This window comes from Mirounga leonina, unplaced genomic scaffold (assembly GCF_011800145.1).
Source record: "Mirounga leonina isolate KUSES-001 unplaced genomic scaffold, KU_Mleo_1.0 Mir_150, whole genome shotgun sequence".
Lineage (NCBI taxonomy): Eukaryota > Metazoa > Chordata > Mammalia > Carnivora > Phocidae > Mirounga > Mirounga leonina.
The window spans coordinates 28,171,556-28,404,947 of NW_023270374.1; the positions used below are offsets into that span (position 1 = coordinate 28,171,556).

Here is a 233,392-nt window from a genome sequence, read left to right on the forward strand (position 1 = left end):
AGAGCAACAAATATCATTTGTTAAGCTGCTTGTTAAGTGCTTATATGCCACGATCTGTGTATGTATGTACGCAGGCGTTTTATTTGCATCATTATCTCATTATCCCACTGAATCCTTTCCACAGCTCTGTAAATACTATCATTAATTCCTCCCCGCAGATAGGGTTCAGAGGGCCAAAAGCCCGGCCCACTGGGGACAGCCCGGGGGTGCGGATGCAGAGGTGGAATTCGAACCCAGGCCTGTGACCCACCCCCAGCCCTCAAACACCGTTCTGCACAGGCCCGAGCGAGAGGCGCGGCCCGCCCTTGGGATTCCTCTCACCCGGACGAGGCCGCAGCGCTCCAGTTCCCCCAGTCCCCTCTGTCTGGGGGGCAGCGACCGGTCTGGGCTGGGCGGAGAGGTCCGACGCCAAGGAGGCTGGTGCGGAGATGAGCCGAACGGCGTCCGCGGAGAGATCTGCGACTCCCTGACCTCGGGACGACGCCAGTCCAGCCCACAGCCTCCGTCTCGGAGATACAAGCCAGCAAATCACTCTCCGCGGCCAAGAGTCGCGCTTCGACGTCCCGCGCCACTGCGGCCGCTCCTCACGGGCCTGGGGCGCCGTCAGCTATCTGCGACACTAAGGCTGCCGCCGCTTCTGAAAGACCCGCCAACTAAGGGCGCCTGCGCAGTTGGCAGCCTGCCGGATCCGCTCACGCATGCGCAGAACGCCGGCCTCCTTCGAGGCGCATGCGTAAACTTGTGTTCAACCTCTTGCCTTCCGCCCGCCCCAGCCCCCCATCTCCAAGTCCTTGCTGGTCCCGACCCGGCCACGTAAATTATTTCCCCAGCTATGCGACGCCCGCGGAGTCCCCTCCTACGGATTCCACCTCATCTTGTCCTTTGCGCTGGACGCATTCAGAGCCCATTGAAGATGGGGAGGCAGAGTCCCAGAGAGGTACTTGCCAAGGAAAATAGTGGATCACGGGGCATATGATGCCCTGCCGCGTCGTTAGGCCATGGTCCCCACCCCACGTTTATATTAACTGCAAAAACATGGGCCGTGTCTTTCCCAGGGCAGAATGGAGCTCTGTACTCCCTTTGTTTTATTCTGTCCCACTCCTGCGCTAGCACTTTCTCTCCTTCTGTGACCCCTTCAATATTGGCAAAGTTTAAGAACTCTCCTGTGCAGCCTTATTGCAGGCCACCCCCTCCCCAAACTGCTTGCAGCTCCTCTGCCCACCCCTGTTGCTTCTTCCCTCTGCTCCTTTGCTCAAGCCGTTCCCTTGGCCAGGGAAGCCCATTCCAGCTTTTTCCTGCAAAATTCTCCCGATTTTAAGCCTCAGCTGAGGATTCATCTCAGACTCTTCTCTGAGGCTCCAGACTGAAAACTGTGTTCCCAGAAGCCCAGCCGTGTCTACTCCACAGCAGGCTGCTTCTTCAGCACCTAGCATGATGCCATGGAAATGTCCCCTTGCTTATGTGGTCCTTTCTTTCAGATCTGAAACCAAATGTTGAATTATTAGCAGTCCAGAAAGTCTGAAAGATGCGTCAGAGAGCAGCTGCTGGAATGTGACTGGTCATCCTTCCATAGCAGCTGCGGTCCTTGGAAAGGTTTTCAGATGGGAGCTAGAAATCTGCCTTCCTGAAATTTTCCACTCTGTAGTTGCAGCCGGCTGGCTCTAATAGCCACCTGAAAGCAGAGATTTGCTTGGTTCCCAGAATATCACTTTCTGGGGCTCAGTGGTACCCAGTTCCTTCTATGCCTGCCCCCCTCTTTCAACTCCTTGTTTGTCAATGTCCCAAGAACAGAACACAATATTCCCAGCCAGGGCTGGTCATCCTGAGGCACAGTGAGAATATTGCTTCATGGATTCCAGACCCAATACATCCTCTGTCCTTCCTCTGCTTTCAGTTCTCCCATGGCTTCCTATGGTCTACAGGACATGGACATTCCTTCCCTCATAAGGCACTGCATGATCTGACCCAGGCCTTTTCATCACTCCTCACTCCAGTGACATCCTGTGGGCTCCACATTTCTGCTCTGCTCTCTTTCTACTAGGCTTTGATACATGCACTCCCTCACCCTGGAGCCACCTCCTGTCAGTCTCCTGCCTATAATATACCACTATCCCCTTCATTTATTCAACATCTCAACCTCAGGTGCCAGTTCAGATGTCCTGTGAAGTCTTTCAGTTCCTCCTGGGTTCCCCCCTGCCATTGACATTTGCTTTCTTGTCTTCCAGACCTATCTATTGCATTCTCAATGCCTAGCACAAACTTAGTTCTTGTTAGCCCCCCCACACATACACACCTCACCCCCAAATAAAAAAAGAGAGGGAGGGAGAGAGAGATGTAGATTTTTCATATGATAGCTTCCAAAATGGTCCCCAATAATCTCTGCTTCTTGGTGTTCATGCCCTGTGTGTTCCTCTTCCACACTGAGTAGAGCTGATCTGTATAACCAGTAAGATACTGCAGAAGTGACTGTGTGATTTTCAAAGTTTAGTCATAAAAGACGTTGTGACTTCTACCCTGCTTTCTTATAGATGACTTGCTCTAGGGCAAGCCAGCTGCCATGTTGTGAGGATACTCAAGCAGCACTATGGTCTATGTGGAGAGGAACTGAGGCCTCCTCCTGCCAACACTGACTTGCCAGGCATATGAGTGAGCCACCTTGCAAATGGATCTTCTAGCCCAAGTCAAGCCTTCACATGACTGCAGCCTGACTGATGTTTGACTGCAACCTCCTTGAGACACCTAGCTCAGTCAGAACTACCTAGCTCCCCTGCTTCTCCCTCTGCCCTCTTCCCTCTCGTGCTGTCTCTCATTCTCTCTCTCTCAAATAAATAAAATCTTTAAAAAAAAAAAAAAAAAAAAGAACTACCTAGCTCCCAAATTCCTGATTCACAGCACCTGTGATCTAATAAATGTTTTGGGCCAATTAATTATACTGTGATAAATAACTGACCCATGTCTAAAGTGTCCTTTTTCCCCATGATACATTTGTGAAAGTTTTTTTTTGTAGAAAATAACATTTTTGAACACTGCAGGTTTCTCAGTGGTCATATCACACTGACTCTGAGGTGTAAGGACTCAGTATCTGGAACCACCAGTGGCCTCTCCCAAGTGACCCCAAACTAGCCAGCTGACTGTGGCATTCCCAGGGCTCCCTCCTTCCCAAGCAACTGGGCTGTGTGTGGAGGGTGGGGTGGGTAAAGTCAGGTTTCAAATCTGATGGGGACCCCACCCACCCTGCAAGAGAAATCAGAGAGGAGGCCAAATCCATGGAAACTGTTCATATGACATACTTTATTTCCAATCTACAACCATTAAAAACCTTTTGTAAGTTTACACTGTACAGTTATTCTCATGTCTGAAATAAGACACGGGCAGGGAGAGATGGAGGAGTGGGCCAGTTGTCCTAGCACCCAATCCATCTTGGGAAGGAGCCTTTTGAAGACGGAAGTGGGGAAGCGAGAACAGCGGACAGGAGAGGCAGACAGTTTGGCCCAAGGATGGCCTTGGTCCCTTCCCTCCCGAGGGCCTTTCCTTGGGAGTCCCCAAGGCCCAGGACTGCAGGACCCTTACCAAGAAACCAGGCTGGGCAGGAAGGGGGGCGCTTCACAGTATTGGCAGGGGTTGGGGAGGGGGGCCAAGATAAGAGGACAGTTTCTGGCTCTCTTCCTCAGCTGCTGGGGGTTGGAGCTGGTTTTTGACACTGTCTACTCGGTCTCCCTGGAGGTGGGGGGAGGAAGAGGAGGAGGAGCTAGGGACTTAGGAGTCTTTCCTTGAGGAGTTAGTTTTCTTACTACTTGAAGAGAAGTCATGAGCCTGTGGTGAGGTTTCCAAGGGATACATGGTCAGGGTCTTTATCTCCTGCCCGCCCCCTCTCCCCCAGGACTCCCACCTGCTGCTGGGCTAGCACAATCCTACACGGCCTTTTGAGAGCAGAACTGGAACCAAGCCAGAGGCAGGGAAAGGAAAACTGTAGCCTTTTCCCTGCCCTCCAGCTTCCAGGAAAAGGACATAGTTGTTTTTTTTGGCAGGGAGCGTTCCCAATCTCTCAGGCATCCAGATGAGGCTGGGATTTTCCAGTTGTTTCTGGTCTGGGCCAGCCTCAGTCCCTCACCAGCCGCATGGATTGCTACGTGGGTCAGCAGTTGGCCAAGTCCTGTTATATGAGAATCACCTGGAGGGCTTGTTAAACCCCAGCTTGTTGGGCCCCACACCAGAATTTCTAATTCTGCAGGTCTTGGGTAGGGCCAGCACTCTGCATTTCTGTCAAGTTCCCAGGTGATGCTCCAGATGCTTTGAGAACCTCCAGGCACCTCATCCTCAGCAACTCGGTGTCCTGAGGCAGTGACAGGGAGCTGGGCCACAGCTGGCAAGGCCCAACCTTAGAGGCACCAAAATACCCGGGAAGCTGCTGGAAACAGTCTTGTGGTGAGCCCCCTGTGCGGAGAAGTAAACTAAGGCACAGAGATCAGAGGCAGAGTAGAGAGAGGAGCCAGGATACCAGGGTCCAGTGGAGAGAGGATGGTGATGTAGGATCCCAAAACACAAGGGGTGTTCTGGGGCCCTAGGGGTAATCCTGGTGCTCATGATAAAATCACAGAATGGGGAGGCTCACAGAACCAGCCAAACAGAGATCTTCCCAGACTTGGGCAGGGTCTCCAGATTCCCAGCTGAGGTTCTTCTTCCCAGGAGCAGTTTGAGTTGGTATCCGAATGGAGTGTGACAACGCATCCAGGCCCTGACTACCTCGACCCTTCAAGGATGCTTCGAGGAAACCAGAGCTCCTTCCTTTAGGGCCTGAGGTCCCGTGGGCTGGTAAAGGGCAGGAAGGGAGGGAAACGGGGCTGACTGGATAAACGAGGGTCCAAGGAAGGTGAGGGAAGAGTAGCAGGTAGTGGGGAGGAGCCCTGGTCTGGGGAATGCAGGCCCAGCACCATGTCCCCTTTGGTTTTTGGGTCTGTGGACTTCGCAAACTTCAAACACTGTTGAGAGGGATAAGGGGTAAAGCCAGGACAAGCTGTTCTGGAGGCAGTGAGGCCCAGGGGAGAGCAGAGAGGATAGTGGGGTGTCAAATGGACAGACCAATGGATGAATGACCTAGGGAAAGAAGAACACAAGCCAGGCTGCATCTTCTTTACAAACAAGGCTAGGCAGGACTGGGTAGGGTACAGGAGCCCAGAAGGAGGGATTCAAGCCCCCCCCAACAATAGTTGACACTGATGGGGTCCTGAGGTTGGGGACAGAGAAGATAATGTGGTTCAACAGTGGACCTAGGAGATGTCCTGCTGGGCTAGGAGGTCGCTGGGGCCAAGCCGAGTGAGAAGGGCTGGCAAGGCTGATGCTCTCTGAGGTGTTGGAAAGGTGCCTCCTTTAGTGTGAGAAAATGCAAAATAAATAAAACAGAACCCAGGAAACACCACCAGATATGACAGCAAACGTCGGAGTCGGGCAACCAAAGACGCAGGTACTTCCGGGACAGGACGGGAGTGGGAGCCCGAGGGGGCAGGGAGGGGTTGCTGAGGTAGCAGGGAAGTCCATGGCAGGGAGCAGAGCTGGAGAGGCTGTTCTGGGAGGGCTGAGGGATGGGTGCTAAAGTAAGCTTGGGACCCAGAAGAGAAAAACCTGATTACATACGGGTCACGGCGACTTGGTATGTTGGTGGGAACTGGCCGAGAAAAGGAGGCAGGAGGAGGGGAAGCTTTGGAGGAAGATGGTAACAGAGAGGATGGGTGGGAGGAGGGGAGCCAATAGACTGAGCCCAGAGAGAGGAAGGGGCCCAACTAAGAGCACAGAATGGCAGAGTGGGGTCTCATTCACCACTGGGGATGCAGAATCTGCTGGGAGTCAGGAAACCAGCATTCTGGTCTTGACTGTGCCTTTAGTTTACTATGGGTTTACTTGGGTGAGCCACTCTCTTCTCTGGGCCCAATTTTTCATCTAAAAAGGTGAGGAGGTTTGACACAAAAGTCCAGATATTGTGTGATTCCATTTATATGAGCTACCTAGGTGAGGCAAATTCATAGAGACAGAGAGTAGAGTAGAGGTTACCAGGGACTTGGGGAGGGGGCGATTTATTGTTCAGTGGGTACAGAGTTTCAGCCTGGGTGATTAAAAAGTTCTAGAAATGGTTAGTGGTGATGGTTGCATGGTTTCAAGTCTGGGTTAGGCAGTGGCATATTCTGGGTGTCCTGTACCCACAAAAAAAAAGCCCCCAGTGAGGCAGTGGGTTTACACAGCAAGCAGGACAGAGTTGGGCTGGGGCATCCGATGGACCCAGGTCCTAGTCTAGGTTCGATGACTTCCCAGTTAGGTGACTCTGGGATGAGCCCTGCACCTCAGTTTCCTGATCTGCACTAACCCCTGTCCTGCCAAGTCTTCCTCCCACAGCTGTCCCTGAGAGGTCTGAAGCAGATGTGGGATAGGGGATAGGGGAGCAATTTCTAGATAGCAGAGTACTCTAGGTGGGGTGTGCAGGGGATGATTATTAGTATGAGTGAAGAAGTAGTGGGAGCTTGGCGGGGGCTGGTAAGGTTGGAAGTTGGGGTACATTCTGGATGGGAAGGGAGAGAGAGGGAGAGCCTGGAAGCTGGGTGGGCAAGAGGAGAACAGGCTGGGTGATGAAACCATGAAAGGTGCCTAGGGGTGGGTATGATGGGACCACATGACAGCATGTGGGAGGGTGAAGTCTTTGGGTCCTTGACTTTGTCAGCTGGGGAAGCAGCTGGGAGAGGAGTGTCCCTGGGAAGACCAAGAGGTGGGGTCCATTTTGAGTTCATAGAAAGCAAGACCTCTTGGAGGTATTTTTAATTTGGTCAGCCTTTGGTGGGGAACGACCTGGGAGGGAAAGAGGGGGACAGGAATTGGACACAGATGCCTTGTGCACACAAGATCTAGGAGCGACTGATGTGCCAAAGTGGTCTGATTTTCATTTCAAATACAGACATCATTGTCCCCAGGAGGGTCAAGTTTGGCTCTGGGAAGAGGTCGGACATAAGAAACGTGAGGTTGTCCAGTTCAGGGTCAACCAGGGCACCTGGCCCCCCACTTCCCCCCACCAACTGGTGCCAAGACGATAGATCCAAGTCCAGTGATCTGTAGGGGATTAGGACCCCAGGGTTCCTTGGAACTTTGGTGGGAGACAGTGGAGATGGTAGAAAAGGAAGAAGGATAGAGGAGGTCGGGGAGAAGGAAGAGGAGGAAGGTGCTGGGAGTCCAGTGATGGAAGAGAAGCAGGAAGGGGAGAAAGGGAAGAAGGGCAGTGTTCCTTCCTGGGACCCCAGTGCTCCAGGGGAATCCCCTGTGGGTCAGGCAGTTTTCTGCTTTGGGAATGTTACCAAGACTTAAAAGGCATTTGAAGAAACAAACAAACTTAGAAATTACATTCCAAAAGAGTAGAGAGTTTTTACAAACCAACCCCCCCACCCCAAAAAAGAAAACACAACCAGTTACTAATTAAAATGCTAAAAATCAAACCAAACCAATATTTACACATAACATTTTCAACCCCATTGAGCCCCACGTCCAGAGGCTTCTGCAGGAACAGTGGTGAGTGGCCTTGCACAGTGGAATGCAGGAAGTAGACACTCAAGGACTTTACTGAAAACCAAGATCTGGAGCCTCTGACAGCAGTTGGGGATCGGGTGGCCAGGCGCTGAGACAAGAAGACTGCAAGGACAGTGTTGGACGAGGACGATGGTAAGGCTGAGTGGTCCGTAGGCCTCGGGTTTCGGGTCTCATGAGGATTTCTCCCCAAGGCTGGGAATGAAGCTTGGGGAGCTTCCATAGCCCTCCATAGCTTAGGGAGGTGGCAGAAGGCCTCTGGTGGCATGTGGCCTGGTGTGAGTCCCCTCACCTGAAGATAACCTTGGAGGGGCCCCCTGACCTTTTGAGTGGGAGCAGTAGCATCCCAGGGGGGGGACTGGCCCATGGCTCCCGTGGCCGGCCTGCTCTGCCCACACAAGTCACTATGGCATGAGCAAGGACCTGGTCAGACTGCCATGACCCTTGCATTGTGCCCGTAGGGAATGGAGATGAAGGACTTTGGGTAACTTGTCCAGGTGACCCTGAAAGGGCAGGACTGGGAGCAGGTGGGATTGCAGACGTGTCTCCTGAGTCCTGGGGGCAAACTCACAAAGCTGCTGGCTTTTGGTCTTCCTGCATTCCGCAGACAAGCTGCTTCATTCTGGTATTTCCACTCTGAGCCCCCAGCCAATGGCAGGGGGTTCACGCATCTGCGTGTGGCGGGCATGTGTGCAACCGATACGGGTTCACTGGCACCAAGGGAGAGGCCATCTGAGGCCTTTCCCGCCACACTGCAGTACGTCCGATGGCTCAGGCAGCTCACGTGGGACGTGGGGAAGCGCGGGCAGGGGGGCTGGGGCTGGAAGAGGGGCCAGGAGAGGCCATAAGGCTAAGGAAAGAGGCTGGTGAGAAGGCTGGCAGGTGGTGAGAGCTGAGGCAGGCTGGCAGACACTCTCAGGTCCATGTGCAAAGCTGCAATAAACAACATTCTCGAAGTTCAGTCCTGTTTTCCCATGAGTTCTCACTTGGGGAACTTGGAGAGATCTCCACGCTCTTGATAGAACCTTAGTAATCTATGTTTGACTCATTAAAAAAAAAAAGGTTTCAGAGGGAGGAGCAAAATGAGAGGGCAGATGGAGAATGTTTGGGAAGTGGGGATGTCGGCCCAGCCCCCCACCCTGTCAGCCAGGGTTTGCAGACTGACTGCTGGGGGCTGGCCAAGTACCAGTGAGTGAAAAGCAGTGCTCTGAGGCCAGATGGTCAGCAGAATTGGGGAGCAAGCTGCCAGGCTTGTCAGCTGGGGAAGCAGTCTAAACTTGACCAGGAGACCCGAGCTCAGCGGCCGAGCTGCCTCGTCTGCATGGGGGAACCCCATGCCTGCCCATTGTGTTAGAAGCCTCACTTTGTCCCAGTGGCAAAAATACATGTCTCGACCTCCAATAAATTACCTTAGGGACTTTGGGGTAAATTAAATTATTAAAATAAAGTAAAACCACCTTAAATATTTATAGTAAGAAAAATTCAAATAAACAACTGAGGCAAGAAATGTGTTTCCAGGCCCCCGTCCACTGCCGTGTCCTGGGGACACTGGCCTCTGGGAGTGCTCCTTGGCCTGGCGTGGCCAACTGGGAGTCTCTCATTGGGAATAGCTTTGCCCTCCACCAGCCACAGGATGTAAACACAGTGGAGATGTGGCGCCCCTCCAGGGTGTTGGGAAAAGAGACCCCAGCGATCAAGGCAGTGGGCATTCAGGCATTTATCTGTGCACCAGGTCTTGAAACTGACTCTACCTATTTCTATCCTGGGAAGGTTGTGCCCCCCCAAGTCACCTTGATGAGGGAGGCAGTTCCAGTGGCTACCCAACCCTGAGCCCCACATGTTTCCACCTCATTCTCCAGTCCTTGCTGCATCCAGGCTACGGGCAGGGAGATCCAGCGCCCCAGGATTCCAGGCCGATAACCTGGCCCTGGCTACTGCCCTATCATACCCCCTAGGGCCACAGTGATCCAGAGCAGTGGGGCTGGGAGGAGGAAGCGGTGGAGGGAAGGAAGGGATGGGGATGATGCCCAGCTCAGCTCCACCAGGAACCCCACGTTCTTGTCATCGGTGTTTCCTCCCCACGAAGGAGGACATGGTTGGCAGGGAACATCTGTGAGCGCTTTTCCCTGAGGAGCACCGCCAGAAGTGTATCCTTTCCTTGGCTCTTCTGAGAAGTGACTGCGGGCAGAACCAGGCGAGGCTCTCCGAATGGACTGGCTCCCAAGGGATCCCTCTGGAGCCACCTCCGACGCCTAGGTGTGCTCTTTCTCCCACTGACTGCCTTCCCCTGGGAAGTCCAGGATCACCACCCAGCAGTCAGCAGGAGACCCCGCTTTACCTGGATGGGAAAGCTGTTCTCTGGCAGTGGTGTAGCTGCTGTCCATCCAGGGCAAGACGATGCTGGGGGCATGGGCCCCTTGCCTCGGCTCCTCCTCGCGGGTTTCCTTCGGCAATGCAGGGACTGGGCTGGTTGAGGTGGGGAGCCCGGCTGCTCTGTCACTCGCTGGGGGGAGCTGCCCTCTCCTCCCCACCCCAGCCGGACTCTGAAGGGTGCAGCCGGCACTTGGAAGGAGAGTGGCGGAGGGCAGAGCGGGACGGCCGGGCGAAGCAGGAGGTGAGAGACTGGGTGCTACAGTCACAGAGAGCATCCTGGGAGAAGGGAGGAGGAAGTCAGGAGGAGCCAAGAGGCACTGACCACCCAGGGGCTGTGTGGTCGGCCGGGCAAGGAATTGGGACTCAGCCGTGCCTGGGGACCAGGTCCCAGGGGCTATGGCCCCTCTCTGGACCAATTTTTTAAAATTGTCTTTCTTGGGCGCCTGGGTGGCTCAGTTGGTTAAGCGACTGCCTTCGGCTCAGGTCATGATCCTGGAGTCCCGGGATTGAGTCCTGCATCGGGCTCCCTGCTCAGCAGGGAGTCTGCTTCTCCCTCTGATCCTCCCCCATCTCATGCTCTCTCTCTCTGTCTCATTCTCTCTAATAAATAAATAAAATCTTAAAAAAAAAAAAAGTTTAAAATTGTCTTTCTCCTCTTAGAACAATAATAAATATTCATAAATAACATTCCAGAATGTAATGAATTCTGGAATATACAGAGAAGAAAGTGGACATTGTCCATCAAAGATAAATTCTCAACATTGCACAAGCATACATTTATCAAAATGACATCATCTCCTACTGCCTATTTCATAACTGCAAAACAAACACTTTTCTGTCACTATGTATACCTAGATTTCCTTCTTTTTAGTGGCTATATACTACTCTACTGAATGGAAATACCTTAATTTATTTATCCAATTCATGTTTTATGTGCATTTTAGGTAGTTTCTCATTTTTTACTATTATCAACACACCAGCAATAATGGTTAAAAGTGCTGTTATTGAACTAGATTCCTTGGTTGAAATCCCAGCCCTGCCACTTACCAGCTGTGTGACCTTGGGTAAGTTACTTAACCTCTCTGAACCTTGATTTCCTTCTAAGATGAAGGACATGATACCTTTCTCAAAATTGTTGTGAGGTTCAAATAAAAAATGATATGCAAAGCACTTGGCATAGTGCCTATTAAGTATTCAGTAAATGTTAGTAATTTTTATTAATAATGCCATACATTTATTGATACAATGTTCTCCCACCCTGTGAATATTTCCATAGGCTACATTCCTAGAACTACTGGGTCAATGGGTAACATGCACATTTTATATACTGAAAAAAATTTGGATCAACTTTAAAATCAACATTCAGGGGCACCTGCGTGGCTCAGCCGTTAAGCGTCTGCCTTCAGCTCAGGTCGTGATCCTAGGGTCCTGGGATTGAGGCCCACATCGGGCTCCCTGCTCAGCGGGAAGCCTGCTTCTCCCTCTCCCACTCCCCCTGCTTGTGTTCCCTCTCTCACTATGTTTCTCCCTATCAAATAAATAAATAAAATCTTTAAAAATAAATAAATAAAATAAATAAAATAAAATCAACATTCAAATTACAGCCAGCTTGTATATTTGTCTCTTTATGTACATGGTTCTATGGGTATAATGGTTAATTTTCTGTGTCAACTTGACTGAACCACAGGGTGCCCAGATATCTGATCACACATTATTCTGAGAGTTTCTGTGAGGTTGCTTTTGGATGAGATTAACATTTAAATCAGTAAAGCAGATTGCCCTCTCCAATGTGGGTGGGCCTCATCTAATCAGTTGAAGGCCTGAACAGACCAAAAGGCTGACTCTCCCTGAATAAGAAAGACTTCTTCCTGCCTGATGGCCTTAGGACTGGAACTACATTAGCTACATATGCTGTCCTGGAATGACATCACTGGCTCTCCTGGTTCTCAGGTTTTTGAGCTCAGACTGGAGCAGACTGGAGCAGCTCTCCTGGGTCTCCAGCTTGCTACCTTACCCTGTAGATCTTAGGACATGTCAGCCTCTGTAATTGTGGAAGCCAATCCCTTATAATAAATCTGTTTCTCTCTATAAAAACACATGTATACAGACACACAGACACACACATACATATAGCCTACTAGTTAAAAAAATTTTTTTTGAGTATAGCCACAGGACTCAAACTCACAACCCTGAGACCAAGAGTCCCATGCTCCACTGACTGAGCCAGGCAGGTGCCCCATCAAACTGTCTTTCAAAAGAGTTTGCCCAATTTCTACAGCCTCTAGTAATATGTGGTTAGTGTTTTTAAGATATTTATTTATTTGAGAGAGACAGTGCATATGAAAAAGAGCATGAGGCGGGGGGGAGGGCAAAGGGAGAGGGAGGAGCAGGCTCCCCGCTTATCAGGATGTCTAACATGGGGCTCGATCCCAGGACCCCAGGATCACAAGCTGAACCGAAGGCAGATGCTTAACTGACTAAACCACCCAGGCGCCCCTGTGGTTAATGTTTTATTTCTCTATACTCTCAACCAGCTGTCTATACTTAAAAAAACTTCCAGTTTAATGTACATACTGAACGTATCATGAAAATACATCTTGCTGAATTCTCATAGACTAAATACACCCACTGTATTAGGGTTATCTAGAGAAACAGAACCAACGGGCTGTGTGTGTGTGTGTCTGTGTATGTATGTGTGTAGAGATGAAAATCAAGAGGGAGGCAAACCATAAGGGACGCTGAACTCCAGGAAACAAACTGAGGGTTGCTGGAGGGGAGGTGGGGGGGAGATGGGGTAATCAGGTGATGGGCATTAAGGAGGGCACCTGATGTAATGAGCACTGGGTGTTGTAACAACTGATGAATCACTAAATTCTACCTCTGAAGCTAATAAAAAAATTTCTTTTAAGCTTTAAAAAAAAACAATTTGGCAATATTTATCAAATACCTTTAAAATTTTTATATTCTGTTAGCCTATAATCCCATTTCTGCAACTTAAACCTAAGGAAATAATCCAAAATGTGGACAAATATTTTTGCACCAAGATGTCCACCACATCATTATGCCTGATAGAGAAAATCTAGAAACCACCTAAACATACAATACATACAAATGGGTCAGTCCTAGCCCACGCCACCTCTCTGCACCCCCACCTATGACCTTTACTGAGTGCACCACAGGCCACATGATACCACCCCTGACCACAGCTGATCAGACCATGGGGGTACACTGGACTCAAGGTAGACCAATCACAGTTTCTTCTTTCTTCTAGGAATGTGGAATTGGGACAGAGGGATCTGAGTCAGTCTCTCTTAGGTACTTGAATTAGAAGCTATTATAAAAGCAGAGCTGGGACCATTCACGCAAATGCAGCAGAGAGAGAGGAAGAAAGCAGACATCAGAGAAAACAAAGCCCAAGGGAAACGATAGGGAGACAGAGAAGTCTGAGACCTTCAGGTCCTTGCATTTGGGATCCATAAGATACTCCACCATTTCCCTTTCTGGAAAACTAACTTATATGCATTCTTTCACTAACATGCAAATAATCCTTAACCAAATCCGAAACTGATTGATATCAGGAGTGGGGTGTACAGCAAAAGATTCTCGGAGAAAATGGAAGCGCTTAGGCACAGAGTTTTGGGAGGGGGGCAGGGGTGTGCTGGAAAATGTTTAATAACTAGTTTTCCAGGAATGAGGGGAGAAGCCCTGATTTGGAGCATTTGTCAATTTTCATGGTGTAAATCCTCCCACTGTGGCCACTCTCAAGGTGCCAAGGTGTTTTACTGAACACAGAGATGCACACGATTAACTCATCGACTCCAGCACACCAATGCAGGAGAGCAGTGAGGACACCTCTTCCCTGGAGGGGATGCCAGCAATCTCTGGTGTGTGGTGGAAAAGCAGCTGGTTAAGCCTCACTCACTCGCCTCTTGGTATTCAGACCCTGTGTCCATCAGGCTGTTGTTCCAGGTCTGGGGTCTTCTAACCCCCGTTGTATCTATCTATCTATCTATCTATCTATCTATCTATCTATCTATCATCTATCTATCTATCTATCTATCTATCTATCTATCTATCTACTTTTAAGTGGGCTCTATGCCCAACATGGGGCTTGCACTCATGACCTTGAGACCAAGAGTCACATGCTCTACCGACTGAGCCAGCCAGGCGCCCCCCCAAACCCCTATTCCAGACCAGCAAAAGGACTTTTTGAAACAGAACCATGTTCCTGAGTTTGAAAGCCAAGAGAGTTTGGACCTTATAAGTCAACCTCCCCTACCCCAAGAAGAAGAGTAGACCCCACCCACCTACCTCGTTGGGAAGGGCTGTGGCTCCATCTCCCTCCCGGGGGACACCATCCTTCCCCACCTGGGGGAGCACCGAGAGTCTGGCCTCCTCGCTGCCGCCTGACTTGGCTGCCTTCTTGTTCAGGATCCTGGCCATGCCCTCTGGCTGATGGTAGCTGGCAGGGGAGAGGGGCTCCGGCTTCTTGGTGCTCTCCTCCCCTGCCGCAGAGGTGGGGCTTGGCGCCCGGCCACACACATTACGGAAGAACTCCTGCACGATGCCATACTTTGGAGGCTCGGGCTTGGCCCGGGCCTCGGACATGCCCAGTTTCCAGACAGACTCTGTGCTCCCCGAGTGCTCCACCACACTGAAGAGGCTGGACAGCCCATCGTTGATGTTCCTCAACACGGGGCTATCCCGTGTGGTGGTGGAGCGGGCCCAGGCCGAGCCGTTCTGCTTGCCCTGGTGCAGGTTCCAGAGGCTGCGGTCCTTGGCGCTGTCCAGCTTGGACACTGATCGCCTCTGGAGCTTCGGCGAGCCGTACTTGGGGGAGCAGCACGGCCGCTCGATGCGCGAGTGCACCTTGTCCAGGGAGGAGGAGATCTGCTTGCTGCGCACGGACACGAGCGAGGAGCTGCGGGGTGACCAGCTCTTGCTGTGGAGACTGCTGCGGGGGGGGTCGGTCTGCAGGCCCACGCTGACGGTGCGGATGGTCTGCGTGCCCACGCTGGTCAGGCCCACCGTCTGGCTGGACGCGCTCTTCACTTTCCTCTCCAGTGAGCCCGAGCGCATGGCCTGGCGCACGCAGTTGGTGATCTCCTTCATGTCGTCGCTCATGTTGCCAGACATCTCAAAGTCGTGCAGGGCCGCTGGGAAGCCAGGCCCTGGCGCCGACGGGCTGCCCCCCGAGCCTGCGTCCAAGCGCTGCCGTGAGAAGTTGCAGAGCCACCGGCTGTAGGAGCTCTCGGCCAGCCCGTCGGCCTCAGCCGACTCTTTGGGCTTGGCCGTGGTGAAGAGGAAGCCGGGCTCGATGATGATCTTGCCCTCCCTGTCGTGGACCACGGGGACGCCCAGGCGCCGGGCCACCGGGGGGCTGTAGTACACACGGATGCCCGTCTTGTCGGGGGCCGTGTAGCTGCGCTGCATCTGCCTCCCCGCCGGCTCCTGGCAGCCCAGGGTGCCCAGGCGGTTGCAGTCCCGCGGCGAGAGCCCTGGCTGCTCCTGGGCATCCTTCTCCGGGTCCACCGGCTGGGTGCCCACAAAGGCAAAGGCAGGGTTGTTGGGCAGCTTCTTACCGCGGGCCGCGTCCCCGGCAAGGTAGGGGGAACAGTCAAGCAAACTTTCAAACTCAGACATGGAGGAAACAGATTTGGTCCTGGGAGGAGCGGAGGAGGGAAGAGCAGTGTTAGTGGGAGAAAACAGAGAGGGGGCAGGCGCTCTGGTCTTCCTCCCTGGCCCACACACTGCACAAGAGCTGGGACCACGCCCGTCCTGCTCGCCTCTCGTGGAAGATGCTGTTGGTGCCCTCCCCCATCCCGCCTCGGCACCTCTGCACCTACGTACCCAACACAGCACACTGCACACCTGCTATTCTCCGCCTAAGCTTTCTTGTGACTGCAAGACACACTTGGCCTCCACGCAGAGGAAGCGACAAATATCACAGAGTTTGGGCCCTAGACACAGACCTCAACAAACAATGGGCGGATCTGGTGGCTCAATACCCAGCCTCCTTGATCCTTGGGTGGGAGAACTCTGCGTGGCACGTTCCACTCGGGCTCCCAGAGTTCCTCAGTGAAACTGAGCTTCGGTTGTCCACAGAATGACGACATCCCCCTTTACTGGCTGCCTTCCCTTCCTCGGGTCACTTCCAGTGTTTCCCAAATCCCTTCCCAAATAAACCATTTGCACTCAGATCCTTGTCTCAAGATCTTTGAGACAAGTTCTCGAATCCTGTGTTTGCTTTTGGGGGAACCCAAATAAGGTGTCACTAAATCTCTGCCACAGACCTGGCACATGTTGCCTGATGACCAAAAGTGCCAGGCGGACGTAAGTACATCTCAGAGCCAGACCATTCGGCCCTCTGGTAACTCTAGTAGACAGCTCCTATTATCCCCACTAGAGAGAGATATCAAGTATCAGCCAAGGTCACACTCCTGGAAATGGCAGAGCGGGAGTTCAAACCCCGCCCTCTGACTCCAGAGCCCACCCTCCTACCCTGGCCCTCCTGGCCTGAGGTTGCTCTCATGGCTCTGATGGGCTTCTGTCACCCTCATTCTATTCATGGGTTTCCTGACAGTGGAGACATGGCCCCGACAGCCCCGGGGTCTCCCTGGCCATAGCGCAGGGCCGGGCCCAGAGTAAGCTGCTCAGCAATCCCAGGAACGGAAACCCAGCCTGCATTCCCCTAACTCCAGATGCAGGGAGAAGGAACCCCAAGAGGAGCTGAACAGTTTCTTTCAAAGCGAGGATATACGGAGCCCCGGGTTTTCATGCATGTCCACAATCAAACAAACAAGAAAAATCACGGGCTGCAGTTCTCACTGTCCCAAGCTTCCCGGCTCCTGAGGGGCTTTGGCTCCATAGAAACCATATCCCAGGGCTCTCCCTGCTCTGCTGAGGTGCCATGGTGGGCACATGGGGCGAGGAAAAGAGGACAGGCAAAGGGGTGGAGCAGGGAGAGGTGCCTGAAGGGCGAGGCAGGGGAGGGGCTGACGGGCAGGGCAGGGGGAGGGGATGCTAGCACCTTTTTAAGGCGGTGCCCCCCAGGTCAGCTTCAGAAACCGCCTCCTTGTCGAGAATCTTCTCATTCCGTGTCTGTCAAGAAAGAGAGGCAGGAAGGGTGAGTTCTGGCCACCAGCGTACCAAGGGAAGGGGACAGGAGGTCAGCGCAAGAGCTGACCCGGGATCCCACGCCTGAGTCTCCTCTTACAGAGCAGGAGTGAGGTCAGCACTGATCTGGAATGCCTGTTGGTGGGCGCCTGGGTGGCTCAGTTGGTTAAGCGACTGCCTTCAGCTCAGGTCATGATCCCAGGGTCCTGGGATCGAGTCCCGCATCGGGCTCCCTGCTCGGCAGGAAGCCTGCTTCTCCCTCTCCCACTCCCCCTGCTTGTGTTCCCTCTCTCGCTGTGTCTCTCTCTGTCAAATAAATAAATAAAATCTTTAAAAAATAAAAAAAATAAAATTAAAAAAAAAAATGGAATGCCTGTTGGTCAGTTTCTGGCTATAGTGGGTCTCACACTCCTTCCGTGGGTATGTGATCCAGGCCTGGCCAATCAGAGCTCCGAGAGAGAACCCCAAGGAAAGAGTCTTTTTAGAAGTTATTCTGAATGTGGCCGCAGCAGCAAAGCAGACGGTGGCCACGGTTCAGATGGCGGTGACAGCAGTGACCTCAAGGTTCCTGCTCAGGGCTGGTCTCCCCCTAGATCCAGAGCAGGTCCCCTGGGACTTGCACCCATTTTTCCGAACCTGCATCACCAGCCCTCTTGAGCCCCGATTAAATCCTCTCCTGCCTCAGTTCCTCCCAGTGAGTGTTTGTGGCTTTGCAACCATACCTCCTAACACACCACTTCCTCGGGCTGTCCTGAGCAAAGAGCTGTTACGGCCACTGTTTGGTCACTGAGAACGCTGCTATGTGGACAAGGCCTCTGAGGCTTAGGAGCAAATTTTACCAAAGTGACCTAACTGGTCTCCAAAGAGAGGGCGGGCTAAAGCAGAGAATGGGATTCTCATTTTACCGCGGAGGCAACCGGAGCCCAGAGAGGGAGAGAGTGACTCGCTCAAGACCACACAGCTATTCAGCGGCCTCGCTTTGCAGAAAGGCACGGCTGAAACCAAGAGATAGCAAGCACCTGGCCAAGAGCACCGAGACAGCCGCCTGTCTCCCGGGTGTGGGAGGACGGAGCTGACAGATGGCTCCTCATAAGTCCCCAACCATCGGCTGCAACGATGGGGTAGAGATCCCAGGACTGAGGAGCCCAGAATGCAAGGGGGCAACCTGTGGGACAGAGTTAGCCTCCTCTCCGTCACATCCCCAAGTGAGGGACTTGGCAGTGCAGCCAGGGGCCAAGAGAACACGAATGGCCTGCTACCCCGCTCACCTCTTTCCAGCTATTGTCCTGCTTCTCCAGGTCTGAGTGCTTCAGGATCCAGGGTTCAGCGGCCTTCTGCAGCTGCGCAAGGGTAAAGAGGATGGTCAGTGGCAGGCGAGGCTGGCGAGGCTGGTGAGCGGGGCCTCGCTGTGTGCAGGGTCAGTCCCCAGGCTCTGCTCGTAGCTCGAACGACCCAGTCATGGACGAGGAACCAGCTTCCCAGTGGGCAGCAGCCCCGAGCCACCAAAAGATGGATTTGGAAAATGACCATGAAAGCAACCACTTACAGGCATCCTTATAGATGCCCTTCTGTCTGCTCCAGTAACGGCTGTCACTACTGTCCTACTTCATGCTGCAAATCCTGGACCGGCTAGGTCGGCTAAGCAGCATCCCTAGTGTGGGGGACCCACATTAGGAATGAGGCCAGCCCCTACACTCTGTCCTGAACAGCTCTCTGTGAAAGAGGCAAATCAGTATAAACAATATGTATCTCACGATTACATTAAATCAGTATAAACAATATGTATCTCACGATTACATTATTGATTAGAAAAAAAACGATCTCTGTGAATATAAATTTAAGTAGCAACAAAAGGAAGGAATGGGTTGGAGTATGCTTTTGCAATATTTGGGTCTTATATAAAGATGAAGTCCTGAGTTATGTAATTAAAATAAAAAGTAAAACAAAGGAAAAGAGTCAAAGAGTGGTGCATAGAAGCTTGGTAAGGAGCACCTGGGTACATGATGTGAACTCTAGTAGGGTGTAATGGTCAATGACGGTTTTTTCCTATCCCCCCTCTTTTGGTCAGAGGACTCTAATTTCCCCAGATTTTCAGGGTTCAGTAGGCTCTAGGGGTAGGCACATGACTTAACAACTGGCCAATAAGCCTTGTGGAAAAGGAAAACTCTCTATTGCCTTTGTAAGCCGGGAAGGTCTGAGCACAAAACTAACAGTGACCGTATCCGAGGCTTGCTTACGAATAAAGCACAAAGGAAAGCAAGCCTGAGAGACTGGCAGAGAGACAGACCTAGCACCTAGTACGGTCTCTGAGCACCTTGATCCAGCTATAACTGAAGGCGATCCCAGCCCCAGACTTCTCCCACAGTGAGTCCCCCTGGTGGCTGGAGCAGGCCTCACCTGGCTCAGGCGGTTCTGCAGCTCCTTCACCTGCTGCTCCACCTGCTGCTTCTCACCCTGAAGCCGCTCCACCAGCTGCAGCTTCTCCTGGCTCCAGTTGCGCTCACTGATCTGCAGCTGCCGCGTCAGCTCCATGACGGCGCTGTAGGACTCAGCCAGCAGGTGCTGCTGCTCCTCACGCTCCCGCTGCAGGGCTGCCCGCTCCCCAGCCCCCTTGCCAGCCTTCAGCTCCATCTGCAGCACAAGGAAGAGCAAACTGGGTGGCTGGCACCAGGAGACCCTTCCTCTCTGGCCCCCTGGACGCCCTTCCCTCTCAGGCACCCGTAGGGGGTGGCGGGGGGAGAGCTCTGCTCTGAAGACCCCTCACCTGCTCACTACCCCATGCAGAACTAAGCCCTCCTCACAGCCAGGCCTTGCTCAAGCATTATCTCAGCATCCTTGTGAAATCTCCGCAAGACAGCTACCTTTTACGATATTTTGCAGAGGAGAAAGAGGTTCGAAGAAGTTACGTTATTTGTCCCAGGTCACGCAGCTACAAAATGGCAGAGTTTCCTAGTTGTTGCTTCTCATATTTTATCAACTCTCCCAAGTGGTCTGGGTTTATGGTTGGGGGGTACGCACCCACAGTCACATAATGAATGTGTGAATCAGTCCAGTATGACGACCTTCACGCCACCGAGCCTCGGGGTGGCAGGACGTAAACACGCAGCCTCAAGCATCAGTGTGCCCCAGATCCCCCAGGCTGTGGTCTGGTATATTAGCCCCCACAGGGGCCGGTCAGTCTCCCAGTGGGTAGGGCACCTGGAATGTCTGGGTTTGGGGAGCAGCAGGAACAGTCAGAGGAAAAGAGGGTGACAGGGAAGCCAGAAGTCTGTGAGCACTGGGCAGAAGGTTGGGTTCGCGGTAATGAGAAGCCAGGAGGGGCAGAGGTTTGGGGAGCAAAAGTCAGATCTGCTACTTACTAGCTGGGTGACCTTGGGAAAGAAACCTAACCCTTCTGTGCTGGTTTTGTTACTTGTCCAGCAGTGACCATCAGTGTACACATCCCCACGGGGCCCGTGATGCCCAGGAAGGCAGCCTACAGCAAGGGCAGACCTGGAGGAAGCTGGGACCTGGAGAGTCGTGGCAGGTGGGGTTGGTGGTGATGGTCAGGGCATCCTCTCTGAGTGGGAGGAAACCCACCCTCTCACTTTTCACACCAGAGGAGGGCAGCAACTTGCCTCTGGGCACACAGCAGAGACCACAGCTCCAGGGCTCCTGGTTAGGCTCCTGTGGTCACACTGGGTTGTGGGGAGGGGAGTCTCCCAGTTTGTGTGGAAGGAGTAAAACAAAGCCAGGGAGCAAGGGACGAAGGGGATCCTTATGGGCGGGGGGAGCGAATGAGGAGAGCAGGCAGCAGAAGCCTGGCTATGCGCGTGAAGGATGTCACCAGGTGCAGACAGGCATTTAAGCATCTGGCTTCACCCCTGAACCCAGGGTGCAGCAGATGTGCCAATGATGTCCTGTGCCCATCTGCCTTCACTTTCCTTCCTGGGCCCAGTGACTCCCAGTCCCCAGTGTTTGTGGTACCCTTGCTGTGTGCCTCAAGGTAAATCTCTTGCCCTCTCTGGGTCAAAAGAGGAGGTAAAGGGGTTCCTATGCTTCTTAGGAGCATGGCTTGGGCATCATGCTCCCAGATCTGACAGCTGTGAGGGCTTAGATGAGGGAGGCACAAGGGGGGAAATGTCTCTGACAGGTAGGGGCCTCACCTGGGCAGTATGGCTCTTCAACTCTGCCCGCTCCGTCTCCCAGGTGGCCTTGGCCTTGGCAAACTGCTGCTGGAGCTCGGTCAGACCACGGCGTTCATCCCGAAGCAGCCAGCACAGCTCCTTCAGCGTCACCTTCATGTCGGCCAGTGTCTTGATATACTCGTTGGGCTGCAGATGGGGGCAAGGCCTGGGTCAGGAGCTTTGGGGGGGGCGGGGAAGGGGAGCTGGGCTGGGAGCACTCACCCAGAGTCCAGCCTGGGACCCTACCCAGTCTCGAGCAAACCCCATGACCCCCAGGTCATCTCACCCAGCCAAACCCGGGCCTGGCCACCTCCTAGGTTGACATGTGCCCCAGCCTCACATGAACAAAAAAACCCTGAGGTCACAGCAATTATTATTCAGCCTAAATGTGAGATGGGCCCTGGCTTCTTCAAGCTTCTGCAGACTCTAGGCCCTGGGTCTTTGTCCTTGCCCAAGATGTGCCTCTCTGACGCACTGTGGGCCACATGGGGAATCCCAACTATGCGGCCTCCCTGACTGCCTGACTCAGTCCCCATCTTCTCTCCTTGGCCCATGACCTGTTTCCCACCTACCCAAGCTCACTGTGTATGACCCTGGGAGCCTGTCCCCATTGCTCTCTCTGCCCCATGGCTTGATTTGGGGGTCAGACCATAAGGCCTCTCTTCATACGACCCCAACTTGATGTCCTTACCCCCACTATGTACATCCCAAGCCACAGCCAATCCCAGAATACCCTGCCACACCTCTGCACACACAGTTCTCTAGGTCCAAAGGGCCTTTTCCCCACTCTCTATTATGCAAGCTCCCATTCATCTTTCGAAACCCACCACCCTTACCCCTTCTCTGTGACACTGTCCCCTACACTCCAATTAACTGCTCTTCTGCATGTGACCACGCAGTCCCTCAGCTGTCACTGCCCCTGGATAACTTCTGAACCCCACAGCACTCAGCATCTGGGGCCAGTAACCAGGTAATGACCCTCTGCAGCTCCAGTGCCCCATGCAAAACAGGTCAGGGAAGGTGGCAGAAAGTGATCACTAAACAGACAGAGGAAGCACGGGCAGGACAGGACTGGGAAGGGGCTGGGAACGCACCGTGTTTTGGGTCCAGCTGTCCCCTGCACAGGTCTTGTTATCTGAATGCTGGGCATTTAATTCCTCTTCCTCCATTAGCAGGTACAGCTCCTTCATGCTATTTACCTATTTTTAAAAAGCCACATTCAACGGGGGCCGGAAGGGTGTCATGCTTGGGAGTCTGACCATCAGGAGAGGGGATTCAGGCTAGCGGCCCAGATGGAAAGGGTACAACACAGCCAGGCAGGAAGAAAGAATGGGTTTGATGGTCCAGGATGGATCAAAGGCACTCTAGTTGGACACTGATTTCCCTTTTAACTTTGGCTCCTGGGCACCATCAAGGCCTAGGAGTACAGCTGGAAAGGCAGGCCCTTCTGTCCTCCCATACAACCTCTTCTGCCCCAAGGGCCATGAGGCATCCTGGAGAGCTACTCAGAAATAACCATGTTGACAGGCTGGGTCCACAGGTAGACCCTGTGGGTGGAATAAAAGGGCCATGGGCACCCCCATAATTATAGAAAAGGCAACCAAAGGTTGGGGTGGACAGAGGGAACCTTCCTAGGAGGGGCTTTGCTGCTGATGGATTCTGCTTAGAAGTCCAGAGCCAGCCAAGGAAACCAGGGTACTAGTTCAGGCTGGGAATGAAGCAGAAGGAAGCTAGCTTCTGACTGGGGCACTGATTCATCATTCACTCAACAAAGAGTTACTGAAAACCTACCATGCACCAGGCCCTGTGTCTGGAGCTGGAGATACACCAGTGAGCAAGACAGACAAAAACCCTTGTCCCCTTTAACTTCCATTCCAGTAGCAGGAAAACAAACAAATAAGTGAAATGTAATGAAATGGCATTAAATGTCTAGAATGTCACACAGTGAAGAGCCCCGGGGAATAAGAGCAAGCCAAGGAGCTGGGGTGTGCTGCGTGTGGGTAGTCAAGGAGGGCCTCCCTGCAGGTTGAGAATTCTGGAGAAAGGGCACAGCAAATGCCAAGGTCCTGAGGTGGGAACATGTCTGTGTGAGGGAAGCAGGAGAGCCAGGGAGAAAGTGAGAGAGGTACGGGGAACAAGGCTGGTCGCCCAGGCCCAGGACTTGTAGGGACTTCGGCTTCTGCTCTGGGTGAAATGGGAGCCAGGAGGGACACCCACCTGACGTGAGGTTTCATGAGATCACTGCAGCTGCTGAGCTTACTGGGCAGCAACAGAACCCCCCGTCACAAAACTCCGGGGGATGCCATCCATGTGCAATACATGCCGCCTGGGGTACCTCCTCATACCCTTCTGAATGCAAGATGCTTGGTGGAAAGGTGCAAGAGCAGAGCAGGGAGGCCAGGTAAGAAACCTGCAGTGAAAATCCAAGCAAGAAGGGACGGTGGCTCAGCCGGGAAGGAGCGCAGAGCAGCTGGGTCAGCCTCTAGACAGAGTCTGGATAGAGTCCCAAGGTGCAAGAAAGGCCATTTAAGCCATGTACCTGGACAAGCTCCCCAAGGGAGCAGGTGGAGTTACGGGAGAGACGTAGCCCAAGGGCTGAGCCTTGGGGACTCTGACGTTAAAAGAGGGCAGGGAGAAAAGGAGGGTCCAGTCAAGGAGGCCGAGAAAGAGCAACCAGTGAGGTGGACGGAAACCCGAGAGAGTGTGATGTTCTAGAAACCAAATGAAGAAGGTTTTCTAATGTCAACACGGGCACCGAGGCTGGGAAGTATGGGGTGGGGGGCGGAGGGCATGCAGGGCAGGGCCTGCCTGAATAAACATCCCAATTCTGGCTCTGGTCACGAGTGTCTGAACATACAGACTATGGTTGTCTGTAGACACAGGTGCGCGATTCTTTCTCCAAAATCCTTGGGGCCAGGTGTGCTCGGAATTGAGGATGCACAGGGATTTAGAAAGACAATGTGGTACCCACACTGTATGTTGTACCACTGCCCCAGCAGGGCCTGGTGAACACCCTCTGCTCTACCACGCTCATGATTCCCCTACAAACATAGGAATATTAACAGGAAATGGGATAAATAAAGGTTCTGCTGCCCAATGAATGTCAGGCCAATCTTTTCCAACTGAGTTAGATACAACCAAACACAGCTCTCAGAGCTTCTGGATTTCAGAACTGAGGCAGGGAATCAAAGATCTTTATCTGCAGTAGAATGGGAATAATAGCTATCTACATTTCATAGCATATTTGTAAAGATGAAATGCAGTAATTCACCTGAAGTATTTAAAACAGTATCTAAAACACCATATTCAATGCCTGAGGGTTTTTTTTTTTTATCATTCACATGTATAGTAGCATTTCACACATATAATTCTGCAGGGATGGACACATATTCTTTGAGAGTATGAATGTATACCAAGCTTACTTTATTTATTATTTTTTTTGGCAGCAAAGCAAGGTTTATTGAGCGATAGCAAAGCGATAGTACAAACCTCCCAAGGAGGGAGGGGACCCGAGGCGGTTGCCCCCAAGTTTATTATTTATACAGCTTTATGTATGTGCATATATCATGTTAATATACACATATATATCTATTTTGACAATATATGTGGTTATGTTTATATCTTTTTTAAAAAGATTTCATTTTATTTTTTTTTAAGATTTTATTTATTTATTTGACAAAAAGAGACACAGCGAGAGAGGGAACACAAGCAGGGGGAGTGGGAGAGGGAGAAGCAGGCTTCCCGCGGAGCAGGAAGCCCGACGCGGGCCTCGATGCCAGGACCCTAGGATCACGACCTGAGCCGAAGGTAGATGCTTAACGACTGAGCCACCCAGGCGCCCCTAAAGATTTTATTTATTTGAGAGAGAGAGAGAGCATGAGCGGGGATGGGGAGGGGCAGAGGGAGAGGGACAAGCAGACTCCCCAATGAGCAGGGAGCCTGACATGGGGCTCAATCCCAGGACCCCGAGATCGTGACCTGAGCCGAAGGCAGACACTTAACCAACTGAGCCAGGCACCCTGGTTATGTTTATATCTTATTAATTATGTCTATTTCAGTAAATGTATTTCTATTAATTATAGGCACATATATTATTTAAATTTCTATGCTTACTTTTTTTTTCTTCCAAATTAAGTTTCTGTTTCTGTTACTCCAGTACATGGAAACAGCTAGAAAGATTTATACCAAATATGGAGAATTTGCCTGAGACAAACTGACTTAAAATATAGGCTATGTGGCCTCCAATTCACTTTGGAGGGTGTAGGGGAACATCCAACTTAGCAGCCACAACTGGGCTTCAGGTAAAATCAAAATAGTGGTTAAAAAGAAACAAATCAATATGGTGGTTCCCCAAAATATTAAAAATAAAACTACCATATGAACCAGCAATCCCACTTCTGGGTACATATCCAAAGGAAATGAAATCTGGATTTCAAGGAGCTATCTGCAGGCCCAAGTTCGTTGCACCATTATTCACGATAGCCAAGATATGGAAATGACATAAGTGTTCACAAATGAATGGATAAAGAAAATGTGTATATATACAATGGAATATTATTCAGCCATAAAGAAGAAGAAAATTCTGCCAGTTTTGACAACATGGATGGTTGTGAAATAAGTGAAATAGCCAGATACAGAAAGACAAATACTGCAAGATCTCACTTACATGTGGAATGGAAAAAAAGCCAAACTCATACAAGCAGGGAGCAGAACAGTGGTTGCCACGGGCAGGGAAGCGGGGGTGGGGGGTGGGGGTGGGGAGATGCTGGTCAAAGGGTACAAAGTTTCAGTTATGCAGGATGAATAAGTTCTGGAGATCTATGTACAGCATGGTGACTACAGTTAGCAATACTGTATTGTATACTTGAAATTTGCTAAGAGAGTAGATCTTAAGTATTCTCACTATAAAAAAAAAAAAAAAAGGAGGGGTGCCTGGGTGGCTCTGTCGGTTAAGGGTCTGACACTTGATTTCCAGCGTGGAGCCTATTTAAATTAATTAATTAGTTAATTAAAATAAAATAGGTATATTCATAAGTCAAAAATAAACAGCAATTAAAAATATGTCCTGGGTTGTTCCCGATATGGGCCACCAAAAAGCAACAATGACTACTTTTATATGTAAAACGTGGATGGATCTCAAAAAATTATATTAAGCAAAAGAAGCCAGACACAAAAGACTACATGCACTTATATGAAGTTCTAGAATAGGCAAAATTAATCCATGGTATAAGAAATCAGAACAGTGCTGACAGCTGGGGTGGGCATATTGACTAGAACAGCAGGGATCCTTTGGGGGCACTGGAAATGTGCTCTGTTGTGAGCTGGGCAGGGACTATACAGATGTACATGACAAAACTTCATCAGCTGTACATGTAAGATGTGTGCACTTTACTCTATGCAATGTATACCTTAAAAGAACAAAAAAGAATATGTACTATATTGGCATGTAATGCAATTGTACAAAACTAGATTATTAAATTTACCTAGATACTGTTGCCTGCTGAGGACTCTGAGGTTCATTAAAAAGGGAAATGAACAAATATTAGAGAGGTGTTAAAGACCTATCAGCTCTCTTTGGGGAGGGACCAAGTCTGCCTTCATCACAGTATCCCCAGCGCCTGCCACAGCGTCCAGTAAAGAGCTGGTTCTCAATAAGCTGATGTTGAATGAGTGAATGAATGAGGATGGAAGCCTGCAAGCTGATGGCTTGGAGATGAGCCTCAGGGCTGTGTCAATGCCACTTGGGTGTCCCTCTAGTCCAATCTTCCCCACCCCACCCCTGCCCTAGTCCCAGCCCCAGGGGAGCCATACCTCAAGGAAGTCATCCCCCTCGCTGGGCAAAATCTTGCCCTGCCGCCAACGCTTGAGGAACCACCTGAGCTTCATGAAGAGCAGCAGGAAGTTGTGCTTGAACTGCTGGGACTCCTGCACCAGCATGTTCTTCTCCTGGCTCCAGAATTTCTGCTCCAGCCTCCGCTGGAGGCTCAGACTCTGCAGCTCAAACTCCCGCCTCAGGAGCGCCCTCTGCTGGTCCTCCTTCAGCTGGGAGGGGGACAAGAGTGTGAGCACCCCCAGCTGTCTTCCCAGCACTACCTTTTCCAGTTCCAGGCCTCAGATAAAGACAGAGACGAAAGCTCGGGAGGTGCCTCTTGGTGATCCCTGCCAGGGACTCTACCAATATCAGCTCATTCTGTTGAGATAAACTCCAGGGAAGAGAAATTCATAAAAGGAACAACAATCACAGTTATGGATCATTGAGAAGTGGGATTTGAACCCGGCTCTGCCTCATTATAAAAACCATGACATCACATAATGAGCACATACTGGCTGCCAAAGTTTCACGGGAACTCTCACATCTGATAAGGAACCTGGGAGGGTGAACAATGACGGTAGGAACGGGTGACCCATGTCAAGGGCAAAGGGCACACGAGGAGAGAGAAGATGCAAATCCCGAGGAAGGAATGCAATGTCATGACTGAGAGAGCAGAGACTGGGATTAGAATCTCGCCCTGAAGGTGCAACCTGGGCCACCTGCTTCGGCTCCCTGGGCATCAGTCTTCCCATCTTTAAAATGGGGACACCTCAGGGGAAATCCTGAGGACTAAAGGACATAATGTGTGAAAAGAACATTGCACAGCCCTGACATACAGTAAGGGCTTAATACATGCTTTCTATTAGCAGGACTACCAGCCTGGATTAGCAGCCAGACCTCTGGCCTTTCTGTACAGGTTTTCACCTGTATAGTTGGGAAAAGGAGGCCCAGAGAGGAGACAGGATTGGCCTGAGGTCACACAGGCAGTCAATGACAAGCCCAGGATTCCACCCCAGTAGAGCTAATGCAACATCAAGTATAGCTAGGGCCAGAAGACTCAAGTTTCCCGATACCCTTGCCTTCTGAAGACCCGTGGAGCCCTAAGGTTTCTGCCTTCCTTTCAGGGAAGAGAAGTTGGAGCCGGTGCAGGGGGGTGGGGGGGGGGCACCAGGCATCACCCACCTGGACCATTTTCTGGTTGAAGTTTTCGGCCTCCTCCTTCCGTAGCTGCCGCTCCTGGGAGAGCTGCTCTTGCAGGCCCCGGAGGCTGTCGTGGGCCTCGGCCAGCACCAACTGCAGCTCTTTGATCTGGGATAGGGATGAGGGACACAGAGGGAGAGAGGGGGGGGGGAGAGGGGGGATAGAGCTGTGGTCAGAAGATGAGAGTTAACTGGGGTCCAAGCTGTCCCTGGAATACAAATGAGGCACAGTGGCTGACCCTACTTCAGGGGGTTGTCATGACAAACAAAACAGTGCACATCAAATTTAGCTATTATTATAATTTCACCTTGGTAATTTCTCTCTTTGAAATGCATTTGAAGAAAATAACATACTGAGAAAGCTGAGCTTGATTCACAAAGATGTTTGTTGTCTCATTGTTTATAATTACAAAAATTTAGAAACAACTTGGATAAATAAAGGGATTAATAGATGTGGTTGGGCACCTGGGTGGCTCAGTTGGTTAAGCGACTGCCTTCGGCTCAGGTCATGATCCTGGAGTCCCAGGATCGAGTCCCGCATCAGGCTCCCTGCTTAGCAGGGAGTCTGCTTCTCCCTCTGACCCTCCCCCCTCTCATGCTCTCTCTATCTCATTCTCTCTCTCAAATAAATAAATAAATAAAAATCTTAAAAAAAAACAAAAATAGATGTGGTTAACAGGTCTATACATACATAAAAGTCCATTCAACTGTACACTTAAGGATAGTGTCCTTTATTGCACGTATATTATTATGTTATACTTCAATAAAAAATTAGAAAAGATATATACCTCAATAGAAAAACAGAAGGGACATGGACACACACACTTAAATGTGAACAGTGGTTAACTGACAAGCTCGTGATCTTGACTTCCTTCTTTATATCTTTATGCAATGCTGCTTAGGGATTTTGCTGTAGTTATTTGTTGCTTATGAGGTCTACATAATAAAATCTTAAGAAAAAGACAGTAAAACTCTATATGCATTGAGGGGAAATTGTGTTTATAAGTATTTGTAGCTAAACAGGGAAAACTAATGTATTCTGTTAGAAGTCAGGATGACGACTGGACGGGGACCAGAAGGGAGGCGTCAAGGACAGGTCAGGCTCTGCTTGTTAATGTGCTCGCTGATTACATAGGAGTGTTCAGTTTGTAAAAGTCATTTGATCTGTCCACTTACAAGTGCTTTTCTATGCATGTTATACTTCAATTTAAATTTTTTTTAAGTATTTCTAGTAACAGAGGGAAATGTTTATGCTGTCATGTTAAGCAGGAAAAAAAAAAAAAAAGAAATGTCATCTGCCACTCCTACATCAAACCTTCCCAGGCACAGCAAGATGTCCCTCTGTGAAAAAAAAAAAAAACCATTTATTATCTAGCCAATAACATGGAAACTTGGCAATGGAAGGCATTCTGACTTAAGGTATATCTTGTATGCCTATTTTATATTAAAGATCCTTTCAGGGCTGGATACTCCCAGCTACCTCTGGTGTTCTCCTTGGACTCGGTGCCTAACACAGAGTCTGGCAAATTATAACTGCTCAGTAAAGAATGGCTGAATGAAATAATAATTGAATGCATGCAGGTGAGCTGGCCTATCTCCTTTTCTCAGAAAATGAGAACTAAATACTTCATGTTGTGGTTTGTTTTTTTTTTTTCCCTTTTTGCCATGGCTGCTAGGAAGCTCAGTCCACTTAAGAGAGTTTGAGCCATCAGCTTCCAGGGAGCTTCTTCCCCTGGGCACTTGCAGACTGGGCTTCCTGGAACCACAAAATTGCCTTCCCATGGATATTCAGAAGAAAAGGCTGCTTAGGTTGGGGCACACACAAGGTTCTCGTGGCTCAGGAGCCTCAAAGAGGCTCCATCCCATCCACAGGAGCCTTTTCCTACTTCAGGTTCGTTAGGAAGTGCTGGTAGAGACTCAAAAGGCTTGGGAGGGGCTCAGAACCACCAGGAATTCTCAAGGACCAGGGAATCCTTGAAATTCTACAGCCTCTATCCACTTGAATCCTCCCATGTTACAAATGGGGAAGGTGCAGCTGGAGAATGGGAACATGCCTAAGGCCACAAAGCCACACTGGTGGGTCCCCTGAGGCCCTGAGATTTGTCATCTTCCTCCTCCTCCTCACCCAACAGGGACCAGGCTTTAATAAGGCTTTTCATGCATTTAATCCTTTCAACAGCCCTCTGAGGGATCACCTTTATTGTAAAGGTGAGAAAATGGAGATCAGAGAGGTCAAGTGACTTGTCTACAATCTCACAGCCAGTATATAGCAGTTCCACAATTTGAACCCAATCAGCCTGACTGTAAAGATTGCTGTGCTCCTGCTAAAGAAATGAGTGGTTTCATTAAATGACATAAATTATTAAATTCCCAGTGAAATTTAGTATAGTAAAACAAAATCCATTTCTTCAAGTGAGTTTATAAGCTTCCTTTTATCAGGCCAAGAGAAGGGCCCAAACTTCCTTGTCTCCCTTTTAGTCCTCGTTGCCAGGAAGCATGGAACCAAATGGAATACTCAAAACCCACATCATCACCAGCTAAGCTTCTCCACGGATCGCCCAGCCTCTGGGAGGCCCCAGCCATTCTCCTCCTGCCCTCCCCCTCGCTCGATCAGGCCTAGGCCCACCTCAGAGGCGTAGGAATCATTGTCTTCGGCTCGGTAAGGCCTGAAGTTCCGGCCGGGGTCAGGCTTGGAGTCCAAGTCACCACTGCGGAAGGGCTCTCGTATCCTGGGCTCCCATTCCGGCAGATCCCTGAAGTCAGGCGGCTGCACCCAGAGGCACAGGCAGAAGAGACCAAAGGTAACTATGGGGAGGGGCCCAGGGGGTGCCAGAAGCAGCCCCCACCCTAGGCCCTGGGCTCTAAAAGAGGCTCTGACCACCCACTTGAGGGCTGGGGCCTCAGTGGATTCATCTCTGCAGCCCAGACCTAGGCCTACAACTACTCAGTGAGTATCTGTCGAAAGGATGAATGAGTAGCTAGGTGGTGAGTGACAACCCTGATCCTGTGTATGTCTGTCTTGTGCACAAACCTTCTGAGCCAGGCTCAATGGTCCTACCACATGTATGGCCCCAGCTCATTCCTACCTCAAGAAGAACCAAGGGGGAGACTTAACATGGGGGGGAGGGGTGTCTGCCTGCTTAGAAAAGCAAGATCAAGCCAGATCAGCAGGGCACAGAAATTATGGCACAACTACACCGTGTAGTTGTCGAAAAGAAAGAGCGAAATCTCTGTACAGACATGGGAAGACCCCTCCCATTGTTCTCCGGATGAAGATGCTCCCTGCAACCCAGCCACCCTCCTTCCCTTTGTCCTTGGGCACGCCATGCTCCTTCCAGCTATGATGCCTTCTCATGGGCTATTCCCTCTGCTTACAACACTCTTTCCCTGTTAATCTACCCTTCTGATCTCAGCTCAGATCAGAGGCCTTCCTTGACCCAGAGACGAGGTCAAGTTGCTTGTTCACAGAACCAAGTGCCCTTCCCTGAGAGCTCTCATATCCGTTTGTCATTCAGTGTCATTCAGTGGCCTGATATTTTGATTAACATCTTTCTTCCCCGGAGGCAGGAATCAGGTCTGGTTTTGCTCCAGCACCAAGCACAAAAAGCATACAAACAATACATACAGCAGTGTTAAGCGCATGAACCACTACACGTTACACAAGAAAAATCAGTTGTGTGGTAACAGCAGGTATCACATAAAACAAGCTGGGTGAAAAACAAGTCCACGAGAGGCTATGTAGAGAAAGACTTCAAAGGGCATGCTGTGATGATGACATGGTCATGTTCTGGGTGGTGATGACACCATCGTGCTCCCCTCGGGAAAACTCACTCAGCTGTACACTCGTGGGCTGTGTGCTTCTCTGTCCTATGTGTGATTTGGTGAAAAGTTTCTAACAAGAAAAGTAACAGGGCCCGTGACGGGGACATCTTACCTGGAAGTCTGAGCCAAGGTCTTTGGCCAAAAGAATCTCCTTGGAGGGCCCCTGGGAGCCCAAGGCAGGCAGCGCGGGGAAGGGCTCTGGCTGCTCCTTGGCAGAGCTCCCGACCACGGCGTCCGCCTTCCGCGTGAAGGCATTGAGCTCCTGCTGGAGCATGCTCAGCCGCACCAGGATGGCATGGATGAGCTTGGTGTCCCTGGGACCCTCGCTGTTGTCAGGGGCCTCAAGCAGCCGAAAGTCAGCACACTCGTTGTCCAGGTACAGGCGGAGGCCGGCCGAGAAGCCGTTGGCGTCGGCTACCAGGACATCGATGGCCTTGCTGACCAGGGCGGCCTGCTCCCTCAGCCCAGGCAGCGCCTCGGCCTCCCTGGCTCTGCAGAGCCGGGCAGCGTGGGGGCCGTGGGCCTCGCCAAGAGCCGCGGGCACACACTGGGCAGAGTCCCCGGCCTCGGCGTCCGTCTCCAGCATGGGCCGCGTGCTCTGGCAGGAGGCAAGATCACAGCGCTGGAGGTTGGAGAGCAGCACCCGGTTCTCGTACTGCAGCTTCTTGACCTTGCCGCTGAGCTCGCCGATCTGCAGCTTGGCGGCTGTCAGCTCCTCCTGCGAGGGCTCGCTGAGCACGGAGCAGCTGTCCTCTGACAGCGTCACGTCCAGCTCGTGCTCCGAGCGGTACTTGGCCAGCTCGGTGAGCAGCAGCTTGTTCTGCTCCTCCAGCTCTGCCGAGGAGCGCCGGAGCAGCTCGGCCTCCTCCTCCACAAACTGCAGGTGTCGCCGCAGCTCCGCCAGGCTTTCCCCGCACTCGCCGCCCCCCAGCGCCGAGAAGGCCAGGCGCGCCTCCGCGCCGCCGCCGCCTCCGCCGCCGCCGTGATCCTTCATGTCATCCATCTCCGCCCGCAGGCCTCGGTTTTCCACCTCCAGCTCCACGATGCGGCGGCTCAGCAGGTTGGCTTCCTCCTCCACCAGCTTCAGGTGCACCTTCAGCTCGGTCTCCCGGGAGTGGGGCGCATCGGCCAGCTCCTCGGCGGACAGGGCGCTGTCCAGGTCGCCGTAGAGCGAGCGGTACTTGAGCAGCTCCTCTTTCATGCTGTCGTTCTCCTTGGCGAGCTTGGTGAGCTTCTTGCACATGAGGGCTGACTCCTCCTTTGCAAAGTGCAGCTGGCACTTCAGGTCCGCGCTGTCCTCCTGCAGCCCAACGGGCACGGGGACAGACAGGACCCACGAGGGTTAGCCACGCGAGGCTCAGTACCAGCCGCTGCATTTTGGGGAGCACTAATTACGTGCTGGGGGACACAGGAATGAACCGGACAAGGGCCTGACTCTTGAGGAGCAGGGGAAGCAGAGAGGGAGACCTCCTTGACATTGCAGCAAAGATGGAGCACCGCACAGCCTGGGGAATCCTGGAGGGCTTCCTGGAGTAGGCGACATCCTGCCAGGCAACTGTCGCTGCCACTGCTGCTACCCTTACTACTATAGTTTCCTCATCTGTAAAATGGGGCAGTAACACTCCCTTCCTTATGGAGCCACGGGGAGGATTCAATGAGATAATGAAGGAAAAGGGCCAGGCACACTGACAATCCAGGACCACGAGAAGCTAACTGTACTCTATGACTGACCTGCGCTACATCTGTATATAGCACTTTATCCATCTGCCAGTGTGAGAACCATGGGCTCAGGGCATTGTTTTGGGAAGTGAAATGAGCATCGAAGCCAAGAAAATGAAAAAGAGGAGGGCGGGGTTGAAGCTGGGGAGAAGTGGGCTTCCCAGGCCACTTGGGAGTTAGGCCTGGCCCTTCAGATTCCAAACTTGCCTGTGGGGGCTGTGGGGGCTGCCAGGAAATACCTGCACCGAAGTCTTCTTGTCTGTCTTCCCCAGGGAGCGGGTTCCTCTTTTCTTCAAGGAATGCTAGAAATTAAAAAACAAAAACACACAAAACTGAAAGCTCATGGGGCTGATGGGCATCAAAGAATAGTCAAGGTGCCTGGGCTTCCACCAAGGGCCTCCTCCTTGCCCAGCCTAGCCCAGCCACGTCCAGGCTTTGACCAACACCAACACCCGAGCCAGAGGGGTCCTCAAGAACACCCAGTGGGCCAGAAGCACATGAGGACTCTGATCACACCTGCCAGGGATCCCCCCCACCTCCCACCCCTATGTTATGATCCAGTTGGCCTGGGCCAAGACCCAGAAATCTGGGTTTCTCTTCTGTGTCTTGCATTCATTCACCAAGGATTTCCTGAGTACCTATTATGTGCCAGGTGGGGCTAGGCATAGAGGACACAGTGGTGACCAAGCCAGACAGGGTACCGGGGGAGGATGCTGTGGTGCTCCACCCATATCCCCGCCTCCTCAGAACTAGGGGACTTGTTCCCCCAACTAAGACCTAAATGATCCCACTGGCTGAGGGCAGCCCCCTCATTCAAGGTCATATGCCCTCCCTAGGGGGAGCCCACATGCAATGACTGGTCCATGGCCTCCTGCCTCAACTCAGAACAACTCTAAACAGCCGTCCCAGCTCCAGAGCTCCCCATGGGATGGGCTGAGGCCATTGGTGTGAATGCTCTGAGGCTCCTTGGTGGCATTATCCCCAAGGGGACTCTTCCATAAGCAGGCAAATCTCCATTTCAGGGGGAATCCTGTCCTCATGGACTTTAATTCGGAATGTATACTAATAAACAAAATGCAAATGGGTAAAACATCACAATTACACAGGAGGGACTGCTCGATTTTTCACAATTTAAATGGTAAGTTTTCATGTAAAACAATGCTATCATAATCATAATTCAAAAATCCAGAACTGATACGGAAAGAAACTGATTTTTTTTTTTTAGAAATTGATACTTTTAATTGGATAAGCAAATTCTACACAGGAAAAAAGTACCCTAAGAAAGTAGAATTATAAATGATGCTGGGAAAAAAATTTGCAATTTATTGCACTGACAAAGGGTTTAATATCCTAAATACATAAAGAGCTTCATAAAACAGAAAACAAAAAGGCCAACAAACCTATATTAAAATGTGCTAGAGATATGAAAACTGTTCACAGGAAAAGAAAGGCAAATGGTTTGTAACCATAGGAAGATTTCAACCCTATTCAAGGAGAAATGCAAATTAAAACTACACCCAGATACCATTTCTCACCTATCTGATTGGCAAAAATCCAAACATCTGACAATACATTCTACTGGTGAAGCTATGGAGAAGGCGGAAAAGTCCTATACAACTGGGAAGAAAGCAAAATGGCACAAGCCCTATGGAGGGGAACTTGAGGAAATGTTACAATAATTTTTACTAAAGTTTCTTGATGTTTAAAAAAGTCATTCAGGGCGTGCCTGGGTGGCTCAGTTGGTTAAGAGACAGACTCTTGATTTCAGCTCAGGTCATGATCTCAAGGTCATGGGATCGAGCTCCCCCCCCATCCCCCACAACACGCTCAGTGGGGAGTATGCTTGAGATTCTCTCCCTCTCCCTCTGCCCCTGTGCTCTAATAAATAAATAAAATCTTTAAAAAAACCTTTCAAAGATTTTATTTATTTATTTGACAGAGAGAGTGGCAGTCAGAGGGAGAGTGAGAAGCAGTCTCCCCACTGAGCAGGGAGTCCGACGTGGGGATTGATCCCAGGACCCTGGGATCGTGACCTGAGCTGAAGGCAGACGCTTAACCAACTGAGCCACTCAGGCACCCCTTATATTTTTTTTTAAATAAATTTTAAAAGTCATTCAGTTAGGGGCGCCTGGGTGGCTCAGTCAGTTAAACGTCTGCCTTCAGCTCAGGTCGTGATCCCAGAGTCCTGGGATCGAGCCCCACGTCGGGCTTCCTGCTCAGCGGGGAGTCTGCTTCTCCCTCTCCCTCTGCCAGCCGCTCTGCCTACTTGTGCTCACTCTCTCTGTGTCAAATAAATAAATAAAATCTTTAAAAAAAAAGAAAAAAAATATAAGTCATTCAGTTAGATGCATGAGTCTATTGAACACTCCTTCCCATGAGACGGATGATTTATTAGTGTATAAAACCACACTTAGGTTGCCTTTGACTTTTCAAGTTCAACAAGTATTTTTTGAGAATGCTCCCAGGTGTTTGAATACATCCTTCCCTAGCCCCCCACCTCTCACACCCATCCCTGAAGGTAAGAACCACTGACCTAATCCAAGCCCCCACCTCGCTGAAGGTGGGGGAGAAAGGTCCCACAGCAAATCCATAGCTGACCTGGGGCCAGTTCTTGACCAAGCTCTTGATATAGTTCCCAAGACTTGGGAAGGAAAAAATGTGCCTTCCTTGATGAGGGCCAGAGTGGAGGGAGCACAGTGGTTCTCAACCCCGGGCGCACATCAGAATTAGCTGGGGGAAGTTAAACAAAAAAATGCTGATCCTCCAGGTCCCAGAGATTCTGCTATAACTGGTCCAGGGTGGGTCCCAGGCATCGGTATTTTTAAGCAGCTTCCCAGGTTGATTCTATTGCGCAGCCCAGGCTGGAACCAGAGAGCCAGGGAAATGAACTCCAGCTGGGGTCTGAAGTATATCTTGGAGCCCAATCAAATCCTAAAGAGACCTTTTGAAATTCAAATGAGGCAGGAAGACAGAGGCTGATATTTCAGATGCTGGGTGCCAAGAGCGAAGAGCCAGTATTTGAGAAGGGCTGATCTGGGATCTTTCAAAATTGAGGAGGAGAAGGTAGGAAATGGGGTGATGCCACAAAACAGGTTCCCCCCACAAACAGCCCCTCCCACAAATGGCGCCTGGGAAGGGGTTGCTCAGAGGGACACATGGGCATGGAGTGAGTGGTGAGGTGGGGGCTCTGGGGACAGCTGGTCAGGCTTGCAGATCCAGGGCTGGCTTAGCACAAGCTGAGGGGTAAGGGTGGCCTCAGCTGGGAGCTGAACTCTGGCAACCCCACAACACTGAGGTTATGATCCTGGGCGAACCCCTTCCTCTCCCTACAAAACTGAGCCGCTTCAGGTGACCACAGCCTCTTCAAGCACTGCAGACTCCCTGGAGGGAGGAAATGGGGTGACAGGGGGCCAGCGCACTAGGAGGTCCCAGCCACCACATATAAAGGAATGAAATCATATAAAGACTTTTTACAAAGGACGGAGGGGAGTGAGATTTCCAGACATGGTGAAGTCTCTAAGACATCTTGGTAAGGAAAAGAAGGAACTCGCGCAACAAAACCCACAACCCAAATGTCCACCAACTGATAAATGGACAAACAAAATGTGGTATATCCACACGAGGGAATATCGCTCAGCCACCGAAGAAAATGAAGTACTCATACTTGATACCACATGTATCTTGAAAATGTTCATGCTAAGTGAAAGAAGCCAGTCACAAAAGGCCACACAATGTAGGATACCATTTACATAAAATGTCCATAATAGGCAAATCCATAATGGCAGAAAGTAGATTAGTGGTTGCCCAGGGGCTGGGCAAGGCCGCGGAGTGGCTGGGGAGTGACTGTTGATGGGCTTGGGGTTTCTTGTTGGGGCGATGAAAATGTTCTGGACCGAGAAAGTGGTGAAGGTTGTACAACTCTGAATATTCTACAAAATCACTGAACTGTATACTTTAGAAAGACAAACTTTATCGCATGTGAATTATATCTCAATAAAGCTGTTATTAAAAAAAAAAACCTAGAGCATGTTACCATTGTTATAGAAATAAGGGGTGTGCGTGGGTATGTGGGTGTGTGGGTGTGGGTGTGTGTGTGTGCATGCACACAGGCTGGGGAAGGTCTGAAGAATATATTATCAGGCTGTTCACAATGGGAATACAGCAAACTTACACTTGGCCTACTTCTTCCCCCACATTTTTGGGGGGTGGGGTGGGACATAGTTCTCCAGCTTTTCCTTTAAAATTTTTTTCATTACAAAATTTTCTAAAAATTAATATACAAAAATATATTCTCACTATAAATCTACACCACGCTGACAAATCAGAAGCGCCCCCCCCCCCACCGCCAGCCATTCTCCTCCCCACCCTGAGTGTGACCACAGCTGACAGCCAGCTGGAGCTCCTTCTCAACCTTTGGCTCTGTGTTTAAAATACTGAAATAGATGGGGCTCTTTTAGACTTTCTTTCCTTCCTATGTTTACTTGACTCTATGATCTTTGATTTTTATAATAAGCACCTTAGGCAGAAGAAAACCGCAAACATCCAGCATTTTTAAAAAGTCTGTGTTCATGCTACATTATTCTACATGTTACAGAAACCATGGATACAATACAATCCCATCTTCATTTCTAAAAATACATAGAGAAATACACATTGTGTGAACATAGAGAAAAGCCTAAAAAGATACAAACCAACTTGCTAACCATGGGTTAAGCTGAGTCAGGAGCAGAATTGAGGGGGGTGGTTAAGAGAGGCTTCCCTCTTCTTTTTTATGTAGGGTTATTATTTCTATTATTTTGTGGATAACACATTCACATTGTTCAAACTTCAAAACCACAAAAATGGGGGAAGGGGGGCCAAGTGGGGGAAGGGGAGTGAGACACCTAGGCTTTCAGTTATGGAATGAATAGGTCTCAGGGATGAAAGGTACAGCATAGGGAATACAGTCAATAGGGTTGCCTGGAGAGAGATGGTAGCTACACTTACGGTGAGCACAGCATAATGTGTAGACTTGTTGAATCACTATGTCGTACACCTGAAATCAATGTCACGTTGTGTGTCAACTACACTTCAAAAAAAAAAAAAAATCACAAAAAGGAATACAGTGAACCCAAGTCCCCAGTTTTCCTGCCGAGACAAACCAATACACCTGGAGTCTGACATACGCATCCTTAGTGGTAGGCTGGGCCTGCACTGATGTGCTTTTGTAGTGATATTTTTGCTTCACTGAGCTTCTGTTAGGGGAAAAAAATATGCATATAGACCTATACATTTCAATACGTGTGTGCATATAAATAGAAAAATGTATTGGAAGTATACGCCCCTCCCAAATAATAATTTGATAATTACTCAGAGTAACTTCCTCTGAAAACTGGATTACAGGTGAATTTTTCCTCCTTATCACTTACTTGTATTTTTTTCTATTAGTCTTCCTCTATTAAGCCTATATATAACCTGTCGGGTGGAGGGGGAAAATCATAGTGAGATGTTTTTTTTTTCATTCTTTTTTTTTTAAAGATTTTATTTATTTATTCATGAGAGACAGAGAGAGAGAGAGAGAGAAGCAGGCTCCCAAGGAGCAGGGAGCCCGATGCGGGACTCGATCCCAGGACTCTGGGATCATGACCTGAGCCGAAGGCAGACGCTTAACCATCTGAGCCACCCAGGCGCCCCATAGTGAGATGTTTTTAATATACTTTCCCAAGAAAAGTCACTGGACACCTTTCCAACCGGCAGAGAGGAAGCTCTGAGAGCCATGAACTTCCCCGGGGAAGGGAGGGCAGTAGGCAGCGAAGAGGGGCCAGAGCAGCAAACCCTTTCAGGACCAGAGTAACTCCAGCCTTTTCTGGTTGGAACTGACCCCCCCCGCATTCTAGTTGGTGTCTGGGACCGCCCTGCGCTGTCCCCCCATCTAAGCCATTTGGGCTCCCACACCACCCTTCAGCTCTGGAGGGAAAACAAGGCAGGCTCACAGAGCACAAAGACCTCCTCCCCTCTGCAGGACAGCAGCTGGCCAGGCGGCCTGGGGGGCTGCGGTGCCCCTCCAGGGAGCCAGGGCCTGTCAGAGCCCCTTGGTAGAGCCCCCAGGGGCAGATGTTCTGGCCCCAGGCCTCAGGAGAGTGGGAAGGGAGGGGCAGGGCAGGGCGGTCCCAGACACCAACAAGAATGCCGGTTGCTAAGTGCCAGACCCCAAGGGCACATTCTTTGGCCTGGCACACATCAGGGGCTTCCCCACCTACCAGCAACTCACAAGGCCACCTTTGAGCAGCCAGGGTGGCGCCTCTAAGCATCCTTGGTCTAACAGCTCCTAGTAGGAGCAGGAGCTATGGCCTCCCTTGTCCTTCCCTAGGAGACTGGTAGATCGTGTCCCCCGCACCTCCAGCGCGCACAGAGATGCTGCCTGAGCACAGCTCTGCAGGGGCCCCCTGCGCTCAAACACCTTCCCTGCTTCCGTCCTGCCAGGAAACAAAGACCAACCTTCAAGGAATAGAATGAACCTGCTGCCAAAACAGCCGGGCAAAGTCTCACCAAATATGGAGGGGATGTTTGAAAGGGTCTCACTGAAAACACAGCCTGTGCTGTGTGTCCAAAATTTACTCTAGAGGGGACCTGGGATGGGGGTGCGTCTCGAAGACTGAGGCATTCTTCCTCCAGAGCAGCTGAAGTAGTTAGAGCCGAGTGACCCGGGCTAAGGGGAGATCATCTGGGGGGAGGAAGCAAAGACTGGTTTATTATTTTTTTTAAAGATTTTATTTATTTATTTGACAGAGAGAGACACAGCGAGAGAGGGAACACAAGCAGGGGGAGTGGGAGAGGGAGAAGCAGGCTCCACGCAGAGCAGGGAGCCCGATGCAGGACTCGATCCTAGGACCCTGGGATCATGACCTGAGCCGAAGGCAGTCGTCTAACCGACTGAGCCACCCAGGCGCCCACAAAGACTGGTTTAGACGTGAGCCCCAAATCAGAAGTCACTGGGGCACACACTGACAATTGCAGGCATGACTTGCGATGTAAATGCTCCTTCCACGGGCAAGAGGCAGCCTGACACGGATCGCGCCTTGCTAAGCACTTCACCTGCTTGTCTCTGAGAAGCAGGGATTCGTATTCCTGTCTTATAAGTGAACAAACTGAGCCCTGGAACAGTTACACGATTTGCCCAGTAGCACAGTCATTGGCAAGTGAGCGGCAAGGCCAGCATTCAAACTCAGGCCCGTGTGACTCCAGATTCGAGTTTCCCCTAAACCACACAAACCACAGCCCGGCTGCATCAGATGACACCCCCAGCAGAACCAAGATTCGAACCTGGGTGATCTGATGCCAAGGTCGGCACCCTGCCTACCCCATCGGAGTGGGAATCAGGACAAGAAGCCCGCGCTAGAGACGGAGGGACTCACTCCCTGACGTGAGCAGCCCCTTTGGAGGTTCTGAAAACACAGCAGGGCCCTAGGGAGGTACCTGGATAGGGTGAAGAGGGTGGGGCGGCACCTAAGAGTCGGGGTGACTTTGGGAGATAGAGAGTCCTGGGTTAGAATCCCATCTTTGTCTTTCCCCAGTCCCATCTCTATGCAGCAGTCCACTCCTTGGTATACACCCAAGAGAACCGAACACAGATGAACATCCAAAACCTGTATGCAAATGTACCCAGCAGCATCACTCAGACTAGTCAGAAGGTGGAAACAACCCAAATGTCCATCAACTGATGAGTGGACAAACAAAATGTCTATCCACACAATGGATTATTATTTGACCATTAAAAGGAATGAAGTACTGGGCCGCCTGGGTGGCTCAGTTGGTTAAGTGTCTGCCTTCGGCTCGGGTCATGATCCCAGGGTCCTGGGATCGAGTCCCACATCGGGCTCCCTGCTCAGCAGGAAGCCTGCTTCTCCCTCTCCCTGACGCTCGCGCTCTCTCTCTCTGACAAATAAATAAAATCTTTTCAAAAAATTTTTTAAAAAAAGTAATGAGTACTGGGCGCCTGGGTGGCTCAGTTGGTTAAGCGACTGCTTTCGGCTCAGGTCATGATCCTGGAGTCCCGGGATCAAGTCCCGCATCGGGCTCCCTGCTCGGCAGGGAGTCTGCTTCTCCCTCTGACCCTCCCCCCTCTCATGTGCTCTCTCTCTCTCATTCTCTCTGTCTCAAATAAATAAATAAAATCTTTAAAAAAAAAAAAAAGTAATGAGTACTGACACATGCTTCAACATAGATGAACCTTGAAAACCTGATGCTGTGTGAAAGAAGCCAGTCACAAAAAAATCACATATTGCACGATTCCATTTGTATGAAATGTCCAGAATAGGCAAATCCACAGAGACAGAGTGTAGATTAGCAGTTGCCAGGGGCTGGAGGGCAGGGGGAATGGGGAGTGACTGCTAACAGGTACGGGGTTTCTTTCAGGGACAATGGAAATAGTCTAGATTTAGATCATGGTGATGGACGTACAACACTATGAATATATTAAAAACCATTACATTTGACATTTTAACATGGTGACTTTAATAGGATGTGAATTATATCACAATTAAAATACTGTCGAGAAGCGTACCACCTATAAAATGAGGATAACAACACTAGGCATGTTGGGAGGCTGTTGGTTTCACAGCACGAGGAGGTATACCAAATGCTTGGTGTGGTGCCTGGTACAGAGCCAGCACTCAGACCCAGCAGCTATATTCTAATACATCACGTCAACACTCATGTTGGCTTTCTGCCTAAAACACAAGAACGGGGGACTGATACTGGACGAGGGGGAGGCTGGTGTTACGATTCTTGAACTGCAGCCCAGCTGCCCAACAGAACCACCGCAGAGGGCAGCTGGGGCTGGCCACCCTCCCTTCTCTACAGTGAAGAGCGATCGCCATGGCAACCACATCAGCTCAGGCCAGGGGCTCCTGTTCCCAGCTGGGTGACAGGATCGCCACAGCAACCTGTCAGGATGGCAAAGGCAGATCTGGATGATGGGACTCCGGCAGCTCTGGCAGAACTGCTAAGGGATCCTCATCTCCAAGGAAACGATGTCAGGAAGGAGGAGGGGGAGAAGGCGATCAGCAAAGAAATACAGGGCCACACCCCCTTGCCCGGATCCTGAGACACCAAGGGGCATGCCAGGGAGGGCCAGACCTGCCTTGCTGACATCGCCTTCCTAGGGGAAGTGAACTAGTGTTTCTTGAGCACCTACTGTGTGCCTGGCACCACAAAGGGCTGTATACATGCTTGACTACATTTCAAATTTCACAAATAAACCCGCCACCAAAACCCACCTAACTACAGCATTCATTAAAAGAATACAAAGCAAAGTCATTTCCCCCATGCTATTCCCATCTCTCACTCCTTAGTTCAGTGGATTTTCCTCCACACCTTTGCTATACATTTGCACATATACATGCCCCAAAACCAGCCTGTTCTGTATGCCTTTTCAAAATAATTAGTGGGATTGCACGATACATATACATATATATGTGTGTGTGTGTGTGTATGTATCTCTCTTTCTTTTCCTATTAGAGATCTTTCAGCATCAGTATTTATATATCTACCTCATTCTTTTTTTTTTTTTTTTAAAGATTTTATTTATTTATTTGACAGAGAGAGAGATAGCGAGAGCAGAAACACAAGCAGGGGGAGTGGGAGAGGGAGAAGCAGGCTTCCTGCCGAGCAGGGAGCCTGATGTGGGACTCGACCCCAGGACCCTGGGATCATGACCTGAGCCGAAGGCAGACGCTTAACGACTGAGCCACCCAGGCGCCCCCTTATTCTTTTTTTTAACTGTGCTAAAGTATACATAACATGAAATTTACCATTTCTAGTCACTTTCAAGTATATATTTCAGTGGCATTAGGTGCATTCACTTTGTCAAACAACCACTATTCATCTCTAGAACTTTTTTATTATCCTAAACTGAAACTCTATACCCACTGAATACCAATTCCCCACTCCCTCCTCTCTCCAGCACCTGGCTACCTCTGCCCTGCTTTCTGTCTCTGTGAATTTGGACTACCCTAAGTATGTCCTCTATGTGGAACCATATACTACTGGTCCATTGGGGGCTGGCTTATTTCACTTAGCATCAGGTCTTCAAGGTTCATCCATGGTGCAGCATGTGTCAGAATTTCATTCCTTCTCAAAGCTTACCAAGAGTCCACTGTATATATATATATACATTGATGGATATTTGGGTTGCTTCTACCTTTTGCCTATTATGAATAATGCTGCTTGGAACAGAGGGGTACAAATATCTGTTCATGTCCCTGCTTTCCATTCCTTGGGGCATAAATCCCAAAGTGGAACTCCTGGCTCATATAATAATTGCATGTTTAATTTGTTCAGGAATTGCCATACTACTTTATTCTTTTTAACTTCTTCATAGTTTTCTATGGTTACCCAAGCTTATTGCTGGTCATAAACAACCTCGTGAGCTGGGTACTGTTATTATCCCGATGTCACAGATGAAGAAACGGAGACTTAGAGGGGACACGGCTTTGGGATCTCAGCCACATCTCTGCCAAGAAAGGGGGGGTGAAGTCAGGCAAGCTGTCCCCCTCTGGGCCTCAGTTTCCTCTCCTTTACAATAGAAACATGCTGAGTTTGAGGCACCTGGGTGGCTCAGTCGGTTAAGTGTCTGACTCTTGATTTGGGCTTGGGTCATAATCTCAGGGTCCTAAGATTGAGCTCCGCATGTGCTCAGTGAGGAGTCTGCTTCTCTCCCTGTCCCTCTGCCCCTCCCCCTGCTCATGCACACTCTCTCTCTCTCAATTAAATAAATTAATCTTTAAAGAACAAAAAAGAAACATGCTAAGCTTTAAGGCACTCTCTGAAACTGTCTCCCCTTTCCACTATCAAGGGTGGCAACAATGAGATGTGTGAAGACAGCCCCCTGTGCCGCGGGCCAGGCCACGGGGGTGGGGGTGGGGGTTGGCAGGAGGCTGCCTGAGAGAGGGGGCCTCCCACCCAGCCCTGGAGCAGAGCAGGGCCCCACGGCAGCCCTTAGCAGCAAATGCCCCCTGTCTCTACACTGAGAAGCCATTGGCACGTCACGCCAACATGCCCAGGAGGAAGGGCAGCCGGAGGACTGTTCTGGCTTCAGGGCTGTGGTGTCTCAGGCCTGGAACACTGGCACGCCTGCCCTCGGGGAAGGTGAGGAATGCCCTAGAACAACGTGCAATCCTAGGATACCCTCGTGAGCAGCCAGATAGCTGAGGTCCAGCTGTGCCTCTGTGGTCAGAAGCCACCCGGGGCTGGCTGGAACACAGACCCCTGAATTCTGGAGGATTCCAGCCCCTAGGGGTCACCTAGGCTGACGGCTTTCAAGAGGCATTCTGCGAGCCCACTGGGCCCTGTGTGACCTTGAGGACATCCCTCCTTCTCTCAGGGGCTGTTTCCTCATCCATAAAATGGGTATAATCACAACCTCACTGGGCCTTTATGGAAATTGTTGAGGTAAACTGTCTAGCACGGTACCTAACATGCTGCACTCCCAACACACAGCAGAAGGCAAGTGGAAGGACTCATATGAGCAAAGACAAGCTAGTGCCTGGGGGCCACATTCAGGAAGCGTCTAACGTCCTAAAATCTGTGTGTTGAGAGGCTGGCCAGAGGCTGGCCAGAGGCCCGGCCCCAGCACTGCCTTCACACCAAATGCAGCCCTTAAAGCATGTGCACACAAGTTATCCCAGCCAGTCCTCACAACACTCAGGGCATCACTGTCCCGTTCTGTAGGTGAGGAAACCGAGGCAGAGGGCCCGGCCCCACGCTGGATACCGTGGAATGCTTCCTTAGTTAATCCTCCCACGGTGGCGGTTCTTTGGTGGATGACTGTCTCCTTCACTGGCCTGTGGGCTCCTTGAGGACGGGAACCAGTGTCTTCCACTCACCACTCTGTCCTCAGGGTCGGCATACAGAGTACACAGTGGTGCTCAGGACATGTGTGCTGTGGGGGTGAACACGTGACAAAGACAGCTCCACCAGGGACGCATAACCGTGCAGACACAGCAGTTCAGAGCCCTGGCGCATGGCCCCCTGCCCCGGCCTGGCCCTGCCTGGGACGGAGGGGCCCTCACCTCTCTCGGCCGTTCCAGCTCCGTCTGCAGCACCTGCTTGGCCAGCTCGGTCTCGATGAGCCGCTGCCGAAGCTCCTCGTTCTCCTCCTCCAGCCGCGCCCGTTTCTTCTCCACCGCCTCGAGCTCCTTATGCAGCCGCACGGAGATGTCCTTAGAGACCTGAGCAAGGGGGGTGATGAGCAGGGAACCCCACCTGCCCCCCGCTTTGGCTGCAGAGCAACCCCCCAGCAGACAGTGTTTCTCACCACCCCTACTTAGATGAGGAAACCGAGGCACAGAGAAGTCAGTAGAGGGTACGGGGTCACACAGCCAGGAAACAGCAGAAGCAAAACCCAAACCCAGGCACCCCGTGCTCCCAATGTCTACATCACAGTTCAGTCCCCAGGAAGCTGGAAAGGCCCTGCCTGTTCTTCGCAAGGCCTTTTCAATTATCCAGCGCAGTCAGTGTTTCCAATTCTCACAAGAGCCTGAGGCAGGGCCAGAAGCTCATTTTAAAGGGAGGGAAGTGAGCTGGCGTGGAAACCAGAGCAAGACGGGCAGCCCCAGAGCCATCTGAATCCCACTGCTGCCAGTGACCAGCACGGGATCCTGGGCAAACCATCTCCCGACTCTGTGCCTCAGTCTCCTTAACTGCAAAATGGATGCAATAATAGCAGCAACCTCATGGGCCCCGCAGGAGGACCGAATCAGCTATGGCACAAAAAGCCTGGGCCCTGGGCCAGCACAGTTGAGTGCCGGGGGAGTGGTCATGCCGAAGCTCAGAGAGGGGCCTGACTTGCTGGAGGTCATGGTGTGACCCTGAGGCTGGTTTTCAATTGTCTGGGACATAGAACATGCTCTAAATGACAAAGGCTGGGCGCGTGTCCAAGTCATCCGTACAGAAAGGAACTAACAGAGCTGCAAACGTCAATCCTGGTGCCAGGGCTCTGCAGCAGAGCACCCCATTTCCTCGAGGACACCCTGGGGGTCAAAGGCCAGGAAAGGGGAGCCTCTGGGGATGCGGAAGGCCCTTCTGAGCTGGTAAATCACAACTATCATTTGTTGACTACCTACCGTGTGCCAGATTCATTTACCCCAATTCTGTCTGAGGCTTACAGCCTAAGTGACCTGACTCGGGGTCATGCCTAGCCAGGGGGACCCGAGCTGGGGGGAGCCCCTGGGATTTGCCCGAGAGGCCAACGTGGTCAGGGGCTCTGGAGGGGTCCGAGGGCTTTGCCCACAAGAGGTATGTGAGGGGCAGACAGCCCAACACCCCATGCCTGCCAGTCTCGGAAATGGCCATGGCACCTCCTCCACGCCGGAAGGGAAGAGGGCCCTCCCTGGCTCTTCCCTCTGCCTGGGCCCAGGCCCAGCTCGGCATGGACCCGTTGGCAGTATGAGAGGCAGGCCAGGAAAAACAACGGCCAGAAAGGGAATTCGGCGCTGCCTCCCCCACCGTCTGTTGCCCACTGCCGCTCTCTGCCTCTGAGGATCCCCAAGGACAGCCGGGATCTATCCCCCATCCACAAACCCCTCAATAGCAGAACAAGGACTTGGCAGGCAGGGAGAGCTAGACTGAGTATGACTCCAGCGCTCTCTGTGTGGACACCCACGACAAGTTTATTGACACATTCGAAGTCTCGGTGTGGTCACTGGTAAGTGGAATGGAGACAGCCCACTCCCAGGAGCCACCGTGAGGAACACATGACGTAGTTCCTGGGCTGGTGGTTGGAACATCAAGAAATACAACTTTTTAATGCACTGCCAGGATCACTGCTTCACCTCTGTGCACTGGTTTTACTGGACTGGGCCTCACTCTTGAGTTTGGGGTCAAGGATTTTGCTGGAAGGGTTCAGCCCCAGGCTCTTGGCTGTGGTCTCCAGGTTGGCTATTAAGTCACCCAGAAAGTCCCTGCCCTGATCAATACTCCATTCATTCATTCATTTATTTGTTCATCCTGTTGAGACCGTGGGGCAGGAGCGGTGGGGCACAGAGATGAAGGCCCCAGACCATGCCTGGGCTCCTTCACCTCCCTGTGTCCCAGTAGCAGCGCATGGTCTGGCACATGCTAGTGCCCAGGAAATGCTGGTCGGAGAACAAACAAATCCAAGGTTCCAAAAAGGGAAAAGAGAGGGAGGTGAAGGGGCGAATGCCTGAAATATGGGGAGATGCACCTCTCCTAACTTGACGAGGGGGATGCTCCCCTCAACCAGCACCCCACCCACCGTCCAGGGAGAGCTGTGTCCCTGACTGACGTGAGGGCTTCTCTCCTAACTGCGCTCCCACTTGGGGCCAGCTCCTCTCCATCTGAGGGGTCGCTCCATCCCCACCATGGCCTCGACCTGGTAGGCAACACTCCCCCTCAAGAAGTCATGATCCGTGGATTCCTGGGTCCTCTTGGGTTCATAAATGACTCTATTGATTTCATCCCTTCCATGAGTCCCCAGGCTCCTTCCACCCCATTCTCCATAGGATCGCCTTCCCCATTTGTCCCCCACCCCCAAGGGTTGCTATGTCAAGAAAGCCCAACCCCAGGCAGTTTATAGGATTGCAGTGGGAACAAAAGAGCCCTTAATTTCAGATCCCACAGAACCCTGTGCCCCCTTTAGAGGAAGAGCACGGTAGCCTGGAGGGCAGGAGTCTGGTGGCCTCCGCCCGTCCCTTCCTCTTTCTCAGTAGCCCTGGGTGCTCTTGCCTCTCATGGGTGACTTACAGAATCGGCTCTCACTTCCTGACACCACATGCCTTTCATCCCCTCGAGAAAGGCTTTGTTATTTCCATTCTGAGGTACAGAAAGGAAAGGTCACTTGCCCAAGGGCACACGGCTAGGAAGCTACAGAAACAAGGTCTGAAATCAGGTGGGTCAACTCTAGAGTCCTGCTCTCAACCTGACCCTGTTGTTGGCCCGAAGCCTGAAGACATTATGTTAATATCGGTACTAAAAGTATTAATAATAAGCCCAGCAGAGGGTTCACGGTGTCACATGCTCACAGGGCCCCACCTGCTTGTCTCATTTCATCATCTTACGATCCTCCCAACTACTCCCAGGGCAGGGGGGCTGAGATACTCCGGGAGGTGAAGCAGCTGCAGCTTCTGGACACCAGGGCAAATCCCCAAAGCACAAACAATGCGTTCAGCCATGAGGTCACTGTTTACAGCACTGAGGCCTGGCTCCTGCCAAATGCAACCAGCAGCCTCCAGGCCACGGTCCCCCTCACATCAGACCTCTCAGCCTCCCTGTCACTGTCACTGACTCCTCAGGGAGGGGGAACGGGAGGTGGGGCCTGGGAATCTGCACTGTGGACAAGTCCTCCAGGGGATTCTTATCTACGCAGGCAGGCTGAGATTCTGGCCTCCCCTTCTCTGCCCTTGCCCTACGAGTGCCTTCTAGGATCTTCTGAACAGTAACACTGCAACCAACATTTGCTCCTTTGCCGGGTGAACACCCGGTGCCGGATTTTGTGGCCAGCACTCTCTTTACATGAGCCATTTCGTTTTATCCTCGCAAAAATCTCTCTAGGTAGAATCTAGTTTTATCTCCCTTTTCCACAAGGGGTGTGAAGCAGCTTTCCGAAGGTCACGCACCAAGCAAGTGGGAGAGCAGGTCTCTGCACCGCCACCACCCTGCCCTCCTCATGTATGTTCCCACTGAGGCTCTGTGGGGCCTGCAGGCTGTGAGGACCACAGACAGTGAGAGAGCCTGGGGGAGAGGGATACCAAGGTGTTACTCATGGCGCCCTCACCAATAACCTACCTGCTCGACAAAACCACTGGAACTGCAAAAGCCCTATAGATTTGGCTGCTCTCAGCCCCATATTTAACAGAAGGGGAAACTGAGGCCCCAAGAGGCGGCCCAAGCCAGTCCCAGGGTGGGCCAAGGAGCTGGCAGAGCAAGTCAGAGAGTCCCCAGGGATACCCAGCTCTGAGGTCTCCTCCCCAGCTGGGCCCATCAAGCCCCCCCAGGAGACACCACAATTCTGAGAACCCCCAAAGTGACTGAGAACAAGTCCAGCACGTGGGAAGGATGTGGTGGCCAGAGGCATCCAGCCCGGGCCTGCAGGGATGAGCTCAGCGCTCCAGCTGCAGGGGCGGGGAGAAGAGGGGGAGAAGGGGGCAAGGTGGACGCTGATTGGCTAGTTCAAATCCCAACAGAAGGGGCGGCTTCCCTGCCCCGGGAGCCGAGAGAGACCCCCTCCGACATGCACACCAGCTGCTCTGGCTCCTCCCACCAAGGCGATGGCTAGCCGGCCCAGTCGGTCCTCCCCCCCCCGCCCCCCAATCTCTCTAAGGCTGACTCTTTGGTGTCCCGGCCCCAAAGCCCCAGCCACCCAGGCCCCAACTCTGCTTCGTCTGAGCTTCTCCAGCTCTTCCCCACCCCAAGCCCTGTCCATCCAGTGCCTGGAGTTGGAGTATCTGTGCAACCACCTATCCCGGGGGCTGCCGGTCAGGTAGCTTTGGCCTGGGAGACACACCCCTTCTGAGCTCAGTTTCCTCATCTGCACAGCCGACCTGTAATCCCAACTGCGCCCCCGCAAAGACAATGGGAAATGCGAGCCTGCCTGTGGCCGGCTGGCACTCAGGGTTTACCTCCCGGCCCTTACAGAGAGGCTCTCTCCCCGCCCCGGCATTCCTCCTCCCCAGTCCCGGCTCAGGCCCTCTTCTCCCTCAGGCCTGGGTTCAGAAGTCACCACTGCAGGAAGAGCCCCTAGGGCCCCCAGGCTGCATCCCCACCCCCAGCTCCTACACCCCCTGCTCACACTGGGCTGAGTTCTGAGAGCCGGGGACTGGGCACACAGACAGGCAGGGGTCAGCTCTTCCTGGAGGGCCCCCTGCCAGCCTCCAGCCCATCAGCAGGGAGGGAGGCCAGGCCAGGCACAGGAGGCTGATAAGCCTGCACTGTAACCACTACACACTGAGTGTCATGTGACCTTGGACAGGTAGGTCCTTCCTTTCTCTGAGCCTCACTTTCCTCATCCAGAAAATGGGACTAATAACAGCGAACATTTTTGAGGGTTTACAGTGACATCTTACCTGTATTATCTCTTCTAACCCTCAGAGAACCTCGCTGCTGTGACACCCATTTTACAGGTGAAGAAACTGAAACTTAGGTGACTTGCTCAAAATCTCAAAATTAGGGCACTTTGGAGTCCAGATTTAAACCAGCCCTATCCAACTCCAGGCCTTCACTACGCTCCTTAGCACAATAAAGAAACCTCCACAGGGGCGCCTGGGTGGCTCAGCCCCCTTAAGCCTCCAACTCTTGATCTCAGCTCAGCTCTTGATCTCAGGGTTGTGAGTTCAAGCCCTGCATTGGGCTCCACGCTGGGCGTGGAGCCTACTTAAAAATAAGATAAAATAAAAAAATTTTTAAAAACCCCAAGAACCTGGGGCGCCTGGGTGGCTCAGCCATTAAGTGTCTGCCTTCGGCTCAGGTCATGATCCCAGGGTCCTGGGATCGAGCCCCACATCGGGCTCCCTGCTCAGCGGGAAGCCTGCTTCTCCCTCTCCCACTCCCCCTGCTTGTGTTCCCTCTCTCGCTGTGTCTCTCTCTGTCAAATAAATAAATAAAATCTTAAAAAATAAAAAAATAAAAATAAATAAAAATAAAAACCCCAAGAACCCTCCCCAGACGGTGCATGAACAACTCAGAGCCCGGCATGTGGTTGACACTCAGAGTGGCTGCTTTGAGTAGGATTCATATTTATGATATTACCTTGAGGCACCCCTGTCAGTTCGCCAGGGATCCCCACTTTACAGATGAGGAAGCTGAGGCCCAGAGAGGTGGAGTAACTTGCTCAAGGACACACAAGGAGCAAGCTGACCTGGGCTCGACCGGGGCTTGGCGGGGAGGCCTGGTGCTTACCTTGACGTCCTGCTCCAGCCCACGGATGAGCTCCCCATCCACCTGGCCCGTCTGCGCGGCTCGGAGGCTGCGGCGCTCGGCCTTGCGCAGACGGTACTGCAGAATGCGGCAGGTCTTGCTGGCCTGGTCCAGCTGCTGCCGCAGCTCCTGCAGCTGGTACACATCCTCCTCCATGTAGACGTCCCGCATCTCCAGCATCTCGGCCCGAAGCTCCTCGATCTCGTCCTGCAGGGGGACGGGGCGGTCAGGTCACCACCGGGCCCCGTGGCGGTGGCCTGAGGCCTGAATGCAGGCCACACCCAACACTCTCCTAGGCTGAATAACGGCCCCCCAAAGACATCCGTGTCCTCGTTCTCAGAACCTGTGAATATGTTACCTTACACGGCAAAAGGGACTTTGTGAAGGAGATGAAGGTAAGGATCCCAAGATTGGGAGATGTTCCTGTATTCTATCTGGGCAGCCCAACGTAATGACATGGGTTCTTGTAAGAGGGAGGCAAGAGGATCAAAGTAGGATGTGACGTGACAGAGCAGAGGTCAGAGGGACATGCGCTGAAGATGGAGGACGGGTCACGAAGCGGAGAATACAGGCCGCGTCCAGAAGCTGGAAAAGGGAGTAGATCCTCCCCCAGAGCCCCGCCATGTGGCCTCACCAACATAGCCCTGCCAACACCTCGATTTTCAGACTTCGAACCTCCAGAATGTTAAGATAATAATCTGGGATTGTTTGAAGCTACTCGATTTGCGGTGATTTGTCGCAGGAGCAATAGGGAAACTAACCGCTCTGGGGAAGCAGGACAGGCTCATTCAACAAGCATTCATGGGCACCAACTCTGTGCCAGGCCCCGTGCCAAGCACGGGGGGTGGGAAGGGACAGTACTGACCAAGACTGACGGGGCCCCTTCTGTATCTTCTGCACGGAGCCCCAGATCTCACTAGGGAGACACATGATAAACCAACAAATTAAAAAATCCAAATAAATGGCGAGAAACAAAAACCCCCACACCTAGGTAACATGCTACAGCACTGGGGAAAGGCTGTGTCCCAGGGCATGGTTGGGGTGGCCGTCTCCAAAGAAGGGACATCTGAGCTGAGGGAAGAAGGAACAGCCATGCAGCCAGCCAGCCAGGGAGAGATGACTCTAGGCAGAGGGTCTGGTGTGTGCAAAGGACAGAGCCCAGTGTGTCAGAATATAGCAAGGTGGCCAGGGTAGTTAGAGGAGGGTGGGCTGAGGCCGGGCAAACAGACAGAGATCGGCCATCTAGGGCCTTGAAGGGCCAAGAAGTTGGGTTTGGGTTTTAAGTGGAGGGTGCTGGGGGATGACCTCACTTCCTCAGGGCAGCTCCTGACCACCTCCGTCACCAGCTCCCAAATGTCCCTCACTTCCCCTTTGTCACCATGAGCATATCTAAATTTTCTATTTAAGAGTTTGTCTCCCCTCTGGGAGTGTGTGGCACTACCCCACATCTACCCTGATCCCTGCTGTATCCCCCACACCCAGCATTGGCCTAGCACCCCACAGACTCCCAACAAACATTAACTGAATGAGTGTACCATGTGCAGTTAGATAAACAACCACAAAAAAGACATACCAACCTGAAACAATCATTAGACAGATAGATTGTAAGGGGGTGAGGGAGGAACCCAGCAGGAGAAACGGATAATTATTATATCTAATAACAAATGTGAAAACTGAGTCACAAATAGAAATAATATCTACTCTTAGTATGACTGAATGAATTAAACAAGATGGTATACTAAAAAGAGAAACTGAGGGACGCCTGGGTGGCTCAGTTGGTTCAGTGTCTGCCTTCGGCTCGGGTCATGATCCCCTGGTCATGGGATCGAGTCCCGCATCGGGCTCCTTGCTCAGCGGGGAGTCTGCTTCTCCTTCTGCCTGCCACTCCCCCTGCTCGTGGTCTCTCTCTCTCTCTCTCTGGCAAATAAATAAATAAATAAAGCTTTAAAAAAATAAAAATAAATGAAAAGAGAAATTGAGTCACAGGGGAGGAATGATCTGCCAAAGGCATCCCTGAGGAGCCAGAGGAAACACCCAAGGGTGGTGCTGATGGGGGCAGGGAGGTGGGTCCAAGAAGCAAAAAAAAACAACTCTGCAGGCCCTTGAGAGGGGCCACAATCCAGAGTGTGTTCACCAGCCCCTCTGTGCCTTCCTTTCCCCAAAGAAATTGGGTGGCTCCCTCTGGGGGCATGGCCTGAGGTTGTCCAGTGTCCCTGGAGACTGGGTGGGTCAGTTTAATTCAGGAGCAGGGTTAGGAAGCAGGCCAGTTCTTAATGTGAAAGCTCATTCGTCTGTTTGACTCCCACGGACTACTTCTCACATGGTCCTGAACTCAGGAGAGGAAGACAGAGGGGACAAGGATCTGTTTCTCCCAATGACATACTGTCCCGTTCCCACCGTCAACCCAAGGACCAAATCCCCACTTGCCACCACGGCCTCTCCTCTAGGAGTGGCTTCAGCAGCAACCCGCAAAGTGGATGATTCTGCCTCCACCAGCTCAGAGGAAGGGTTCCCTCACCAGGACCCCATCTCCACCTCCATCCCAGTATATACACAGACTCACTGCCACCATGCCAAGTGGACAGAACTAAACGTGGAAAAAGAGGAAGTGGGACAGTCAATGATCACACCAGTCCAAAGAAATGAGGAAGTGAGGTTTCCACACTCCATTTCAGCTGGTGGATTAAGGAAGCATAAAGGAAACGGCACTCAGGAAGTACGGGCCAGTCAGCTAAACCCAAAGTAAGCCAGCCTCCAGATGAGCCTGTATTCAAATCCCCACCCTGCTATTTCCTAATATCTCACTTATTCTCACTGCAGTCACGCTAACAGGTGATGGGGAGGATATGGAGGTCTAAGTGGACCTGAAGCTCAGGATGAACCAAGGGGAAGGGCAGAGAACATTAAAGCTCATAATGTTGGGCTACGTTAATAGATGTATGACATTTAAGTCATGGGAGGTGACATCGCTCAACACAGGACCACATCCAGAGCACTGGAGTCAATCTGGGGGGACCATTTATTTTGTTAACTTTTAAATAACTAGGGGCGCCTGGGTGGTTCAGTCGTTAAGCGTCTGCCTTCGGCTCAGGTCATGATCCCAGGGTCCTGGGATCGAGCCCCACATCGGGCTCCCCGCTCAGCGGGAAGCCTGCTTCTCCCTCCCCCACTCCCCCTGCTTGTGTTCCCTCTCTCACTGTGTCTCTCTCTGTCAAATAAATAAATAAAAAATCTTTAAAATAAATAAATAAATAAATAAATAACTGATTTTTCTATTTATAAAAGTAAACCATGATCACAGAAACAGTTTTGAAAGTACAGAAACCTAAATCACTCATAATTCCTCCCCCTGGTCCTAAGTCACACTGGCTCTCGAACTGTGGTCCCTGGACCAGCAGCATATAACCATCACTGGGGAACTTGTCAGAAATTCTCATGCCTCAACTGAGACCCGCTGAATCAGAAACTCTGGGAGCAGGCCCCCCAAGTGACTCTAAGGCAGGGGGTTTCCTTCCAGTCTTTTTCCTAAAAGGGCAAGAGCCATCTGTGGCAGGACCACAAGACCAGGGCCTGACACAGAGCAGAGCCTCAACAAGCATCTATTGAACAAGTGAATGAATCAATGATCTTTCTCACATGAGCAGCTGGCTCCCCAGGGCCTGCCCTGGACCACAGTCAGTTTCTAAAAATGCAGGATGTTGCATTCACGCCAGCTCCATCTCCCCATGGGGCTAAGGAGGGGGGCCCAGGCCCATGCGGGCTCGTCCCAGCTGCAAGGCAGAATGCGGGTCAGCCCCTCCTGGCACGGCCCATGCAGGAGGGCGAGTCCACAAAGGCAGGCTTGTGGCCTGCACGGGCCGGGTCGGCTGGGACTCGGGCAGCCCGGGCTGGTGAATGCAGGACCCAAGCAGGGTCCTGAGGTGGGGTCAGGGAAAGGGGCTGCTAGGCCCTTGGGATGGGACCCTGGGGGGCAGGACCTTGCTTCACTCCAGAGGTTCTTTTTTTTTTTTTTTTTAAAGATTTTATTTATTTATTTGACAGAGAGAGACACAGTAAGAAAGGGAACATAAGCAGGGGGAGTGGGAGTGGGAGAAGCAGGCTTCCTGAGGAGCAGGGAGCCCAATGCGGGACTCGATCCCAGGACCCTGGGATCATGACCTGAGCTGAAGGCAGACGCCTAACGACTGAGCCACCCAGGCACCCCATCACTCCAGAGGTTCTTAGACCTCACTGAGCCTCCAAATCTCCCAGGGCTGCTCAGTCCTCCAGTCCCAGCCCCTGGCCCTAAAAAGCCCTCCGGTGACAGTCTGACCCAACGGACAGAGCTTGGAGAGAGGGAGGGGAGCCCGGCCTTCTCAGCTCCTTCACAGACAGCTCAGGGCCCTTGTTGCTCCTCCCCTCCCTCCCAGATCCCTCAACCGTGTGCAAGTGGGAGGGAGGGGATAAACTCCACTGGACTCCACAGGCCCAGTGGCTATACAGAAAGGTTGTTGGAGACCCCCCCAACACCGGTAGGGGAACCCCAAACCTCACTCTCCCCTGCAGATAGGAAAGGCCAGCAGTGCCCTGGGGGCCCTGATTCTCAATCCCACAGTCAGAAAGGCCAGCCTAAAGAAGCCGGGGAAAGGTGCTCAGACCAGGCATGGCCTGCCAGCCCCTCGACAGCCCTCCATCCCCTCTGCCACTCCTTCAAGCTGACTGTCTCCTCCCCTTGAAGCTGACCCTCATTATTTAACATGGACAGAGAAGGGGGGTGCGGGCAGGGATAGAGAATAGGAACGGGGCACCCTGACTACTGCCAGAGCAGTCTTCACTGAAAATGTTTATTTTGCTCTGATTACAGAGGTCATTCCTGTTTATCAGAGATAACTTGAAAAAAAAAAGGTCACTTTCTGTCTCCTCCACTCTTTCCCACTGGCTTCTGCAATAGGTGCAGTCCCTTACCTTGGAATCCAAACTGTCCCTGGTCTCCTCCCTGTTTCTGCCCCCCACCCCTGCCCCTGCATCCTGTGGCCCCCACATCCAGATATCTCAGGGCACCTGGCTGGCTCAGTCAGCAGAGCATGTGACTCGGTCTCGGGGTCATGAGCTTGAGCCCCACATTGGGTGTAGAGGTTAGTTAAAAATAAAATCTTAGAGACGCCTGGGTGGCTCAGTTGGCTGGGCAACTGCCTTCGGCTCAGGTCATGATCCTGGAGTCCCGGGATCGAGTCCCGCATCGGGCTCCCTGCTCGGCGGGGTGTCTGCTTCTCCCTCTGACCCTCTCCCCTCTCATGCTCTCTCTCTCTCATTCTCTCTCTCAAATAAATAAATAAAAAGTACTTTAAAAATTAAAAAATAAAAAATAAATAAAATAAAATCTTGGGGGGCACCTGGGTGGCTCAGTTGGTTAAGCAACTGCCTTCAGCTCAGGTCATGATCCTGGAGTCCCAGGATCGAGTCCCGCATTGGGCTCCCTGCTCAGCAGGGAGTCTGCTTCTCATGCTCTCTGTCTCTCATTCTCTCTCTCTCAAATAAATAAAATCTTAAAAAATAAAATAAAATAAAATCTTGGGGCACCTGGGTGGCTCAGTCAGTTGGGCATCTGCCACATCGGGCTCCCTGCTCGGCGGGAAGCCTGCTTCTCCCTCTCCCACTCCTGCTTGTGTTCCTGCTCTCGCTGTCTCTCTCTCTGTCAAATAAATAAAATCTTAAAAAAATAAAATATAAAAATAAATAAAAATAAAATCTTAAGAAAACAAAAACAAAAACAAAAAAAACACTACCACCTATCAGGAGGCTCACAAATGACCTTTTGATCAAGCCACATTTTATTTATTTTTTAACATTTACTCATTTGAGAGAGAGAGAGAGAGAGAGGGAAAGCACAAGTGAGGGAGGGGAGGGGCAGAGGGAGAGGGAGAAGCAGACTCTCCACTGAGCAGGGAGGCTGATGTAGGGCTCGATCCCAGGACCCTGGGATCATGACCTGAGCCGAAGTCAGATGCTTAACCCACTGAGCCACCCAGGTGCCCCATCAAGCCACATTTTAAATGCTGCAGGAAAGAATGCTTTCCGCAAGAAACCCACACACATATAAGATGATGAATCTTTGCACAGTGAGGACGGGGTGGGGCGGAGTTTAGGTCTGGGGCCCACCGGAACACTTGCATGTGACAATGACTCCAGATGCATGAGTCTGATGGAATTGGTCTGGAGGAGTAGACGGTGAGGTCTCCTGACCTGCAGGACCAGAGATGAAAGTGACCAAACCCGAGGCCCCTCTGCGGAAACACAGCAGGTGGCAATGGCTGGTGTGAACCCCAGTAACAGCTGCCAGCCAGCCCTGAGGGAGCAGGGAGGGGACCAAGGAGACAGAAGGTTCCTGAAGGCAGGAGGAGGTCACCTCTTACCAGCCACCAAAGAAGAAACTATACCACAGCAGAGATCCCCCAGCTACCTCCTATCCAAGAGAGTCAGCCCCCATAAGGCTAGGGTAGATGCCTGTTCACCCAGCACCCCCAGGGAGCTCGGATGTGAGCCCTACAGACCACCCTCATACACCAAAGCTGAGTCCGGTGCAGGAAGCCAGTGTCTCAGCCCCACTAGCCCCCACAGGGACTCTGTACTGCCTGGGCCTCCTTCCACTCTGTATGTCTCCCACCTCCTCATCCCTCCACCTCAAATGCCACCTCCACCAAGAAGCCTCCCTGGCTGCCCCAGGCACAGCCTTTTTTATGAACAATTACTGAGTCTCTATAGTGAGCCAGATTCATCACCAAATCATTGAACTTAACCCTCGGGATGGCCAGTTTTCTCCCCACTAATTTGTTCTCCACTTAGTACGTGGAATGTTGTTGTTTTTTTAACCACATTACTCCCCTGTTTAAAACTCTCCAATGATCACCAAAATCTGGAAACGACCCAAACGTCCCTCAGCTGGTGGATGGAGACACAGTGGCACATCCACGTGAGTGAATACTACTCAGCAATGAAAAAGAATGAACTGCTGAGACCCTCAACACCGTGGCCCAGGCGCAAACGCATTCTGCCGGGTGAAGGAAGCCAGACTCAGCAGGCCACTGGAGGATTCCCTTTCTATGACATTCTGGAAAAATCGAGACTGTGGAGACAGAAAACAGATGAGGGGAGAAGCTGGGGGAGGAGGAATTGACTAGAAAGGGGCCCAGGAGGAGTTTTTGGGACCGTTCCACATCTCGACTTTGGTGGTGGTTACAGAATTGCATCTGCAATGCATCTGCCAAAACTCACTTTACCGTATGTAAATCACCTGACCTAACAGCAAGACAAAAGCCCGACCCCTGCCCACCTCCCCATCTTCACCTTCCCGCACTGGCTGTTCTCCCCGCAATCACCTAGCCTGTCCCACCACTAAGCCTCTGCCCTGCTGGTCCCTCTGCCCAGACTTCCCTCCCTGCATCTCTGCGCTCCTGGCTCCCCTCGTGCTCGAAGCCCCCATGTAAATGCCTCCTCTTCAGAGAAGCCTTCCAGACCCCTCTAGGCCCACTGTGTCCATCTCAAACCTGTTTCTTTCATGGGACATGTCACAGGCTTATCTGTGATGTTAATTATGTTACTTATTGATCTGTTTGCTTACGGAATGTCGGTCTCTACCACTAAGATGTGAGCTTCAGGAGGACAGAGCCTAGCCCAGTGCCTGGCACTCAAAGGATCAACTCAATAAAAAGCTGCCCAATTAATAAAGGGGTCCTAAGAGGGGAAGATTCCCATCCTGTTCCACTCCCCTGCAGAAAACCACCTCCAGTCAGTGCTGCTGTGTTTAAATCTACTTCTGTGATTCTGCAAAGCTAATGCCCACGGAAGCCTCGGAGCCTAGTGGCGGGCCTCAAATCCTGGCCTATCAACCCCCAGGCTGCATTCCCAAATAGGTCACCTCCTCCCCAGGTTCCAGGGACTGACCTGCCTATAGCAGACACATCCAGGAAGAATGATAGAGCTGAGCTGAAGGACCCAAAACTTTCCGTCTGTGGGACAGCAACCATTCCAGGGAGGGACGGGAGCCTTTGCCTGGCCCTCCTGCTCCCACACCGCCCTGGCCACCACGGTCCCTCCCTCAGGCTAACCCCAGGCTGCCTGCCCATCTGCCACCCTGGCTCTGGCCTGGGGCACTCACCCCAGCCCGGAAGGGCTGACCTGCAGGGTGGGCCAACAGTGGCCACAGAGGCAGCATGCCAGGCCCCCGAGAGGCTAGGGCAGCCATCTGCTATCCCTTCTGTCCATCCCCCAGGTCTGTCAAGTCTGTCAAGTCTCCAGATGAGATCACTGGACCCCAAGGAGGGCACAAGGCTCTGCAAAGCTCCACTTCCCTCCCCACTCAAAAGCAAAGACTCCAGAGTAGCAAGGGGTGGGGGGTGGGGCAGAAGAGGCAGGGACACTGAGGCCTAGAGAGGGATTAGGGACAATCACATGGCCCCCCAGAAGATCCAGAGTCAAGTAGAGAAGGACTCTGGGCTCCTGCCTCCCAGCCCAGAACTCAATCCAGCTTAGCGTCCTTGGGTGAAAGCTGGGCTCTGGTTTGGGGACAGTCAGGGACAAAGGTCCTAGAGGAGGGCCAGGACACCCAGCCAGGTATGGCCATGCCACACAATGCCCCTGCTCTGGCTGGCACGGAGGCTACCTGGTCCCGGCGACCCACAAGGTCATGGGGAAGACAAGGGTCTTGGACTGGCCCCTCCAACACCAATAAATGGTAACAGGCGAGAGCGCTCTCTCCGGGCCAGGCACAGGCCGGGCAGCACCCGCTGCCTCACTGTACCCCCCGCCACCCCCAACTGACCGGCGAGGAACCAAGATCAGAAAGGTCAACAATGTTGCTCAAGGTCACACGCTCAGGGGCACAGCCAGGATTCAAGTCCAGTTTGAGCTCTTGTCAACTACACTAGACAGTCTCTATAATGGGACAAGAGCTAGTATTTACAAGGGTTTACCGAGGGCCAGACACCCGGCTGAACGCAGCATGAATGTCCGTTATCCTGTGCTCAATCACAGGCCTCCTGAGGCCGCTGCTAATATTTCATACCCATTGTACCAATAAGCAAACAGAGGCTCAAGGAGACGAAGGCTCCACAGCCAGTCTGGAGCGTGCCTCCCACATCTGGCACCGCTCTGCGCCTGAGACCAGACACGTGTGCGTGCGTGTGTTTGGGGTGAGAAGACACCCAGGGAGCACTGCTCACCAAGGCCAGGCCTGGCTTGCCACTGGCCCATTCCAGGCCTCCCCCAACAGAACAGGGAGACATCCGCAGCCCCCACAGCCTCGGGGGGTGGGTGCTCACAGTGGGAGTGCCTAACGGTGTCCCTCTCATCCTTTCTGTGGGAACAGGAAGGAAGGCAGCATTTGGATCTGGATGTGTTGAAAACATCTCCCAAATGGCCCCTGGGCTGCAGCCAGATGTCTGAACAGGGGAGGACAGGGCTCAGAGGTCTCTGGGGAGGGAGAGTGAGGCTGGAGAGGCGAGGGAGTGGCTCCAGCACATCCCAGCATCCCACACCTCCGAGGCTTTGCTTGTGCCACCCCCTGCCCAGGGCCCTGCACCACCGGACCGCCCGTCCTTCTGCCTCTTGCCATCTCTAGGCTGTGTGACCTCTGCCGAGCCCTTTAACCTCTCTGAGCTTCAGTGTACGCCTGTGTAAAAGGAAGGGGCTAGGTCCCCCCCAGGTAAGGCAGAACACATGGGGGGTGGCTGGTGTGCAACCTGTAATTACCCAATTAAGAATCTAATTACCATTGAGGTAAATGTCCCCAAGGAGCCCACAGAAAGTTCCTGGTTGTCTAACACAGGAGCCGGGCCTGCAGCTGAACACAGGGAGGAGGAGGAGGAAACCAAGGGCAAGGGGAGGGAACTGCAAGCACCAAGGCCCCGCAGGTGGGAAGAGCACGGGGACTGAGGCCCGGGTGTGAGGAACACAAGGGAGCTTGCGTGGAACGGGGGTGAGGTGAGGCTGAGGGAGGCAGAACCACACAGGCTGCCCAGGCACTTGGCCAAGGCCAAGGAGGGGAGAGGCTGATGCAATTGACCCAGGAGATCCCGAGCAGATCTGGGGCAAACCAGCATAAAGCTGCTTCGCTGGGCCGGCGTAGCTGTAGGATCCCAGACTATTTCCCCTGGAGCCTGTGCTTCTCTCTGTGGCCCAGGCAAGAGAAGATGACTCACCTTGGTCTTAGCATAAGAGACCCCACAGGCGCCCTCCACCAGCAAAGGGGCATCCCCAGGTTGCAGAGTCTGCAGCACGCAGCACTGGCCGTTCGGAGAAGACTGACAGGAGGGAGAGGGGGGACACCCAGGGAGAACTGTGTTTGGGGATCCCCACGATGCAATTCAGCTCCACGCACACCTCCCAGGCCCCGGCTCCATGCCAAGACCCACACCTGGAGCCAGGAACAACCTCTACTGTCAAGGACACAGAGCTCACAGGCAGTCAGACCGGAGCCTGCCAATAACGGACGAGGGAGGACAGCTGTTGAGCCCCTGCACTGAGCCAGGCCCCCATTAATCCTTACCTACGTGCTTCCTCCTATTTTATGCTCACAGCGACCCTGGACGCCGAGCACTGTCAGCATCCCTAATTTACAGATGAGGAGCCTCCTAAAGGAGAGGCTCATAGAGGAAAAGGCAAAGCCAGGATTCAAGCTGAGGTTGGCTTGGCTCTAGACCACAGTGCTCTAAGCACCGTGGGCCCCGGAGAAGGGCAAAGCTGGCCTGCTGCTCCCCCCTTGCCTGACTACTGGCCATTCCTCGAGGAGGCCAGCGCTACCTGCTCAGAATGCAGACTCCGTGCTGACCTGTGGGCCTCCAGAAAGGCCAGGGTCAGCCTGTCCCAGAACATCCTGGAGTCTCTGGCTCTTTCCCCACCCCAGCTCCAAGTTCCTTCTGGCACCAGAGGGCAGAGAATATGACTGCAGATGAGGTCATGTGTATGGGCTACGAAGGGAATGACCTTAGTAATAACCTTGGCTGCTGGTCAGGGCCCTGCCTGGAGCTTAGCCCAGCACGCCCCACCCTCCCCCCGGGGAACTTCCCTTCCTCTGTGCCCAGGATGCTACTGGATGTGCCACGTACCTGAACGCTAATCCTCCCAAGTGCCCTGCAAAAAGGGATTCGTTTCCCATTTTACAGACAGAAAGACTGAGGCTTGATGATGGGATTTTCACATGGAGATCATGCACAGAGAAGAGGTAACAAAGCAAGGTTTGGCCTTAGACCTGACCTCAAAGATGGAATTTGTCCATGAGACCACAGAGCCTTCCTTCCCTGCCACCCTGAGCTCCTGTGCCTTGTGCCTGGCCCTACCGATACACACTAAGGAGGGGCAGCTCCTAGCCTTGCTGTATGGCCCCCTCCCAGCAAGGTGTTCACAGCACCTCAGCATTCCATGCCCTTCCCAAGCAGGCCCAACCCCCTTCCCAGCCTCTCCCTCACCACTGCCCACACCCACTATTCCCTCCAGCTCTTCTATTTTAAGCCTGTAGACCACCTGCCTTTCATTCAATCACACGACAAACATTTGCTGAGTCCCTATGATGTGCCGGCACCATTCCAGCAGCTGGGCACACAGGCAGCCACTCAAGGCTAACTCCTCAGCTCTAATGCCTCCTCCTCCAGGAAGTCTTCCAGGTCCCTCTTCTTCTGAGTGCCCACATCTCCTCCAACCTCCTCTATCCTGGCCTCCTTCATTGTTTCCCAGGCAGAAACGGGCACCCTTCAAAGATGGGAGTGGTGTGGCCCTCCACAGTCCCCAGCAAAGGGAGAGGGGAGGAGGAGGTAGATGAGGGCAAACCGGAAATTCCAAGGAGATTAGAAGGGAGTTGCCCCTGGCCGTGTTTCTCCTGTGGGCAGGCCTGACAATTGCTCCATTTCTTTCAGCCCACTGGCCCCGGGCCCAAGTGCTAGGTATCAGGGGCCTGCGGGCCTTCGGTGGAGCTTCTCCTGACTTAGTGACCTGCCGGGTCCAGGAGGTTACACGTCAAGCCCCCGCCATACTCCTCACTATTCCCAGCAGCCTTGTGGAGTAGCTGAACACAGTAGGTTGTACACATTCGCTCCAGAGGACAGGGACCAGGATTTCCTGTGTTTCTGTGTGGGTGAGATGTCACAGCCTGTGTGCGTGTGTGTGTGTGTCTGGGGACCCTGGTTTGTGGGTCTCTGGTTCCCGGTGGCAAATGCTACAGGCCTGACATGTGAGTGCTCTCCGCTCGTGTCCCTGCTTACATGTCCACGGCTGCGTGTCTTGTGCCTGTGTGTGCGTCTCCCGGGCGTGGGTCTGAGCCCCAGGTAAGCATGCAAGGGCTGCCGCTGCTCTTTGTGAAAGAAACAGGGCGAGTATCTGGTGATGAGTTTGTGCCTGGGCCCGCCTGGCAGGGGCGGATCTGTGGATTTCCGTGGATGCTGGAGTCTGTGTATAATGAGTCTGCGTGGGTTTGTGTGCGTGCCTGCGTGTGTATGTGTCCTTCCGATACATCGGAGGGTGTCTTAAAGCCGTGTGTCCATCTGGGACACAGCCAAGTATGTCTAGGTATGTAAGATGTGTGTGTGTGTGTGTGTGTTTCTGAGCCAGGGGTCTCCTAGATGGCATGAGGCTGTTGTGTCTGGTAGTGTGTGGGTGTGAGGAGACAGATTTTGTATCTGCATGGGTTTGTGTCCTTTGGAGGGTGTATCCTCTCTGACGTATCTGGAGGTGTGCTTCTGGAAGCCAACAACACACGTGTGTCCCTGGATGTACACGTGACACGTGTGTGAATGGCTGTGGATCTCTGAGCATGAGCTGTGAATATGTGTGTTTGTGTGTGCAAGAGTGAGCCCAGGGACACAGGCCCAGCCCCTCTGCAAGGCATGCTGGGAGCCCTGGTCCCCCCAGGCCTCTGCGGCAGCCGCCTCACATTTTCCGTCTCGCTAGAGCTGCCCTCCTCCCCCTAAGACAGGCAAACCGCTGAGGATTCTGAAAGACCCGGCTCTCAGAGCAGCTTCTTCCAGGCCGCCTCTCAGCTGCCATGGGGAGGGCTGGGATTCGGGCAGGGAGCAGCCAGGAGCTCTGCTGACCATAATGACCACCCCCTACCCCCACCCAGTGACACATTCTGGGAGCTGAGAAGAGCTTCACAACTTGCTCCTGGGCCAGACATCTGGTGGCCCGGAGGCTCTCAGAAAATATGGGTGGGGAAAAAAACAGAAAGAAAATAAAAACAGAAAAGAAGAAAGAAAGGAAAAAAGAAAAGAAAGAAAATATGGGTTGAGTGAATGAATGAGTGAATGAATGAATGAATGAATGGATATAGGTTGAGTGAATGAATGCTTGGAGAAGCAGGTGAGGGAAAGGGACCACAGGAACAAGCACTCACATTTACGGTGCATGCCAGCGGAAAGGGTACGACCTTGAGGCAGGCATGCTTATCCCCCACTTTAGAGAAGAAACGAGGCTCAGAAAGGCGGAGCCTCTCACCCAACATCACACAGCGTGTAACCGGCAAATCCAGACAAGAACTCTGCTGTGTGAAAGTCAGAAGCCCAGGCTACCTCCTGCATAGGAGAGGGTGGGAGAGCCAGGGGGCAAGGGGAGCTCCTTAGGGTTTTCCAGGGAGGTTCCCAAGTACGTCAGCTGTGCAATCATGGGCAGGTTACATAGCCTCTTGGTTTCCTCATCTGTCAAACGGATCTGACGTCAGAACCCTCGACACAGGGTTGCTGTGAGGATAAGGGCTTACTTAACCCAGAGCCTAAGGCACTGGGAGTGATCCACAGGGGACAGCGATCACAAGGCCAGAGCCACAGAAGTCCAGGATCAGTGGTCTGGGGGTCCCCAAGCTGGCTCTCACATTCCAGCACCCTGGGCTCCAGCCTAACCATTAACTAACCCTTAAGGCTGGATCCAAACCCCCATCCTTTCCTCCAGGATCTCAGATTCCTCCCACCCCAATCACGTGCTTCACCAGCGCGAGGTACACACTCACCTCCATGCATGCACATGCATGCCCCTCTCCCCCTGCCTGTAGGCTCCAGACTCCAGCCCCAGCATCCGTTCCCCTCACTTGTTCCTGACAAGTCTTAGCCTAGAGCCTGGCACACAACAGGATTCCTTTCAGCAAACTGTGTCCCAGACTAGACGCACTGTTAGCAACCCGAAGCTCACTGCTCCAGTCATGCTTCAGAAAGACCAGGACGCAGAGGTTTGGAATCCTGGTTGTGACCTGGGGCCTCCATTTACCCAACTGTAAGTGAGACCCAGGGGGTGGAGTAGATGCTTCCTCTGGGCACCCCTGAGCTGACATCTGTACTTCAAACACTCACACCTAGAACCTCCAAGGGGGCGGGGGGGGGGGGGGAGTGGCCTTGCTTCAAGGTGCCCACACAGCATGGAATGTGATCACACCTTCCTGTCCTCCCTGAAGCAGCTCCTGATTTATTACCATCCTAAAGCCGCGGGGATCCACCTTCCTGGCTTCTCCCAGCTGCCCCGAGAATGAAGACACAGACATCCTATCTGCTCATTGGCTAATAATGACAACAATTCCCCAAGAGATGTGGGATTTCACTGCTTGTAAAATCTTTTCTCGTCTATTCATACCTCCCTGATTCCTGAAAACAATCTTATGAAGCTGCCCAGGTAGGTTCCATCATCTTCATTATATAGATGAAGAAAAGGAGCTCAGAGAGGCCAAGTGACTTGCCCATGGCCACACAGTAAATGGCAGAGTCAGGTCTCAAAGCCAGGTCTTTGGGCCCCAACTCTCAGATTCTTCCATCTACACTGGGGTGGGTTCCCTGCACATCCTCACCCATGGCACATGGGTTAGCGGTGATGAGGAGCTGGAAGAACTCAGACCACCAGGGCTTTGAAGGTCAAATGCAGTCGATGCATCTGCTCTGCAGCTAAATCTGCGTCTTAGAATTCTGGAACCTCAAAAGTTCATCATCTCCAAACTTCCTTGGCCAGAAGGGATCCTGAGGTCAGTCAGGCAGTTCAACTGTAGCCACCACATAAATCTCTCCCTGAATCTTCCTTCTAATCACAACCACCAACATTTTATACAGTTTACAAGCTGCTTTCCACAAGCCCCACATCTTCGTCCAAACATGCAAGGTCATCCAGCCTTTGTTTGAATAACTCAAGTGACAGCGGGCTCACTCCCTTCTCTCCTATCTCTGATTGGGAGGCAGCTGCCCCATATGCTGTTTCTCCACTTGGGCCCCTGGGCAGGCCTCATGCAACAGGAGATCTGCCACCACCCGTGAGGCCTTCCTTCCCCAGCTGACAGTTCCAGGGCCCCCACCTCTGGGAGGTGAAGCCAAGCAGGGCCCCACCAGACTTTAGACTCAACCTAGGTAGCACGAAACCTACAGGGGACACACTGGGGAGCTGGAGTCCTTCTCCTGGTAACAGTTTCTGCATCTGGGAAGCAAAGAGGCCCAGAGGGGCAGAAAACACGTCAAGAGTGTAATACACTCTTACTCTCAGCCCTGGCTGTCTGGAGAACCGGCTCAGGGACCCAGAGCAAGTCCCCTCCTCTCTCTGGCCACAGTTTACCCATCTGCAGAATGAACAAAACACCTCCTGTGCCAGCTTCTATCCTTACGGTCCACATCCCCAGTCTCTAGATCTTCACCTCGCCTCTGTGAGATTGGTGGCTGGGTCAAACAAAGCTCTAGGCAAGTTCAGGGACCCACCCAAGTGCACACAGAGAGAACCGCACAGTCTGGCCCAGCTCACCTCTCCACCCAACCTCCTTCCTCTCTCCAGTCTCTATGCTGTCCCTCAAAATCAACATGCTTTTCCCCACTTCCCTCAGCCTGGAATGTTCTTACTCCAGCTCCTATTCAGCTGGCTGCATGTCATCCTCCAGGCCGTGGCCTCCCTGAACGTCCCCAGCCCCACTTTCATGCGCTCTTGGCACACATTATCCTTTCACCCTTATCCTGATCTGTATTGTGATTTACTGAACTGCTATTGTTAAATCCCAGTCTCCCCCACTAGACTCTGAGCTCCGTGAACACAGACATGTCATCCTTGTCCAAGGCCGTATCTCGGATCTGCACTAGGGCCTGGTACACAGTAGGCACTAAATAAATGGTGAAAGAATGAATGAGAGGCCAGAAGAAAGAGTCAGGCCCGCTTCAGGTGGGGAGGAGGATATTCTGCCGCCCACAGAACCCACAGAGAACATGCTGGGTACCTGTGGAAATGTGTCCCACACTGCTGGGGAGCCGCCGTGATCACAACTGGCCTCATCTGAGGCTCACTCCATGCCAGGCACTCTAGTGTTTACACACATTATCTCCTTCAACCCTTAAGGTTGGAAGAAGCGTGATGTACCTTTTTACAATGAGGGTTTCCTCAATGAGGTCTGGAGACAGTAAGTCACTTGCCCAAGGCCACACAGCCAGGAAGCCAGACCCCAGATCCACTTGTGGCCTGAGGCCTGCCCGTGAAGCCTGAAGGGCTGAATGAAAGTGGAAATGTGGTTCAGCCCCAGCCCAGGCAGTGGGGGGTGCCCAGCCAGGCCTTGGCCCCTGGAGACCTTGGGCTCAACCCCCAGCCTTCTGGAACTACTGTCCATCTTAACAGTCACGGCTGGCCCAGGCAGACTCCAGAGCTCTGCCTGATGACTTCGTGGAATGGACAGGAGCCCACAAGGGTTGGTGCATGAGGAGACCTTGAAGCAAAGCTTCATGGTCCATCTCGCTCGCCAGGATGAACAGCGTGGGCCAGGAGGTCTGCGTTCAGAGCAGCTCAGGCAGGCAGGGCCAGAAGCAGTCAGGGCACCAAGAGGGCACAGCCAGGCTTCTTTCTGGCTTGTCTCTGTCCTCCTACCCACCCCCCACGTGTCCTCTCCTCACCACGGGCTTCTGAAGACTGTGAGAGCTGACTGGGCCTTCAACTGTCAACAGTGAATGGGGCCTTTGGGAAGACTTGCCCTCCCATTTAACAGATGAGGAAGCTGAGACCTGGCTTGGGGAAAGATAAGAGGCTGAAGGGGTGGATTATGCCGATTCAGACAGACTCTGTCTTTTTATTCTACAAGCATTTCCTGAGCACATGCTGGAGAGGAGATCCTGGGGGAAAATCAGGAGGAAGAGACACAGTTGAGTAAGACCCCAGAAGTCTCACGAGAGAGAAACCTACTTGGCCAGAAGAGCCACAGCGCAAAGCTAAGTGTCGCCAGGCAGACATCAATCAGCAGAGTGATGTTAATTCTGTGGCTCTCAGCCAGGGTACGCTGCGGTGCTGTGCCAGGCCATCAACTGACAAGAGTAGCAGGTAGCATTTCGGCCTCTTCCAAAACCATGCCCAGCCAGTCGTGGTAGAGCCCACGAAGCTTTCGGTCTCCCCAGCCAAGGACAGCACATGAGCACTGGGCTGTCTGTAGAGCTCTGGGTACCAGGCAGTGGGCAGGCAGAGACTGGCCAGTCCCCAGTAGGTGCTCATGTCCACCGAAAGGGGGAAGGCAAGATAGGTCTGCTCTCCAGGGAAGCTCTCAGGTCCCCAAGATGCCCCTTTCAGACGGACAGCTTCCCTCCTCTGCGTGGGAACACGGGAAGGACAAGGGCACCGGCCATGAGGGGCCAGTGGGACTGCTGTGCGTACAGGGCAGAAGAGAGCAGAAGACAACATCCTGGGATTTAAGAAGCTGCCTCTGAACCAGTTCTCCCACGACATCCTCCTCCCAGGCTGTGGGACCGTTAGACTGGGCGGAAGTCGGACTCGAGCCAAGGGGATGTTCCCAGATGTCATGCTTTCAAACAGGACCCGCCCTGAAAGGCAGGCGGGGACAGGCCTGCACCAAGGAAAGCCCTGGATGAAGACTCAGGATGGTGTTCTGGCCTCTCCCTGGCAGGGGGACAGCCACAGGTTTCCCTGGCACAAGTGCACCCCAATACCTGTCCCCCGAAGAAAGGGCCACCAAAGGCCTGGCCTCTGGCCTGGGGGTGGGGCTTCTAAGAAGCTGAAGGACAGGGGTCCAGCCCCTCACTGACTACCCCCACCCCATCCCAAGTAATGCATCTGGGCATCTCCCAAAGCAGTGTTCTCAAGACTCCCTTCCTCCAAAATCAGCGCCCTATGGCCAGTCTCAACTGGGTTCCTCCTCAGGGAGACGGCTTCCCAAACAAAAAGGGAGGCAGGATGTGTGGGAGCCCTAGGCCGACCTCAGGGTGGTCCCCGAGGACTTGGGCCCCCTCTCCCAGCTCCTTCAGTGGGCCGGCGGGCCGGCTGGTGCCTCAGACGCCTGGGGCCGCCACAACCCGCGCCTCCCGCCGCCTCCCTTTCCCCCATCGGCGCCCCCACCTTGAGATAGTCGTTCTCCGAGCGCAGCTCCTCCAGCTCTCGCACGAAGCCGCCGGGCCCGCAGTCCAGCATGTCCTCGGTGAGGTCGGAGAAGGCGAGCGACGCACTGAGCGGCAGGCGGCTGCTGCCCACCGACGACGCGGCCACCGACGGCTCATCCGGGGAGGCGGGCGGCCTCGGGGGCTGCTGTGCGGGCGGCGCGGGCTGGGGCGGCTGCCCCGTGCGGGCCCCCGCCGGGCCCCCGGCCGCCGACTCGGCGTCGCTGCTCAGCGCCAGCTCCAGGCCCAGCAAGCGCGCCTCCTCCGACGCACAGTCCGACACCTCCGAGCTGCTGTCGGTGAGGCTGGGCGGCGGGGGCGGCGGGCGCGGCCCGGGACCGGGGCGCGGGCGGCCCTTGGCGCGAACCCCGGTGCGGACCCCGGCCACTCGTGTCCCCGCGCTCCGCGCCCCGGGCGCCACCGCGCGCCCCTTCTTGTCCGGCCGCGCGGAGGACGCGGCGCTGCAGGCGGCTGCGGCGCCCGGGCCTGGGCCGCGGCGGCCCTTGGCCAGAGACCAGCCGGCCACGTCCTTGGGCCGGGCCGGCGACGGCGCGCGGTGGCTCTTCTTCCTCTCCGGGGCGGGCACGGGCGGGGGACCGCAGCCCCGGGCCGGGGGCTCCCCCGCCGGCACCTCCATCGCGGCCTCCCTCGGCCTCAGAGAGCGGCGCGCATGGCCCGGGCCCGCCCGGCCTCCGCGCCCCTGGGGAGGGTCCCGGCGCCGCTCCGGCCGCTCCGGCCGCGGCTCCTCTCGGCCCACTTCAGCTGCGGGACTGCGCTCTGGCCCGGACCCCCGCCGCACAGGCTCTCCGCTGCCCTGAGCTCGGAGAGAGCGGCCCGACCGCCTCCAGGCGCCCCGGCTGCGGCTCCGGCTCCGCCCGGCGCCCGCCCCCTCGGCCTCGCCGCGCCCCCGGAGCGCGCCCGGGCCTCGGCTGCCTGCGCGCCGATCGCTCCCTCGGGCTCCGAGTCCGACTGCGGCTCGGGCCCCGGCTCCGCCCGGCGCGGCCCGCCCCCCGCGCAGCCCCGCCAGCTCCCCGCCCCGCCGCCTCGGCTCGGGGGCGCGCGGCTCCGCGAACAAAAGGCGGACGCGGCGGGAGCGGCAGGGAGGGACACAGGCTGCGAGCGAGGGAGGGATCTGCGAGGCAACAGCGACCCCCTCGAGGGTCAGGCAGGCCCGGGCTGCCGCGGCCCGGGCTCTCTCCTCCGCTCCGCCGCCGTTCCCTCCCCTGCCCGCCTGCGGAACGCGCCCGGCCGATGCTCCCCTGCGCCCAGCGTCCGGGCAGGGGCCGCGGGAGCGGCGAGCGAGGGGACTCCGAGGCAGAGGCCGAGCCGACCTCAGAAGGCAGGAGCCAGCATCCATATACCCGGCCGGTGCCTCGCCCCTCGCGGCTGTGCGGAGCGTGCGCGGACTCCGCCCCCTTAACCTTGCAAAGCAAGACCAATTATCCCATAGTACAGATGCGTAAACTGAAGCCCGGGGAAGGTACGCGATTAGCCCAAAGCCAATGGCGGAGCGGGGATGGAACCCAAACCTCACACCTCCAGGGCGTGCTCTCTGGTTCTACCTCGGCCTCCCTCTCTCAGGCGTAGGGACCGTGGAGCCCTAGGTGCACGCCCAGCTCTGCACACCTTGACCCGCTGGGATCTCAGGCATACTCCTTCCAACCCCAGCCCGGTTTCAGGCTCTGCATAGTTAAAATGGAGGCGGCCCATTATGAGGTGTCAGACCGGCGATGCTTTGGGAGTATATTCTGACCCCGGTGGCGGTGGGGGCTGGCACAGACTAAAGACAATTGTCCTGATCTCCACACGTTGCCTCCCCAGGGCAACCCCAGGCCACCCGGAGCCCTGGCTCTGGTGGTTTCCGTTCTTTCCTTCCAGGAATGTGCTTCTGGCTCTGTAGTGGATTTTCCCGAGTCGATCACACCTGCCCCGCCTCCGTCCCCTCCCCCGCTCCTTGCTGCTACTCCTCCTCCCCCTCACTGAGCCACCGCCGGGCAGAGCCAGTTTTAAGTCCTTTGGCTGTCCCATGGGTGGGCACCCATCCTCAGCGTGGTGCTCCCTTGCCACCTGAGGAGGGGGGCAGGGTAATGTTTACCCCTCTGCAGCCTCTTCTTTTCCCGGGTTCCTGCCCCCCCTCCTTTTCCTCCACCTGACCGTTTTCTCCTTCCTCCTCTCCCCTACCCCCATCCTGCCCACTCCCCCCAATCCTGTTCCTTCGCCTCCTCCTGCCCTTGACAATCAGTTGGCACCAGGTCTGCTTCTTCATGTCTATCCCACCTCCCTCACAGCAGTGAATCCTGGGATGTGCCTTCTCACCTGAGACATGGCTTCATCCTAGTCCAGGTGTGTCCACGTGTGTGAGTGCCCCCTCCACCCTCAGGTTTTTCCTCCAGGTGGCTCCACAGAGGGGAGCAGGGCCACTTAGCAAAGCTTTCTTTAGGGGCATTCTCACCCCATCCTGGCACGGCTCCAGCTCCCCTGTTCCCACTGGCTGTCCGCTCACCTAGTCCAGAGGCACCAGGTAGGACAGTGAGTGGACTTGTCATTGATGCCTTCCTGACATCATGGAGTATACAGTATAGAGGGGAGATGGGCCACTGTAGATTCACCACAAACAAGGTGGGCTTGTCTAGCACAGAGGCAAGGGCCAGAGCAGGCCTTCCCACCTCCTGGGCCTCAGAGTCCCCACTTGGTCTAGTCTGATGTAGCAGATGACAGGGTTCTTCCAGCTGTGATGTCTCCATTTCTTGTAGGCTGGTCCTTTTTTGGCACAGAGATGCTACAGAATTCTCAGAAATGGTTTACCTTGGGGCGCCTGGGTGGCTCAGTCAGTTAAGCATCTGCCTTCAGCTCAGGTTATGATCTTGGGGTCCCGGGATCGAGTCCCGCGTCGGGTGGGCTCCGTGCTCTTGCTTGGCAGGGAGTCTGCTTCTCCCTCTGCCTCTGCCTGTCTGTCTGCCTACTTATGATTGCTCTCTCTCTCTCTCTCTCTCTCACACACACACACGAACACATAAATAAATAAATAAAATCTTTTTTAAAAAAAGGAAAGAAAAGAAAGAAATGGTTCACCTTCTCTGTGTTTTGGTTTCTCCGCCATGCAGAATGTGGGCTTGGAGATGCTCGATGGTGTGAATCCAGGCAGGGGACATGCTAGTCCAGGCCAGCTCAGCCCCTCCTGACACACCCATGGCCACACTAGTGGTCCTGAGATTAGAGTGGCTTGAATCTTCCCACTTAGACCTGGGTCCAAGTCCCGAGTCCCAGCTCTACCACACAGATTCTGCCTGGGTCCCAACACTCATGGCCCAGCAGGAGGCTGAGGGCTCTTCTTGCTCTGAGGGTCTTTGGATTGGGGGAGCCATGAATCTACAGTGTAGCCCCAGGAGAGCCTGGAGAGCAGCAGGCCCTGGTGGGGAGGGGTCCGAGGTTGGGGGCGGCCTAGGTAGGGGCTCTTGAACTCAGGCTCAGTTCAGGAATGAGACTTGCTGGGAGTTGAGAACTGGTTACACGCAGACAGGGAGACTGCAGCTTCCTGACCCTTGGGCACTCACCTGTGCCAGGCTCTGCGCTCAACGCTTCAGCAGAGGATCTTAGGAAGGTTAGGAGCTTCTTGTGGCTATTTTCCAAGGAGAAGCACAGCAATATACAGCTCATCCCAATCGCTGTTTTTACAGTGTGGCATCGACGCCCTTCCAGTTGAGCGACGGGATCTCTATCCCCTCCCCTTGAACCTGAGTAGGGCTTTGTGACGGCCTGAGCCAATAGAGAGTGGCAAAAGTGATGTGTGACTTCCAAGGCTAATCATAAAAAGCTCTTCAGCGATCTCTCGTGTGCTCACGCGCGCTCTCTCTCTTAATCCACTCCCCTTGGAACCTAGCCACCATGTTCAGAGGAAGCCCAGGCCTCATGGAGAGGTTAGTGAAGGTGTTCCAGCCAACAACTGCAGCTCTGGTCCCCGCTGACCACCAGACATGTGGGAGAGCGAACCTTCAGATGATTCAGGCCCCAGTCTTGGCACTGTCCCAGCTAATGCCAAGTAGAGCAGAAATGAGCTGTCCCAAACTGCAAAAGAAATATTGTTGTTTTAAGCCACTAAGTTTTGGGGTAGTTTGTTACGCGGCAGTGGATAACTGGAATGCTTGTCCAAGGTCACACAGCTTGGAAGTGGCAGAGCTGAGACTGATTGGATCCCAGGGTCATCCAATTGCAGAGTCTCTTGTGCTGCACTAATGGGCAATGTTCAGCTCAGGCACACAGCGTATACGGCGTAAAGCTCTACTCAAGAAGGAATGAAGCATCAAATGATTATAAGAATTATATATCAGATTGTAAGAAATGATGCCGGTTACCCAGTGGAAAAAACAGTTTATTTCCTCCCATTCAAGCCGCTAAATTGACCAACATGATGAAAACTGAATGAAGACTAAATCCTGGAAGGCTTCAAAGAGGAGGTGATTTTTTTTTAAATGAAAAGGTTTTTTTTTTCCCATGGAAGAAACAAACCATTGGCTGAGGGAGAATTAGAGGAATTAGTAGGGGAACCTGCTTTCAATAGTATAGTCAGGGAGGCCTCACTGAGAAGGTGACATTTAAAATGAGTTATTAAAAATAAATAAATAGGGGCGCCTGGGTGGCTCAGTCGTTAAGCGTCTGCCTTCGGCTCAGGTCATGATCCCATGGCCCTGGGATGGAGCCCCGCATCGGGCTCCCTGCTCAGCGGGAAGCCTGCTTCTCCCTCTCCCACTCCCCCTGCTTGTGTTCCCTTTCTTGCTGTCTCTCTCTCTGTCAAATGAATAAATAAAATATTTTAAAAATAAAATAAATAAATAAACTGAGTTATTTTTTAAAAAGCCCTAAAAGAATAAATAAACTGAGTTATTCAGGGGTGCCTGGTTACCTTGGTCAGTAGAGCATGCAACACTTAATCTCAGGGCTGTGAGTTCAAGCTCCACATTGGGTGTGGAGCCTGCTTAAAATAAAAATTAAATATATGTATATATATTTATATTTTTTTAATTTTTAATATGTATACATATAAATGGAGTTATTCAAAGAGCCAGAGTAAGAGAATTCCAGGCAGATGAAACAGCAAGGGCAAAGGCTCTGAGGAGAAACAGACTTGATAGATGTTTAAATAAGAAGGTCAGTGTGACTGCGACTAGATGAGTGATGGAAAGTAAAGGACAAGTTAAAGCTGGAGTGGAGCCAAGGCATGCCCTGGGCAGGGGCTTTATTCTTTTTTTTTTTTAAGATTTTATTTATTTATTTAAGAGAGAGAGCGAGATTGAGAGAATGAGTGTGGGGAGGGGCAGAGGGAGAAGCAGACTCTCCGCGGAGCAGGGAGCCCGATGCTGGGGGGGGGTTCGATCCCAGGACCCCGGGATCATGACCTGAGCCGAAGGCAGACGCTTAATCGACTGAGCCACCCAGGTGCCCGGGGCTTTATTCTTGATGCAGTGACAAGCCATGGAAGCCTCTAAGCAGCGGCATGATATAATCTAATTTGTGGGTGGTTTTTTTTTAAATTTGTGTTTTAAACAGATCACTCTAGTTGGTCTGGAGTCATGAAGAGTCATCAGCATTCCGACCATATTTAAATCCGTGGGACCAGGTGAGGTCACACCGGGAGAGCATCTATAGAGAAAAGAAAAACTAGCCCACAAGCAGGAAGTTAAGAATTTCTGATTCTAGAAAGTGAGTGAAAGAGGAAAAGCCAGCCAGAAAAGACTGAGAGAGAGCAGCCAGTGAGGTAGGAGAGAACACACAGCAATGTGTTGTCGGGAGGTCAGGAGAACAGATACATGAGGAGGGAGACCTCCCACTGCATGGCACCACTTGGAGGCTGCTGGGGACCTTGACAAGAGCCAAGGTGGTGGGGACAGAAGCCAAAGGGAGTGGACTGACGAGTGAACAGGACATGGAGGTGGAGTGTAGGAAGAAGAGAAATGGAGCATTTGGGGAGGGGACTGTCGTGTGGAGAGAGAGGGGGAGAGAAGGGGGGCAGACAGATCGAGGGATGGGGGCTTGGCTTTTGAAAGGAGCAGGGCGCTTACCTCCATTGTCTTGGAGGAAGGATGGAAGACTTGGATGAGATGCAGGGGCTTCTGTCGGGAGGAGGAGAGGGCGGCCAACGATGGCCTCTGTTTTTTCAGTGGAGAATAAAGTCACCCGGTGAGAGTGAAGAGACCAAGGAGCGCAAAGACCTCAGATCTCAGAGAACAGAAACCAGACTTCCCAGGACGTGTGAGGAGGTGAAGCCAGGCCGCCCAGTGAGCATGGGCTATTTTCTAGAAAGGACTCTAGCCAAGTGTATTTCCCATAGGTGAAACCGTGCGGCGCATATGATTTTATGTCCTGCCTTTTCCCACTCACCAGAGCGGCAGAAGCATTTCCCCGTGCATTTATAAAATCTTTGCAAACATCACTTTTAAAACTTAGAAATAACCCATGGAGTGGATGTTCCAAGGGTCACTTAACCTTTCCCCCTTTTATTGGACATTCAGGTTGTTTCCTGGCAATGATACTGGAGTTCTGAGAGAGGTGGCATGTGGTCTGGAGAAGAAAGGAGAAGGCAAGCTTCGAGGCAGAGCTGGGATGTCTGACGCCCTGGCGCGCCTAGAATCCCATCATGGGAGCTTTGAGGGGCCTATTATTGGCAATTGGTGCTCCTGACAGGTCACATTCTGGGTTTTCCTGGACACGAGGACAAAGAATGGGACAGCAAGGCACATCTCACTGGCTTCTCAAAGTACCCAGTGGTTCGGGTACTGAGCCTGGGGAAAATAAAGTGGGGAGAAGGGCCCAGAGGGCCCAGAGGGCCAAACGTGTGATCCCTGAACCGTTTACAGTTGAAACAGAGAGTGCAACAGCCGTGTTTGAGGTGGCAACGGGGCCCTTCACTTTGCCTGTTTTCCCCATAATACAAATCTTTTCTGCATCCCACCCTTCCTGGAGGGGGCATTGCTCCAAGAGACCTGGCCTTGGGCAGCCTATCTAGGGACTCAGGTCCTCAACACAAAGCCCAGCGGAAGAGCGCTCTCTCGGCTGTGTGAGAACGAGGCGGGCCTCCTGAGACAAGGGGCTCACCCCCCAAGCAGAGGCCAGCAGACCACTGCGGGACATAGCCTCCAGGGCGTACTGCCCTGGGCCGAGATTGTTCTAGGATTAGCCGAAGCCCCTTCCAGCTGGAGGTTCTGTGGTTTGACAACGCAGCATTCACAGAATCCTACTATGAGCCAGGGGCAGAAAAGTAACCCCCGTGGGCAAAGTGCCTACCGTGTGCCAAACACCGGGCTTCCCGTGCATGAACTCACCCACTGCCACGGCCCGCCACTGAGGCAAGTACCATCACCCCGGGGGAGGAAGGGGAAACAAGCCAGGACCAGGCAGGACTGCTTCTCTCTGCTTCCCAGCCCTGGGCTTCCGCCGCGGCATGGGGTGACCGACGGAGACTCCCACAGCGCTGCCCTTTTCTGTAGCATTTGTACCTGATAAAGCAAGGTTCCTCGTGGTGGGGTCCAGGCACCGGGTGGCACCTGGCAGCTGGTGGCGAGACTTCGAGAGCCATCCCTTTGGACTGGTGGGGCAGAGCTGGAGGTCAGAGGGTGACAAGGTCTTGTTTGTGTGTGTTTATGGGATTTGGGTTTCTGATGGATGATAATCACTGCCGGGCTTCCCAACTGGAACGGGAGTGGGCGCAAGGCCAGGGCCGGCCGCCCTCTGGGCAGGTATAAGCCAGGGAGGAGCGCCTGGAGCCTGGCGGGGACAGAGGGGCCAGCCGCTGCCGGGGGGACCAGGGTGCAGAGCTAACGCTGCTTCGGGCAGACTGCCGGGTGTGTTCTGGAAGTGGCCCTGTCTCTGGGGAGTCTGGGAGGTGAGCTAAGGAAACCCTCGGGCTGGACAGGCTGGGGCGAGGTTGCCAGAAGCCAAGGCTCAGCAGTGTAAGTACATTCTTCCACAGTTCCTGCCTTTTTCTTCCCCGCTGAGCTGCTTCTTCCCCCGACTAAGTGACCAAGTGTCAGGAATTTGAGCCCTGGACTTCTCAGAGGCAGTGGGGGATGGGGGGGTAGCAGTAAGCACTGTCATTTACCCACTGCTCACCAAACCCCAGGTGCTCTGGGTTATCTCATCGAATTGATAACAGAAGGATGGAGATTGGGCTTGGCATCCTAGTTCTTCAGGCATTATCTTTTTTTTTTAAAGATTTATATATTTATTTATTTATTTATTTGGAAGCGAGAGAGAGAGTGCACGCATGCACAAGTGGGCAGAGGGGCAGAGGGAGAGCATCTTCAAGCAGACTCCCCGCTGAGCAGGGCTCCATCCATGAGATCACGACCTGAGCCGAAACCAAGAGCAGGACGCCTAACCCACTGAGCCACCCAGGCGCCCCAGGCATTATCTTCTTTTACTCTTACAACAGCCCTATGAGGTGGATATTAGTATTTTACTGAAGAGAAGACTGAAGCACAGAGATGTTAAGTAACTTGCCCAAGGTCACATAGCAAGGAAGTGGCAAAACCAGGATTTGAACTCCCTGACTCCAGAGTCCGTACTCGTCACCACCCTGTTATACTAGTGGGGCTGTGGTAAGACTCTTCCACTTTCTGAGGGGTCATTTCCTTATCTGTAATTTACGGTTATAAAACTTGATGATCAGAAATATATTACCCTGAGGGGTGCCTGGGTGGCTCAATTGTTAAGCATCTGCCTTCGGCTCAGGTCATAATCCCAGGGTCCTGGGATCGAGCCCCGCATCGGGCTCCCCACTCTGCGGAAGCCTGCTTCTCCCTCTCCCACTCCCCCTGCTTGTGTTCCCTCTCTCGCTGTATCTCTCTCTGTCAAATAAATAAAACCTTAAAAAAAAAAAAAAAAAAGAAATATATTACCCTGAGATTCACTAAAGATACTTTGAGATGGGTCAGCTTTAAGCACCGGAAAGCCTTGTTGGAAACATTATCGAGAACTATGGGGGTGCCAGGGTGACTCAGGTTGTTAAGCATCTGACTTTGGCTCCAGTCATGGTCTTGGGGTCCTGGAATCGAGCCCCACGGCTCCCCACTTAGAGGGAAGTCTGCTTGTTTCTCTCCCTCTCCCTCTGCCCGTCCTCCGGCTCATGCTTGCTCTCTCTCAAATAAATAAATAAAATCTTAAAAAAAAAGAAAAAAGAACTATATGAGAGTGCCTGGCTGGCTCAGTCAGTGGATCATGCAACACTTGAGCACAGGGCCATGAGTTAGAGCCCCATGATGGGTGTAGAAATTAGTTTTAAAAAAAAGAAGAAGAAGAACTATGTGTATGCCTTTTGGTTCAGCATTCAACTTTTGAAATTTATCATAAAGGATATAATCAGATTTATGAGCAGGGAATTTCACTACAGTTTTGCTTATAATCATAGAAAATTAGAAGCAAACAAAATGTCCAACAGTTGAGGAATAAATGATACATCCTATGATGAAACAATATGTAGCCATTAAAAATCATGTGTTCAAAGGGTGCTGAATGTCATTGGAAAATTCTCATTTTTAAGTGGAAAAGGCACTTTATAAAATTATACATGGTATGATCTATTTATAAAAATATGTGTATATGTATTAAATAAATGAAACAGACTGGAAAAAATATACTTAAGTGTTGAAAGCTTATCTCTGAGAGATGAAATCATGAATATTTTTGTATCTTTCTTAATTCTTTTCTAGATTCCTCAAACTTTCTATAATATACATGCCTTACTTTTTAAATTAGAAAAATGAAGATTTAAAAAAAAATGAAGATTTTGTTCATTTGTTGTTCTTTTGGTTTAGGCTTGGCTCCTTTCGAGCTTCTGTTATAATACAGAGGGAACTGAGTTGCCTGCAGTCAGTATTGTGAGGGCCTCTGAGATGGTCTGGTCCAACATGTTTCATGTAGGAAAACTGAAGCCCAAGGGTGCAAGGGACTTACACAAGGTCAGAGAGAGAACCAGAGGCTCCAGACCCCCAGCCTGGAGCTCAGGCGTGTCTGCCCAAAGGGCCAGAATCCCTAGGCCAATCTTCCAGAAGGGTAGGGAGATGGAAGGGAATCAGCTAGAATTACTGGGTTAATTTAATGCGTGTTAGTTGCTAACTCCAAGTGAGGCTTTGAATGCCAAGGGTAGCTGACCTCACAGACCTACCCAGTGATGATTAGTCCTGGGAGTGACAGGAGAGAGCAAAGGGTAGCTAGGTGGCCCGGAGCTAGCAGGGTGTGCCCCAGGCCTCTCCCTCTCATTTCTAGGCCTCGCCGGGCCGCAGTACTCCCTCCCCCTGGGAGGGCTGAGGACTCTTACACCAGCCTTGGGGCCCCGGACAGCATGAAAGGTCGCTGGCGTTACACTCGGCTGGTAAGGGGCCCAGCTTGGGCTGGGGAGTCAGGCCAGCGAAGGTGGGGGAGGCCAGATCTCTGGCAGGGTGGGGTCTGGGCTAGGATTGGAGGCAGGCGGGTGCTTTGTTCCCTTCCAAGTCCCTCTCCAGCTGGCCTAGAGTTCAGAGTTCAGGAACCCCGGAGCCCCAACCCCATGGTCCTGAGACCCTAACAAGCATAGACCGCTGTCTCCAGCCAGATGGCGCTCTGTCCAGAAGCCCCACGCAGCTAGGGCCCCTTCCTTAGGCCTGAACCTGGGTAACAGGAAAGCAGTGTCCTGGTCATTTCTCATCTTGGAGGAGCCTCTCCTTATGAAAAGTCCCCAAGTCATTGTGCGCAGGTGCATGTGTATACACACACGCACACGCACATGCACATACCCTCTGGACCAGAGTGGAAGCTCAACTGAATGAATGCATAAACCAAGACACATCCACACTGACACACACACATATTTATACAATCCCAACTCACACTCACAAACATGTTGACAGGTAAACACACAAAGTTACTCAACACTCTCACACTGATTTGCCAACACAAGTCTATTTTAAGCTGATACACACCTTTGCGTGGATGAACACACATCTTACACAAACCTGCCCGTGCTTTCTCAGCTGCTACACGCGTTGTCTCCCTGGCCGACAGGGAAGCCTCTGGCCCTCATTTTTTTTCTTTGTAAAATCAGGATAGTAAGGAGAACATTCTTAGGATTCTTGGGAAAATACAGAGAGATCATGCACAGCGAGCACTCAGCCAGGCCTGGCCCAGGGTGTGCTGACCAACATCGGCCACTACCGGTATCATTATTGTTATGATTGTTGATATTATTATTATTGTTTCGGGTGCAGACACAGGGTTACAGCTCGCAAGGCTGGGCTGGGCCGGGCTGCCTCCTGCCTTTCTCTCCTGCCCCTGAGCTTAGAACTTGATCCTTGGCACCCACTCTGGATCTAGAGCAGGCAGGCAGACAAACCACAGAGTCCATGGCCACATCTGATGGGCATGTGTACCTCCGACCTTCGGCTGGCAGGGGCCAGGACGGGAGCCGGTCACAGGCAGGGGTGGGTGGTGGTGGCAGGGGCCTAAGCAGGGGTGGTGAGGCAGCCGAGGCTCTTGGGCTCTGGAGACATGGAAGCCAATGTCTCCTTGTCCCTCTTGGTGTCTTCACAGCCCAGCCAGGTGGATGACGCTCTATCTGCGGAGGAGGGTGAGAAGGAGGAAGAGGAGACAGCCCCAGCCCCGGCCCCCGTCTCAGCTCCTGCTCCAGAAGATCCCGTGGGGCCCCAACTGGCAGAAGCCAGCCACGTTCTAGGAGCCTCGGAGATTAGGCAGGTTCGGGCCCAGTGCCAGGAGCCTCAGGGTCCCACCCTCCTGCCCTACCCCAGCCAGGTCCAGGGACACCTGGGGTCACTCCAGCTATGTCCCAAAGCTGGGGGGGCGGGCGGAAGGATGAGGTAGGGAGGATTAGGGGGAGGGATTCAGCATCTCATCTATTCTCCAGCCTGTAGGGACCAAGGTGACCAAGGGGAGAGAGTCCTGAGGGAGACCTGACCTTGGTTCAAATCCTGGCTCTGCCACTTACTCCCCGTGTGGGCTTTAGGCAAGTGGCTTCACCTCCCTGAGCCTCATTTTCTTCAACCGTAAAATGGGAATGATAATCCCTCTCTAAGGGGCCCTTGGAAACGGTAAACTCCTGTGGCACCCATAAAGCACCATGCTTGTGTGAGTGGGGCCTGTCCAACTTCAGCCCTTCTGGGACCCTGAGGATGGGGGGAAGGAGCGGGGGAGGACGGGGATCCTTGCTCACCTCCAGCCCTGTCCCTAGCTCAGCCTCCACCTCCCCCCACGAATCACCGGACATCCCTGGAGCCTGGCCTTCTGCACGTCGAGAGATGGCTTCAGCCTGCGGAGCTTGTACAGGCAGATGGAAGGCCACAGTGGGCCGGTGCTGCTGGTGCTGAGGGACCAGGATGGGCAGGTGAGCTGGGCCCGGGGCCCCAGCCTGAAGCCCTGGGGGTGCCCAACCACACACCAGCGGGCCCTGCCCCAGGGCAGCCTCAGGGCCGGGAGGCAGAGGGGATAGCCCGTCACATGTAAGGGACAATGATGATGACATAGAGACCTCCCCCGTTCAGAGCCATTCCTTCCTTCCTTCATCCCCTAAATCATCCATTTAACACATGTACGTTAAGCACCGCCTATGTGCGAGCTTAGATGTGGACAAGAGCAAGGTCCAGACAGAAGTGGTTCCAGCCCCCTTGGAGCTACAGGCCTAATGGGGAGGCGGGCCAGAGGTGAACAAATAATCAACTGGGGAGACATCTCAAGTGGAGGATCTGCACCTTCATGATCCATTGATGCTTTGAAAACATCCCCCTGTTGGTTGGGGGCTAAGAGTAAAAGCTGGCTTTGAGGAGGCAGCCACAGACCTTGGGAAGGCGCTGTCTCAGATCCCTGTGGTCTCGCCAACGTGGGGGGCCGGGGGGTGTTCTGCCAGGCCCTCTAGACAGGGGCCAGGGGAAGGGGGCAGATGCTGGTTTCAAGTGCTCTTCCATGGGAGGAACATGTTAGAGCTGGGAGAGATCTCGAGGGTCCCTGAGGACCCTCATGTGGGCAGGAGCTCCTTCCATCCTCAAGATGATGCCAATCAAGGACTTTCCACCTCAAGGCCACGGAGCTCACTTCCTCAGGATGGAGCCCCTTCCTTGGCAGAATGCCGCTGACTATGAGGAAGTGACTCCTTACATTAAGCCAAAACCTACTCCCCATGGCTGCCTCCCAGTGGTCCTGCCTCTGCCCCTCAACACTCGGTATAAGAGGGAAAACCTGCAGTCCACCAACTATCCCACAGGAGAAAATGGCTAAGTGAACTATGGTTCTGCGACATAGTGAAATATTACCAAGGGCTGGGGGAAAAAATGATGTAGAGCCATACCTACTAAAAGTGTTGTTTTTATTTTTTTTATTTATTTATTTAAGACTTTATTTTTTATTTTTTTTTTAAAGATTTTATTTATTTATTCATGAGAGAGAGAGAGAGAGGCAGAGGCAGAGGGAGAAGCAGGCTCCCCGCAGAGCAGGGAGCCCGATGCGGGACTCGATCCCAGGACCCTGGGATCATGACCTGAGCTGAAGGCAGACGCTTAACCGACAGAGCCACCTAGGCGTCCCTATTTTTATTTTTTTAAGTAATCTCTATACCCAACGTGGGGCTTGAACTCACAACCCTGAGATCAAGAGTTGCATGCTCCCCCGACTGAGCTGGCAGGCGCCCCAAGTTTTTGTTCTTAAAGCAGGATATGAAAGGCACTCTTGTGCCAATGGAGAAAATGTATTATGAACTAGATACTAAATAACATTATGGAATTGCTGTTAATTTTCTTAGGTGAGATGATAGTATTGTGTTCATACATGAGAAAATCCCCATTCTTAGGAGCTGAACCATTTAGGGGTAAATGGGTTATAATATCTGCAACTTACTGTCAGACAGAACACCAAAAAATATAAGGAGAGAGAAAGTAAATATGGCGAACACATTCACAATTTTGAATACACATGGAGGGTATCTGTACCATGCTTTTACTTTTCTGTGTGTTTGAACTTTTATAAAGAAACGTGAAGGGGGAGGCAGCTTACAAAACACAGGTACGGGGCACCTGGCTGGTTCAGTTGGAAGAGCGTGCAACTCTTGATCTCAGGGTCGTGAGTTTGAGCCCCATCTTGGGTGTAGAGATTACTTAAATAAATAAAACTTAAAAAAAAAAAAAACACAGATGTACTGTAGGATCTGGTTTTCTGTATAAGAACATATACACTGGCATTAAACAGATGCTGGAAGGAAATGCACCAAAACGTTAAGAATAGTTACCTTGGAGAGCAGAAGGGGGAATTGGAATATGGCTTTAGTTTCTCTTTCTGCTTGTCTGTAACTTCTAATACTTTTCTACAAGGATTACTTTTATAAAATAGGTACGTTTAAGAAAAAGTAGGAAGACGCCAGCAAGAGTTCTTCCTTGGGGAGTGCTAAGGGAAAGGACACGCGTTGATGGGCCCACGCGGCCCTCCCCACCCCCCAGCTTTGTCCCAGGCTCCCCGCCTGGCTAGGTGAGCCTATATTACCAAGCCTGGAGAATGGGGTTGCCTCCTCTCCCCGCGAGCTGCCGCAGCAAGCTCCTCTGCTTTCCAGATGTTCGGAGCCTTCTCTTCCTCGGCCATTCGACTCAGCAAAAGCTTCTATGGTACCGGAGAGACATTCCTCTTCTCCTTCTCCCCACAGCTAAAGGTGATATTCCCAGCCTCCTGGGGAGGGGGGAGGAGGGCTATGACAAAGATCCTGAGGCCCCAGTGGCCCCTAGCTCTGTCCCCCATGCTGGGGTGCCTTGTATCCCTCCATCTTTCCACAGAAGGAATGGGACAGGCCAGTGGTGGGCAGCGCATCCCCCTTGGCCCTGTTCATCTTCATTTCTTACAGTGCTCAGTAGGTCCCTGGCGACCACAGACTGGCTCATAAAGGAAGAGGGGTCTTGCTCACCCGAGCAGGCTGCGAAGACAAGATGGGTCCAAGTGCAGGTAGATCTGTGGGTGTACAGGTAGGAAGAGGAAGACAGACACATCCAGTGACTTCAGTCTTCTTAGGAAGGTGGGCTGAGGTCATCGGCTAAGAGTGAGGTTGGGGGAGAGAGTGTACAGACTGAGCAGAGAGAAGGTGTCAAATCGTCATTACGGGAGTGGAGAGGGAGGCCTACCGGAGAGAACCAGAGAAACAGAAGGACAGCTAGGCAGCGTGAACTGGAAGTGGGGAGCGTCAGCTTAAAGGCAATCTAGTCCCCTGGTGTTTTTCCGCCAGCTACGTTCGGCTCCTTGGTTCCGGCGTGGAGAGGGTGGCTGGGAGGGCTTCTCCAGGATGGGGCTTCCGCTAAGGTGGTGTGACCGAGCGAGAGAGGGAAGCGGAAGCTGAAGGGAGTGGAAATGTAAAATGGACCACAGAACCTAGTCTGGATCAGTGGGGAAGGGCAGCCAGGGAGGCTGAAGGACAATGAGACGAAGACGAAAACAACAGTTGAGAGGTGGCCTTGTGGTCAGAGACTTGGAGCAAGGACACCAGTCGAGCCACGTGTTGGAATATAAGATCTAAGAGAGAGGGCCATTGGAAACAGACCAGGAAGGACGGGTTCCTGGGTGTGAACAGAGCGGACGGTGGCCGAGGTGGGGGTAAGAAGTCCCCTGCACTGGAAAAGGAAGGGCGCTGAGGGCAGGCACGGGATGGGTCCGTGCGGACGGCGAAGTTCACCAAGGACACTGCAGGAATGAGGAAGGAGGAGAGGAGGGTGAGACAGAGCTCAAGCCTCTAATTCACGGTGACTGGTGACTAGGAGATGGGTGAATGACAGAGCCAAGACTGGTGGAGACAGAGGGTACTTGCTGCTGGAGGGTAGAGCTTTAGAAGGAGGGAGGGGGATGGTCAGTCGCCAGCAGCTCCCATGTAGAACTTTTCCATCTCTGAGCTATTTATTGAATAAAACGACTGAGCGCTGCAGGCTTGGCACGAAGCGCACTACTTTTACTCCTCATAAAAATAGTAGCAACTAACTGGGCACTAGTGTACCACCTGCCAGGCACTATTCTGAGACATTCACAAATTAGCATATTTAATCATAACAACACTCCTCTGAGGGACATACTATTATCGGCCCCACTTAACAGTTGAAGAAACAGAGGCACAGAGAGGTCGAGTGACTTGCTAGTCAGTGGTGAGGATGAGATGCAGAAACAGGCCCTGGGGCTTGAACTCAGGCTTGGCGCTAGGCTACCCCTCTAAATGACGGAGATGCTCTCTGGCTTGCAGAAGAGAGGCGATCACAATATAGAGCGATAAGGGCTGTGGAAGAAACGGCAAGGAAGAGCACCTCTATCAAACGGGAGTGGGGAGATCAAAGGAGACTTCCTAGAGGAGGAGCTTCTTGAGTTGGAGCTTGATGGACAAACAAGATCACCAGGTGATGAAGGGCATGGGGAGCAGTCTTCTTGGAGCATGTGCAAAGGCACAGTAATTGGAGAGGAGACAATGCCCATTTAGGAACCCAACAGATGAATGGGTAGGGGGTCAGAGTGTGTCTGCACTGCCAGAACATGCCCTCACGATATACTCGTTCAATGGATGAAGAACTAGTCCCAGGTGTTTTTGTTTGCTATGAGAGACCTCCCCGCCAATGCACGGACCAAGGACCTACAGATAGACTCAGACACACAATTATTTGGTCCCATGACGAGGTCACAAGGAGCTACGGACTCCTTGCTAAAAGCAAAACACAAGGTATCTATTGCATTGTCTCCATCAGCCAGCCTGGTAATCTTTCCAGGAAACAGGAAAGGGGTCCGTTGTTCCTAGTAAACCCGTGCTGGATTCTAATTACCACTTGTTTTCCTGTATTCACATGCTGGAATTCTAAAGTTCTCGGATTTTCCTCCTACTGCACTGACTACTCCTTGGCAGAATCCTTTGCTGATTCCTCCTCACCTCCCCAACCTTTTGACATCAGAGGGTCCCAGAGCAAAGTTTTTGGTTCTTGTCTCTTCTCTACCCTCATTTTTTTCAAGGTCTCGTGCTGATGGCCTCTACCCCTGAACTCAAAACTGACATATATCCAACTACTACCTAGAGCTTCTGCTTGGACCTCAAGCCCGGCATTTCAAGCCTCACAGGTCCCAAACCGAGCTCCTAACTTTGCCCCCAAATCTGCTCCTCCTGCCCATCTTCCCCAGTGAAGTTAATGACACCTACATCTTTCCTACTGCTGAGACCAGAAATTTTGGGGTCTTTGATTCCTCTCTGTCACACCCTACACCTGAGTTGTCAATGAATCCTGATGGCTCTGCCTTCTCTATCTATATCCAGAACCCAACATTTCTCACCATGTCCTTTGCTGTCACCTGGTTCAAGCCAGCATCATTATTTGTCCTTGTTCCTGCTATGCCCTCCTGAAGGGTCTCCCTGCTTCCACCTCAGTCATCACAATAGCTAGAGTGTTCCTTTTTTTTCCCCTAAAGATTATTTTATTTATTTGTTTATTTATTTGAGAGAGAGAGAGAGAGAATGAGCAGTTGTGAGGAGGGGCAGAGGGAGAGGGAGAAGCAGACTCCCTGCTGAGCAGGGAACCCAATGCAGGGCTTGATCCCAGGACTCCAGGACCATGACCTGAGCTGAAGGCAGACGCTTAACAGACTGAGCTACCCAGGGGCCCCTAGAGTGTTCCTTTTAAAAGGTAAGTTAGAGCATGTCATTCCTTGGCTCCAAGCTGCCAATGGCTTTCTTTCTTGGAGAAAAGCCAGTCTTTATAATAACCTACAAGGCCTGTGAGCCTGGGTGGCTCAGGCCTTAACCTCACTTGGTTAAGTATCTGCCTTTGGCTTGGGTCATGATCTCGGGGTCCTGGGATCGAGCCCCGCATTGGGCTACGTGCTCAATGGCGAGCCTGCTTTTCCCTCTCCCCACCGCCAGCCACAGCCACCCCCCGCCCCATCGCTTGTGCTCTCTCTTGCTATCTGTCTCAGATAAATAAAATCTTAAAAAAATATATAACAACCTACAAGGCCCTACATCTTCTGGCCTCTCTCTTATGTTGTTTCTTGTTATTTTTCCTTTCCCTCACTCTGCTCTAGCCACAGTGAGCTCTGAGCTGGTCCTTAAACATGCAGGTCTGCTCCTACCTCAGGGCCTTTGCATATGCTGTTCTGCCTAGATTGCCTTCTACTGGATCACCAACCACATGGCTCAGGTCTCACCTCCTTTAGGATTCTGCTCAAATGTCACCATCACAGAGAGGCCCTCTGTGACCAACTAATTTAAATTTATAACACTCCATTCTTTGAAAACCCTTCTTGTCCTTCTCTACTTTTTTATCCTTAGCATTTTTCACCACCTAACAGTCTATTTATTTTACTTAGTTACCCGCCTCCACCAACTAGAATGGGAGTCCCATGAAGGCAGGAATTTTTGTCTGTTACATTCACCATTCCACCCAGTACATAAAAGTGACTGGTACTAAATGCTAAAAATAAATAAATTAATGAATGAATAAAATTTAAAAATTTTTTTTAAATTGTTGAATGAGATGAATTATTTTTAGAAGGGCTGTCTTCCCAGCCCCCGTTATGGAATCTTGTTTTTTTTGTTTCTGTTTTTGTTTTTGTTTTTAATTGTGTAATCTTTGCCTATCTTTGGTCTTTTGACACCTCTTGTGTTCTTTATGAATTCCCAGTGGCTCCTTGATGGTGATTCCAAATAGCACCATGAACAGGGTCGTCGTTTCTTCCATAGCAATGTTTATCTTACTCCTTCAAGTCTGAAGGTCACATTCTTCGATGAAAGTAGAGCAGGAATTGAATGGTTCTGTCTTTTCATGGTCACTTGTTAATATTATCTTATCTCTTCTGAGCCCAGGGTTTATTTTATTAGTCTGTTTTCTTGCTAAAAACCCTTTGGCTGCTCATAGCATTTTTTTAAAACAACTAATTACAGGCAGTAATATGCTATACATTTGTGGCCTTCTAGAAATATTTTTATTAGCCCAATTGACTCTTGAATAATTTATTCATTCAACAGACATCTATACCATGCCTTGGGAATATTGCTGGGAATCAAGACCGCCCTCACAGACCTTACACGGCAGTGGACTAAGCAACGACACATTGGCACATGAACAGGGTCATCTCAAAGAGTGCTAAATGCTGAGGAAAAGGAAACAGGGCCTGGGAGGAAGGGCTACTTTAGGCAGGGTGACCCAGGAAACTTCTCTGGGATGACATTTGGGCTGAAAGATGAGAAGTGGGCCATTTCAGGATCTGGGGGAAGAGCATCCTCAGTAGAGGGATCAGCAAGTGTGAAGGTCCTAAAGCAGGAATAGCTTTGGGTGTCCCGGGCACAGCAAGGCCAGGGTAGCTGAAGTGAAGTCAGTAAGGGGGAGAAGAGGTCAGAGAGGAAAGCAGCAGTCAGAGCAGGCTGGGCTTCTGGCTGGAGTGAGGAGCTGGATTGTATTCCCATTGCAGCGGGGAGCCCTCGGAGGGCTTTAGGCAGAGGAATGGTAATACTGATCACAAGGCAGAGCGGATGGGCTGTGGGCAGGTGACTGGAAGCAGGGACAAGTAAGGAGGCTGTGAGCTAGCGAGGAGTGACTGTGGCGGGGATTGGGTGGGCACAAGTGGAGATAGACGTGACAGAAATGGGGGTAGTCTGGCTGTGTCTTTGGGGTGGGGCCCACAAGACCTGCTAAAGAACGGAGTATGAGGCAGTGCGGGGAAGTGGGCAGGCTCCAGGGAGAGAGGAGGAAACAGCTCATGGCAGAATCAGGGCCTAGCTCCTGACCAGGAACTTCCCCTCTTCTCTCCAGCTTTGCAAGCAGGATGCTAGAGAGTTCTCGTCTGTTTCTAGAACAGGGGGGCTTGGGGTTGTGGGAACTCAGACTGGAAGGCAAGAGGAGATGAAATCCGGGGAGAATGGAAAGAAATCTCCTCAGGGGCCAGGGTACTTCCCCACGCTTAGCTGGGGCTTGGGCCTGGATGTTCCGTTCCCTCCACGACACTGCCACCCAGTGGTGTGGAGCCAAACTGCAAGGGCAGGACTCCCCCAGTAACCCAGCTTTTCTCCTGTCATCCCAGGTCTTCAAGTGGACCGGAAGCAACTCTTTCTTTGTGAAAGGAGACTTGGATTCACTGATGATGGGCAGCGGCAGGTGCGTGTCTCAGTCCTCCCAGGGTCTGGAGTCTTGGGGTAGTCTGTGTTCTGGTCCCTCCCCCATCCGGAAATGCTGGGCTACAGCTGCCCCAGATAAGATGAAGCTAGTGGTGAACTTCCACACCTTTCCCTTCAACACGGCCCCGGTGCTGCCTCGTTCCCCAGTCAAACCCCTCAAGCCTCCTCTAAACACCGAGGGGGTAGAATGGCATGGACTACCCTCCAAAGTGTTTACAGTTGATGACAGCTTAGTCTGAATGCATGTGATTTGGGGAACAGCATTCTGCATGGTTGGATGAGGCTAGAGTCAAGGGATGGGAGGCTAGATCAGGTAACATAGCTCACTGGAGGAAGGCAGGCATCTGCCCAGGAAACCAGCGTGTGTGCGCGCGCGTGTGTGTGTGTGTGTGTTGGGGGGATGAGTGGGTTAGGAAGAAAAAGTTAGCCTTATTCCTGGTGAGACCTCCAAATTCAGGCAGAATAAATCTTATCTTGAGGGCAAAGATGAAAGCGGTGTTTGACTAGTACCAGGCAAGTTCTTTGCTCTCCCAGCTCCCTGAAGAGCCTCTACTGAGACAGTTTGGCACAGAACATACAAGCCATTGCTGATTTGCAGTAACCCACTTCCCAGGCCCAGCCTAGTTTGCTGTCTAATGAGGGGATCAGAATGGATGCTTTCTGAAATGTTTTGGGCTGAGTCCATGCCTTAAGGTTCACTCCTTTGGTTAAGCATTGCCATCTTTAAAATGTTCCACATGTTCTAAAACTGGACTGGGGACAGTGGTGCACCACTGTATATATTTATTAAAATCATTTAACTATAAAAAAATGCTCCAAATCTTATGGGGAACAACATGTGGAGTTCCCAACAATTCTGGATATAAATCAGTTTAAGGGAAGATGAAACAGGCAAAACTGAGCTGTGGTCATGGTGAGGCCAAAGGCTGATGGTGTAGACCTGGAAGGCCAACATCCAGGAGTGAGTCATGCCGAGATTTTCCTCTTCTCTTTAGTGGCCAGTTTGGGCTGTGGTTGGATGGAGACTTGTACCATGGGGGAAGCCACCCTTGTGCAACCTTCAATAATGAGGTGCTGGCCCGGCAAGAGCAGTTCTGCATCAAGGAGCTGGAGGCCTGGGTCCTGAGCTGATGGAGCTTTCTGAAACAACAAATGCTCAGACCTGCTCATGAACACCATCTAGACCCTCCTTAGAGAGGGCTGCCCATTTTCTCCAAAACCTGGATGACTATGGCTGTGACCAGACCTCCCTGTGGCCCGAGGACCCGAGACAGTCCTGGAAGCAAGCAATGTTCTCCAGGACAGGTGACTCTGAAGTGAAAGGTACTTACACCTCTTCTGAACAGCACAAAGACCCTCATGACATTTCTTTAAAGTAGGCTCCATGCCCAGCATGGGGTTCAAACTCATGACCCTGAGATCAAGAGTCCCGTGCTCCACCAACTGAGCCAGCCAGGCGCCCCCCCCCCCCTGAAATTTCTTTTTAGAAATTATACAACTAAAACATGTTGACTGTAGAAAAAACAGAAGACTTTAAAAAATTTTAAAGTTGCCTAAAATTCAACCACTCCCCCAAAACACTAACATTTTCATTTTCATATACACCCTTCTAGAGAGTTTTCCATGGAGATATATATATTCTATTCTGGATGTTTTAGAAATCATTTTAACTTCATACTGTCAAACCACAGACACCTGGGCTCAACTAGTGAAACTAATAAAGACTCTGGTAGCATCTTTTTCTAGAACACTGAGGGCTTCCTGTCGGCCACCAGCATACGGGGTGCTTGCAAATCTCTAATTTCACAAGGAAGATATGAAAGCAGCAAATGAACAATATGCCTATTTGGATAAAGAAGTTGAATCTCTGTAGATGGGAACCTAGGGCAGGTTAAAAAGGAGGAAAGATATGTTTCCTGACACAAGAGCTCAGGAAATGAAGAGACATCCATATCCCGTCCCATGACAATGCCCGCCTCCTGTCAGAAAACCAAATAACATAAGTCCTGTTAAATATCATCCCCTCTCTTGCAAACCAAACATAGCGTTGACATAGTCAGATGCATCTGGGTAGATTCCTAGACACATTTCATTTGCAGAACAGGGTGCAGACTGGGCACACATGTGTGAGAGGACATCATTAAGGAAAACACCTTTGGTTTCAAGATGGAGATACATTCATGAAGCTTTATTGCAGCTATTTTCCTCACCCAAGCGAAGTAACAAATCATTTAAACTCATAGTTCTTACATTCTCAAGGTGACAACAGTTCAGTAACTCTAGAGGTTGTTAAAATCTCAGTTTTTATACAAATAGTGAAAGTGTTTGTTAAGAAAAATTTAACCTTGTAAATGGCACACGGTTCTGATAATTAAAACAGTTGCAAAGAGCATAAAGTGCAGCTGACTTATATGTAAAGGGTGCAAACAAAGTTGATTCAAGTTATTTCTCAGATAGCACAATGATACAATATTGAAACCATAAAATTCCAGAGTAAACCACAATGATTTAAAGATAGGAGTTGCAGAAAGAAAACAATCTTAGCAGAAGAACATTACATTCTTGACCTTGAGTCTGGATACACTAAGTCTGAGCCCCACAGTTCTCCCCACTGAATGTTTCAGAGGTACCTCGGCCAACACAGATATGACCCAGTCCCATGGCTGACTTCACTTGTGCTTCTAGGAGCCCACATGTGGACACATCCTCACCCACACAGCATTATGGTGGAAGTGGGGAGGGTTTTAATTATTCTCCTATGAATTAGGGTCAACTCTTGATCATCTACTGGGGGATGGAGGAGGGTGGTGGTGGTTATACAGAATGGCAGGTATCTCTAATACTTTTCAGCCTAGTGTCAACAGAACAGAACTTGATTACACAGTAGAAGGTGGCAGCATTCCTAAGACTGTGGATAATCTGCTGCCTATAGTCTGAGTTCCTTCCTTCCTCCCACTTGCTCTTGCCTGGAGCCAGGCCTGGCTCCCCAATCCCGGCCTGCCATGGAGGCTTTTGTAAGGGAGTGTCAAAGCATAAGATGTTAAGGGCTTAGGACTCCCATTCCCCACTGCCCTGCATCTACAGGACCCTCTGGCTACCACCAGCTTTGGCTCTAACTCCAGACTTTATTCTTGGTGAAGGTCTGTAGAACTGGCAATTGTGTGTATATGGAGGTGGGGGTGGGGGCCCTCTGCACAGAATTGCTCAACCACAGTGGTGCCTACTCCACTGCAGGAGGTAAAGAACAAGCATGGGGAATACTGGGCCACGGAGCGGAACTTGGAATTCTCAGGATAATCACTCATTTCATCCCAGGCAGCTCAGTCTTTGCTCTGAAACCCATAAATGCTCACTGAACCAGCAAAAACAAAGTCCCAGCTCTGAGTAGCCCCAGCCCCAAGAATGGCTTCTGTGACCCTGATCAGCTTACAAGGGAAATTCAGACAGAAGGTCGGAGGAGAGCCTTCTCCAGGCTGAGTAGTGATAGTGAAAAAGACCTTGGGACATGGACAATGAGTATTCAGGAGTAAGAAACTGCCCAGGTCTGGGGCTGCAACTGACCCAGAGAACAGCCTCCCCAGAGGCAGTTTTATGTCCCACTCCAGAGAAGGCCAGAGCACTCGGACCTTTTCAAAAAATTAATCATGCCTCTCACTCAGGAGTTGGAGCTAACTCCCGGCCCTCATTTCCTACTGTTTAGTCCAACCTGGCTAAAAGGGTGAGGGAAGGTCTCTCACGAACATTCAGATCACTTAAGAAGAATTGTCCTCAAATTCGAGGTGATGGGTACCTCCCTCAAGGGGCTAGGATTTTGTTTCGTTCTTAACCATGGCTGTTTACGATAGTCCCAACTTCAAATTCCTATGTGCACCTTCTCTCATTTCTAAACATTTTTTTTTTAAAAGAACAATCATATGTCGTAAGAGTTCAGAGTACCTAAATTTTTTTTTTTTGTTATTCTAAGAAAATAAGACTACTAGAGAAAGACTTTAGTTACAGTTAAAATAGACAAGGTAACACTTTCTGTAGCATGTATAGCAAGATTTGCCTAATACCTTTTTGTTTCTTTGGATAAAAATTACTTAGCTTCAGCATGTGTGTACATTCAAAATATAAAAAGCACTAGTTACCACTAAATTTGTAGAACTCCACGACCAAATTCCCTACGTTAGTTAATACTGCTGGGGGACAGGGAAGAAGGCTTTATATAAACAACTGGTTGCAAACATTCACACTGAGTCATCCGGAAAAAGCCGCTGTCTAGATTTGGACTCTTTCTGGAAGTGATCTGGGCTCTGGGCTGAATTTGCGTTATTCCACTCCATTTTTCGAGGTGTTATAAGAGGGGCTACAACGTCACCATCCTGTCAAGAAAAGAAAAACCAGGAACAAAGAAAAGCCAGTTTTCATAACTTTGAGTGAAATCCTCATGTGCACCTATCGTTGTCTTGCAGATAGATTGCTTCTAGACATACTTATTCTTGGGAAACCCTAAATTACATATATGCCCTGTGCTTGGGCCAAATTAGAAACACCACAGTCCTGAGCAGGTAAGAGCCTCTGTAGGAAACGCTATCGGACCTATTCTTCTCAAAGATGGCCAGAGGCAGGACACCACAGAGTTCTGACTCCTCTGCCTTCATACACTTTTCACAAAACACAAACTCTGTCTTTCTTTTTTTGAAAATACCAATTGCTTTTATTTTTTTATATTATTTTATTTTTTTTTAGGGAGAGAGGGGTGGGGAGGGGCAGAGGGAGAGACAGAATCTTAAGCAGGCTCCACACTGAGCGCAGAGCCCAACATGGGGCTCAATCTCATGACCCTGAGATCATGATCTGAGCCAAAATCAAGAGTCAGATATTTAACTGACTGCACCACCCAGGTGCCCCTCTGTCTGTTTTTCCAGGAAAAGAGGGACTTCACTGGATCCCTGCTCCTCTCTTGCCTAGTCCCCCCCTACAGTAAATGATATTCCTATTTGGAAGACCCTTCTGGCTCAAAGTCAACATTATTTGCCTTTAAACTCATCTCTATTTCTATCAAGCATCCTTATTTCTACCCATTCTAATTTCAACTCTAGTGAATTTTGTAAATATGAACTTGAATGTCACTCTCCTGCTTAAAACACTTTAATGGCTTCCATTGCTCTTGGCCTACAGGACTATGCAAAATCCCCTGGACCCCTCCCCTAAAGGCACCATGTTCTTGCCCATCTTCTGGCCTTCCCCCCCTCCATCGACTTTACCCAGCTGACTCCTTCTCATCCATCCTTCAAGTCTCAGCTTCTAAGTCCTTCTTAAAATAAGCCTTTCCCAACCAACCAAGCTATGGCTTAAATCCTTCTCCTTTTGGCTCCACTAAGACTCTGTGCACCCTACCCCAAAGCACTTACCACACCACCACAATTGTTATTTACTTGTTGCCCCAACAAGACTGTGGGAACTATGTCTGTCTTAGGTACTGTTCCATCTCTGGTACCTAACATAGGACCTGGCAAAAACCCTCATTCAATGAGTGAATGTATCTTCATTTTAAAGTAGTTATTCAGATGGCTGAACTTCAACAGCCTCTTGTCTAATTCCAGTCTCTCCAAGTTCCAATCCATCTGCTGCTAGTTTTCTTTCTTAATCAGAGGTTTAGTTTCCTTAGGAGCTACAGCACTTCCTCATTCCCATGGGTCTCATTCTAGTTGGAGATAACAAATGCAGAAGGAAGTAATGATGGCAGCACCTAAGGAAACTCTTGAAATCTCTCAGTGGTTCCCTCCCCACTGTTCATAAGAAGTCTTCTTTCTTAGCTGATTATGCAAGGCTCTCCATAATCTAGTCTATTCTTCCCATTCAACCTCTCACCACTCAACAGTAGGGATTCTTGAGTCCACATAGCTGGTCTCCTCACGGCCCCCAAACACACTCCACTTGTTCCAGTTTCATGCCACTGGGTTACTCCTCTAGCAACTACATCCACCTTTTCTCCCTGCTACTCATTCAAACATAATCCAGCCTTCTGGACCCAGCAGAATCGCTTCTCCTTCAGAAGGCTTTCCTGACAGCTCTCAACTCTTAGAATCCTAACAGAACTCATCTGTATCACTCCTTCCGGCACTTGATAAAGTATCAACTACCGGGTTGCTCCTTCATTTTGTTTCCTTCAGCACCCAATGCGTGGGGGTGGGGGAAGGCAGATCCGGTGTTGTGGGAGAGCGTACTGGGCTAGGAAGTAGAACGTAGCTTCCCACCTGCCTGCCAAATATTTCACTCAGACACTCAACAAATAATTGACTGGCCACTTTCTCTGTGCCAGGCACCTGCCATGTCCAGGTCAGTAAGGGACAACTTTAACAACATCGCTATAGGATTGTCAGCTACAGCTTGGCTCCTCTTCTTCTCCATTGTCTTATTCCAGACAATTTAAATAGTTTACAGTTTTGGGAATGCTGAATTTGAAATAATAAGTTAGAAAACTTATTATCAACTTGTATGTAGCCTTAAATAATTTACTCAGCTTTGGTAACCTTCTCGGAAAGATGAGGACACTATGACTCATTTCCCAGGTAACTGGGAGGAGTGCAGACAACTGGTGAGAACATTATAAAGTACTATCACATGTTCATCATTTTGAACTTTTAGTATTAGGATAATAATGATAAACAGAGTACCCACTCAAAATTGGTGTAGGAAGAAATCACTAGTCGACATAGAGTCAGACATTTTAAAAGGAAAGCTTAAACTGGAAAAACTTTTTTTTCCAAAACCATAATCTAGTGACTATAATTTAAATGAGAATTCTTCAGAGGGAAGTAAAGATCTCTCTTAGTTTTTACGTAGAAATAAAAAATTGTGCAAATCATGTGAATAATAAACCACCCACCTGAGGCTTGGTGAAGTCTCTGATTAAGCACCAATGAACAAAATGTTGTTGGGCAACAAACAAGGTCTTTGCATCAGTCTTCTTGCAGTATACGCGAATTAGCTGCTCTTCAAATCTCTCTGGCAAAAGCTCTGAAACCTTTTCAAAGAAGAAAAGATTTCACCGTCATCTTGAGTTCATACATTGAAGAGAGGTTAGCTGTTCCTAAGCTCCATTCTATTTTTTTTTTTTTGAGATCTTAGTTGAGAGAGAATGTGAGAGAGCAGGGAGAGGACAAGCAGACTCCCCGCTGAGCACAGAGCCCAACATGGGGCACGATCCCAGGAACCTGGGATCATGACCTGAGCTGAAGTCAGATGCTTAACTGACTGAACCACCCAGGTGTCCCAGCTCCATTTCTGATGTTATTTAAAAACACCACACTGTTTTGCTGTTATATCCCAATTATCATCCAAAGAAAAGAATTCAAGGTAGTTGTCATACTGCAAAATGCCCCACAATTTTATGTCAATAAAATACTAAAAGTTTGTATCATGTAATTATATGTAGACCAGACTCTCACTGAAAGATAGTGTGCAAATAAGCACATTTAACTTTCATGACTTCAACCATACAACACTACTTTTCCCATCAGATTTATAACCTAGTCTCTAAACCAAAAACAGTGCTTTCATCTATGTTCAGCAAATAGGAAAAACTGGCTGCTAAGATGGTCTAGTCTACGTAAAAATCAGATATATTTAAGTTTTTTAAGACTTTTTAAGATTTTATTTGAGAGCGAGCGAGTACACGAGCGGGGGGGGGAGGGGCAGAGAGAGAGGGAGAAGCAGACTCCCCACTAGCAGGGAACCTGACATGGGGCTTGATCCCACGCCTGTGGGATCATGAACTGAGCAGAAGGCAGACACTTATCCGACTGAGCCACCCAGGGACCCCAATTTTTTAAAGATTTTATTTATTCATTTATTTGAGAGAGAGAGCACATGTGAGCGGGAGGAAGGACAAAGAGGAGAGGCAGAGAAATTCAAGCAGACTCTGAACTGAGCATGGAGCCCAATGCGGGGTTTGATCTCATGACTCCAAGACCATGACCTGAGCCGAAACCAAGAGTCGGATGCTCAACCGACTGAGCCACCCAGGCGCCCCCAGATATACTTTAATTTTAAAAATAATTCTTTTTTGGGGCGCCTGGGTGGCTCAGTCGTTAAGCGTCTTCCTTTGGTCATGATCCTAGGGTCCTGGGATCAAGCCCCACATCGGGCTTCCTGCTCCGTGGGAGGCCTGCTTTTCCCTCTCCCACTCTCCCTGCTTGCGTTCCCTCTCTCACTGTGTCTCTCTCTGTCAAAGAAATAAATAAAATCTTAAAAAAAAAAAATAATTCTTTTTTTTTTAAATTTTACTATACACATTGACTTTAAGACCTAATCTGCATGTAAAACGCAGATTTATCAGGGCGCCTGGGTGGCTCAGTCGTTAAGTGTCTGCCTTCAGCTCAGGTCATGATCCCGGGGTCCTGGGATCGAGCCCCGTATCGGGCACCCTGCTCAGCAGGAAGCCTGCTTCTCCCTCTCCCACTCCCTCTGCTTGTGTTCCCTCTTTCACTGTCTCTCTCTCTGTCAAATAAATAAATAAAATCTTTAAAAAAAACAAACGCAGATTTATCATAGATTTGCGAAATGCCACTACAGTCTATTTGTTTTACCTAAGTAGTTACCTGATCTTTAGTTATCATGACTGCTTTGCTGAGGTCACTCTTACAATAGAAGCGAACATGATCAATAGGATTCTTGTCTTCCATTCCATAATCCATGTTGATAACCTTAATAAAAGCAATAAATTAGTGATCACTCACATAATAGTGAGAATTGAATTCAGGGTTGTAGGAGCATCACAAGAAATGGAGCAGAGCTCTCTGGAGGTTCAGGAATAGTAGCTCATAGTAGAATAAAAATAACTCTGTTGCATGTGCCATAGGTTTGGTCTTGAAATCTGGATGGGGTGGGGGAGGTTATTTGCTTTCAACATAAGTAAGGTGTAAAGTCTCCGCCTATGTGACAGCCACTGTGACAGGTCCTGTAGGTACAAGGAAACTTGATACAATCCCAGCACCCACAGCATGTGTGGCCTAGACTGAGGTTGAACAAATAATTATAAAAGTAACGATCTAACTACATTTGTTCTAAGAGCTACCAAGGAGAAGCAAAGGGTGCTGTGAAACTTTGGAACTGGGGAGCCTAGTAGTCTGGGGCTCCCTGTAAATGACTGGGCATGTTTTCCTGGGAAAGTGAACAGGAATTAGCCAGGTCTGTCTATGTGGGAAGGAAACGAATTCCAGGCAGAAGAAACAGCTCTGAGGCACAGGGCTACCATGGTCCACTGGGTTAAGTAACACTGAACTTGGAAGAATAGTTCTCGTATGGTGATGGCGACAGACAAAAGGTTCAGGGGTAAATGAGAAATAATAAAAGAGAAGACAACTCTTAGAAGCTTGACTGTTGAAAGATGCAAGAGAGAAGAATGTGGAGAGGAACACAGTACCTGGGAAAGGTAAGGGAGTTGCAGGGGGGCAACTTTTCAATGAACTGGACCCTAAAGAAGAGGAGAGAAGTGAAGAGTACAATGTTTGCTGCTTTCCTGAGATGAAAGTCTGTTTAAGAGAAGTGAAGAGTACGATGTTTGCTGCTTTCCTGAGATGAAAGTCTGTTTAACTGCTGATGGGGAAGTCAGAAAGAGAGGACAGAATGGATCCTGGGCTCCACAGAAACGCTAAGATGAATGGCTCTATGGTGTATTACTCAATGTTGTAGCCACTAACCACATGGGGCTTTTTAATTTTAAAGTTATTAACATTAAATACAATAAAAAATTTACTCAGTTGCAGTAGTGACATTTCAGGTGCTTAACAGCCGTGTGTAGCTAGTGGCTACCAAAATGGACAGCACAATTACACAGAACATTTCCAGCATCACAGAAAGTTCTACCAGACAGCCCTGGTCTAGAACACAAGTAAAAGGATTACTCTTAGCCTTTGATAAGAAGAGAGACATTTTCCCACTACCAGAGGGAAGGCTGAACACAGCTGCAGATGGAGGTTTATTCGGTGTGTGTAGGTTGAGAATGTTCCTATCTAATGGCCTATATTTTATCTCTGAAATAAGGGCCAAAGTGGGGTTAGTCCCAGTGAATACAGTTGTGGGCAGGGAACAGGGCTGGAGGTCTGAGAAGAGTGGAGATGGTTTGGAATAGTCATGGAGACTGGGAGAATTGCACTAAGCCTACCAGAAGTCCAGAGGGCCCAACAAAGATTGGGGACTATGAACTGCCATTCAGCCTTTTGCTGGGTAGATGCAAAGAAAGGAAGGGAGTAGAGCGTAATTGTGGAAATTGACTGAATCCATCACAGAATCTAAGATTGGGAGAGAAATAGAGATTGTTCATTGACAAGCTGGAAGAAAGTGAGGAGACAATAAACTAGAGGTCCTGAAGAGCAAGGAACAAGCACATAAGGTAAAAGGGGTTTTGGGACAGACAGGATGCTTAAAAATCAGTGATTTTTAGAGGAAAGGTATTTTCAAATATCGGTATGGTTCAGAATGTAATTTGCTGAGTGTTGGCCGAGGTAGAGTGGGTAAGGTCACCGAGGATAAGGATGAAGAGATCAGTCAGAATTGGCCAGCCTTGTGGACTATGAAGCCACCAAGGACCACTGCAGGAACTGGAACAGGGAGAAAAGCTCTAAACCAGCCCAAAATCTTCAGTTAAGAGGACAGCAGGTTGGGAGATGCCGGTCTCAGAGGAACAGGGATCTTGCATAGGGTCTCGAAGTGATACTAGGGAACAAGAGGACTGATGAACAGGAAGGCCTCCTGACCCTGAGGAACACGCTTTTCCCGAAGGGGCTGCAGAAGCATCAGGTTCTCAGGGAACAGCCAGGATGCAGCAAGAGCAAAAAGAGAGTCAACAAAGAGGCTGAGGATCCAGGGAAGCATGTTAATTACGGTGTGGAAGGGCTCCATGGACAGGACTGGGAGAAAGGGTGGGTCTGGAAATAAGAGGGGGAAAAACTAGAGTAACGGGGTGATGATGGTACAGAAAAGAACAGACGATAAGAGGAGTTTGTCCTGTGACTGGTTCCTGAAGACAACAAACGAACAAAAATGGTCTGTGAGGTACCTGCCAGTACCTTGTGAGAGAAAAGAAGACACTGAGGTTCAGCTCTGGCCCCGAAGTCAGACCAGGGGTGTGTGCTACTGGCTTTGAGAGCTGCAGGAGTGTTCTGCACGCCTTTACCTGGGAGGGAGCAACGGCTCGGTCTCCCCAGGAACCCAGGGCTGGCGCCAGCCTAGGCTTCTCTCTTGGGTCTGTTGCCTGTGGGGAGGGACCCAATGGAGCCTTGATACTGCTACACATTATGGTAAGGTATGAACACTAACCAAATTTCCAGCCATGTTCAGGAGTGCCACCAGCTCTTTGGTATTTATTTCCTTGGTTTAGGCTAGAAATAAAAGGCAATACCTATTGGGGCGCCTGGGGGGCTCAGTCGTTAAGCGTCTGCCTTCGGCTCAGGTCATGATCCCAGGGTCCTGGGATGGAGCACCGCATGGGTTTCCCTGCTCCGCGGGAAGCCTGCTTCTCCCTCTCCCACTCCCCCTGCTTGTGTTCCCTCTCTCGCTGTGTCTCTCTCTGTCAAATAAATAAAATCTTTAAAAAAAAAAAAAAAGGCAATACCTATTTTCTCCAAAACATATATAACTAGAAATTCCTCCTTAAAGCAGATTTGATAAAACGGTTATTTTTCTAGAAGGGCAATACTGTAATAGTTGGAGTTCCCATTCTTTTTTTTTTTTTTTTTTAAGATTTTATTTTTTTATTCATGAGAGAGAGAGAGAGGCAGAGGGAGAAGCAGGCTCCCAAGGAGCAGGGAGCCCAACGCGGAACTCGATCCCAGGACCCTGGGATCATGACCTGAGCCGAAGGCAGACGCTTAACCATCTGAGCCACCCAGGCACCCTGGAGTTCCCATTCTTAACCAAGGAAGGACTCAAGAGCAAAATGTAGCTACAGATCAACAACTATGAATCTTTCATTCTAAATAGCAAAATTAAGTTTTATAGCCCATTAAGTAATCATAAAAGTTACTACACACACTCTTAAAAGGAGGCACATATAGTAAAATGTACCACATAAATACATTACACTGTCAAACTAAAATTGAGAGGCTAATACATAATAAGACATTTAATTAGCAAATTGCTTTCTCAGAATACAAAAGGGTTTTACCCATCTTAACCCCATCTTCACCCATCTTTTTCTGATTATGAAACTCTTCTACCATACTCACTCTAAAAAAAAAAAAGTACCTGCAACTCCATCACCCAGGCAGAAACAATGTTAACGTTTTACCAATACATTCAGAATTTTTTTCAGGGTGCTCACTATACACAGTGTATATACATTTAAAGAAACAAAAATAAAATCATTCTGAATGTATTGCTTTTTTAGTTATAAATATCTTTTCATGTTAAAAACAACTTTTAATGTTTGCATTATTCCACTATATTTCCTACTGAGAGATATATCCTTCCCCCCCTTATTTTACACTATAATAATGCCACAATATATAGATTTGTGCTTGTTTTTTGTTTTTCGTTCTTTTTTCAAGACTGATCATCTCCTTACAACAAATACCTAGAATGAAATTGCTGGGTTGGTTAACATCGACTCTAATGTGGTCTCCTGTATCAATTTACATTCCCATTTTCACATACCTTTATCATAACAAAATCTTAAAGAATTTTTTGTTCTGACATGTCTGATAGTCAAAAAAATCTTTCATTGCTCCATCAATTTGCCTTTAGGTTAAAGCAAGCTTAATCATGTGTGTGCTGTCTTCTCCTATGTCTCTTCAGGTACTTCTGATCCTATATTCATTAGCAGATTGCACTTTGAGAGAAAAACCAGATGGGAGGTCAGGGATTGACTAGGATAGTGCACTGAATTGAGGGCAATGCAGACCCTCAAGTAAAGCACTGAGGGCAAGGGAGGACATGTGACAGCCCAGGGAAAACATTCGGGAGAGTAAGTTCTTTCAGAATCTCAGAAACTCAGAAATTCAGAAAATCCCTTTATTCTGGTGTAATTTCATCTAAAGAAACAGGAAACCGTAGCCTGATCTGCAGGTGTGAGGCACTTCAACCCTCAGCCAAGTGACTAGACTGGGTCCAAGGACAATTCACTTGTTGCATCCCTTGGTAAAGAATGGTTATGGAGAGATCACCCTTCACCAAAGATGCATCAACAAGAAAACAGCAAATGAGAGGCTTATTGAAAAAAATTCATGGGCAACGCTGTCTCAAGATTTCAGAGGAGTAGAACTCTGAAAAGCAGTTCCTATAAGAAACAAAAGAAAATGTGAAGAAGCTATTTGATAGTCTTGTTAGGATACAAGACACTACAGTCTCTATGAAGGAGCTAAAAAGTCTTTCTCCTTTGTATGCATGGACAGTTTTAAAAAATAATTGGCATAGATTACTTTTGTGATCAAAAAAACATTCAAAAATCAATATATGCAATGTTCTGCTAACCACATGATCACGATTACATTAAAAATATCAATGTCAAAGAAAATTTTAAAACTGGCTAATTTTGATTCTTTGAGATCACAGGTGATTCTTTTCCTTCTATTTTTCTGTATTTTCCAAATTTTCTTTAATGAACATGTACTACTTTTATAATGGAACGGGGGAGGCTTTAATCTTAAAAAAATTTCTCAGTATATTATCGGGCTAACTACTTACATCCACTATTAAATCTTCAGCCTTCAGTTCAGCTTCCAGCAATACGTCACTAGGTTTAGCACTGGCAATTTCCTCTGGAAGGCGTTTATAGTCTTCCTAGAAAAGATAAGACTCCTCATGTTAGCACCCCAGTTTTTCATCATTAAGTGTTTATGCCACAAAAGGTTCCCTCTCTGAAAATGGCATTTTACTAGGAAAAGTGAGTAGAGATAGCCCTAACAAATACGTGGCTTCTGCTTCTGCCATCCTTCAAACAAACCACAATAGAGTGATTCTCTTAACAAAATTTTCATGTTTAAAAAAAAAAATGTGGCATTGACCTATTAGTAAAATAAGAGGAAGGTGTTAGGAGGCAGGGTGTGGTTGTCAGTATGGCTCATGTTACTGATTTTCTGGCAAAGAGAAAAACCTTCCACAAGCAAGAGGGGAAAACAGATATAGATATTTGGCATGCACCATCTGGGAGAACCTGATATAGTGTGAAAGAAGAAATTATGAACAGCAGGTCCTTAGCGTCTCCGTGAAGCTCATGCAGATACCGTATTTTGAGGCCCCATTTTCTTGCCATTGGATCTAGCCAAAATTTGGGGGGCCCCCCTCACTTCTGGGATGAGAGAGTAAAGGTTTGGACTAAGTCAGACTTGGCTTTGAATACTGGCTCACTAACTGTGCTTCCTAGGCAAGTTATTTAATCTCTCCCAAGCCTCAGTTCCTTCATCTACAGGACAGACCAAAGAACACATTATTGATGAGAAGATTAAGTAAAAATGAATGTAAAGGGCTTAGAACAGAGTTGTGGTATTATGATGGGTTAATGGTTTCCTCTTGGAGGACATATGGAAGAGAGAGACCTTTCACTACTGGAAAGGTGTTTGACAACTTACCCTTTCAATTTTTGTTTTTCCCTTTGGCTTAGTCTCACCCACATACTTGTATAGATTACGGTATTCGATTTTTCTTAAAATCTCTCGTGCTGCATCCAGTTTTGGATCAGAAGAATATAAAATCTCCAGAAAAATGTTATCTGCCAATTTGATAAAATTTCAGTTAGATTAAGATGAAAAAAAAAATTTAAGAAGACTCATACACTACGGTACTTCTGGAATGATTTCAAGTGGACATTTAAATGTAAGCACAGTAGAACATCCAATGTCTTGGATCTGCTTCACGATAATCTAGTGAATGGGAGAGGGTAGAGATTAAGCAAGACTGTACTGGAGTTGATGGCTTACAGCTGGGTGATGGGAAATAGGGGTGTATTAATTTGTTGTTATGTTTTGTTTTCTTAAAGAGAATGATATTTAAGTAATTGTAAAATTATGTCTGAGATCTGCTTCAAAATAGTGTAGTATCTTATGGAAGTGGTTGGATAGAGTAGATGACGCAAAACTGCTGTGTTGATAATTGTCGCAGCTAAGTGATGGGTACATGGAATTTGTAAATTTCATAATAAAAAGTTTTGTAATGTTCCATTCCATGATAAAAGCAGAAGTTGGTTCTTTTTTCTTTTAAGATTATATTTTATTTTTTAAGATTTTATTTTTGGGGCACCTGGGTGGCTCAGTTATACATTCGACTCCAACTCTTGGTTTCAGCTCAGGTAATGATCTCAGGATCATGGGATCGAGCCCAGTGTCAGTGGGCTCTTCACTTACCAGGGAGTCTGCTTCTCTCCCTCTGCCTCCCCCCACCCCCACTTGCATTCTCTCTCTCTCTCTCTCTAAAATAAATAAATGTTTTTATTAAAAGTTCTTTTTTAAAAAATATTTTATTTGCCAGAGAGAGAGAGAGAGAGAAAGAGCACAAGCAAGGAGCCCAATGTGGGATTTGATCCCAGGACCCTGGGATCATGACCTGAGCTGAAGGCAGCCACTTAACCGACTGAGTCACCCATGCGTCCCAAATAAATTAAAAAAAAAAAAAAAAAAGAAGATTTTATTTTTAAGTAATCTCTACACCTAATGTGGGGCTTAAACTTACAACCCTGTGACCAAGAGTCTCATGCCCTACTGAGTCAGCTAGGCGCCCCAGAAGTTAATTTTCTTTTCTTTTATTCCTCCGACTTTTTATTTTGAAAAATTTCGAAATAAAATACCTTTTGCCTAAATCCATCAACTGTTAACTTTTTTCTACATATGCATACACTGTGTATGTGTATACACACAATTTTTTTGCACACGCACAAATTTTTGATGAAATATTTGAAAATTACAGACATCAAGACCCTTCACTAAATACTTCTGCATGTATCTCCCAAGAACAAGAACATTCTCCTACATAACCACTATCAAGTGCCAAAAAATTAAAGACTGATATAAAAATATCTAACATAACAGTCTATATTTGAATTTGCTTAATTGTTGAAATAATGCAATTTATGGATTTATGTTGCTGGATAGAGAAACCAATCAAGCATTATGGATGACATTAGTCGTCATATTCTTTAGTCGCCTTTAATCTAGAACTAAATAATTCCCCTGACTTGTTTCATGATGTTGACATTTTAGAAAAGTTCAGACACTCATTTTGGACAATGTCCCACACTTTGAACTTGTCTGTTTCTTTACCATTAGATTCAGGTTAAACACTATTGTCAAGAACACAGGATGTGCCTGGCTCAATGCATCAGGAGTCACATAATGAGATGTTACCATTATTGGTTGTTAAATTCCATCAGTTGGTTAAGGTAATAATCCCAGCTTTCTCTATTATAAATGTATTTTCCCTTTTGTAATTAACAAATAATCCACAGGGTAATATTTTGAGACTGTATGATTATCCCAATAAGTTTTCAACCAATGGCTTAGCATTAATTGGTAATCATTGACTGAATCAATTATTGCATTTTGCAAAATGAGTTTTACAAAAAATGCTTTTTCTTGGCAAAATAAAATATTAACAGCCTTGTCATTCACCTCACTGATGTGTATACATTCCTCCCTAATCAATCTACAGTTAACACATTCCTCATCCTCTCAGTGATGCTTTTTACAAACCACCTTTTCATCTATAGTTTTTATTATTTCTTTACATATTATTATACATACAGTTTGAAAAACAGCAATTTTACTTTAACATAATAAGACTACACTTTTCTAATCCATGCCTTTAGCTACCCTATTCCTGGGTGAATTAATGGAATGCTTCCCCCATCACAGGATCTCACTTCTTTTTATTTTTTTTAAGTAATCTCTACACCCAACATGGGGCCTGAACTCACAGCCCTAAGATCAAGAGTCACCTCCTCTACCAACTGAGCCAGCCAGGCGTCCCTCACTTCTTTTTTTAATTTAATTTTTTTAAAGTATTCTCTACGCCCAACATAGGGCTTGAGCTCATGACCCCAGTATCAAGAGTCACATGCTCCATTGAGTGAGCCAGCCAGGTGCCCCAAAATCTCATTCTTGAAAGCCTACCTAATCTCCAAGATTCATCTCAAAAGGCACCTCACTGTGAAATCTTCTTCAATCCAACCAAACTAGAGATGTAATTCCTCCTTCCTTTGAACCCCACAGAATTTTACTGATGGTATTTCTTATGCCTTTTACCTTATTCTTATAAGGTACAGGCTTTTAGGTAGACTTACATTTCCATTTCTGTTGGGTAAGCAGGTAGAAGAGGAATTACTGGATCATAGGATAAATATATATTTATATGAAAATGTTAAACTTTTTCAAAGGGGCTGTACCATTTGCATTCCCACTAGCCATGTGGGAAAGCTCTATTTGTTCCACATATTTGTGTTCAGAAAAGAGTTATGTATGAAACTTAAGGACACTGCTTGTATGTTAAACTGAATAACTATATATCACTCTAAAATAGTGTAAGCAACATTCAACTTTGGAGCCAGAAGACTTGAGTTTAGCTTTGTCATTTATCAGGATAAGTTGCTTTCCCTTACTTGGCCTCTGTTTCCTCATTTGAGGAGGTGGTCTTTTTCCTTTTTAAGATTTTATTTGTCAGAGGGAGAGAGAGAGAGAGAACACAAGCATGGGGAGCAGCAGGCAGAGGGAGAAGCAGGCTCCCCGCTGAGCAAGGAGCCCGATGTGGAACTCGATCCCAGGAACCTGGGATAATGACCTGAGCCGAAGGCAGACGCTTAACCGCCTGAGCCACCCAGATGTCCCTTGAGGAGTTTTTTTTTTTTTTTTTTTTTAATTTATTTGACAGAGAGAGACAGCGAGAGAGGGAACACAAGCAGGGGGAGCAGGAGAGGGAGAAGCAGGCTTCCCACTGAGCAGGGAGCCCGATGCGGGGCTCGATCCCAGGACCCCGAGATCATGACCCGAGCCGAAGGCAGACACCCAACCAACCGAGCCACCCAGGTGCCCCCCTTGAGGAGTTTTAAGTAGCTGATCTCTAAGGTCCTTTTAAATTTAACATTCTATCATTCCTATTTAATTAAGGGATTTTGGGATAAGGGGGCTTGCAGAGGAAGGAAGGGAAGTAAGGTCCTCAGCCTAGGAATACTCAGGGATAAAGACTAATGTAAGAAAATGGTTACCTAAGACAGTGGTCATAACATTTGCAATGCTTAAGATAGTCAACTTCTATGTAAGCTGAAACATTTATAGGAATATTTATAGGAACATTTATAAATAGGAAATTAGGAAGCAGAGAGGACAGATAAACTATGTTCATATGATGAACTATTACTCAGCAATAAAAAGGAATAAACTAGTGATGCGTGCAGTCTGGATGAATCTCAAATACTCAACATTGAGTAAAAAGGAGCCCTACAGGGCGCCTGGGTGGCTCAGTTGGTTAAGCGACTGCCTTCGGCTCAGGTCATGATCCTGGAGTCCCTGGATTGAGTCCCGCATCGGGCTCCCTGCTCGGCAGGGAGCCTGCTTCTGCCTCTGACCCTCCCCCCTCTCATGTGCTCTCTCTCTCTCATTCTCTCTGTCTTAAATAAATAAATAAATAAATAAATAAATAAATAAATAAATAAAAGAGAAAAAAATCTTAAAAAAAAAAAAAAAAAAGGAGCCCTACAGAGAGGAGTACACACTGTATGATTCCATTTATATAAAAGTCTAGAACAGGGGCGCCTGGCTGGCTCAATTGGAAGAGCATGCGACTCTTGATCTCAGCGTCATGAGTTTGAGCCCCATGTTGAGTGTAGAGATTACTAAAAATAAATAAACTTAAAAAAAGTCTAGAATTGGCAAGTTGTAGTTGTTTCTAGGGGTGAGGTGGGGGCAGGAATTGACTGGGAAGAAGCATAAGAGAACTTTCTAAGGAGAAGATGAAGTTCTGTATCTTGCATTTGTCAAAACACTAGCAAATGTATGTAAGATTTGTACATTTATACAAATTGCATGTGAATTTTATATCAGAAGGAAAAAATCTATAATTAATTTTTGAACTTTAGTTAATCTGCATGCTAAGGGAGTTAAGGTAAAGTGTAGTGGTATCTGCAATTTATTTTTTTAAAAAGATTTTATTTATTTATTTGACAGAGGGAGAGAGAGCACAAGCAGGGGGAGTGGCAGGCAGAGGCAGAGGGAGAAGCAGGCTCCCCACAGAGCAGGGAGCCTGATGCAGGGCTTGATCCCAGGACCCCAGGGTCATGACTTGAGGTGAAGGCAGCTGCTTAACTGACTGAACCACCCAGGTGCCCCATGCAATTTACTTTAAAATACATCAAAATTGGGGCACCTGGGCGGTTCAGTCAGTTGAGCGTCCGACTCTTGGTTTCGGCTCATGTCATGACCTTAGGGTACTGGGATCAAGCCCCATGTTGGGCTCTGCACCCAGCAGGGAGTTTGCTGGAGATCCTCCCCCATCATGCATGCGCGTGCACATGCATGCTCTCTCTCTTCCTAAAAATAAATGATCTCTTTTTAAAAATTAAAAAAAAACTTTAAAATGCATCAAAATTAAGATGGATTAATAAGATGGATAGATGGGGGGCGCCTGGGTGGCTCAGCCGTTAAACGTCTGCCTTCGGCTCAGGTCATGATCTCAGGGTCCTGGGATCGAGCCCCGCATCAGACTCCCTGCTCCGCGGAAGGCCTGCTTCTCCCTCTCCCACTCCCCTTGCTTGTGTTCCGAACCTCTCTCACTGTGTCTCTCTCTGTCAAATAAATAAAATCTTTAAAAAAATAAAAATAAATAAAAAAAATAAAAAAAGATGGATAGATGGATGGTAAGTGATAGATAAGTAATAAAGCAAGTTCAGTAAATGCTAGAATTTAGGGGGTGAATGGTAAGTGATAAGTAATAAAGCAAGTTCAGTAAATGCTAGAATTGAGGGGGTGAGTGTAAAAGTGTTCACTGAAAAATTCTTTCAACACTGTTGTAGGTTTTCAACACTTCCCGGTAAGTGGAAAGACATTCTAAAAAATTAAAAAACAAGAACTGGAGACTTCTAGATAAAGTAAGTTGACTTTTGGAAAAGCAGCAAAGGTAACATGGTAAAGGCCCACATGGACTTATTCCTTCCAGGTCATGTAGTTAAGGCCAACAAGGATTATAGGACTGCTCCGAATAGTATGCAAGAAAGATAAGATTATCCGTGTCTCAAATGATGACAGCTGAAAATTCCATATGCTTGTTCTCCCATACTCTGGCAGATAAAGCACAAAAATGTGACCTAATTTTTTGTCTGGCGTTTTTGACATTAATACAATATCCAAGTGCATAATCAGTGGATTCATCTCACTGAACAGGGTAAAAGCCAGTTTGGGCATTATAGAACCTTCATGATGAGCAAGAGCTATGTATAATCATGTGGTAAGATCATATTAAACTGTATACTTTATGGTTTGTCAGTTAACCCAAAAGTGCATAAAATCCCCAATCCATTTCTTTTCACCAAGAGATAGTAGAAATGTAATATAATGTTACAGGATAAATTGTTAGAACTGGCTTCTGATGAAGACCGAAGATAACTTTTTTTTTTTAAGATGACTTTTTAAATACGGCATCATCTGCTTCATTATGAACAAAGTTGAAAATAGGCCCCAACTTGCTCAAATTATTATATAACCTCATCTTTCATTCCTATGAACACAACAGTGGGAGGTTAGTATCTACTATGATGTTATTAAAACAAAACACAGAAACAATTTAGATACACATTATCCCCTGTGAGGGACTGTGTCATCTAATCTAGATTAAGAAGGAAAATCGCTTGTTACATTATAAACCTTAAATACTGATATACACAATGTTCTGAGTGTACACAAAGATAGCTAATATGAGGAATCACTCTTTCACTTCTAATTTTTGATTTATTTATGATTAGAAAATGACTAAAAAGTTACAAGTGTAATAGGGACTCTGCATTACCTACACGTATATTTTTAAAGAATAATACATATAACTTTTCCTATTTAAATTTCTGTTTCTTTTGATTATATTTATTGAAATATATGTTAAGTCTGTCAAACTCAATACTAAATATTTGGGCTTGTATTTTGTATGTCCTGCCCACCCCCATTTCATTTTACTGGCAATTCATTTTTAGTGCTCTACAAAAGTATCAATCTGCGAATGGTTGGACACGAAGAATACTGGTTCTTCAAAGACAGTCTCAGAGGAACTGGTATGGGTCTCATTCTGGCAGCATGCTGCAGAATCGAACAGTGATGGAAGAGTAGTAGTACCACTCACAGGAACCTCATGGAAAGTGATCTTGGCTGTCTTAGGCCACTGAGCTTGTGTTGTTTTTGCTCATTTTAAGAATCTCCAGCCTTGAGTGCCTGGGTGGCTCAGTTAGTTAGGCATCTGCCTTTGGCTCAGGTCATGGTCCCAGAGTCCTGGGATCGAGTCCCACATCAGACTCCCTGCTCAGCGGGCAGTCTGTTTCTCCCTCTGCCCTTCACCCTGCTTGTGCTCTTGCTCGCTTGCTATTTCTCTCTCAAATAAATAAATGAAATCTTAAAAAAAAAAAAACCTCCAGGCTTTCCATGGATTCTACAAGCTATGTGACTGCTTTCTAACTTTCTTCTTAAACAGAATCAGTTTCGTGATATGCAACTAAGAACTGCAACTGGTACATACTTTTTTGTCTACTCCTTTTGCTTTGCTGATCTTTATTGCTCAGTCTGCACTTCCCCATGTGAAATAACCAGCTGCAACTCCTTCACCTCTCCCTTCCCACCCTAAGCTGCAGGTTTCGTTTCTGCTTTAGTGTGGCAAAATGTTCCTGGTTCCCTGTGTTTTACAACAAAAATAATGTTAAAAGGGCGAGTCTGCTATTAGTCCAGCTGTATTATAACTTAAATAATAGTAAATATTGGGTACTTATGTGCCAAGTATGATACTAGGTGTTATGCCTCATTTAAATACTACAACAAAACTCTATGCAAGATAGCAATACTCCCATTTTATAGATGAGGAAACTAAGAGAGAGGTTAAATAACTTTACCAAGGTTATATTGTTAATACAAAGCAGAGATAAAGCTCAATTCCAAAAGCATATAATCACTTGAGAAGCCAAATATATTGGAATGTTTGGAAAATAACCCATCTGTAATCCAGGGACAGCTTACACTTTATCTGAGATGGACCACCTATGTTACCTTCTGGCTCTTACCTGTTAGCTTAGTGAAGGCTTCCATGTCATCAATTGCTGTAGAAATGTGATACTTTTTTCCTTCAGCACCTGTAATCTCTATGTAGGGGTCTGCTTTGAGGAAAGCATCTGTAATCCTAAAGATCATTTCATAAAAATGTATGCTTATGAGAAAATTTGAGTATTTGCTTAATGCCATGCTTAAAGTTAAAGAAGTCTTTCTACTTCAGAGAAGTAAAATCCTGAGACGTGATGTTCTAAAGACAACTGTTTTTGGATCATACATAAATGCATAAATAAGCACATGGTGATTTGTGAGCTACCATGTTCACTGGGATCCAGGCATTATGTAGGGCTTTGGATAGATTATCTTATTTAATCTTTCCAACAAGATAGACGTAATCAGCCTCCATTTTATAGATGCAGAAATGAAGTATTTTCGTTTAACCAAGTTAGGAAGAAGCAATACCAGGCTTTGAACCTAGATCTCTCTGACTCTCTGAACTGAAAACAAACAAAAACTTCTTATCAAAGGAACAACCATACAAATGGGTGACTGTATTCTAACTAGTCTGCTCATGTCAATTTAAAACTATTTCAGAGACATGGAATAATTCAGGCTCTACTTTTGAGAACTCTCCATGGGTCTTGGAGTCTCATAGAGAAGCATGGCTGCACCTGTCTCTGTACTTGGCCCAACTTTCCTGCTACGGTTCCCACTGGGTTGGGGAGAAGAGGTGAAATTCCTATCGGCTTCACTATTTTCCACAAATAACTGACAGGGTGAGGACAGATATTAATCTTCATCCTTAAAATTAATTTTTTGTCATTAGTTTTACAGTGTCAATTATTCACATCTTATCTCTCACCTTGATACTAATACCTGGCACAGAAGCAACTAGCTCTGGGGAGGTCTAAGCCATGCCTCTTCATGTCTAGTTGAAGCCAACTCTTCCACCCTTCATCTATCCCCTTTATTCATTCTCCTCCTTTACTTTATGCTAGTTTTTTGTTGTATTAAGGGAACCATTTTAGATTTATTCATTTAAAATTCACTTGAATTCATCTAGAAATCTCAACTTGACCCAAGAATGATCTAACAAAGCATCATAAAAAATTTTATAGAGAAATAGCAGTTGAATTTCTTACATCGTATCAATGATGTTGCCAACTTTGTGTTGATAAGCTCTGCGGTGCAAAGAGTTGCGAGTATGGAACATGTCATACAGATTCCCAACCTCCTGCAGGAAAACATGAAATAAATATTAATGCAGGGTCAGGTTATGTTACCCTTGTTATTAGATAAGTACATAGGACAAGGAAAAGGGATGGTGACAGACAAGAAGGCTATGCATGGGAGCTACCTCATTAAAATCCCTGAGTCCATTAAAAAACTACAAGGCAGGTTAGGAAAACCATTTCTTCTGGGTTTGCAACTTTTCTTCTTCTTCTTCTTCTTTTTTTTTTTTTAACTTTATTTATTTATTTATTTGTCAGAGAGAGAGCAAGCACAAGCAGGGGGAGCTGCAGGCAGAGGGAGAGGGAGAAGCAGGCTTCCCGCCGAGCAGGGAGCCCGATGTGGGGCTCAATCCCAGGACCCTGAGATCATGACCTGAGCCGAAGGCAGACGGTTAATGACTGAGCCACCCAGGCATCCCTCAACTTTTCTTCTTAATCTATTGTTTTAATTCTGTAGCAGGTTCTGTTTTAAGGCATCTTCAATATGTTTTTTAATCTTCTCAACAAGTCTAGAAGTTAGGCATTATTCTTCTTATATTCTTTATTCTCAAAAGACTTTTTTTTTTCTTTAAGATTTTATTTATTTGTCAGAGAGAGAGAGAGCACAAGCAGGGGGAGCGGCAGGCAGAGGGAGAAGCAGGCTCCCCGCTGAGCAGGGGGCCCGATGCAGAACTTGATCCCAGGACTCTGGGATCAAGACCTGAGCTGAAGGCAGATGCTTAACGACTGAGCCAGCCAGGCATCCAAAGGAAGACTTTCTATAGCACAATCCCATACTACTCTTTAGTTACATGACTCTAATCTAGCAGGGACCTAATGATTTAGTATTTTACCTATTATGAAACACTAACATAGAACACTAACTATGGTTAAGGATGAGACTTGAGTCAAACTTTCTGGGCTGAAACTCCAGTTCTGCCATTTATTAACAACATGCCTTCTCTGTGCTTCAATTTGCTCACCTATTAAGTGGCATAAAAATAGTATCTATTTCATAGGGTTGTGAGGACCAAGTTAATCCACCTAAAGCACTTAGAACAGTGCCTATCACAATATTCAATAAATGTCTGCTGTAATTTTGCAGAAGTGAAAAGAACTTTTAGATATTTACAAGTGCTAAGTGTAAAGTAAAAAGATTGACAATTTACCAGGTTGTGATTTTTCCAAATTATTGAATGATTACTTCTAGACTTGGAACTAGGAACTATACCTTCTTTATTGTTCCTCTGACATAACTCACCTTATCTCTAGTACAAATACGCTTCCTATTATCTACTTCACAGACACGGGCGAATTTAATAAAGCGCTGGTAATCAAAATTATTTTGGATTCCAAGATGATGGCAGTCCCTGGAAAGATTCCAAAGCAGAGAGATGAAATTTTTCAACGAGGAAACTGTACCTTAAATATTAACACTAAATGTACACAAGAATTTCATTTTTTATTTATTTAAGTAAAAATTAAATATATTTAAAGCATGTAAGGATTTTAACCAATTTTTCTGAAGTGTTCAGTGCATACCTGGCAAAATAATCCCATTTGTCCACATCGATGCCATTTCTTTTATTGGCCACTATCTCATAAAGGAAGCTTTTCTCTTTAGGACGCCCTTTATATGGCCACTGGAAGACAAGAAAACTCACCAAAGTTTTAAGATATGAACCATATCTATTTACAAGCAAAGCAAAGCAACTGTGTTCACCTAAAAATCATAAACAGATACTTGAATGGGAATGTGAGATAATTAGAAGGTTCTACTCTTTCCTTCTTCCACTTAATTCCTAAACTATTAGAAAAAGTTAAAGAAATGCTAAGGTATGTGATATCCTGTTAATACTAAACCTTGTGCCATTGAAAGGATCCTAACTCAGGGCGCCTGGGTGGCTCAGATAGTTAAGCCTCTGCCTTCGGCTCAGGTCGTGATCCCAGGGTCCTGGGATCGAGTCCCACATCTGGCTCCCTGCTCAGCGGAGAGCCTGCTTCTCCCTCTGCCTCCAAACCTCCCCCTGCTCATGCTCTCTCTCTATCTCTCTGTCTCAAATGAATAAATTAAAAAAACTTAAAAAAAAAGGGGATCCTAACTCGTTACATTTCTCATAACCAACAAGCTTTCTTCTTTTCTTGGCTTAAAAGTTTCTTTAAAATATAAAATCTTGGGCCGCCTGGGTGGCTCAGTCGTTAAGCGTCTGCCTTCGGCTCAGTCATGATCCCAGGGTCCTGGGATTGAGCCCCACATCGGGCTCCCTGCTCAGCAAGAAGCCTGCTGCTCCCTCTCCCACTCCTTCTGCTTGTGTTCCCTCTCTCGCTGTGTCTCTCTCTGTCAAATAAATAAATAAAATCTTTTTTTTTTTTTTAAAGATTTTATTTATTTATTTGAGAGAGAGACTGAGAGAGAGAGAGCATGAGAGGGGGGAGGGTCGGGAGGGTCAGAGGGAGAAGCAGACTCCCAGCCGAGCAGGGAGCCCGATGCGGGACTCGATCCAGGGACTCCGGGATCATGACCTGAGCCGAAGGCAGTCGCTTAACCAACTGAGCCACCCAGGCGCCCAAATAAATAAAATCTTAAAAAATATATATAAAATCTAGGGGCGCCTGGGCGGCTCAGTCGTTAGGCTTCTGCTTTCGGCTCAGGTCGTGATCCCAGGGTCCTGGGATCGAGCCCCACATCGGGCTCCCTGCTCTACGGGGAGCCTGCTTCTCCCTCTCCCACTCCCCCTGCTTGTGTTCCCTCTCTGGCTCTCTTCCTCTCTGTCAAATAAATAAAATCTTATAAAATAAAATAAAATATAAAATAAAATAAAATAAAAAATCTAATTATAAATTGGTAAGAATGTCCCTCATATACTAGTGCTTGAATTCATGCATGAAACTAGTATTATCGTTCAAAGTAGTTACACATCTAGTCTAAATGTACCGTTCAAAGAATTTTGGGGGCACCTGGGTGGCTCAGTCAGTTAAGCAGCTGCCTTCAGCTCAGGTCGTGATCCCAGGGTCCTGGGATCGAGCCCCACATCGGGCTCCCTGCCCAGAGGGGAGGCTGCTATTCCTGCTCCCTCTGCAGCTCCCCCCCGTTTATGCTCTCTCTGTGTCAAATAAATAAATGAAATCTTAAAAAAAATTTTTTTTGAAGCTCCCATATTTTGGAAATAGAGTATTTGCTTCAAAATCCAGCTCTTCATTTTATATCTTACAAATAGATTTGTATATTTATTCAAGGAAAAAAAATTTAGAGGGAAATTATTTTTCAACTTCTTTTTTATTATTTATTTTTTTTAAGTATTTTATTTATTTATTTGAGAGCGAGCATGAGCAGGAGGAGAGGCAGAGGAAGAAGCAGACTTCCTGCTGAGCAGGGAGCCCCAAGTGGGGCTTGATCCCAGAACCCTGGGATCATGACCTGAGCAGAAGGCAGATGCTTAACCAACTGAGCCACCCAGGTGCCCCATTTATCATCTATCTATCTATCTATCTATCTATCTATCTATCTATCTATCTATCTATCATTTATCTATCTATCGGGGGGGAGGGGCAGATGGAGAAGGAGAGAGAGAATCCCAAGTAGGCTCCATGACCAGCACAGAGCCTGACATGGGGCTCAATCTCAGAACCCTGAGATCATGACCTGAGCCAAAACCAAGAGTTGGACACATAATCAACCAAGCCACCCAGGCGCCCCTCAACTTCTTTTTAATTAAACAAACAAAAAAACAAAAGAGATTTTCCTTTGAACTATTCAACTTTTTTTCTAGGTCTTCATATATCTAAATATTTCAGATGCTATTTTTTTCTCTTTTTTAAATTTCCTTTTCTGAGTCCTGCCCCCTCTCATTTTTCCCTCCCCCCCACTTCCCATTCCCTCACACCTTTCCTCCCAGCACTCAAACATGTTAATTTTAATGGGGAAACAAGACACATACTTTTACATTTTCCAAATGACATTACCTCCGACTCCTATGTAGAATACTGCATATCTATCCACCAAAAAACATTTACATATGTATTTTAATTTGGGGGGTAACTTCTAAAGATCTCAGTTAAGAGATAAAAAAATAGATAAGCCTTTCATTTTTTTGGTATTAAACAGTAGAAACATATAATGTATTTTATCATTTAGTCTCCTTAAAATAGCCAAATGTGTCTCTTCATATAGCTCTGAAGGAAACTAGGAAAGACTAGATGGGAAACACAGTCAATTCAAATTAAGTTGTACACGAACTTACCGAAGAATCTTTGATTGGTGATTCAAGTGGTCCTGTAATTTGTTCCTTGATAAAGCAAATGTCTTCTTCAGGGACGAGACCATAGTATTCCATGACTTCTTTGAGTCCATTAGAATTAACTAGGTGCTCAAACATCATCACTGAGCCCTGTTCATGCTAGGAAAAGTCAACACAATATGGTCTGTTATAAACTCTAGTGCATTAGGGACCCCAGATAATCCAAATTATTCTTGACTCCAGGTAATTCAAAGATAAATTTCTACTGCATGTTAATTATCTAGCTTTCAGCTACTGTCTTGCAGATATATTTTTTTTTAAGTAGACTACACACCCAGCATGGAGCCCAATGCAGGGCTTTACCTCAGGATCCTGAGATCGAGACCTGAGCTAAGATCAAGAGTCAGATGCCTTACCGACTGAGCACCCAGGCATCCCTTGCAGATATTTTTTAAAAACCTGTCAAATTTGTCTCTATTTTACTACCGATAAGCCTTTGATGTATCATGTTCATCATTATGTCATAAATATATTTAATGTGGGGCACCTGGGTGGCTCAGTTGTTAAGCGTCTGCCTTCAGCTCAGGTCATGATCCCAGGGTCTTGGGATCCAGTCCCGCTTCAGGCTCCCTGCTTAGCGGGGAAACTGCTTCTTCCTCTCCCTCTCCCTCTGCCTCTCCTTCTGCTTGTGCACTTGTGCGCTCTCTCTCTAATAAATAAATAAATTTTTTTTAAAAAAGTAATAAATATATTTAATGAGATATAATCATTTACAGTACAGACGTACTGCACAGTACGATACAGAAGAATATTACCCAGTCACACAGGTAGAATCACTATAAAATTCAGTTCAACTGGGGTGCCTGGCTGGCTCAGTCATTGGAGCATGAGACTCTTGATCTTGGGTCATGAGTTCAAGCCCCACATTGGGTGTGAAGCCTACTTAAAATAAAATTTAAAATTAAAAAAAAAAAATTCAGTTCTATTATTTCATCAGCCTTGAAACATCGTTACAAATTCTGTTAGCACTTCCATCTAGTGGCGAAAAGGGGTAATTGCAAACTTGCCAGTAAAAACAAAAGTGTTTTAGAGCTTTGTGGTCAGCATCGAGGTGGGAATCTCAAACTGGCCTCTTTTTACTCCTCTGTCTCCGCTCTCTCATTCATAATTGTAAAAATCAAATGATCCCCTGAAGACATCGGTGCCATCACAGGTCTTACCAAAAACTGATTCAATATGAAAACAAAAACCTTAATGTTCCTACAACTATTTTTTAAAAAATTGAATCAAGATGCATATTAATTACAAAGAGAAAAAACAGTTAAAGTTTATAATGGGAAATCTGGTAAACATTGCCTGAATCAAGTGATCAAAGTTAATATCACCAGCAGTGTGCTAAACAGATTTTATGTGCCTCTGATGTGATATACTAAGAAGATACAATGTGGCATTCTGCCAAAAACACAGAGTCTGACAGTATGTATCAGAAAACGGCAAACATCAGACAAATTGAAGGACATTCCAGAAACAACTCAACTGTACTCTTCAAAAAATAACAAGGTCGACAGGCACCTGGGTGGCTCAGTTGGTTAAGCGACTGCCTTCAGCTCAGGTCATGATCCTGGAGTCCTGGGATCGAGCCCCATATCGGGCTCCCTGCTCAGTGGGGAGTCTGCTTCTCCCTCTGGCCCTCCCCCCTTTCATGCTCTATTTCATTCTCTCTCTCAAATAAACAAATAAAATCTTAAAAAAAAAAATAGCAAGGTCTTAAAAGATAAAGACTGAAGACTTGTTCCAGATCAAAGGAGAGTAAAGAAAAATAGCAACTAAGTACTAACTAAGTAGTATGTATGGATCAGGGAAGAAAAAAAAAAAAGTTTTCTTCCTCCTTTTCTATAGGGACAATTGGTGCAATTTGAAAGAAATAAAAATTAGATAATAGTATAGCATCGATATTAATTTTCTGGTTTAGGTACTTGTACTGTGGTCATGTAAGAGAATGTTCTTGTTTTTAGGAAATACTCACTGAAATATTTAGGAATAAAGGGGTTTGTCTACAACTTACTTTCAAATGGTTCAGAAAAAATATATTACTTTTTAAAAGATTTTTTTAAGTAATCTCTACACCCAATACGGGGCTCAAACTCATAAGCCAGAGATCAAGAATCCCATGCTCCACCGACTGAACCAGCCAGGCACCCCCCCAAAAATGTATATATACAGAAAAATCTAAGTCCCACAAAGATAGTATGGACAAGAGCAAGGAAAATTATAAGCAACTCAGGAGTAAATATAACAAAAGATGTATAAAAACTTTATGGAGAAAATTATAAAATATAAAATAGAAGAGCCAAGGGCCAAAGATACTCAATAAAAGAACAGGGTGCAAACAATTGTACTACCAACTATCAAGATTTATTATAAAGTATTAATAATTAAGAAAGTGTGGGGAATAGGGGCGCCTGGGTGAGTCGGTGGTTGGGCATGTGACTCATGATTTCGGCTTGGAGGGTGATCTCGGGGTCATGGGATTGAGTCCCGAGTCGGGCTCCCCACTCAGCATGGAGTCTGCTTGGGATTCTCTGTCTCCCTCTCCCTCTGCCCCTCCCCTGCTCCCATGCTCGCTCGCTCTCTCTCTAATAAATAAAGTGTCTGACTTTTGGTTTTGGCTCAGGTCATGATCTAAGGGTCCTGAGATGGAGCCAAGCATCAGACTCCATACTCAGCAGGGAACCTGCTTCTTTCCTTCTCCCTCTGGCCCTCTCCCTGCTCATGTGCTCTCTCTCTCTCAAAGAAATCTTTAAAAGAACAAAAATTTTAAAAAATAAAAATAAAAATAAATAAATAGGGGTGCTTGGGTGGCTTAGTCAGGTAGACATCTGACTCTTGGTTTCAGCTTGGGTCATGATCTCATGGGTCGTGGGATCAAGCCCTGTGTCAGGCTCTGCTCTCAGCAAGGGGTTGGCTTGGGGATTCTCTCTGCCCTTCCCTCCACTGTCTCTCTCTCAAAAATAAATAAATAAATCTTTTAAAAAAACACAAAACATAAAAATAAAATCTTAAAAAAAGGTGAAAGGCCAATTTTTTATTTAAAATTTTTAAAATTTATTTATTTAAGTTACACCCAACGTGGGGCTTGAACTCACAACTATGAGATCAAGAGCTGCATGCTCTAGCAACTGAGCCACCCAGGCACCCCTGAAAGGCCAAAAAAAAAATTTTTTTGAAAGATGTATTTATTTATTTTAGAGAGAGAGAGAGCATGAGTGGGAGGAAAAGAAGGAAAGAGACTCTCAAGCAGACTCAGTGCCGAGCAAGGAGCCCCACATGGGGCTTGATCCCATGACCCTGAGATCAGGCCTGAAACAAAATCCAAGAATCAGACACCTAACTGATTGTGCCACCCAGACACTGCTGAAAGGCCAAATTTTCAAATATAAAGACTCGGAAATCGGGACGCCTTGATCTCAGGGTTGTGAGTTCAAGCCCCATGTTGGGAGTGGAGCCTACTTTAAAAAATAAATACAAAGACTTGCAAATGACTGAATAGATCCTTTTTAGATCAGCCTTGCTGAAGAAAACAACTGTTAAGTCTGGACAACTTCCTACAGGTACTGGCAGGCAACCAATAGCAGACAGATGTGAGCAGGAAGTTAACACTTGAAAAAAAGCCTTGGGCAATATGCCAGTTATTTTATGGCGTTTAGCATGAGGCCCCAAGGCAGCAAAACTACAGAGAAACTACCCATCTTAGTCGAAGAACCAGAATACTTCATCAGAATTTAAAATTTGGGGGCGCCTGGGTGGCTCAGTTGTTAAGTGTCTGCCTTGGGCTCAGGTCATGATCCAGGGTCCTGGGATGAGCCCCACATCGGGCTCCCTGCTCGGCAGGAAGCCTGCTTCTACCTCTCCCACTCCCCCTGCTTGTGTTCCCTCTCTCGCTGTGTCTCTCTCTGTCAAATAAAAAATAAAATCTTAAAAAAAAAAAAAAAAAGAATTTAAAATTTGTTTCTCAAAAGGCACTATTAAAAATAATGAATTGGCAAGTTCGAGATGGGAAAAAAATCTTCACAATACATATATCTATTATATATATATAGTTACTACATACACTATTATATATGTATATATAGTTATATATATAATTACTCAAATCAACAATTAAAAGGCAAGCAATAACATTTTTTAATGTTGAAAGAACTCTTCACAAAAGATAGATCAATAACAAAGTACAGGAAATGGTATTCAATGTACATAGAAGAACGTCAATAAAAAAGCCCCCCAAAACCCCAAAACACCACTTGACACTCATTAGGTTAATCTAAAAAACCAAATGTTGATGAGGCTATGGGACAGGAAATCTCCCACAGTGCTTACAGAGCATAAAATGGTACAATATGGGAGAGGTCTGGGAGTTTCTAACAAAGTAAACATGCATCTACTTTATGATCTGGCACTTTTAGGCATTTTACCTAAAAGAAATGAAGACATTTTCCACAAAAATCATGTACAGTGATGTGTATAGCAACCTCATTTGTAATAGTCAAAAAGTGAAAACAACCCAAATTCTATCAAAGGGAAAAAGGATAAACAAATCACAATTTACCCATACAATGGAATACTAACTCAGCAATAAGCAGGGATCAAAAGGTGATGCATGCAACATGAAGGAATCTCACAATCATCATGTTGTGTGAATAAAAGCAAGACACAGAAGAATATCTATGATATGATTCTACTTATATCAAATCTAAGAATAGACAAAGCTAGCTTAGTTTATAAAACTCAGAAGGTGATGAGGGAGAAGTAGGCACTGACTGAGAATTTTCCAAGAAGATGAAGACATTCCATATCCTGACTTCGGTAGTGGTTACATGGATGTATACACCTGCCAAAATTCACTGAACCAGGGCACCTGACTGGCTCAGTCAGTGCAGTGTGCGACTCTTGATCTTGGGGTTGTGAGTTTGAGCTCCATGTTAGGTGTAGAGATTACTTAAAATAAACAAACCAACAAACTTTAAAAAAATTCACTGAACTGTACACTTAAGATCAGTACAACTTACTATATGTGAATTTTTCCTTTGAAAGAAAGAAAAGTAGGGGTGCCTGGTTGGCTCAGTTGGTGAAGCATGTGACTCTTGATCTTGGGGTCATGAGTTCAAGCCCCACATTGGGTGTAGATGTTACTTAAGAAAAGTAAAATATTTTAAAAAAAGAAAGAAAGAAAATAGAGGTTGATGTGGAAGAACCATTCAGTACATATTAATATCCTTTTCTACTCCATGTTCCAGAAATACAATGTTGTAAAAAATGGAAGCCAGCATAACTTCACTTTTCAAAAATTGATTGCAAAAATACTGGTCAGTCACCTGCATATCCTAATTATAAAATAGTTCAATTAATATAAATGATGAAACTTGCCTGGTATTGGCTACTTCATGATAAAAAAAAAAGTTAAAATGGAGTTGGCCTTTTATTTATTTTTTCAATAGTGTGATAGAATAGTAAGAGCATTAAATTAGCAGCTAGAGGGACACCTGGGTGGATCAGTTGGTTAAACATCTGCCTTTGGCTCAGGTCATGATCTGGGGGTCCTGGGACTGAGCCCCGAGTTGGGCTTCCCACTCAGCAGAGAGTCTGCTTCTCCCTCTTCCCCTCCACCCCATTTGTGCTCTGTCTCTCTCTCAAATAAATAAAATCTTTTTTAAAAATTTAGCAGCTAGAAAACCTGGTTTTCTAGTGCTGGCTCTACCATTTAACAGCTTTGTGATTTTTTTCCTAAGATTTATTTTTTTTTTGAGAGAGAGAGAGAGAGAGAGCTTGTGAGCAGGAGGAAGGGGCAGAAGGAGAAGGAGACGAAGCAGACTCTGTGCTGAGTGCAGAGCCCAATGAGGGTCTTGATCTCACAACCCATGAGATCATGACCTAAGCCGAAACCAAGAGTCGTTCACTTAACTGACTGCCACCCAGGCGCCCCAAGCTTTGTGATTTTTTTGTATATCAGTATACCTCTGTGAGCTTCAAGTTCCTTTACACTTATAAAAATGTAGGTAATGATTCTTTCCTTAAAGACTACTGGGAGATCAAATTAAATACCACACACACACACATATGCCATATATATATGAATATGAGTACACTGTAATGGAGAAGTATACTATACACAGCAATGGTTGCTTAAATAATCTTTGCTAACTATTGAATATATGAATACATACCGTCCATTTCACATTTGGGCGAGCAAGTGGAATAAATCTTCCATCAAACATATGAGAAAATGGCCCATGACCTTAAAAACAAAAGCAGCCTTAGAACAAGGAAATTGCTTGTAAACTGGTAAAGTGTAAATCTATTTTTTTATCTTTTTAGCTTAACTTGAAAATGAACAGAAATTAATAATCTATAAGTACATCACAAAAAGGGACAAGCAAATCCTTCCTTCCTATTTTCTAAAACGAGAGATTAGGAAATAAAATCATATAGGAAAGTCAGGTGTCCATGGAGGGTCTCTGAGTTATCAGAGCTTACATAAATCTGATGAAAGGATAGTTCTGTGTTAACTAAAAGGAATGTTAAGGAAAAACCTTTGGCATCTTCAGATTGAATATATTAGAATAGCCATTTTAAGACAATCCCTTGGGGTGCAGGAAGAAAATAATATAACTTTATTTTTCTACTCTCATCCTTTAAAAACATCTTTTTTCATGTAAATTTTATAATGTACATAATATATTTTACAGTAAATATACACACTTGGATTTTTACTGCTGATGTGGGCAACCAAAAGTGGAGATCACTAGTTTATCTTATTCATAAGTGATTTTTAACATTCCACTCATTTAATAATATGAAACTTTGTTGACACACAACTCTATAATTACCAGAATTTCTGAAATGAGTTAGTTGGCTGAAGAGGGACTCCACCTGGACCAGCCCTGGGTCTTTCTGCAAATCGCAGTCTATACAAAAAGGCTCATGGGCGCCTGGGTGGCTCAGTCATTAAGCGTTTGCCTTCGGCTCAGGTCATGATCCCAGGGTCCTGGGATCGAGTCCCGCATCGGGCTCCCTGCTCTGCGGGGAGCCTGCTTCTCCCTCTCCCACTCCCCCTGCTTGTGTTCCTGCTCTCGCTGTGTCTCTCTCTGTCAAATAAATAAACAAAATCTTAAAAAAAAAAAAAGGCTCATGAGTGCAGTATTCAGACTCCTAGAGACTGGCAAAGGTTTCCCAATGATACCCTCTCAAAATACCTAAAATCTGTTAAATTTATCATCTAGGAGTGATATTGGTCTACTGACATCTCCAAGGGGACAAGCTAAAGAGTGCCCTACCCCTTTAAGAATCTGGCTAGGGGCGCCTGGATGGCTTAGTCGTTAAGTGTCTGCCTTTGGCTCAGGTCATGTTCCCAGGGTCCTGGGATTGAGCCCCACATCAGGCTCCCTGCTCAGCGGGAAGCCTGCTTCTCCGTCTCCCACTCGCCCTGCTTGTGTTCCTGCTCTTGCTGTCTCTCTCTCTGTCAAAAAAAAATCTGGCTATTTTGAAACACAGATACCTCCCTTTCTCTGCCCTGAGGGCACACACAAACTCTTAGACCCCTCCAATAGGTAGGAATAAACTACAAAGAGATGGGGGTAAAAACTCCTATAACAAAGAGGACAATCTCTTTTCTCTTTCTTTGTCAAAGGATGATACTCTTCTACTTGGATTTAAGTGGTCCAAGACCTCACATGGGTCAGGGAAGAAAAGGAGCTCTCTAAATCTGTTGTTAATCTGCTAGGGCAGATTATGTATTCTGGGTATGAGAAGAATGGATTTGATAAAGTAACTGAAAGAAATATGGCAATTTTTCAACAAGAAGAATAAAACAAAGATAAAACTCACATTCTCCTAAACACAGTAGTCAAAAAAATTTCACTATCATAAAGTCCTTTCATATAACTTGTAGCAAAGATGTGTAACATGGGAAATACACTGAAAGACTACAAAAAAAAAAAAAGAGCAATGCTTTGGGCTTATGAATCACGCTAGGAAGAAGCAATGGCATATTTAGATTAATGCTAACTGCGGAATTAAAACATAATTTTCATATATCTTTTGGTTAATCGGATTTTTTAATTTCAAAGAGAGATAACACATTATGGTTTTACATGAACAACTTTGGTTCTTCGTACAGCATACCGAGATCATGACAAAGGCCAGCAATCTGAACACAGAGCACATCTCGTGCACTTATCTGCAGCTCTGGTTGTTTCTCACGCAGTGCACGAACCAGACATCCTGCTAGATACCCTACACTGCAGAGTAAGCAAAACAAAAAACAACATAAAGTCACTCTTCCATTTGAAAGATGATACTTCCGGACCTCAAGAACTTTAACATGTTTCTCAAATGCTCTAATACATGTCTATAACAAGTTAACAGAGTAGTCAAGTAGTCTGTTTCAGAACTAGGCAGAAACACACAAACAGAATCCCCAAAGCAGGACCACAATCAGTAATCATTAGGGAAATGTAACATCAAAATCGCAATGAGCTACCACCCGCACACGCCATAGAAAGGCTATTATAAAACAAAACAAAACAGAACCACAAATGTCGGCTAGAACGTGGAGAAATTAGAACCCTTATGCACTGTTGTTGGGAGTGTGTAATGGTGCAGCCACTATGAAAAACAATATGGTAGCTCCTCAGAAAATTAAAAATAAAATTACCATATGATCCAGCAGTTCCACTCTGGGTATACACCCAGAACACTAAAAGCAGGGTCTCAAAGAGATATATGCACACCCATGTTCATAGCAACACTATTCACAATAGCCAGAGGTGGAAGCAACCCAAGTGTCCACTCACAAATAAAGGGATAAACAAAATATGGTATAAGCATATAATTGAGTATTACTCAGTCTTAAAAAAGAATTTCTCACACATGCTCCAACATAGATGAACTTTGAGAAAATTATGCTAAGTGAATTGAGCCAGTCACAAAAAGACAAATACTGTAGGATATAACTTATATGAGATACCTAGAATACTTAAATTCATAGAAACCAAAAGCAGAATGGTGATGACCAGAGGCTAGAGGGAGAGGAGAATGGGGAACTGTTACTTAATGGGTATAGAGTTTCAGTTTTGCAAGATGAAAAGGTTCTGGAGTTTGGTTGCACAATAATATGGATATATTTAACACTACGGAACTGTACACTTAAAAATGGTTTAGATGGTAAATTTTATATTCTGTGTATTTTACCACAAAAAATTTTTTTTTCAAAGAAGCAGGACTTCTGGCTTTGTAATGCTGACAACACAGATAGAAGATAAAGTGCCTGACAAATGTTAAAAGCACTTTTAGCATTTCCCCCTAAAAGTAATTCCTGAGAATACAATATCTTTCTTTCCCCTTTAACTCTGAACTCCACGAAGTTAGAGACAGTTGCTACCTTGTTGGTTTGGTAGGGCCTAGTGAGTTTTCAATAAATATGTGTTGATGAATGAATGTACATTTGGGTAGACACTTGTGTTCCTGCTATTAAAAACACTGAAAAAAAAAACCCACAAAAAACCAAAAAACACTTCAAACAAACAAAACAAAGTAAAACAGTGTGAGTACTTCATGAAACCTAGAAAACTGTCCAGTTCTTCCCAGCCCATATTCTCCTGGCTCCAGATTTTATAATGGAAAAGCAGACCAAATTCTCAACTTAGTTGTATGTAACAGAGGTGCTACCTTCTCTAAGTTTATGAATATTTTCCTGATCTACAAATTTCCTGATAGGTGAAGAAAATCATCTGCTTTCAAAGGCAATTCTGTACAAGACTAAACAGGAAAATTTAAAAAATCAAACTTACAGTTAGTTATATCAGTAACCAACCCAGTTAGGTTTTAAATATTTAAACACAAATATGTCATCCAAATGACCTGTCAATAGACAGTTTATCTTTCCAGTGAAGATCTGAACTGGCTTGTAAGAATACATAAGATAAACAAAATATAGCAAGGTACATCAAAGCCTCAATTTTCTCATCAACAAAATATGGATATTATTACCATTTTGTAAAACTGTTCTCTAAAAGATGAGACAGTCATGTCATGATAAAGAAGGTACTTAATAACTGTAAATTCCCCATTAACTGCCTTCTTACCCTAGACTGTGCTCAAATCGATTGTGTGAAGCGCCTGGAAAAATGTAGTAACTGCCTCCCAACTGTTTGATATATCGAAGCCGCTGAAATTGAGGTGTGTCGATGATTCGGATGAGGAGAGGGTGGAGTTCAATGTGGCCATGGATAGGATCATTAATTACCTGGAAAATTATGTTTAAATTAATATCAGTAACAATATGTAACTTCATCTAAAATTTTTGTGCAGCTATTCCTATCTACAGTGTACAAAGCTATTCAATTGTTCTCAAGAGCAAGACTACAGGAAATAATAAGATATTAATATCATTACCTTACTATCAGACAGATCAAGTATATTGGATCTGGGTATATTTTACTTCTTCTTAATGGATTCTAATAATAGAAAGATAAGGACTTTAATCTTTTTATTATGATTTGATTAGCCTTTAATAAGTTAGTCTTGAATTCAAGTTAAACATACTTATTTAACACACTCGTTCAGATCATAAAAGCATATTACGATAGGCAGTGTGTATATTTTTTCCCCTAAATGTATCTATATACTGCCCATTAGGGAGAGAGGGAGGGAGTGAGGAAGAAAGGAAGCTTCCTATCATAAAGATAAGAAATCTGAGGCAGGAAAATAAAATTCTATACTACTTAATATTACTCAGAAATACTTAGTAAAAATAAATTTTACAATTACTTCTTACTCTAAGTTTGAACAGGGTTAAATATGGGTGAAGATTTAATGCCTCTCTATATTTCTTTAAATAAAGATACTTCTTGGGGCACCTGGGCCCTCAGTCAGTTAAGCGACTGACTCTTGGTTTCGGCTCAGGTCATGATCTCAGGGTTGTGAGATGGAGCTCTGTGTCAGGCTCTGTGCTCAGAGCAGAGTCTGCTTAAGATTCTCTTTCTGGGGCGCCTGGGTGGCTCAGTCGTTAGGTGTCTGCCTTCGGCTCAGGTCATGATCCCAGGGTCCTGGGATCGAGCTCCGCATCAGGCTCCCTGCTCCACGGGAAGCCTGCTTCTCCCTCTCCCACTCCCCCTGCTTGTGTTCTCTCTCTCACTGTCTCTCTCTGTCAAATAAATAAATAAAATCTTTAAAAAACAAATAAAAAATAAAAAAAAATTCTCTCTTTCCCTCTCCCTCTGCCCCTCTCCCCCAGTACATGCACCCTCCTTCCCTCTCTCTCTCTAAAACAAATAAAATCTTTTTTTTTTTTTTTAAAGATTTTATTTATTTGACAGAGAGAGACACAGCGAAAGAGGGAACACAAGCAGGGGGAGTGGGAGAGAGAAAGCAGGCTTCCCAAGGAGCGGGGAGCCCGATGCGGGGCTCGATCCCAGGACGCTGGGATCATGACCTGAGCCGAAGGCAGACGCTTAACGACTGAGCCACCCAGGTGCCCCTAAAACAAATAAAATCTTAAAAATATATATACTTATTTCTTAACTACCTATAATTACCTTTTAAAGAGAAAGATACAAAATAAAAAAGGAATTTAATAAATGATCTAATTCATGATTTTCAAACTGCTTTAAATTTTTCCATGAAGTTTCTTTTCTTTCTTTTTTTTTTTTTAAAGATTTTATTTATTTATTTGAGAGAGAGAGAATGAGAGACAGAGAGCATGAGAGGGAGGAGGGTCAGAGGGAGAAGCAGACTCCCCACCGAGCAAGGAGCCCGATGCGGGACTCGATCCCGGGACTCCAGGATCATGACCTGAGCCGAAGGCAGTCGCTTAACCAACTGAGCCACCCAGGCGCCCTCCATGAAGTTTCTTAAACATGTACAGAATTCTGGGAGGTGAAGGGCCTTGTCTGTGCCATTTATTGCCATAGTCTCAGAACGCAGCACACAGCATAGTGCCTGACACATAGTAGGAACTCAAATATGTTTTATTTTTTATTTTTTATTTTTTTTTAAGATTTTATTTATTTGAGAGAGAGAGAGAGAGAGAACGAGCAGTGGGGAGGGCCAGAGGGAGAGAGAGAGAGAGAGAGAAGCAGGTTCCCATTGAGCAGGGAGCCCGATGCAGAGCTCGATCCCAGGACCTGGAGATCATGACCTGAGCCGAAGGCAGATGCTCAACCGAATGAGCCACCCATGTGCCCCTCAAATATGTTTTAAATGACTACTGTTGGGGCACCTTCGGCTTGGGTCATGATCCCGGAGCTCCAGGATCGAGCTCCACATCTGACTCCCTGCTTAGCAGGGAGTCTGCTTCTCCCTCTCCCTCTGCTCTTCCCCTGCCCGCCCCCCCACCCCCGCTCATGCTCTTTCTCACTTACTCTCTCTCTCAAATAAGTAAAATCTTAAATAAATAAATAAATAACTACTGTTAAACTGTTATTGCAAAGATACATATGTTAAGATGCTATTATAGTTAAAGTGTACCATACCCATACACAGAAATATATAAAATATGAATTAGAGAAGCTCAATGCTGTAAAGAAGCTTAAAGGGGTCATCTGGTCCAACATTTGAAGATGCTGGTGATAAGGAAGTAATTTCCTTTAAAAATAGCTCAATTCAAGTTGCATACTGACAGCCTGAGTCAAGTAATGACTAAAATTTACAACTTTGTTAAACAACGTGTATGCGTATTAACAAAGATTAGATTTATGGTTGATGATTGGTGAGTATTACTTTTTTTCACCCTGCTCTATAAAGCCACTTTATCACCACAATAAACTATATCAAGTTTAGTCACCTCTAATAATATACCAAGAATGATGTCAAAGTATCTCTGGAATAGAAGACACCGTGAATGTTGTTAATTCAACCTTTTGGATGTCCTTATCAGACAAGAAAAAGTTCCAAAATCTTTAAAGATTTATGTATTTACTTGAGGGGATGGGAGGGGCAGAGGGAGAGAGTCCTAAGCAGACTCCACACTGAGCCTGGAGCCCAACTCAGGCCTCAATCTTACGACCCTGAGATCACGACCGGAGCCAAAACCAAGAGTTGGATGCTCAACTGACTGTGCCACCCAGGCATCCCCCCAAATCTTTAAATATATGACAATCAGGGGTGTCTGGCTGGCTCAGTCAGTGGAGCATGCAACTCTTTTTTTTTTTAAGATTTTATTTATTTATTTGACAGAGAAAGAGATAGCGAGAGCAGGAACACGAGCAGGAACCCAAGCAGGGGGAGTGGGAGAGGGAGAAGTAGGCTCCCCGCTGAGCAGGGAGCCCGATGCAGGGCTCGATCCCAGGACCCTGGGATCATGACCTGAGCCAAAGGCAGACGCTTAACAACTGAGCCACCCAGGCGCCCCAGAGCATGCAACTCTTGATAGGTTTGAGAGTTTGAGCCCCACATTGGGTGTAGAGATGACTTAAAAATAAAATATATTTAAAAAATTAAGTAAAATAAAAAGAAAATCATATATTGGCCTATTCTTTCCCCTTATATAAAATTAACGTAACCATCACAAACAGAATCTATTTTTATTATTTTTTTAATTTTTTATATTTTTAAAGATCGTATATATTTGTCAGAAGAGAGAAAAAGAGCGAGCACAAGCAGGGGGAACAGCAGGCAGAGGGAGAAGCAGACTCTCCACTGAGCAGGGAGCAGGGAGCTGATGTGGGACTCAATCCCAGGACCCTGGGATCATGACCTGAGCTGAAGGTATCTTCATCCTTAACCAACTGAGACACCCAGGCATCCCAAGAATCTATTTTTTAAAAATATTTTCTTTATTTATTTGAGAAAGAGCATGAATGGGAGGAGGGGCAGAGGAAAAGGGACAAGCAGACTCCCTGCTGAGCCGGGAGCACGATGCGGGGCTCAATCCCAGGACCCTGAGATCATGACCTGCGCCAAAGTCAGATGCTTAACTGACTGAGCCATGCAGGTACCCCTAGAATCTATTTTGTTGGTTTCTCTTCAGATCACAAAAATTATAAAAAAAAAAATTCTGTAATCTACTTTTAATCCATTTAAGGGTCTAAGTTTTTACTGTCAAGTTTTTGGGTATAATAACTGGTTAAAACAAAGTAAATTTAAGCAGCTTTATAAAAAAAAACAAAGAGAGGTGACTGGTGGCTCAGTCGGTTAAGCGACCAGCTCTTGGTTTTGGCTCAGGTCATGATCTCAGGGTTGTGAGATCGAGCTCCATATAGGGCTCCACACTGGGTGTGGAGCCTGCTTGAGATTCTCTCTCTCCCCCTTTCCCTCTGCCCCTTCCGCCATGCACTCTCTCTCTCAAATGGGTAAATAAAATCTTAAAAAAAAAAAAATAAAGAACTCACTGAAAATCATTTTTAACATATCATAACTTTTCATGTCAAAATGCATCATGAGCAATTAATCATTTTACAGATCTTAATAATTATCCTTTAAAAAAAGATTTATTTATTTTAGAGAGAGAGAGACCATGCACTTGTGCACAAAAGTGGGGAGAGGGGCAGAGGGAAAGAGAGAACCTCAAACAACTCCAAGCTGAGCGTAAGCCCAACAGGGAGCTTGATTTCATGACCGGAGATCATGACCTGAGCTCAAATCAGAGCCAGAGGCTCAACTGACTGAGCCACCCAGGTGCCCCATCCTTTTTTTTCTTTTTAAAGTAAGCTCTATGCCCAATGTGGGGCTTGAACTCATGACCTGAGATCAAGAATTGCATGCTAAGGAAAAAAAAAAAAGTTCCATGCTCTACAGACTAACAGACTGAGCCAGGCACCCCAATAATTATCCTTGTAAGGGCTTCATTTCATTAATGAACTAACTTTTTTATAAAAAGATTTTTTAATTAATTTTTTAAAGATTTTATTTATTTGACACAGAGAGAGTGAGAGAGAGAGCACAAGCAGGGGGAGTGGCAGGCAGAGGGAGAAGGAGAAGCAGGCTCTCTGCTGAGCAAGGAGCCCAATCTGGGGCTCATCCCAGGACCCTGGAATCATGACCTGAGCCGAAGGCAGCCACTTAACCGATTGACCCACCCAGGTGCCCCTGATTTTTTAATTTATTTTGAGAGAGTGTGTGTGTGTGCGCGCGTGCACGCGCCCGTGGGAGCACGTGAGCGAGTGAGGGGAGGGGCAGAGGCAGCAGGACAGGCAGAATCTCAACCAGACTCCACACTGAGCATGGAGCCTCACGACCCAGAGATCATGACCTGAGCCAAAATCGAGAGTCAGATGCTTAACTGACTGAGCGACCTAGGTGCCCCATGATGAACTAACATTTTTAAACCATTCCTTAATGTTGGGCAACAAGTTGTTGGTAATTCAAGTTATGTTATTTCATATTCCCTTTCTAACTTTTTTTTTTTTTAAAGATTTTATTTATTTCTTTGACAGAGAGAGAGACAGCGAGAGAGAGAACACAAGCAGGGGGAAGGGGAGAGGGAGAAGCAGGCCTCCCGCGGAGCAGGGAGCCTGATGCGGGGCTCGATCCCAGGACCTTGGGATCATGACCTGAGCCGAAGGCAGACGCTTAACGACTGAGCCACCCAGGTGCCCCTCCCTTTCTAACTCTTAACGAGTATGAATATATTAAAGTGTTTTGATCAGTGTTTATAATGTTATTTTTATTATCCCAGTATTATTTAATATAAACTGCTTACACTTACTTTTCACTTTTAAAAATTATATGATACTTTACTGTGTTAATAGCCAGGAAGTTTGAAAAAATCCTATTGTCTATGAATTGTCTCCTATATATGCCAAACACTGAGGATGAGATGAGTAAGGCACAATTCCTGTCCTCTGGGGGAGATAATAGAATATATGTCCAGAGTAGTGGAGTGGTCAGTTCTACCCAGAAGAAAAGAGAGAGGGAGCTATCAGAGAAAGATACAGAGCTGGTGATTCTAGAATTTAACACATATTAAGAGAAAGTACATAAAGCAGGCATTTTACTCACTTAAGATTCATTTGACAAATTAGCACCTGTTAGGTCAAACACTATAATTCCTCCTCACTGTTACACAATTCCCACCTTCAGAGGCCGACTAAATTTAGCATGAAGAAAATTGAACCAAGAATAAAAGGTTGTGACCTTGGGTTAGGCAATGGTTTCTTAGATACAACAAAAGCATGAGAGACAAAAAGAAAAAAACTAGGGGTGCCTGGGTTAAGCATCTGCCTTCAGTTCAGGTCATGATCCCAGGGTCCTGCTCAGCAGGGAGCCTGCTTCTCCCTCTCCCTCTGTTTGCTGCTCCCTTTGCTTGTGCTCGCTCTCTGTCAAATGAGTATTTATAAAAAAAAATAAACTGGACTATATCAAAATGAAAAGCTTTTTGTGCTTTAAAGAATAGCACCAAGAAAGTAAAGATGATCCAGAGAATGGGAGAAAATATTTGCCTATCATATATCTGATAAGGGACTTATATCCAGAATACATAAAGAATCTTTTTTTTTTTTTAAGTAATCTCTATGCCCAATGTGGGCATTTGAACTCAATGTGGCCCAATTGAACTCATGACCCCGAGATTGAGACTTGCACGCTCTACCGAATGAGCCAACCAGGAGCCCCAGCTTGTAGACTTTTAAGCGACTGAATCATGAGCTATGTGAATTATAGCTCACTAAAGCTGCCCTTTAAAAAAAAAAAAAAAGAATAAAAGGTGGATACCAAATTAGAGTAGGAATCAATTATTTGTTCGGCTGTACTGCTGCTGAAGCTAAAATCATATAAGCTATCAATTTCATTACTATACAGTGACTCAGTGACTAAAGTACTTAGTAACTTTAAAATCTGTTTTAAACAACTATAAGTTAAAATTTATAAATGTGGTTAGTTTCCTGTTTCTGATGAAAACAGAATAAAAGTGAGCAAATGAAACTGTTGTCTTGAATATTACTTCAAAAATATTTTGTTGTAAATTTTAACTGTGAAAATGGGGTCACAGAGATCATCTGAGATGATCTCACCACACCCCCTATGCTGCCCTTCTCATGAAGGACAAAACAGATTACAGGATAGCAACTTTCTTCCAACTACAGGACAAAATTGTTAAATATCATCTTTGATAAGTGATCACTCTAATTCTTCATGAAAAGAATGAGGCATTTTAATATTAGGAAACTTTTTCAGAAAGGGCTAGGATTTGATTATTCTTCAAATAAAATACTTGCTGTAAGAACCACTACTTGGCCTATAAAATTATTGTAGGACTGAACCAAACACATTCATTAAATATTTTCAAACATGGGGCGCCTGGCTGGCTCAGTCTGTGGAGTATGTGACTCTTGATCTCAGGGTTGTGACTTCAAGCCCCATTTTGGGTGTAGAGATTACTTAAAAATAAAATTTTTTTTAAAAAAGGCAGGGGGCGCCTGGGTGGCTCAGTCAGTTGAGCAGCCGAGTCTTGGTTTCGGGATAGGTCATGATCTCATTGTCACGGGATCGAGCCCTGTGTCGGACTCTGCTCAGCGGAGTCTGCTTCAGATTCTCTTTCCTTCTCCCTCTCCCTCCAGCTCACATGCACCTCTCTCCCTCAAATAAATAAATAAAAATCTTTAAAAATAAATAAGTAAATAGACAGATAGATAGATAGGGGGTGCACCTGGCTGGCTCAGTCAGCGCACACAACTTCTTTTTGTTTTTTTTTGAGAGTGAGAAAGAGAGCGAGTGCGTGCAGGTGTGTGTGCCCACACACATGCAAGTGGGCAGGGACAGCAGAGAGAGTGAAGGAATCTTAAGCGGGATCCATGCCCAGCCGTGAAATTCAATCTCACGACCCTGAGAGTATGACCTGAGCCAAAATCAAGAGTTAGACACCTAGTAGACTGAGCCACCCATGCACCCCAAGCACGTGACTCTTGATCTCAGGGTTGTACGTTCGAGACCCACTTTGGGTGTAGAGATTACTTAAAATAAAATCTTAAAAAAATATATATATATATAAAATAAATAAAAAATTAAAAAAATAAAATCTTAAAAATTTTTTTTCAAACATGATTTTCAGTGGATGATAAAGCAGGCTAACTAGCAAAAGTAAAATTGAAATATGTATTCTCATAGGGATCTTAGATAACTTAAATACTGTAAAAATACATAAAACACCACTGATGAAAAACATAAATGATGATCATGAGAAAGGGTGCAAAAGGAGAATGAGATACCCTACACCTTTGTCCAGGTCTGAAACTAAGTTTTCTTAACCTATAGATGTCAAAGGGTGAACAATAAGGTACAATTTCTGTCACCAACCAATCAAGGCACATTTCAGGTTCTTTTTAATTAATTAATTTATAATTCTTTTAAAAGTAGTTTCTAGGGGCACCTGGGTGGCTCAGTCGGTTAAGCGGCTGTATTCGGCTCAGGTCATGATCCCAGGGTCCTGGGATCGAGTCCCGCATCGGGCTCCCTGCTTGGTGGAGAGCCTGCTTCTCCCTCTCCTTCTGCCTGCCTCTCTGCCTACTTGTGCTCTCTGTCAAATAAATAAATAAAATCTTTAAAAAATAAAAAAAATAAAAAAATAAAAGTAGTCTCTACACCCAACATGGGGCTTGAACTCACAATCCCGAGGACAAGAGTGGCATGCATTCTTTACTGACTGAGCCAGCCAGGCACCCCAAGAAACATTTCTTTAATTATGACATCAGAATCATCCCAAAGAGTTTGTGAAAAACGCACCTTCCTGGGCTTACTGTAAATTCCCATAATCAGAATTTCTGGGATGAAGGCTAGGCAGTTGACCATTTGTTAAAATGATTTTTGGGACACTGAGTCTGAAAAAAAGGGCCTTTAAGGTCTGGAAGGAGCTGGGAGATGAGAAACAAACAACTATTGATAGATTAAACTTTAGAAATATATCTATCCTTTGGACTAATATTTGATACAAAAGTTTACCAGAATTGACATGAAAATTCAGTACAACTTTAGAAGTTATTCTATGACTGAGGGGAAAGTGGAGCTGTGTGTTGTTGTGAATGATTCTCAAAAGTGTAATGTAAAAAGAAATGTAATGTAAAATGAAAGTTTAAGGGGTGCCTGGGTGGCTTAGTTTGTTAAGCATTTGCCTTCGGCTCAGGTCATGATCCCAGGGTCCTGGGATCGAGCCCCAAGTTGGGCTCCCTGCTTAGCAGGGAAGTGTGCTTCTCCTTCTCCCTCTGCCCCTGCTCCTGTGCTCTCTCTCTTGTTCACTCTCTCTCTTTCAAATAAATAAATAAATAATCTTAAAAAAAAAAAGAAAGTTTAGGGGCACCTGGGTGGCTCCATCATTGAGCGACCTTTGGCTCAGGTCATGATCCCAGATCCTAGGATCGAGCCCCACGTCGGGCTCCCTGTTCAGCAGGAAGCCTGCTTCTCTCTCTCCCACTCCCCTGCTTGTTTTCCCTCTCGCTGTGTCTCTGTCAAATAAATAAAATCTTAAAACACTTACTGTAGGGCGCCTGGGTGGCCCAGTTGGTTAAGCAACTGCCTTCGGCTCAGGTCATGATCCTGGAGTCCCTGGATCGAGTTCCGCATCGGGCTCCCTGCTCGGCAGGGAGTCTGCTTCTCCCTCTAACCCTCCCCCCTCTCATGTGCTCTCTCTCATTCTCTCTCTCTCAAATAAATAAATAAAATCTTAAAAAAAACAAAAAACACTGTAAAATATAATTTTTATAAAGTTTAAAAAACATGTAGAACAATACTACATATTGTTTATGGCCACACATACACGTGTAGTAAAAGTAAAAACATTTGTGAAAATGATTAAACCCAATTCAGGATGGTGCTTTTGGGGGAAGGGGGGAAGAAAGGATGGAAACAGAATCTAGGAAGGGTACAAAAAAGGCCCTATATTGTTTCTAACATTTTGTTCTAAAAACAACAGATCTAAAGCAAATTAGGCAAAATGTTAAGATTTAACAAGCTGGGTAGTAGTCCACTTATACTTTTCTGTATGCTTAGTATATTTTAGTGGGTTTTTTTGATGTAAATATTCTGTGTTTAATTTAGAAAATGCAGTTTATGGGGCGCCTGGGTGGCTCAATGGGTTAAGAGTCCAACTCTTGATTTCAGCTCAGGGGCCCGAGCTGGGTGGGAAGCCTGCTGAAGATTCTCTCCCTCTGCCCCTCCTCTCCACAACTAGTGCATGTGTGTGCACTCTTTCTCTCTCACTCTCTAAAAAAAATAATAATAAAAAGAGAAAAAAGAAAATGCAGTTTAGAAGTATCAAAATCAACCACAATCCTATTACTGAGAAGCAGATTTCCTTCCATTCTTTTTAAAATGAATTCTTTTTTTTTCTTTTTCTTTTTATTTATTTATTTGTTTGACAGAGACACAGGGAGAGAGGGAACACAAGCAGGGGGAGTGGGAGAAGGAGAAGCAGGCTTCCTGCCAAGCAGGGAGCCCAATGTGGGGCTCGATCCCAGGACCCTGGGATCATGACCTGAGCCGAAGGCAGATGCTTAACGACTGAGCAACTCAGGTGCCCCTTTTTTTCCTTTTAAAATGAATTCTACAGGGGGCACCTGGGTGGCTCAGTCACTTGAGCATCCAACTCTTGATTTCGGATCAGGTCATGATCTCAGGGTCCTGGGATCAAACCGTGCATCCAGCTCTGCCCTCAGCGAGGAGTCTGATTGAGATTCTCTCTCTCTCTCTGTCCCTCCCCCCAGCTTGTGTGCATGCATATGCTCTCTCTAAAATAAATAAATAAAATCTTTTAAAAAAATAAATAAAATGAATTCTACAGGTGTTCATTCTAAGTTATGTCACTTTATAATTCAAAAAACATGATAAACTCTGATTCCTCTTACCTTCATTGAATCAACGTGAATTTCACTCAGTTGTTGGATATAATTATGCAGCTTCTTTCTGTCCCCCAAGGTACTAGAATTATAACAGGATAAGCAAATGTATCATTATTTGCTTAATAATAATCCCTAGAGTATATAATAGTATATAATCAACTCTAAATTATCTACATTAATATAATGAGAAGTCAGATTAAAAGGAACAATTAATAATTCAAACATACACCCCCCTAGAAACTCTCCCTTAGGCTTCTGCCCTTGATAACTCTTCCCGTGGTAACTCAGACTTCAACATCTATGTCTCTACTGAGTGCTCAATTGATACTTCAAACTTATTTTAAAATCTACCTGAAGCTGACATCTTCCCTCACAACCCTGAATTTGCATGGTTCAAGGTACACTCTGAAGTAGAGCACAGTGAGAATGAAAAAGGACTTTGAAATCAGAACTGATTCACATCTTTACACAGAATCTGTGTGACCTTGGGAAAAAAAAAAAATCACTCAAACTTTTTTAGTACATAAATGTTCTTATCCATAGCACAGGAAAAATGTGAGTACTAGGTATAACTCATGCACAGATCAAATATATATATATGAAGGTTATAGCTTTACTTGTACCCATCTTCCTTTGTCAGTAAGCCCTCATAATGCTCAAGGTTCAATAAATAAATTTAATAGGATTTAACGTAAACAGCTCAAAATCCTATAATTCATTATCCTGTGTCATTTACACTTACTGGTCCAAGCAAGTTAGCCTGACACCTGGCTAATTATTAACAGAACCAGCAGACAAGGGGCAGAATTTACTAATCTACTAGCTAGCTAATTAGATTGAAAAATCTTATGCTCAAAGTCCTAGATAGAGTCAGAATCACTACAATTGGCCTCTATATTGTACTCTAAGACTCATGATAACTACAAAATCTAAGAATGATTTTCTTGGGAGGTACAGAAGCATTATTACAGCTGATAAATCATAAAGCAGTATACCTTGTGTTTTCCTATTCCCCTACCATCCTCATCAGGTTGATGCAACAAGCACAGGGAAGTACTTACAGGTGATCTAAAACTGAGTCAGGTTAAGTATTGTTGCACAGTTGAGTATAACCAAAAGTCACAGCATAAAATACCAAACCTAAACCAATCTCACTGCCCAATATTTTCCTGAATAATAGTCATCATTTAATAAAACCCAAAAAGAAACTATTCACAAAGAAATCACTGATGAAAGTATATAAAAATAGCCAACCAAAACCTGGTGTTTTTTTGTTTTATTTTAACAAAGGCTATAACAAAATACAGTATTTTATATATATAGTTTTGAAGATTTATTTATTCTAGAAAGAGGGGGAGAGAGCCCCCGTGTGTGAGTGGAGGGAGGGGCAGAGGGAGAGGAAGGGAAGCCTCAAGCAGACTCCCTGCCACCCAGGTGCCCCAAAATAAATAGTACTTTATTTATTTTATTTATTTATTGAGAGAGATAGTGATAGAGAGCATGAGAGGGGGAGAGTCAGAGGGAGAGGCAGACTCCCCGCTGAGCAGGGAGCCCGATGAGGGACTTGATCCCGGGACTCCAGGATCATGACCTGAGCCGAAGGCAGTCGCTTAACCAACTGAGCCACCCAGGCGCCCCAATAAATAGTACTTTAAACAAAATTTTCAAGTAGTCATGGGCTGGGGGGCCCTCAGTGGCTCAGTCGGTTGAGCCTCCGACTCTTGATTTCAGTTCAGGTCATGATCTCAGCTCAGGTCATAATCTCAGGTTGGTGAGATCCAGCCCTGTGTGGGGCTCCATGCTCAGTGGGGAGTCTGTTTCTCTACCTCTCCCTCTGCTTCTTCCCCCCTTCATGCACGCGGGTGTGCCCTCTCTCTAAATAAAAATAAAGAAATAAATCCTTAAAGTAGTCACAGGCCATAGTTAGACTACAGTAAGATTTTATTTCTGTATTTCATAATTTCTGAAATCTAAAATTTCCTACAACTGATATGTACATTTAATGTACTAATGTTTCTTACTTGTTAGAAAAACCTCTTAAATCAACGGTTGATCATAAACTTGAGAAAATTTAAGTACTTGTCTAAACCGGATTCCCCCTAGAAAGCAGAGTCTAGGACAACAGCTTACATACAGGTCGCTTATTTTAGGATGTGAATCCTAGGAAAGGTGAAACAGGAAAGGAGGGGGAAAGAGTACAAGGCTATATATATATTTTTTTTTTTTTTTTAAGATTTTATTTTTATTTATTTGAGAGAGAGAGAGAATGAGAGAGAGAGAACACCTGAGAGGGGATAGGGTCAGAGGACGAAGCAGACTCCCCGCCGAGCAGGAAGCCCGATGCGGGACTCCATCCCGGGACTCCAGGATCATGACCTGAGCTGAAGGCAGTCGCCCAACCAACTGAGCCACCCAGGCGCCCAGAGTACAAGGCTATATTAATACACTGGTTGACCTGTACTACTGTGAACAACTTTGACTCGGATCTTTAAAGGCAGCTCTAGGGCGCCTGAGTGGCTCAGTCGGTTAAGCGACTGCCTTCGGCTCAGGTCATGATCCCGGAGTCCGGGGATGGAGTCCCGCATCGGGCTCCCTGCTCGGCGGGGAGTCTGCTTCTCCCTCTAACCCTACCCCCTCTTGCGCTCTCTCTCTCACTCTCTCTCTCTAATAAATAAATTAAAAAAAAAAAAAAAAAAGGCAGCTCTAGACAGCAGAATTTTGCCATAATGGAAATGTCCTATATCTGCCCTGCCCAACATGGGAGCCTCTAGCCATAAGTGGCTATTGAGCACTTGAAGTATGGCTAGGTGAGGATATTTAAATTTAATTTACATTTAATTTACTTTAATTTAAATTAAATTTTAATTTAATTAACTTTAATTTAAATTAATTTAAACATGGAGCTGGTGGCTACTGTATAGGAAAACACAGTCCTGAAAAGTCCTGCAGAATCCACCTCATAGTTATAAGGTGAGTAATAACACGTGCCAGATAATGCTCATTTGAAATTCTATTTTGTTCACTCATGTCTCCCAAGTTCCTAGAAAAATTCCTAACACTCCGTGGGCCCTCCATAAATATTTGTTGAATAAATCAGTAGTATTTGGGTCCACAAAGTAAATGGTTCTCTTTAAAAGCAAGACTCTATTAGAGCAAATTCAATTAAAATAGTAAGCAACTATTATATCTAAGAAATAAGTAGTAAGGGGGACTTTGAGGAGACTGACGGGGTTGAAATGTGATTATGAAAGAGGCAAGATGAGGCTCTTGAAGATTCTGATCCAAAGGACATTTATTAAAATTCAAGTAAAAGTCCTAAGGTGATCTTTTCTCACAATCTGCTTCTATTATCAACTACTAAACAATAATGCATGAAGTAATTCAGTATAATCCTTTGTTTTGATTCTTTAGTTACTGTTACCACAAACAACATTTAGCTAAATGGAATTCCAGAAGGAAAAAACCTTATTTCACCACTGTTGCCAATTCTCTTAAAAAAAAAAGTCTCCATTTTAAGGAATATTTAAATATTTGCTCCTCAGCTGTGATCTTTAAAGTGAATCCACACTAATCTAGACCCTGCAACCTCCAGCCTTATATTTACTAAGGGCCAACATGCTAATCACTGTATGTACATTGTCTCATTATTATTTTCCATTTGACAGGTGTAGAAACTGAAGAGTTAAATTACTTGTCTCAAACCATACAACCAAAAAAGGACCAAACTACTTTGGATTGCATCTTTAAATCTAACACCAGGTATATATTTCAGTATTGAGATAACTTTAGGAAGACCTAGAAATATGTTCAAGATAAGGCTGCAGCCTTGATTTTTCTTGCCAACATTTCCCCCCTATCAGTTCTTACATATTTTATGGTGTGTATAATCCAATTATTCTGAACTTGCGAGTAAAAAGTTGATCACTGAAACTTCATGAAGGCTTGTCAGCAAAATTTTGTAAAATAGGAATCATTAGCAATATTAAACACAACATGTGCACAGTAAAACCAAGCAAACAAAAACAACTGTGTTGGGGCGCCTGGGTGGCTCAGTTGTTAAGCGTCTGCCTTCGGCTCAGGTCATGATCCCAGGGCCCTGGAATAGAGCCCCATATCAGGCTTCCTGCTCCACGGGAAGCCTGCTTCTCCCACTCCCCACGCTTGTGTTCCCTCTCTCTCTGTCAAATAAATAAATAAAATCTTAAAAAACAACAACAACAACTGTGTTAACCAGCAGGCAGGGGATTCTGTTTAAAACACTCTGTAGGTTTAAAACGAGGACAGTTAATATCGGTGATCATGTGCTTTGTCCCTCAGAGGTGAATAAAAAGGTCCTAAGTATGCTTGGCTACAAGGTGAATTTTATCATTCTTACCTTATTCCAAGACTTTCAAGATCACACTCATTAAGATGGAGTAGTGTTAAACCTGTAATTTCATTTTCTTTGGAAGAAAAGAGAGAAAAAAGATAAAATGGTTTCAATATTTACAGCATATGCATTTTTATTTCTTTCGGTTTGGATTCGCCAGATTTTACTCAGATCAACATTTACTAGCCACCCACTCTAGGAAATGAACTGTGCTAAGTTCCACTTTTTTTTTTTTATGATTTTATTTATTTATGAGAGAAAGAGGGAGCATGAGCTGGGGGCTGGGAGGTGGCAGAGGGAGAGGGAGAAGCAGGCTCCCCGCTGAGCAGGGAGCCTCACTTGGGGCTTGATCCCAGGACCCCGGGATCATGACCTGAGCTGAAGGCAGACGCTTAACTGACTAAGCCACCCAGGTGCCCCTAAGTACCACTTTTTCATTTGCCACTTGGAAAGTCTTTTTTTTCTCAACATGGGGCTTGAACTCACAACCCCAGGTTCAAGAGCCACATGCTCTACTGACTGAGCCAGCCAGGTGCCCCTGCCCCTTGGAAAGTCTTCATTTTAATTAGATAACTATACCAACAGGCTTTTTTGGATAATTAAGTAAAAATTTTTAAGATTTATTTATTTATTTATTTGAGAGCAAGAGAGAGCGTGCACTCCACTGAGTGCACAGCGAGGAGGGGCAGAGGGAGAGAGAGCCTTAAGCAGACTCCGCAGAGCCTGTCGCAGGCAGGGTTCAATGTCATGACCCTGAGATCAAGACCTGAGCTGAAGCCAAGAGTTGGGTGCTTAAAGGACTATACTACCCAGGCAACCCCTCAAGTGAAATTTTTTTTAATTATTTGAGTAAATTATTTGCAGTGAAGTCCCAGTTGCAAAATCAGCAGCTTCCTTCTAAAACAGGTGAGGTTTGGGGAGGGGGGGTGAATGAAGTCTAAATCTACTGTTCTTAGAATAGTCAGGTCAAAACCATAGCCTGGGGACACCTGGGTGGCTCAGTAGGTTGAGCTGCAGACTCTTGATCTTGGCTCAGGTCTTGATCTCACTTGATCCCATGATGGGCTATGTCCTGGGTGTGTAGCCTACTTAAAACACACAAAAAAGGAAGAAAGAACAATTCCAAGTTCAGTAAAATTTTATTTTGTATTTTTACTTTAGTGCTATCCTAGTTTTCTAAAAATACTCTCAATAAACTCTAAGACATATTTGAGGTGCCTGGCTGGCTCAGTCAGTAAAGTATGTGACTCTTGATCTTGAGGTTGTCAATTTGAACCCCACCTTGGGTGTAAGAGATTACTTAAATAAAAATTTTAAAAACTTCGGGAGCCTGGGTGGCTCAGTCGGTTAAGCATCCAACTCTTGATCTCAGCTCAGGTCTTTGGGTTCTGAATTCAAGCCCTGCATTGGGCTCCACACTGGGCATGAGGCCTACTTAAAAATTTTTTTTTTAAATTTTTTAACTTAGGGGCACCTAGGTGGCTCAGTCGTTAGCGTCTGCCTTCGGCTCAGGTCCTGATCACAGAACCCTGGGATCGAGCCCCGCATTGGGCTCCCTGCTCCGTGGGAAGCCTGCTTCTCCCTCTCCCACTCCCCCTGCTTGTGTTTCCTCTCTCGTTGTCTCTGTCAAATAAATAAAATCTTAAAAAAATAAATTTTTAAACTTAAAAAAACACTAATAAACTTGAAGATGTATTTTTTAAAAAAAAGACACTGAGCTATGCAATTATGTAATTTTACACAAATGGAATTATGTCATTTATAATTTATTTTTTCACACCTAAGAAGTCACAGAGATCTTTTTGGTCAATTTTATTAAACTACATCATTTTTAATGCCTGTCTTATATTCTACAATATAGATGCAGCATAATATATTTAACCAATTTTTTCTGAGCCTTATGCTCAGAAATGAGGATACTGGGACGCCTGGGTGGCTCAGTTGGTTAAGCAGCTGCCTTCGGCTCAGGTCATGATCCCAGGGTCCTGGGATTGAGTCCCACATCGGGCTCCCTGCTCAGCAGGGAGCCTGCTTCTCCTTCTGCCTGCCGCTCCGCCTGCTTGTGCGCTCTCTCTCTCTGACAAATAAAAATAAAATCTTAAAAAAAAAAAAAGAAATGAGGATACCTAAATGAGCATGCCTTAAAATGAGTATACCTAAACCGATGTGATAGTTGTAAAGATTTTACCAGATAAAATATGAGAAGTGCATAGAATAGTACTTCACACAAAGTAAATGCTGAGTAAACGCTATCACTATTATGTATAACTATTATCAATGGATAGATTATTTCTACTTTTTTGCTACTTATAACCAATGGTTAAAAGAATGACCTTGAACATATTTCTTTGGACACCTGTACAATTCTATCTGTAAATTCCTACAAGTGAAATTTCCTAAGTAAAAAGGTATTACCAAACTGTCCATGGTTTGAGCCAATAGACACTTCCATCAACTTCACTGGATTACCCATTTCTCCTATTATCAGTCTTTAAATATTTTTCTATCTAGGGGCACCTGGGTGGCTCAGTAGGTTAAGTGGGATGGAGATCTCAGGGTCGTGGGATGGAGCCAGAAGTTGGGCTCTAGGCTTGGTATGGAGTTGGCTTAGGATTCTCTCTCTTCCTCTTCCTGCCCCTCCTCGCCCTGCACTCTCCAAGAATAACTAAATCTTAAAAAAAATTTTTTAATTAAAAAATAAAAATAAAGATCTTTAAAAGAAAAAAGAAATGAGCAATTGTACCACGTGGTCAGTTTTTACCAATTAAAAGCACATAGTGAGGGGTGCCTGGGTGGCTCATTCGGCTAAGAGTCTGCCTTCAGCTCAGGTCATGATCCCAGGGTGCTGGGATCCAGCCAGGTCAGACTTCCTGCTCAGCAGGGGAGTATGCTTCTTCCTCTCCCTCTACCCAGCCCCCCTGCTCATGCGCTCGCACTCTCTCTCTCAAATAAATAAAATCTTAAAAAAAAAAAAAGGATGTAGTGAATTCTGCTCGTATTAGACTGGGTTCAAGAGAACAGATGATTCTGAGGGTTGATGAATTATTCTTTAGAACACCACTGAGGGGCGCCTGGGTGGCTCAGTGGGTTAAGCGTCTGCCCTGGGCTCAGGTCATGATCCCAGGGTCCTGGGATGGAGCCCCACCTTAGGCTCCCTGCTCAGCGGGGAGCCTGCTCTTCCCTCTCCCCACTCATGCTCTCTGTCACTATTTCTGTCTCTTTCTCAAATACATAAATAAAATCTTAAAAAAAAAAAAAAGAACACCACTGAAACAGAGAGCCAATAACATAATCAATTATATTTTGGAGACAGAAAATATAAAACTACTTCATTCCCACCTACTGCTATTCAGAGAAAAATTCCATCCAGAGTGGAGGAAAACCAAAGGGGAGAGAAGAAAACAGAAGTACAACTTCCGACACCATCAGCTATTTTTTTAAGCCTTTAAACAGTTAAAGTTCCTCCCACCCTAGACAAATGGGACTCCACCCCATAATTGCAGAAGTGTACTAAATTTGTAAATGATACCACCTTCCTATAGAACACTTCAGAGGATAAGACAGAGAGAGGGTAAGCTTCATATCCATTAGGGAAAGTTGAGTAGATTTCAAGTGGATGGATATTTGACTTGAGCCCATTGCTTAAAACTCACAACCCACACATCTCCCCATGTGATGTGGCCAAGGTGGGGGCTGCTGAGAGTCCAGTGGTCAGCTGAACAACCCTAGTGTTCAGATTTAACCAGGGAAACTGATTTTGGAGAGCTAAACATCAACATTACCGAGCTCTACAAGTACGGTCAACAAACATATTGAGCCCTACTGGGATGCTATGGTAAGGCAATGGGGATTCAGGGATTAACAAAACATGTCCCCACTCCCTTAGGAAAACCCCGCCCTGACAGATGATGGGAAGAAACTGAAACTTAACAGCCGCAGCACATACTCTAAGTGGCGAGTGTTCAAGGACCTGCAGCTGTAGCACGGAGGGGTCTCCTGAGCCCGGTGCGCCTGAATGACAGGTCTGGGGAAAACGTTCTGCTAAGAATAGGAACCGAGTCTCGCCCGCCCGGCGCTGCGGTGGCAAGTTCCCGAAGAAACCCAGCAGCATCAGGCCAGGGGCCCCACCCAAGTTCACAGTCCCCAAAGTCGGCTTTCTTCCAGCTGGTCCCCAACCCCAGAAGCCCCATTTCTCCTTCCTCCATCTCAGGGTGCACTCCTGGGCGCCCCTTCTGTACCTCCCCGCGCCTGGTCTCTCCTCCCCGCCTCAGGTTTCCGTTCTCAGCCGCAAGTCATTCCTCCCGAGGCGCCCCCCGCCTCAGGTCCACCCCTGCGGGTGCCTCCCCGCGCAGGTCTCCCTTCCCTGCTTCAGGGCCCCTGCTCAGGACGGCTCTCCGCCTCAGGTTTCCGTTCTCCGCCTCAGGTCAACCCTGGCTCGGCGCCTCAGGAGCACCCCTTTGGGACCTCCCGGAGCAAGCCTCCCTTCCCCACTTCGGGTCCTCTTTGAGGCCCCCAGCTCACTGCCCCAGGGCGCCCTCTCCTCAGGCCCGCAGTCTCCGCCTCGGGTCGCCATGCCCCGGCCCCTCAGCCCTCTAGCCCTGCTACCTCGGAAACGGTCCAGCAGTCGGGGATCACTGAAGCCCCTGCGCTTTAGGAACCAGCACACCTGCTCCGGGCCCCAGGTCTGGTGATTTGGGCGGAGTTCGGGGCCCGGGGACGTCTCCGCCGCCGCAGAACGGATGTTTGGCGGCGTTCTTGGGCTGCCATCGCATCGGGGTCGCTTGAAGGGCTGTGGCGAGTCCGCTCCCTGCATGACTAAAACCACCGCCGGCACAGCACAGTCAAGAACCGCGGCGCTTGGACGGCGCGCAAGCGCACTGACTGCCGGTCGCGGAGGACGAGTCCGCACAGCACTGCCAGCCTACTGGCCTCCCGCGCAGGCGTACTGACAGCTCAGACCGTGGGGCCAGGCAGCCCAGCCACTTCAGCCACCAGGCCCCTTTGCGCAGGCGCAATGACAGCCCAATGGTCCTCAATAGGTCCCGGAGTTCACAGAAAGGGAGCGACTAGAAGCAGAGCCAAGGGCGTGCTATTAAGGAGGTGAGGAAAGACTGTACCTAGGACCCGTGGAAGTCCCGGCACAGTCCGGAGCAGGGGCTCTTCTGGTGAATGGAGGGTGCCTTCCTCCAAATGAGTATCCCAGATGTACCCTTGGCCGTGTTGCAGATGCCCCAAACTTAAAGAAACCTAAAAGGCCATCAAGCTGGCCATCTTCCCAGTTAGAGAAAAATGGGCAAGAAGCTGATCTGGAAGACCCTGGAATGATTTCAAATCTGATATGAAGGTAGTCTTGCATTTCACAAGTTCTACAGTATTGCTGGGCAGTTAGAGGGCCCTGGGGGTGCCTCTCCATGAATCTTTTTTTTTTTTTTTTTAAGTAACGTATAATGTATTATTCAGGGGTATAGGTCTGTGATTCATCAGTCTTACACATATCCATGAACTCTTATCTTCAGGTTTCCACACAGAAGTAGACTTCAAACTTCTCTCCAAAAGAATCCTCAACCCCTCTCTCCACCCCGACTCCCTGCCCAGAGGAAAGGAAGTGGCCAATCTGATTATGTGAAACAAAATTCACCTGAGGAGATTTGAAGATCTAACTGGCTTTATTCATGTAATTTTATTTTTTTTTAAGCTTTTTTATTTTTTATTAGAGAGAGAGAGAGCACAAGCAGTGGGAGCGGCAGGGAGAGGGAGAAGCAGACTCCCCGCTCAGCAGGGAGCCCAATGTGGGGCTTGATCCCAGGATCCCGGGATCACGACCTGATCATGACGCTTAACCGACTGAGCCACCCAGGCGCCCCTAAGTGGCTTTATTCAGTGACTCACGAATAGGGCAGCATCCCATCTAGTGAGGACAAAGGAGATCTGAGGAACTGTACAAAATGGAAGGTTTTTAAAGGCAGAAAGGGGGTAAGACAAGGAAGTCATAGCAAAAGAATTATTTTAGGCAGAGTCCCCCAGCTTTGGGGAAAGGCAGGAGTCTACCAGGCTCCTGCCTCACCAGTGATGGCCAGGAAATTCCAGACTGGTTAAAGGTCACAGTCCTGGGAAAGGCTGAAACTGCAATTAGGTTAGATATTAAGTCTTGGTTTGCTGATGTGAGGCTTAGCACAGGTGACTTCATTTTGGACCTGTTTCTTTTTCAACATTACTTAAAGCTTATCTTCAAGGACTTTTACCACCTGGTGGTAATAGCCTGTAAAATTGAGAGGCATGTCCCCATCACGTTAATCACTTAGGGGCAAGACCAAACTTCCCCATAAATCCTAGGGCATGCAGTTAATTGGTAATAGGACCACTACTACCACCCTAAAGCCAATATACTGCCCCATCAACCCAGCCATAGACCCATCTAGGGGATAAAGGATGAATAAGTCAGGGGCACCTGGCTGGCTCAGTTAGTAGAGCATGCAACTCTTGATCCCAGGGGTCATGAGTTTGAGCCCCACGTTGGGTATAGAGATTATTTTAAAAAGCAAAACAAAACATGTAATTGAAAAAAAAAAGGATGAAGGAAACAGATTATCATTAAGCAGTATGAACTAGTGGTCTGGTAGAGAGCAAAATATCCTTTTTTCTTTTTTAAAAGCAATCTCTGGGTGATAGACATTGGGGAGGGTATGTGCTATGGTGAGCGCTGTGAATTGTGCAAGACTGTTGAATCACAGATCTGTACCTCTGAAACAAACAATGCAATATATGTTAAGAAAAAAAAAAAGATAGCAGGAGGGGAAGAATGAAGGGGGGGGAAATCAGAGGGGGAGATGAACCATGAGAGACGATGGACTCTGAAAAATAAACTGAGGGTTCTAGAGGGGAGGGGGGTGGGAGGATGGGTTAGCCTGGTGATGGGTATTAAAGAGGGCACGTTCTGCATGGAGCACTGGGTGTTATGCACAAACAATGAATCATGGAACACTACATCTAAAACTAATGATGTAATGTATGGTGATTAACATAATAAAAAATTAAAAAAATAAAAGCAATCTCTATACTCAATGTGGGGCTCGAACTTACAACCCTGAGATCAAGTGCTCTACTGAGCCGGCTGGTCACCCCATAAAATATTCTTAGCATACACTTAGAGCTTTACTCTGATGCTGGGCACTGTTCTAAGGGTTTTACAAATATTAATTAATGTATGTATAATAACAACCCCAGGGTGTAAGGAACTGAGATACAGAGAAAGAAGTAAATAGTTTGTTCATGGTCACACAGCTAGTAAGTGATGAAGCCTGGGTTCAAACCCAGACAATCTAGCTTGGCTCCAAAGTCCATGCTCCTAATCACTTGCTAACTATTACTTGTTAATGGGAATTTTGAAATAAAATTATTTTATATTAGTTAACTCAAAATTTTCAATTACTCCCCTTTTCCCAAAGACCCAGGAGGAAAGTATAGAGGGGCGAACTTGCCCTCCATCTGCACAGAAGGGCCAGGCTCAGCAAAACACGCCCTTAAGCCCCAGAATGATTTGAGAAAAGAACAGAGAGTTGCCAAGACCTGTGAAACCCAAACAAAGGGGTAAAAGAGACAATGAATAACCTATGAATGAAAGCCTATTTTAACTTGGAAATGGCTGGCTTGAAAACTTGTATTTTTTTAGACTTGTGGGAAAATCTGCCCTGATTGCCAAGTTTCCTTGGCAGTAGAAGGTGGTATAAAGCAGGGTTTTAAATTTAATCAACTGGGTTTGTTCAAAGCAGTTGCTTTTGAGAACTTTAATTTTCTGTTTATGTTTGTTCAAGAGTGTCATTTAATGCCATGTTTATTATTTTCCTCCTCATCCCCTACTTTCTAGGGGTCCTAGATCTTGCACAAGGTGGTCAGTTACTTGCTCAAGGTCACATGGCTGGTAAGTGACAGAATGGAGATTTGAAGCTGACTCCAAAACTTCAGTGCTTTCCAGCTTACCAGGTCAGTGACCTCTACTCACAGTCCTGGTGATCTTGTTCCATCTCGTCTTTCCACAACATGGGAACAGTTACCTCCTTGACATAGGCCCTGTGCTCTGGTCATGTTGAAAGAAAGGACGGCTCAGCCTCTCCTCTGATGTCAAACTTGCCATAGTTCAGACTAGAAAAAACTGTAATTTCAATTAACTAAAAGCCCATTGCTTCATGACCTTGAATATACCCAGGAATTTTTCCCTGCCCTTACCTAGCTACCTTCCATCCACCCAGCTGAGCTGGGCAATTTTATTTCTGTCAGCATTAACCATGTGGTTTTAAATCTCTCCACAGCTTCCTCTTCAACCATTGCTGCTGGTTCTCAATGCTAGCTGTCACTCTCTGTTTCACTTCCTCTTCACCCTTCACTGAACCTAGCCTCCTCAAGACATTCTTTTATTTTTTTTAACATTTGCCGCAAATCCCAAAGCCAAGCCAAAATTCTTTTTTTTTTTTTTTTAAGATTTTATTTTCATGTAAGCTCTACACCTGACGTGGAGCTCAAACTCACAACACTGAGAACAAGAGTGGCATGATCCACCAACTAAACCAGCCTCCAAGCCAAAATTCTTTTAAAAAAATAATAATTCATTTTCTCATCTGATAAAAATAACGCTCAAGAAGGAAAACTTGGAAAGCAAAATGTGTATATATGCAAAGATCACTTCCTGGTAGGTGCTCCATAAATCATTTTTTAAAAAGATTTTATTTATTTATTTGTTGGAGAGAGAGAGAGGGCACAAGCCCAGGGGGAGCGGCAGGCAGAGGGAGAAGTAGGCTTCCCGCTGAGCAGGGAGCCTGATGTGGGACTCGATTCCAGGACCCTCGGATGATGACCTGAGCCGAAGGCAGATGCTTAACCAACTGAGACACCCAGGCATCCCCATAAACCTTTTTCTGTTCATAAATGTAAAAACTTATCTCCGGGTCTGGGAATTCTTTGAAAAAAGAGACCTTGCAGAATGACAATTGTTACCATATTTGAGTACCTGCTATGAGTCAGAACTTGCAGAATGACAATAGTTACTATATTTGAGTACCTGCTGTGAGTCAGACATGTGCTTTACTTTATATCCATAATTTTTTTAAAAGATTTTATTTATTTATTTGACAGAGAGAGAGATAGCAATAGCAGGAACACAAGCAGGGGGAGAGGGAGAAGGAGAAGCAGGCCTCCCGCCGAACAGGGAGCCTGATGCGGGGCTCAATCCCAGGACCCTGGGATTATGACCTGAGCTGAAGGCAGACGCTTAACAACTGAGCCACCCAAGCGCCCCTATATCCATTATTTCTAATCCTTATAACAACCTCAGTCAATAGGTATTATACTAGTTAGACTTATTTGGTTATAAATACATTCACCCATTCATTCAAGAAATATATCTTTTTTGGGGTACCTGCTTCTCCCTCTCCTCTGCCTGCCGCTCCCCCTGCTTGTATGTGCTCTCTCTCTCTCTGTCAAATAAAAAATTTATTTATTTATTTGACAGAGAGAGAGAGTTTGAGCAGAGGGAGGGGAAGAGGGAGAGGGAGAGAGATTCTCAAGTGGACTCCCTACTAAGCACAGAGCCCAACACAGGATGCAATCCCAGGACCCTGAGATCATGATCTGAGCCAAAATTAAGATTTGGACAACTAGCTGACTGAGCCACTCAGGTGCCCCAAGAAATATTAATATTTACTGGGTACTTACTGATTTGCCTGGCACCTGAGACACAGCAGTGAACAAAAGAAACAGAAATCCCTACCCTAGTGAAACCCATATTTCTAGTTGGGGTAGACTGGCAGTGAATAATAATATAATTAACAGTAGTAAACGGGCGCCTGGGTGGCTCAGTTAAGCTTCTGCCTTCAGCTCAGGTCATGATCTCAGGGTCCTGGGATCGAGCCTCGCGTGGGGCTCCCTGCTCAGCAGGGAGTCTCTTCTCCCTCTCCCTTTAACCTTCCCCCAACTTGTGCACTCTCTCTCTTTCTCTCAGTTAAATAAATAAGTCTTAAAAAAAAAAAAAAAACAGTAGTGAACATATTAGAAGTTAGTGATGTGGAAAAAAATTTAAGAGGAGTGGAGGGGGACAGAGTCACAATTCTGAATAGGGTAGTCATAATAGGCCTTTTGAGAAAGTGTCATTTAAGCAGAGACTTGAAGGAGATGAAATGAAAGAAAGTCTCTGCTCCTCCAGTTCCAACAGAATAACTTCAACAAGCCTGGATTGTGTTCATTCCTGGACCAATTGCTGTGTTATAAGATAATTGACCCAATCAGGTCACATGTTACCCCTTGGGTGAGAAGGTAAGATCTAGTACAGGAAGAAGAGAATTGGTTCTGAACAAAGACCCTAAGTGTTATTATACTCATTTAACATGGAAGGAACTGAAGCTCAGAGAGGTGAAATGACTTGCCCAGGGTCACACACACGTATTAAGTGCTTTGGGATTTGAACTCAGCTCTTCCAGAAGAACCATTATTCTTGGGGTGCCTGGGTGGCGCAGTCGAGCAGCCAAATCTTGGGTTCAGCTCAGGTCTGGTTCTCAGGGTCATGAGATTGAGCCCCACGTCGGGCTCCGCTCTCAGCATGGAGTCTACTTAAGACTCTCTGTACCTCGCCCTCTGCTCTCCTCTGAATAAATAAATAAATCTTTATTTAAAAACATTTTTTTTATTATGGGGTGCCTGGGTGGTTCAGTCGTTGGGCATCTGCCTTCAGCTTGGATCATGATCCCAGGGTCCTGGGATTGAGCCCCGCATCAGGCTCCCTGCTCTGCAGGAAGCCTGCTTCTCCTTCTCCCACTCCCGCTGTGTCTCTCTCTGTCAAATATAAAATCTTAAAAAAAAAAAATTTTTTTTGTATTATGTAATGTTAGTCACCATACAGTACATCATTAGTTTTTGATGCAGTGTTCCATGATTCGTTGTTTGTGTATAACACCCAGTGCTCCATGCAATACTTGCCCTCCTTAATTACCCATCACTGGGCTAACCCATCCCCCCACCCGAAATAAATCTTTAAAAAAAAAACAAAACAAATATTGTTCTTTTCTGCAGTTTGAGCTGGGTACTGGTTCTATTGCTTTTAGGCATTGACAGGGACAGGCCATCCCAATCTAGACTCCCTGTAACTGGCTCAATGTTTGGGGAGATGTGACAATGTATTTGGCGGTTAGGATGCTCAAACACATAAAGGAGTGGCCAGACTTCAGGGACTGGGGTACCACTAGGCAAAAATAACTTATGGATCCTTTTTTTTTTTTTTAAGTAAACTCTATACCCACTGTGGGGCTCAAACTCATAACCCCAAGATCAAGAGTCACGTGCTCTATTGACTGAGCCAGCCAGGTGGCCCACTCATCTCATGGATCCTTTTATTTATTTATTTTTTACTTTTTAAAGGATTTATTTTTTTAAGGTATTTTTATTTTTTTTTAAATGGAAGTTGGTCAGTTTTTTGTTTTTAAAAATTATTTATTTATTTATTTGAAAGAGAGAGAGAGACAGCGAGAGAGGGAACACAAGCAGGGGGAGTGGGAGAGGGAGAAGCAGGCTTCCCATGGAGTAGGGAGCCCGATGTGGGGCTCGATCCCAGGACCCTGGGATCATGACCTGAGCCGAAGGCAGACGCTTAACGACTGGGCCATCCAGGCGCCTCTTTAAGATATTTTTAAAAGTAATCTCCACACCCGGTCCAGGGCTCCAACCCACAACAACTTTGAGATCAAAAGTTGCACACTCCACCATCTGAGCCAGCCAGGCCCTCTAGATCTTGGGTCTTTGATAAGAATACTCAACTAACCCAAGAGTTCACTCCATCTTTGTACTTCTAACTTCATGAGCCTATAAACTTCCTTAGTTTTTAGGCCAGTTTAAGTTGAATTATCTCTTTTGTGTGTGTGTGTGCTTTGAATCTTTGGATTTTCTCTCATTTGTAGCTGAAAGCATCCCTGATATACTTCATAACTTTAACATCTGAGAGGGCTGATTTTTTTCCTTGGTGTGACATTTGTATCTAAACTAATTTAGTCTGATTCCTCATCACTCATGTCCTACTATCCCTAGTGAATACCACTATCTGTCAGCCAAATTCACAAAGATCTTTGCCTCTGAGAAAGTTCTTGCCACTCACTGAGTGGGCCCACATTGTTATGGACTGAATTGTGTCCCCCCAGAATCCCCAGTCCCCAGTGTGGCAGGGCTTTGTCTCTCTGTCTGTCTATCTATCTATTTTAGGCTCTACTCTCAACATGGGGCTTGAACTCAGGATCCCGAGATTAAGAGTTGCATACTCGGGATGGCTGGGTGGCTCAGTCACTTTAGTGTCTGCCGTTGGCTCAGGTCATGATCTCAGAGTCCTGGGATCGAGTCCATATCAGGCTCCTTGCTCAGCAGGGGAGCCTGCTTCTCCCTCTACCTGCTGCTGCCCTTGCTTGTGCTCTCTCTCTATCTTTCCAATAAATAAATAAATAAAATCTTAAAAAAAAAAAAAATAGAGTTGCATGATGTACTTAACTGAGCCAGCCCGGTACCCCTGGCCTTTTTAAGGGAGTAATTAAAGTTAAATACAGTCATACAAGTCGGCTCCTAATCCAACAGAACTGATGTCCTTATAAGGAGGTGGCACCAGAGATCTCTGAGGCTGGATGCTTGGTTCCTGGACCTATTTTGAAAGCATAAGCAGTGTAAAAGTTATATTAGTTATACCATTAATTTAGCTATACATTCTGGGTTGTTGTTGTTAGTTCCTCAATTGTGTTTTATGTTCCTCTGAGCCCTATGCCCAATTAATCATTAACTGTGCCTTTTTCACTCCCTACTCCCTGTTTGCACCTTGATTGTAGAAACCTGATAGTAACCAGATGATGACTTTTGTCTTGAAATTATCTGACATACTCTGATTGTACCAATCCTGGATGGCGCCTTACTGTCCAGAAGAATGTATACATTCAGATTGTTTCAAGGCTTCCCTGCTCCGAGATTTCAAGAAACGCATCACCATCCTGATGCAGGCAGGCTGAGTCTGAGGACCTAGAGGGGGCCCCTACAGGACCAGCCAAGAGGGTCCTTGACTTTGCACAGGATAGAAATCAAATGCAAGCCAGGAGGAAATGAGAACAGAGTTTATGGGGTGTAAGTGATAGAGTATAGCAGATGGAATATCAGAGAGACTTGGGAAAGTGAGCCATGCTGTTGCTTGGGGTTAAAGGTTTATATTGGAAAGAGGTCCAGAGTACCTGTTCCTTCAAAAATCCAAGGTAGGTTCCGATTAAAGGTGAGTATCAGGTGAACAATAGGTGTTATTCCATAAATCACCAACTGCAGGGGGACTGATGACAGTGTTGATGGAGGTTTGTTTGAAGTGAATGTCCTGGAACATGACTGGGATCCAGTTCTTCTCAGATGTTAGTGATGTAGGAAAGACATTATTAGGGTTTGAAACCGAAGGCCAAGAAAGAATTCTTGAGACGTCTTTGGTGCAAAAAGGTGATTTTATTAAAGCACGGGGACAGGACCCGTGAGCAGAAGGAAAGGCACCGGGGTCACGAGGAGTGGCCCATTATAGACTTTCAAGTTGGGAGAGGGTTAGGGATAGCGTAAGTCTCTAAGGAATTTTGGAAGCAAGGTTTCCAGGACTTTGAGGGGGCTAGCTATTGTTGGGAAAAGGTCATTTATTACTAATAAAACCTTAGTTATGAGACCCTTGAGATGTCTATCAGTAGGTCATATGCTTGGGGGATGATTACCAACATGTATCTTGGGGGGGGTTTAGAGATAAAGGAAGTTTCCAAAGGAATTCTTATATGTTAAAGTAGACTTACAGGATTTTGGGGGGTGGGGTTGGTCAAGCTAGGATTGCCTTTTGCCCTTAGCAAAGTATTAACATCGAGGCAGTTGAGTCACTAGAGGAATGTCACTCTGCCAGTTTCAAGGGCTTGTCAATGGGCTGTAGGTAGTAAGGAAATTTAATAATGTTTCTTCTGCCTTTGTTTCCCACATCATTAGCAGGTGTTTGAGGGCCTGGGACAAAACTTAGAGAATGATTAACTTTCTTGTCTTACCCTTGAGTGGGAACATAGCTTCTTTGGTTTGGCCTAAGGTTGGACATTTGGTTTATTCAGATGCAAAATATAGAGCATGAGTAAATGGCACTTAGCAGACAAACAACAGAAATGGAGCCTTTCTAAAATCGAGTCCCTTCCATTTCCCTATCTTGTTCCTTTCACATAGTTACCTCCTTCCCCACAAACTGTTCCTAGGCTCAACAAAGTAAGGCAGCTTTGGGAAGAACCCTTTGCCTTCTTGTTGGGCTGCTCTTCTGATAATAAAGCTTTCTTTGCTTCAAAACTGTGGTGTCTCTCTCCATCGTATGGGGGCCTCCAAATGTGGGGCGATGATCGGGTGGAAGCCTGGGAGGCGAAAGGATTCACCCAAGATAGAAGAAAGGAGATAGAAGTTTACTGAATGCACAGAGAGGGAGCAGAGGGCCTGACAACAGAGGAGAGGCTGTTGCAATGATGCAGTGGGTGGTGGCTATCTTTAAAGGGGGAAGACAAGAAGGTATGGCAACGTATGGAATTTTCCCTTTTTTGGTAACTGTGCCTGGTTGTAAATAGCCCATTGGTTAGTTAGGGCCTGTGGATATTGTGAGATGGGTCACCCAGACCATTGAGAGGTCTCACCAGAAACCAACCGTGCTAGCACCTTGATCTTGGACCTCCGGCCTCCAGAACGATGAGAAACTAAACTTCTGTTATTTAAGCCACTCAGTCTGTGGTATTTTGTTCAGGCAGTCCTAGCAGACTAATACACATGGCCAACATGTTCTAGGTGACTCCACTCCTGAGTTGACCAAAGGTTGGATGGACATTTTGACTTTGTGGTTGCCAATCTTTGGGGCCCAGGCTTCTTGGTTATTTCCCAAAACCCTGGGCTATTGGATATTATGCAAAATAAGGTCACACATATTTGTCTGTTTCTCCAGTCTGAAGTGTGCTGTCATTATTAACAAAAACCACATATTGATTCAAGTGTTGAAGGCTTTGATCATTTTTTTTTTTTACGTTTCTTCCCCAAGTTTAAATACCTTGTTTACATTGTGATCCTTCTCATCTAAAAACCTGATCCTTATCTCAAGGAGAATTTCTGAAGGCATTCGTATGCTTGGGACGTGTTAACCACTGTTATTAACAAGGAAAAGAGTTTCAGAATTTCTAAGGTAGGGCTTGAGCCTGTAACCTGAGATTGGAGGAGTTGTCTTTGGAGTCACATTTGCATAACAAACATACTGAATTTACCTATATTGTGAGTTAAAGGAGACCACTAAACAGAGTGTTTTAGATACTCTTACTCATTTTTCACAGGACTGAGAAAAACCTCTATCCCTAGGGAAGAGAAGTACCATTTATATTTGAAGTGGCTGCAGGAGGGGCACCTGGCTGGCTCATTGCTAGAGTGTGCGACTCTTGATCTCAGGTAATGAGTTCAAGCCCCACGTTGGGCATAGAGCCTACTTAAAAAAAAAAAAAAAAAAGTGAAGGGACTGCAGGAAAGTCAACTTTCCTTAACCCAGAGCTCTCTGAGTATGGTGTATATGTTTGGGGGGCGGGGGGGCACACGGAACTGGCACCAGATTCTGAGGAGGAGAGCAGTGTTCCTTGGGGAAAAGACCCTGTTCCTTGGGCAAGTAGTTAAGGGGGCATTGAAATTTCTGGGTGTTGGTGGAAGCTGGTGGTGCTAGGGCTTCTAAGGTGGGAAGTTCAGGGAAGGCACAGTAAAGGCAAGGCATTTGGGGTTTGCAGGAGGCAACTGGGAGAGCGGGTTTAGAAGAGGACTGAGTAAGGGGAGAAGATTGGCACTGGAGCACATTAACACCTCCCCCCACCCCCACCACTTTTGTTGCCTGGAAATCTTCCAACAGGCTGAGTTCCTTCTGTGGGAGATGGGGGTGGGAGGATCTGCTTCAAAATAGAAACAAGGGATGTTTCCCAAGGCAAAGGAAGAAAACAATTTTTTTTTTTATATTTTTAAAGATTTTATGTATTCATTTGAGACACAGAGATACAGAGAGAGAGAGCATGAGCAGGGGGGGAGGCAGAGGGAGAGGGAGAAGCAGGCTCCCCGCTAAGCCAGGAGCCCGACGTGGGGCTTGATCCCAGGACCCCGGAATCATGACCTGAGCCGAAGGCAGACGCCCAACCATCTGAGCCACCCAGGCGCCCCAGGAAGAAAACAAAACTAAAGGAAGAAAACGAAACTTAAGAATACAGCCAAGGACTTCCCAGAATATGAGTCACTCAAGACTAGTATCGAAAGACATGGTATATCTTACAGATTAAAAATTGGGCTGCAGGGGCGCCTGAGTGGCTCAGTTGTTAAGCGTCTGCCTTCAACTCAGGTCATGATCCCAGGGTCCTGGGATTGAGCCCAGCGTCGGGCTCCCTGCTCAGCGGGAAGCCTGCTTCTCCCTCTCCCACTCCCCCTGCTTGTGTTCCCTCTCTCGCTGTGTCTCTCTCTGTCAAATAAATAAATGAAATCTAAAAAAAAAAATAAAAATAAAAATTGGGCTGCAGTCCAAGGACAGATGAATGGATAAAGAAAATGTATACACATACAATGGAATGTTATTGAGCCTTAAAAAGAAGGAAATTCGGGGGAGCCTGGGTGGCTCAGTCGCTCAGTCGGTTAAGTGTCTGACTTTGGCTTGGGTCATGATCAGGGTCCTGGGATCCAGCCCCACATGGAGTGCCCACATCACCTCAGATTCCTTGCTCAGCCAGGAGTCTGCTTATCCCTCCCCCAGCTCATGCTCTCTCTCTTTCAAATAAATAAATAAAATCTTTAAAAAAAGAGTAAATTGATTTACCACTGCTTCTAAAAAAAAAAAAAGGAAATTCTCACATGCAACAACATGAATGAACCTTGAGGACTTTGTGTCAAGTGAAATAATCTAGTTACAAAAAGGCAAATACTTTATGATTCCCCTTATATGAAGTGTCCAGTGTAGTCTAACTCAGAAATTAGAATGGTGGTTGCCAGGAACAGGAGGGAAGAGGAAAAGGAAAGTTACTTACTGGGTAGAGTTTCAGTTTCGCAAGATGAAAAAATTTTGAACATTGGGTGTGCAACAATGGGAGTGGAGGGAGACAGAGTCACAATTTTGGATAGGGTAGTTAATAGGCCTTTTGAGAAAGTGCCATTTAATCAGATTTGAAGGAGATGAAGGAGTCAGCCATGCAGGCGTCCGGGGTAAAAGCATTCCAGACAATGAGAACAGCAGGTGCAGGAGCTTTGGAGGCAGGATCATGCCTGGAGTTGAGAAATGGCAAGGATGGGAAAAGTGAAAAAGGGGAAAGTGTTAAAAGATGAGTGCAAACCATGTGGGAACATATGGGCTACAAGCTATGAGCAGCTCTGAGGTCCCATCCAGTTAAGACTACATTTCTAGGGGAAGTTAAAACTGCAGTTAGAATATGTATTAATTAAGCACTGGTTTGGGAACTCAGTCTAAGTTAACACCATTTTGGGCCTGTGTTTTCTTTTTCTTTTCTTCTTTTCTCCTTCTTCTTCTTCTTCTTGCTCTTGTTTTTCTTTAAAAATCCACAGTATGGAAAATTGCTCAGCAATAGAAAGAAATTCTTTACACATACAACATGAATGAATCTCAGAAACTTATACTAAATGACAGAACTCAAATACAAAAGGTTACATACTGTGCATACATACATTTTATATGAAATTCTAGAAAAGGCAAAACTATAGTGACAAAAAGACCAGTTGACTAGAGTGTGTGGTGGGGAGGATGTGGGGAGGGCAGGAAAGTTCAGAGGGCACAAGGAAACGTTTTGATGTGGTGGAAATGTTCTATATATGGATTGTAGTGGAAGTTATACAACTGCGTACAATTACTAAATTTTATCAAACTATACACTGAAAATGAGTACATCTTACTCTGTAAATTATACCTCAGTAAAGCTGGAAAAAATTCATTATAACATATACAACTTAAGATTTACACATTTTCCTTCATGTGAAAAATAACTGTAACAAAAACGTTTTAAAAAGATTTTAAGTAATCTCTACACCCGACTTGGGGCTTGAACTCACAACCCCAAGATCAACAGTCGCTGGCTGGCTCAGTTGGGGGAGGGTGCCACTGTTGATCTCGCAGGTGTGAGTTCGAGCCCCATGTCGGGTGTAGTGGTTACTTAAAAATAAAATCTTTAAAAAGATGACCTCTGACTGCCTTCTGCTCAGGTAATGTTACCAGGGTCCTGAAATCAAGCTCCATGTCAGGCTTCCCGCTTAGCAGGGAGTCTGCTTCTCCCTCTCCCTCTGCCCTTCCCAATCCCCCGCCCCACCGTTTGTGCTCTCTTTCTGTCTCTTAAATAAATAAGATCTTTAAAAAGATGACCTCTGAGTGGAGACTATAGTTTTTTGTTTCTTTTTTTAAAGATTTTTATTTATTTGACAGACAGCGAGAGAGGGAACACAAGCAGGGGGAGTGGGAGGAGAAGCAGGCTTCCCCGAGCAGGGAGCCCGATGCGGCACTCGATCCTAGGACCCCGGGATCATGACCTGAGCCGAAGACAGACAGTTAACGACCGAGCCACCCAGGTGCCCCGGGACTATGTTTTTTTTGTTTTTTTTTTTTTATCTTTTTGTGTTGTTTATATATCTTCTAATTTCTGTTATTTTCTATAATTAATTATTTCCTGAAGTGATGATGAAGTCAGTGAACAGTGAAGTTCAATTGGGTTTGGTGGTGCAGCGTCAGGGAAGTTATATGAACCTGGAGCTCCATACTCTTGGCCTTTATCCTCTTCTGCTGGCCTTGAACTTGCCTGGTTAAGTAAGAACAGCCTGGGATGCTTCACAAAACTGTGCACCACACTATTGATCTGTATAGTTAATAAATCCTCCACAGTGATTCTTACCATTGGGAAATTTGATGGAACTACCGCCTAGATAGAGGATCTGAAACCTCCGGAACATTTTCTTAAGGGTCTGTCACTGATGCCAACTAACTCCACGTGGAATCTATTATCATTAATTATTTCTGGAAAGTCGTCCCTGACTGGGATCCCATATGTGCCCAGTTACGTGACTCTCTGTGGTTCCTCTTCTATCCCCACTACCAGTATCTTAAAGCATACAGCTCTTCTTGACCAGGTGTTTACTTTTTTTTTTAAGATTTTATTTATTTGAGAGGGAGTGCACGCAAGAGAGCACAAGCAGGGGGAACAGCAGAGGGAGAGGGAGAAGCAGACTCCCCCATGAGCAGGGAGCCCGATACGTGGCTCCATCTCAGGACCCCGAGATCACGACCTGAGCTGAAGGCAGCTGCCTAGCCACTGAGCCACCCAGGCACCCCAACACCATCCCTCTTTGTGTAGAGCTCTATTACTATACTTATTCTACAGTTGACTCTTGAACAACATGGGTTTGAACTGTGTGGGTCACTTAACATGCAGATTCTTTTTGATAATAGTATAGTACTGTAAATGTATTTTCCTTATGATTTTAACATTTAAAAATATTTTTAACTTAATTGTAAGAATACGGTATATAATACATATAGCATACAAAGTATGTGTTAATCAACTATTTAGGATATTGGTAAGGCTTCCAGTCTTACAGGCTATTAGTAATTAAATATTTGAAAGGGAGTCAAAAATTATACATGGATCTTTGACAGCGGGCGGTGAGGTGTGTGTGTGGAGATGCCGGTGTCCCTAATCCCTGGTGTTGTTCAAGGAACAACTGTAGTAATGGGTTACAATTATTATATCTCGAGCACAGGTACTATGTATGGCTGGTTTATTTTTATATCCCTGGCACCTAGTTAAGGGCCAGGAATATGATAGGCAGCTATTAACAGTTTTGACTTAGTGAAAGTACCATAAAAGAAGAAAAAAAAAAGAAAAACAAGTAGGAATATTATCTCTTTTTAAAAAAGATTTTATTTATTTATTTATCAGAGAGACAGAGAGAGCACAAGCAGGGGGAGCGGCAGGCAGAGGGAGAAGCAGGCTTCCTGCTGAGCAAGGAGCCCGATGTGGGACTTGATCCCAGGACCCTGAGATCATGACCTGAGCTGAAGGCAGATGCTCAACCGACTGAGCTACCCAGGCACCCCAGGAATATTACGTTCTTTAAAAAATCTGATTTAATGTAATCTAACTACATAAAAATCTTAATTAGGAAAGAACTTTAAGTTGTGAGTCCCATCTGGAGAAATACGCCTGAAAGCACTCCTAAGAGTGCTTTCCTTAATTCAGTATCATAATTTGCTTCACAAATTCATTCCAAGGACTTGAAGTCATCCTGTTTCTTTATGTGTCTAAGGCATTTTTTGAATTGAGGTGAAAGTCACCAAACATAATCATTTTATTTTGAAGATTCATTATTTTGATACAAAAAATAAACCCTTCAACTTATAAAGAGTGTCACTTGTTTTCATATCACAGAGCAAGCTTACAGAATAGGAATCTGTTACCAGCTTCAAGAATATCACAAATGCTTTAGGAAAAGTCATTGCTATTTGGATTCAAACAAACATCAGTGTGGAAGGAGTAACTAATTATCTCCCTCTCCTGATTTTTCCATAATTTTACAAAATCATCACTAGGAAAGCTAATAGTTGGGATGTCACATAATTATGCCAGAATCTGGTAAGAGCAGTGAAACCAGCCATGTGAATCCAGTTGCATGACCTTTTATTGTCCTTCTCTCCTGTTTCTGGAGTAGGAAGGCTCTACTTTATAGCCCTGTGGGCCAGCAATACTCTAGAGTTATAATGTGTAGGTTCCTTCTGGTTATACTTGTAAAAGAAGCCACGGAATTCTTGAGGGTCTGACATGTAGAAAGGAGCAAGCTAGGAGGCAGACTGCTGACCTGGATTTACTTAGATGGAAAACATTTATGTGAGCAGTCCAGTTGATAGGCTGTTAACATTGAAATAACCAAGGCTCGGGGCGCCTGGGTGGCTCAGTCGGCCAAGCGTCCAACTCTTTTGTTGTTGTTGTTGTTGTATATATATAGTTTATTTTATTTTTTTTATTATGTTATGTTAATCACCATACATTACATCATTAGTTTTTGATGTAGTGTTCCATGATTGTTTGCATATAACACCCAGTGCTCCATGCAGAACGTGCCCTCTTTGATACCCATCACCAGGCTAACCCATCCTCCCACCCCCTCCCCTCTAGAAACCTGTTTGTTTCTCAGAGTCCATAGTCTCTCACGGTTCATCTCCCCCTCCGATTTCCCCCGCTAAGCGTCCAACTCTTGATGTCAGCTCAGGTCACTAGGGTTGTGAGATCGAGCCCCACATCAGGCTCAGCGCTGGGCATGGATTCTCTCTCTCCCTCTGCCCCTCCCCACCCCCAAAGAAATAATCAAGCCAGTACTGGTCAACAAGTTCAGTCAGCCGATCAGGATACCATCCCTAGACCTTTAAGTGACACATTTGAAGTTCCCATAGTAAAGTTGCAGCTCCATCAGCTGTGATTTATCTTCTTTGATTTTAATGCCCATCAGTCTTTACCAGCCGTAGCAGCCACTGACTGGTAAAGCTTTGCCACAAAGTCTGGCTCACTGACCTCCAGCTGCCTGACAAATTCATTGCGCTCCTGCTCAGCCCAACTTCAAAACCACTGATCCCAAAGACGTAGCTGGCACTCAAAGATACAGGGTTGTCGGTTTGCTCCAGACACACTAAGCTGCTCCAGCCCTTCCAGCAGTGGCTGTAATTTTCCTGGCACTGCCTTAGCTACCAGGTCCTGTAGGCAACCAGTGAAGAATACACTCATCTCCTGGGAAGTGATGTAAGACATTGGGGGAGGGGAAAAGTTAGTAATACTGTCTGGTACTGAGGGTAAGGGAGAAGGGAAGGATAATGGCATCAAAGAGGAAGATGATTCCAGTGGCATCCTCCCCTTTCCTCTCACAGGGAACCCGGAGACCATCACAAAAGTGCTTAAATTCCAACTGTTGTCGCCGCTTCCATGGTTCCTGAAAATCCTAAGCAGGGCCAGCCCCTCATTTTATTTTTTAAAATAATCATTTTAAAGTGTCATTTAGTAAATTCACATTATACAACCACTATCTACATCAAGTTCTAAAATGTTTTTATCCCCTCAAAAGAAAACCCTGTATTCAAGCAGTCACTCTCCAATCTCTTCCTAGCCCCTGGAAACCACCAGAACGTTAACTTTTAAGTTACACTACGGTATTTAAAAGACATAAAACAGGTTATTTAAGAAGGTATAGGTTGTAGATGGCTGCAGAATTGTTTCTAGTCACACAAATACACTGTCTTTCAATATCTCAGAAACGCCAATGTTTTATTAGCTATTTTATGTACACTGATATTGTCTTAAAAATTGATAAAAACATACCCAGAGCTTCTGATATAGTCAATGTACAAATGCTCATGTATATTTTCCACATTAATAAAGAAGATGAAAATGACACAATAGTTACAGCTACATAAAAATATATACAAGGACTTCAGACAAATTTGATGTTATTTGGCTTACAACATGTGTAGATACTACACAAAAAATGAGGATGTAATTTTCAGAAAAGTAAAATGTGACCAAAATCACTTTTCTTAAAATTTAAAAATAAAATTCCTGACAATAGCAATTACAAATTTACAGCCAAATCTTAGACTAACTCAAATCAGCCAGGGTTAGATATAAGTTAAACATTTTGTATTTAAAAAAATAACGTTTGCAGTTTAAAAAACATACATTTCATAACTTTCTCAAAATTAATTAAGAATGGTTTATTCATGTCTTTCCAGATTCTGGAAACACATTAAAAAAAGTGAATATTGAACAGCTGATTCTTTGGAAAGCTGCACCCAAGTACCCCTTTTATTAGGCTGTGACATCAGCTAAGAAGGCTTAGGGATGGAAGGCAAGGAGCATAGTAATGCATGGGCTCAGGCGCAAATCTGCTTATGCTCAAGGAGAGAAAGGGCATGAAAAGGGAGCTAGACAACCCAGAATGGTGGTGGCACCTGGATGTGGAGTTGCCAGAGTGGGTCAGAGATGGGCTAGTGTGTCATCCTTTGGCCCAGGTGCTATGGGAGCCAAACCCTACTCAATATACATATATAATTTTTAAGTAATCTCTATGCCCAACATGGGGCTCGAACTCATGACCCCGAGATCAAGAGTCTCATGTTCTACCAGCCAGATTGCCCCTCTACTCAATATTAAATTAAGAACAGAGATTTCTCAAAGGATGCTTACCAAAAACAGATTATTTACCTTCATATTACAAAGTGCAGAAGGAGACATTTGATTTTTAAAAGTGAGCTAAAAAATTATGAGGTATCTCCTTACTTCATCTTAAAAACTAAACCAAGGAATAGTCATTTAAAAGATTCTATAACTATTAAAATGTTTAAAAGGCACTTGAAATATTGCTTTCCAATCCAACTCAAAATACACTGTCAACTACATTTTGGATAAATGTAAAAAAAAAAAAAAACCCATATAATTTTGGTGCAATTTTTCATGTAACTCAGTGATACTTTCCATCTACAGGGCTGAAAACCCCCAACTTTCTGCCATCTGAAAGTGCTTTTATGATAGAAACAGGAAGGGTGTTAATGATTTGCTCTCTCACTGACAACATCCTGTAGTCGTTTAAGCAAAACATCATCATTTTCTTGACAGAGGCGTTTGGCAGGGGATTCTGCATCACCATCTATGGCTATTGCTCGCTTCTTGGTTCTCTGTTCACCCTGCCTTATCATATTGTTGATATCTTTCAAACTCTGCAAAAATAGAGGACACGTGTGAGTAAAAGGGGACAAAAAGAGGAAACAGCAGCAAAGAACTAAGCTAACTGCTTTTTCCTGCACTCTATCCAAAGCTCAACAATAAGGTAGAGATTATTTTAAGATTTAAAAAAATTTTTTAAGTAATCTCTACACCCAACATGGGACGTGAACTCACAACGAGATCAAGAGTCACATGCTCCACTGACTGAGTTAGCCAGGTGCCCTAGAGATTATTTTTTGAATCTAGGCCAACCTAATAAGGATGATTAGAACTCATCTCCTCATGGCTTTAAAAATTGGATTTACCTTATAGCAGTAGTTCTCAAAGTAGACACTGGGCCAGACATACAAGTTTCTAGGAACTTCTCAGGAATGCAAACTCTCAAGCCTCACCCTCACACCTACTGAATCAGATACTCTGGGAACGGGGTTGAGCAATCTATGTTTAATAAAGCCCTCCAGGTGATTCTAAGCTTCCTTAAGGTTTGAGATCCTCCTCCTAGAGCATGCTTTTTAAGCTTTAATGTTCTTATTAATCATCTGTGGATCTTGTTAAAATGCAGATCCAGTAGGGCTGGCATGAGGCTTGAAATCCTGCATTTTTAACATGCTCCCAGGTGACACTGATGTTGCTGGTCTATAAACTACATTCTGAGTAGCAAGGCCTTAGAGAAGTGGTTCTTGAAAGCTGTGGATCACAATGGTCTAGTGAACCTGACTGCCAGAGCTTTGGGATTCAGTAGGTCTCTCGGACAGATATGTGTTCAACAAGCACCCCAGGTGATTCTGATCTATGATTTTGAAATCACTGCCTGAGAAGTCAATTGGTCTCCTCTTTGATTTCATGGAAGAATCTCTTCTAAACATCCTTGCAGGAAATCAACTTCTATGAAGAGGAAATGCAAGTCTGTGAGGTATTATATCTTAGGTTGGCTTCTGGAGACATACTGAACATATCTGCTTGATAGCTCTTCAAATATCTGAAAACAACAATCATGTAACTGTCACATTTTTATCACTGTATGGAAATTAAGATGGGGATAACCACAGAACGGTTTGTGTAAATAAGAGAAGGCCTCTATTTTCAGGCTTTTCACTATCCCATTCACCAAACGAACTTTCACTTTGAAGGCCTTTCTTTAAAGTTAATATCCCTTGTGTCTGACCACTTACAGGTGCTGCCTTATTTGTCCCTTCTCAAGATCATGCTTAAGCGGGAGACACATTGAACTCTTGCAGTGAACTTCCCTAATATCATAACAATAGTAATGGATTAAACTGTATCAACTGAACACACTGCTCTTGATCACTGGAGACTTGCCACAGTAACAGTTCATATTTATTAGTAGTAACTCTGCAGACAAAGAGCAAGATTAAAGATTACTAACTGGTAATCTGAAATCCAATTTTTAACACATGTACATAGGTTGTTTTGGAGTAAGTCTGTATGTACCTTACCTTAGAAGGGCTGCCATTGAACCTGTATAGCAGAGCACTCCTGGGTGTAAGGCCTGACCCATTCTTATGTGGGGAAACATAAATGGAGTGTTGCTGGGAAATACGGCGTGGTGAGCCTGGTTGTTGCTTAATATGTGGAAAAGGAGAGAGAGGTGGAGCTTCCATCTGAAATAACCAAAAGTACATTTTTGTAAGGTAAGTTTCTTTTTTTGAATCCCACCATATTTTTATTCTTTTTTTTTTTTTTTTAAGTAGGCTCCATGCCCAACATGGAGCTTGAACTCCCAAACCCCAAATCAAGAGTTGCATCCTCTACCAAATGAGCCAGCCAGGCACCCCCATATTTTTATTCTTTTTTTAAAAAAATGGTATGTGTTACTTTTTTAAAAAGACTTTATTTATTTGAATGAGAGAGAGAGAGCATGGGTGGGGTGAAGGGCAGAGGGAGAAGCAGACTCCCCACTGAGCAGGGAGCCTGATGCGGGGCTCGATCCTGGGACTCCTGGATCATGACCTGAGCAGAAGGCAGATGCTTAACCGACTGAGCTACCCAGGTGCCCTCCATATTTTTATTCTTATTGGCATTTCTTAGTTAGGTGTCAGCTATACTTTAAGAGTTTATTTATGGCTGAAAAAAACAAAGATAGTCCATTACCCCCTTGTTTTTCAACAATTACTAAGAGATAAACTAAAATTTATTTCCCTGCATCTTTTAGGAACTCCTGAAGAATTCTGAGACACCCAGAAGTGGTAAGCTAGCAGCACAGGAACCTCTTGTTCACAGAAAGCAGAGACAAAGTAATCAATGTCCTAACACAATAATAATCTCTCTCTCTACACACACACACACACACACACACACTATAACCAAGCAGGAGCAGAGGGAAAAAAAGAGAGACAGAACTCTATGAGCCAGGAGGATGAGTCCAACATGGAACAAATCTGTTAATGAAAGGGTTAAGACTTTATATTGAAATGCAAATGATTTAGCAATAGAGTTAGGGGAGCAGGTATTACACTTTCCTTTAATATTCTGTACAATGTTTCCATTCTAGGAATAAATGGAGATGGCTCCTTAATTAATAATTTCATTCATCATCTTCACTTGAAGCTAATAAAACTTTTTTTTTTTTTTAAGTAGGCTCCATGCCCAGCGTGGAGCCCAATGTGGGACCTGAACTCACAACCCTGAGATCAAGACCTGAGCTGAAATCAAGAGACACTTTAACTGAGTCACCTAGGCACCCCTAATAAAACTAGTTCCAATTTTGCTAATGACAGACATAGTCATGATAGGGGAGGTGGAACCAATGGAATTGAACGAGCAGTCACGGCCTTTGTGAACAGTCACAGACCACATTCCTTGAAAGGGACAAGGATGGAAATGTAAAGAGAGACACAAATACACATATATGGCTACCAGCTAGATGCAGTTTCTACTAGGTCCCTCTACAACTAATGTCTACTCTCGTGGGAACCAACCTCAGCTTATACACTGGTAATACTTTCACAGGCTTTCTGGTACTTCTGAATCTGCACAAAAATGTCTTAGTGTTGCCTCTATTAATGATTCAGGCCTATTTATTTCCTTTTCTCTTTATCTTGAGAAAAACAGTTATCTCATATATAAATATAACAAAAGAAATCAAAAACAGAAAAATTGGGCGCCTGGGTGGCTCAGTTGGTTAAGCGACTGCCTTCGGCTCAGGTCATGATCCTGGAGTCCCGGGATCGAGTCCCGCGTTGGGCTCCCTGCTCAGCGGGGAGTCTGCTTCTCCCCCTGACCCTCCCCACTCTCATGCTCTCTCTATCTCATTCTCTCTCGCAAATAAATAAATAAAATCTTTAAAAAAAAAACAAAAAAAAAACAAAAAAAATTACCAGAATTGATTTCATTTTTCCATATTCTCATCTAGTACTTGCCCATATGTTAACATAATTTCCAGCAACATAATCACAGTATGGATAAAATTTCCATGATTTCCACTGATCTGTGTTGTATCAATGCCTTAATCATTCTCTAATTACCAGCATTTTTTTCCTCCTATATAATGTCATCAGTGGCATTTTGCCTCTGAAACGCTTATCTAGGAAACTCACAATACTCCAACTATGACTATAAATATTCATATAGTAAAATATAAAACGTACCACATGGTCCTGATTTGACAAGTCGTATTTCAGTGCAAACGACTTCACTCTTCCTACATATATTGTATTATAAAATTTGATGAGATCACCTCTTTCCTCTTTCACTGGTCCACTGGAACAGTCAGGTGTTTTTGTAGCATCTTCCAAGTCTATTAAAAGAATTCAGTGTTATGACAGATGTACATTAATATATAAAGTGGTGACTTGAATTACAACTCTCTCTACAACATAAAAAAAACCAAGTTAACACAAATCTTTATGTAAAGCAATTAATGTTTTTATTTTTGTTTTATTTTATTTTACTTTTTAAAAGATTTTATTAGAGAGAGAGAGACAGTGAGAGATGGAACACAAGCAGGGGGAGTGGGAGAGGGAGAAGCAGGCTTCCCGCCGAGCAGAGAGCCTGATGTGGGGCTCGATCCCAGGACCCCAGGATCATGACCTGAGCCGAAGGCAGACACTTAACGACTGAGCCACCCAGGAGCCCCAGCAACTGTTTTTAGAAAAGGTTCAGAAATCCATCTATATTATGTATAAATTAAATTGGAATCTTGAGAAATGCAAATATGTAAACTTAGGCTACTACTCTTTTTCTCTAGATATTACTTCAGCAAGAATGTTTTCACAATCATATTTTTTTTTTTTTTAAGATTTTTTATTTATTTCTTTGACAGAGAGAGACACAGCGAAAAAGGGAACACAAGCAGGGGGAGTGGGAGAGGGAAAAGCAGGCCTCCCGTGGAGCAGGGAGCCTGATGCAGGGCTTGATCCCAGGACCCTGAGATCATGACCTGAGCCGAAGGCCAACGTTTAATGACTGAGCCACCCAGGCGCCCCAACACAATCATACCTTTTTGAGCTCACTGTCACTGGTGGCTGGGGGGGCACTAGCCCTGGGTTGGGATTTAGCTAAACTGAGCTCCAGAGTATGGGTGGCAGTGGCAAATCATGAGCTTTGGGTAACAAAAGGCCTGCAGATATTCATAATGGCTCTTTGAGAAAGGTGGAAAGACTCTAAGAAGGTAAAGCATACCTTCACAGGTGAAGGAAGAAGCAAGATAAATCGCTTGTTTTATTTTTCTGCAAATACAAGGCAGGTAACAAGTGTTCTAAGAGCCTTATTTTCCCCAAGCACAACAGGAAGCTTGGTGCTCAGTTTATAGTTAGTGTCCTCAGTTATAAAATGATAGCTTGCCTTGAGGTGCTTTCCTATTTACTGTGTAACTCTGGGATAGCTTGTTGCACCATGCAGAACTTTAACCTACTCTTTCTTTGGGAAGAGTATTACAAACCATTGTCTACTTGAACATGTAAGAATCATCTGCTTATAGGAGCTAAGGAAACCACTGACAATTAAAAATAATTCAGCATAGGGGTGGGTGGGTGGCTCAGTTGAGCGTCTGCCTATGCTCAGGTCATGATTCTGGGGTCCTGGAATTGAGCCCTGCAACAGGCTCCCTGCTCAGTGGGGAGTTGGCCTCTACCTCTGCCCCTCCCCCTCCCCATGATCTCTCTCTCTCTCTCTCTCTCTCACAAATAAATAAAACCTTAAAAAAATAAATAAAAATAATTCAACGTACGAAAAAAAGTTCTCATTCTGAATATACTGGCCTGCAGACACTGCAGACAAAGGATAAAAGCATCCTTTCATCCAGGGAAAACCAGAAAACTCAAACATGGTCCAAGGGCCAAGCAGCCCCAGGGAACTACAGGGGTCTTAGTCACAATTTGGATGTCTTGGGCACTCTTGTTTTTTTTATTAATTTTTATTTATGTTTTTAAAGATTTATTTGAGAGGGAGCGTATGTGTGCACGAGTGGCAGGAAGGGGAGGAGAGGGAGAGCATCTCAAGCAGACTCCCTGCTGAGTGAGGAGCCCGATGTGGGGCTCTATCCCATGACCCTGAGATCACGACCTGAGCCGAAATCAGGAGTTGGACCCTTAATTGACCGAGCCACCCAGGCATCATTTGCTTTCTTTTTTTTTTTTAAGTTTATTTATTTTTAGCAATCTCTACACCCAGTGTGGGGCTGGAACTCACAATCCTGAGATCAAGACTCTCATGCTCTTTCTACTGAGCCAGCCAGGCACCCCCTTGGTATTTTTAAAAAATTAAATTAAATTATTATTATTATTTAAGTAGTTTGTTTATTTAAGCGAGAGAGAGTGCATGAGACAGAGCATGTGTGTGAGAGAGAGAGAGAGAGCACAAAAAGCCGGGGGGGAGGGGCAGAGAGAGAAGCAGGCTCCCCGCCAAGCAGGGAGCCCAATGCGGGACTTGATCCCAGAACCCAGGGATCATCACCAGGCGCCCAATTATTATTATTTTTTAAGTAAGCTCTATGCCCAACATATGGCTTGAGCTCATGACCCCAAGACCAAGCCACATGCTCTACCAACTGAGCCAGCCAGTTGCCTCTCTTGCTATTTTGAAGGTGGGAAAAAGCTATGCGGTCAAGTAAGTTAAGGAAATGCTGCATATTATACCCTCCTCTTAGAAATTCAGAGTCCATGTTAGTTAGGCTCTGAGAAGGGGCACCTGGGTGGCTCAGTCAGTTAAGCGTCTGCCTTTGGCACAGGTCATGACCCAGGGTCCTGGGATCGAGCCCCACGTCAGGCTCCCTGCTTAGCAGGGAGCCTGCTTTTCCCTCTCCTCCCTGGCTCGTGCTCTCTCTTGCTATCTCTGTCTCTCTCTTTCTCAAATAAATAAAATCTTTAAAAAAAGGCTCTGAAAAGTTCTGCAGTTGGAAAAAAACACATATTCATTTTAATTCCATGCTTCTCAAATTTTTTATGCATAGTCCCCCTTCCCTGTAACACCTACTACCATCTTTTTTTTTTTTTTTTAATTTTAACCTACTACCATCCTAAATTAACACTATTCCAAGGCACACTGGCTTGGTAACGGCAGTTGTAGATTATCCTTACTACATGGATCAGGTTCCATGCTCAGTGCGGAGTCCGCTTGTCCCTCTCCCTCTGCTCCTCCCTTTGCTCTCTCTCTTAAAAAAAATGTCTCACATTGTGGAATTCAATAAATCATGGTACACGTGATACCCATGTACACATAGGTATACAATAAGTAATGGAAAGATGAGACAAGGAAAAGATGGGCAGAAGAGGCATTTTCACAACTTATCAACATGAATAATCACCATTTGATTTTCCTTTCTTTGAAAAACATTTACTAGTGCCTCAAGTCTTAGCATGGTGGTAACAACAGGGTGGCAGCTTTGCTGGTGGTGGCAGAATACGTATTAATGAACAAGATATTTCCTTAATTGTCACCCCAGGCAGATCACTGACACTGATCACTGATTACTTTCCATGTAATTCAGATTTATTTTAAAAATTTATTAAGAGCCTTTTATGTGTCTTACTGATGTATGTAAGTAGACTATGAAACTTCTAAAACACAACTAATAGGTGACAAATTAATGGTTTTAATTTACAACCTCTTTGGAGGGAGGCACCTGACCCATATTTATCTCAAACTTGTTTCTTCCCAAATGCATTCACATATGCATTATCCATCCCACCCTCATCATTGACTCCATGTTGTCTGACACCCACTGCATTATGTACAATGTAATCAAAGGTATATTACAGGGACGCCTGGGAGGCTCAGTCTATTAAGCGTCTACCTTCGGCTCAGGTCATGATCCCAAGGTCCTGGGATCGAGTCCCGCGTTGGGCTCTGCTCAGCAGGGAGCCTGCAGCTCCCCCTGCTTTTGTGCTCTCTTTCTTACTCTGACATTTAAATAAATAAAATCTTAAAGAAAAGGTATATTACATATAGAATATTAAATTGGGCAACTTACCACAATCTGTCATTTCAAAATCACCATTTACGTTTTTATTGTATGCCACAACTTCTCTTGGAATACTTTTCAACAGTACACTTCTATAGACCTATACGTCAGATTGGGAAAAAAGGACTGCTAAGTCACAAAGAGGCACAGGTTAAGCAAAACCAAAATAAGAAGAACAAAATAGGATGCCAGTGAAAAACTATTTGTATGGGTGATAATCAAGGATAAAATGTTATTGGCCTGGTAAATGCAGATTACAACAAATGTCTTAGTAGAGGGGATATGGAAGCAGAGCCTATTACCTAAACCATGCCATTGTTGGAGTTTACAAAATAGAAGACTTGAGTAAGTAGCAACTAAATAAACACTGATGAGCAGGTTTCGCCAAATAAAAGCAACTTCAAATATCTGAGCTTGTTCTTCCTTTTTAATTCCTTACATGAGAATCATTTGATCTCATTAAGGCTTGTTTTCCTGCTCTCATCTCATTTCCATCTCCTTTCAGAGGGCCACAGGAAAATGTTTCCATTCCTTCCCCTAAATTCCTTCCTACCTCCAATATAGCTGAAAGGCATGATGCATTCCTGGGCATCCTATGCGTACTGGTATTGAAAGGATATTTAGGAAGCTCTGGCTTGGTCCATTTTGGATCCACACTAACTTCACCTTAATGATCTTTGGGGATAGGGCGCCTGGGTGGCTCAGTTGGTTAAGCGACTGCCTTCGGCTCAGGTCGTGATCCTGGAGTCCTGGGATCGAGTCCCACATCGGGCTCCCTGCTCAGCGGGGGGTCTGCTTCTCCCTCTGACCTTCTTCCCTCTTGTGCTCTCTGTCTCTCATTCTCTCTCTCTCAAATAAATAAAATCTTTAAAAAAAAAAAAATGATCTTTGGGGATAATCTGGACCTCTCTAGGCTCTGTTCCTGAGGGATTTTTCTGAAGGGTCCAGAAACTCTTAGCCTGTCATAGGATATAATAAATGCCTGTACCTGGCTCTTCTAATGTCTGTATTACTGTCACTGTATTTTGGGGCTTAGGTAAAGAAGTGAAACTAGGGGCACCTGGGTGGCTCAGTCGTTAAGTGTCTGCCTTCGGCTCAGATCATGATCCCAGGGTCCTGGGATCGAGCCCTGCATCAGGCTCCCTGCTCGGCAGGAAGTCTGCTTCTCCCTCTCCCACTCCCCCTGCTTGTGTTCCCTCTCTTGCTGTCCCTCTCTGTCAAAAAATAAATAAAATCTTAAAAAAAAAAAAAAAGTGAAACTATATGTGGGGCTCTCTTAGAAGAGGGTGTGACTACCAGTACTTGAGCATGGGATATCTGAGCAGCCACATCTCTCTTCCTAAGATGGCAGATCACCAAGGCCAGAAAAGAGGCCATTATGCTCCCTAGAGCATAGCAACCAGGCTCTTTAGTGGCCAAAGCCTTAAGATAGCCTAATCTTGGTTCTTCAGCTACAGTAATAATATGGAGATAACAGTCATTAAATACTTACTATGTGCCAGGCCAACAGACTAATATTATATTTCCATGACTGAAAGGTTGTATAGGATTCTCACCATGTCTATTATAAAACAACATTATCAAAATGTTCGGTATCTATTTAAAAATGAAAACGTTAAGATTCTTAGTAGATGGCAAAAGAAGCTGGACTTAAGTTAATAAATCCTCAAGTTTCACTAGATTTAAACATCATTAGGGAATCAAGTCTCATACAATTAGAGAATATTATTATTATATATATTTTTAATAAAAGTAGGCTCCATGCCCTATGTGGGGCTTGAACTCACAACCCTGAGATCAAGAGTCACATGCTCTACTGACTGAATCAGCCAGGTGGCCCTCATCAGATTTTTTTGACAAATGTCCCCATTTAACAAATGAACAAATGGAATAGGAGAACATGTGAGAAGTATATGCAAATATATGGATGAGTCAGAAACAGCCAATTTCCTGGCTTTTACTGAACTGTCTTTAGAGTTTAATGGTATGCATTAAACCAAAAAATCTAAAGTATAGTAAAGCTATAAAAGAAGTTTACCATTTGTATGACTTGTCAACAGAGAAACAGTACAAATCTATTTTTGGACAGGAGGAAAAATAATGTAACTCACATGACTATTAGCCTGGGGCTGATTCCTATAACTTTTCATTATTTCTTGAAAAGTTCTTTCTTCTTTTGTTACCTAAGGAAAATAAAAACTGCATTTATAAATTGCTCTTAAAAGAAAAATGGCTGTGAACAAAAACTTCAATTATAGGCTGGCATTGAGTGCAACCTTGCAGAAAGCCATTAACCCCAGGCCGGTCCATGACTAAAAACCACTACCATTTATGATTTTTACTAGCTTTAAAGTTCAAGCTTTATGGCCTGTGGGGACTCAGCTAATAGTTTCATTAATCAAAAGCACTGATATTGCTATGGTATAACTCTACTGAAAATGCACTTCTTTTTATAAAAAGAATGATACAAGAAAACTCAGATCTGTTGCATACCCTGCAGTCTCTGATGTTATTAGCTTTTAAAGTACTTATTTAAAAGTAAGTTAACTAGACACTAAAGGACAGAAAATGTCTGGTAGTGATTCGCAAGAAAACGGAGCAGTTATTATAGGTTGAGGTTTTAACATTTTAGGACAGATTACAGGGTTTCTAATGCTTAGACAGAAAAGTTACAGTGATGGCCAAAAGGAAGAAAATGGATTAGTGATCCACAAAGGTAAACTTTATAATAACAAATAGGCCAGAAAGGATATTAAAGTTTATTCCTTCCCTCTGCTTCACTAAAGTCCATTAGCACTAAACCTGTTCTCTATAATGATGGGCTAGAAATGGCAAAGCCTGAACTCTGATAGTTCTCTGGAAAACACAAGTGATTAGTTAATAACATTTATTGATATCTATTTTGTATAGAGATTTAAAAAGGCATTGTGAGAGGTGAGTCAAAAAGGAGTTTGAAAACATGTTTTCTGCCTCAAAAACTTTAAAAATTAGGTCTTAATTATGTACACCTACTAGGATTGCCAGTGTGGCCAATATGGTCCAGACCAAAGTTATAAGTGATTGTTTCAGATATATCAGAAATTTAAAAAACAAGTTAGATATGTTATTTTATGATTGAAAACATACGTTGTAGCAACTGGAATGTAAAATGCTCTTCTGCAGTGGTGCAACAAATCACTAGAGAACAATATGTTATAGAAGCTATTTTTTGAATTATAAATTCATTAAATTACGAAATAGGAAATCCTAGGTTGCCATTTATTAATTGTATAACTTCAACAAATTACTTTCAGCTCTAGGCTTAGGTTACCAGCCTACAATATAATGATCATTTTACTGTAAAGTACTGGATGAGAGGTATCACAGGGATGGGAATGGAAATGGTATTGTTCACAGGAATAATATGGAGAGCCACATACTACAAATGGTCTCTAAGACCTTTTATTTATAACCAATGTATTCTTATGATGTGGGAAAGCTGATTATTACAAAATGAAATGGAGAGTTCAGAGAATAGATGTAGTAGCTGGAGTTTACTAATTAACAATGGTGGGCAGTGTTGGCGTATAGCATTTAAGGCAAAATAACAAGTGCAACAGATTTTCACTTCATGCTTCAAAAATGGGTAACTAGGACAAAGAGCTTCCCCAGCTTATACATTACCTTTGCCATGATGTAAAAGGCACAAAGAAGCAGCTGATCCAAATGTCTGTCTTTCATTAGATCAGGGCAGTGAACTAAAGTGAATTCAAAACACGTCCATATCTTCCTTCGTAACTCATTTGAAACATCCAGTTTTAAACATAAATCACGTAAGCGTACACTTGCCAAATGATAGACCTAAGATGGAAGGTAGTACATTGATGCAAAAAAAAATAGTAAATAATTTCTCTAATTTATCTCTTACCATGAACATGGGCTTTCAGGCCAAGATTAACAAACACCTAGGCTGTTGATAAATGTTATGTAAAATTACATAAAATTTCTGTTCTATAGTACTAGTTCACTGCCATGGCAGAAGACTGTATATTATTATTATTTTTAAAATAATTTTTAAAAGATTTTATTTATTTTGTCAGAGAGAGAGAGAAAGAGTGAGCACAAGCAGGGGGAGCAGCAGGCAGAGGGAGAGGGAGACATAGGCTCCCCGCTGAGCAGGGAGCCTGATGCAGGACTAGAACCCAGGACCCTGAGATCTTGACCTGAGCCGAGGGCAGACACTTAACCAACTAAGCCACCCAGGCATCCCAGAAGACTGTAGATTAAAACAAAATTCTCTTTAGAAAACCATCTTAAAAATTCTTTTGGAAAAGATGTCTTCTATGCTGTCATCTGTGTAAAGTAAGAAACACTAAAATGCAGGATTTACTTGCATCATGACCAATATGAACACGTAATTTTTCAAGTGTTCAGAAATCCCCCCCACCTTTTTTTGTTCAGATAAAATTGCTAGAGAGTCTAAAATGTCAGATAATAGGGGTGCCTGGCTGGCTCAGTTGGTGGAGCATGCAACTCTTGATCTCGGTGTTGTGGGTTCAAGCCCCAAGTTGGGTGTAGAGATTACTTAAAATAAAATCTTAAAAAAAAAATAAAGTCAGATAATCAAGAGCTAAAATGTTTCAAGAATGAGTCAGAAAGCAAAACCATGGGGCACCTGGGTGGCTCAGTCAGTTAAGCATCTGTCTTTGGCTCAGGTCATGATCCCAGGGTCCTGGGATTGAGCCCTGCATCACATAGGGCTCCCTGCTCAGTGGGGAGCCTGCTTCTCCCTCTCCCTCTTCCAATCCCCCTGCTTGTGTGCTCGCTCTGTCAAATAAATAAATAAAATCTTAAAGAAAAAGAAACAAAACAAAAAAAGCAAACCTTTTAAAAAACTTCCCCTATATGGGGCCCCTGGGTGGCTCAGTCCTTAAGTGTCTACCTTTGGCTCGGGTCATGATCCCAGGGGCCTGGGATTGAGCCCCGCATCGGGCTCCCTGCTCAGCGGGAAGCCTGCTTCTCCCTCTCCCACTCCCCCTGCTTCTGTTCCCTCTCGCACTGTGTCTCTGTCAAATAAATAAAAAATCTTTAACCCCTCCCCCCAAAACATTTCCCCTATATTTTACATTGTTTTCACGAGCTCATAAATGGAACACTGAAGTAAATGAGATACCAGGTTTTTTGTTTTTGTTGTTTCTAAGTACATCAGGGTAAATTCAGTTCAATGCCATGAACCTTTCATTTTTACAATCTTTATATGAACTGATACTAAAGCAAATGACCTGAAGGTCCTGCAAGATTCTAAAATGGTTTCCAATCATCCAAGAAGCATTATGTTTTACTGTTTTAAAAATTGGTACCCTGCTGTAGTATTCCTAAATCACACTATTCTGTTTGAACTAAGTCTTTAAATTTAAATGTTCAGGGAAAAATAATGAAGAAAGAGTCAGGCATCCCTTATATAAAAGTATCTTTGGCAGGAAAATAATCCACAGTTTAAAAACAAATGTAAGCTATCCAATACACTAATCTGATAGAAAGACGAGTGGTTGACTCCAAAGCCACAAGTCATTCATTTTATAGCAAACTCATTTTCTGTATCCTATCCCTTTATTTCTGGCCCAGCTGGCCAAGAGATAAACAGAATCCATTTGGGTCAGAGCAGTGGGAAAGAGGCTAGAACTTTATATTTGTGATAGAAAATGAAAGATACAGTCCTAGTTAAAAAAGATTAAAAATAATATGTAATTAAACAATAGTTAGGTATCTTTTACAGAGTTGATCCAATGCGTTAAAGAAATATACTCTTGAAGTATTCTGATTCTAACAAAAAATTCACAGAAAATTCTATTCAGGCACAGAACACCAGCATCACACTGAATTCAGCATAGATAATAGCTGCAGTTTACTCAGGGAATGGTTATTTTGAATTCATTATAGACACGGGCACTTACGCTCTTTATAGATATAGACCTCCTATTCTCTTTTAGGATGAAATTTTTCTAGATTCTAATCTATATCAAGTAGGTTTCATTTATTTATAAAGATTTTATTTATTTATTTGAGAGAGAGAGAGAGAACTCACGCACGCTCACACGCACAAGCAGGGGGAGCGGCAGGCAGAAGGAGAAGCAGGCTCCTGGCTGAGCAAGGAGCCTAATGCGGGACTCAATCCCAGGACCCTGGGATCATGACCTGAGTGGAAGGCAGATGCTTAACTGACTGAGCCACCCAGGCGCCCCATCAAGTAAGCTACATTTAAATGGAAAGAAAAAAAAAAGATCCTGAAGTAGATTCAGAATTAAAAATTCAGAACTAAAGCTTTATTTTTGTCAATCTTAGATTATCAAAATTTGTCATTCTGAAAATTAAAAATATGGAATAAATGGGAAAAAAGCTGCATTTTGAAACTCTGTTTTTAAAACAGGCCTTAGAAAGGCACAAAGGGGAAGTAGGATTTGGGAAGGTAGAGGAGGCAGTGGGAAGTAGAGAAAAGGGCAAGTCTTTCAAGAATTATGATAAAAGGGCGCCTGTGTGGCTCAGGTGGTTAAGCGACTGCCTTCGGCTCAGGTCATGATCCTGGAGTCCCTGGATCGAGTCCCGCATCGGGCTCCCTGCTCGGCGGGGAGTCTGCTTCTCCCTCTCCCACTCCCTGTTTGTGTTCCCTCTCTCGCTGTGTCTTTCTCTGTCGGATAAATAAATAAAATCTTAAAAAAAAAAAAAAAGAATTATGATAAAAAAAGAATTATGATAAAAAAGACTAGAGGAAATAAACTTAAATTTGCATCAAAGATAATTCAGAAAAAATATTAATTAAAAAAATTTTTAAGTCCTAAACCCTAATCACAATGCTAAAACGCCCTGAAAAATGGTGCCTTCTTTTTCCTTTACAATTCTTTTTTTTTTTTTTTTAAGATTTTATTTATTTATTTGACAGAGAGAGAAACAGCAAGAGCAGGAACACAAGCAGGGGGAGTGGGAGAGGGAGAAGCAGGCTTCCCGCTGAGTAGGGAGCCCGATGTGGGGCTCGATCCCAGGACCCTGGGATCATGACCTGAGCGGAAGGCAGACGCTTAACGACTGAGCCACCCAGGCACCCCTTCCTTTACAATTCTTTTTTTTTTTTTTTTAAGATTTTATTTATTTATTTGAGAAAGAGAGAATGAGAGAGAGCACATGAGAGGGGGGAGGGTCAGAGGGAAAAGCAGACTCCCTGCCAAGCGGGGAGCCCGATGTGGGACTCGATCCAGGGACTCCAGGATCATGACCTGAGCCGAAGGCAGTTGCTTAACCAACTGAGCCACCCAGGCACCCTTCCTTTACAATTCTTAAGAATGGGCTAGCTAGCCATGTAGTTTCAGGGTAGACTAGAGAGGTATCTTCCAGTTCTGGAATTTATTTTACAGAAGAGTCATGTTTGGTTACAAATATCTGATTAACTTGTCTGTCTTATCAGAGGCTGACAGTGCTTTAAAAATAGGTAGGACATGGGCGCCTGGGTGGCTCAGTTGGTTAAGCGACTGCCTTTGGCTCAGGTCATGATCCCGGAGTCCCAGGATCAAATCCCACATTGGGCTCCCTGCTCAGCAGGGAGTCAGCCTCTCCCTCTAACCCTCTCCCCTCCCTCTCATGCTCTAATAAATAAATAAAATCTTTAAAAAAAATAAAATAAATAAAAATAGGTAGGACAGAGGCACCTGGGTGGTACAGTAGGTTAAGCGTCCGCCTCTTTGTTTCAGCTCAGGTCATGATCTCAGGGTTATGGGATCGAGCCCCGTGTGGGCCTCTGTGCTCAGTGTGGAGTCTGCTTATGACTCTCTCTCACTCTCCCTCTTCTCCTTCCACCGACCCCTGCCCCCCACCCAAGCTCTCTTTCTCTAAAATAAATAAATAAAATCTTAAAAAAAAAAAAAGATCACCTCAATTGAAAGATTACCTCAATTGAGGTCCGACAAAATTCAAAACCCTTTTTTTTCATAAAACACTCAACAAACTAGGAATAGAAGAAAACTACCTCAACATAATAAATGCCATATATGAAAAATCCATAGCTAACATCATACTCAAAGTAAAACAAAGAAAACTTTTCCTTTAAGATCAGGAATGAGACAAGAATGCCCAATTTCAGCACTTCTTTTCAACATAGTACTGGAAATTCTAGCCAAAGCAATTAGGAAGGAAAAAGAAATAAAAGGCATCCAAATAGGAAAATAAGTAAAATCATCTATTTGCAGATTACATGATTTTATGGTGTAGAAAACATAAAGAGTCCCTAAAAAATGTTAGAAGAAATAAACGAATTCAGCAAAGTTGGAGGATACAAAATCACACAGGGGCACCTGGCTGGCTCAGTCAGTGTAATGTGCGACTCCTGATCTCGGGGTTATAAATTCAAACCGTGTTGGGTGTAGAGATTACTTAAAAAATAAAAAAAATTGAAAAAAAAATTCACATGGGGTGCCTGGGTGGCTCAGTTGATTGAGCATCTGCCTTCGGCTCAGGTCCTGATCTCAGGGTCCTGGGGTAAAGGCCTCCATCAGGCTCCCTGCTCAGCAGGGAGTCTGCTTCTCTCCCTCCCTCCCCATGCTTATGCTCTCTATCTCAAATAAATAAATAAAATCCTAGAAAAAAAAAAAATCACACAAAAATCTCTTTCATTCCTATACCACAAACAATGAATAATCTAAAAATAAAATTAAGAAAATGAATGCATTTACAATATCATGAAAAAGAATAAAATAGTAATCAACTTAACCAAGGAGGTAAAAGAGTACATACTGAAAACTGAAAATGCTGCTGAAAGAAATGAAAGATAAATAATAGAACACTGGGGGCGCCTGGGTAGCTCAGTTGTTAAGCATCTGCCTTCAGCTCAGGTCATGATCCCAGTGTCCTGGGATCGAGCCCGACATCGGGCTCCCTGCTCAGCAGGAAGCCTGCTTCTCCCTCTCCCACTCCCCCTGCTTGTGTTCCCTCTCTTGCTGTGTCTCTCTCTGACAAATAAATAAAATCTTAAAAAAAAATAAAACACTGTATGTTAACTAAAAAACAAAAAACAAAATAAAAAACCCAAAACACAAATAAATGGAAAGACATCCCATATTCATGGACTGGAAGACTTAGTAATGGTAATAAGATGTCAACACTAGTCAAAGGAATCTACAGATTCAGTGCAGTCCCTATCAAAATCCCCATGATGTTTTTTGCAGAAATAGAAAAATCCATCCTAAAAAAAAAAAAAAAAAGAAAAATCCATCCTTAAACTCATATGGAATCTCCAGGGACTCTGAACAGCCAAAATAATCTTGAAAAAGAAGAACAAAGTTGGAGGGCTCACATTTCCTAACTTCAAAACTTACTACAAAGTTACAGTAATCAAAACAGTATAGTACTGGCATAAAGACAGACATAAAGAGGACAATGCTTAGAAAAGAGCCCAGAAATAAGCCCTCACATATATGGTTGAATGGCTTATGAAAATGGTGCCAAGACTATTCAAGGGAGAAATGGCAGTCTTTTCAACAAATGGTGTTGACAGAATGGATGCAAAAGAATGAAGCTAGAACCTCACGTCAGACCATATACAAAATTAACTCAAAATGGATCAAGGAATTAAACACAAATGCTAAAACTATAAAACTCTTAGAAGAAAACAGGGGGAAAAGCTTCATGACTTTGGAACGGTCAGTGATTTCTTGGATATGACACAAAAAGCAAAAGACAGTAAAACAAAACATAGATAAATTGAACTTCATCAAAGTTAGAAACCTCTGTGCATCAAAAGATACTATCAACATGGTTAAAAGGCAACCCCTGGAATGGGAGAAAACATTTCCAAGTCATAAATCTGATAAGGGATTCTTATCCAGAATATATAAAGGAAGAACTACAGCTCAATAACAACAGCAGCAAAACTCAAATAAAAAATGGGCAAAGGACTTAAATAAATCTTTCTCCAAGGCAGACAGATGGCCAATAAGCACATGAAAGATGCTCAACATCACTAATAATTAGGGAAATGCAAATCAAAACTATGAGATACCACTTTATTCTCATTAGGATGACTACTATCAAAAATAACAGAAAACAATGTTGACAAGGATGTGGAGAACTTGGAACTCCATGTATTGTAGCAGGAATATAAAATGGGGCAGGCAGTGTGAAAAATGGTATGGTAGTTCCTCAAAAAATTAAATTCAGAATTACTTTTCCACTTCTGGGTATAAACCTAAGAGAATTGAAAGCAGAGACTTGAATAGGTATGTATTTGTACACTAATGTTCATAGCAGCATTATTCACAATAACCAAAAGGTAGAAACACCGCAAATGTTCATCCTACAGATGAATGGATAAACAAAATGTACATACAATGGGGTTATTATTATTACATACAATGGGGGTATTATATACATACAATGGGTATTACTCAGCCTTAAAAAGGAAGGAAATTCTTTTTTTTAAAGATTTGAGAGTGAGCGAGAGAGAGAGAGAGAGAGAGAGAGAGAGAGCGAGCACGTGCGGGTCGGGTGGGGGGCGGCGGTCAGAGGAGAAACAGGCTCTCCACTGAGCAGGAAAGCCCGACGTGGGACTAGATCCTAGTACTCCAGGATCATGACCTGAGCCAAAGGCAGTAGCTTAACCAACTGAGCCACCCAGGCGCCCAAAAGGAAGGAAATTCTGAATGATGCTACAACATGGATGAATCTTATGCTAAGTGGAATAAACCTGTTTTAATATATTAATTATATTAATAATTATATTAATTAATATAATATTAACATAAATATTGTTTGATTCCACTTATATGAGGTACATAGAGTAGTCAAATTCCTAGAGACAGAAAGGAGAATGGTGGTTACCAGGAACTGGTGGTGGGAAGAGGAATGGGGAATTATTATAAGTGGAACAGAGTCTCAATTTAGGAAGATGAAAAAGTTCTGGAGATGGATGATGATGAAAGCTGCACGACAATGTGAATGTATTTAATGACACTTCACTGTACACTAAAAATGGTTAAAATGATAAATTTTATGTATATTTTACTACACACACACACAAAAGAAGGCTAAAGCTGCTCTGTTACTCAATCTTTCTTGCACTGATTAAATGAGGTAATTTTAGTTTTATTTAAAATATTTTATTTATTTATTTGACAGAGAGAGAGAGTGAGAGCACAAGCAGGGGGAGCAGCAGAGGCAACAGGAGAAGCAGGCTCTCTGCTGAGCTAGGAGCCAGATGTGGGGCTCGATCCCAGGACCCTGGGATCATGACCTGAGCTGAAGGCACACTTAACCAATTGAGCCACCCAGGCGCCCCTTAAAATATTTTATTTTTAAGTAATCTATACACTCAATATGGGGCTTGAACTTACAACCCTATGATCAAGAGTCACATGCTCTACTGAGTCAGCCAGGCACCCCAAATGAGATCTTTTGGGTGCCACAAAATCACATACCTTTCTATAGAACAGTGCTAAAGACCCAGTTCTCTTTGGTTTGCTTATTCCAGTTGGATGTGCCTCTTGTGTTTTAGTCAGATGGGTCTGTTTCGGAGAAGCACCAATTAATGACTGAGCAGTAAGTGATATAGGACTCTCGACTTTGGACTCCTGAGCTGTATTCATGGAAATTGGTATCAGTGTGATCTCTCCAGCATCATTTGTGATACCTAAATGTATAAGCAAGAGTTTTCAATTTTAGAAATAAGCAGCATGTGTTCCAGAAAGGTTGTCAATTCTTTCTTTCTATCTTTCTTTCTATCTATCTATCTATCTATCTATCTATCTATCTATCTATCTATCTATCTATCGTCTATCTATCTATCATGTGTATAAACATAGGAATAGGTTAGAAAAGGAGAAGAAAGCCACAAAAACAGTAATTCTAGGTATAGCAGTCTTGTTTTCTATTTCTGCTCTGAAACAATATTGCTTTCTTTTGAGCTCTTAAGGAGATGTTTTTAATCAAGAAACAAGACTCTTGTAACTTATTTGTAAAGCTCACATAAGAAAATAAGTCCTAACAAAAAGGGTGGTAAATTTATAAAATGTGAAAATTCAAAAACAGTGTAAGTTCAAAATAAAACAAAAGGTGGAGCACAGAGGATTTTTATGGCAGTGCAACTATTCTGTATAATACTATAATGGTGGATATGTGTCAGTAAACATTTGTCAAAATCTATAAAACGTACAATAGCGAGAGTAAATCCTAATGTAAACTATGGACTTGAGGTGATAATGATGTGTCAATGTAGGTTCATCAATTGTAACAAATGTACCATTCTGGTGCAGGATGACTATGGTGATGAAAGATGTGTGTGTGTGTGTGTGTGTGTGTGTGTGTGTGTGTGTGTGGCAGTGGGTGTATGGGAAATCTCTGTACCTTCTACTCAATTTTGCTTTGAACCTAGAAGTGCTCTAAAGATAATTAAAAAAAATAGTATAGGTTCAAAAGAAACTGGAATAAAAAGGCCATGTGATCCAATCCAGCAAGACAAATCTTAAATTATTAACTAATTCAGAAAAAATATAAAATAAATGCATTAAAATGTTACCGTGCAATGGGATTGTAACTTTATGTCCCGCTGTTCCTGTGACTATGGTTGTGGCCATAGTTAGAAGACTTTGCCCAGGGGAAATTGATATATTTTCAGCAGTAATGCTGGAAGAAGGGGCAATTTTCAATTTTGTTCCTTCTGTTATGATCCTGTCCATAAGTATTTCCTTTGGGGGGTCTTCCCCAAAAAGTCTTCTCTTAGCACTCCCTGCAGTAGGAGAACTGTAGCGTTCATGGACAGAAATTGGAGACAATGGTTGCATATCTAATAGAGAGAAAAATAAATTTAAAACAGTTTGATACATATTCCAAAATAATAAATCAGGTTCATTCATTCAAAAAATAGACATTGAGTTACTATGTTAAGCACTAGGGATTTAGCAGTAAATAACATGGCTCTGTCTTCATGGAATATAAAGTCTAGTGAAAGAGGCATGGAAAAAGTCATTACATGTGAAAATTATGATAGCTCATCTTCTTGGTTTCTTGAACCTCTGCCTACTATTCAAGGAGCAAAACATTAAGGGTAAGGTAGAAATTGAGAGGTAGAATGAGGTGACCACTAAATTGAAGTAGTCCAATTAGCTTCTGTCCTCTAATTTTATCTAGTAAATAACATCTGAGAAGAAGGTAAATCAGTGATTTGGTTCACAGTTTGCCCCCTCCCACATGCCCACACTTAAGCAGTTTAAGGTACTATGGCTTTCTGATTTAGTAGATACAGAATCATCTTTTATAAGCTCACTAGAAGATAAAGATGAGTAAAGGTGATATGATTCTGTTTAAGTTGCCTTAATCTGAGGGTTGGCAGTAGTATGTTGATCAAAAAGAAAGTAAGGTTATGGATTCTATTTTCAGTGCTATCCTTCCACAGGAGCAGCCTTCCCTTTCTACCAATTGCAAAGGTTCTCCTAGACCCTTACAACCCTACATCTTTTTCCATAATCCTTCCTCACTTTCCCCAACCCATTGTTTCTTTACAGGTATATGATATGCTTTTATTTTATCATATTTTAGTTTTTGAGAGAGAGCGCGCATGTGCGCGCGAGAAAGCCAGCGAGCAAGCAGGGAAGAGCAGAGGGAATGGGAGAATCCCAAGCAAGCTCCATGCCCAATGCAGAGCAGAAGCAGGGCTTGATCTCATGACCCTGAGATCATGACCTGAGCCAAAATCAAGAGTCGGACACTTAACCAACTGAGCCACCTAGGTGCCCCTTTATTTTTTATTTGTTAAAGGTAATCTCTACACCCAATGTGGGGCTTGAACTCACAGGCCACTGAATGAGCTAGCCAGGCACTCATATACTATGCTTTCTTTCCCCCCCTTTTTTTTCTTTAAGATTTTATTTATTTATATGCCAGAGAGAAAGAGAGCACAAGCAGGGGGAGCAGCAGGCAGAGGGAGAAGTAAGCTTCTTGCTAAGCAAGGAGCCCAATGCAGGACTTAATCCTAGGACCCTCAGATCATGATCTGAGCTGAAGGCAGATGCTTAACCAACTGAGCCACCCAGGTGTTCCATGTATACTACGCTTTTAAAGTGAAAGCATTTAAGGGCACCTGGCTGGCTCAGTCGATGGTGCATGGGACTCTTGATCTCATGGTCTTGAGTTCGAGCCCCACATTGGGACTTAAGTAAATAAATGTTAAAAAAAAATAAAGTGGGGCGCCTGGGTGGCTCAGTTGGGTTAGGCGACTGCCTTCGGCTCGGGTCATGATCCTGGAGTCCCTGGATCGAGTCCCGCATCGGGCTCCCTGCTCAGCAGGGAGTCTGCTTCTCCCTCTGACCCTCCCCCCTCTGATGTGCTCTCTCTCATTCTCTCTCTCTCAAATAAATAAAATCTTAAAAAAAAATAAAAAAATAAAAAATAAAAAAATAAAGCGGGGCGCCTGGGTGGCTCAGTCGTTAAGCGTCTGCCTTCGGCTCGGGTCATGATCCCAGAGTCCTGGGATCTAGCCCCGCGTGGGGCTCCCTGCTCCGCGGGAAGCCTGCTTCTCCCTCTCCCACTGCCCCTGCTTGTGTTCCCTCTCTCACTGTGTCTCTCTCTGTCAAATAAATACAATCTTTAAAAAAAATAAAGTAAAAGCATTTCATTATTTTTACACTCATTAGATAATTAGCCATATAATCTATTTACAAAACATGCTTCCAAGTTATAAAGATTACTTCTGACAATGATTTGACAGCTGTCTTAATGAGGTGAGTGGAGAAATAGTCATGGTTTAATAAAAATCTCTCCATAATTCTGGGGCTTATGAAAGCAGCTCTGATTTCCCAACCTTAGTAGAAAGTATAAAGTTCTATTGTAGCTCCCATTATCCCTCAACAGGAGCCTACCTAGATCTCTTACATACAAGAAATCCAAGGAAGCCCTTGAATCTGACTAGGAATGTTCGAAGCTGACATTTTAATACAGGATTCACATTATAGCCATGAAATTACCTGCAAACCCCTTCAAATTATCTTTTCCTAGCACAGTAGTGGAAAAGCTACAGTGAACAACTAATAAATTTAGGGGCGCCCGGGTGGCTCAGTTGTTAAGTGTCTGCCTTCGGCTCAGGTCTTGATCCCGGGGTCCTGGGATCAAGCCCTACATCGGGCTCCCCACTCCACAGGAAGCCTGCTTCTCCCTCTCCCACTCCCCCTGGCTTGTGTTCCCTCTCTGTCTCTCTCTGTCAAATAAATAAATAAAATCTTTTTAAAAAAAGAAAATCTTATTACTTTGATATGAGAAACTATACCATGGGCCATACAAGGGTGTTGGCAGAAGTCCCTTTTTTTATTAAAAAAAAAAAAATTCTTTTTTTAAAGATTTTATTTATTTATTTGAGCGAGAGAGTGAGAGCATGAGAGCATGAGTGGGGGGAGGAGCAGAGGGAGAGGGACAAGCAGACTCTGTGCGGAGCGTGGAGCCCAATGAGGGGCTCAATCCTAGGACCCCAAGATCATGACCTGAGCCAAAACCAAGAGTCGGCCACTCAATTGACTGAGTCACCCAGGTGCCCCTTTAATTTTTATTATTTTTTATAAGTCCCCTTTTAAATTCTGATGAAGAAATTAATTTCATAATAATATATTATCAATACTTGGTATTTTCTTCAAGAAAATTATCTTTGTCATTTCGTTCATTGTTTTCCCCATGTTGAACCTACCCCTTCGAAGACTCCCACTGTCAGTCCGAACTTCTTTGACCCTTGGATGCATTAGAGGAGACATTGGCATCATGGGAAGATGTCCCTGTACATTTCCCCCATTTCCTGTTTCAAAGTTATTTGGGAATATAACCTGTAAAAAACAAAAATCTTTTGCTTTACATATAGATAGACCCACTAATGAAAACCTATAACAGGAAAATGAGAAAAAAGTCTTTTTTTTCTTTTTTTTTAAAAGATTTTATGTATTTGACACAGAGAGAGAGAGCACAAGCAGGGGGAGCGGCAGGCAGAGGGAGAGGGAGAAACAGACTCCCTGCTGAGCAGGGAGCCCGACGCAGGGCTAGATCCCAGGACCCTGGGATCATGACCTGAGCTGAAGGTAGACACTTAACCGACTGAGCCACCTAGGTGCCCTGAGAAAAAAGTCTTTAAGTACTTTAAATGTTTTATTTCTCTTCTTTTTCACAAAATAGAACTTGCATAAAGTGCTCAATAGTTAATATTGTTAAATATATCTCACTTAATCTTATAATTTATCTACTTAAGTTTATCGACTACTTCTAAAAGCAAACTAATTAGGTAGGCACTATTTCCACTTAAGGATGAGAAAATAGAGGCTCAAAATATGAAATCTGCTCAAGGACACACTACTATTAAGTAACAGAGCAAGAGCTTCAACCCAAATCCTCTTTCTTCAAGTTCAGAGCTTTTTTTCACTTTCCCAAGGGATTCTACAATGGAAATATTGATGAATATGAAAGACTGCCCAGTTTGCTGCAAAAGTCCAAAATACATGGAAGAGAGATTTCAAGATTTTCAAGAAATCATCTTTTTTAGTTCTTTCTGGTCTTGGATAGTCCCTCCAGTAATTTGGAATTAGAGAAAAATTTATCAGGTTTCATGAAGTATAAAGAGACAAAGAAAAGCAAATAAGGATGAAAAGACAGGAGTTACAAAAGAGCAACACAGAGGTAAAGGGGAAAAAACTCCATTTCTCACCTGATACTAAACTGAAATGTGTCACTTGTATTAGGTACAAACTTCTGATTTTTTCAATTTTAACTACTACTAATGAAAAATGTTTAATTTTTTACATAGACATTTGAAAAACCTGATAAAATTAATGGGCTTCTTAGATATGACTTCAAAAGCACCAAAAATATAAAAGAAAAAAATAAACAGGACAGCATCAAAATTAAAAGCTCTGTGTTCCAAAAGACTTTATCAAGGGCGTGCTTAGCTGGCTCAGTTGATGGAGCATGTGGCTCTTGATCTCAGGGTTGTAAGTTTGAGCCCCATGTTGGATGTAGCGATTACTTAAAAATAAAATCTTAAAAAAAAAAAAAGTAAAAGAGACAACCAAGGAAAGTTTTGCAAATCATATCAGATAAGGGAGTTGTATCTACAATATATAAAGGACTCCTATAATTTAATGATTAAAAAAACCCAATTAAAAAATGGGCAATAGATTTGAATGGATATTACTCCAAAGAAAATATATAAATGGCCAATAAGCACATGAAAAGACCGAACATCATTAGCCATCAGGGAAATGCAAATAGAAACCACGAGATATTACTTCATGCCCACTAATGGCTAGAATAAAAAAGGTAAGTGTTGTGGGGAGGGAAGGTTAAGTGTTAGAGAAGATGGAATCTTCATACACTGATGGTGAGAATGTTAAATGGTTCAGCCACTTTGAGAAGAGTCTGACAGTTCCTCCAAACTGGAGTTAAACAAAGTTACTCCATGACCCAGCAATTCCCTTCCTAGATAGATACCCAAGAAAAATGAGAATGTAGGTCCACACAAAACTTGTGCCTGAATGTTCACAGCAGCACTATCACAGAAGTAAAAGGCTGAAACAACCCAAATGTCTATCAATTAATAAATGGAGGAACAAAATGATATTATCTATGCAATGGAATATTATTAAGCCACGAAAACAATGAAGTGCTAATATACCCTATAACATGGATGAATCTTGAAAACATTATGCTAAGTGAAAGAAGCCAGTCACAAAGGACCACATATCATATGATTCCACAAATACGTAATGTCCAGAATAGACAAATCAATAAAGACCGAAAGTAGATTACTGGTTGGTTAGGGCTAGGGAGAAGAAGGGGGGTAAGGAAGTGACAGCTAAAGGGTACAGTTACTTGTTGAGGTGATGGCTGCACCTATATATGAATGTACTAAACACTAAATTGTATTTTTTAAAAATTATTTATTTATTTGAGAGAGAGAGAGTGCATGCAAATGGGGGGAGAGGGAGAGAATCTCAAGCAGATTCCTGAGCACGACCCTGAGATCATGACTTAAGCTGAAATCAAGAGTCGGACGCTTAACTGATGAGCCACCCAGGCACCCCTTGTTTGGGTTTTTTATTTCATTTTGATTTTTAAATAGTGTCCACACCCAGTGTGGGGCTCAAACTCACTACCTCAAGATCAAGAGTTGCATGCTCTACTGACTATGCCAGCCAGGTGCCCCTAAATTGTATACTTTAAATGGATGAATTGTGTGGTATATGTTTTATATCTCAATACAGCTGTTATTTTTATTTTTTAAAGATTTTATTTATTTATTTGACAGAGAGAGACACAGCGAGAGAGGGAACACAAGCAGGGGGAGTGGGAGAGGGAGAAGCAGACTTCCCATGAAGCAGGGAGCCTGACGTGGGGCTCGATCCCAGGACCCTGGGATCATGACCCGAGCCAAAGGCAGACAAATGACGCTCAACGAATGAGCCACCCAGGCGCCCCTACAGCTGTTATTTTTTAAATGATTATCACCCTTGCCGTGACTCACTTCCTCACAGGTAGGAACTTTGTTTGCTGAAGCCTGGAGAGCCTCCCACAATGCAGAATCGTGACTCCATGCTAAACTCTCTAAAATCTGTTCTTCGATGCTGTTCAGGTGTTTCACCATATCCCTGGAAAGTCCCTCCTCTGAGCGGATCACCACCTCAATAACCTGGTAAAGAAAAAATTGCAAAGGTAATGTAGTCTCAAATAGTCATTTCTATACCGGGCTTGCATGTATGACTAGCTTTGGTCTTATGATGACACAGAACCAATGATATTGTTGAACTGTGACTCAGTGGCTTATTAATATATTTTAATTTATAAAGGAGTTTTTAAGATCTTCAAAATGCTTTCACATACATTTCTGCTTTTTATGTTTTTTTTGTATACATGGAAAAATGAGGCAATGATAGGTGGAAACTGGTCAACAGCCCAACAGCAGAAGAACTCAGGTCTTGGGTTCCAAGTTTAGTGCTATTTTGAATTTACTGCTCCTTCTCAGACTATTTTTCCCAATAGCTCAAAAGAACAGAATGAATAACGTACTTAAAAGGAATTTTGCTTATATTAAATAATTCCATTTTAATAAGAGTAAATCCTAGAACAAAGTCTGTAAGTATATACACAAAAGTATTAAGTGATTATTATTTATACTTAGGATTATAATATATGGTTTTAATATTTACGTTTATATGTATTTCCAGTTTTTCTTCAAGGAGAATACATTATTTATGTGCTTAAATAACAAAGGCGTTTAACTTCTTGAATGAAAAAAGGATGTTACAAATAAAAATGAATTGTTATCAGATAAGGCCAAAACCATTGTCCTTGAATAAAATTACCTTTACTTCCTAAGAGAAAATCTGAAAACACATATCAACATTGAAGTATATATACAGAAGCAATTTTCCTTAAGTCATTAAAGTAATATTTAAACCCTACTCAGCAATTCAGATGGATAAGCTTTCCAATTATCTGCATTTTCCGTAACTTTAGGCATATTTTAGGTAAAAAATTTAACTCTTCAAACCAACTTTTCTATCAATACTTTGAATGTAGCACAGATGACAAAATATTAACTAAATCATGCCAGTAAGTATAACGGTGGCATCAGTCTTAAATTAGGACACTAGGTAACATTAAATGTTATTGTAGCTCTCATCTCACCTTATAAAAATAAAATGGTCGTAAATTGAGAACTTCAATAATCCAGGGGAAAGTACGAGGTGAGCTATAGGCAAAGAGCACAATTTCCAAACAACAGGCCATCAAGGAACGATGAAATATATCCTGCTCTAAAAGAACCTCGGAGAACAGAAAAACCACAGTTTAATATTTCTCAGCAATCTCAGCTTTTGCCATTCTATAAAGATGACTATGGAAACAAGATAAAACAATCTCTGTACATTATATTATACTAGATTATCAAAGATAAAAATTTGAGTCCTCAAACTGATAGTTTTCTTATAAAATATAATCTTGCTCAATGGTAGATCTTATATTTAAATGAGGCATAAACAACAATCTGCTTTGAAATAATAAAATAGTCAATATTCCCATCAAGAGGAAGCATTAGGATTATTTCAATTTTTTTTCCCATTTGTTTAAATACCAGTTTTATGACAACTGTTTTGTCAACATAAAGATTGGTTAATCAAAACACTAAAATCAAAGGTATTATACTGTCACAGCTAAGACTTTAAAAAAGTTCAGAGAAGTTTACTAAGAAGATAAAAGTCCTGCTCACCACTGAGTTTAAGATTTAACATAAGCTGGGCACCTGGATGGCTCAGTAGGTTAAGTATCCTACTCTTGGCTTCGGCTCAGGTCACGATCTCAGAGTCCTGAGATTAAGCCCCAAGTTGGGCTCCACGCTCAGTGGGGATGTGCTTGAGATTCTCTCTCTCTCCCTCTACCCCTGCCTCCTCAACCACCCCCTTGCTCATGGGCACACTCTAAAACTAAATAACTAAATCTTAAAAAAAAAAAAAAAAAAAAGATTTAACATAAGTTTTCAGTTTTAAAGATTTTATTTATTTATTTGTCAGAGAGAGCGCACAAGCAGGGGGAACAGGCAGAGCAGGCAGAGGAAGAAGCAGACTCCCCGGTGAGCAAGGAGCCCGAGGTGAGACTCCATCCCAGGACCCTGGGATCATGACCTGAGCTGAAGGCAGACGCTTAACCGACTGAGCCACCCAGGCGTCCCACATTTTCAGTTTTAAAAAGTGTTTGTCACCATCCTTTCAAATATCACACCAAATCAACAAAAAGAATAAGAAACAGAAACTACCTTGGATAAAACTAGAAGTCAGCTATAACCGCAAACTATAATACATGACAAATTACTTAGTAGAAAGTAGTATGGTCAAACAAGGGCCTGAAGAGACACTTAGAATTAATGAATTTGTTCCATGCAACCTAGGAAAAACACAGGAACTCAGGGCACAGGTAGAATGGAAAGTAGGGATTAGGCAGAGGCTAACGTGAATGGATGATATGAAAGTCTGTGCAGTTAGAACTCTTCAGGTCCCCACTCAACCCCAACTCTAATGAGTCAGATGATAGGGTTCTAGTCTATCCCAACAGGGATCTGGAGAATTATTCTAAGACTGAACTAGGGAGACTTGGAGCTTGAGAACACCAGGCATAGAAGAGACTGTGGTTTTAGGTGAAACTCTGCACACTATGAGACCAAGTTTCCCTTCCTTGCTTTGCTCCACAACACCAACATTCAGGTAAGAGATTAGCAGATACTTCTCTACAGAAACCAAAATATTTCAGAAGAACCTTAAAGACACCAACAGTTGGGCACCTGGGTGGCTCAGTTGGTTAAGCGTCTGCCTTCAGCTCAGGTCATGATCCCAGGGTCTAGGGTCGAGTCTCAAAACGGGCTCCCTACTCAGCAGGGAGTCTGCTTCTCCCTCTACCCCTCCTCCCTGCTCATGAGATCTGTCTCTCTCTCAAATAAATAAATAAAATCTTAAAAAAAAAAAAAAAGACACCAACAGCTGAGGGTCCCTAATACTACATGTTCACATGAGACTGTTGGGCTTATATTCCCACTCCTGCATACAAAGCTTTGAAGCAAACTGCTCAGTTACCCTAAGGGTTTATTAATGTTTCATTTTTAATGCCTTATTCAAATATATGTGAATATCCAAGAACAATCTAACATATGAGGAAATCTTCCAACTGAAAGACAAAGATTAAAACAGTAAAAGGGCGCCTGGCTGGCTCAGTTGGCGGAGCATGCGACTCTTGATTCTAGGGTTTTAAGTCTGAGCCCCATGCTAGGTGTAGAGATTACTTAAAAATAAAATCTTAAAGGGGCGCTTGACAGGCTCAGTCGGTAGAGCAAGTGATTCTTGATTTCAGGGTTGTGAGTTCGTGCCCTCTTGGGCATGGAGCACACTGGGCATGGAGCCTACTTAAAATTAAAAAAAAATAAAATAAAACAGAAAAAAACTCAGAAGAAACAGAGACAAAGCAGTCAACATAAGAAAACTTCAAAAGAAATCTAAATTTAACCTCACATAACAAGAAAGGTATCTTAGAAATGAAAATACAGCTAACATAAAAAAATTTACTAGAACTAGATGATAAAAAGTTGAATAAATATCCTTAGAAGTAGAATAAAATAACAAAGAAATGGAAAATAAGAGAAAAGAATCAATCCACAAAGTTCCTCATCTGAATAATAAGAGCTCCAGAAAGATAAATCAGTGGGCAATACATTATCTACGAAATAATGCAATAAAATGATCCAGAACTGCAAGACATAAATTTCTGGACTAACAGGGCAACTCCGTAGGAATGCTCAACACATAAATGAAAAGACCACAATAAAACTTTATTGTAAATTTCAGAACATAAGAAATAAAAGGGAGATACTAAGATTCCAGAAAATAAAAACAGGTCACATACCACTACTGAAAATTAGAATGCCATTGGACTTCTAATTAGCAACACTGGAATGTAGAAGATCAATGGAGCAATGCCTTCAAGATCATAAAGGAAAATAACTGTCAGTCTAAAATTCTACACACAGACAACTATCAATCAAGTGTGAATCTAAAGACTTTATGCAGGGTTTTTAAAGATTTATTTATTTATTTTTAGAGGCAGGGGGAGCGGCAGAGGGAGAGGCTTTTTTTTTTTTTTTAAAGATTTTATTTATTTATTTGACAGAGAGAGAGACAGCGAGAGCAGGAACACAAGCAGGGGGAGTGGGAGAGGGAGAAGCAGGCTTCCCGTCGAGCAGGGAGCCCGATGTGGGACTCGATCCCAGGACCCCGGGATAATGACCTGAGCCGAAGGCAGACACTTAACGACTGAGCCACCCAGGCGCCCCAGGGAGAGGGAGAGTCTTAAGCAGACTCTGTGCTGAGTGCAGAGCCCAACATGGGGCTCAATCTCATGATCCTGAGATCACAACCTGAGCTGAAACCAAGAGTGGATACTTAACCGACTGCACCACCCAGGTGCCCCCTTTATGCAGAGTTTTTAAAAAGGGACTTGAGGCTTCCACATTTTATTGAACTACAAAATGTCTATACCAGTGGACTGTGAAATTATGCATATATAATGTAATACCTACAGCAACAAATAAACAAATCTGTACAGAGTCTAAAAAAATATTCAAGTGGGGGCACCTGGCTGGCTCAGTCAGTAGAGCATATGACTCTTGATCTCAGGGTCATGAGTTCAAGACCCACATTGGGCACAGACCTTACTAAATAAATAAATAATGTTCAAGTAATCAATAGGGAAGTGGGAAAAAGAAAACAAAAAGCAAAGAGAACAATCAGAAACAAGAAATAAAATGGCAGACTTATGCCCTAACATATCAATAATTAAATTTAAGTTGTCTAAATTTACCGATTTATTTATTTTTAAAGATTTTATTTATTTGACAGACAGAGACACAGCGAGACAGGGAATACAAGCAAGGGGAGTGGGAGAGGGAGAAACAGGCTTCCCGCGGAGCAGAGAACCCGATGCGGGGGCTCAATCCCAGGACCCTGGGATCATGACCTGAGCTGAAGGCAGACGCTTAACGACTGAGCCAGCCACCCAGGCGCCCTTAAATTTACCGATTTAAAGAGACTAAGAGAGATTAAAAAATGTGACTCAGTTACATGCTACCTACAAGAAACTCACCTCAAAGGTAATGATACATGTAGGCTGAAAATAAAAGACCATGCAAACATTAATCAAAAGAAAGCAGAAGTGGCTATATGTAAACAATAGATAGATTTTGTAACAAAGAGAGTTATCAGTTTCAGAGAGGACATTATCTCATGATAAAAGGATCAATTACCAAGAAGACATAGCAATCCTCAATGTGTATGTATCAAACAGCAGAGCATCAAAATTATGGATTTTTAAGAAGTCTAATAGAACTGAAAGGAGAGGGGCGCCTAGCTGGCTTCATCGGTAAAGCATGCAACTCTTGATCTTGGGGTTGTGAGTTTGAGCCCCATACTGGGTGGAGTGATTACTTAAAAATAAAATCTTAAAAAAAAAAAAAAAGAGGGGCACCTGGGTGGCTCAGTCGTTAAGCATCTGCTTTGGGCTCGGGTCATGATCCCAGGATCCTGGGCTCGAGCCCCGCGTTGGGCTCCCTGCTCAGCGGGGAGCCTGCCTCTCCCACTCCCCCTGCTTGTGTTCCCTCTCTCGCTGTGTCTCTGTCAAATAAATAAATAAAATCTTTAAAAAAAAAAAAAAAAAGAGGGGCACCTGGGTGGCTCAGTCGTTAAGCGTCTGCCTTCAGCTCAGGTCATGATACCAGGGTCCTGGGATCGAGCCCTGTGTCAGGCTCCCTGCTCGGTGGGAGGCCTGCTTCTCCCTCTCCCTCTCCCCCTGCTTGTGTTCCCTCTCTTGCTGTGTCTTTCTGTCAAATGAATAAAATCTTAAAAAAAAAAAAAAAAGAAAGAAAGAAAGGAGAAATAGATAAATCTACAATTACATTTGGAGACTTCAATACCATTCTCTCAACACTTGATAGAACTAGACAGAAAATCAGCAAGGATACAGAGGTCAACACCACCATCAAGCAACACTATAGAACTGACATTTACAGAACACTCCACCCAACAATAGCAGAATACACACTGGGGGTCATGAAATAAACCTCAACAAATTTAAAAGAACTGAACTCATATAGAGTGTGAGTGGAATGAGTGTGACTACAAAAGGGTAGCATGAGGGGAGATCATTGTGATAACAGAACAACTCAATATCTTGATTTTGGTGGCAAGTGCATTAACCTACAAGTGATGCAATGGTGAAGAGGAAGACACATGTATTGTTCCAATGTTCATTTCCTGGTTTTGATATTATATCACGTAAAATGTAGCCACTGGGGGCAATTGACTACATAGGACCTCTCTATACTACTTTTGTAATTTTCTATGAATCTGTAATTATTTCAAAATAAAAAGTTGAAAATTTACTGCTTCTCAGGAAGTTATGGAAACATATGCTTTGTCAAATATTAGGATTCTCACAAAAGAGAAAGCCATGGAATCCAGGAAAAAGGGGGACCAACACAGAAGAGAGATAAAAATTTCCAGAATGAAAACAAAGAGAAATTTTATTACATTAGTTATGAAGCACCCCTCGACATCAACCTGTTCCTATTGGAATTTAAAGTCAGAGGACTCCAAGAGTGACAAGGAGAAGGAAACCAAAAGATCATATAAGAGCTTTGAATTTTTATAAACTGTATGTATGTGGGGCGCCTGGGTGGCTCAGTTGGTTAAGCGACTGCCTTCGGCTCAGGTCATGATCCTGGAGTCCCTGGATGGAGTCCCGCATCAGGCTCCCTGCTCGGCGGGGAGTCTGCTTCTCCCTCTGACCCTCCCCGCTCTCATGTGCTCTCTCATTCTCTCTCTGTCAAATAAAAAAAAAAATAAATAAATAAACTGTATGTATGTATACATGTATGCATGTATTTACTTACTTATTTATAGTAAGCTCTACACCCAGCAGGCTTGAACTCATGAACCCAAGATTAAGAGTCACATGCTCTACCAACTGAGCCAGCCAGGCACCCCAACAGCTTTGACTATTTATTTATTTATAAATATTTTATTTTTTAAATAATCTCTACACCAAATGTGGGGCTCAAACTCACAACCCTGAGATCAAGAGTTGCATGCTCTACCAACTGAGCCAGCCAGGTACCCCAGCATTGACTTTTTAGAAACATTCCTTTACATAGCTATTGGAGAGAGTGGCCAGAGTTATCAATGTTCAAAGAAAACAAAGTAATTTTTTTATTTTTGAGAGAGAGAGAGAGTGAGAGCAGGGAGGGGCGGAAGGAGGAAAGAGAATCCCAAGCAGGCTCCATGCTCAGCATGGAGCCCGATGCAGGGCTCGATCTTAGACCCTGAGATCATGATGTGAGCTGAAATCAAGAGTCTGACACTTAGGGCGCCTGGGTGGCTCAGTCATTAAGCGTCTGCCTTCGGCTCGGGTCATGGTCCCAGGGTCTCGGGATCGAGCCCTACATTGGGCTCCCTGCTCAGCGGGAAGCCTGCTTCTCCCTCTCCCACGCCCCCTGCTTGTGTTCCCTCTCTTGCTGTGTCTCTCTCTGTCAAAATATATAAATAAATAAAATCTTTAAAAAAAAAAGAAAAAAGAGTCTGACACTTAACCGACTGAGCCACCCAGGCACCCCACAAAGCAATTTTTTAACAAGCATTTTATTCCTCCAAAATCCCTGGGAGGTATGGGCAAATATCTTAATTATCAGTTGGGTTAACAGTTGGGGAGGGGCATCTCATTATTAGCAGCAAGGACAAAAAAAGGACCTGAAGGGAAAGGATACCGATGGTGTACCAGAGATAAATTTCATGTATTTTACATTTCTACCTAGAGATGGCTAGCTCTGGATGTGCAAAAGACAAATAAGGCCAACTAGCAAATCATACTGGCTAAGTCTGCTATTAACTGCTGATTCCCAAGACACACTATGCAGCCTCTCAACACACTGCTTTCAGGCTTAGGAAGTTTTGGACCTTGCCAGTGGCTGGAGAGTGGATTTACTTACTGACATGTCCATTCCATGAAGTCTTCGTGTTTCCTGAACCATTACAGTCTCTAATATTTTATAATACAGAATTTCTGCAAGCTTTAGTCTGTTTACAGCAAAGTCTAGGGCGGGGAATAAAAGGGAAAATATGTGTTAATGAAATGTAGCTGTTAAGGACTGAAGAACAAAACTTTTATATAAATTTAAATCTCATACATTAAGAATAGCTGGGAAGGAAAAAAAATTAATTTCTACTTTTTAGGGCCAATCTGTCTATTTTCAATGCTATGTCAACTTTAGTTTTGTCTTCTTACCTATGTGCGATCCTGGCTGTTCATCTGTTGATTGAGTATAGTGTTGGCAGAAAGTCTCTCCTATTCCTTTCACTATTTTCATAATGTTTTCCATAGGATTACGCATACAAGATCTATGAAATACAAGAGGAACCTAATTACCAGGAAAAAACCCTCAGACTACCAACATTTATTCCAGTTCTGATCCCAGTTGTAAACCTCGATACATAAACAGCATATTTCAAATAAATTGAAAGCTTTTAAACAAAGTCATTTGGCATATTGTTTTGGAATTTCAACATTAGCAGAGTCAATATTATCTCTTTTATGCTTCTATTTATATGACATTTTAGAAAAGGCAAACTATAGGGATAGAAAATATATCAGTAGTTGCCAGAGGCTGGGGATGACATAGGGGGTTGACTAAAAGGGGCATAAATTTTGGGGGCTAATGGAATTGTTCTAAGTCTTGACTGTGGTTATATAACTGCATGCATTTGTCAGATCTCATACAATTATACAGTTAAAAGGATGACTCCTATTGATATAAATTATAATTTAATAAACCTGATTTAAGAAAAATAGAGGGGTGCCTGGGTGGTTCAGCTGGTTAAGTGTCTGACTCTTGATCTCAGGGTTGTGAGTTCAAGCCCTGAGTTGGACTCCACGTTGGCTGTAGAGCCTACTTAAAAAAAAAAAAAAAGTAAGATGATGTGGCAGGATTCAAGTATATATAAAATAGATACAGTTGACCCTTGAACAAGATGGGTTTGAACTGTGCAGGTCCATTTATAAGTGGATTTTTTTGATAAATACAGTACAGTATTGTAAATGTATTTTCTTTTCTTTATGATTCTCTTAACATTTTCCTTTCACTAGTTTGATTTATTCTAAGAATACAGTATATAATACATGTAATGTACAAAACATGTGTCTATCAACTGTTTATGTTATTGGTAAGGCTTCTGCTGATCGGGGCACCTGGGTGGCTCAGTTGTTAAGTGTCTGCCTTTGGCTCAGGTCATGATCCCAGGGTCCTGGGATCGAGCCCCATATTGGGCTCCCTGCTCAGCGGGAGGCCTGCTTCTCCCTATCCCACTACCCCTGCTTGTGTTCCCTCCCTCTCTCCCTGTTAAAAAAAAAAGGCTCTTCTGATCAATGGAAGGCTGTTACTAGTTAAGTTTTTGAGGAGTCAAAAGTTATATATGGGGTGCCTGGCTGGCTCTGTCAGTAGAGCATGCGACTCTTGATCTCAGGGTCATAAGTTTGAGCCCCACATTAGGTGTAGAGATTACTTAAAAATAAAATCTTTTTTTTTTTTAAGATGTATTTATTTTAGAGAGAGAGAAGTCATGAGTTCCAGCCCCACGTTGGGTAGAGAGATTACTTTAAAAAAAGCAAGTTATATACAGATTTTCAACTGTGTGGGGGGTTGGCGACCCTAACTCCCATACATACTGTTCAAGGGTTAACTATATATATTTATAGTGCTGGAACAATAAACTGCATGTAATTCTTATCAAAGCCTAAAGAATAACAAATAAAAAAATATAGCACTAAAAAGGAAGGCACTTGGTAAGAAATACCTGTTACGTTTATATTAACTGTTACTTTTCTGTCATTCAAACACAGAATCTTAATTCAGGAATGACAAATTCAAGACTATGAGAAAGAAAGTGATTTGCCCAAAGCCAGATAATCAGTGCAGGGTTCAGGACTCCCAACTCCATGTTCAAACAGACCAGAATCATGTATAGAGAGAGGTAGGCAGCACATATGGCAAAAATATGTTCTTACCAAGTTCTTCTAATGCAAGCTGTGCCTCTTGAGTTATGTTTCTTTTTAGGGTTTTTTTTTTTTTTTTTATGTATTAAAAAACATATAACAACGAAAACAAAAACCACATAACAAATTGACCTTAATTTTTAAGAGTACATTATAGTATTTTTCACCACATGCATACTGTTGTACAATAGATCTCTAGAACTTTTTCATCTTGTATGACTGCGACTCTATACCCATTGAACAACAACTTATTTCCCCTCCTTCCAACCCTGGCAACCATTCTAATTTGTTTCCATCAGTCTGATTACTTTTTTTTCCTTTGTTGTACTTCAGTATTTAAGTTTGATGTAGTCCCATTTGTCTATTTTTACTCTTGTTACCTGTAATTTTCATGTCATATCCAAGAAATCGTTGCCCATTCCAATGTCATAAGGCTTTTCCTTTATGTCTTCTTCTAGTTCTAGAGTTTCAGGACTCCTGTTTAGGTTTTCAATCTATTTTGAGTTAACTTTTGGATATGGTGTAAGATAAAGAGTTCATCTTCCTTCTTTTGTATAGACATCCACTTTTCCCAGCACCATTTGTTGAAGAGACTATCCTTTCCCTATAGTGTAGTCCTGGCACCCTTGTCAAAGATCATTTCACCAAATACATGAAGATTCATTTGGCATTCTCTAGTCTGTTCCATTGGTCTACATGCCTGTCTTTATGCCAATCCCATACTGTTTTGATTATGGTAGCTTTGTAATATGTTTTGAAATCAGGAAGTATGAGGCCTTCAGCTTTGTTGTTCTGTCTCAAGATTGTTTTGGCTATTAAAGGTACTTTGAAATTCTCTATCAATTTTAGGAATTTTTTTCATTTCTGTAAAAAATGCCACTGGCATTTTGATAGGGATTGCACTGAATCTGTAGATTGCTTCGGGTAATAAGGACATTTTAACATTAAATCTTCCCAATTATGATCATGGAATGTCTTCCCATTTGTTTCTAGATTCTTTGTGTTTTGCATACTATATTTTCTTCCTTCCTTCCTTTTCTTGTTGCCATAAAATGTTTGCATCATTGCCTTGACACTTCTTTTCAACTTGTTCATGCTTAAATGAACAGTTTAGTCCATATCTATTTATTCAGATGCTATGAGGGAAGATCTTCATGACACTCTTTCTACCTTATTTGCAATTTGCATATCGTTTGAGCTGTGTTTGAGGCTAGGATTGTTCTGTCCACTTTTCTATAGATTGAACGTTTCGGGAGTAGAGGAGAGCTCAGCTAGTGCTATGTTCAGCTTTTATTAGAAGACCAGGGCTTTGCTTACTCTTACAAGATTAGTTAAATGTCCCTATTCCAGGTTATGCTATATCTAGTTAGGGATATCTTCTAGTTCTATTAGCATCAGGATATCCCCTCAAATTAGTATGGAACCTTGGAAAATGACAGGAGTTCATCATATTTCTGCTGTGATCTTAGTGGTGGAATATAGGGACTTTCGCTTGGGGAGATCTATGACTTTTTACTCATTTGTCTACTCACCCATGTCTCTCTATATCTGGGGTATTAATGAGCATACTCAATATCTATCAACATATCCTCTCCTTCTCTAGTAATACTTCTTAGCGATGGGCATATCAGAATCAACCATTCCTTTCTTGACCATCATTTTGGAAATTTATAGCATGAAATCATATCCCTCTCTTCATTTGGTTGCTTTATTTTTAAGTAATCTCTACACCCAACTTGAACTCACAAGCCCAAGATCAAGAGTAGTAAGTAGTTTGCTGGTTTTTTACTATTCTCTTATTTCACTAAGTATTAGGAAATTAGGTTCTCTGATCTGGATTTATTCTACCATCTTTGCTAGGACACATGTCTCTTTATCTTAAACAACTGCATAAAATTCCATTTATGGCTGTATCATCAATATGTTAATCAGTCTCCCCCTTCATGGACATTTAGATTGAACCCATTTAAAGTCAGTGTAAATAGAAAATAATGCGTAACTTAGGGGTAGTTACAAGAGTGGAATATTAGGTCTAAATAACTTTAAGAAGTATTTGTTTTGCCCTTAAAGTCTTTAATAATATGAAATAATATCTCTATAGAATTTTTTTTTTTAAGATTTTATTTATTTGACAGAGAGAGAGAGAGAGAGAAAGAGTGCACAAGCAGGGGGAGTGGGAGAGAGAGAAGCAGGCTCCCCCACAGAGCAGGGAGCCTGATGTGGGGCTCCATCCCAGGACCCTGGGATCATGACCTGAGCTGAAGGCAGTTGCTTAACCAACTAAGCCACCCAGGCACCCCTCTATATAATTTTAATAGGTACTTTCATCTGATTTTAGGTCAACATACTTTGTGATTAAAATTTATTTAGGGCCCCTGGGTGGCTCAGTTGTTTAAGCGACTGCCTTTGGCTCAAGTCGTGATCCTGGAGTTCCGGGATCGAGTCCCGCATCGGGCTCCCTGCTCAGCGGGGAGTCTGCTTCTCCCTCTGACTCATCCCCTTTCATGCTCACTATCATTATCTCTCTCAATAAATAAATAAAAATCTTTAAAAAAAAATTTATTTAAAGGGGCGCTTGGGTGGCTCAGTCCATTAAGTGTCTGCTTTCAGCTTAGGTCATGATCTCTAGGTCCTAGGATTAAGCCCTGCATCGGGCTCCCTGCTAGGCAGGGAGTCTGCTTCTCCCTTTCCCTCGGCCCCTCTCTCCTGCTTGTGCTCTCTCTCAAATAAATAAAATCTTTAAAATAATTTATTTAGAAAAATAATGATATTATACTTACTCAAAAATATTTATAAGTTGTTCACTTGGTGCATTTTTCAGTCCAGCCACAATACTCTGTAACCTGCTCACACTTTGAGTGGCTGAAGCAACAGGAGTAATGACTGCTTCTTTTTCTCGTAAATATCGCCGTCCTGTCAGTGGGGTAGAAGGTGCAAATGATGTTTTCTGTCAATAAAGAAAAATCTGTGAGATTAAAAAGTTACCCTGCCCTCATTACATGTTTTATTCAGTATATATATACCATCTTCTCTATTCATATTTAGTAGGACTTTTTTCCTCCCTCCTCTGGTTAACCACCAGATTTTTACCAATATTATGCTAATAACATCCTTACATTTAAGTAAAACTTTTTCAAAGTACCTACTACCTATAATCTCATTTTATCATAATATTCATTTGAAATATACACATTTTCACTTTACATATGAAACAGGCACAGAGAAGGTAAAAAAATTGTTTAAGCTCACAAAGTTAATGGCAGAGCTTGGACTGAAACTTAGGTTTTCTACCTTCTAGACCAGTGAACTTTCCATTAGACCTCATCCTCCAACCCATTTGTTGGTGATTTTACAGAATTAAGCCTTCACTATTAACAATCAAGTCTAGCGTTCTATGGCTGAAGTTCAGGGAAAGCACATAATTTGTCATGGGTAGGAGAATAAACTAAATTTTAAAGCAACAGAACAGTGGCTATGGTGATGCAAAGAAAGAATGATAGGAAAGCATAAATCCTTTAAAAAAAAAAAAGATTGATTTTATTTATTTATTTGAGAGCAAGAGAGCTCTCTCGTGTGCGGGGCGGGGGACGGGGAGAGGGAGAGAGACAAGCAGACTCCCTGCTGAGCAGGGAGCCCGACATGAGGCTTGATCCCAGGACCTTTGAGATCATGACCTGAGTTGAAGTCAGATGCTTAACTGAGTCACCCAGGTGCCCCACATAAATCCTTTTTTATGTCAAAAACACCTACCCTACTGAAAAGCCCATTCTGGGAAAATATATCAAAAATATGAAAAACGTCAAGAAATGAGGTAAAAATACTAAATGCCATAGTTTTAAAAATTACCTTTTAAGGCTTTCATGGGAAATACAAATTAGTAGAAGAAACTCAAGATTTAACTTGAAAGATGCTTCTGTTGTTAGTAGAATCACACACAGAGAGAAAAAGATCATTCAAGACTGAGGCCAGGCTAAGTTATATTACTTTTTCAAAGTGTTGTTGAAGATTACAGTCCACATTAGCTTGTGTTGTCAGTTTCCCTAATGGGGTGTCACCAGTGAACTTTCGAGGAGTTCCAATTTCCTCTTCTGCATCTGCTCCCAAAAAGATCCTCTCATCAAAATCACCAACAGTTAAAACATATTCTTCATACTCCTTGTTTACTGCTTTGCTGAAAAGAGATTTTATTTTAAAAAGATTTTATTTTTATTTTTCAAATATTTATTTAAATTCTAGTTAGTTAACATACAGTGCTATGTTGGTTTCAGGAGAATTCAGTGACTCATGACTTACAACACCCAGTGCTCATCATATCAAGTGCCCTCCTTAATACCCATCACCCATCTAGCCCATCTCCCACCCACCTCCCTGCATTGCCTGTTTGTTCTCCTAAGAGACTCTTATGCTTTCCCTCTTTCTCCCCTCCCATATGTTCATTTGTTTTGTTTCTTAAATTGTACATATGAGTGAAATCATAGGATATTTGTCTTTCTCTGCCTGATTTATTTCACTTAGCATAATACACACTAGCTCCATCCATGTCATTGTGAAAGGCAGGATTTCATTCTTTTGGATGGCTGAATAATATTCCATTGTGTATATATACCACATCTTCTTTATCCATTCATCAGTCAATGGGTATTTGGGCTCTCTACATAGTTTGGCTATTATTGATCATGCTGCTATGAACACTGGGGTGCATGTACCCCTTCAAATCTGTATTTTTGTATGCTTTGGGTAAATACCTAGTAGTGTAATTGCAGGATTGTAGGGTAGTTCTATTTTTAACTTTTTGAGGAAACTCCATGCTGTTTTCTAGAGTGGTTGCACTAGTTTGTAGTCCCACCAACAGTGCAAGAGGGTTCCCCTTTCTCTGCATCCTCACCAACATCTGTTGCTTCCTGTGTTGTTAATTTTAGCCATTCTGACAGGTGTGAGGTGATACCTCATTGCGGTTTTGATTTTTATTTCCCTGTTGATGAGTGATGTTGAGCATCTTTTCATGTGTCTGTTAGCTATCTGGAAGTCTTCTTTGGAAAAGTGTCTATTCTATCTTCTGCTCACTTCTTAACTGGATTACATGCTTTTTGGCTGTTGAGTTTGGTAAATTCTTTATAGATTTTGGATACTAACCCTTTATCAGATATATCATTTGCAAATATCTTCTCCCATTCTGTAGGCTGCCTTTTAGTGTTGTTGATTGTTTCCTTTGCTGTGCAGAAGCTTTTCATGTTGATGAAGTTCCAATAGTTCATTTTTGCTTTTGTTTCCCTTGCCTCTGGCAACATGTCTAGCCAAGAAGTTGCTGTAGCCGAGGTCAAAGAGGTTGCTGCCTGTGTTCTCCTCTAGGATTTTGATGGTTTTGTCTCACATTTAGGTCTTTTATCCATTTTTAACTTATTTTTGTGTATGGTGTAAGAAAGCACTCCAGTTTGATTCTTCTGCGTGTTGCTGTCCAATTTTCCCAGCACCATTTGTTGAAGAGACTGCCTTTCTTCCACTGGATATTCTTTCCTGCTTTGTCGAAGATTACTTGACCATATAGTTGTGGGTCTAAAGATTTTATTTTTAAGTAATCTCTACACCCAACTTGAACTCACAACCCCAAGATCAAGAGTTGCATGCTCTTCTGAGCCAGTCAGATACCCCAAGAAGTATGTTAAGCTGCTAGAATAAAACTAAGTTACACAATCGATTTTATTTATTTATTTATTTATTTATTTATTTATTTATTTATTTATTTATTTAAAGATTTTATTTATTTATTTGAGAGAGAGAGTGAGAGAGAGAGAGAGCACAAGAGGGGGGAGCAGGAGAGGGAGAAGCAGACTCTGTGCTGAGCAGGTAGCCCAATGCGGGACTCGATCCCGGGACTCCAGGATCATGACCTGAGCCAAAGGCAGTCGCTTAACCAACTGAGCCACCCAGGCGCCCTCGATTTTTTTTTAATATTTATTTAAGTAACCTCTACATCCAACATGGGGCTCAAACTCAAGACCCCAAGATTGAGAGTTGCATGCTCTACCAACTGAGCCAGCCAGTTACCTTCACAATGGATTTATTTTGACTTGAAGAAAGAGTTAGACTCCAAGGCCTGGAAAAGCTGATGACTTTCCAGTTTTTTGGGTTTTTTTTAAAGATTTTATTTATTTATTTGATAGAGAGAGCGAGAGAGTACAAGCAGGGGGAACAGTAGAGGGAGAGGGAGAAGCAGGCTCCCCGCCAAGCAGGGAGCCGGATGTGGGGCTTGATCCCAGGACCCTGGGATCATGACCTGAGCCGAAGGCAGACGCTTAACCATCTGAGCCACCCAGGGGCCCCGACTTTCCAGTTTTTAACTCTACGCACCTAACAATATCAGACGTTCCTATCTGATTATGGACATGCTTTGCATTCACATACACAGCAATAATAAATTACTTTGAAAGATGAGCAAAAAGAGAGCATAAACTTAATCTGAAAACTAGCTGAACCTAATTAAGATGGGATCACTGAGGGAACAATAATGGTTTTGAAATATATTCTGAATTTGCCAATAGTTGATTAATAAAAGAACATACACTCAAATACAGAAATCACTGGGTCTCTTTATAAGTTTCTCTGGAAGGAGCTCTTTTAAGTGCCAAAAGTTTCTTTTCTTTTTTTTTTTAAGTGCCAAAGGTCTTGTAAAATATGTCTACTTAAAGACAACAAGGATTAGTGACAACCTCAGTCAATGCCACTAATGCAGAAGGAACTTGAGTTTGGAGGAGTTACCTTGATATAATGTTCCACTTGACAAATTGCAATAAATCATCACTGACAGCCTACAATATGGCAGATACCATTAGTGCTAGATACTTACCTATTATCAGTAAAACTGGAAAGGTCCAGGAGGCATTCTCCTTTTAAAATCTGGGAAGAAAAAGTCATTTTTTGACATGTAATTAAGCAAAATAACATAGATACAAAAACATGACATTTATCTAAATTTTCACATTGGCAGTTATAAATAAATAATATACACACAAAACAGAATTACTGAATATTTCTTTTAAACCAGTAAAACCTATTTAGCATGCAAATAAAATATTTTAAAAATTTAAAGTCAATTTTTTTTTTTTTAAAGATTTTATTTATTTATTTGAGAGAAAGAATGAGAGAGAGCACATGAGAGGGGGGAGGGTCAGAGGAAGAAGCAGACTCCCTGCCGAGCAGGGAGCCCGATGCGGGACTCAATCCTGGGACTCCAGGATCATGACCTGAGCCGAAGGCAGTCGCTTAACCAACTGAGCCACCCAGGCGCCCTAAAGTCAATTTTTGAAAATATTTTTAAGTTAGCCTATGGCAGTGGTTTCTAAATTCTAGGGACATAAGAATCACTTAGAGATGCCTTTTTTTTTTTTTTTTTTAAAGATTTATCTATTTATTTAAGAGAAAGAAAGCATGCAAACAGGGGGGAGGGGCAGAGGAAGAAAGAATCTCAAGCAGGCTGAGCCTGGAGTCCAACTCGGGGCTCAATCTCATGATCCTGAGATCATGACCTGAGCCGAAACCGAGTTGGACGTTCAACCAACTGAGCCACCCAGGCACTCACATAGGGGGACTTTAAAAAAATGCAGATTGATGGATCTCAAGTCCTGAGCCGAGGCAGCATTTTATACAAATTCCCCAAGTGATTCTGAAAAAAGCTGTCCAATTTTAAACATTGGTCTATGGAGAAGGGAAACTAACATTGAATGATAATATGTGTCAGGCAAGGAAAGATTCAAAGGGAATATAGGTACTGTTGCTGGTGAGAGAAGAAAACTACACTGCTTATATAATATTTTCTTTCTTTCTTTTTTTTTTTTTTAAGTAGGCTCCACATACAACACGGGGCCTGAACTCACAACTCTGAGATCAAGACTTGGATGCTCCACCAACTGAGCCACCCAGGTGCCCCTGTTTATAATATTTTCTATGCACCCACACTATTCTTAGATTACTACCATCAGGGTTGCAAACTTAAATGCCTTCAGTGGTCAGGGTTCAACATATCTAAATTAAGAGGATAGAAATCATACTTCCCATACTAAAAGAGGTGGCCATCATTTAGCCTGACAACAGTTACCCATGCAGAAATTCATGTAGAAATTCCAACCCTGTATTGCCATAGCTTCTGACTTTTGAAAGAGATTCCCCCCCCCTTTCTTTTTTAAAGTAGGCTCGATGCCTAGTGTGGAGCCCAACATGGGGCTTAAACTCATGACCCTGAAATCAAGACCTGAGCCGAGACCAAGAGTCGGACACTTAACTGACTAAGCCAACCAGGCACCCCTTGAGAGAGATCTTCATATTAAAAGTTTTTATGGGGCGCCTGGGTGGCTCAGTCGTTAAGTGTCTGCCTTCGGCTCAGGTCATGATCCCAGGGTCCTGGGATCGAGCCCTGCATTGGGCTCCCTGCTCGGCAGGAAGCCTGCTTCTCCCTCTCCCACTCCCTCTGCTTGTGTTCCCTCTCTCACTGTGTCTCTCTGTCAAAAAATAAATAAAATCTTAAAAAAAAAAAATAAAAGTTAATTTTAAAAAAATAAAGTTTTTATATGTAAATTAAAATTGAATAAAATAAAAATAAAGAACACTCTACATAGGCCAAACAAAACATCTGCAGCCCGTGAATAGGAGGACTGTCCAAACTAGAATACTTTTGGAGCGAAAGGAGGTGCTATAATAATTATGCTAAGACAACAACCCAAACCTAGATAATCCAGGCAAACCAAAATGTATGGTCATTATACCCCAGGGCCACTAGTGTGCTGCTTTTGCAGAGCACAAAAGATAATCCTTGAGTTCCCTTCAAAATTTACTTTGCTGGACATGTTTAACATACAGATAAGGAGCCATGATACACACAGACACACAAACACACACACACACACAGGAAGATAAAACTAGATACAAAAATTTGTGCAACAGAAGAACCACCCAGTTAGGTAAGACTTTATGCCTGAAGAAACATCTCATATTATCTACAAAGAGGGGAACCACAGTGATGACCTAATCCAATCCCCCCCCTTTTTTTTCTTTTACCAAAGAGAAAACTCAAGTACTAGCTGGATTAAATGGCTCCATGTTGGGGAGGTAAGAAATTGAGACCAAGAGGAACAAGCCATTTCATAAACATGGAAATAGCTAAGTAAATTACTGAGAAAAAAATCCAGAATGCATGCAGGTAGCCTGCAAGTGGCTACAAAACTATAAGATTTTCTGCTCTATTTATATGGAATTAAAGCTATGGTTGTTATACATCATCCCATCTTTAGTAAATAGTCAGAAGTTATTCAAAATTGTGGCAGTAAATTAATTTACCCCGACCTTCTGCTTTTCATAATTCTTTATCAGGCTCACTCCAATGTTCTGTTCCTTATAATTCTTTTATCAAAATCTCTTACAGCGGTCTCTGCCAGTGCATTTAATTGACAGTACATATAGTTGGTCACAATCTTTAACAGCTCAGTTTTGCACATTACAAAAGATCATAGGGCGATTCTGCATCACAGCATTTTGCATCATGGCAGAGACTGAAACCTGGAAATCTCGACCCCGAATCCTATAATGCTGAGAACTTGCTTAAAACATTGTTTTTTCCTTTGAGGCTTTCACTGCTGACCCTTAAAAATCTTAGCCATTCACTTATAAGTACAGTACCTTTCTGTCAAAGAGTTTTGAAATATATGGCTTAAAGTAGTGCTCCTTTATTCCTTTTGCTTCTACAAGAAGTCCATCATGCAGTTCACACAGTACAGCAATGATGCAGGGAGGCTCTTCAGAAGCCCTAAAGTCAGCAGTATGGAAGTCAGATGGTAAACCTAGTTTGATAAGGTATCATGAGCAAAAGGAAATGGTTAGAAGAATATGGTCAACTTTTAAAACTTTTTAAAATACTGATGACCAGTTTTCAAAAGTAAATAATGTCTTACCTTTAAATGATGGATTCAGCAAGTCACGTCTATTTGGGCATATAATGGCATTGGCAAAAATCAGATCCAAGCAGCACAGAAGTAAATGGTAAGAATTTACCAAATCATCTCCAATCATACGAAAATTACCTTTATAAGAAAAAAAAAAGACACAAAGACCAGAAACCTCTCATGTCAAATAACACCAAGTTCCCACAGCAGAAATGTAAAATTATTGAAAGTATCACCTTACCCTTAGTATAAACAAAGAGTGTCCAACAGAAATTAAAGAGATCCTTAACACTGCAAGGAATCCTCCTAGAAAGGAAAAAATGTACTTCTTAACAAACTAACTTGCTAAATATCACTCCACATTGTCATTTAAATTGAAACAGCAAATATAAATAACAAACAGTAAAGTCAAATTACATGTAAAATTCCATTCACAAAGGACAATTTATGGTTCATTAAATGGGCTTAAATAAATAAATCTTTCTAATCTGCATGAAATAATCAGACCATAAAAAATAAGTGGAAAAAAAAATAAGTGAAAATATTACCCTGAATTTCCAGATATAGTAATTATAAATGGGTTTTTTAAAAATTTAAATTTTTTTGCAAATGGATACTTCTGGTAAAAAGCAGACTTTTAAAAATGCAAATTTCCAAAGTTTATAGCATAATTTGTATTTTTTTAATGTCAATTATTTAACAATTAAGGGTCTTACCTCTGCTTCCTGCTTCGTGGTAACTTTGGTGGCTCTTCATATGGATTTTGAAATATATCTAAAAAAATTGGCTCAAATTTTTTGAAAATTACAGTAGACACCTCAAAATTTCTTTCTAGCCTTTCTATACGTTCACGAAATTCTTGTGGCAGGTTTGACATGTCCATCCACTTCTTCATTTTACTAAAAAACTGTATTAAACTAAACAAAAAAAAGCAACTATATTTATTTACTTATTTTAAAAAAGCAACTTTAAAGTGAGTCCATATAATGGACAAGTTAACATTTTATTTATGCCTATGAATCTTAAGAATCTTATTTAAAAAAAAAAAGAATCTTTACTTAAAAGCCTAAATTTATTTAAAAAAAAAAAAAAAAGCAACTGAAAAACTTCACTCCCAAGTACTATGAAATTACTCCAGCTCCTAGAATCACTATGGGAGTATAGATTTTGAATTAGTAGTCATTACATAAATGTCTTCTCCTATGCATGAAGTGATGGTACCTATCTACTTCTTTTATTCCCTATAGCACCTAGACAATAATTTGTATATGTATTACAAAGTAAATGTCAACAGACTGAGTTCACAAAATTAGTTTGAGGACAGACAGAATCTCCCAAATAGTGGATTGTGGAAGTTGATCACAAAGCACCAGACAGTTCTAGTTTAGGAATACAATTCAAGTGTTTGTGTTCCAGTATGTGGTTCCACCATCAAATATAAATGAAGAAGGTAGTACATAACCAGAAAATCACTTAATAGATTATTATTCCACCTTTCTGGCTTATTCAATTATGGGTACATTTTTTATGTCCCCATGTTAGTATGGTCTTAGACTGAAAATCTGTAGTGTTAAAGTTCATTTAAGTGTCTAGCGTTATATACAGAATGATAATTTTTTTTTTTTTTTAAGATTTCATTTTTAAGTAATGTCTATATCCAACCTGAGGCTCGAACTTACAAACCTGAGATCAAGAATCGCATACTTTATACTGACTGAACCGGCCAGGTGCCCCAGAATGATACTTTTTTTAAAAAGGTGATGGAAGACATCGTCAGCTAATTATCCATAGGTATTCAACCTCCAGATATGCTGACAGAAATCTGAGAATCTAAGAGTCTCTTTAAAAGATTCTTATCAATAACAGCAACAAGAATTTTTTTTGCCGGGATGCCTGGGTGGCTCAGATGGTTAAGCGTCTGCCTTCGGCTCAGGTCACGATCCCAGGGTCCTAGGATTGAGTCCCGCATCGGGCTCCCTGCTAGGCGGGAAGCCTGCTTCTCCCTCTGCTGCTGCCTCTCTCTATCTCTCTCTCTGACTCTCATGAATAAATAAATAAAACAAACAAAAGAATTTTTTTTGCCTTACAGGGACTCCTTATAGGAGACTTTGTCTTGGAGGCAGGGATGCTCAGCATGTGAAATTCTTTCCTTTGTTTGAGGAATTCCCCAGTTTTGAATCTTGCTGTCTAATAGATAGATCAGCTTCACTGAAGTTAGGGTAAAGGTATAAAACCTGAGGTTCTTGATACATATTCGGGATTTTGAATCTGGAGCTGGTGGTGCAGAGAACTGAACAAGTGATAAATTCTTACAGGAGGATCAACAGCAATATTCAGCTATTAGGGACAAATACAGTGGCAACGTCCAGGGATGGCACTGCTGGCCATGTAAGTCCTGTCCTTGTTAGATGAATTCTTGTGATATGCTTTTTGGCTCTAGCCAGACTCATTTTGTTCCCTGATGTTTTCCAAGTCTATTTTCTCAAGTCATCCTAAAGACTTTGTCAGGTATTTGGGGCGCCTGGGTGGCTCAGTCATTGGGCATCTGCCTTTGGCTCAGGTCATGATCCCAGGGTCCTGGGATCGAACCCCGCATTGGGCTCCCTGCTCGGCAAGAAGCCTGCTTTTTCCTCTCCCTCTCCCCCTGCTTGTGTTCCCTCTCTTGCTGTGTCTCTGTCAAATAAATAAATGAAATCTTAAAAAAAAAAAAAAAAAGACTTTGTCAGGTATTCAATATCCTTTCAGTAAATTTCTTTTCTCTTTAAGTTAGCCAAAGTCAGTAGTTGGTATCTGTTTTTTATAAACAAAATGCTTGACTAATACATCCCCATATAAACCCACTGTATTTATTGCTATTCCTAGATTGCTGTTCTAACTTGGAACAAAGTACATCAGAATGTTTGGAAACAAAAAAAATTATAGCATTATTATTACTTCACCTATGAGTCTGATTTTTTAAAGTAAAATAAGCAGCAAAGTAAACTTGATAGCTTTCAAAACAATTTTGTTCATTGGAATTCTGTTGTAAAGAACACATTACGCCAGGGCGCCTGGGTGGCTCATTGGTTAAGTGTCTGCCTTCTGCTCAGGTCCTGATCCCAGGGTCCTAGGATCGAGCCCCAAGTCGGGTTCCCTGCTCGGTGGAGAGCCTGCTCCTTCCTCTCCTTCTGCCACCGCTCCCCCTCCCCCCCCCACTCCACTCATGCTCTCTCGCTATCTCAAATAAATAAATAAAATCTTAAAAAAAAAAAGAATACTCCAACAAGCACATGAAAAGAAGCTCCACATCACTGGCCACTGGGGAAATAGAATATACCATTTCATGCCCACTAGAACAGCCATAATAAAAAAGAAAATAACACGTATTGGCAAGGATATGGGTGAAATGGAAGCCTCAAACTCTGCTGGTGTGAACGTAAACTCGTGTAGTCACTTTGGAAAACAATCTTGACAGTTCCTCAAAAGATTAAACATAGAGTTCCCCTATGACCCAACAATTCCATTCATACATATATACCCAAGAGAAATGAAAATATATGTCTACACAAAAACTTGTACACAAATGTTCATAGCAGCATTATTCATAATAGCCAAAAGGTGGAAACAACTCAAGTATCCATCAACTAATAAGTGGATAAACAAAATGTGGTATATCCATGCAATGGAATATTATTCAGCCATAAAAAGGAATGAAGTACTGATAAACCAAGGGCTAGGAGGGAGAAGGAGCTATTGTTTAATTGTTATGAAATTTCAACTTGGGAAGCTGAAAAAATTCTGGAGATGGATGGCGGTGATGGTTGCATGGCAATGTAAATGTATTTAATGCCACTGAAATTGGTTAGACGGTAAATTTTACGTATATATATTATTTAAAGATTCATTTATTGGGGCGCCTGAGTGGCTCAGTCCATTAAGCGGCTGCTTTCGGCTCAGGTCATGATCCTGGGGTCTTGGGATCGAGCCCCACATCCGGCTCCCTGCTCAGCAGAGAGCCTGTTTCTCCCTCTCCATCTGCCTGTCACTCTGCCTTACTTGTGCTCTCTGTCAAATAAATAAATAAAATCTTTAAAAAAAAAAGATTCATTTATTCATTTATATAGAGAGAGAGCACGTGCGCGCTCACGCGCAGGTCGGGGGAGGGACAGAAGGAGAGAAGCACACTCACTGCTGAGCTGGGAGCCTGACACGGGGCCAGATCCTGGAGCTCACGACCTGAGCTGAAATCAACAGTCAGATGCCCAACTGACTGAGCCACCCAGGTGCCCGTATGTTATGTATATTTTACCACACACACACCCCGAAAACAAATATAGAGTAGGGATGGTAAATATGGGGAGTATGTCCCAATAGCAGCATACTACTAAATTTTAATGGTGCTCAAAAGATAAAAAAGAAAATCACTTTGTAAAAATTTTGTATCCTCAATGTTCCAATTAAAATGTATGAAAAATAATTTTTCATGAAATATTCATTAGGTTCTATTATAATATGAAAATAATGAATGAATGTTACCTTGATTTAAATCATAAGTTACTGAAAAACTTGTGGAAAAATTACTTCTCAATACTTAAAACAATGAGATGCAGACAACTTCTTTATTAAATTAAAAATTCAAATTGTACAACAGATACTACTTTTTAATATTACACTTAATAGCAAAAGAAATTTTTAGTTGAAACTGTTTTTTTTTTTAAAGATTTTATTTATTTATTTGTTAGAGAGAGCGAGCACAAGCAGGGACAGCGGCAGGCAGAGCAGGCAGGCAGAGGGAGAAACAGGCTCCCTTCAAGAAGGAGTGGCTGGGTCTTCAGGGACCCCCCCACCCCCAATCAGGCTCCTTAAGGTAACATCAGCCATTTTTAGATTGGTTCTGTTATCATGCCTTCCCACTGGCCCCATGTGAGCCAAGGAAGTCCCACTGCCTGCCCTCTATCCTCGCCCAATTCTGCAGGTGGAGACTGGTAGTCTAGTATTCTTTTTGAGATACTATTTTCATTTTCGTGAGAATCTTTGTAATAATAAAATGGTACATTTCTACAAAAAAAAAAAAAAAAAGAAACAGGCTCCCTGCTGAGCAAGGAGCCTGATGCGGGACTAGATCCCAGGCCCCTGGGGTCATGAACTGAGCCGAAGGCAGACGGTTAACCAACTGAGCCACCCAGATGTCCCAGTTCAAACTTATTTTTAAGTTGGAAGTTGCTTTGGTTTTTTCGCAAACTGAAGCTGAATAATAAATAAGTTCAAAGCAGACATACTACTATTTATGGGTAGATACATATATAATACAGCATTGATGTGGGATGCTCTGCCACTTGCTAGGTATATCATCTTTGGGAAGTAATTTAAGCTCTAGGTGACTAGGTTTCCTTATCTGTAAAATGGGATTTATTTCATGGGATTAACCGTGAGGATTAAATGAATAAAGACAAGCAAACCCATAGCACATAGTAAGTGCCTAGCACACAGGTAAATACTGAATAAAAATCTGCTAGTTTTACATGTACATCTATAATCTGCACTTATTTGTTATTTTGCAGTATGATTTATTAGCAATATTTGAAGGGTATTTTCCCTACCTATAAAGATCTTAAATAATCATTTAAAATTATACTTAGGGGTGCCTGGGTGGCTCAGTTGGTTAAGCAGCTGCCTTCGGCTCAGGTCATGATCCCAGGGTCCTGGGATCAAACCCCGCATCGGGCTCCCTGCTCATCGGAGAGCCTGCTTCTCCCTCTCCCTCTGCCTGCCACTCTGCCCACTTGTGCTCTCTATCTCTCTGTCAAATAAATAAATAAAATCTTTAAAATTATACTTAAAGTTGAAATTTTGCAAACAGCCCAAATTATTATAAATCAATGAAAATAACATCACTTGCAATTCTTTTTTATTTGTCTGAATGAACATGATGATCCCAGTCTATGCTCGTTTAGTAGTTAAGAATCTGACACGCAAAAAAAATTTATATCAGTCTACATTTAAAAAATAGGTATCTTTTGACCCATCCGTACACTTTTAGGAATTTATCTACATTCATCTGAAATACATTTCACAATGATCTGTTTGTAATCACAAAGAATTGGATAAATGGTCATCAATAAGGGGTTGGGTAAATATATGAAACATCCTTACATCTTAAGTCCTAGAGTGTGGAAGAGCTACTTACGGTGATATGGAAGAATTACCAGAATATAAAGTAAGAAAAGCAACTACAAAACAATACATATAGTATGATCTCATTTATGTTTTATTTATTTATTTTTTAAGATTTTATTTTATTTATTTGACAGAGAGAAAGACAGCAAGAGAGGGAATACAAGCAGGGGGAGTGGGAGAGGGAGAAGCGGGCTTCCCGCCGAGCAGGGAGCCTGATGTGGGGCTCAATCCCAGGACCCTGGGATCATGACCTGAACCGAAGGCAGACGCTTAACGACTGAGCCACCCAGGTGCCCCTCACTTATGTTTTAAAAAAACAACTAAAATACTGAAAAACAGATTTTTTTTCTGCTTAACAATTTACTGGGGTGCCTGGCTGGCTTAGTCGGTGGAGCCTGTGACTCTTGATCTCAGGGTCGTGAGTTCAAGCCCTACATTGGGTGTGGAGCCTACTTAAAAAAAAAAAATATATATATACATTGAGAGTAAACTGTTTAAGTGGTTAATTCTGGGGAGTGAAAAGAAAGGGACATCTTTATACTCTCAAACATTCTGTATTATTTGAAAGTTTGTGAACCTTTTTAAAAATTATGGTAAAAGTATATATAACATAAAATTTACTATTTTAACCATTTTTAAGTGTAAATTAAGTGGTATTAAGTACATTCCCATTGTGCAATCATAACCACCATCCACTTCCAGAATGTTTCATTATCTGAAATTTTTATCATGTGCTTATACTCCTCCAAATTTTAAGTTATTCTTTTTTTGTTCGGTTTCCCCAACAACCTAATATTATAAAGATTTTAAAATTTTATATGGTCAATGATGAGAAACACTGATAGAAAAAAGTCAGATTATTTTATACTACAATGAAGAGGGAGGTTTTGCTCAATTAAAAAAATTACCTGAACTCCATCAATCTTAATTACACTTTCATTTTATTTTTATCATCAATGACAAAAACTGGTATTTATTAAAGTTTTTTTTTTTTTAAAGATTTTATTTATTTATTTGAGAGAGAGAATGAGAGAGAGCATGAGAGGGGGGAGGGTCAGAGGGAGAAGCAGACTCCCTGCTGAGCAGGGAGCCCGATGCGGGACTCGATCCCAGGACTCCAGGATCATGACCTGAGCTGAAAGCAGTCGCTTAACCAACTGAGCCACCCAGGCGCCCTATTTATTAAAGTTTTAAACATTGTCTTGAATGTATTATTTTTCCACTTATGCAAACTAAAATTGTTCTGAGAGACTTTTTTTTTTAAATTTAGCATGAACTGAAACTTAATTGATCTCCCTCGATAGGTCTTTTAAAGTTTGTCTTCTATGTTGAAAACCCAGGACAGCAAATAGACAACCACCTCAAATAGTTCTGTCATGGGTGAAAAACCCAGAAACAGATTACATTACCACCTATCCAAATCTGGATCACTCCATTTGTTTTGTATCCAGGCAAATAGTTCCATATGCTTAATATTAGAGCAAGTAAAAGCTATAACTAAGACCCACTGATTGCTTATTTGCTGCACGGTAAAAAATATTAACTATACAGCAGAAAAACAGGACAACACGTTGAGCAGATACTCAAAATTAACACAAGCAAAGCACATGGATATCATGCCTCCAGATGTGATATAGTGAGGACACAAAATTATTTATGTAGTTTTCTATCTGGGGATGTATAACCTGCCTCTAATCATAAGAAAACATGAGACAAATCCAAAATGAGGACTAATCTATTAAAAAGGGGGTTGGGGGTGTTTGTGGACTATATTCTTGCTGTGGAAATATTCCTAATTAAAGGAAACTAAACAGATATGATAAGTGAAGATAGTCCCTAATCCTAGATTGGAATATTCTTTTAAAAAATTGCTATAAAGACCATTATTGGATCAACTAATAAAACTAGAATAGAGATGATAGATTATTGTATCAATGTTAACTTTGCTGAAGTTGATAACTGTGGTAGTTACCTAAATATACAATGAAGTATTTAGGGGTAAAGGGCTATAATGCATGCTACTTACTTCGAAATGGTTGAGGAAAAAAATATTATTTGAGAAAGATCAAATGACAAAGCAAATGGAATAAAGTGTTAATAATAGGTGAATTTGGGTCAAGGGTATATGGGTGTTCTTTGTGCTTTCCTTATTTTTGCAACTTTTCTAAAAGCTTGAAATTATTTCCAAATTTTAAAAAAATAATGAAAAAATTATAGATTAAAAAGATTAGTATAGAGGCCTCTGGCTGAAGTCAGAATTTGAGGAAGAAAGGCAATGGAAGAATATGAGAATTGGAAAGGGATACCTATAGGACAACAAACTTAAAATGGAATAGAGTTAACACAGAAATTAAATTCTAAAAGTAAATTTAGTATGTATAAAAGAGTGTTTGAAAAATCAAAGTGCTTTACCTTAGTTTAGCTGAACGCAGTATTCTGGTAAGTGAAACACAATTTCCTTCCATGATACCCTTCCCAACAGTGGGAATAATACTTTTGCGGCATGCTACATATAATGAACATGCCAACCAGTGTATAACTTCTCCCTGGCAGGCAAAAGACAAAGAGCAAAATGAATATATTATGTTAAAATGTTTAAGTTCTAGAACCGGAAAAGATCTTAGAACTATATGGTCTTACTTTCATTATGTACGTAACAGGCCAGAGCGGTGAAGATATTTGCCAAGGTCACAAAGCTTAGTTTTGCAGTAATGAGTATAAAACTCTTATTCTCAGTCCTGTGTAAGATGCTAAATCAGCATTAGTCTAAAAATAGATCTCTCACCTACACCCCAAATCCAATATTATTGAAAGAGCTCTTAAAATTTCTCAGCATTAGCTTTCTTGATTTGAAAACACCAGTCATGGCCTTGATGATGCTTAAGTTCCTTTCCACCATTTCAGTTTTATGTTTCTTTTTTAACCAGTTTGACAGAGAAAGCAAAGAAGAGAGTAGAAAGTTGGCAAGGGATCACACATAAAAAGTTCATATCTATCTTGTACAACATAAAGAAGACCACCATCTTTGTGAGGTAAAAATTTGGGGATTTATCCAATCTTTAAAATAGTAAGTAAGCCTCTCTATTTCAGCAGATATCTCAATTTACAATGGTATAAAAAGGTAACATTTGGTAAATTCAACACTTGTCTGCTTTAGACTTCAGATATCGTCAAGCTAGAATCACTTCATGACTTTACCACTGAACTACTTATGTAATTTAAGGATTCAGAATTAGACACAAATCTTATAGCACAGTTCTGCAGAGCCTCTTTAAGACCAGTCTCTAAAAGAATAAAAACACTGAAAGATTTCTTGTAATAATCCAAAAGGGAAGGACAGAAATGGGTGACCACCAATAGAATTAAAACCCAGTGTTGCTACCCTAATGTAGCGAGAAGTCTTATTTGCTCAAGGTATTAAATGAGGCATGTAAGCTTGTGGTTGAGTATTTTTAGAAGCTTTGATTAACAAATTTTGGGGAATAGCATCCAAGTATTAGAGAGCTATTGGATACAGGTTACTAGATGAAAACACCATTAAGATAGAGAAAATTTAAGTACTGGTATTTTTGCCTTCCCCCCGCCCCCAAAAGTCAACTATATTATTTAAATTCTTTGATGCTAGACCTTAGAAGTACAAAGATGGTTTCTGACCTCAAGTAATTCCAAATCTAGAGTGAAGAAAAGGAACAAATAATGGTTATCTTTAATTGTTGAGATATATGCTTTAAGAATTGAAGATAAAGTGTGAGAGAATATAGTCGAGTAACCGATTTTGAATAGAGGTCGGAGGATTCACAGAGGGAGACTTAAAATTGGTTAAATGGCGAATCACCAAAATGTAAGGGGAGAGGGAAAGGCAAGGGGGAAATGTAAGTGGAAGCTTGTCTGGTATACTGAGAGGGGTAGGAGCTGGGGAGAAGGCTTAAGAGTAGATATATGAAAATACCTACTCCAAGAGCCTTTCACCAAAACAAACCGAAGGGGGAAAAAAAAAAAGAAGAGGAAAATAAAAGACTTGGGACAGAATAAACAGTCACCAAATCTTAATTCACACATCTGTGCTTTCTAAATCAAACATTTAAGATGTCCTGATCAACTCCACCTAGTTGACTTAGTTCTTGAGACTTAGTTCTTCAATCTGCCTGTTGTAGGGAGTGAGGGAAAAGTTTCCAGGCAGAGGGAATGTCATGGAGAAAACATGCAAGTGGGAAGAAACTTGGTATATTCAAGAATTTGATGCGTGCCTGGGTGGGCAGTTGGTTGAGCATCTGACTCCTGGTTTCCCCTCAGGTCATGATCTCAGGGTCCTGGGATCAAGTCCTGTACCTGGCTAACAGCACCGTCAGCTTGAGACTTTCTCTCTGCCCCTCCCCCCTGCGTGCTCTCTTTTTTTCTCTCTAAACAGATAAATCTTTAAAATTTTTTTGAAAGAGGTGCCTAGTTTAATGCCTTGACTACACTTTGCACTCAGTAAATGTTTATTCAATGACAGATCAAAAGAGGACTTGGGAAGTCAGAAACGCCTTCTCAGGCTTTTAAAAATTAGTTTGTTTTCATTGAGTGGCCATAATTCATAATCTCCCTCACTTTCCTATTCTTCGTTCAGCCCAGTCATGCCACCCATGGGTGCAGGTCGCTGCCCTTTATCCAGTCTACCCAGTCCTACCCCAGAGACATATAAGAGCGTCTCTTAGGGGCGCCTGGGTGTCTCAGATGGTTAAGCGTCTGCCTTCAGCTCCCGTCATGATCCCAGGGTCCTGGGATCGAGCCCCGCATCAGGCTTCTGGCTGAGCGGGGAGCCTGCTTCTCCCTCTGCCTCTCCCCCTGCTCATGCTATCTCTGTGTCTCAAATGAATAAATAAAATCTTTATTAAAAAAAAAATAAGAGCGTCTCTTAGGTATTTTCCCCCTCAACACTCAACTCCAAATATCTAACTACATGACTCTGAACCCAGCAATTAATTATTTCACAGGGTGGTGAGTCAGTGAGTCCAGGCCCCTTGGATCATGCAGGAAAGCCTCTGAATTTAAGGCTACTGGAGTAGTATGCGGAAATAATCCCATCGCAATGCTACCTCTACACTGGATTCCTGTAATTAGCAGAATGACCCTGGGCAGCACAGTCCTCTGGGCCTTGACATTACTACCCGGAAAGCAGGTATCATACTGCCCTGCCACGTTCACAGGGCTGCTGGGAGGACTCCACGCGAGAGTGGTTGGGGAAAAAATCCAGCAATGACGGCCTACGCTTGTTTTATTCAGAGCCAGGCGCTGCGCTAAGAATCAAGATGCTGAGACGGGCGAGGCTGGGGCTGAGCCCCACTTGCCATGGCGGCTTTCATCAAAGCGAGCAGCCCACACCTCCGCCCGCCCGGGTGACGCCGCAGGGTGGAGCGGTTCGAAGGCCCGGACTCCTCGGCCCCGCTCCACCACTAACCGCGCGCCCCTGGGCACGTAGCGTAGGCGCTCCCGTGGAACGGCGATCACAGCTCGGGGTCCCAGGGTTGTGGCGAGAACGGAGTGAGATGACATACTTAAAGGGCTGGGCGGTGGTGTCGGCACTACAATTCACTTCAGCCTTTACCATTCCGGCATTTGGATTTTTAACAGATTTACGGGCGCTATCGTGATGTCTGCGGCGCTCGGCGGGAAGCGGGTCTGGAGTCTACGGGACCCCCGAGGGGCGTGCGACCGCGGACAAGCCGCTCCTCTTCCGGACTTCGGTTTCCCGCCTCAGAAAGAAAATGGGAAGACGGGTCTACACCCGCCCTTCCAGCTCCGCACTCGGCGGCGCCCGGCGGGGCAGCGACCCTTCCCGGTGGGGAAACTCCCACCGCCCCACAGGGTGGGGTAGGGGCGGGGCGGGGGTGGGGCCTGGCGGGGGTCGGTCCGGCCGCCCCACCTGCCGCCGCTCACCTCTAGGCTGTAGTTGCCCCGGATGGCGGTGAAGTCGTCCAGGGCTTCGGCCGCGCTCCCCTCGTCCAGGTTCAGCTCCTGGCACAGGGCCTGCAGCGCCTCCCCGGCCGCGGCGACCACCGCTGCCCCCTCAGCGTGGGGCTCGTCCTCGAACATCCCCTCAGGCCGCGGTCACAGCCCCCAGGCTCCTTTCTCCCTCCTGGGCGCGCTACCCACAACCACCCGCGCCAAAGCGCGCGAAAGTCGGTGGCTTCAGAACGACGTCTCTCCGATGGTCTGCATCCGCGGTTCTCCTCAAAAAAGTCCGTTTCTCCTCCAGGGCACTCAGTGATCTCTCTCTGGAACTGTGATTAGAAAGTGGACCTCGGTTCCAGAAAAAAACCTGGGCTTGGTCCTTGGCGGGCAGCGGTGGGCACAGCCAGCGGAGTAAGTTGGTGCGGAAGGATCGGCAGCCGCGCGCAGAGTCTGCTGGGAATTGTAGTCCATATCCTGCCTTGACGCCCGCGGCGCCACCCTGGTCTCGCCAGGTCTTTGGTTTGGGCCCGGCTGCCTACTGCGAGGTCATCTTAGGGAGAAGCCTCCTTTGTACCACTAACCCACGGGACTGCGTTTGTCACTGCCCCGCCAAACAGTCTGACTGAGACTTGCCCCTTGAGTTAGGAGACGCAGGCAGGAACAGAAAAAAGTGTTTCTGAGACAGCGGGAGGCCTCAGGACTCTGTCCCCTGCGCCCAGTGGTGGTCTGTGGAATGATTGTAGGGTTGGTGAGGCAAACCAGGCTTGACCTGGGCTGAAAGCTCTGCAGTAATCGGCTCCCAGGAGCCTGGGAACCATCCTGGGAAAGACCGTCATTCCAGGCTTGGGAATGGCCTGAGCATAAGCTTGAAGGCATGGAACTGGTCTCCAAACCTACCCTGCTCCACCGAAACCCCTTCTCCAGGAAGAGCCAGAGTGATCCAGAGCACGTCACCCCTTCATTCAAAATCTTTCAGTAGATTCCTCTTGCCCTTAAAATAGTATCCAAACTCCTTTTGATGGCCCACAGGGCCTCTGTGATCTGGCCTCACCTCCTTGCCCCCACCCAAGTGTATATAATAAGGTGCAGCTTCACTGCTTTGTTTTGGAACCTTGAAAATGCCAAGCTGCCAAGCTAGTTCTTGCCTCAAGGCCTTTCTCACATGCTGATCAAACGGACCCAAATACTCTATACCAACCAGGTCTTTGCTTATCTGGCTTCTCCTTGTCATTCAAGTTCAAATAAATGTTACCTTCTCAGGCCCTTCCTGAGCACTAAAGTAGCTGACCCACCCCCAACAACACCCCATTTCATTGTCTTCATAACCCCATATCACTATCTGAAATTATCTTGTTTATTCACTGGCTCTTCCTACTAAAATGAGAGTTGCAAGAGAGCAGGGGCCTTTTTTCCTGTTCACTGTATTAGAAGTTTAGATTAGTGCCTGGCTCATAGTTGGCACTCAGTACTTAACAAAGTATGTTTGAAAAGTTACAAAGAGCCCACTGATGCTTGGATGAGGGAAGGAGTCACCAGAGATGAAAATGAAGACAGGTCAAGGTAGGTTGCAAAGGACCTCCTATACTTCACTAAAAGCCTAGACATTATCAGTGGGGGTTTTAATGAAAGGAAATGATGAATGAGCAATAATGTTCTGGGACGGTCCCTCTGGCTACAGTGGGACACATAGATTGGATGAGGTAGAGACTAGAGGTATGGAGATGGTAGGGGCTGCTCCAGCATTGAAAGGAGCCAGTCTGGAGGGGGGTCTCTTAGAACTGAATGGGGCACTGCTAGAGAGGGAAGAGTCCCCAACAACAGAAGTTTTCATCTAGGTCAAGAGGGTGAAAGGTGATGCTGTTAACTAGAATGGGAGTAGAAGCAGAAGGATGAGATCAGTTCCAGAGCGTTGTGTTTGGGATGCCTGCAGGAAGTTTAAGAGGAGTCTGTTGGATCCTGGAAGGTAGCCCCTCTCTCCTCTCTCCTGGCAATTTCCCAGTCTTCTACATTGTCCACACTTGGAGAGGGGTGGGACTTGGGGAACCAGGTGCAAGCTGGGTCTCAAATGAGTAAAGACTCAAACTCCTCTCACCCTCCAAATTCAAAATCAAACTGAAACACCCATGTGGCACTTCCAACTCTTCTTCCTTCTAGAAGCTACTACTGCAGTTGACTTTAGGACCATCTCATTATTTTCTGGGGAGATGTTGGCACATAGTGTCTGCACAGAGACTCTCCTCCCATTAGTTTTTATTAGAGGATTGGTATGGGTAGTTGAGGGGAGGTCTATCTCCCATGCCAAGGGGTCTGTAACAGGGTTTATCATCCTTCCTCCTTTTTTCCCTGTCAGCAAAGAAAGGTCAGGATTCGTGGAGATAACATGGGTGAAGTCCCTCTTGTATTGGCTCATTTGTTTTCTAATTAACCTGCTTATTTGAGAGGAGTAGGGACAATCTGGACATGAGGATTTGGGAATATTCAGGCAATACCTGAGGCTAAGGGAGCAGGTAGGGAGTGTGTTGGCATAAGAAGAGACTCAAGGGGAGAACCTTTAGAAACACCTACATTTCAGAGATGGGCAGAATTTGAGGAATGAATGAGTTAAACTGTCCACACAGGTATAAAAATAAAGGAGTGGTATCTCAGAGTCTGGGAAAGAAGTACTCCATGGAGCCCAACACTGCAGAGAATTCAAATAAAATTCAAACAAGACCTCATATATTATCATTCATATGTTGTTAGTGACATTTGCCAGGGCAGTTTTCTGTAGCATGGTGGGAACGAAAGCCAGATTACTGTGGCTGAGGCGCTAATGGGAGGAAGGTCAGAAAGTTGGAAGTAAGAAGTAAAAGCTTCTAAGAAGTTTGGTGGTGGAGAGGAAAAAGGAATTTTCTAGCATAGGGGAAACACAGGTATGTGAATAATCAGGGACAGGAGCAGGTGGAGAGAGACTGAAGATAAAGAGATTATTGATTTAGCCAGGCCCTGGAAAAGGTGGCCAAGTCAGGAATCCAGAGCCTGGCCTTCCTCTTGGTAGCTCCTGTCTGGAAGGTTATCATCACCTTACATCTAGATTAAACAGAACTGCTAGGTGCTCTGCTGAGTGCAAAATAGAGTAACATGCAGTAGGGAGTTGAGAGTGGTAAAGATTTAGAACAACCGTTGAGAAATATCACTTGGAAAAAAAAAAAGAAATATCACCTGGTCTGTCAAATGCAAACGTTATGGTCGGAATTTTTGGGGAGAAATAGAGTAAAACTAAGTCTGCCCCATGAGATTCTGGCTTTCATAGCTGGAACTGGACAAGATCACAAGAGTTGAGAAGCCTCAAATTTTTTGCCTCTGCCATAACTAACCAATTTCTTTTTTTTATCCAGATAGTGAACTGCAGAGGGTGATTCTGACCTTGAAACGAAACCAAGATAAAAGGAAAGAGCTCTCAGGAATTATAAACCAAACCAAACCAGAGACTCACTGCCCCATTTTTTATTTCTATAGTGGTTTGGCTTTCAGTGAGTTGCAGTATATGGACTCTAGCCCATTTCTTCTTTGCTACTGGATTTGATTCTCCTGATTCTTTTCACACTTCATGCGTACTGAGTCCTGAAAATCCTTCATTTCTTCATTCCACAAATGTTTACTGAATGCCTGCTATGTGCAAGATACTGATTCTTCCTATGCTGTCATTTTCAGATCACCCAGACTTGAACTGAGGGGTACTGCTGGCTTAAAAATGATCCAAGAACAAAAGAAGCCCCTCTCAAATGTCATCCAGCAAACAAAAACTGAGAAACATTATACATTTTCCTTCTCTTCAGGACTGGATCTAGGCTCTAACTTTGGATTTTCAGTAAGTCATATCCTGTCTGTGTAAGGCCTTCTACTTTCATTTCCTATCTTGTGATTCACCTGATCTGCAACCTTTTACATCAAATCAGTGACTTACTTTTATGACTTTTCCTTTTGCCATGTTGTAATTCTCAGAGTCTCCTGAATTGAAGTATTAGGAAGTACAGGCTTGGCATTGAGGCCAAGATAAAAGGAAAATACTCTTATGTTCCCTTATTTCCCTTATGAAATAAAGCATTATTTAAGCAGTATTACCCCCCCCCCCCTTTTGGAGTGTAACTAAACTATGTCTTTGGTTTTCAATAAATAATACTGCCATAGTCACCAACCTCCCCCTACCACCCGCCCCCAAACCAGCCCATGGTTTCCTCTTAATCACTGACTCCTCAGCTCCTTCATCCTCTACAGCTAGTCACTAAATCTTGTGGATTCCTCCTCCACCAGGTTTCTAGTTATCTTTCAACATTTTATGTTTTCTCTTCCAATCCATCTTATATTTAGTTACTAGACTAGTTTTTCCTCAAACAGCATTTATATCATGTCACTTTCTTTCTCAGAAACCTTCAGGGGTTCACACTATTACAACTGAATCAGATTTAGGCAGCTCAGCATCAAGGACACGTCTGTCAGATCCAGCTTCCCCTGCATGCTTTTTTTTTCTTTCATCAATATGCTATCCCTACTTTTTTATCAGGGTTCATGTTGGTTTTTATTTTTTCTTATTATCCAGTGGTATGCCCATTTAACACTAAACTGAATTTCGAATAGAAAAGTATGGGTAGTGAAACATTTACTCTGCCTTTCCTTTCTGATCCAGCTACATCCTAAAGGTTGTTTCTATTTTCATTCCATTGTGTGATAGGCTCTTTAATTAGCCTCCCTGTTGTGGTGTAATATTTCAGAGTTTCCCAGAGCATGCGTCCGGAGCCTGATTAAGGCCTTTAGAGGCTCCAAAAATAAAAAGATTATAGTGCACACCCTCCCAAATGTAATTTAAAATATAAACAATTCTAAACCACAGAGTAAGTGTAAGAAAGTGCAACAAAGTTCTGGTTGCTTTTCCCAGCATGGCTATTTCATTTTGAAATTCTTTCAAAAACATTTTTTTTTTTAATCCCTCATCTTTGCTATGCCTAAGCAGGTACTTGGTGTGCACAGGTTCCTCTAATGAAAAACCACTCATCTAACCTTCTAACTGTCAAAAAAAGCAGTTGATAGTTGTGGGGGAGGGGCTAGACCTGACCTCATCATTCTTACTGTTCTTGGTCCTCAAAAGAAACACTAAAGTGGTGGTCCTTGAGCGGGGTCCCTACCAGGAAAGTAATGCCAGTCCTACTCACAAGGACAATTAAGTGATTTTTGCTCCTCTTCCTTTACACTTTGGGGAAATCAGGCCCTGAAAAGCCCATTTTAACTTAAAAATGTAATTCTAAGGACTTTATTCATAAAAATCTATACCTACGGCACTCAGTTTGGTCACAGGAAGATATTTCAGGATAGCATTTTCTTTTAAGTTTTCCTTTAACAGATTGTACTGACACAGACATAATTCTACCTAGGACCAAAACTTATGATCATTTTTGTTTCCTGAATCCATACATACCTGGATTAATCCTGCTCCCGCTTTTAAAAAGGAGAGAGGGAGACAAGCCATAAGTGACTCTTAACAATAGAGAACAAACTGAGGGTTGATGGAAGGAGGTGGGTGGGAGATGGGCTAGACAGGTGATGAGTATTAAAGAGGACACTTGTTGTGATGAACACTGGGTGTTGTATGTAAGTGATGGATCACTGAATTCTACTCCACAAACCAATATTGCACTATATGTTAACTAACAAAATTTAAATTAAAAAAAAAAGAAGAGAAAAGAAAATGGTCTATGAATGACATTCTTTTTTTTTTTTTTTTTAAGATTTTTTTTATTTATTTGACAGAGAGAGATACAGCAAGAGAGGGAACACAAGCAGCGGGAGTGGGAGAGGGAGAAGCAGGCTTCCCGCGGAGCAGAGAGCCCGATGCGGGGCTCAATCCCAGGACCCTGGGATCATGACCTGAGCCGAAGGCAGACGCTTAACAACTGAGCCACCCAGGCGCCCCTATGAATGACATTCTTAAATAAAGTTGTCATCCACCTCTGGAAAAAAAAGTCTCTGCTCCCCCTTAATCCCAGGAAGGATGGAAAACTGAACATTGTTAGCTAAAAACCACCCCAGATACTAGCCCTAAGCAGAAGATTCTGGTGGAAAAGTCAAACCTGTATAAGAAAGATGTATGTAACACTCAAAGACAGCAATAGCAAACAGTCTTGGTGAGATTATTTCTGTTGCTTTTTTCCTCATTTCAATTTCCTCATTCAGTTTAGAAAGACTGATACTTTCCTTCTTTGAAATAGCTAAGGCTGTTCCTTACGGAACTAGTAAAGAAAGTAGAGAATTAGAATCAAGAGACATGAGTTTAAGTCCTAGCTAATTTTATGCCCTCTGGCAAGTTCTTTAACCTTTCTGAGCCTGTTTCCTCATCTGTAAAATGGCAGTAACAATAATGTCTAAATTACACAACTAATATGAGGGAAAAATTTGTGACACTTCCATACAAATAACAATTATAAATTACTATTTCTTCACTGTTTTCCTACTGCACCAGAATCAACCGACTCTAATCTTTATTTCCACATCTTAAAACATGTTATCCTCGTCAGTGTAGCTGATTCTTTTTTTTTTAAAGATTTTATTTATTTATTTGAGAGAGAGAGAGTACAAGAGGGGGGAGGGTCAGAGGGAAAAGCCCACTCCCTGGTGAGCGGGGAGCCTGCTGTGGGGCTCAATCCCTGGGACTCGGGGATCATGACCTGAGCCAAAGGTGCTTAACTGACTGAGCCACCCAGGTGCCCCAGTATAGCTGATTCTTAAATGCATGAATTTATATTGAATAATTGAGATTAGGAATGCGTCCATTTAGAGCAAACAGACTAAAGATTATATATACACATGCATCCATATACAATATCTCTGGAAGGATACATAAGATACTGGAAACTTAGTTACTTAAAGGAAGAGGAATTCAATAGTGGTGAGATAGGAACAAGGAAATTTACCTTTTACTGTGTATCTTTGGTATCTTTTGAACTTTGTACTTACTCCAAAGATCACCCTAATAAATAAATGTATGCTATAAAATAAAGGAAACAGAGTGTCATGTATGTATGCTATGATACTTAAGATATTTTTTATTACCTGTTTTTATTGATTAGCGGTTAATTAAAAATTGCACCCAAGAACTTCCAGGCATTTTGTCATTTCAGAAATGACTTTTCTCTATTTGATTTCAAAAAATAAATAAGATGTAGGAATAGAGAATCATGAGTTAATTTCCATATACAATCACACTATTATTGCTATGGCCCTGAAGTTTGAAATGCAACAGGCAAAAGCAAAAATCCATGTAGTTAGACCATTTCAGATGCTAACTGAATTTGTAACTAAAGTAACAAAGCAAAGGCTAATTTCCTCAATATATAAAAGTTCCTATGAATCAACATGAAAAAGACTAACAAACATCTTCAGAATGAGGAAAGGATTTGAATACTTAGAAAAGGAAATAACATAGCATTTAAGACAGGAAAAGGTGCTCACCCTTTCTAATAAGAAAAAAAATATGCAAACTTAAACCACTGAAAAAAAATTTTTTTTAACCTATCCAGTTGTCAAAAATCCAAAAGTTTAAAAATGCTTTAGTGACTCCCCATTTCAGAGTTATGGCCTATAAGTCACAGGGAATTTGGATCTGGTCCCTTATATAACTTCATTTCCCTCTGCCTTCCTTTGCTTTTTCATCCCTCCCTAGTCATCCTGGCCTTGTGCTTCCTGGAATACCCTAGGCAACCCTAGTGCCTTATGACTTTTGTAATGCCTATTCTCTTTTCCAATAATAATTTTTCCCCAGGTCTGCAGAGTTAACTCCCTCACTTCCTTCAAGTCTGCTCAGATATCACCCCAATGAAACCTAGAGCCACCACACTCTTGATTCCTTAGACCCTGATCATTTTTCCAGAACATATTCCAGCTTCTAACATACTATATGATTTTATGTTTATTTATACTATTTATTATTATACATTATATTGTTTTTCTCCTCTGCTAGAATATAAACTCCACTAGGGCAGGGATTTTGGTTTATTTTATTCATTGATGTGTCCTAATCACCTAGAACAATGCCTGAACCCATAGCAAGAATCCAATAAATATTTGTAGAGTGAATATCATATTGTGCTGGCAAGGGTGTAGGGAGAAAAGCAAGCTCTTACATCACTGGGGGGTAACTGTTATTACCTCCGTGGAAGTCATTTGGCAATATTTTAATTTGAAACGACAAATGACATATCCTTCAACCTGGCAATTCAACTTTTAGGATTTTCTTCTAAAGACATACTTGACCCTGTGTGAAATACATATGTTTTTGTAGTTACTGTAGTATTGTTTGTGTCAAAGATTGGAAATTACCTAAGTGTCCTTTATTATAAAAATACAATGAAATACTGGGCAGGAATAAAGAATGAGGAAACACTTTTTGGAGTAATATAGAAAAATCTCAAAGATATTAAGGAGGGAAAGTGCAAGGTGTAGGAAGTGCAAGGTGTATAGAATACTATAATTTGTGAAAAAAGCAGGGAAGAGAATACACATATTTACTCATAAATGCATAAT

General features: G+C 45.0%; 5 protein-coding genes, 1 long non-coding RNA gene and 1 pseudogene across 17 annotated transcripts in view; 2 read left to right on the plus strand and 5 right to left on the minus strand.

The window, feature by feature from the left end:
- DSN1 (DSN1 component of MIS12 kinetochore complex) overlaps window positions 1–623 on the minus strand; it is a 15,291-nt gene extending 14,668 nt beyond the window's left edge. Inside the window, exon 1 of one of the 3 annotated variants that reach the window (XM_035006266.1) lies at window positions 322–623. The gene's annotated coding sequence lies outside the window, so the exon portion shown is untranslated. The other 2 variants (XM_035006264.1, XM_035006265.1) reach the window with 2 other exon arrangements.
- Window positions 624–757: 134 nt separating this feature from the next.
- Window positions 758–2,949, plus strand: LOC118011452. The gene is made up of 2 exons (XR_004679470.1): window positions 758–937; window positions 2,529–2,949. It is a non-coding gene; the product is annotated as an uncharacterized LOC118011452 (long non-coding RNA).
- A 322-nt stretch (window positions 2,950–3,271) lies between these two features.
- SOGA1 (suppressor of glucose, autophagy associated 1) lies at window positions 3,272–70,871 on the minus strand. Of its 3 annotated transcripts, XM_035006261.1 has the most exons (15): window positions 69,972–70,871; window positions 51,657–51,881; window positions 45,815–45,973; window positions 34,004–34,066; window positions 32,158–33,345; window positions 30,850–30,990; window positions 28,207–28,332; window positions 27,024–27,254; window positions 22,307–22,411; window positions 21,192–21,359; window positions 19,444–19,677; window positions 18,315–18,386; window positions 16,961–17,031; window positions 14,242–15,592; window positions 3,272–10,206 (listed from the first exon to the last, which is right to left on the minus strand). In XM_035006261.1, the coding sequence occupies exons 1-15, from the start codon at window positions 70,644–70,646 to the stop codon at window positions 10,054–10,056; spliced, it is 4,962 nt and encodes a 1,653-aa protein (XP_034862152.1). In that variant the 5' UTR covers window positions 70,647–70,871; the 3' UTR covers window positions 3,272–10,053. The 3 variants fall into 3 exon arrangements, with proteins under 3 accessions (XP_034862152.1, XP_034862154.1, XP_034862153.1); XM_035006263.1 differs by lacking the exon at window positions 30,850–30,990; XM_035006262.1 differs by lacking the exon at window positions 22,307–22,411.
- A 9,471-nt stretch (window positions 70,872–80,342) lies between these two features.
- Window positions 80,343–91,274, plus strand: TLDC2 (TBC/LysM-associated domain containing 2). 2 transcript variants are annotated; one of them, XM_035006270.1, is made up of 6 exons: window positions 80,343–80,372; window positions 81,566–81,727; window positions 82,221–82,373; window positions 84,582–84,677; window positions 90,050–90,123; window positions 91,139–91,274. In XM_035006270.1, exons 1-6 carry the CDS (start codon window positions 80,343–80,345, stop codon window positions 91,272–91,274), a joined length of 651 nt encoding a protein of 216 aa, XP_034862161.1. The 2 variants fall into 2 exon arrangements, with proteins under 2 accessions (XP_034862161.1, XP_034862162.1); XM_035006271.1 differs by lacking the exon at window positions 84,582–84,677.
- A 1,028-nt stretch (window positions 91,275–92,302) lies between these two features.
- SAMHD1 (SAM and HD domain containing deoxynucleoside triphosphate triphosphohydrolase 1) lies at window positions 92,303–147,910 on the minus strand. 3 transcript variants are annotated; one of them, XM_035006267.1, is made up of 16 exons: window positions 147,588–147,901; window positions 142,989–143,055; window positions 138,620–138,692; window positions 127,934–128,094; window positions 125,973–126,088; window positions 124,016–124,086; window positions 117,798–117,953; window positions 115,099–115,199; window positions 114,818–114,926; window positions 113,488–113,579; window positions 112,360–112,475; window positions 104,699–104,838; window positions 103,815–103,910; window positions 98,732–98,836; window positions 97,018–97,155; window positions 92,303–94,507 (listed from the first exon to the last, which is right to left on the minus strand). In XM_035006267.1, the coding sequence occupies exons 1-16, from the start codon at window positions 147,793–147,795 to the stop codon at window positions 94,373–94,375; spliced, it is 1,884 nt and encodes a 627-aa protein (XP_034862158.1). In that variant the 5' UTR covers window positions 147,796–147,901; the 3' UTR covers window positions 92,303–94,372. The 3 variants fall into 3 exon arrangements, with proteins under 3 accessions (XP_034862158.1, XP_034862160.1, XP_034862159.1); XM_035006269.1 differs by having other exon boundaries at window positions 147,649–147,900; XM_035006268.1 differs by lacking the exons at window positions 92,303–94,507; window positions 97,018–97,155; window positions 98,732–98,836 and adding an exon at window positions 99,005–101,385 and having other exon boundaries at window positions 147,588–147,910.
- Window positions 147,911–164,321: 16,411 nt separating this feature from the next.
- LOC118011457 lies at window positions 164,322–165,134 on the minus strand (annotated as a pseudogene).
- A 170-nt stretch (window positions 165,135–165,304) lies between these two features.
- On the minus strand, window positions 165,305–225,291 carry RBL1 (RB transcriptional corepressor like 1). Of its 5 annotated transcripts, none has more exons than XM_035006272.1 (22): window positions 224,825–225,081; window positions 221,318–221,451; window positions 213,466–213,666; window positions 212,991–213,055; window positions 212,759–212,887; window positions 212,487–212,647; window positions 209,665–209,714; window positions 206,805–206,991; window positions 205,601–205,767; window positions 201,057–201,169; window positions 200,761–200,864; window positions 193,872–194,009; window positions 192,709–192,873; window positions 189,892–190,024; window positions 186,739–187,005; window positions 185,642–185,853; window positions 177,870–178,046; window positions 176,318–176,389; window positions 174,216–174,306; window positions 170,395–170,543; window positions 168,244–168,408; window positions 165,305–166,779 (listed from the first exon to the last, which is right to left on the minus strand). In XM_035006272.1, the coding sequence occupies exons 1-22, from the start codon at window positions 224,978–224,980 to the stop codon at window positions 166,609–166,611; spliced, it is 3,207 nt and encodes a 1,068-aa protein (XP_034862163.1). In that variant the 5' UTR covers window positions 224,981–225,081; the 3' UTR covers window positions 165,305–166,608. The 5 variants fall into 5 exon arrangements, with proteins under 5 accessions (XP_034862163.1, XP_034862164.1, XP_034862165.1 ...); XM_035006273.1 differs by having other exon boundaries at window positions 166,597–167,765; window positions 224,825–225,291; XM_035006274.1 differs by having other exon boundaries at window positions 166,597–168,139; window positions 224,825–225,291.
- Window positions 225,292–233,392: the final 8,101 nt, after the last annotated feature.

Bases quoted from the DNA above. Each gene is read 5' to 3' on its own strand.
- SOGA1 (XM_035006261.1), bottom strand. From the start codon at position 70,646: ATGGAGGTGCCGGCGGGGGAGCCCCCGGCCCGGGGCTGCGGTCCCCCG. The intron at 33,346-34,003 runs GTATTTCCTGGC...GTTGGGCTGCAG, and splicing joins ACAAGAAGACTTCGGTGCAG to GAGGACAGCGCGGACCTGAA. The intron at 21,360-22,306 runs GTGCGTTCCCAG...CCCCATCTGCAG, and splicing joins ACAGCTGGACCCAAAACACG to CCCAACGAGTATATCAAGAC.
- TLDC2 (XM_035006270.1), top strand. From the start codon at position 80,343: ATGAAAGGTCGCTGGCGTTACACTCGGCTG. The intron at 80,373-81,565 runs GTAAGGGGCCCA...GTGTCTTCACAG, and splicing joins GCTGGCGTTACACTCGGCTG to CCCAGCCAGGTGGATGACGC. The intron at 90,124-91,138 runs GTGCGTGTCTCA...TCTTCTCTTTAG, and splicing joins CTGATGATGGGCAGCGGCAG to TGGCCAGTTTGGGCTGTGGT.
- SAMHD1 (XM_035006267.1), bottom strand. From the start codon at position 147,795: ATGCAGGGAGCGGACTCGCCACAGCCCTTCAAGCGACCCCGATGCGAT. The intron at 114,927-115,098 runs GTATGCACTGAA...GAATCTTTCCAG, and splicing joins AAATGGGATTATTTTGCCAG to GGACTGCCATCATCTTGGAA. The intron at 94,508-97,017 runs GTGGGTGGTTTA...TTTTCTTGACAG, and splicing joins GAGACTTCACCAAGCCTCAG to GATGGTGACGTTGTAGCCCC.
- RBL1 (XM_035006272.1), bottom strand. From the start codon at position 224,980: ATGTTCGAGGACGAGCCCCACGCTGAGGGGGCAGCGGTGGTCGCCGCG. The intron at 194,010-200,760 runs GTAAGTAAATCC...CTGTTCTCCGAG, and splicing joins TTCATGGAATGGACATGTCA to GTTCTTTTAGAGCAGGATAT. The intron at 192,874-193,871 runs GTGAGATGAGAG...TTTCTTTACCAG, and splicing joins GACCATTTTATTTTTATAAG to GTTATTGAGGTGGTGATCCG.